General features: G+C 38.4%; 2 protein-coding genes and 1 pseudogene across 8 annotated transcripts; 2 read left to right on the top strand and 1 right to left on the bottom strand.

The window, feature by feature from the left end:
- Positions 1 to 9,531: 9,531 nt before the first annotated feature.
- Positions 9,532 to 13,693, bottom strand: LOC308706107 (calcium-responsive transcription factor-like; annotated as a pseudogene). The gene is made up of 8 exons: positions 13,624 to 13,693; positions 13,346 to 13,466; positions 12,860 to 12,936; positions 11,327 to 11,918; positions 11,173 to 11,234; positions 10,871 to 10,983; positions 10,248 to 10,545; positions 9,532 to 9,672 (listed from the first exon to the last, which is right to left on the bottom strand). The product of its transcript is annotated as a calcium-responsive transcription factor-like (transcript).
- A 4,634-nt stretch (positions 13,694 to 18,327) lies between these two features.
- Positions 18,328 to 40,722, top strand: rnf145b (ring finger protein 145b). 4 transcript variants are annotated; one of them, XM_081390047.1, is made up of 12 exons: positions 18,363 to 18,467; positions 18,572 to 18,620; positions 19,956 to 20,173; positions 27,742 to 27,850; positions 28,015 to 28,106; positions 29,657 to 29,892; positions 30,463 to 30,638; positions 32,353 to 32,493; positions 32,610 to 32,792; positions 35,824 to 35,971; positions 38,757 to 39,113; positions 39,302 to 40,722. In XM_081390047.1, the coding sequence occupies exons 3-12, from the start codon at positions 19,990 to 19,992 to the stop codon at positions 39,770 to 39,772; spliced, it is 2,097 nt and encodes a 698-aa protein (XP_081246173.1). In that variant the 5' UTR covers positions 18,363 to 18,467; positions 18,572 to 18,620; positions 19,956 to 19,989; the 3' UTR covers positions 39,773 to 40,722. The 4 variants fall into 4 exon arrangements, with proteins under 4 accessions (XP_081246174.1, XP_081246173.1, XP_081246175.1 ...); XM_081390049.1 differs by having other exon boundaries at positions 19,939 to 20,173; XM_081390048.1 differs by lacking the exon at positions 18,572 to 18,620 and having other exon boundaries at positions 18,328 to 18,467.
- Positions 40,723 to 46,681: 5,959 nt separating this feature from the next.
- Positions 46,682 to 189,430, top strand: ebf1b (EBF transcription factor 1b). Of its 3 annotated transcripts, none has more exons than XM_081391509.1 (17): positions 46,682 to 47,068; positions 47,589 to 47,745; positions 48,521 to 48,584; positions 49,876 to 49,931; positions 61,500 to 61,573; positions 67,558 to 67,626; positions 141,497 to 141,578; positions 145,235 to 145,376; positions 153,005 to 153,135; positions 156,407 to 156,533; positions 170,816 to 170,904; positions 180,612 to 180,677; positions 181,696 to 181,858; positions 181,962 to 182,141; positions 183,873 to 184,067; positions 186,695 to 186,763; positions 188,347 to 189,430. In XM_081391509.1, exons 1-16 carry the CDS (start codon positions 46,935 to 46,937, stop codon positions 186,760 to 186,762), a joined length of 1,797 nt encoding a protein of 598 aa, XP_081247635.1. In that variant the 5' UTR covers positions 46,682 to 46,934; the 3' UTR covers position 186,763; positions 188,347 to 189,430. The 3 variants fall into 3 exon arrangements, with proteins under 3 accessions (XP_081247635.1, XP_081247634.1, XP_081247636.1); XM_081391508.1 differs by having other exon boundaries at positions 46,685 to 47,068; positions 181,681 to 181,858; XM_081391510.1 differs by lacking the exon at positions 186,695 to 186,763 and having other exon boundaries at positions 46,822 to 47,068; positions 181,681 to 181,858; positions 188,347 to 189,424.
- The last annotated feature ends 81,947 nt before the right edge of the window (positions 189,431 to 271,377 follow it).

Below are 271,377 nucleotides of genomic sequence, written 5' to 3'. Positions count from 1 at the left end.
TTGTCTTTTTAACAAGATGAGAGATTTGTTCAGGTGTATTCTCATATTTTCATATATGTAGTTCAATTTGGCAATTGACACTTTAGTAGAATAAAAGTATATTGGTGTGAAAGATCACAGCACAGACCTTGAGTTACACAACAGCTAGTGGATTAAAAAGACAAGCAGGTAATGGGCAAACATCAAAATCCAGATTAGTCTTCATGAGGTATAAACATAGTAAAAATAGAAAACTTTATAAAGAATTAAAATAATTTAACTTAACATCATGATTGAGTGGCAGATGATGATGATGATGATGACAATTTTCTTCATGCAGAACCACATATACAAACACATACTGTACTTACATATTCTGTTTGCTTTAAAAGCTTTCAGTGCTTAGAGCTAGATGTGGAATACAAATTTTGTCTGTAAAAAATATTGAATAAAATCAGCCTTTTTATCAGATTATGTGAAGAAATATTCAACAGTTTAATGGATTATTGTTAGTTGCAGCCCTAGATATTATACAATTATTATATTATTTAACTAGCCAACAATGATATTAGTGGATGCAGACAATAAATATCTATTGATTTGGAAGTTAGCAAACATAACAGTAAACAAAGCATATACTTGCACGCTTTAAAATAAATCAGAATTATTTGTTCATTTTTTTTGTCATAGGAGAAAAATCAAATGGCTGTAATGATTGACGATCACTACATAAATCTTAGCGTAACCTACAATGTGTCTTTGCTTTCTTCTTTTCAGCTGTTAAATGTTTCTAGAAAGAAACTTTAAGTTTCTTTTCGCCCTTGGTGTCTGCAATTACAAAATCAAGACACAGGTTAAAAACCGAATTAATTTTTATAAAATGAGCAGATATTTTATTTTATTTGGTCAGCTACTGGACATTTACCAGGCTAGAAAAAGAACAAGAAAAGTCAATGCAAGAATGGTATGCTCACACTGTAAAACTTTTCACTGTAAATTTACAGTAAAATACTGGCAGCTGGGTTGCCAGCCACATACTGTATTTTTACAGAACTAGTACTGTAAACAGCATTTACAGTATTGTACTGTAAAATGTTGTACTGTAAATTTACAGTAAAATACTGGCAGCTGGGTTGCCAGCCACATACTGTATTTTTACAGCACTAGTACAGTAAACAGCATTTACAGTACTCCACTGTAATTACCAAAAACAGTATATACCACATAATTTTACAATATTAAACTTGTCTACAGCAATAAATTGTATAGTAGTCACACTATGAAAAAGAAAACAACATTTTCTGGGTTTTAAAACATTTATTTTGGTTAAAAGCAAAGATCAGAAAATTGCCTTCTGTGAACATGTTGGCTGAATTTTTTTTAAACATAAAATGCAATTTTAACACTTAACAACAAACAGGTAACACTTAGCACTTAATTAAAGGGATAATTCACCCAAAAATTTTAATTAGCTCATGATTTACTCACCCTCAAGTCATCCTAGGTCTATATGACATTCTTCTTTCAGACGAATACAATCGGAGTTATATTAAAAAATGTCCTGGCTCTTCCAAGCTTTATAATGGCAGTGAATTGCTGTTTCTGTTTTGAAGTCCATACAAGTGCAAAGGAAATCCCATTCAAAGTCTTCAAGTTTTCGCAGAAGTGAGGAAACCTGTAGGCTTACAGTGTTCTTTTTTTGCACAACTTGGCCAGTTTTCTTTGAAGTTACTTGTCCTTTCTTTGTTTTTGATCCACGTTCAGGATTGATGTCAGGAAATCGTCTAAAAGGCAGAAAAGAAAGGGAAAAAAAACAATGAAATATTATGGACTGAGTTTATATATTTTGACAAAGAGAGACAGCACAAAAGATGTGTAAATAAAAACCAGATATCGGTTTTAACGACTAAACTGTTTGGATAAAACTGAACAACATGAAAAAAAAAAATGCAATGTTGGATGTTGTGATCAATAACTGATATTTTTTCTGCCCTGGTTAAAATACATCAACTCAATGTGTCTGATTACATGTGCACTGTCAACTAACTAAACTTTTGGAAGTGGGGTTGCCAGATTTAAAGTTTTATTCTACAACTTTTAATATCATCCCCTCATCAGGTCCCATCAGAGTATCAGTGGAAAGGCAGCCATAGACATAGTTTATATAGAGCACACATTGCCAGAATCCAGCCCAAACCTTTGTGACAGAAATAATTTAACTTTAATTGCAAGCCTTGCAATGTTTATTGCATACATGACTACATGATAATGTTAAACATGACATTTACCAGACTAAAATGCATGTTTGCACCCAAAAATGAAAATTCTGTCATTATTGCTCATCCTTAACACTTTCGTTCATCTTCGAAACACAAATTAAGATATTTTTGATGAAATCTGGGAGGTTTCTGTCCCTCCATTGACATCAATGTCATTGCAACTGTCAAAGCCCAGAAAGGTGGTAAAAACATTGGTAAATAGTACATATAACTACAGTGGTTCAACCTTAATATTATGAAGTGACGAGAATACTTTTTGTGTGCAAAATAACCCCAAAATAACGACATTGTTGAATAATATCTTCTTTTACATGTCATTCTCCTACACTGTTTTGTGAGGATGAGTGGGCCGGAGTGTATTAAAGGATAACTCTTGCCAAAATGCAACCTAGGGTTCTTTTTGTTAATCTACCAGAGGTAAACCTTCGTTTAAAAGCATAATTAGGATGGAAACGCCACTTTTAAGTTTGACCGTATTTTCGTTTTCGGTCAAATGGCCTTTTGAATGGGAGTGCTTGTGGCACGACTATGATAGCATTAAAAATCGCTATTTTTTAAAACACTAAGAAGGTTCGACACAACATGAAACTGTGCTCTCAGTATCACCAGAGGCTCTACACATGAACTCCAGCATTGAGAACATTGTTTGTGTACACAGAGTTTACTAAAAAGAAAGATTTTGAACAACTCACGGAAACTGTGTCCGCCTGCATTTTGACAGTCAAAAATAGTCGATCTAATAACTTTATTCTAGAGCTGCTGTAAAGCCAAAACAATCTATGTTACTGTAATTTCCTATTATCACTGTAAAGCTGCTTTGAAACAATCTATATTGTTAAAAGCGCTATATAAATGAAGGTGACTTGACACTGTTTACACTACGTCAACAGCGTAGGAGAATGACGTGATAGAGTAGAGATTGTTGAATAATGTCGTTATTTGGGGTTTTTTGTGCACAAAAGGTATTCTCATCGCTTCATAATATTAAGGTTGCACCACTGTAGTTACATGGATTATTTAAACAATTTGTTTTTACTAGCTTTCTGGGCCTTGAAAGTTACAAAGATGTTTCTGTCTATGGCTGGTTCAGAAACCTCTCAGATTTCATCAAAAATATCTTACTTTGTGTTCTGAAGATGAACGAAGGTCTTACAGGTTTGGAACGACATGAGGGTGAGTAATTACTGACAGAATTTTCACTAATCCTTCAACTGAAAACAACTTGCACTGACATATCTGAAATATGTGACTGTCACTGTTTTGTCTCAAGATGCACACCAGTAATGCTTTTTTTTTTTTATTAGACATTTTTATAAAAGCTGCTTAAATACCCTAATTTTATTAAGGCCTAGACCTGTCTTAAGCTAAGCCCAGTATGGAAACCAGGGCCATATTGTTCATACCAGTAGTCAACATAATAAATACTGTCAAGACAAGTCACAATTCAGTCTAATATTTATATGAATGGCAAATATGCTAATGACTAACCTCTGAACAAACTCAAGGTGCTTCCTCTTCCTGGTACTGCAAGCTGAAGTTATAGGAGGAGGCAAACAGCGCTGCCAGGCCAGTGATGAAGAGGCTGTGATCCTTTCACACACACCTTGACCTTCCAAACGTAATGTCCAGCACTGGTTGCTTAGAGATTGACCTGTAATTGAAAAAATAATAATAAAATGAATTACTAAATAATATTAATAATTAAAATAACTATTGTGGGTTCCACTGTGGTTCGATGTAGTTGTCTATCTATTCATAGTTCTATAAATTAAAATTTTCACCTAAAAATTAAAATTGATTAGGGTTAGAACACTAAAACGCACTGCCATATTATTTTGCTTGTTTTAAGCATAAATTCACTAAATTTTGACATATTCTTTCAGAAAACAAGACAATTTTTACTTGTCTATTAAATGCTTCTTCATGTAAGAATTTTATATATCTGGACTGGAAACAAGAAAAAAACACTAATTAAGAAAAATATATTTTGCAGTGGGGTGAGTAAATGATGGCTTTTCATTTTAGGTTTAAACTACCCCTTTAATGTTTACATACCAGGAAATAAGGCATGGACTCTCTGGCAAGTGTAGATTGCTGGACATCAGCGTTGCAAATTCCTGAAACAATTTTAAAAAAGGACAGAACAGCCATGATCAACAGAACCAAAACATAAAAAATATTACAGATTAATGAGATTTGGTGAATAATCTCTACTTATCTGCTTGAAGGATAACACCGTCGAACTTCTCTTTGAATTGTTAGTTGTAGGACCATGGCATGGCAATCAGGAATACTACATTTGAAAACAGCATTAGGAACATGGATTTTCTTGTGCTAGCAATATTATGACAACGATTCAAAAGCACGATCACAGAACTGACAGCATTTGATGGCATTTTTTTTTTTTTTACCACATAGACTATAACTGTAACACTACTTAAAAGTACTTACATTAGCACTGGACCGTCATCAGATTACAAAGCCTGAAACGAAATATATATATATATCTATCAAAAGCAGGTCATGCAAATAACATGGTAACTTATATGTTGTCTATTATGTGAAATATCGAAGTTAACGTTAACGTTACTTGGTAACATAAACAGGTGGAACAGAGTGAATTGTTTGCGCGGCCGCGGCAGAAAACCGCGTTCGCAAATTCAAACCAAATAAGCATTCGTGAAATCAACGTATGTTAGAAATGCGAACGCAAAATATATATATATATATATTGGCTTACCGTATCACTCAGTTGAACAATTTTACATCTTCTCAAACTCTAAATCCCACTTATCGTCACAGGCGCAGGTTATTCAGATGACAAATTCTTCCATCCGTCTTCATGTAACGTTAATGTCTCCCATTTTCTGCTGCGTCACAGGCAACTAATGTTTGAAACACGAACCGAAGCTCACAAAAGCTTAAAAATTGCTCACAGATTCGCAGACACTGTTTATCTTGATCACAGGAATGATTATTCTGTTCAGTTGAATCCCGCTGACAAATCAAGTTTGCCTGTAGTAGCTACTGTCTGCTCGCGTCACATTTGAACTGAATTGAGCGCGAAAGAAATCAATCCCACAATGCAGTGCTTTTACAGTATGATACTGTATTCCGAATTTATCCGGTTGAAAACAGAAATGTGCTGTATATTTACAGCTGTTCTGTAAAAGATACAGCCGAATACTGTATTATGGAAATACAGTACAATTCTGTAGGAAATTCGCTGTAAATTTACAGTAAAGTTTTACAGTGCACTTTAAAGATGAATTTCAACATACAGATTCATTCATGAACCCAGTTCCTCACAGTGCCTTAACAAACACCACATACACACAAATATGAGTAATATATATATATATATATATATATATATATATATATATATATATATATATATATATATATATATGTGTATGTATGTATGTATGTATGTATGTATGTATGTATGTATGTATGTATACACAGGGATGTGCAGTATTTCAGATACATGTATTTATGTATTTGAAATACAAAATACTATTTTGTATTTTAAAGCCTTTGGGAAAAAATCAAATGTAATTTGTATTTTAAATACATTTAAGATGAGTATTTTTGTATTTTCAAAATACATAAAATACTTTTTGCCAGTCAACCTCTTTATCAGGGTACTGATTTTGTGCATCAACTAGTTCAGACATTTACTAGCTCAACAAATAAATAAATCAGCGATTTTTATTTATTTGATTTTTTATAAGGTGAGAATGTCATGATCAGTTCTACTTGTTGATTAAAGTTAATATAGTGCATTATTCACTTCAGTTAACATGAAAGAATAAAATAAATAATAGTTGATTTTTATCAACTAGCTTGTCAAATGTGTTTGAAGCATTACTGCATGTTAGGGCTGGGTGATATGACACTTTATCATAGCGATGATATAAAAACATAAAGTTAAAAAAATCATAAAGTCATAAAGTTTGAATTGATGAAACTTTTTCTAAATCGTTTACATAGATGGGCCTATTTGTGGGGTAAGCAAATATCCGTGCAGCATTTAGTGGGCAGGAATAATTGGGAACTTTGGAGTGGAAAAAGAAACACTGATGAATGATACTCCACAAAAGCTTCAGCTTATAGTTTTATTGTACATAAAAAATAATAACCAAAAAGTAATAGACTACATTGTAACCAGAAATAAGTATATAAATGGCTGCTATTTTGTATAAATTTATTTGTAATTGCCAAAAAGAAAGAAAGAAAGAAAGAAAGAAAGAAAGAAAGAAAGAAAGAAAGAAAGAAAGAAAGAAAGAAAGAAAGAAAGAAAGAAAGAAAGAAAGAAAGAAAGAAAGAGCAGAGATGTGGTTAGGAATGAAAAGTCAGGCCTATGTAGTTTCTTCATTCACTGTGACCTATACCTGCACTGGATGGCCAATTTACATGTATTTTGTGTATTTTCAAAATACAAAATACTGTATTTGTATTTAAATACATTATTTCACACAGTATTTTTTATTTGTATTTAAATACATTTTTCACATGTTTACATTTAAATGATCCTAAACATTCAATGTCAGTCCAGTAGATTAAAAATCAACACAACTGTTTCTGAAGTCTTGAAGCCTGAACGCACTTGCTGCAAGCTCTTCACAACTCTGCAATTTGGTAAGTCTTGGTGATTTGTAGTACTTCTTGATTCATTATCATGGAGCAGCGTCGGTCACGAAGAACCAGGGCTCTTCCCACACGCCTGAGGGGATTGGTGGAGGAGGGCGTCTCTTCCAGTCCGGACCCTTGTGAGCTTCCACAGCTGGCAGCTGTTAAGTTGGTCAGGTCAGATCACACTTACAGCTGCATCTCTGGCAAAGCTCGAAGACCCACGGGTTTGGAAGAACGCTACTTGAAGAACGCTGCTGTCCTTCCTGACATCCGTCCAGCCATCCCTCCAGCAGTCTCAGTCTCTTCAGTGGACGTGCGTCAGCAGGATGAGCCTGTCTCCATCCACGGCTACAGCGTAGAGGCCTACCAGGACATCTACCGCTCGGTGGTGGAGCCCATGCTGAAGACGCCCAGTGGTCGGCAACGTCCCTACAGCCTTAAACTTGGACGGAAGATCAAGCAGCGACTGTGGGAGGCACTCAACCGCCCTTCACTGGAGGAGACGGAGCATCCCGACGGACGTGTCCGGATCACCGAGAGCTTCTCCACATCCAGCTTCGCTCCTCGAATCGACGTGGACATCAGTGAAGAGCCCCTGCCTGAGGAACCCCGAAGAAAGAAGCCCAGACACTGAGTCATCACTGTCACATGGAGCCCGGAGTATCACACAGCGGGACCTGAATGTAAATACTGTATATAGTTACAGAGCAAGTTTATAGTTATGAGTAACGTTAAGTTTTATTTTCTAGAGGTGTTTTTGCACATTGTTGTTGTGAGGCTGTCAGGATGGTTTTGGTGATTGTCAAAGCATTGATATGCTCATAGGTTGTTCTAAGTGGTTTTAGCGTTTTGCTACACGGTTGTTGGGATGTTTTGATGGTTTCCTGCGTGTTGACATGCGTTTGCCGAGTTTTTTTTTTTGCGCGGTTGTTAACGTGTTGCTGGACTTTTCTGAGTGGTTTTTCATGAATTGGCTGTTATGTGTTTTTATGCGCGGTTGTTAACGTGTTGCGTTGCGGTTGCTGGACTCTTCTGAGTGGTTTTTCATGCATTGCTATGTGGTTGTCAGGATGTTGAGAGTAGCCTAGTTGGTTGATATGCGGTTGCTTAGGTTAGGGAAGGTTAGGGTCCCTCACACGGTTTGCAGCTTGACGTGCTGTGAAGGCTTGTGTGCATCAGTGATGCTGAGAGCTACGCCACTGGTACTTCACAACTACTGCTAGGGTCACCCATAGTGGACAGGTCTCAGCTGAGATGCCAGACGAAGACAAACCACCTGATTCTGGACAGCAGGAGATTGACCTGATGTTCCTGGCAGAAGATCACTGTCTTGTTACAACGACAACAACATCAGCGGTAAGTTACCTGAATGGAAGAAAATTCATGATTCAAGAAAAACTGATTATTTGTGGAAGTCATCAATGGATCAATGGAAAATTCATGATTCAAGAAAAACTGATTATTTGTGGAAGTCATCAATGGATCAATGGAAAATTCATGATTCAAGAAAAACTGATTATTTGTGGAAGTCATCAATGGATCAATGGAAAATTCATGATTCAAGAAAAACTGATTATATGTGGAAGTCATCAATGGATCAATGGAAAATTCATGATTCAAGAAAAGTTGATTATTTGTGGAAGTCATCAATGGATCAATGGAAAATTCATGATTCACGAAAAATTTATTATTTGTGGAAGTCATCAATGGATCAATGGAAGCAACCGACCGAACAGAACAAGGTAAAACAGTTTAATATTAGCAGAGGCTGCATTCTTTCTTCAGCATTTTTGTAAAAGCATTCGGCCAATTAAATCAGAGGAATGCTAATATTATAATTTCTTACATTCTTGTATATGTATGATAAATATGAAATAATTCTCTTCTAAATTCAGGCACAGGATCATATAAATACAGGTAAGCAGAGAAAATGATTAAAATACATCAATTACTATTCACAGGTAAACACTATCACAGTAATGTGAACTTCATAAACAGACACTGTTCTTCTTCTTCTGTTCTTCTGTTTTGTCCTTGAAACAAAAAAATCATCTTGCCTTAAAATAGCTTGATTGTAACTCTACACCTTTGCCTCATTTAGTATACCTCTGTGAATATGCAAATTAACCAGCTCAGAGATCCACTCATTGACAATCACATTGATCTGATTGGTTACAAGGGAGTTTGTGTTTCACTGCAGTTTTAATGAGAAAACACTCAGCAGTGTTGCTGACTTATGAATTAGCACATAGTTTGTCTTAAAGCATATTAAAAACACCACAGACATATAAATGTCAGGATGTACACTCAGATAACAAGGTTAGAAGGATTCAGAATAACTTTTAATGAAGCTTTCGTTGGACAGCAGGTAAGTTCAGATGCACAAACAGATACTGTGAGAATAACATTGATGAATGATCGTCTTTTCTCTTGTAGATAACGGCAGGCTTGAATGTGGCATGAAACACAATCCGAGGAACACAGAGCATGGACACCAAGGAGATTGTGGGATCTCAGGACGAGTTAAACAGGTAAGTATCACGGGTAAGTATCACAAGGATTTACTGTGGAAACAGACTGGAACAGTTCGGGAACAATAGTCTGAAAGAGAGCAGGTTAGTGGGTCTTTCCTAGTTCAAGGTTCGACAGGGACTGGAGGTGAGGTGTGTTCCTTTGTAGTGCTCAGTGATTGCTGGGATTGATGACAGGTGCAGGTGATTAGTATTCGGGTGAGTGTGATCTTTGTGTTGTGGATGTGAATGAGCCTGACTGATTCCTGACAATAAACAACATTAAAAACTTGAATTTCACCACAGGGGGACTTTAAAAAGTCCACCGCAAGGATCCATTAGGCTTCTATTCATAAGATATTCTTATAAAAAGTTGTGAAATGAAATTTTTGAGTGAATAGAATGCAACAGAAAACATTTAGCTTTAAATATTTAATTTTGATCTCATTCATACTTTTACATACCCAGTCACCACTGTAATAAATTAAAATAGCAATAATGGGAAATGGAAACAAATAATAATACAAATCAATATTGCATGAGTTCATGTTATCATAATACTGTACTTGAAACAATGAGTCAGTCCTCCATTGGTCAAAGAGCTCAATCGTCAATCGCTGTCGTCACAGAAATGGACATTAGTTTTCTTTTCTCGTTGTTGTATTTCTGACTGCTGACACATCATAGATGTCCCACTCTCCTATTTAACTGAAGTGTCGTCTGCTGAGGGAGTCAAAGCTGAACAATAAGAACAAACGACAGGTTTATATGTTATTTTCATGATTCTAATTGGTTAAATTTAGATTTTTTTAGTTTTATTTCTGTGGTGCCATGTACTTACTATCTGGACTGGAATGGCCTGTCCGTCCTCCAACAAGATCTGTGTGATGCCACCTTCAGCTCCGGCATTAGTCAGCGAGGTCACACTCACCAGCTGGCTCATGCCGAGCAGTGTCGGGGGGGTCACACAGAGATACGCTTTCACCAGCACTGCCACTTGACTGGAGGAACTGGGACGGACTCAGCAGAACAGGCTGTGGCGGTGCAGGGCTGGACAGCTCTGGGGCTTCTGGTGGTGGTGGGGGTGTTGGTTGGGCAGTGTCTTCAACTGGACACAAGGCAGGCTGTATCTGGATGGCCTATCAGACAAGAGGAGAGCACTCTTAAAGGATAAGTTTGCCAACCAGCTTTGTCCCAGGCAACAGGGAACATTCTCACAAATGAAGCCAGGCAAGTTTTTATGAACATTCTTCCATTAACGTTAATAGAACATTTGTTCAAAGTTAAATGTTTTTAAATAATGTTCTATAAACTTTAGCACAAAAACAATGATTTTTCTTGTTTCTTCAATTATACTATCAGAACAGTTGATCACCCTGAAACTTATTACATTTATTCAGAAATTAAAAATGTAAAAAATGTATGCATTCATATAAAAAAATGATCATTTCAGGACAGGGTCGCCTGGAGATGTGCAAAGATCTTGGGCTGCAGTGAGGTGAGAGAGCTGAAGAGCTGCACAGCCTCTGGAGAAAGAGTGTCTCTCTCTTCCAAGAGTCCTTCCTTCTGAGGGGACACTGTCAGTATAACAGCAGTACACTAGATTCTGTGGCAGGGTAAACCATGCTTATACTTGGACTACAGGTATGTGCTTTCTTTTTGAGGCAGGACCTTTCCTCTACTCTCTAAATTGTATTGAATGATTCCAAGATTATTGTTTTAATAATGTATGTCGGATTTCAAACAATATCTCAACAGTATGTTACCCTCCACAGTAGCAGGAGTCAGGGTCAAAGTCTCTGGAAGCAGGTTATTAGCCTCTGCTTTGCACAACAGCAAAAACATCTAAATAAATGCTTACTACAGAAAATGGTTTTGTGCTCACCAATCTAATGCTTTACAAACCTGTTTTCTGTTCACATCTCTGTATCTGAGGTAGCCAGTGGTCCCGCCGTCAGCTGAAGAGCTTTCTGAGCCTCATGGATGTGGTTCTTGATGCCATTGACAGTGGGAAAGTAACACAGACTGTGTCTCTCAGGCACTTCCTCTGACAAACCTCCTGCCAGGTACTAAATATTTTTCCAGCAAATAAAACAAAGGAGATTTGAAACCATCTGAGTCATACCTGAGCTGCTTGCGGACAGTGTAAACTTGGTTATGACCTTGTGCTACCAACTCACAGATCTTCTCTGCCACGAGCGGGTGTAGTCGAGAGGGTAGGGACGCCCCATCCTCCATCGTGACATCCTGCATGGCTTCACTGTCCAGCTCCTCTGTCTCTTCCTCTTCATCTTCATTTTGTTCTTCCTCTGCAAAGCAGATCTGCTCTGGAAGTGGAGGCAGGTTTGCAGTGTCCACATCATGGTACAGGTGGGCTTTCTCTGTAGGGAGCTGGGTGTAATACCTGTCTTGGCTTTGTAGAGTATGTTTTGATTGGTTTCTTGCTCTTTTTTAGGTTGAACGCCCTTCCTCCGTGGACCAAACTGGCTTTCCATCACAATGGCTCTGCTCCCTTAAAACCATATTAAAGATCAAGATAAAATGACTTTGTGTGCATATTGTAAAACCATTACATCATCTGCAACAACAGCATTCAATCAAGGCTTAGGAACAAGGCATATCCAGACATGCAACTTGCTATTGCAAGCATTCTCATTCTAGAAACAATTTGATTGAACAAAAATCTGGACACATTAGTATGGAAGCTTGTTTACGCGATAGAATAAAAAATCAAAAAAGGGTAATTGTGACTAGGGTAATTATCTTACAATTCTGCCTTTTTTTTTCTCAGAACTGTGTGATATAAACTCGCAGTTGCGAAATATAATGTCAGGAATGTAAAATAATAAGTTAAAAAAAATAATATTTTTTAAAAGGTCTCTGAAGCTCACCAAGTCTGCTTTTTAAAATAAAAAAATATAGTAAAAACAGTAACATTGTGAAATATTATTACAATTCAAAATTACTGTCTTCTGTTTAAATATGTTTAAATTGAATTGAAAATGTTGCTGCTTAATCTTTATGAAAGCCTTCACTGTCATTTTATATTTCTTTAATGCATCCTATTGACTAAAAGTATTTCTTTCTTTCAAACAAATCGTATCTGCTAAAGTTTCATTTGCTAATTTTGTGAGCCAATTTACCACGAGCATTATTCAGATGTCCCCAAATTTACAGACATCCATTAAAATTCCAATTTTGAATTATAGTCAAAACTCATTAAAATAACATATAGACTACATGACTAAACAGCTTTAAGATAATGTGTTGCTGTAAATGGATCTGTTTGACAGAGGGCTCTACGCACAATAGAAAAAGTACAATGCATTTAGGCTATTTCCATGCATATTACACTACTTTTTAAAAGTTATTATTATTTAAATTTTTGTAAGTGAAAGTTTTGTCAAAAAAAAAAAAACTCAATTTATCCATTTTCTACTGGACAAACCTCACACCCACGCAGTCTTAGAGCCCAGTTTGGTGTCGCTGGTGGGAATGGCTTCACTGGGGGCTCAAATACATCAGGAGAACTGAAAGAAATGAGAAGACATTTCAGTAAAACTGTCAATAATTTAAGGTACACTTAAACTCCAGGAATGGGGCATGGCCTGAAGCAGTTTTCTTGTTGTTCAAGCAAGGGATAAACTGAACCAGAACAGGAGTTTAATTGGGTAGTTTGCTTGTCAACCCATTCCATTTACATATGAATGCTTTTTACTAATCCAGTACATATTTTCCAGCTCCATATTTGCGCAAGACTTGTAAAATCTGTGTTCAAATAAGTGATTTTCAACATTTAAAACAAATCGGCTGTAAAAAGCATGTAGTTTATAATAAAAAAATGGTGATAAAAAGCAACAAACACAATAGGAAAGTTCATCTTTCATATTAGATACAGAATGTGACAGATATAATGATGTGCAAACAAGGTTTACTGACCCTTTTTTCTGAATGTTAATACCAGTGACATTCTGAGCCGCTAGTGCAGATAAACTATGGGTGCCATCATTGTCTTTTGTGGATGTGAAGATTGACTGCTGTCTTTTCTCCACAAAGATTCCTATTTAACAGAACAGAAAGAAATGGCAGAACCGGACAGCAACCAATTTTCTTCATTATTCTTTTTATTTTCTGTTTATTTTATTAGTTCTATTTAATTTCTTCATTATTAGATGTTAACTACTCTATTATATATGCATACACATACACACACTCACCAGCCACTTTATTAGAGGACATTTGAGTGTAGTGAACTGATGATCTGAGATGATTTGAGCTTTGTGACATTGTGCATTATCCTGCTGGAAGTATCCGTCAGAAGATGGGTGCACTGTGGTCATAAAGGGATGGACGTGGTCAGCAACAATACTCAGGTAGGCTGTGGCATTTAAACAATGCTCACTTGGTACTAAGGGACCCAAAGTGTGCTAAGAAAATACCCTCACACCATTACATGCATTCAGAGATGCTCTTCTGCAGACCTTGGTTGTAACGAGTGGTATTTAAGTTGCTGTTGCCTTTCTTTCAGCTTGAACCAGTCTGGTCATTCTCCTCTGACCTCTGGCATTTTCACCCACAGAACTGCTCTATGTTGCTCACTGGATATACTGGATATTCTTACTTTTTCTGACCATTCTCTGTAAACCCTACAGATGGTTGTGTGTGAAAATCCCAGTAGATCAGTAGTTTCTGAATTACTCAGACCAGCCCGTCCGGCACCAACAACCACGCCGCGTTCAAAGTTACTTAAATCACCTTTCTTCTCCATTCTGATGCTCATATTGAACTTCACCAGATCATGACCATGTCTACATGCCTAAATTCATTGAGTTGATAGAGTTAGATATTAAGGGATACTTCACCGATTAGCATTAAGCTTTGTATCAGTAGAAACCCGGTAGTATTTTCGAAAGACCGTGCTTCCCTCCCTCATGTCCCCCTGAGACGAGAGATTTCTGTATTGTGTGTCGGGAAAAAAAAAAACTCAGATGACGCAAAAATCTTAATTTTGCATCATCTGAGACTTTTTTGTCCAGAGCTAGATCCGCATGTTTTCAACCCGCCCATAGGGGGATCTCACGACAAAACGGCGTCTTTTCAGTTTCGAGTCAACTAGTAGCCCAGTGGTTCCCAATTCCAGTCCTCGAGACCCACTGCTCTGCACATTTTGTATGTCTCCCTTATTTAACACACCTGAACCAGATCATCAGCTCATTAGGAGAGACTCCATGAACTGAACTGAGTGTGTCAGATAAGAGAGACCTACAAAATGTGCAGAGCAGTGGGTCACGAGGACTGGAATTGGGAACCACTGTAGTAGCCTAATTGTATCATTTCTTCGATATTGCCCTCTGTTACCGGTAGGCGTGGCTTGGGAGTGGCCTTGTAGGGCAGTGAAGCAAGTGCATTCTGGGAGTTAGTGTCTTTCATCCACATGAGCCAAAAATACATTTTCTCTAGAAGGCACAAACTACTAAAATAATTTCACATTTCTAATACATAAATGATCCAATTTAAATACACATTCATCTTTCCAGCGGTAAAATATCCTTTTGACAAGCTGAACAGGTGTACCTAATAAAGTGTCTAGTGAGAGTGTGTGTGTATATAATTAGAAAAGCAATACTCAGTAATATATTTAATAATAAAAAACATAATTCATTACCAGATGAGTTTGCTACTTTCAACAGCTGACCGTGAGGTAGTAACATCTGAAGGCCCCTATAGACACAGATGGGACAACTGTCCATTCTCCCCTTTCACGATCACCTGAAAAAATGCATCTGTCTTTGAGGTGGGGAAAAACTGTCATAAATATATCGTTCAAAATGACTTAATGGGTGGAATACATAAGGTCAAGCTCATATTTGAACATTTTGGTATATCTGGTGAACGAGTCAAGTACATGGGTAATACACGTCTTCTAGTGTGAGTAATAGCCTGTAGTTTATGGTGATGGATCATAGTGCAATGTCCTTACCACCCGCTCATACTGAATAGGATGTCCGTTTTGATCAAGTATAACTAAGTTGTCCACTTGTTCCGAGACTGTAGAGGGCTTCTGATTGGCTGCTACAGTTTCTGGGGCTGGAATGACTGACGGAAGCACTTGTGCATCTGCATTTTCTTTAGATTTGGAGTTTTTGCCAGGTTGCTGATACATCACAATACAAAAATAATAAATCATTTGATCACAAAACATTGACAGCTGATAGTTTACAATTATTCTTTATAGTTCAGATGCATTTATTTATTGCTATTTAATATTTAATGATGCAAGCATTTTAGTAAAAGTGTCAAAAAACAAAATTTATGAGATTCTTATACTCATTACTTTAATGCCAAAAAGTGATTGTTAAATTGTATTATCACAGTATTTATCACAGTAATATAATACAGTTTGATAATATATACAAATAAACTGTATTACAGTAAAGAAAATAATCAATTAAAAAATGTGAATAGTTAAATTAAAATGTCAGAACACATGAAAATAATAATTTGTGGAAAAAAAAATGTGCTGAAAATAATCAAATGAACTTAAAAGAATAAAAAATTCTTCATGGAAAATATAATACATTTGTATGACATACGATTAGGGCTTTTGTGAGATTCACCCAACTCATTTGTTTGTTTGTGTGTGGCCATTAAACAGTATTTTAGTGAAGAGTGGGTTATACAAGGATTATTCAGTACTGTACAGTATTTCTACTAGTCTACATTTCTCCATACCAGTCCATCTCGTGTGTCTGCAGACTGTAGATCCTCTCTCTCTTCAGACTGAAGAATCTGTCATCTAACAGCAGTCTAAATCAAGAGCCCAAGCCAGAGATACACTACAATTATGCATGAATTGAGATGTTTTACTATTTGGGTAATATTACTCAGCCCAGGCTTTATACAGGAAGCAACATATTATAGTAGTTGCAACAACTGTCCAATCAAATAACCACAGACTGGTAATAACTGTAGCCTACTAACCATGGCCTGAACCTATAAACCTAACCTTATTTACCCAGTACTTTCTTAGGCAAGTACGCTGTAAATACACATAAGTGCACGTAGCCTACTGTAATAGTAATACTTTTAATAAAGTGCAACCGAATGTTCATTTTTGGACGAACTATCCCTTTAAAACGCAACGCAGTAAAAAATAATCTATACGCGACGCGACGGAAACGCTCAAAAACGTCGTTATGCAGTGAGTTCAGATTAAACGTTTAAATTAAGTTGGATTTAAACTAACACAAAGGCCAAAAGGGACTTTTAGTTTTTCATTTGGCTGTAATAGCCTATTAGTTAGGCCTATAGCGCGTAATCTTACTATCTTTTTAATCTATATTAGACATAGACAAATCTTTGACATAAAAAACATGGAAGGAGGAAAAAAACAAGCGTAAATTTACATCATCAGCTAGCCTTAAAACATAATGGACGACAATAAGGTGATTTATGGCAGCAGTATTAAGTTATAGTAGATAGATATCAAATAATGTAATTTTTCTAACAAATATAAAATAGTAATAATTTGAGTGTTTGAAGCAGTTTAGTGCGCGAGTGCCACCTACAGGCGATGATTATTCGTGAGACTTGAATGTGCGGGTGCATATTATCAATATTACATGAAATATTATTACAATTTTAAATATAGGTTTTCTATTTTAATATAGCCTACTTTAAAATGTAATTTATTCCCGTGATGCAAAGCTGAATTTTCAGCATCATTACTCCAGTCTTCAGTGTCACATGATCCTTCAGAAATCATTCAAATATTCTGATTTATTATCAATGTTGGAAACAGTTGTGCTGCTTAATATTATTTTATAACCTGGGATGCTTTTTTCAGGATTCTTTGATGAATAAAAAGTTAAACAGCATTTATTTAAAATATAAATATTTTGTAACAATAATACACTATCGTTCAAAAACTTTGGGGTCTTTTTGAAAGAAATTAATACTTTTATTCAGCAAAGTTGTTTTATATTGATAAGGGATTTATATTTTGAGAAAAGATTTATATTTTGAATAAATTCACCAATGAATCCTGAAAAAAAGTAGCCTACCACCATTTCCAAAAAAAATATTAAGTTGTTAACTGTAATCAAATCATCATATTAAATGATTTCTGAAGGATCATGTGACACTGAATAACAGAAATAAATTATAAATAGAAAAATAAAAAAGCATTAGGCTTATTTTAAATTGTAATAATATTTCTGATTAGTCTATGATTGTTTTTTTTCTGTATTTTTGATCAAATAAACGCAGCTTGATGAGTTTACGAGACTTCTTTCAAAATCGTTAAAAATAGTAATGTTACCAAACTTTTGACAGGTACTGTATAAGATATTTCGAAGAATATGGGCAACCAAATATTAACAGTTGATGGGCATCATTGACTTCCATAGTATTTCCCCCCAATGGAAGTCATTTGTAACCGTCAACTGTTTGGTTACCCTTCTTCAAAATATCTTAATTTGTGTTCAGCAGAAGTAAGAAGAAACCCATACAGGTTTGGAACAACATGAGGGGGAGTAAATGATGACAGAATTTTCATTTTTGGGTGAACTATCCCTTTAAGTGGTGAAAAATATAAAAGCAGAGTCTAAACACATTAGCGAATATTATATGACCGTCTGCTGATGTTGAGAGTGCAAATATTGAGAAGGCAAAATTACGGATCTTTGGCTCATGAATATTAATTAAGTCACGAAGCTTCAAGAAGATTACGTAGAACGTCAATGATTGATTAACATTCATAACTTTGTCGGATCCGTAGAGATGGTACTGGACAGTAGCAGCAGCCTCTGTATTCATCTGGAAACCCTCGCGGAGGACTCAGATTCGATTTCGGCCCTCGATCCAATTCCTCCCTTCTCTTCTTAGCAATTTATTGTCTAATCTCTACTGTATTTGTGAATAAAAATATTCGTTATAGTCAAGCCTACGCCATAGTAAAATTGGTGTGAGATAAGCGCCCTCTAGTGGCTAAGCCGCGGTGTTCAGAGTTGCGCATGCGCAGTGGAAACTCAAACGGTGTGTGTAATGGCTGCCTGATGGAGTAAGTGAATTTAGATGCTTCTTCTCTTCTGCTTGTAATTTGACCGTACCAAACGGAGAACGCCTAACAAGACGTCTGAGCTAAAATGGTTTATATTCACCCAGGGGCGCAGCCCAAGACGAAATCTAACCGCGTGAAGTGATTAAACAACATGTAAGTCTATTTATATTATAATTATCGTAGCATTTGTAAAGGGATAACGGACACAGTTCTGTGATGCTGTTAGCCAAGCAGATAATACTTATTAAATGCTACATACTAAACTCATTTACCTCAAAAAACGATACTCGCTAATGTTTTAAGACATCTGAATCGGTTATATATAAAGTTGAACGAATCACTAGCATTAAGAATAACGTTATCCTTTAGTTAGCGCAAACTCGCTACAGCCAATGAAAGTCAATCATTATTGTTCAGGTTTACGTTTAAACACGTACTCGTCGTATTATAAGTGTAATATTTAGTTTATATAAGGTTTATCTATTCAGTGTTTCGCCAGCGTTTTTCTTTTTTTCTTTTTTGAACTGTGTGACTGTTGATGTGTCGGGGTTACTAGAGTTCAAACACGTTTAACACGTCAGGCGTAACTATAACTTGTCCACGTGAGTTTAAAGATGCGAAATTCAACACTATTTTCTCTTTACAGCACAATTATTGTACTATATTGTTGACTAAAGCAGCATGTTATGTAAGTAGTGGATCTTCCATCCTGTGGTAATAATAAGAGAAGTAACGTTAGGTGTGTCGTTCCTTCCACTTACTGAAAGTACCTTGTATTACCATGGTTTCGTAAAGAACCGTGGTGTTATTATCAATGTTGAAATTGTTTTTGTTGCTTATTATTATTTTTGAAACTGATATATTTTTCAGGATTATTTTATGAATTGAAATTTCAATGAACAGCATTTAGTTATTTGAAAAAGAAATCTCTTGTAAAATTATAAATGGCTTTGTTTTGATCATTTTAAAACGTCCTTTCTAAACGTATTAATCTCTCTCTCTCTCTCTCTCTCTCTCTCTCTCTCTCTCTCTCTCTCTCTCTCTCTCTCTCTCTCTCTCTCTCTCTCTCTCTTTAACCCACACTTTCTAGTTTAATACAGTTTCCACACAAATATTAAGCAGCACAACTTTTCAGCATTGATAATAGAAAGAAATGTTTCTTGAGCATCAAATTAGCATATTAAAATGATTTCTGAAGGATCATGTGACACTAAAGACTGGGTAATGATGCTAAAAATTCAGCTTTGACATCACAGGAATAAATTACATTTTAAAATATATTAAAATAGGAAGCAGTTCTTTTAAATGGAAATAAACTTTCCCAATATTACAGTTGACTGTATTTTTGATCAAATAAATACAGCCTTTTAAGAGAGGCTTTTTTTACTCCGGTTTATGACCGTTTAGCTCTAAAATTCTTTATTTGCATATCGTCTTGACTGAGTCGCTCTCATGATTTATGTCTTCAAAGCTATGTTTCTCTCTCAGTTGAAATCGAGGCCTGTTTGGTGCCCTGCTGGTCATGGCAATGAAGACCCGTGTGGAAGCGGTTCTGAACGTGGGTCTGCGGATCCCCAGCATCATGCTGCTAGAGGTCCTGTACCGATGGGACGTCGGCTCCTTCTTCCAGAAGATCCAGAGAAGCAGTCTCAACAATAACCCCCTCTTCCAGTACAAATATATAGCCCTGTACCTGCATTATGTCGGTATGTACAAACACAACAAGCAACCTCTCCCTGTCTATACATCAAACACTGAATGACATTGAACTGTCAAATACAGGACTAACATGACTCTTAATTATGCGGTAAAAACTGGTGCTGTCTCTTGAGGATATTGTTATTACTATTCTAACTGATCTAACCTGGTATGTGATCAAATAGGCAACACAGTCAAAGATGGATGTGTCACGTCTAGACTTGGTGTGTGGGCAACCCATTATACCAATGCAGCAACGCCCTGGCGAGTTTCAAGTGTGTCTTCATGAAATGTAAAAATGCAATTTTACAGTGTAGCTTCATGGCTAGTTTTCTGTTCGTGGTAGTAATGCTGATGTTCCACACACATTAATGTCGTGTGTGTGTGTGTGGGCGCGCTTGTTTTCTTGGCTGTCTGCTCTCTGTTAAGGAAAAGCAGAGTGCTAGTGCAGTGTTTGTACTCTGGCTCGAGTCCTCTTGTAATGGGCCAGTGGAAACGCAGAGTCAGGAGTTGGGAAGATTTTTATGATGGGAACGGTCTTGGTTGTTAGTCATTCAGGCAGTAATTAAACTATCGAACTGCAGGCTGTAATTAAGCTCCGTTCTGTGTCATGATGCCTGTTTTGTTTGTGTCAAAGAAAATGAGGAAAGAGAGAAAAGTGGAGGAGACACGGAATTACATACTTTGATTTTTTTTCTTACTCTCTATAGATGGAATAAAGAGTGTAGCTATGCAGTAATGTTGTCAGAATACCTTGAAATATTTCGTTATTTCGTTCAGAAAAATTGGTGGAGCATTTAAGGCATCAAATTTAAATGGTTTTCTCAAGCCCGATAGCTCTGAAGGGGATTATGTTTAATGTAAAATTATATTTATAATTATATAAATTGTAATGCACCTGCACTGCAAAATACTTTTTTTTTATTTCAGAAGTACATCAAATCATTTACACTACAGTACTAAAATGACATTTATGTCTTAATTTCTTCTCTCGCAATAGTTAAACCTTTGAGCTTTTGTGTTAATGGTAAACATCAGGGAGACGTTTAGTTTTCTGTGACAACAGGTTTACAAATGCTTTTAATTACAAATACAGTGTATTTTTGTATTGTTTCACATGCTCATGTTGAGAACAACAAGAATATTCACATGTTTGGGTGAAAGTTGGCTCCTCAATCTGATTCAAAATAAGGCCGGCTGCTGAGAAAACACGCTCGACCAAAACAGATGTTGCAGGGACACAAAGATAATGGTGTGCTAAGTGAAGTTTCTTTCAGCGCTTTGTGTTTCTGTTCTTAAAACAGTCTCCCTTGACGAAACTTAAAGGTCCCATGACATGAAATTTTCACTTTTGAGGTTTTTTAACATTAATATGAGTTCCCCTAGCCTGTATATGGTCCCCAAGTTTCTAGAAATTTTAATCGGTGTAAATCAAGCTTTTGCTATCTTTCTCTGCCTTTGAGAAAATGGAGGCTCATACGCGCTGATCTTGAATCTCCTCCTTATGACGTTATTAGGAGAAATGTTACCTCCCCTTTCTCTGCTTTGCCCGCCCAGAGAATATTTTCCGCCCATGAGAAAATGAGCTAGGAAGTAGAACGCGCGCGCGCGATTTTAGTTTGTCCACGAGAGATATCATGGCTTTTGAGTGAGCAAAGCATAATAATTGCTCAATAATAATTGGATGTACAAATTAACACCGAAGGGTCAATACAGAGCTGGGCTTGCTGAACGTCTGAAACTAAAGTCTGGATCAGGACCAACTCTCTTTGGCTCAGCAACACACCTAGCTTGTTACACGTAGAATGTGGCTGTAACATTAGCTATGCAGTTACTTGTGCTAATGTAAAGGTAGACAGCATCAAGTTTGTGTGTGAATACACACTGTAACGCGAGTGTTGTACACTTCTTTGTTATTTGGATAACCGTTTTCCTGTTGGTTATACGGCGCGCGCAATATTAGCATTTCAAGATCGCAGAGCTTGATGTAATTGTAATGAGATAAATTACAGATGTTACAGATCTCTCATGTAAAGGCAAAAGTAGGTTAGCGTTAGCTACATGATAATAACTGTAAACCATCCGAATAAAGTACCGTATCCAGACATAATATTTTAAACTAACCATTCGGAAACGTCCTGCTGGAGCCGCTGAGTTGCAACTTCTTCATCCGTTGCTTCTCCATCTGGATCAGATTCTGGGTCAAACTGAAATACTTGAACGACTGCGTGTCTTCGTGCCATTGCAATAGGCTATATCCAACATAAACAAACATGCATGGTACCGTTGCGCAAGATGGTCATAGGCCACACCCACCCTCCACCTTCGCGATGCCTTTCTCCTCCTCATTAGTATTTAAGGCTACAGACACCGAAACGGCCCGTCTGAAGGAAGCTCATTCTGGGACTGGCTTGTAGTGGCTATAATTCTGCACCGAGGCTGAATTTTTGGAAAGAGATTTCAGATAAAGTACTAAGGACCACTAAGGACTATATTAAAGCCTACAAAAACATCGGTCCGCCACTACTTAGTTAGCTAGAAAAACAACATTGGAGAAAAGCATTTCGCATTATATCACACATTCATTTTATTTTTACCTATTAATGATGTCTTTGTCTTATAGCCTCTTCTCATTGAGACTTGGTCTGGGAACCACATGTTCATTTTCGCGTATTTGAGGTGTGGTTTACGAATGCCCAGAGACGTTTATTGGGTATTACGAATGTCTATCAAATGCGCCGGCACGTAGCTCATAGCCAATGGTTTCAATTATATCAGATGACGTGTGTAGAGCGACAGAAATTCAACGAGGAAGAAGACGAAATAAACTTGCGTTTAGGGCTGCAACAACTAATCGATAAAATCGATAATAATCGATTATGAAAATCGTTGTCAACGAATGTCATTGTCGATTAGTTGGTCTGCTCACGTCACGGGGAGCGTTGCTGATGACGTCACTTTCATGACAATGCACTCATGCGAAATGGCAGAGAGTAATCGGAGAGAAACATCAGCACGGCAAGCAAAAACTGTATATTCTCATTATATGAAGATGTGAAAATGGTATAGTCTAGTTGAATTCAATGCTACTGTGTAAACAGCTTTGTTTACTAACTTCGGGACAGTCACACTAGATCTATTTTGTATCGAGCATCAGGTTGCGCAATCAGTTCGCTCGCAACATAAGTGATGGATTAAAATAGCGCTACCGCAGAAATAGGTTAAATTAAATGGTGTTTACAAAGTGAAGCACTAAATATAAAGGCAGTTAAATAACAGCAGCAGTAAAATATTGTTTTTTAGTCACTGTAGTCAGTGGTTTTCAGCGAATGCTTGTGCAGTAATAGCCTACATCATTTTTCCTGTACTTTTAACCAAGCCTGTTGTCAGCTGCGTACCTCCATTCCGCTCTCTTTTTATAGCATTTGTCTACTATGTAAGGGATAATCCCGCTTATTACATGGCTACCCACCAAAAAAATAAATTATTTTACACAAAATATTGATTTAAAAAGGAGTTTATTGATTTAAAAATGATTGTATTGCTTCCGCTAAGAAAATAGTCCGTTCCGTCTCTACGGTTAGAATCCCGCGTCCATAGCAACGCTCTGTTTTTCTGGTGTGTTATACTTCGCAGCGGTCTGTTATCAAGAAATAACAGATCGCATTCTACATTGGAATTCAAAATCTGCTGTTTAATATCTTATTACAAACATGTTTGTGTCCTAATTTCATAATGTGAAGTTTATATGAGCAGCACAACTCAATATTTTGTTTTGTTTATATATATTTTGGATATTTAAAGAAGTTTTACTGTTTAAAAACTGGACAAACTTTTGTGTTTGGGGTTTAAAATGTAAAAATGAAAGATTATATTAGTAAAACTCAATGTGTGGCTTTTGCACTTTTTAAAGTACACTTTTACACATAAATACCCTGATTTAGGGTTTTATTTAGTTATAAACAAAAATCAAATTGAATTTTTAAAATAACCTATCCGATTAATCGATTAATCGGAAAAACAATCGTCCGATTAATCGATTATCAAAATAATCGTTAGTTGCAGCCCTACTTGCGTTCTAAACTACTAAGAACACTATCTAAGGCTGCATCGAAAGGTAACTTCGCGTCTGATGCCATGCTGGATCCATAGATATAAACAAACTGCTTCGGTGTGTCGCATAGACGTCGTCATCGTCTTGCTGCTCCCTCCCCGTTCTGTGATTGGTCCCCTTTTTGAGGGGAAAATCTGGTCCATGGTGTCCAGGCTGCCTAGCAGCGTGAATAAAATCGCATGGGGAAACCCAGGCTAGATGTCTTATTTAAAGTTGAATAAATCTGTCATGGAAAAACAAGTTATGAGCCACCTTTTAAATGGTTTAATTTCAACACCGCAAGTTTCATGAATTGAGAAAATTAGCAGAAACACTGTACACTCGATCATGTGTTGTCGCAGGCGTCATGTCCAGCAGCGGTTTCATCTATAATGAAATGAATTGTTGAACGCTTAGTAGCACATTCTGGTGTCTGATTTTATCCAGCTGCCTGTTGACTTTGCATTGCAAATACAGTTTTGACTACTCCATTTATCCAGCAGCCTATCTCTTAGTGTGCAAACTGCCAAAAATCCAGTGACAAGGATGCGAATTCCTTTAAGAAGTAATTCTCTAATTAAAAATAAATGCCTCTTAAACACTTATTTTCTTAGCTGCCTGGAAGTAAAGAGGCATGCAATGAGTTTATCGAGCTTATGTCAAAGGCTTGCTCTGTGTTAGTTTATTATTCTTCAGTATTGTAAGTTAAGTGGAAACTTTAAAGGTTTTTCACACTGAAAGTGTCAAATGCGATCATGCATTTTAACGTGAATACCATCGATATGGTGCCACACTTCCACCACCTGATACAGTTTGATACAGAATGTTTGCTTAAAACCAACAACACTGTCTCTGTGACCTCCAGCCAAACGCTGTCAGTGTGATCCAGTTCTACATATAACATTTGCACACATCTCTACCACACCTTTCTCTCCTCACTGTCCGTCTCTTTGCGTGACCTGTGTTTGACACTTGATCCAGCCGAGCATGTTTCAGTGATGCTGATTTGTGCCTCGTAGACTCGACGCACAGGACGTAACACTGAATAACGGCAGAAACTAAAGAGGCGTGCATTCATCCTTTGGCAAATATTAGTGTGTTTTGCCTTTAAACTTATTGTGAAGTTTTCAATGTGTAGAGTATTTCTTTTTTATTTTATGCAAATAATGTTAACTTTTTTATTTATATGTAATATTTTATGATGACATTTCATTATTATAATAATTATAACATTTTGGTTAGTCTGATTTATTATTGGCTACCCAAAAACGGAGAATTGCTATGCTTATTTTTTCAATTGCTAATTCATACCCAAGTAAACAATTGCATAATCATTCTGTGGTGGGTGAAGTCAATATAGAGAGAACAGCTGCTTCCAACACACACACACCTATAAACTAATGTCGCAGAGCTGGACTAGCTTTCTCACACTGCACTTTCTGGAATGATTTAAGCATCAGCAAATGCTTCATAGATGATCCCTTGCAAGCTAGATGCTCACCCAGCTGTCCAATGCAGTATATTAGATTTCAGCCTGTTTGAATCGGCTGGATTCTCTCTGCATATTTGGTGCAGCGGACATAAACAACCACAAGAAGGACGATTGTTTGCTAGCCAGACACAAATGAGGTTTTGCTTTATGGTAGAATTTTTCCCAGAGCTGTTCATTCAGTTAAAGATATTTGCGGAGTGTTGGCCAGTATTGGAGATGAACCGTCGTGGTGTTTGATGTAACTTCCTGTTGGCCTGAACGGTCTTTTATGTTTAGTGTGGCTTACAGATACTGCTGACACTGTTAAACAGGCAGGGTTGAAGACACTACTGCTGTGATAAAGATCTCACCACCGCCAGTGTCATCGACCCATTACTTGACCCGAATGTTTATTCCTGGTTTATAGCTGTAGGCTTTTTTTCTGTGAGTTGAACACTGCCGTTTAATCCCATGGGATTTAAATGAAATCAATACCTTTTCTTTTGCTGTAACAGTATCCTTAAGCATTTTCAGTCAGCATTGTAAGTAAAAACCAGAGCTGTATCCCACTGTTTTAGGTATTCTGTTTCATAATCACCAGCGTTAGCAAGTTCATTTGGTTAATATCTCATAACACAGATGTAGTCTTGTATTGTAATATAGCAAATGCTCACATTGAACAATACTTTTGCAAAATGTAAGGTCATACAACTGTCCTAATATAATAATCTTAAGTAGTTTGGCATAATCCTTTAGTATTAAGATATTAAGAAGTTGGGAAATTTTGTTAAATTATTTGTCTTCCATCTACCAAATCAAAGTCATGTGGTGAGACCAACATGCACCGTGAAAACGACACAATAAGAACTGAAGTCTCTTAAAATATCGGATCATTTTACTTCAAGGCGTGATTAGTTCAGGTTGTAAAACCCAGGTTGTGTCGTGGTGCAAATTCACAAAACTATGCTATTTATGGATTTATAATTCATGCTATTTGTAAAAAATCAAGGTGAAAGTGTTTAAATGCGTAGATGCGTACACTCAAATGTATTTAATGTGTAAGGAAAATGTTAATACTTTTTTACATGATGGTCACACCACTTTTTTGTCATTAAAGGCACAAGATTGTAAGATTTTTAGATTCAAATATCCAAAAACCATTAGAACAATTTTGTTGACTTGTGCACTTACATTATCCCAAACGTTTCAACAGTGTTTAAATCCGGAGAAATTGGCAGTTTTAACCAGGACATGGACCATGTCATTGCATCACCTGTCAATGACATCATATTTTAAAATTAATTGCATGTCATTTAGCAACATGAGTCATCCAGTTTTTATTAGTTATTCTGATATGGATCCAGATTACTGCAGTGTGCAATAAGTGTCTCGTACCAGCCACCGAGTGAACGCACAGAGTAACGTTATAACATAACTCGTTCCGCTCCCAGGGCTCTCGGCCTGCCCCGCTTCATACCACGATAACGTTAGTAAAACTTTAATACATTCGCTCATCCATGAACATGATTTCATAAATCCTGTTGGATTCCTTTCAATCGGCTGTGGAGGTGAAGACGACAACTCCCATGAATCCACTCTCATTCACGGCCTCAAGCTACACCTTTGTTTTGGATAAGCGACCTCTAGTGGCGAAAATTACATCACGTGCCTTTAAATAAACCCTTTTTTAAAAATGTTATAAGTTTTGTAAAACCATATGAAACCAACATGAGTACAAAGAGTGTGTTTCTAACTTGTTATATGCTATTTAACTTTTTTTTCAACTTTTTTTTGTTGCATTTTTAAACATTTTTTTCTTTATTGTGGATGCTCTTATTTGTCATTGACTAATGGATCATTTAAAATCAAACTTGATGGCTAACTTGATTTTTGTGTTTTATGTTATTTAATGAAAATGGCATAAGCCCGTTGTTTGTTTTTTGTTTGTTTTAATCCAATACATATCTTTTTATCATTATTGGTGTCAGTAATTGAGACTCCCTTTTGTTCAGGTTACATCCTCAGCCTGGTGTTGTTGACTCTACCCCGGCAGCACCTGGTGCAGCTCTACCTCTACGTGCTCACAGCTCTTCTGCTCTTCGCTGGACACCAGCTTTCTAGGTCTGTGCTCACAGCAGTCTTCTGCATGACTGTATACTAAGATGTGGAGAGGAAATGACACATTGCTTTTAAATTTAGTTGCAATGTCACTGAGAACCAGTAATACAGATTTTGACATTAATGCAACTGTTTATTACGTCTCATGATCACTGGTGTTCCTGCAGGGATTACGTGCGCGCAGAGCTGGAATCCGGTTTCGAGGGTCCCCTCTACTTGGAGCCCCTGTCTATGAACCGCTTTACCACAGCACTCATCGGTACATACCTTCAACTCCGAAACTACTCCATTTTGTTCTCTTCTTCACTGCCGTGTTTGTTCCTGAAGCGTTATTAGGGACGAGTACAACTGGTGTTGTATTACTGAACTTCGTTTCCCACCCCTGCTGTTAAAGAGACCTGACTGCTGAACTATAGCACAGAGTCTAAAAGAGAAGAAACTAGATCTCAATGTGCTCAATTTGCTAATGAATGGAGGGCCCTGTGAAATGCTTCCAGTTTTACTAATGAGGCGTTTAGAAATGGAATGGCATGCAACCAAACCTTTCCACGAAAAACTGCCTTAAATACACTTATACACTTAAATACACTTAAATGCACTTAAATGCACTTACTGCTTTAAAGGAAGTGAAACTTCCATCTTAAGGTGGTAAAACCCAGTACAATGTTGCCAGATCAGCTTTTATTAACATGGGTTCTAGAGGAGGCATATACAGATTAAAAGATGAGTAAGCTCAAACGGGAGCAGCACTCAGAACAGAACAGAAATAGCCAAATGTGTTTCTGTTCAGTTCTTCATCTGGGAGTGTTTTTCAGACTTCTAGGAAGTAATGTACGTCACAAAAACAGTACTTCTGTAATGCTGCAGGAGCTTCGGTGTATGGAGCTGGTTTCAGCTACAGCAAAACAAACAGTTCCACAGGGTTCCTGGAAATTACTATTTAAAATTCCCTGAAAACCTTGAAATAAAATTTGAAGGGAATTTAAAATTGTGATTTGTAGGCTTGGGAAATTGGATTTTCTATAATAGAATTAAGTAGATTAGGAAGCTAAAATAGATTATAAGTTTTAAAATGTTTTATCAGTAGAAATTTCACTTTGCAAGCACTATACGATTTTCTATACAATTTAAAAAAATCCTGGAAAAGTCACAAATATTCTATAAATGTAAAATTTGTAGTAATGCCAAGCTCTGAAGTGTAAGTCATGTTTATACAGATACTTACTTCTGTAAGAAGTATCCAAATATTAATCCTGTAAAAAAAAAACTATTATATAGAAGAGTTTGATTATGTTCAGCACAGTTCACAAACACAGCTGCACTGTAGGGTAGTTTCCACATTTCACTTGAAATGAAGCACAATTTGATTGGAAAATCTTCATAGTTGAAATCTGTCATCTTTGCTGGCCCAGCTAAATGAAGATCAGAGATAAAACAACTATTGGCTTTGGCTCTTATGCATAGTCATGTCAAGTGATATGTCATGTCAGTGGCACCACTGTTCACAGAGCACACATATTACTCCCCTTTGGCAACAACATCGCAAGAGAAACTCTTGGTAACGCCATTTGTAAATCAAGTCTTTTGTGTGAACCGACTGCGTTACAGTGACTATTTGCGATGCAGCAAAGTAGCACAAAAAGATTCATTCAAGTCAAATTGAGTCTTTTATTTGCCATGTCAACACATCAAAGCCAATTACATTGGAGGGACATTGAAAGCAGCATTTTAAAGGAAGCATTGAGGTGTGTTAGTGTGATTTTTCTCTGTACGTTTGTGTTTGTTCAGTAAGACTATCCTCTCCCTCAGGTCAAGTTGTGGTTTGTACGCTGTGTTCCTGCGTCATGCAGACCAAACAGATCTGGCTGTTTTCTGCACACCTGCTCCCCCTAGTGGCTAGACTGTGCCTCGTGCCCCTGGAGACCATCGTCTTCATCAACCGCTTTGCTATGATCTTCACCGGTCTGGAGGTGCTCTACTTCATCGCCGCCAACCTGCTGGTGCCCTACAATCTGGCCAAAACTGCCTACAGAGAGCTGGTACAGGTACGACTGTGCGGGATTTTTCTCATGTGATCATATACTAAGAAACTGCATGTGACTGAGAAAAAGCATTGTGTTCAAAACTTTGAAAATTATTGTGCTAAAAATAAGTTTTCCACACAGCAGGTGACAATCATTTTGTCAAATCAAATTTGTATAGAAATATTATAGAAAAACATACAATAGTGTTCAAATGAATAATTTTTTGTTTTTTTGGAATAAAAGTCTTATGCTTATCAAAGCTGCATTTTAATCATGAATGCAGAAAAAGTGTAATATTGTAAAATATTACAATTTCATGTAAAAATCTTGGAAAACCTGGAAGTATGTGCCAATGAAACTAGTAATGATTGGAGCTTTGCTTCAAAATACTATTAAAAATGTTGAAAATTATTTTGATACATTCAAACATTCTGAATATTAAATATTTTAAACATATTAAATATTTTTGTTTTATGAAAATGTGGAGCAAAATAAGGCGTTACAATGTAATTATGCATTTTTATTTTAAATTGTTGACTTATTTCATCCTGCCCGCCAATCATTGAACGCTTGGTTTCGTGTGTTCTGTAGGTGGTGGAGGTGTATGGTCTGCTGGCTCTGGGCATGTCTCTGTGGAATCAGCTGGTTCTGCCTGTTCTCTTCATGTGCTTCTGGCTGGTTCTCTTCGCACTGCAGATATACACCTACTTCAGCACACGGGACCAGCCGCCCTCCCGAGAGAGGCTGCTCTTCCTGTTCCTCACCAGGTTTGACTGCTGCACCTCTGCACCATATACTTCACCTACTTGATTGACAAGTACACACTGAAAAGTTTCAGGAGTAACACCCTCATTTTAAAATGGGAGTGTGTCCCCTAAATAATCGTTCTGTGTGTATAGTGAACACGATTCAATCCCCAAATCATGGTGATTGACACTGTGGTAACCATAGCGACGTTCTGCCATCTCACGTGTTTGATATTCACCATTTTTGACCAAATTCATATTAGAGCGACAAAAGACTCGTTCTTCAAATTTAAAGGAATAGTTTACCCAAAAATGAAAGTTCTGTGATTGATTACTCACCCTCTTGTCGTTCCAAACCCGTAAGACTTTTGTTCATCTTCAGAACACAAATGAAGATCTTTTTGATGAAATCTGAGAGATTTCTGTCCCTCCATTGACAGCTACACAACTTCAAGTTCATAAAGAAATTGTAAAACTAATTCATATGAATCGAGCGGTTTAGTCCAAATTTTCTGAAGACACTCGATTGCTTTATATGATGAACAGATTGTATTTAGGCTTTTATTCACATATAAACATTCATCAAATCACACATCAGTTGTGGTAAACAGCAGCTCAAGCATTTTCGCTTGACGTACCAGAACCAATGATGTTCATTCTGTTGCGCAGCACATTTGAGCATCAGCAAGAGCCAATGAGGTTTGTTCTAGTGCTTCAAGCAGGTTCAGTTGATTTTCTGTTTATTATTATCGGTTTTATTATATTTTTAATTAACTTTTTGAAGCGTCAAAGTGGTAGTTGCGTAGCTGTCAATGAAGGGACAGAAATCTCAGATTTCATCAAAAAGATCTTCATTTGTGTTCCGAAGATGAACAAAAGAATGAATTTTGTTTTTGGGCTTATTTGAACTTGGATCATAAAGCGATCAGGTTTATGGAGTTATTAATGTGGGCAGGTGCGGGTCATGATAATTTGGTCTTGTTTTCAATTTAAAGCATTTGGATTTATTTAGATGTATCATAGGTACGTTATTGTTTGTTGTTTTTAGCAAGATCTGGCAACGCGAATGGGTCAAGGCTCATACCTCTTTCCTTGTGGTTTCTTCCACCGCGCATACAGAAGAGCGTTGATTCGCACGTTTAATTACGTTAACAACTAGTTTGGTTCCGTATTTACAATTATTCTAATTCCGGTTGTCACTACCTGCATTTTTTTGAGAGTTAAAAGGGATTGTTCAATCAAAAACTTTCTTTCTTCCATTGAACACGAAAGAAGATATTTTGAAGAATGTTGGTTACCAGCCAGTTGATGGTAGCCATTGACTTTCATTGTGTTTTTTTTCCTACTATGGAAGTTGATGGCTACCGTCAACTGTTGGATTACCAACATTCTTTAATGTATCTTTTGTGTTCAACGGAAGAAACTAACTCATACAGGTTTGGAACGACTTGAGGGTGAGTGATGACTACATTTTTGGCTGAACCATCCCTTTAATTTGGTTGTGAATTAACAACTGACATTAGCTACGATGTGGAGTCACACTTGATGGAACTCTGTATTTAACCAGCACAAACGTTACCGTCTACACAACCCTGAATGCATTGCAACAAAGATTTAGAACAGCACCTTTATCATAAACTAAACTGGATACTAGGGCAGTAGAAGACTAAAACACCATTCGACAATATCTAGCATATGTAAATGTTTTGTTGGTGGTTGTGTGTGTTCTCTGCAGTATCGCTGAGTGCTGTAGTACTCCTTACTCACTGTTGGGGCTGGTTTTCACGGTTTCTTTTGTGGCGCTGGGCGTCCTCACCCTCTGCAAGTTCTACCTGCAGGGTTACAGAGCTTTCATGAATGACAACGCCATGCACAGGTGAGAGACATCCAACCAAACATGCTTACAATACTCCTTTTCAAAACATGACATTTTTGCAGACATGCATATAGATTACTGTGTATCCATTAATGCCTTTCTCTTGTGGTTTTCAGAGGCATGACGGAGGGGATCACTCTGCTGATCTTGGCTGTTCAGACTGGTCTCATTGAGCTCCAGGTCATTCACAGAGCTTTCCTCCTCAGCATCATCCTCTTCATCGTGGTGGCGTCCATCCTGCAGTCCATGCTGGAGATCGCTGACCCCATAGTTTTAGCCCTGGGGGCCTCCAGAGACAAGTAAGAGCCCCAACACCTCTTGCATACATCATGCCTGAACAGAATTTAGGGTGCTCCTATTATCGGCAGATAATGGCTTTATATATAGAGTTGAGACAGTCGAGACAGTTTTTCTATGCACAGCTAAAATTGCTTCACTACATTCACCGTTCTGGGAGTTCTACTCGGTTGCTAAACTGCAGGACGTGCTCGATAATATAAAGAGTTATTAAAACCACATTAAGCCCTGAAGGAGATACTGTTCCCCATGCGGCTTTATGTGCTCCGAGACGGAGTGGAACACGGACAAGCGTAGTGATCTTTGAGCTTCGGGTTTGTGCCTAAACTATTAAATACACACAGAAATATGTCAAAATGCTCAGCTTTACTAAACATTATTTGTTGCACGCCAGAGGACTCAAATCCTTCAAATCCTGCCATGTCACACAGCGCCACTTTATATTAAAGTACATTATATTTGTCCCAAATCATCATAAATGTAAATACTGACTTCACCCCATGCTGCAGGAGACATTTAGTTTTACATTCATAGTTTTACAGCTTGAATAAAGTCTAAATGTATATAGGAAAAATTTATAGCCCTTTATAGTCTTTCATTTTGCTCCGTTGTGTCCATACACTAACCTGAGTTCGAAAGTATATGTGTTTGCCAGCCGTGATTACATTCACTGTCGTGTGCTGCCACCTACTGGAGGTACCAGGTCACAACACACTTACTTCAATGAAAAGGTTGACTAAAAACCATAGACTGTAAAAAATATGGACAAAGCGTCTGTGACGTCACCCATAGACTTTCTGAAGAACGGGTTTGAAGCCGTTTATGGGGGGTATGGGCGGCGCCATCTTGGAAAATCTTGGGAAATCCTAACCCCGCCCACCTTCTAACGCAGCGCGCGTCACCCCGCCCACCTTCACTCAGCTCATAGATATAAACACACTCAGCTCGCATGCTACTCCCGTTATCTCTGTGTATATTTCAGGCAACGAAATATGTTATAAAACACCATACTAACTCTTTTCGTTTTCATTTAAAGAAATCTTAAACATTATAGCCACACAAATGTGGTTCAGGCAACGCATATTGATTATATTCAACTGCACATAACGTTTGCCTATTTATGAAAACAAATATATATATATATATATATATATATATATAAATAAAACACAAACCTGCCTCTTTTCATTTTAAATATAATATAAAAATATTAAGCATTTTATGGTCCATGCAATATGTGCATTTGTACTAAACAACAGATTTTGCAGTAAACAACATTACATATCATCTTCGTTGTATTAAAATTTAAAATGACATAAACTCAACCCAGTCTCTTTTTGTTAAATTTCAGTTTTATCAATGTTAGCCATTATAAAAGTATAAGTAAAAGGTATAAGAAGCTATACAAATAAAGCAAACAATTCAGTCAAACATACAAAGTCAGCGCGAGTCTAACCATACATCGGTAAAGTTAAATAGCTTATAAAGTTATGAAACTTCCCCTCAGCCAAAACGATTGCCCAGGGACAAAAATATAGATTCACGAGACCAAAAATCACCCATTAGATATACACAAGAAGAATTATATCTCATGTTTAACCACTACAGAGACGCCAGAGTCCGCGGCATTAGCGGCAAACCTCAGAACGTCAAGCCGATGTAAGACTCTTCCAGGCGGGGTACATCGCGCCGAGCGCCCGGTCATCGCTGGATCAACTGGATAAAATTTTCATAAATCTTTAAATAAACCACAGATTTGAGCTTTAAACAACTACATTCTCGCCTGAAAAACTCTTAAAACTACATTTCATGATACAGAAACAGTAGTATTATATGTCAACTGTATTAAAAAATGGCGCTTCTTATGTTGTCATTCTCCGTGGCGCTGCCTTGTCAGCTGTCAATCAAGCTGTCAATCAAAGTTAACCACGCCCTTATTGTTATATATTTTATAACTAAATACGATCTAAACTAACGAGTTAGAAAAAAATTCACCCCCCTCACAGTGGTCAGGCACTCGGAACCTATCGAAAAATACAATAAAAGTCCATGGGACCAACTTGTAAAAACATGAATTTATGCTGTGAAAACGGACATTTTAACATGGGGGCTATGGACATTTGCTCCCTTTTGGGACCTGCCCCTAGCGGATTTTCGATGTATTGCAGTTTTTCGCACTTCCGGGTAGGCTTCATTTTTCAGTTTAGAATGTTGCCGCTTGCTAAAAACTCAATGAAGTAGGGAAATTCCCTGAATTATGCCACGAACTGCAGAATCTTTAAAGACAAAATGGGGAAATCAGCATGGAGGAAGATTGCTGATGTTTATGGATTTTCAGGTTCTTAATTCAGTTAACGTAAGCCCTGAGGTAAAATGTCTAGTAACTGAGGACAGCAACAATTGTATTTAATAGTACAGTTTATAGTCATTACATACAGTACAGACAATAACTCAATTTCATAATGTCCTTAAACATAACAATATTGTTGACTTCAAACTAATAATAGAATGTGCCAGAGGCTTCCTCAGCACTTGTATACAAAGTGATACGAACAACAACGATGCCCTCGGTTTTACCGATTCTATTCGAGCCCGAGTCCTCATCCTTTGGAAGTGCATGCAAAATGGATTTGCTTTCGCAGCGCAGAAAATAGCATCTTCTCAACATGAACCAAACTCATCCATGCCTCAGCAAAAACTGCAGTGTTTGAGGACAGGTCAAAGTAGACGTTGTTCGCAAACAGCTTTATAACACACTACATATGAAAGGTAATACCCCCCAAAAAAAGTTTCAAACAAAAGGGCTGGTCAACCATTACAGAATTGACCCAGCTTTCAAGAAAAATCTTGAGACCGTATTAAAAACACAGGAAACGTTAAGAGATACTAAATTGCCATGTGCTTGTTTTTCATTCTAAAACCTGTTACTTGCTTTAATAAGGGTTTTAATCCGAGAATAAAATCTTCTCGAGTGCTTGCTGGGGTTTGTCTGAGGACCTGTATCTTGAGCTTTTGTTTCTTCTGTTCTTACAGGAGTCTGTGGAAGCACTTCCGAGCAGTGAGCCTGTGTCTTTTCCTGCTGATCTTCCCTGCTTATATGGCTTACATGATCTGCCAGTTCTTCCGCATGGACTTCTGGCTGCTCATAATCATCTCCTCCAGCATTCTCACGTCACTGCAGGTACACACACCTCACACACAAGCACACATATAAATAAACACTTTATCACGGCGCATAGACATTACTGCAGTCAAGTTTTGTTAGTAGATCAAGTGCTGTAGTATGTTGAATTTTTTTTTATTTTTATGGAGAGACATTTTTGCTGTGTAGGTAAATACTGTTTCAGTAAATTATTACATTTAGATTGTATTAACATTGCATTGTATAACATGTATTTATAGGGCTCGACATTACCACTTGTCCGGGACAAGTGGATATTTTGAAGGGGCAAGTGAAAGAGAATTTTACATCGAATCGCAAGAATGATTCTGATTTTATTACATTCCGTGTAAACAGCGATTCATAATGGATGTTGTGTTTCTGGTAACAAGGTCTCGCTGTTGAGGCTCGCGCTGCCTGTCTCTTTGTGAGAGACTTTCGTAGAGAAGTCAAAACAAATGAGCAAAACAACACGCGTAAGAAACTCACAGAACAAATGGAAAAAATTCAAAATGTTGATACTGCCCTTTAAGTAACATAACACGACCAAGGGAGCTGTATTGCCGAGTATTATCACGATTGCAAATGTTACATTGATTTTATAGCTCGTAGTTAAAGTTTGGGTAGTTAAAGTTTGGGTAGTTATTTAAGTAGTTAAAATTAAATGACTTACATTTTAGACACTATTGACTGTTCTTGTTCTATTTCACCAATGAAAATGTCCAAACAAAGATCACAGCAGAAGAACTATTGCGCTTTCTTAAAACAAAACTCAGCGGTGTTTTGTTACTGAATGATTCAGCGTTTTGAACAAATCGGTCGAATGAATGATTCAATGACACTCATTAAATGACTTGCTGCCGCCACCTACTGCCGTTTTTATGTTTGAAAGACTCAAATGTTTGTTTTTTTCCCCAACATTTTCATTTGTATATTCAAAAATGTATTTAAAACAATCTTATGCCATTATTTATTGCAGTTGTAATTTTGCAGTGTAAATAATTTAATTTGATTTGTAATAGCCCCATAGTGTCTTATTAGTATAATTACATTTATTGTAAGAATTTGACAATTTTAAGGTTAAAATTGGCCCTTATAAAGGTAAATAACAGCTGATAGAACACTGATTAAAATATTGCTTCAGAATAAATTGTTTACGCCACCAGAAATCTTTTATTTTATTTTATTTTTTATTTTTTTTATACTCGGGACAAGGACAAGCGCATGACAAGGCTTAATGTCGAGCCCTGAATCGCGATTTATTGAGTTCATTTTTAAAAAAATTGAGAACAAGCAAACTACAAGCGAGAAAACCAATACAATAGAACAAATATGCAAATGCCGATACAGTACCGAATTGAGTTCTTTTTTGTGTCTTATCGCCCTTGAATGGTTTAAAAGTACTTGAATGAATGATTGATTGGCTGATCATAGAATAGGCATACATGCAGACCATCCTCGGTCGGCCGCTCTCTCGCACATCGCCAGGGCTGGTGAGTGGAACCCAGATAGCGTGACCATATACTGCAGGGGTCGGCAACACTGGCATGCGGAGGGGTAATTGCTGGCATGTGAGCAAAAGCGAGAGAGGTGTATGCATTTCAATCATATAAAGTACCTCGCACCTACAGATCTACATTTTGAGGTAATCATTCCTCGTAACACAGCTTGTTTTATTAAAGGGGACATAACACACGCGGTTTCTGCCAATCTCATGTTAATCTTGAGTACCTATAGAGTAATGTTGCATCCTTCATATCTCCATGTCTTTAGTTTTATCAGATTTATAAAAGACAGATACGCTGTACCGAGTCTTGCACGTTGACGGGCGCGCTCTTGCTCTTGCTCTGGTTGATGTGTGCACACACTCTTGCCAATACAAGGAATTCCCCCTTTACTCTGTCATACATCCAACTCGTTTTTTTTTTTTTTTTTTACTTTGGCCATGTTTAGCATGAGAATCCAACTCTTTAAGAGTGTAAATAAGTCAGAATGCATGAAATAGCATTAAACATTCCCTCTAGGTTAGGAGTTATAAATACTATTAAAGTGTGAGAATTAAACTGTGCAAGTCAATGAAAGCACACAGCTCTGACAAGCCATCAAGTCACTGACTTACAGCTTGTTCCACTGTACATAGTTAAAGGCTATAAATTTCGTAGATATTCAATCAAGTATATAAAATTCTATTAAATATTCCACACACATCTGATGACTGATGCATGCATACCTGGTCACTTCATGCGTTTACTCTGATCGGATCGCTATCCAATCGTGAAAAGACCAGGGGTAAATGCTTTTTCCGAAAGAGAGGGCTTTTTTTTTTTTTTTTTTGCATTGAAGGTGAAACTGGACAAAATTCATCTGGTTGTAAATGGAACGGTTTTAACAAAACGGATTGCTATCCGATGTGTAAAAAAAGCATGAAATGACCAGGTGTAAATAAGCCCATTGGAAATCTCTTAATTTAAACCTGAAACAAACAAACAATGATTTTGACACATTTAAAACGTCAGAAATGTTAAAGGTTCTGCATTATTTCTTTGGGGGCCATTATGAATATTTAAAATATTCATATGGGAGGAGAGGGGGGAGGTGACTGTTAACTCGGAAACTTAAAAATGGCACTTCATGACAAAGAGGTTGCCGACCCCTCGTATACTGTAACGCTTGCCATAGGAGGCCAAGAAGGGGAAAAACTGATGCTGGATAATTGTGTTAAATATTTTTAACAGCCCTAAAATAAATAATAAATATGTACATTAAATAATGCATAATACAGTAAAAAGGATTCCACTCCTCTCAGGTTCTTGGCACCCTTCTGATCTACATCCTCTTCATGGTGGAGGAGTTTCGTAAGGCTCCGGTGGAGAACATGGATGAAGTCATCTACATCGTCAACGGGACCTACCGACTCCTGGAGTTCCTGGTGGCCGTGTGCGTGGTGGCCTACGGTGTTTCGGAGACCCTGTTTGGAGAATGGACTGTAATGGGCTCCACCATCATCCTGGTTCACTCCTACTATAACGTGTGGCTGAGGGCCCAGCTGGGCTGGCAGAGCTTCCTGTTGCGCAGAGATGCAGTTCACAAGATCCAGAACATGCCCACCGCTTCCACATTACAACTCCAGCAACATAATGACATCTGTTCGATCTGCTTTCAGGTAAAAGGGGTGTTTAAATTGTGTTGATATTTAGCCCTAGTTGTTTGGAATTGATTCTTGAACCAATCGTTAACATTTGAATCTGAATTGGCTCTCGCTATCCATTACTCATTTGTCAACATGGTGATAATTTCTCTTCTTATCTTGGCTGCCTAGTTTTAAACAATGGTGTTTCCTTCCATCCTTAGGATATGAAGTCTGCTGTCATCACGCCTTGCAGCCACTTTTTTCATGCTGCCTGCTTAAAGAAGTGGCTGTACGTACAAGAGACATGTCCTCTGTGCCACGGCCAACTCAAAAGCCAATTACAGCCAATTAGCTCTCCAGGTGACGCCACCCAAGGCACTCCACCGGCCAATCAGAACCCAGCAGAGGTGGAGCAGGAGCAGGAGCAGAGTGAACCACAGAGGGAGTTGGACACTGAGGAAGGCACCCAAGCAAAAAACACTCCCCCAATGATAACCTCAGCCGAGCCAGAGTTTGAAACGGATTCGCTATCGGGGAGCTCCGAAACCCAGCCCAAAGAATGTGACGTAGAGACAGATTGCAGCGCAGGCCCAGCTGGTGGTTTGGATGATGATGGTGATGGTGATGGTGATGGTGATGGTGATGGTGATGATGGTTCATGCAGCACATCAGATGTCCAATCCTCTTCATGAGCAAATGACAGCCCTCAACTTATCAGCCTATTAGGTGTCGCCACACACACTTCATATTGCCAATGTTGAGGACTAGATGGTTAAGGGGATAGTTCACCCCGGAAATAAAAGTTCTGTCATCATTTAATCTCAGTGGAACACAAAAGGAGATATTTAGAAGTTTGTTCTAGCTGCTCTTTTCCATGTGATGAACAGCAAACGAGGGCTGTTGATCTCCAAAAATGACACAAAAAAAAAACATCTCCATACAAGTAGTCTGTGATTCAAAGTTTTCTAAAGACATACGAATACTTGGAGTAGGAAACAGACCAATTTTAGGTTGTTACTTAAAATATACAAATGTTGTGTGTGTGTATCTTTATTGAGCTTTCATTCAATACATACATGATGCAAATATATACACACAATGTGTATATATACTGTGTGTGTGTGTGTGTAATGAAAGCTCTGAGGAAAATCTTGCCTTTGTGTTCCACAAAAGAATGTCATATGAATTTGAAATGGTATGAGTAAATGATGACTGAGTTTTAATTTTTGGAGTCAGCTGTTGCTTAAGACTCGTCACATGTCGATCAGCTCACCGATGCATTTACTTACTTTTGTATGATCTATTCACATTATTGCTGGTCAAAAAGACATTTCAGAATACTGCCCTAAAGACGCAAAACGATTCAAACTGAGTTCCTACAGCGTTTTGACTTTGATGGGCAGGAAAGCTTTTATTATGCGTCCATTCGAAATATGAACGTCATCTCTCTATGGATGATTCGTGATTCTACGCCATGCTATTTTTGTCTGTTTAGATGATTAGAAATGAGATGTGTGTGTATGTGTGTGTGTGTATAAATGTGTTTTGGAAGTGCACCCCAAAAAGAGCCACTGTTGAATCCAGACCTCTGCAAAGTCAAACTGAGGAATGTTATTTAAAGTGCCATTGAGCCACTTCATCTTGTTTTATCACAGCGAGCCTCTCGTTATTTACCCCGGTTTTAAAGGGATGTACAAAGCCGGGAGGCTTTTTCATACATGTTTTTGTCTCTCTTTACCATGTGTCACACATAATGTTAAACCATCAGTGCAGATAACGTTAAGTTGTCAGTTTGACAGTTGGCTTGATTCCTGGAAGCGAGCATTTTCGAAAGCATATTACAGGCTTTATAGACTAAACCTGTTTTCTGGTTTTAATGAACATTTAGTGAGTAGACAATCAATTAAAAAGTTTTTTTTTTTTTTAATACAGTGGATGTTCATATATATATATATATATATATATATATATATATATATATATATATATAAAATAAATATAAAATTCCCTTAATAATACAGTTCCATCATTATATAAATATTTCAGTAATTTTTTTTTTTTTTTTTTTTTTTTTTTCTGTGATGTTTTGTGACATTCTTGAAAGGTTTGATATTGATCTTGATATCGGCTGTTGACTTCCAGCAGCACTTCATCTCGTCATTGAAAGCGGATTTAATTTGCCATTGTTTTCTCTCAGAAACGCACTCCCATTTTGTTTGCCAGAGTTGTCATGCCATACTATGTTTGCACTAATGTCCTTTAAAGAGAATAATCAATATTTTGCCTTGTTGGGCAACAAATGCTCTCGGAGCAGATGAAGTGAAGCTCAATTTAAATGTGTACATATATGGGCAGATATATTCCCTTGTATATTCTTTTATCATGTTTTTGATATGCCGCACAGTGTTAAAGCAGCGGAGAACATGATGAAGTGTCTCGAGGAGCGTGTGAACACTCTCTAGAGTGGGATTGATGCTGAAGACACTGATTGTTTTCCTGCTGTTCTTTAAGAGATGCATTTCTGAATGAACGTTTGTGTGCATGAATGCATCTGATGTATGAGCAAACACAAATGACATTCGACACGTTCTGTCAACTAGTTTTTGCACAGTTTTCTTATATCTAAAATAAAATGGAAACGTAGAAAGAATGAAGTTGAGTGGGTTTTTTTTTATTAATATTTATTAATTTTGGGTGATTTGTTTAATTTATTTGGAGATCGATTTTATAATCTCTTTTTTTAAGTTATTAAAGTATCAGTAAGTATAGTATAAAGTATTCAGTATGTGTTAATGTAATTGAATGTCATAATTCAGTATCACTTTACAATAAGTTTCCATTTGTTATCATTGACTACATAAAAGAAAATCCATTTATCTTTGTTAATATTATATTGAACATTTGCTTATACATTATTAAGTTGTCGCTGTACATATTATTTAGTGGACCTATGCTAACATGAACTGACAATTACCTAACGTTAAAGTGTAATAAATACTAAAATTGTTAGTAATTGCATTAACCTGTTAAGCTTCACCAGTGCGTCGGCGCACTGAAGCGTTTTTTATTTATTTAATTCAAAATTACTATCAGATTTAATGTTATACCTTGACAAACTATACATCATTAAAAAGATATAAGACTCAAGTTTCAGTATTTGACCACTATTGTATTCTGAGAAACTCATAGTGACAGTTATGTCTTAATTTGTGTCAGGAGTTATGAAATGAAAAAATGAGTCGATACCTTTAATATGAATTATGCGCGTCAGCCGCTCCCATTCATAAAAAACTCCCGTGCTGTCGTCATGACAGCGATACACAAAACAACGTCCCTCAGGGCTTTAGCTCAAAAATGTGCAGATTTGGAGAAATATTGATAGATTCTTTTAGATTCACATCATATTTCTATAGACAGGAATAATATTTATTGAATTTATACCCAAATGCGTCAATGTAATCTTTATGAGCGTTTGGTATTCTAATTCACAGTGTTTTCAATTCATACCAATAGCCTGAGGGCGCTATATGCACAGTAATATGTGATGCGATCTGGGAAAACCCGTCGGATGTCGCGCTGGGCCGTTTTCAGTAAATTCCAAAATAGTTTGAATGTCATTTTTTTGTCAATTTTTTTTTTCCATTAAATTATTATTCTATAACGTCTTTTCTCTTATCTCTGAAAATATCTCGGCAAAATTCCCTTGTTTAGTGCAGAAAAACAGCGATTTATAGTGTCAAGCTGAAAATACTTTCTTTCTCTAGGCTAGGCTAATGCATTGTGACCATTTCTCTAACGCCCGGCAGAGGTGAAAAAAAAACAATCGCCGTATATCCCATAGGCCTACATCTGTCCGTCCCTTAACACTACAAAGATAGTGTACCTTTAAAATAAACCACAGTGAATGTGTATAGTGCGCATTTCGCGGCAATCCTGTTTAAACTAGCGTCACGCAGTTTTATAACAGTCGCGAGATGGACAAGAAGCGTCTCGACGGTGACAGTTAATTAAACCTGTTTTTCTCAACATTCCGTTCCAGAAAATCATAGCGATCGGCCGACTTCAGATAAACATAACTTTTGCTACCAACAAGCTATGATAAAAATAAAAACAGATTTGGAAAGGGCTTGATACCAGCTTCCATATGATATCAAAACCTGTAATAGGTAAAATTTCACCATGTGGTGGGTTTTCCCAGATCGCATCACATATAGTCCATATATGGCACATGAAGAAAAGCCATGATCATGTGACATTCCAGGAAGCCTCGAACACACACACAGCTAACAGAGATCGGCTGTAATCATGCAGATAAAAGATGTTTTGAAGACAATAAAAATGATTGCAATGATATCTGATTTGCCTGTGTTCTTCAAGCCATGCCAGGTATTTTTATAATAATAGATTATATTTATAATGTAATGCTAATCTATATAGACTTCATCATTGTGCATAATACTATCAAATAATATATTTTCTGTCTGATTTTTTTATCTGAAGCTAAATTAGATCACAGAAGATTATTTAAAACATTCAGCTTGAGTTATAAAGTACGTTTTGAGCATAAATATGGTTTTAATCTCATATATTGTCGTGTATTGATGGTGTGCTAAGCTAACATGCTAGCTAGCCCTAACTGTTAGTCACATGACATGGTCTTGAAAAACATTTAACTAAATACAGAGTTTTGGGCTTATTATCTTCAGATTTTAAACATAAAATGTTTAGACATGTGGCTTTAGCTGTAGTGCATTTCTAGATTGCTACAGTGCCAATTTCAATTTTATTTTCATGAGGATGTTTCATAAAAAATAATTTCTAATAACTTTACAAAACTTTGAAGCTATTTATAACAATTTTTCTCATTACGACAATAATTAATTCTACATTTACAATAAACTGCCAGGTGTCAGCTTTCAAACGAGATCATACTTGTGCTTTTAGTACAAAGGGTTCATGAACTGTATCTGTTTTAGTTTGGGTATGTCATTTCTGGGGATTTTTCAAAAGTGGCGTTGCAGCTTAACAGCTAATATGTTTTTGTTGTGTAGTGTAAGCCATTATTCAGTGATCGATTTTCCTTGATTGTAAGTGTGATGTTAAGTTCGATCGCACGGTGGCGCTGCTGCATCACGTGTTCATAGATTTACATGGCGCTTCGATGGCGCGCTTCAAACTGAGAGCATAAAATTTAATATTTGATTAATGCTCTTTAACAACGGAGGAAAACAATTTAATAAAGCTATACTAAAAATATATTGGCAATAAATCTGATAAAGAGTATTATGAACAAATGTCATATTCTTTGGGCAAGAAGAATATAAATACATAGGGTTTTTATAAACAATACACAGAAAACATCCAGAGTGACACGGGTCATGGGCATGAAATGATGATGCTCTGATTAATATATACTGTATGTTTAAAAAACGCTAAATGTGTTATAAACAGCAAGTTGTTCTTGCTTTCATACAGTGCAGTACCATTGGTTCTTTGATTAATTTCATACATTGTTACGAATCAGGATTATTAAAAAAATGCTCTCCACTAATATTTCTTTTTATTTCATTCTTATTGGTTTTAGTTATTATCCGCGAGAACAGTATTAGGGGTGACATGATTTATTGACATCATGATTAAGTAAATCTCTTTTCCAGAAGGGATTTTTTTTTTAAAAAAAACATCATATGTAAGTTGCATGTGTGCATCGTGGGAGAATGAGGGGACAAACTAAAAATACAGTGGCCCCAGGGGCCAGTGCACACGGCCGCATATCTGTCAGTCACAGCTATACAGCTTGGAAAAATAAAATGGTTACAGTGAGTGATGCTTTGCGCCGTGTGTGTGTGTGTGTGTGTGTGTGTGTGTGTGTGTGTGTGTGTGTGTGTGTGTGTGTGTGCGGAGAGGAGCGCGTTTGTTTTTTAGAATGGATTTCATATAAATCCCATACAATTAAATGTTTATTCATCAATTGTAATATAGCTGTGAATCAAATATTTTTTTTTTTAAATTTCGTTATTTCTCATTCTGAATGTTTATTTGACCAAAGCATATCCGTGCACCTGTTTCATTGCTAAGGAGAAAACGAATCGAATAGGATTGACATGTTTTTAAGAGCGAGTCAAGAGTATATGTCCAAATTATATATAAGCTACAATTGCAATTACAATTGTTTGTTTTTCATTTATATTGTGTTATCAAGCATTTTTTTTTTATGAATCAGCTTTGTCTTCATACGCGCGCGCAACCACATAAAAAAACATATTTTATTTTTGTGCTCAGAATATTTTTTTCTGTCATATAATTTCTTCATGAGCAAATCAAGTCTGTTCTCTCTTATCTCATTTTGGACAATTTTCAAATTTAAGAAAAAATCCAAGTCATAAGTAATCCCTTTATTTGGCTATTTACTGAATGAGAAGAATATACTGTAAAATCCAGGATCTGAATTTTATTGAATAATACATGGTCTATTTATTTGTAAAATCGTCCTTCATATTCAAATACTTGCAGCATTAATTTGAAGAACCTCTGACACCCTTTTGAAGGTTCCTCAGATCTACTGTAATGAACTCACTGAACCTCACTGTAGGCTACTCTTCCCCGCTAACACAGCCTTCCTCTTCCACTGTAAAAAAAATATATGATCAATAAGTTATGACAACATGTTTTTACATTGCTTGAACTCATCTAAATAAGTTAAGCAATTATCAACTTTTAAAGTTAAACAAGATTATAGGCTACTCATTTTTAAAGTCAGTTTAATGTAGTTTACGTTGAAATGACTTAAACATCAAAGTTGATTCTAGGCTACTTAAAAATTTAAAGTAGCAACTTTTTTTTTTTTTTTTTTACAGTATGGGCTTGTTTTTTGGGAACCAGTTCTTAATATTTTTAGGCTCTGCGTTAATGTTCTCAAATGGTTCAATTCTTCATTTTTACACCTTGCTTTATCATCACCGTGACTGCAACACTGCACCTCGCGTGCACTTATTCAACTGTGATGATGACATACAATCTGCCCTTATTAACGGCTCTCTGAAGGACTGCGCGCGAATCCTTTACGCGCGAACAAGACACAAAGTGTTTTATTGTCGAGCCGGCAATTACAGCATCAAGAAGAAGAAGATAACTACATGGATCGATACAGGGCCGTTTTGCGCGAGCTTATAGCGTCTAACTCCAATCAGCTTCTTTTGAATGCTTTAGTAATGTCATTTGACAAACTGATGGAGTGGGTGGAGGAGAGAGAGAGAGAGAGAGAGAGAGAGAGAGAGAGAGAGAGAGAGAGAGAGAGAGAGAGAGAGAGACCGCCTCTCCCGGTCCCTCCTTCAAGCCTCTGGGCTCCTGCGCTCGTGTTTAGTTCCCTCTCATATAGTCAAAGGAAGGATTGATTCCTTTGGGAAGAGACACAAATCACTTCAATTTGATCAGGAGGGCTAAGGATACAGCCTGCTCTTGATTTACCCACTTTTTTGTTGTTGTTGGTGTTGTTTCCTGACAAAAGAAAAATCCGAAAAAGAAGACAAGATCTAGGAGGAAAGTTGTTAGGTCATGATGACACTTGATATGAGATCTGCTTGATCGCACCAGCTGCTCGCAGGAAACGAAATTATCATCATCACAGAAAAGGCTTCTTTGCTTTTTGTCTCCACTTTGCGTCTTGGTGACACCGGGATCTGTCCTGGTTTCCAAACTCTCTCTCTCTCTCTCTCTCTCTCTCTCTCTCTCTCTCTCTCTCTCTCTCGCTCGCGCGCTCACTCTCTCTCTCTCTCTCTCTCTCTCTCTTACGCACGAGAGGTGGGCACCTGAGAACACTACCAACGGGAAGACAGTGTTAGAGATCCCGGTTTCATGTTTGGGATTCAGGAGAGCATCCAAAGGAGTGGGAGTATTTTGAAAGAGGAGCCCATCGGAGCCGGCATGAACGCAGTCCGAACATGGATGCAAGGCGCCGGGGTGCTGGATGCGAACACGGCCGCGCAGAGGTAAGAGACCCCCGGGGCTGCGCCTGCACCTCCCGCGGAGCGAGCGTGGACTGATCGGGCTGCTGCTGCTGCTGCTGCTGCTGGCGCTTGTTTTGGGGGAACCCGATCCGGATTGTGGAGGATTAAGCCTTTCATTCGCTTTGCTTTGTCGTTTAGTGAGCTTTGATGAGTTCCTTTGGATGCAAAGTTTGGGTACTTTGCCAAAGCTCACCTCTTTTTGCATGCAGTCACATCTGGAGGTCTTAAGACCACTGGATGAAACTTGATGGAGAAAAGAATAACAATAGCAATAATAATTAATAAATAGCCTAAAATTATTAATAATAATAATAACAATAATAATAACAAAGATTTAGCTTTCACGCGTATTATTGTATAGGTATTTTTAAACTCACAAAAACTCAATCATTGGATTAAAAATTAAGCACCCATTTTATTTCAATGACACATCCACTCTGATATCTAAAGGATGTTTTTTTTTTTTTTTTAACTCGGGCCTTTCTGCGTGTCTTCCCCGCAGTGGAGTGGGACTGGCCCGGGCGCACTTCGAGAAACAACCGCCATCAAACCTCCGCAAATCCAACTTCTTCCACTTCGTGTTAGCCCTTTATGACCGACAAGGACAGCCGGTGGAAATTGAGAGAACCTCTTTTGTCGGATTTGTGGAAAAAGAGAAGGTGAGTTTCTAAAAACTGATTTTCAGCACCACGCTGTCAGCGGAGCACTAAATACGATCCTTTATATAGTTCATTTTGAAGGCGCAAGAGATTTATATTGTAGGAAAGTAAACAGCAAACTCATAGTAAAATGTATAGTAAGTGTAAAGTATAGTAAAAGAATTAATGCAGCCTGTTAAATAATATTTGCGATAAACAGGCCTAGCTATAATCAAACAAATATTGCGATATTAACAGGATTAAAAACATTTTAGCAGCTAAACCGGATAATTATTTAAATTGTATAGTTGTTTATTATAATCAATGCTAATAATTATGTATATATTTTAATTTAAGGTGAATGGGTAAATGCGCAAGTAAAATTAAGTCTCTTCGCAGTTTGCATGTCTTCTGTAACCTGTATATTTTTTTTTACAGCTTAAAATAATTGTGAAATCCTTTTAGCAGAACTAAATTGACATATAAAAATGTATCGTATATGAATATACACGCACGTGCATAATAAAATATTGTATAATGTAATAGCCTATCAGTAAAACTTATATACTTATAAACTATAATAGGCTACTTTATAATATAACATAGCAGACTTCAGCTATGAATAAATTAATTTGACCTTATGCATTAAATAAAATGTATTTATGAGATAATTCAGTTTTCAGTAATATAGGCTATTTAAAATGGATTTTGTATGTTTATAAGCGCAGTAACATTCCTCCCATTACTATGTAGTGTATTATTTTGAGACCTGTTGTAATATTATTTTCATACCCAGGAGACTACAGGAGAAAAGACAAACAATGGCATACATTACAGACTGCAACTTCTCTACAGCAACGGTAAGACACGCTCACATTCGCGCACGAGGCTCGAGTTTGCGCACACTCATTGATCGTGATCTGCGACTCATTGCACTAAAATAGCAGCAGTAGCAGGTGCTGTCATTAGAGATCTCAATTTGACGAAGATTGGCAGTGATTTAAATCAATGATTCACCCGATCAAGCCCGTTCCTGTCTGAACAATTAAACGCAATCCTTAACATGAACTAATTCTCAGTTACTTTCTTCAAATCAAAGCATGACTTTCCCCAATGCATCCGATTTATTTGAAAGCATTAATAATTCATTCCAGGTTTAAATCAATTAAAAACCTATTTCCGACCACACGATATTTGTTAATGTGCTTTTCTTCGAGTGAGTGTGAATTGATCATGTTCATTAGTGTGTAATCTGACAGCCTGTCTATCATTTGTCATCTGGTCAGTTTCTAAATAAACCAGCTGTTAGTTCTGCCACCTCTCAAGCAAATTGCTTTTTAAAAATTTTGTATCATTTTTGCTTCATTACAATCACTTCTGTCATTTTTGAGTTTGGATTTTTTTTTTTAAACCAAAGTGTTTGAAAAGCAATGAACTCGTGTCAAGCTGTGACTTTAACACAGTTAAGAATTAAACTTACAGTGTATTAATTTAAAAAAAAATTTTTTTTTGAATCGTGCATTATTTGTTTTCAGAAAAACTTATTTAACCATTTAAATTAGTTGGCCTATATAGTATCATAATGTAATTAACATTTTTTTTATGAAACAAAATATTAATTAACACGTAGCGTAAGGCTAATTATGCTTAATTTTCCCATCACAAAAGGACTTCTATATAAAAAAGTTACTTTTTATAGTAATTGAAAATAATTTCTTTTAAAAACATGGCACTAAAACGTTATGTGTTGATAATTTATGCCAATATTAGAATACAATGAAGCTACTAAAATGTGCTTGTGTTATTTCAAGAATGCATTATATGTGGTGTAATTACAGTGTAATATGGCATCTATTACATTGTAATAGCGATTTATAGATAATGAGGTTACACTTTATTTTAAGGTGTCATTGTTACAGTGTAATTATATAAGAACTGAGTTTTACGTACTTACTATAGGGTTAGGGTTTGGTTGAGGGTTAGTTGCATGTTATTATGCATAATTTACTGTTAATACTATGGTAAGTACATGTAACATTATGTAACAAGCACACTGTAAAATAAAGTGTTACCGATTATGATTGTGAATGTGTGTTTTTTGGAAAATGTAATGAAAAGCACATGCTGATGTCACGTTTCTGTGTGTTCCAGGCATCAGAACAGAGCAGGATTTTTATGTAAGACTAATTGACTCCATGACTAAACAGGTAAGGGTTCATCTCGTCCCGTACAGCACCATCTGCGCATGTCACCAGAGGCTAATTCATACATGTTGGGGCATCAGGACATGCTAAAGGTCGAACTGTTTGCGCCCCGCACAGATGAATCTCACAGAGTAGTGTACGTGCATGCGCATCTCCCAGGGGCAGTGTCACATTTTTACATGCCCATAGTGAGAACAGCATCATGTGGCCTCTTTTGGACTTTTTTTTTCGGTTTGTTTAGTGTTTAACTGTCAGCGTTAGTGTGTATTTTTAGGGGAGCCTTGTTTGCTTTGGATTTTTCTTGTCAGTTTGCATCCCCCTTGTTTTCCCTTTTCAACCCCCCATGCAAAAAGTACACTAACAAGTACACTATGAATGTTTTTTATTTTATTTTAATGTAAAAAAAAAAATATATTGGTTAAACATACATTAAGGGAACATTCCTTCCAAACATTATGGGAACGTCACTTCTGAATGTTCTCTAAACATTCTGAAACAAGTCGTAGACAACATCCAACTAAAACGTTTCCGGAAAAAAAGACAATGTATAAATCATATTTTTATGCTAGCGTTTTGAGATAACTTTGAAAAAACGTTCTGTTAAAGGGATAGTTCACCATTTACTCACCCTCATCATTGTAAAAAAGAAGTTGCTGACTTAAGTGAGGTACAATCAACTTGGATGTTTAAGTCATTTCGACTTAAATTACTTTAAACTGACTTAAAAAAATTAGTTGAATCTTGTAAAACTTCTTGAAAAAGGTTATTTAACTTATTTCGATGAGTTAAAGCAATGTAAAAACATATGTTTTTTTTTTACTGTGATGTTGTTCCAAACCCGTATGATTTTTTTTCTTCTTCTGTTGAACACAAAATAAGATATTTTGAAGAATGTTGGTAACCGGACTTTTGACGGCACCCATTGACTTCCATAGTAGGAAAAAAAATACTATGGAAGTCAATGGGGTCCATCAACTGTCCGGTACCAACATTCTTCAAAATATTTTCTTTTAAATTCAACATTAGAAAGAAACACATACAGGTTTGGAGCAATATAAGGGCGAGTTAATGATGACATAATTTTCATTTTTTGGGTGAACTATCCCTTTAACATTACTGTAATAATGTTGGTTCATAACTTTGAGAGAACCTTGCTAGAACGCAAGCCAAATTTCTGAGAACGTTCCCTGTTATCTGGGTACATATCCATTTCTCATAGCCTTTTTCGTGTACATGTTTGTGTTGCCCGTTGGTGTGTTTCAGATGTCATGCTCGGCTGCCTCCTTCTGAACTCTGGGTTGTTTCGTTTCTAGTATGCGCAACATGGCAGATCTACATTATTAGTGTTGCCTGTTTCCTGTTTCCTGTTTGATTCTATCTGTCACCGAAGACATGTGTGGCCCCGAGCTAGTGTCTGGATGGTTTACGAATAAGAGAACCAAAATGCGGACCCTGGATCAGCCGTAATTAGCGTGTCATGGGAATTAGCGATTAGCTTTAGTCAAAGAGCGTCTATTAAACATCCCCCTGTTTATTAGCCGCCTGCTGCAAGCTGAGAAAGGCTCCACGCTAGGCTCTTTACACTTCGCTAGCGGCCGCTAACTTACCTGCGGGCGGCAGCTCTCTCTCCCTCCCGCCTGACTTGCGTTGTGGGGAACATCAAAGCGCATTAAACCCCAGTAGCTGCTACTTTGACAGCACTAGTCTGGCAGTAGGAAGAAGAGCTGTTGTTTCTTAACTATCTGCTTTGCTGCACTTCGTGGGAGGACATGGCACTTTTGAGCGAAGTGTCGCTAGAGCGCTGTTTATCAGTGTCAAGTTAAAAAATAATCACCCAGACGCCTCGGCTTCCCCCTCACACATCTTTTGTAGTTGTTTGCCGGCAGTTTTCATGTCAGTCTTCTCGGAATATATTTAGCACTTGTATTCATTATTTTTTGTGTGCAGGTGTAATAGAAGTCACAAGGAATGAGATTGCTATCCCCTTTTGCTGCTGTATTGTGTGCGAGAAACTTTCAGATGTGAAGACAACCTATGGTTAAATCGCTCACTAAAGGGATCCGCTTAGAACTACACTTAAAGATTGGGGAACATGTGTATCGGCAGTCGGAGGATATCAAATCTCATTCTCCGCCGCAGACGCGCAGCAATAAGACAGCTAGTTACCTCGTAACAGCTCAAAAATCACCGTTGCGAGTGATATATTTACAGTGCGCACAGTTCGGTCGGCATGTGTCTTTGATTTCCTCAGGTGAATGAGAGCGAGAGCGAGAGAGAGAGGGATCAGATGTGGTTTCGCTCAGGGGCAGTCAGACCTGTTGAGATGGTGAAATGAGACCTGGATACTGGCTGACCACAGGACGGCTACAGGTGTCTCGGCCCATGTTGTGGCTCGGACTTAAAACAAGCTTTCAGTTTGAAGAGCGTGCACTCTTGAGAAGGCAGTGCAGATGATACTATGCCTATTACTGCCTGTTATTGGGTTACAGACGAACTGAGTAATTTTTTGTGATGCTCTATATCCCCATCAGCGAGTTATTAGGTTGTGGTGTGAGTTAAGGTGCGGTTGCATTAGGGACATTTCTGTGTAATTTTGCAGGCAAAAAATGTCCATTTTCAATAGTGTAGTGATGCATGAAGCACAGCTCACACAGAAGTCACTGTCAAACCAATCAGTTTTCTGTTGGATGAATCCGCATGAGCAACTTGAACCTGTTGGGGAAATTACTGCCTGCGGAAATGTGACTGCAGCTTGATTCCAATTTGTTAGCGAGACTATTACTTTCTAAGTGACTGTGGGAACAAATGCTAATCACAGGGGCTGCTAAAGTGTTGTGCAACGCTAGCACGGCTAAAACACTTACAGGCGACCACTCTGTTTATGTTACGGTGGCAAAAACAGCTAAAACAGCTTTAGCTTGGACTGTAATTAGTGTCCAGATTTGCTGTTAGTGCTCTCAGAGCGGTTGCAAAGCTTATTATTCTGTGGCGAGACTGATTTACTGTTGCAACTGCTCAAGATGCTTGTTATTTTGGTAGTTACTGTCACAGTCAAATTATTAGATTCAGCAGATATGGTAAACATCTCAGAGTTATAGATTTCAGACTATAGTGCTAATTTACTACATTTGTTGTTGTAACAGTGGCCTAGCGGTTAGCATACGTGCTCTGACACTCACATGTTGAGCATTTCTGTTTTTTTGCAGGTTTTTTTTTCATGACACAGATGCCGCTGATAGAGTTTAACTTATATTTTTCCTGGAACAGTTGAGTTTAGGAAGTTAAGGGAAGAATACGCAACAGATTTTAGCATGCTAATTTAAAAAACAATAACATGCGTTACACTGCAGGAACTTTCCCTCCAAACCAGTTAAGCGCAAACCCAGATTCCGCAGCTTTCATTCACCTCAGTTCAGACTTCATGAGAGTTCAGAAACATCATGAATGTTTCAGATCGTGACAAACAGTATTGGTTTCTATCAGGATGTGTTACCAACACTACACTGAGGTTAATTTGTCAGCTTAAATGTTTTAGTTTCGGGTAGTTGCACTTTATCTGGTTTTTGGGGGGAAAATCACTGTTATACTGGGTTTGTAACTCATAATGGGATGCAAAAGTGAGAATCAGGGATGTGTGGGGCTCTTAGGTGTGTTTGACAGTTAAATCTGTGATCAGCAGCTTCAGCACCAACACATCGTGCTGAGACATCATAGCGCAGAGACAGCAGACCTCCCACGTTCCTCCCTCATCTATCGTTTTTTTCCTTTTCCTCTCTCATTACCTCCTGGGTTGTTTGTGTTTTTAATCTGCTGTAAGAGATGTTAGCTGTTTTGCTTGAGCTAAACTTAGCCACTGAATTAGACCACGCCCCCTTTTCAAAACCGTGCCCTTCAAAGGCATGTTAGCAGACATTGGGATTGGCTTGACAATACCATTAACTGATGATTACTTTTCATGTACACTCTTAGAAAAAGAAATGTTCCATTGTTGAACCTTTATTTTTTAAGAGCGTAGCTTCTTGCTTGTTCAATCCTCACTCTGTTTTTATAACTCTTTTAACCCGTCTACTCTCCAACTCTCTTCTTTCCGGCCTTGTTTTATTCCCTCGTCTCCTGCTCAAACTCTTGCACTGTCTAGAAGTCTCTCAGATGTCTGTTAGCTGTCTCTAGAAACCCTTCGTCTATTATCCTGTCTGTCTGCCTGCCCAACACTTGCTCTCTCTCTTCCTCTTCTCTTGTTTCTCAGGCTTTATGTCTGAACAGCTGATCAGGGGTGGGGTGGGATACTTATTCGTGAATGCGAACGCTTCTGTGTGTGTGGGAGAACAAAGAATGAAATCACTGCCAAGACAGCACCTCTTTAAAGGTAGCGCAGTGGCCTGGGAAAAAAAGGCAGCCGTGTTCTTAATGGCATGCTAACAGATGATGCCAACTGTGTAGGAAGTAGGTTTCCATGTATTTATAGCGTCTTGTTTACTTGCCTTCGATTTCAGGCGTCACATCAAAGCTGTTGAGGAAAACGCTGGATGAAATATGAAAAGTGTGCTTGGCAAGATGAAATATGTATTACAAGGCATATGAACGTTGAATGCTTATTAATGTGCCCTTCTCGCACTTTGGCAAGCAGTTAAAAACGCCCTAAATATCACGCTTGTAACATTAACATAGGGTAATTTTTAACACGCCACCTTTGCACATTCGGCGTTCCTTCCTAAATCAAAAAGAAACTATTTCCTGTGTTTATCACAGCACTTCCTGTACTTTGATCTCAATAAAAGCAGCCAATGCGTTTAAAGTTATCAAGATGGCACACTTTAAGAGTGTACAAAGACTAATTAATCTTTATATGAGTCATTTCCATTTGTATGACTAGAGGAATTTGTGACACTACAGGCAAAGCCATTGTTTTTGCATGCACTGGTCTATTTTAAGATTTTAGAGTATTTTGCTTCCTTAACATGTCTTCATTAAGACTAGTGTAACGAAAAATACACATTTAAGTATTACACTTTATCGATTTGCATCTGTAGATTTCAGTTACACTACATATTTTTGAAGGCTGTTTCCTCAAAATTAGTTTTTTTCTCCTGCACTAAGTCTGAAATCTCCACTTAAAGGAGCTATATGTAATTTTTTTGACACCATAATATGCATGCTTGTTTCTCTGAAAAACGCTTCCACAGCCAGTTATTCTACTTTGAAATTAAGTGCGTTCCTTGTTAGAATGTCTGTTTTTGTTTCGGTCTCTGTGATCCCGCCCGCTGCCAATTTACCCAATAGTATTTCGACACCCCGGGTAGCCATTTGGCGGAAAACACAGTGTATTGCAGCCATGTAAGCCAGCAAACAAACTAGGTCAGTGATCGCTGATTCTGCCTGACCTAAAAAGCCTCAGCATCTATCTAAAAAGCTCTATGATCAGTGGCATATTAAAATGCAGATAAATCCACTCATCAACTTACAGTGTAAGACTTGTCACTTTCCACTGTCCTTTGTGCTCATTCCTGTTGCGTGTCCTCAATCTGGCAACCCGCGTGTGCGTCGAGTCTGAGGAGAAGGGGGCGGGAGAAACAATTTGGACCGCAGTACCCATTTCAATCACTAGCTGTCATTCTTACAGACTGCACCTTTAAGTCAAAAAGAATTCTGAACCTGACTATATCAATGCTCAGATTTCTGTTCTGATAATGTATGCAAATCAGTGCACATTTAATTAGATAATGGACCATTTGCACATTTAAACAGAACATTTGAGAAAACATGTAATACAAAACAGTTCTGTTATGACAACTCTCGGATTGTTTGACATGGTAATGGATATGACAGTGTTGATATATTTGGTCTTGGCGGAATAAATCTGCTGCGCTGTTATTGCTGGTGCTGTTGGTTATTGCAGCAGCTGCAGAGTAAGTACAGGACTTGCTGCCAATAAATAGACAACACACCGTTGTGAGCAAGTAAGACATGCTGCTGCTGCATATATGAATTACCCAAAGCAGATCTAGACAGGTGGAGCTGGGGAGGGTGGAGGGTAATGCAATGCAACTGCTACAGCAAATGCTGACCAAGTATTTGAAGGTTGAGCAGCGAGCTCATTGGCTACTGATACATCAGCTGCGCCCTATAGAGAAAGATGTGATTGCAAGCGTGATTGTGATTGAAAAAAAAAGAAGCTTTTTTTGAAGCCAACATGAATGGCTATTTTAATTCCCTAATATGAAAAAAAAACAGGACATTACATGAGAAAGAACGTGATTTAATTAATCAGAAACTGATAAAAAAAATCGAATGAAATTGTAAAAAGTAGGAATACGCATTAAGAAAGGAAAATGGGTCAATTGAGTACATGTTGACTTTAATGGCTGGATATAACCCAAATTATATTTTATATCATATCATGAATATCACATTATGCTATTAAGGCACTACGGCAAGTGGAAGAATACTGCTGTTCCTGAGCACACCTCAGCCGGACTGGGCTAAGATAGATTTGGTGTTTATAGTTAGAAATTTGAAGCAGGTCTTTGGACTATTGCAGACAGTGATGCATGCTGTGTACTTCTAGAAGACCTTGGCCCCCATTCCCTCAAAGTGAAAGAAAACCATCTGAACAAATGCTCCGAGCTTGCCAAATCCAGCACTGGCTGTAACAATATCGCTCTCAGTGCCTTTGTATAATGTAAAGTACATCTGAAAGACATCAAACAATGAGCCAATGTATCGTCTATCTCTGGATATTTCTTCTGTCAAATTACCCTTTTCTTGGTATATAACTTTGCGTCCGTGTTTCCCCCCCCCCGAGTTAAGGTCAATGTGACAAACTTTTTTTGATGCTGGACAGGCTTGCTGAATAACACCTCCGTTACATGGCAGAGAGTAATGACTGTGCGTAACGGGACAGATTTGCTGCCAGTCGGTATGCCTACGAACGAGATCCCAGAATCTTAGCAAGGTGACACGCTTGGCGTAGTCAAACGTGGCACTGTTCGGAATGGCATACCATGTCCAACACAAGGCTTTGCCAGCCTGGCAGTGCTGTGTTTTGTGTTAAGGAGGGGTGAGAGCAAAGCCGAGAAAATTTGAGAGAAAAATGGGGGGCCGTACCAGATGGTGCACCGTGCTCCAGTCTGGCATCCCAACTGCTCTCTCGCACCCACCTCCTCCAGCCTCCTGCCTCCCCCTACCGCCCCTGTGCCACACGCCACTGATGGTTTGGCACATCATATGCTAGCGTAGGTAGTTTGCCAGTGAACGCATAGGCACTTCACATTTTTACCCATGAGTGAGAGAATCAAAAATGAAAGAAAAAGATCCCTGAGTGACTTGAAGAGATTTGCTGTTGGTTCATCTAAACTGTGGATGTCAAGTCACAAATAAAACAAATGAACAAACAAACAAATAAATAAGAACGAACAAAACAACTACGTTTGGAGATTGTGCTGATTTACAGTAGGGCCTATGTTTCGCTAACCTGAAATAAAAGACAGACATCACTGAATGTAGCACAACGTGCAGTTCAGTAAATGAGTCAGATCTTAATTCACTATCTGCTTTAAGACTGGCTCGTTGAGTTTATTAGTTCTTTTTATTTGAGCGAATCGTTAAATTAACAGCCCTGAGCCATTTGCTCTTGTATTGAGGTACTCTGATCGAAACGTATGTTTGTATTTCACGAGGAACCAACTCATTAGAGTCGTTTGCTTGGGGGATCGGAGTTTGTTGCGCTGCATGTTTTTGAATTACTTAAAGGAAAAGGCTCTCAAGAGTTGTGAATCGCATTATACTTGTCGCACCGTATGCTTTGATACAATAACCAGCTCTTTAGACATACTTGTTTGTGAACTGAAATACATGAGTCACGCTGCCTGCATGCTTTACTCACTAAAAACAGTTCGTAAGAGTCATTTGTCAGGTTGTTTGCGTGTTTGTTTACGTTCAAGTGAGCGAGGTAAAATATGATTTATTTTTCTATAGCGCTGGAAATTCAGAAGCTGACGTAACGTTCTCAGCACTCTGGCTAACGTTCCTTCTCTCAAATGAGCAAACGTTCCTCCAATAAATGTTCATTCAAAGTCAAGTGTTCTTTAATAACATTTTCAAAACGTTAACGTTAGCACACACACAAAAAACGCTTGTTACACATTGTTCATGGAATGTCTTTCTGAAACGTTTGAGTTGGATATTTTTCTAACGTTTTTCTAAACATTACACTTAGCTTGTTTCAGAACATTCAGAGAACGTTTTGTTTGCAAAAAGTTTAAATGGAAAATTTCAGTTTTCTCACATAACCAAGATAAAACATTTTTTTTGATAGCTGGATGTTAAACTTCCACAGAACATTCGGAAATAACATGTTCATAACGTAACGATTTGAACCTTTTCAGAACATATTTAGCCTATAGATTACCCAGTAGGGTGCATCAAAAAACACAATTCTTGAATTTTGATATGGCTGGGTGCTAAAAATGTTCCAATATATGTAGAAACAACACATGCAAAATATTTGTCCAGTACATGATGATTTAGGGGTGCCACCGCACATCTGTTTTTGTTGGATAAAGTGCTTAACAGTGCTCAATGGTCACAATGGAGATTTGAGGTAAACAATACTACAGCTCAAGAAAACTGAGATGATCTTTCTGTTTGAGGTGATCTTTCTGTGTTGGGTATGTATTATTACATAATTACTATCATATCTGTAATTGTGTCTTTGTATACTTATTTATTATAAGTCATTTAAGTCATATTTATAGGTATTTGGTGCTCATTACATCTAGCTAACGTTAGCTAGCAACAGTTTGCTAACCAGTCAGCTATCTATGTTAGCTAAGCTATTAAACTTAACATCAACAGTATTCTAGAGTGGACACTGTCATATTCAGAGTATACAGTGGGGAGAACAAGTATTTGATACACTGCCGATTTTGCAGGTTTTCCCACTTACAAAGCATGTAGAGGTCTGTATTTTTTATCATAGGTACATTTTAACTGTGAGAGACGGAATCTAAAACAAAAATTCAGAACCTGTATAAAAGACACCCGTCCACACGCTCAATCAAACAGACTCCAACCTCTCCACAATGGCCAAGACCAGAGAGCTGTGTAAATACATCAGGGATAAAATTGTAGACCTGCACAAGGCTGGGATGGGCTCCAGGACAATAGGCAAGCAGCTTGGTGAGAAGGCAACAACTGTTGGCGCAATTATTAGAAAATGGAAGAAGTTCTAGGTGACGGTCAATCTCCCTCGGTCTGGGGCACCATGCAAGATCTCACCTTGTGGGGCATCAATGATGATGAGGAAGGTGAGGGATCAGCCCAGAACTACACGGCATGACCTGGTCAATGACCTGAAGAGAGCTGGGACCACAGTCTCAAAGAAAACCATTAGAAACACACTACGCCGTCATGGATTAAAATCCTGCAGCGCACGCAAGGTCCTCCTGCTCAAGCCAGCGCATGTCCAGGGCCGTCTGAAGTTTGCCAATGACCATCTGGATGATCCAGAAGAGGAATGGGAGAAGGTCATGTGGTCTGATGAGACAAAAATAGAGCTTTTTGCTCTAAACTCCACTCCACAAGAAGGATGAGTACAACTCCAAAAACACCATCCCAACCGTGAAGCATGGAGGTGGAAACATAATTTTTTGGGGATGCTTTTCTGCAAAGGGGACAGGACACCTGCACCGTATTGAGGGAGAATGGATGGGGCCATGTATCGCAAGATCTTGGCAAACAACCTCCTTCCCTCAGTAAGAGCATTGAAGATGGGTCGTGGCTGGGTCTTCCAGCATGACAACGACCTGAAACACACAGCCAGTAGGAGTGGCTCCGTAAGAAGCATCTCAAGATCCTGGAGTGGCCTAGCCAGTCTCCAGACCTGAACCCAATAGAAAATCTTCTGAGGGAGCTGAAAGTCCGTATTGCCCAGCGACAGCCCCGACATCTGCATGATCTGGAGAAGGTCTGTATGGAGGAGAGGGCCAGAATTCCTGCAGTGTGTGCAAACATGGTCAAGAACTACAGGAAACGTATGATCTCTGTAATTGCAAACAAAGGTTTCTGTACCAAAGTTCTGCTTTTCTGATGTATCAAATACTTATGTCATGCAATAAAATGCAAATTAATTACTTCAAAATCATACAATGTGATTTTCTGGATTTCTGTTTTAGATTCTGTCACTCACAGTTTGTAGAGTCAACTTAAGAGATCAAAATTACAGACTTCTACATGCTTTGTAAGTGGGAAAACCTGAAAAATCTGCAGTGTATCAAATACTTGTTCTCCCCACTGTAGATGTCTCATGTGTATTGAGAGTAGCATTGTAGTTGTTACAGTAAATTAACAGGGTAAGGCCACATGAACATGTCCCATTGACCTCCATTCATTTTGTCTATAGGACAAATGAATGGACAATCTTGAAAGTTGAATTCTGAGAAATGCCCAAGTTGCCCAAAGGGTTCAAACAAACAACTTTTACTTTGATAACCCTATAGAACATGTTACTGTATAAAAGTTCACTGTACTCAACATTTCCAGGTCAACCTTTTGGCAATTAGACTAAAAATTGCACATTTTTCGAAATTTCGCCAAAGTTCATGTGTTAGGTGGCACCCCTAAATCTCAATGGAATCCCTCAAAACTTTGCAAAAGTCATTTTTATGTTAATTGGAACAAAATGCAATGCCAGCCAAATTGATATTTTGAAATTAAAATCTCCCATTCAAATTTGATGCACCCTATTACCCAGCTAACAAAAATATATTCTAAAAACGTTTTGTCCTCGTAATTATTTTCTTGTTAATTATCATGTTTCACACGCACTGTATTACATAAGAAAAATTGGTTGCGAAGACTTTTTTTATTTTTGCCAAATATGTTTTCTCATCGATAGGAATCACTGTCATTGTTTTGATCTCTCCCGCTAGTTAGAATCTGAGCAACCAATCAATTATGTTCCTTATCATCTCCTCCACCTACAACAGGTGTTCTTCGGCTTGTTACCCATCCTTCAAACCGCTCTGAGCTGGTGCTACTGTACATCCCATCCTCTACCACATGTTACCCCACCTCAGCCCCGTGCCCTGTAGAGAGAATAATTACCTGAGCTAGAAGTAAAACAATGAGCCCTTCTTATTGGAGCCTTCATTTCTCACCTTCTGTTTTCCTTTACTTAATGAGCCAAAGTCCTGTGTGGAGCCAGAGCTCTGGACAGCCTGTCCTGAAATAGCCTATTGGAACAGCTTAGACGATTCCCCACGACACATGCTGATATTTATTAAATACGACCAGGCCAACATGCTTTAACGGCAGAATTACGCCTCCTCTCAGTGTGTTTCTCAAGTGAAATTGGCTTCTGTGACTCCATAGTTGAATTTAAGTGTGGATGAGCGGAGGAAATGTTTTTTTGGAATGTTAGATGGTCAGTGTCAACTTCCTGTAACATATCTTTTGAAACAGCTTCATGTGCTTCATTTAATTTTGATTGCCTCGCCCTAAAAGATTCATTCTAGTGTTAAAAAAACCCTGTGTGAGTCCAAACTGACTTTTTTTCCTTCTTTCTGTTCAAAGGCCATCATCTATGAAGGTCAAGATAAGAACCCGGAGATGTGCCGCGTTCTCCTGACTCATGAAATCATGTGCAGGTGAGACTTTTTCCATTACACTTTGTCCTAACCAGGTGCGATGCGCCAACTTTCCAAATAATGTGTCCGTCCATGTTAAAAATGCTGCATGTCACAGTGCAATCGCAGTAAGCTAGAACATATATGATATTTAAAAAACACATTAAAATTGAATGACAAACTTTTTTTTTTCTTTGTACTGACATTTCCTTTTGAAAATATAAGATATGGTGGGTTTCATGAACAATTCAGTCCATATAAGACGCCAAAATGAAGACTTTTAATGGTTTCTCTATTCAGTGGCTTAAAGGAATAGTTTACTTAAAAATGAAAATTCTGTCATCATTTACTCACCCTCATGTTGTTCCAAACCTGTTTGAATTTCTTTCTTCTGTTGAACACAAAAGAAGATATTTTGAAGAATGTTGGTAATCAAACAGTTGATGGACCCCATTGACTTCCATAGGAAACAAAATACTATGGAAGTCAATGGGGCACATCAATTGTTCAAAAGAAATTCAAACAGGTTTGAAACAACTTGAGGGTCAGTAAATTATGACAGAACTATCCCTATGGCTGTAGTCGGACGCCAGCTGGGTTTTTTTTTATGCTGATTCAGCTTGTTGAATCGGTTTTGGGCCGCTGGTGAGAGAGAGAACTCTAATTGGCTGTTAAGCTTAGCGAACGAGTGCATGAGAATAAAAGCAAAAGTGATGAAAGCGAACAAAGAAGTCAAGACGGTACAGACAGGCTGTTCAAATTTTACATCATCTTACCTGAGCATATTTTTATAATAACACAAGCCGACTGGAATGAAGAAAGTGATCAGTGTGATTGATTTTCAAAATGGTAAGCAAGCGCTGCTTTGTTTACGGTTTGTCTGCAGCCCTAGTTTCGGTTTCCCTATTTGAATGACAAAAATAGACTATTGATACCTGCTGATATAGACTGATTTTAACTTACACAAAGGTGCAGAACGCACATGCTAGTTGACAGTCGCCTTTAGTCCTTTTGGTGTGTTCAAGCGCAGCTTTTTGGCCAAGACGCAGTTGGCGTGAGGCGACAACACAGTCAGTTTTCGCCACCGCTAGTTCTTTGACGTTGGCTTGGTGTGTCCCGGCCTTTAAACATTTCTCTTTTTTTATTTATTTTTGATCAGGCATTACAAAATACTACCCCCCGGGGTCCTAGGAAGACTCAATTCATTGGGTGGACTGAATTGTTCATGACACCGGCAAACCATTGCTGAATTCGGAACCGCATACTATCGTACTGCATTTTACCATATCTATCAATGGCAGAAATAGTAAGAGTAGTATGCTAGTATGCGGTTCCGAATTCAGCAGGTGATTAGCTACTTGCTAATTCTAGTCAGAGGCAGGTGGTATCATTATTCTCATTCTGGAGAGTATTTTATTGCATGCAAATGATATATAACACTGCAAACAAGATAATTCAAGTTGTTAATATTGTGTGCACTAGCATGTAGACGGTCTTAAAGCTAACTGACATGGCCTGCCACCAAAATTCACTCTGCGTCCGAATATGCCTAATTCTCTACTATACAGTATGCAAAAAACAGCATGTGAAAAGAGTATTATGTCTGAATTCACAGTATTCTGGAAAGAGTAGATGAAAAGTACCTGGACTTCCAAAGAGATTTTGAAATGTGCATGTGATGCAAACTTTACTGTCCCATGAGAGAGGCTCTGTGAATGACAGTGAAGTGACTCAACAGTAAGTCACATGGCTATGGCTACATGGCGGATTAGGCTAGTACATCCGGATTTCATTCATACATAAAACATACTTTTTTAAAGATCTCAAAGTAAGATCTTATTCAAATGCACTGCCTTTCGGATGCAGCTTTAGATTTGGAATTCATGAAGTATTTAATATTCAGGTATGATGAACCAATGAGATTTCGCTGTAGGCGGGGCCACCCATAATAGAAACCAGGTGACTGTCAAAATGTCCTTTGGCTTGTTGCTTTTTTCTGTCACCTTGTTAGAACACTAACCAGTACGCTCTAGTGCAATATGTAGTTTCAATTTTATTTGCTCTTATGGGTATTGAGTCGTACGTTACCAAAACAGTATATTAAATAGAAACTCATTTCATATTAATACTATTCAGGTCAAACCCCTAGTGAAGAACAGAGCCAAAAAAACAAGTAGGAGATGACTTTTTCTATCAAATGCTATGTATTTAATTAACATCCAAAGATGAATTTGCTTAAAAGTAGGTTGTGATGATCGACTCGTGCCTATTTTTAGTGGTATTTTAACAGTGCCGCCCACCCTTGTAACCCCCACCCCCCCTCATGAATATCACCCTGATGCCTGGTTAATTAGGACAAGCAGAAACTCATTACTCAATCTGAAATTTCAGTCTGGCCCACTAACAAATGTGCCCCGGCTCACGTGGCGTCCATGAAATATATGCCAGGTTTTACCAGCAACGCATCACGCAACTTAAAGATGTCATATAGGCACTTTCACAATTAAAAAAAGCACCCTTTTTTTACTTTTAGAATTGACAGCTTATGTATATTCAAACCAATGTGGTCATCATCCCCCCACCTGCCAAATCAGCATTGATATGCCATCGTGTATGTGTGCGTGCGATAGGCTGTATGTGTACCTTCAAACGCTGCCGCAATTATAAGCAGAAAATTAGGCTGTTCACCATTAATCAGCTCCACTAATTGCCACGCACCACCATTAGCCATATGGTGCCATGCCAGCTTGCAAGTGCGGGACAAAAGTGCTTATTCCTATCATTTTAACAAATAGGGGGAGAAAAAAACAAGGAACTTGTTTCAGGCTGTTGTTTGTCGCGAAACTGGCCAAAATCGTTCTTCTAAAGACTAAAGTTGTCATAACACATATCCAATGTCATGAATCAAAGAAATCACGTAAAGAAAACATATGTTTGAGGCGTGTGATAGACATCCTGCTAATTACATGAGCCCGTTTAGACATTTCTTCAAAAGCCGCACCAGGAAGGAAGCGTTAAGATCTAAGATGCGATTTCCTTCGGGTGTCCTGCGGGACGGTCTTGAAGAGGATCAGGAAAGAGATTATAACCTTCTCCACCTCCCAATAAGCTAATGTAGGCTTGCGTTATAATTACTGTAGTTGTGCTTGCTAAAGCAAATGTTTATTATTTTTCATATTTAGGGTTTAGGGTTTGTTTCTACATGTAAATTTAAATATGTAAGTACACTGTTTGTGCTACTGACCTCTAATAAATCATGTTCTATAGCAACTACATAGCAATGTGATATTAGGGCCAGTGATGTCACACACATTTTTGTTCAGATCTATTAATTTATCAAAAAATATATTAAAATGCAACATATATGCAATGACTTGAATACACCTCTTCTATGATGAGCATGTTTTAATGTATTATTATTTTTTCTTACATTTTTTAACTAAGTACAGAACTACTACAATACTTATTAATATAAAAAAAATCAAGTCATGCGGTGCAACCAACATGAAGAAACATGCAGAGAGGATGCTTATAGACCCTTTTGACCATGTCAAGTTCAATAATTCTCTTAAAATATCAGATAATTTGAACCTTTTTATATGACAAGGCAGAGTTAGAATAGTAGGTTGTAAATAAAATGTTGTGTAGTGTAACTCTTCAAAACAGTATAATTAATTCAATAATAATAATAAAAAAAATCAAGGTAAAAAGTTATCTAACACACACACACACACACACACACACACACACACACACACACACACACACACACACACACACACACACACACACACACACACACACACACACACACACACACACACACACACACACACACCACAGGTAAAAAGTTATCTAACACACACACACACACACACACCACACACACACACACACACACACACACACACACACACACACACACACACACACACACACACACACACACACACACACACACACACACACACACACACACACACACACACACACACACACACACACACACACACACACACACACACACACACACACACACACTATATATATATATATATATATATATATATATATATTTTAATAATAATTGTATACGTGTATTCATTGATTAGGAAAGTATTACTTTTTACTTGATGGTTACACCACATGACATTTTTAGGGTCATTACGTTTGAAATTTTGTTGAAAATGGTGTAAAAGTTTTTCAAAACCATATGAAACCAACATGGTTACAAAGGGAAGAACTTTTTCTTTGTCACTGACCCATTGACTACCCATAGCAACACCCTGGCAACCACCTACAACATTCTTGCTTTTTGTAAAAACCCTTGCGAGTTTTGCATAGGAAAATCTAGTTAAAAATATTTGTCTTTAATTGTTTTGAGTGTGTATCTATGAATTTGTCCGCTCAAGGTTTCGTGTATCAGGAGCTAAACCGTGACTCCCATGGGCGCTGCCGGATTTGATCATTAGGCTCCTACAAATCTTCTTCCTGCACTGTATAAATACACACACACACACACACACACATAGATTCACAAACACACACACAGAGGCACTGCAATCCCTTGTTTCAGTCCTTTGGGAGGACACTGACCTAGTTGAGGAAGCCTTGCAGAAGGAGGGGCGAGAGAGATATGAGATGCAGATAGAGAGAGAGAGTGAGAGAGATTTTAGCCCTCTATTCATGATGAGTTTCTAAAGAAAGACATTCATCATGCATACCTGAAGAAGTGTATTATATAAATCACACATGGTTCCTCATGAATAAGCATGGCACATCATAAGATACGATCTCCTGAACGCTTGTAGTCCATGAATGAATGCTAAAGTCTATTGGAACATCTGAAAACTGTGTCATTGGAGAAAATAGGGAGCTGGGAATGAGGTAACAAGAGAAACCGTAAGGCGAGAGGGTGGAAGCAGAGAGAGTTGTGGGAGGAAGAAAAACTGAAGGGGGAAGGACAATGCCAGGGGTGTCATGTGACAGTTTTGTCCCTAGCCCTTATTCAGTGTCCTACTGCCATCTGTGCGGTAGAAATGTGATGCCGGTGGTCTCCAAACTGCCGCTGAAGCCCCTCACACACCTTCAATTCTCCTCTTGTCATTCTGCTAGACCTTCATCACCTATGCAAATGCAAATTTTTGGCCAACTCGCAACCAAGCAGTCCCGTTGTACATGCTTAACGTATTCTTATGTTAATGTGGCGGTAGCTAACTCCAGTACTCAAGGGGGCGATAGAGTCAACAAGACATCAAAAAATGACCTTATATACTTTCTTAATACATGTTTCTGCTCTTATTGTGCATAATTCATTGCTTAAAATTATTCAGAAGAAAAAAGCTATAGTAACTTTTCTTTTTGGGTGATGTCACCAAGCCCTCTTTTAAACCACTCCCATTTAATCATCTTTAATATAGGCTGCGCTTGAAATCGCATACTCTTGAGAAGGTACTTATTTTGAATAAGTATTTACTTTGCGACTGCAGAAAAAAGTATGTTTTATATAGTATAGTGTGTTTAGAATGAATGTAATCCGGATGTAGTATTCGCCATGTTGTCATAATCACGTGACCTACCAGCGTTAGTTGCGTTGCTCATGGGATAGTAAAGTGTCCATTGTATGCACACTTCAGAATCTCGCCAGAAGTATAGGTCATCTGGGGACTTTTTGCCTACTCTTTTATGAGTACTGTGAATTCGGATATACTTATTTTGTCACATACTGCTATATAGTAGGGAGTTCTGCGATTTCAGATGCAGCCATTTAAATTACTTTTCACCATCCTGTTAAATTCCTGTTGGATAAAATCTAGTCTAGCTTCTGTATTTAAGCATTTATGTTGATGTTCTTGCATTGAGTGTTTCTTTAGCAAACTGGTATACAATAAAATTGCATTAACCTTTATAGTCAAAATACAAAACATGCCCAGGAATAAATGGTCTGTATAGTAAGTGTCTTGACATGATGTTTTTTTAACTGATGTTTTCTTTCGTCCCTTCAGTCGTTGCTGTGACAAAAAGAGTTGCGGGAACCGAAACGAGACACCCTCCGATCCCGTCATCATTGACAGGTAGGAAATCTCTCCCTCATTAACACTTCCTAACACACTGTTTGTGTGTCTGAATACAACTGATACTTTTATTGTTATCGTCATGCTGTTTGAGGCTGTGTTTGACGTCACGTTTGAAGTAGTTCTCAGGACACGCTGGAGTCTTAAGGCCGTCACGGTCTGCTGTGTGTGTATGTTTGAGTCACTTGTTAGTTAAATGCTCTGTCATGTTGTTTCTTTTGTTGCTATTTCTTCACTATGTTCTTTTTGTTGTGGGATCAGGATTGGTTGAGTCCAAACACTTAATATTAATATGCCATTTATTGCTGTCTTTGCCTGAGTAAATTACAGGCCCCAAAGGCTAGTCTTTGTGTTAAAAGTGTTGAGTGAGTAATTTCTCTTGAGAAGATGTTTGACAGTAAACATGTAAGCAATTTAGATAATATCTACATGGTATGTACTTCAAATTGATATCTGGCCTGGTTCTGGATTATGGTTCCCCCTTCAGAAGTACAAAAGACAGTGTTCTTGGTCTCTTTATTTTGTCTTAATGAAACCCACATGTATAATGGGCTGTGAAACAATAGACGCCGAAGACCCCTGCCCCCCCTTCATCCTTTCTACCCTGTTCTTGCCATCTCTCTCGATCCCCAAGGGCATCGCTTTCTTCCACCTAACATTCATCTCTTTAAATCCAAATTTAAACCCCTGCATCCTTTTTGAATGATGTAATTGTAGTTGTAATAATGTTAGCATTACTGCTAATAGGATTTTTAGCAGTGCTAAAGATTTCACAGTCCTTAAGGTAACCTTTTCATTGTCGTTAATGTTGCTAGCTTCAGGCTAGCTTAGTGGAGTTATGTGTTTTGTAATGTGGAAGCTATTAGCCGACGTCTAAGGGCATTTACTTTGACAGGTCATGGTTCTCGGAATTGAGCAAAACAATCTTTTTCCCATTGTGTTGCAGCAAAATGGTTAGCAACCGCTTCGCTCAATGAAAATTGTTAATCGTCCCTTTGAGACAATATATATAGGCACATAAGGTGAACATATCAAGCGCTTATTAGCCGATTTAAAGAAAACCAGCACTGAATCGCATTTGATTTGGTTTCACTGAAATGGCCTTTGCTGGAATATTTGCAGCTTCTTAACTTCCCAAGATGCCTTTTTTTTCATAATCTGCCCGTGACACTGGGAAAGGCCACAAATCAAAGGTTTATCTCAGTGAGAATCTATTGCCGAAGGGGAAAAATGACTTGATTTACACCACATGGAATGGTGCGTAAGAGTTATTGTGTGCAGATGACCAGACTAGGTTGATTTGTAACGTTTGTCAAAAGACCGTTCAGGCTCATTTGCGAAAATTAAACCCCACTGAGAAGAAGCCCCCCCAATCACACACACACACACTCCCACTATCGGGTCTCCCGGTTCTGCGCTGCATGTTTACTTCAAGTTTAGACAGCAGTCAGTAAAGAGTTGGACTGTTGTGGCTGTTCGGTTTCAGCCACTGACCCGTTCCTGCAGAATGGACTCAGGTGTGACCGGAGCTGCTCAGCCGACCGCAGTCGGACACAACAGATCTGCCGCCCCCACTCACGTGTTTGTGGGCAGCCGACACAGTTTATGCTTCACTTGACCAGAACGGGTCAGAACTCTTGGGAGCCAGCTGTGGCTCCCTTATACATGCTCATACGCCTTTAAACCTCACTGAGCAAAGAGGCTCGATATGGACACAGGCTGATGAACCTGCCGGAGGAACTCATGCGCATTGGTCCCATGTGCAGTGAAAAGGTCCACTAGAAGGTCTTGGTAACTTCAAGGCCATCAACAACTTTTCTCTAAGTGGTAATCCAAGCATCTTTTGATTCAATTTTCATTCAGGGAGTCACAATGGCAACACAAAATGATTCTCAATCTCAAAAAAACAACAACAACAACAACAACAACAACTGTTCTGAACAACATATAATATCAGTTTTTTTGTGCACATTATATTTGTTGTCCCGCACAATAAATCTATGTAAAAGCATTCATAACACCTCTATTCTGCATTAACATTTTTTTCAACATTTTTCAAATTAGTGTAGCAGCCACATGGCACTTCTTTTTTTATTATCTCTAATGGTTTGTCTTGCGTATTTATCCTTTCACTTTAGTTATTAAACATGTATTTAGAAGAATCCAGAATTGAATTTGTGCAGCAATTTCCCCCTCAGTCCTACTTAATAATCCTCCTACATAATATGTCTTTGCATATACAATCTTTTATTTATTTTTTTTGCCATCAAGTTTTTTTTTTTTTTTGTCATAAAGGTGAGAGTGTTTGGATGTTGTGATCTGATCTGATTGTGTCACTCCTGATCTCTCGTCGCATGATTCTGCAGCCCAGAGAAATGGGTCATGCAGGAAAGAACAAAAAAAATAAAAAGGTGAAAAAAAAAGAAGAAGAAAACAACCTAATTTTGGTACGTATTCTTGGCAGCTACACGTTTTCTCACAAGCTCAATGACAGCGCCTCGATTATGACTTATTATTTCTCCTAAACACGTAACCTAAAGAAAAATAAATCCCAGTTCCGCCTTTTCCCTCTGAGTTATTTAGCTTGGTTAATAAGGGCTCATTAGCGCGCACTTCTTTCAACGAGCCGATTTGATTTCACACCAGTAATTAGTCTGGCTATGGTTAATTCTGCTGGTTTTGCATTGAGAGTGATGCTCTAATTAGATACACAAAGAACACAGCTAATCCAAATCTGTGTTAAAAACACTAATGAACCCTTATTATGCTGTTAAAACAACTAATTTCATATTTACTAAGATTTGGATCGTAAACAACATCTGTAAACAAACAATATCCACCCTCGCCGTTTATCGACTAATATATTTGACCGAATCGTCCAACTGCAGGTTGCTGTTAGTCCTTTTGATTTATTCACACAGACAGGAGGAATACCACTAATCATAACCCCTTCACAGAATTCGAAATGAACTCCACTGTGCGCTTCGATTTACGCCACACGCAATACTTATTTATCTAAATCTCTTTATTTGTTTCATTTGAACCGATCCCTCTTGCATTCGTGTGTCTCTAACTGCAATATATAGTATAACATTAGCGACTCCTAAGCTGGGCCATATGTTCCTCTCGGCCTCTCCCTCTCCCGGACTGACCTTTCATCGGCTGTGTAAGATTATTTCCAATACTTTAATCCCGTCTCATTGACATGGACACAAAGCACACTGACATCTAATAGACGCCTCCTCACTTTCTCCTTTCTTCCTCTCGGTTTAATCACTTTCAGTTCAGGGCCTCCACCCCCACCTTCCTCCACTCCAACCCCTGAAGCCCTGGACGTCTATTGTTCACGTCTCATTTTATTCCAGACCCTCCCTTCTCACTTCTGTTTATGTTTAGGGTGCCAAAAATCCCTCAGATAAGTAGCCATGTCCCTAAAGTTAGCTTTAGGAGAAACAGTTTTTAATTCTATTCAAAGAGAGCTCTGTGTTTGTTTGAAGGGAAGCGATAGCGCACCGTTTTAAAGAGGACGGCGGCATGTCAATTGGTTGCAAGTTCTTTTCCGGTCGGCCCGTTTCAAACATCTCCACTTACGAGTCGCCTATTATATCTGTGATGTTAGATCCTCTGGCGCAGGAGGGGTACGCGAACGGGTGCGCGTCGTTTACACGAGTGAGATTGTCCTTCTGATGTGTTTTCTGTAACGCGCCACCGGACGTTACTTGAACACTTTGCCGTCAGGCTTTCTCTGAGGAAGTAGTGCTCTATCCCACTCTGGGATCTTGCGGTGATGCGGTGAGCCCACGCTGGGGGATGTCAAAAGCTGTCAGAGGGCCGGCGAAGATTGGAATGCGAAAGTTCCCGTGGATACCGTGGGACTTCCTGTACCCCCAAGACTCGGTTCTCAGCCCCTCTTGGCTGGCCTGACTCTCAACGCTCAGAGCTCAACATCTGGATCTCTGTTCTCTAACCAAAACAACATTCACAGAGTTGATGGAGGGAAATGGGTCACCATGCCCTTGAATTTTACATTTAATGGCCTGCTGAAAAAGTGCAGCTCTAAGCTAAAAGTTCACGGCGCCCAGGCAAAATAGATCTCAAATCACATTAACTTGCTGTGCAACGTGTTTGTTAGATTTTTGGATCTGGATTTGGACAATTGCACAATTTGGACATTGTGACATTTGTTACAAAGAATGAAGGCCCAAGCAGTTCAGAAAAAGAAGTGTAATTTTGGCATCACTACAGCATTTAACAGAATCCTGTTTTCGCCACACTGTAAAAAAAACGTTGCTGCCCTAAATTTTTAAGCACAAAAATTTAAATTACATTAAACTGACTTCAAAAAATTGAGTTACATCAATGTAAAAACATATGTTGTCATAACTTATTGATCATATATATTTTTCACAGTGCACATACAAAGACAGTTGTCGTAATTGAAATTTGACATCTTACTATTTTGGCTTTGTCAACATTTCAATTCTGACTTTATATCTCAGTGAGACTTTATTGTAATTGCTATTTTATTTCTTTCTTATTTCCTTCTTTCTATAAACTGCAACTATATCTCACAGTTGCGACATTATTTGTCGTTCTTGCAATCTAATGGCAAATTTGTGATTGATTATTTTACATTTTGATGAATTGGTGGCAACTCATTTTTATGTTTTCATATGATATGCTTGTGCCCCCAATGACGGTTATGTTTTTAAATCGTGCGTTTTATACTAAATCTACACCTATGTTTTCCCTTGAGAGAACAGGTTGTTCTTGTCGCTTTATTTCTTATCATTGTGATATTTTTTTTTTCATAGTGTTACTTTAGATCTCGTTTTATCACATAGTGTGACTTCATTTGTTATTTTAATTTCACAATTACCTGCTTTATTCATTTTTACCTCGAGGCAGAGCCACGTTTCCATACTAAGCAGAATTGCTAAAGTAATGAAAAGTAATAATAATAATAAATTAAAAAATCTCCCCCTGACTGGTTATCAAACATTACCCTGTTTATAGTTAATGTGCTGAACTACACCTGGTTACTCCGCTGGGACACAAAAATCCCCCTGACACCCATTAAAATCATTGCAAAAATTAGGTTAGAGGTTAGTAGCTGAGAAAAGCATGTCCATCATTTGTTTAGAGGGGTCATCTGATGTGATATTTTGTGTTTTAATGCAATGACATTCATTCAAGTACTTCTATAGTGTCCGAATACTTTTTGGGGCAACCGTCTGAGAGTTCAATACAGACCACACCAGCGGGATACTACTGTGACATTAACGGTTTAATTAGCGGTATCTATTTCCCAGCACGCGATTGTCTCAAATCAGACTGAGGAGACCATTGTTAGGTTAATCCTGTCCAGATTGGCCTATTGAAGAAAGAAGAAATACAAAAAAAGTGGCTAGTGTGAGAAAGAGTGACAGAAATCAGAAAGCAGTGAAAGGCAGAGGAGAGAAAGAGGCGAATATCCGTGGCTTGTTCGAATGCGATCGGTTGTCATTGTAGCGCCGTGAGGTTCCTCGTGCTTTCTCAGTGCCAGTTCTTTGTGACAGGCTGCGTGTGGCCCACTTAATCCCAGCCAGGAAAGACGATAATAACAGTGTCGCCCTCTACCTCTCCAAGTTAATATACGGTTAACGACTTTTAGTTCACCGCCAACAATCCTATCATGCGCCTGGTTGACCCCTAAAGTGGCGTACACATTTGTCTGTGTGTGAGCGAATCCGTCTCTCTCTCTCTCTCTCTCTCTCTCTCTCTCTCTCTCTCAACTTTCTTTTCACTGATACATCAGCTCACGTTCTTTCCAGCAGTTTTTTTCCCCTTATTGCTGTTCAGTTCAGTTTTATTTGGTTCTTTTGAGCAAATCTTTAAGATCTTTATTGCGAAAAAGCTAAAGGTAGCAGAATTGTGGTGTGTGTCCCATCAGAATTCAGGCGAGCCCCGTCTCCCTCGCTGCCTCGAACATCAGTAAGAGGATTGAGTGAGTGTGAGACCTGTCAATCAAGGCGTCTGAATTCAACTGTCAATCAATCAGTTTCTTTAGCTTTCCTATTAGCATAGATTATAGATGGTTCATTTATCTGTCATGCTGTATCTTATTACCGTGTTTTGGTGTACTGTACTTCTAGAGTACAGCTTTGTGATTTATTACGTTTTTATTTAAAGCGCTAGGAATGGAATCAGGAAATGACGCTAGCTCAATTTGAACCTGTGTTTCCACACAAGAACATGTTGGGTTCATGATATTGGGAAATCTGCAAATGACAGCAAATCCCAGCTTTCTCATGAGAGACAGATTTTGTTTATTGATTTGTTTTATTCCAGAGAGCTCTGAGAATCACTTTTTACCGTGGTAAGGTGTGTGTGTTTGTGTGTTTGTGTCTGTGTGTGTGAACATCGGAGCTGATGACCAGGGCTTCCTGCTAACTGAGATTTTGACCTGAACTCAGAATGGCAGACAGGATGGACCACTCCTAGGGCATTGATGTCACTTCCTTCTTTCTGTTACTGTAGTGCAGGTGCAAAAGAAAATAAGTGTGAGAAAAATACAGCTTGTTGTCAACATGTTTTTCAATCATAATCATATTTGAATTAGATTTATTTTTCTGTAGGTGGCAATTATTCCTGTTACATTCATTTACATTGATTCTATTTATGTCACCATTTCTATTTACCTTTCTTTATTTATTAAAATCACAGTGCCCGTTGTACTGCATACTGCAAATGTATGCAATATGCCTTATTTTGTAAAAAAAAAAAAGCATGCATTATGCATGCAATTCAATATTTCAAACAGGCGTTGTTGTCACATTACATTATTCTGCATGCTTAATTCAACAAGTTGCAATTAACAATTATCATATTGAATCTAAAACAGTTATTTAGCATTTTAATGCAATTTTCTATAAAAAACTGACTTGACTATTGGGAATCCAATTATATAATATCACTTCCAGTTCATCTGTAACTCTAGGAAATGGAAGGTCAAGTCTTTTGCATTGCATTGTGGGATGTGTTTTCATACTGCACTTTTGTTTTTGCCAAACCTAACAGGTCATCTAGGTATTGTGAATAGTATATATATACAGCAGAAACTGCACTTTAGTATTCTGAACATGACCTCTGACCTATTCTGGCAGACATATTAAAACATTTTTTTTTAAATATTGTATTTGAGTTGAGTCAGACTAGGCACCCTTGTTTGGTTTGCATTGCAGAACTATACTAAGTAAACTATCTATTTATCCTATTATTCTCTACAGGATAAAACACCCCTCCACGATTCAGAGCAATAATTTAGACTTCTGCTTAGTTTGATGTTGGGGCCGATCTGGATCGGAGCCTCTCTGCTGGTCTTCCCCTTCTAGCATGTGGGTGGCTGTATTTATTCAATGGGAATTTTAGGGACTGTAACTGAATAATTTATGAATGTATAATGTATGGGATCCGCAAGCTCTCTGTATCCCCGCTGTGTTTTGAGTGTCTCCTTAGCCGGGATCCCCCTGTGCTCGGGGCCCATTGTTGTGTTTCGATTCCACTTCCTGTGGGGAAAGGTCACCCGTGGCTCTGAGAGAGAGAGAGAGAGAGAGCAGTGAATTATTCATGCCATTGACTTTGTGTCAGAGAGAGAGAGAAAAAAACTGAGAAAGAGAGAGGGGAAGAACTGAAGATGTTTTATTCATTTATCCTATTTTGAATCCCTTTTTGCACCTTCCATCATTAGAAAGCTCAACATTTACATTTGATGCTAATTCGCGATAGGCCCCCCCAGATTCCACCCGAGTGTAATTCTCTCACCATAGAATTTTTTCCACTCTTTTTTTGAAACTCAAACAATAATATGTGACAAACTTGTAATCTGTTTTATCCCTGAAGTTAAGCAGTTTTGAATGGATGGCTTGTTTGTGAATTAGTTGCCAGAAAAACCAGACAAACGAACCTACTAGCTTCACATTTGCACTTTGTGTGGCTCTGCGGTGGGCCTAACCAAGTGCCCTGAGGCGGTGTTTAAAGGGGCGGCAGGCACACACTACTCCAGAGCCAACCTCTTGGAGCCATAAGGACTGGAATTGAAGTAGCGATTGGGAGAAATGGCCTTGCCCCAGGATATGTTGCACACAGATGTGTCCCGATGTCCCTGCGTAACCAGCCCCCCATTATGCACCGGGCAATCGGCCCACTAGAACAGGGAGGGTGGAATGTGTGTGAAATATCAGGTGTAACTGTCTGCCTATTAAACTTATTTGATTCTTTTTTTTTTGGTTTGTTTTTCAGACATATGCAATTTTACGAAGGCTTTGTAAGCACGAGACTTCTTTCAAAAACATTTAAAAACCTTACCAACCCCAAACTTTTGAACAGTAGTGTATTTGTAATTGTCCCGAAAACCATCATGCCAGAATGCCATGGTATCACCATTTGATACCGCCACTGTATGGCCACAGTACGTTTTTGTAAGCACAAGTAGAGGACAACTATTGCATCTACTGGCTGATGGAACTGTGGTTTGGATTTGGGTGCCAATGCAAAGAGCTACTCTCACTTAATGGTCATTAATATCACTGCCAGAACACCCCTCCCTTTACCTGACCTGAGAGTTTACGTATCCATGAATGGACTGCTGTGTGACCATCCCCCCCACAGCTCCCAAATCACTACCACGCACCCACCCAGCGCTCGACCCGGTGAGTTTGCATTAGTAATGCCATTAAAATGAAATGGACGCTGTTGGCCAGGAAACCCAACCACCCTTTTGCTCAATAGACAGATTCAGTCACGTCCCTCGCCCCTCCCGGCGTAATGGCCACGTATAATTTCCCATCGTGAGGCTGAGTGTGTGTGAGCTTGTGCACATGTAATTTCATTAGGCTGGTAAGTGGTAAACATTCCTCGCTCTGTTTTTTTTTTTTCTAACGTAATTTAGCAGAACTCTGTGTACACATCGCTAGCGTATTTTGCCGCCGCGAGGAGGGCTGTTTTGAAATCGGGCTTTTGAAGCATCGCTCAGAGAGTTCTCCGCGCCGATCTGTGCTGTCAGGACTTCAAAAGCCCGCTATAAAGATGGCTCTCCATCAATGTGGCATTAATTTCCATACTGCCTGCTTCTCCATCGCTTTAGAGGGAAGCATGCGGGGTGACACTTGAGATTTTAACTTTGCCGACTTTGACAGAAGGCTCCAAAAGGGGTATGATCCACTTGCTTGCTCTGGTAGGCTCGGGGTGGACGACTGGTCTTTTGGTACAGGCCTGGTCTCGCAGTGACAGCGGGGGTCTGGGGACAGCTGGACCTTGGGGAATCGGTGGACTGTCACCATCCAGACACGGCATGATGGAGGATGCCACTGTAGCTGTCAGTCACGACTGTTTTTTTTGCGCACACAAAAAGGACCGAACCAATTTTTTTTTCTGCAGATAAATGATAAAGTCATGAAAGAGCAGACGAAAGCCCCCTGCATATTCATCTCCACCGGTTGGTGTCCTCTTTGCAGATACCTGTGCTTTTTTTGCAGTTATGTTAAGAGGAAGGTGACATGGAGGTGTCCTTATTATTCTCCACCCTGGAGGTGTCTGGGAATGTGTATTTATGTAAGAAGCTTCAGTGCCAGCGCCTCCAGCTAGTAGGTCCAATATAGCCCTGAAATTCTTTTTACTCGCCTTCTTCCTCGATTTAGCTTTTTTGATGGAGGAGGGGGTCGCTGCAGAGGAAAACCCTCTGGGGACGGTGGGGAGGGATGATTGACAGACCGTGCGCTTGGCTGTTTGCAGATTCTTCGTCACTCGCAGAACTAGACCCCAGCCCCTGGTGAATTCCTCCCCAAAAAGTTTCGAGCCTCCGGAGTTCAACATCTCAGTTGGCGGGGAAACTTCAGACCCATAACAGTCATTACAGGTTGCGGGGTGAGTTCAACTGAATAGGTCGCGCTGAGAATGTAAACAAGGTGTAGATGTTGGCGACGTGTGTTGTTAAGTCACTCGGGTAGCGAGTCAGCACTGCATTGAAAGATTCTAAAAGTGGGGGAGGCTCTGGACGTGGCGGTCATGCATCACTCCATTATTAATAGCAGGGTCTGGATAAAAACGCAAACCTTGTCAGATTTAACGGATGGCTGCGTCCACGCGGCAGGCCCATCAAAGACAGGCGGTGGGGTGCTGGAAGACCGGGGCGCCGCCAACCCTAAACGAGTGCGTTTGTGTGTTTCGGTGTGTTTTTACGGCACTACCTGCAGGAGGAAGCGAGTGGTTAGGGTTGCCAGGAAAAAGAGCTCACGCCGTCAAAAGGGATGTTGCATGATAAAACATGCCCTCTTTTCCTCACAGAACACAATGCTATCCAATTTATATTGAGGCACGGACAACTTTCCAAACAGTACCAAGTGCATAATAAAAAAATAAAAAAAAAAATTCAAAGCACCTTCTGTGTATATGGGTGTCTCTTGAACTATGGGAACTTTTGACCTGGGCTCTTAAAAAAAAAAACTTTAGATACACATTTTACTAGTTTATTCTCTTTGTTAATGCATGCACTTACATTTTCCCTTTTTTCTGAAAGGCATGATCATTTCCACTACAGTGTAATTTTCAGCAAATCTCAAATGATGTATTGTACATTTTGGTTCCCTCTGGTTCTGGAATAACATGGGCGACATTCTTTTTTCTTTTTCTGCTAAGGCTAATTTAATAACTATAATTTTATGGATCCTAAATACACACAGTTAAATAATATTTTCACACTTTTTACTTGATTGGAAAGTACACTTTTTTTTTTTTTTACACATCATCAAGTCACCTTGATTTATATAGCACTTTGTACAATACAGATTGTTTCAACTTTAAAGTGATGACAGGAAAATTATTAAATGATGCAAACAGAGTTAACTTTGGCTGTACAGCAGCTCTAAAAGAAAGTATTGTTCAGCTGAACTCAGTTCAGTGTTGATTAAGGTCCGTTGTAAAGATCATGTTATTAAATTTTTTTCATTTCATCTATAAAGCAGTTCTGCAGAAAACAGGGATGTCATCATCCAGCTCAGTTCAATTCTCATCCAATAAATCCAACATTATCATACATACAGTACATACTCGTACACACAATCTTCACTGTTGTAACTTTGGTAAACATGTACACTAACATTGCTACCTATTAAGGGCATGTTTGCTATGAAAATTATGTCACAACTGCTGGACAGTCGTGTATTTAAATTTATGCAAATATTTGTTTCTGACAATAAATATTGAGATAGTTTTGGTCTTTGTTTATTATATACAATAATATATATACATATAATTTCACATTGATTGTACAAGCTTATATTGAGTCACCACAACCACTTGTTTTGCTTTTGATTCACATTATTTGGATTCTTCACAGCTACTGTAGAACCACATCGTAACAGCTTACTTAAAAAGCATAACCCAAGCGTAAAATTGTTTTATCAAGCTTCCCAAAGCCTATAATATGACACATTTCTTGGTCCTATTGATGGCCTCACTGGGTGCAGAAAGGTCTTTAAAGTGTGTAAGGGTGGGCAGGAGAGAGCCAGCCTAGAGCTCTGGAATGAGCCACTGGTTCAGGGTGGGGGACTCCATGTGTCAGCCTGTCTGGACCGCTTTACCGCTGGGTAATTAACAGGCGACCGACACCGCAGCTCATCTCTCTGTTGATCTTTTTTCTCTCAGACAACCTGACACAGACTAAGCAATGAATCATATTCTAATTGTGTGGTGGCTCGATTTCTGCTTGGTGACCAGGGTTTGAGTTCTTCTTGAGTTCTGCTTGGGTCATTTCCCAAATGTTCTTTTGTCTACGTTTCATTGATGCACATTATGTTACAAAAAAAGAAAAGAAATCCAGTTATCCAATAATGTCATATCTTAAAATGATTCCGTTTTTGCAACCCAATCATATTTTGAAGTTTAATACTGAATATTCTTAGAAATACAACACATTACTGAAGTCAAGAGGAAGACCTTTCCATCTGTGTAAGGTGAAGATGTCTCATTGGGACTGTTTTTCCACGCATGCACTTTCTACAGCAGTTCCGTGAACTTGGCTTATCGACCGCCGCTGGCACCACGTGATAAAGAGAATATATAAAACCTCTTTTCACCAATTACACGCCAGGCTATGTGATGGCAATGCCTTAAAACGAGAGCAGACTGGTGGCGAGTCAAGCCGACCTCTGTCTTTCAACACTGGATTGGAGCACTCTTTCATCTTCTTCTTGTGCTTTTTATGTGCTTTTGTTTTTTGGATGTCGGTCCGCCGTAGCCGCAACCACTCGAAACCGAAAAGCTTTGCCCCCCCTACCCCGAGCTTCTCAGCTACAAAAACAAGGTGCCCTCCTCTTTCGGTGCCATGCGAGCCACACAGCTTCATGTCCTCGGGCGCTTCCCTCCTACAACTGAGTCACAATGAAAGGAAGAATGCCTGGAGTCCGCCACAGCTGCCACTCCTGCTGTTCGGGCCAACTTTAATGCATTCACCCTGCGCTGTCGCCACCCCACCCCTCTCGACGACACCGTCTGACTGTCAGTGTCTGTAAACAAATCCGAGACGGCGATAAAGAGAGAACGCCATAAGCCTCTCATTTCAGCGTCTTCATCAGGGGGAATTGCCCGTCCTTGATATGAGATGATGTCATGTATCTGGCCATGCCGTCGACCCCTTTGTGTGGATCAGTGGGCTCTTCCTGTTCGACAGGTCTGTCCGGCGAGCAGGCTTAGAGGGTGTTCGACAGACGACTTCCCCTCCAAAGCGCTCCAGGAAGAGAAGACCAGTGTCCCACTGTGCACAGCATTGTTGTCCCCATTGTGGGCCCCTGCTCACTCTGGGCCAGCTGCCCTGATCGATGGCCTTATTCATCGTTTTGGTTGTCCCCGACAACACGCAAGACGGCTGTACAACAACAAACATACCCTGAGACGATGGGCTTAAATCATGAGTGCACTTGAGGCACCTAGACAGAGGGCATGCGACCAGGACTGGGCCGTATAGAAAATATTCACAATATATTTGCCATTTGATTTGTGATATAAAGTTGATTAACATTGTGGATATTGCATTGATTTTAATGTGCTCTTTATTTGAACATGAAGTTGAGTAACAGTGGTGTTGAAGTGTGTTCATTATGTAGTACTATTACATAATATAGCATTTTTTCTTTGTTGACTTCAGAACAAAACAAGATTAAGATCAAAAACAGCATATTAGCTCATGGTACAACGACGCCTCGCACAACTTTAACATCAAATACTCTTCATCGATTGAGATTAAGTGATAAAGGAAGTCACGCTCTTTTTGCTTCACATTCATACTAGAAAAAAGACATGTCCACCCATCTACCTCCTTGGGGCAGAGTAAGAAATGAAGAGACATCAAAAAAGAGAACCCTGCAGATTTCTAATTCAGTCAAGTAAGGCACTCCCCATGTCAGCTGTCAGGCAGGAAGCTTATCCCAGGGTCAAGGGTCACAACGCTGCTTTCATGAGAGCACTAATCGATTAGCCGTCAAGGCATTGCCGCCTTGCTCAAGTGGCAAGACCGATGGCGGGCCACCTGGGTCCCATTTTAATAATTGCTCGCCACCTCCTCCTGTTTCTCCTTAAGGGAAGGGGAGATGGGAAACACAATGAAAGTGAAAAATAAATAGCAATAAAACAAACCACTCGCTCTCTGCCATGGAGGTGCTGGCAAGTGCATTGCGGTCTGTATTGATTGGTGGACACGGGAGGAATTGTTTAGTCAGAATTTTCCCTAGTGACCCTTTGGAAGGTTAAGCCCGGAGCTTTCGGCCCCTCATCCAGTCCTACTCATTGCGTTCGGATCTTGTGCATTGCAAAGACAGTGGTCTATAATTCAACATCTTGGTTTGCTAACTAGGCTAGCTCATTAGCTTCCGGTGTTCTAGTCTCTCTGGACGTCTCTAATCGAGAAGAACTGCTTATGAGCGGAGGATAAGAATCCCATCCAAACAATAAACACGTTCAAAGGCTAACATGATGAGACACATGTATCTCGGCCTGTTGAAGGAAATGGCTACATTTCCTCTGTTGACAAATGTCAGAGCTCTATGAGATAATATGAGGAAGTGGAGCCATCCATCTTTCCTGAGGGCCTGTGTCAGGAACGCTGTGTTTATATCGGAAGAGTTTTCATCTCAATGTTGCAAGTTAGAACAAATAAGTAAAAAGTTAAGCGAAAAGGGACATTTTTAAGGTTTTGAAGTATGCGGTTAAAACATGGTAAAACTGTTCTTGGGTGCTTCCTTTTCAAACATGATTTCATTTCAGAGTGGCTATAATATAATGAGTTATAACTCTGACATTTTTATTCTTAATTGGCGAATGAGAGCTTGGTCAACCATTTTTACAATAGAAATCCCACGACTTGCCGTTCTCTTTAATAGCCGTGTTTTCATTTAAAAAAAAAAATATTCTCAATCAATTGTTCTGGCACATTTAGATGGAATCAAATCACATCTATTCCAGAGCTGGGCCGGTGGGGTTTAAAAAAAGATGCCTGTAAATGGCCATGTCAGGATGGCTGATTTTGTTCCTGCACACACATACACACACCGTGATGCATAGGGAAGCCGGATCGCTTAGGATATATGGCACTGGCGATTAGGCGCTAATAGATTGCTCAGTCAGGAACCGTAGCTTAGGCTGCCATTAGCGCCACGTTACTGACACGAGCCTCACATCGCTGATGTCACACGGTCAATTGGAGACAAGGCAGGGCCCATCCGTCAAGCATTTAGCACACCGCTTGTTCATCTGCACCATCCGATGGCTTTATAGTCCTTTTCTAAAAGAATAACACTGCTCAGTCAACAGCATTAGCATTAATGTCATGAGTGATTTCTACTTTTTTTTTTATCTGAATCTATTAATTTATTGTAAAATGAATGAATAATACAATTCATACAAATTACATCTATTCTATGATGAGCATTTCATTTAATGCTGATATTTTTGGAGTCCTGATATAATGAAAAAAAAATATTGAAAAGAAAAGTTATTTTTAAATGGTTTGGCATAATATTTTACTATTTCTTTGTAAAACGCCAATTAATATTCAGTAACATTATTGACTTTAAGTCAGCATGAAATCAAAATTGACCTTATTTACTTTGTTAGCGCACATAACTAGTCTTGTGGTAAACTATTCACCCGTGCAAGTTAATCCACAATTTGTTTTTTTTGGTAATCTTTAATCTTAAAATGTACTTCCCCTCTGGAATGGCCTTCTGTCTCTGATAACGTCAGTTTGATGGCTTGGGTTGAGCATCTCCTCGAACTGTCAGTCTGCTGCGAGCTTTGACAACGAACTGAATTCAATGCTTTCTAGATCCAATCAATTCCCAGTGGGGAAAAAACAAGCCCCACCTTCTAATTTTCTCATTCAATATTCCATTTTACTCTGAAAATACGTCACAATACTGAAGTAAATTTGGTCGCATCTTCCGGTTCACGCAGACTTTAACTGCCCTGACACTATCGGATGAAAACTAAATTTGAGCTGGATAATGAAGCTAACTTTGCAACATCGACGCTGTCATTGAAACAAATTGAATTAACATTGAACTGACTTGAGCTGAATAACGACACTATTTCCTTCTGTAGAGCTGCTTGTAGTTGAATTGAACTCATTTCATAATTAAAGAACATTGACAGTTATTGAACTGAACAGGTTAAGAGATGTCCTAGCTATATCTGTTTTAATTTTGGAATAAAATATTTAATCGTTTAAAATGATAATTTGTCAGGCATGAATTGAAAGTCTAACCCCCGGTTTCACAGATAAGGCTTAAGCTTAGTCCCAGACTAAAGTGCATGTTTGAGCTGCTTTAACTGAAAGCAACTTGCAATGATATATCATAAAATATTTCAGCGCCATTGTTTTTGTCTCAAGATGCACATCAGTAATTTTTTATCAAGGCACATTTATAAAAGCTACTTAAATGACCTAATTAAACTAAGGCCTAATCCTGGATTAATCTAAACCCTCTCCGTGAAACCAGACCTTATTTTTCTAGCCTTGTTTGTGCCTTATAATTGAGATGGCACCCAATAGCGTGATGCTAATTTGTTAAATGACAGTGCAGTGAGCTGTGGGTTAAAATGGAGACACAAAACCATAATGTAAACTCACTTGCCATTGCAAAGACAGCCTTTTGATTTGATGATTTAAGTCATGGCTTTACTCCCTGCACACAAAAAGCTTCATGTTGTGACTTAAAGATCTGTCCTGTTCTTCCAACCCACAAGAGCTAGATCATAAATTCAGGTCATGTTCTGGTGCAGTTCGGCTGAGAGAAAATCTTCCTCATAAGAACCCTCACCACCCACCCCTGACACTCAAACCGTTCTCTACATCTGCCCCCTACACCTACCCCCGTCAACCTTTCAGAAGGAACACGCTAGTGGCATGACAGGGATTTGTCGTCGCGAGGCAGGCAGAGACGATCCCGCGGATTTCAGATCTTCCCAGTTTCTGGCTGAAGAAGGTTTGTTTTCTAAACAGGCAGAGGAACCGAGACGTTTCACGCGAGCTCCAGTCACAACACGCTGGTTTGTTTTCGCGCGTCCTCTGATTTGTTTAGACAGTATTCTCAGCGAGGGCCTCGTCTCTTAATGTCAGAGCATGGCTGGATATTATGTAGGCAAATCAGCGCCACCGCATAAACAGCCATTTTTGCATCCTCGCTTGTTTAGCGCCTGGCCTATAATTTAGCAGTCTAAAGATCTAAGTCAAGGAAGATTAACAACATCTTTAACGCCCCGGATGGTTTTAGTCTGCGGAAAGCAGCAGAGATCGTAGGGATGGAAGTGTCGCTCGGTGTTGGCACTTGGATATAAATATAATCACATCCAGTCTGGCTGCGAGGTGTTTTTTTTTTTAGTGTGCAGTGAGTCTTTGTTGGTGGGGTTCACTAATAAACAAGCCTATTAATAAAAGTCATTGTGAGGTTATTCCATGTAGAATAAGCCTGGTGCGTCAAACAAGGATCTTGAAACAAAGAGTGTGAAGGTTTCTCTCAGATGATAATAGATCAAGAATAGCATGGAAATGTATGGCAGAGGACAGGGCGTGAAGCTTTTCGACCCGTTTGCACATATGTCACAAAAGAAAATGACCCCCAAGGCCTTAGGAACCGGCTTGTGAACAGAAAGGGACAGGCACGTTGTCAACGCCGGAAGGTCAAAGGCACAGACAAATTGTTCAAACGCTAAGTGAGGATGCAGTATGGTGGATGGAAAAATTAGTGTCTGTTAGGGGTGTAACAATATATGGTGTCACACAATGCAATATCAAATTTAGCATTTTAATCAACAGCACATTTTTTGTGAATCTTTTATCATATGTCTTGGAGTATCGCAATAATATCGTATCGTGAGTTCAGTATCGTGATATGTATCGAATCGTGACATGAGTGTATTGTTACACCCCTAGTATCTGTTTTTCAATGTACCAACACTCTGGAGATGGAAACTCAAGTCTGAGACTAAATAATTATATGAATTATTCACATTATATTTAAATTTGAAGTCATAATAAATGGATGGATGATGGATGGATGGATGGATGAAAAGAAGGCCTATCTTTTAGATATGACAATGAACTATGAAATCGTATTTTTTTTTTTTGAATTTGAATTTTATATTTCAATTTTATATTTGGTAATTGGTATTGGTTGGTATCGGATATTTATCGGATATTTAATTTTGCACCCTCATTTCCACTTTTTTAAAGTCAAATGAATCATTTCACACAGTTAAGAGTAATCATTAGCATATATTAAAATTAATTTCTTTGAATTTCTTTGAATTCATATTATAATGACACAATATAAAATATATATACTACTATATACTACAAACTATTAAAAAAATCTTTTTTTTTTAAATATCGTTATTATTGGTCAATACTGGATATTTAATTTTGCTTCCTCATTTCCACTTTTTTAAAGTTAAATTTTATATTACTAGTCATTTAATAACACAGTTGAGTGTAATCTTGAGCATTTATGCATCCTAATGTGCCATTTTCAATGAATACTCAGCTCAGTGGTGTTGTAACCACCTAACAACACCCTAGCAACGGGATAGTAACACCTGACACTACCCAGAATACCTTTTGCTTAGTGGAGGTTTGAACAGGTAAACACTATTCACATTGTCTTCAGTTAATGTAAAAATTTTGTTTTGAGGTATTGTTTGCTTTCTGCAACAAAAAAAGGTTTCTCATCACAAAAATCCCTCGGCTCTGAATGTTGTGGGACAAAAAACATACATGTAATTTTGTTGTAGGTGTGGCATGTAGTTCCACATGTGAAGTACATTGAGCTGCGACAATGGAAAAAAAGGGCTTGGGTCATCCACCAGAGCTGGCACTGACAGGAAGTTCATTCCCTTTCCTCGTCCTGTGACAAACGGCATTACATGTACATTTTTACAGGTGCTGATTATAGTGCAGAGAGAGAATCAAATTATGTTTCTGCTTTCTCTCATGCACATCCTTTCTGTAAGCTGTTATCAACAGTGAGAGCTGCAAAGGTCAGACCCATGCTAAGATAAGGAACGGAGTGTTTTTGTGTGTGTGAGTCGGGGAAGTCGTCAACATGTCGCCGTCAGATGTGTGGAGGGCTCTGAATGATGAATTCCTCTACTCGTTGTATTACTTCCTGTTCTGGAGGGCCCTGGCTCAGGCCTCCTTACTCCCACAGGAAGTGGGCTCGGATCAGCTAATGGAGAGGAATGTATTCCCGGAGGGAGTTCGGGGTTCTCAACCCTCCCCTGTTTTTTTTTTTTTCGTTTGGGGGTAAGGGTTGTGTTTTTGTAGTGTAGTTTGTGTTATAAGCAGCCAGAAATAGACAGACAGAAATAAACAGAAGGGAGTCAGCACTTCGGAGTGCAGTTAAAGGGCCTTATGGGAATGATGTTACCTGGACATCTGCGTATACCACATTGAGCATGAAATCTCAAATCCTTATATTCTCTTATAAAATCTAGAACGGAATGGTGTGACAAAAATCATTTTTTATCGTTATGTTGCACTAATATTATTGGGACATTTTATTTATTTTCTTCAAATGAACACTTAAGAAGAAATTTCATGCAACTATTATCCATATATAACAAAAATATACAGTGAGCAGTCAAAATATAGGCTGTCAAATTATATGAAGACACCATTCAAGTGGCCCATACAACTTCTGCAGTATATTTAAAGTCTTCTGAAGCCATAATAGTTTTGTGTGATGAGCAAACCCTAAATGTAACTTTGTTACTTTGGTCAATGAGGACACTCAGTAGATCTATTCATTAACAATAATATAATATGCAAGTCATACACACAATGACTTGAATGCACCTACAATGAACTTTTTATTTTTATTTCAGTATTAAAATTATTATTATTATTTATTTCTTTTTACTTTTTTCTTTTCTTTTTTTTGGGCTGTTTTAATATCATAATATAATAATAAAAACAACATAATTACGTACAAAAACTTAGTACTAGTATTTTTGTAAAAATAAAAAAATTAAAAATAAATTTGTTCTCCAAATCAAAGTCGTCTGTTATGACCAACAAATTCATGTGGTGCAAAAACAAACCAACAATCATGCAAAAACAAAACAGGAAATTATATCATAGATATGGAAATTATATAAGCCTCTAACAGTATCAGATAATGATGCCTTTTTATGACATTGCAAGGTTAGTTTAGGTTGTAAAATTTGGATGTGGGACAAAAAAAAAAACAATGATATTTATGAATTAATAATGCATTATAATTTAAATTAAATGCATTAAAACATTGTAGTTTCTTTTCCCACTTTTAAAAAGAGTTCCCTTTTGGCCTTACACAGTGGAAAACATTTTGATTATCAAGATAGATAAACTGATAAAGTCATGCACATAATTATTCCCATACCTCGATTCCCTCCATTCATGAAAACCATAAGCAATAAATCGGAATACGGTTTCAGATAGCATGTGAGGAGTTGGAATGGCTCGTAGCATTCCCATGGCCAACATCACCAGTAAATAATGAAGCTGTCAGCAGGGGGCCTGTGGTTTTGCATTCTGGCTGTAGGTGGATGATATACAGCAGACCTCTCTGTTTCCCCACAGCTTAATCCATCATGCCAGGCCCTTATGCGATTGTACAACACCGGGACTCGATCAGACTCTGCCCTATTGGGCACGCTGCCATACACCTTATTTGACAGAGAGCATGTGGTAAGGGTGATGGTAGGGGCAGAATCAAAGAATTAACACAGTGTTTCTTAGACTGTGTACATGGCCCACATTTGTAATAATTTGCAATATGTTTTTGCTATTACTTTTAACCAAAAAGTAAAGGACTAGTTACAACCAGTAAGTCTCCAGTTGTGTAGTAATTTATATGTTTTTGCCAGTACTTTTAACCAAAAAGTAAAGGACTAGTCCCAACCAGAAAGTCTCCAAATTTGTAATAATTTGCAATATGTTTATGTTATTACTTTTAACCAAAAAGTAAAGGACTAGTACCAACCAGAAAGTCTCCAAATTTGTAATAATTTGTAATGTGTTTATGTTATTACTTTTAACCAAAAAGTAAAGGACTAGTCCCAACCAGAAAGTCTCCAAATTTGAAATAATTTGCAATATGTTTATGTTATTACTTTTAACCAAAAAGTAAAGGACTAGTCCCAACCAGAAAGTCTCCAAATTTGAAATAATTTGTAATATGTTTATGTTATTACTTTTAACCAAAAAGTAAAGTACTAGTCCCAACCTGAAAGTCTCCAAATTTGTAATAATTTGCAATATGGTTTTGTTATTACTTTTAACCAAAAAGTAAAGGACTAGTCCCAACCTGAAAGTCTCCAAATTTGTAATAATTTGCAATATGGTTTTGTTATTACTTTTAACCAAAAAGTAAAGGACTAGTACCAACCAGAAAGTCTCCAAATTTGAAATAATTTGCAATATGTTTATGTTATTACTTTTAACCAAAAAGTAAAGGACTAGTCCCAACCAGAAAGTCTCCAAATTTGTAATAATTTGCAATATGTTTATGTTATTACTTTTAACCAAAAAGTAGAGGACTAGTCCCAACCTGAAAGTCTCCAAATTTGTAATAATTTGCAATATGGTTTTGTTATTACTTTTAACCAAAAAGTAAAGGACTAGTTACAACCAGTAAGTCTCCAATTGTGTAGTAATTTATATATTTTTGCCAGTACTTTTAACCAAAAAGTAAAGGACTAGTCCCAACCAGAAAGTCTTCAAATTTGTAATAATTTGCAAAATGTTTATGTTATTACTTTTAACCAAAAAGTAAAGGACTAGTCCCAACCAGAAAGTCTCTAAATTTGTAATAATTTGCAATATGGTTTTGTTATTACTTTTAACTAAACAGTAAAGGACTAGTCCCAACCAGAAAGTTTTAAAATTTGTTATAATTTGCAATATGGTTTTGTTATACTTTTAACCAAAAAGTAAAGGACTAGTCCCAACCAGAAAGTCTTCAAATTTGTAATAATTTGCAATATGTTTATGTTATTACTTTTAACCAAAAAGTAAAGGACTAGTACCAACCAGAAAGTCTCCAAATTTGTAATAATTTGTAATGTGTTTATGTTGTTACTTTTAACCAAAAAGTGAAGGACTAGTCCCAACCAGAAAGTCTCCAAATTTGAAATAATTTGCAATATGTTTATGTTATTACTTTTAACCAAAAAGTAAAGGACTAGTCCCAACCAGAAAGTCTCCAAATTTGAAATAATTTGTATTATGTTTATGTTATTACTTTTAACCAAAAAGTAAAGTACTAGTCCCAACCTGAAAGTCTCCAAATTTGTAATAATTTGCAATATGGTTTTGTTATTACTTTTAACCAAAAAGTAAAGGACTAGTCCCAACCTGAAAGTCTCCAAATTTGTAATAATTTGCAATATGGTTTTGTTATTACTTTTAACCAAAAAGTAAAGGACTAGTACCAACCAGAAAGTCTCCAAATTTGAAATAATTTGCAATATGTTTATGTTATTACTTTTAACCAAAAAGTAAAGGACTAGTCCCAACCAGAAAGTCTCCAAATTTGTAATAATTTGCAATATGTTTATGTTATTACTTTTAACCAAAAAGTAGAGGACTAGTCCCAACCTGAAAGTCTCCAAATTTGTAATAATTTGCAATATGGTTTTGTTATTACTTTTAACCAAAAAGTAAAGGACTAGTTACAACCAGTAAGTCTCCAATTGTGTAGTAATTTATATATTTTTGCCAGTACTTTTAACCAAAAAGTAAAGGACTAGTCCCAACCAGAAAGTCTTCAAATTTGTAATAATTTGCAATATGTTTATGTTATTACTTTTAACCAAAAAGTAAAGGACTAGTCCCAACCAGAAAGTCTCTAAATTTGTAATAATTTGCAATATGGTTTTGTTATTACTTTTAACTAAAAAGTAAAGGACTAGTCCCAACCAGAAAGTTTTAAAATTTGTTATAATTTGCAATATGGTTTTGTTATACTTTTAACCAAAAAGTAAAGGACTAGTCCCAACCAGAAAGTCTTCAAATTTGTAATAATTTGCAATATGTTTATGTTATTACTTTTAACCAAAAAGTAAAGGACTAGTTCCAACCAGAAAGTCTCCAAATTTGAAATAATTTGTAATATGTTTTTGTTATTACTTTTAACCAAAAAAGTGAAGGACTAGTCCCAACCAGAAAGTCTCCAAATATTTTTTGTATTCCAATTTGTATCTGTTGTCTTATAACTTTAAACCTAACAACCTCTTGTAATGGGCTGTAAAAAAATAAATCCAAATAATTATTGGATGTCATAGTGGAAACTCCCAAAGTGACAACAGCATTGCTTTGCTCGAAATCTCAAAACTGGACAGAATCCAGCGGTAATAAAGAAGAGTAAAAGACTTCAAAAGGGACGCGATGGAGAGGACACCGAATAAAACATTTCATATGAGATGTAACGCACTCAATGCACTCATGTCATGTGGAATGTGAAAGTGTTTATAATGTTTTTTTCTGGGCAGTGTGTTTTTCCGCATCATGCCAACATTCCTGGCTTCGGAGCGAAAGACACAAGCGAGAGGGAACGGTCCTCCAGAGTTTAGTTACAATGACAGGGCGTGTGGATTTCTTTTGTTTCTTTTTATAATTTGTCCCGGAAAAGCTGACAATTGCTTGGCTGTAATGAGTGCCGTTATCAATCTTGCTGATGACAATAGTAGGAAAACCTGTGCTGTGTGCAAGGCAGGAGGGACAGCATTTCCCCCCGCGAATCAACCACGTTGACCTTCACTTTGCATTCTTTGTAGTGCATGCATGTTTTTCCTGGTTTTCATCACATTGTGGGAGATCTCAACTTTTGCATGCTCTTCGTATCTTGAAGTGCGAGTGTCCATAAGTGTGCGAAAACATCGCGGACGTCGCAAGCAATCGTGGTTGGGTCTTGATTTACCCAGAATGACCAGAGCGCGTGGTTTGTAAACACATAAATGGAGGGTTTTTTTTGTGGGGGGGGGGGGGGGGGTGATTTGTGTGGGAACCTCTGCTGAGTTTATGAGTCTGCCATATGAATATGCTGCTACACATCGTAATATGTCAGGGTCACCAAAAAAAACATCATGCCCTCTGAATTCCCAGAGCTGCTTTATTCATAGTTGTTAAGATATTTATAATGTTCTGTGAAACGCAAATAATTTTTTTTATTATTATGTCAATATCATTCCAATTATACTATAAAAATCGATTATGTAATGCAACAGATTATTTAAAGGGGTTCTGGTTGCTCAGATCTGGCTTGCATCATTTACCAATCCCATTTGCTCCTTTTCTCCCCATAATTTGTTTTTGTCTTTAATTATAAATGAAAGGCAAAATACAAAGCTATTACTGGTAACACTTTATAATAAGGTTTCATATATTAATATTAGTTAATGCATTAACCAACAATGAGCAATATATTTTTACAGCATTCATCAACATTTGTTAATGTTAGATAATATGTTAGTTCACAGTGCATTAACTAATGTTAACAGATATAACATTTGACCTTATGTTTTAGTCTGTTAAGATTAACATTAACAAAGATTAATAACTTCTGTAGAACTACTGTTCATTATTAGTTTATATTATCTAATGTAGTTAATGTTAACAAATTGTAAAGCAACTTAAAGAACAATAACTAACTGCATATAGTTTAATGTTTTGTTTATATACAGTATATGCAAAATTGTCGAGTCATTTCTCATCGACTCATTTATATTCTTTGTATGTAACCTGGAATATGCCTTTCACGTCATCATGAAGTTTCTTGAACTCTTGTCACCTCATTTTCATTCCTTTCCGCCCGCTCAGAGTTCACACTTCCTCTCTGTGTATACTGTATGGTTAATAGATTATAACTGTTTTATATTTGTTGAATTATACATTTAATTAAAAGCATATGCTGCTTTAAGTGTTTCGCCCAGGGAGAGACGTTGAAGTTCGCTCTGCAGTGCATTACATTCAAGCACTGCTGCAGCTTTTTAAAAGACTGCTGAACCAAAACGGCTCGTGTGTTCCTGGCTCCGAATGCACCTCTTTGTTACTCTATCCTGCTCGGTCAATTACCTGCCTCATTATGTCCACATGTGGGCCAAATCTGGTACCAAGTAGTAGTGCAAACCTCCTGAAATACCGTTTCATGAGAAACAAGCAAATATCACTTTAGGGACTAAATGGCTTAATGTTCTTACAGTATGTTTGTAAACTGCATATAAAATAATTTTGGAAAGTAATTATACATATATATATATATACATAGATAGATAGTAAAATATATTGTATTAATGAGTAGCAAATAACTTTTATTATTATTTTAAATCTTCATAAAACGTTCAGTGCTCTCGTATTCTTTACCCTCATTCCTATTGAATATCTGGGATTTGGCCCAGATGAAGTGCTGCAAATTATGTGGTGCCAACATTTGTTTCTCATAATCAGGAACTTGCTGGAGTTCCAAAGTAAGAGACAAACATCGCCATCAAATCACACCAAAGAAAAAAGCAGAAAGAGACATAGTTATATATTCATAGTGCTGCCCACTTCATCATCAACCTAGTCATTGTCAAGGTAGCCTAAAACATTAGAATATTCATATAAAACTGAAGTGTTGTTCAATTTTATGGCTAATGGTTTTATTGGAACAAAGTTGGACTTAGTCAATATCAACATGTTTTGCAAGATATTGAAGCTGCGGGAAGCTTTGCTTGTGCTTTTTGCTAAACATTAGTTCTGATTAATTCGTTCAGTCAAGTGATGAGAAAGAAGAGAAATGTTTTAACCCAGTTTATTTTAGCATTGTAAAAACTGAAGAATGATAGTGTTGGTGTTTCTCCCCCCCCCCCTCTATTCTTCTTTTTCTTCTTCTTCTTCTTCTTCAAAAAAAAAAAAAAACATTTATCCTTTTTTTTGCGGTGTCTCTACAGTTCACTTTTGTTCGGGTTAAAGCAAAAACAACAATGGGTTTATTTATCGTTCTGTTTTGTGGCAGACTGGTTTAAATAAAGCTTGGCTTCTCTGTTTTCCTCTCATCTTTCTCTCTCCCGCTCTTTCTTTCTTCATCTCTTCCTCATACTCTTTTTTTCCACCGCCTGCTCTAACTAATGGCAAACAGTTAAATGGCTGTTTCTGAAATGTTTGTTTTTTTGGCTCTGCAAAAAAAAAAAAAAAAAAAAAATAGTTTGCAGATGAAAAACATGTCAAAGTTCCGCCAAGTATGATCTTTGCTTTGGCCTCTTGCTTTTGTTTAGTGCAGCCCCGTCTTGCTGTCTAACAGGCTTGAGTTTGCCTGTTTGCTTTTGTTTTACTGTATGTAGACTGTGTAGTTTGTGCGTGTGATTTTGCAATCGATATATAGACCTACACTAATTTTTGCAGAAAAATCTGCTAAATGAATTTTAACATGCGCTTAGAATACTATACTCATCATATAGCCAAAAGGTCACTAAATTTCTAAACATTTTCCCCTTTTCTATATGGCGGACAATCTGATTCATAATTTACCTGGAGAGATTCCATGACTGTAATTGCAGAGTTCTTTTTCAATTGTAAACTGGAGGCCTTTTAAATGATTAGTTATGGTAAATTGGATGATGGTGTGTGTGTGTGGTACGCTAATGCACATTATGAGGCAGATCAAATTATAAGTGTTTAATTTGTGTTTTGGTGATTTTGTGTAACGCATCTGATGCTAGTCGACCGATGAAGACTGACGGAGAGAACATGAGAGAGTGAAAAATAAAGATAGACAAGGGAGAAGGAGAGGGAGGGAGGGATTGTGGGAGGGAGAGCTAATGAGCGTATGGTGTTGTGTTGGAATCCGAGTGTCAACTCCTCTTGTAATTATCCTTGTTATCTGGCTCTCTTCCTCACATTTCGTGTTTGAAGCACAATATGGGTTGTGTTACTGTACCATTGATATCTAATATCAGACTAGACTCAGCAATCATACAGATCACACACTGCTAATTCATTCTTTGAAGTGCTTCTTAAAATTCAGCAATTTTATCTCACATGAGTCGATTTTAACTGTTATTTGTTATATGAACCTCACTTTTAAATGCTTGAAACTTTTTGCCATCCCTTCCTCATTTCGAATGCCTTTTACAGTATGCACAATTTTATCATTTCCCCCCCGTCCCAAATCCATATAAACACATAAAATTCTATATTTTTTTTTTTTTTTTTTTTTTTTACAATCTCATAATCTGATCAAATATATATACTCTACCGTTCACAAGTGTGGGGTCAGTAAGATTTTTTTTTTTTTTTAAGAAGTTAAAGAAATTAACACTTTTATTCATCAAGGACGCATTAAATTGATCAAAAGTGGCAGTAAAGACATTTATAATGTTACAAAAGATTCTATTTCAGATAAATGATGTTCTTTTGAACTTTCTATTCATCAAAGAATCCTGAAAAATAAAATGTATGGCGGTTTCCACAGAAATATGAATTGTTTTCAACATTGATAATAATCATAAATGTTTCTTGAGCATCAATTCATCATATTTGAACGATTTCTGAAGGATCATGTGACACTGAAGACTGGAGTAATGATGCTGAAAATTCAGCTTTGATCACAGGAATAAATTACACTTTACAATATATTCACATAGAAAACAGCTGATTTACATTGGATTAATATTTCACAATTTTTACTGTATTTTTAATCAAATAAATGCAGCATTGGTGAGCAGAAGAGACTCTTTTGAAAACATTAAAAATCTTAGCGACCCCAAACTTGTGAACATCAGTGTATATATGAGCAGAATTTAGTGATCATATTTGTTAATATTTTACTTCCATACCAAAACTAGTTGTGACCTTTCAGAAGTTTTGTCAGAATTCTCATTCATTTCTCCTTTACCTCATTCAAGTAGTATCATCAGCACTTTTCACCTCTGTTTATTGAGAGTTCAAACGAGGAGACCACTTTCAGTCCTCCAGACCTCCACATTAAAAGACAACCAGGACTGAACAATGGAGAAATTATACTCCATTTAAGAGGCCTATTAGCATTTCTATAGGATGTATTAACCTCTCTCAGATCAGAGCGGAGTGGAATGAACTCATCTATTCAGCATATATTTCTCAATTTCGACCCGTTTTGACACATTTAAAGGAATTTGAACGCAAGCTGTTGATTTCTCAACATCTGCCCTCTATTATACAGCCATGTTATTAGTTACTGAACAAAATGCAGGTTTATGTTAACCCAGTTATGAAAGAATTGCGCACTCAAAAAGGAGTCTTGTTGAAGAGGAAAAACGCTGGTAAAATAGGTTTGCAGAGTGTTAGAGACTGATTTGAAACGGCTTGACACTTTCTTCGACATGTTAACATACGGGAAGCAATAATTGTGTCCTATGGGTCGCTCTTGCCCTCCAACGTGCCATTACCAGAGCTATTTTTTCTTGGCGTCAGTAACAGGATATGCCTGCCTTGTCAAAGAAGAAAGGGTGTTAGAATGGCTGCAAAATCCTAATGAAGGGGCCCTGTGAGAGGAGACAGTGAGAGGTTAGAGGAGAAAGCGTCGAGCTGAAATCTAGAAGCGGGATCTGGTGGAACTAGAGCGCCGCTGACACAATTGCAGGAATCCAGACCAAGCTCTTTTCTCCCCCCCATATATTTCTCTCACTCAACAAGACCTCACAAACCTGAGAACATCATCACAAGATGCGACAAAAATATTTTCCATGGAATCTGCAGACGTAGGAACTCCACGGATTTCCACGAATTCACCTGTTATTCACAAAATCCCAAATGTCAAAATTGTAATTGTTCTTTGCCTGTTTGCTAAATAATATCAAGACGATGTTTTTATTGGATGTGGTTTAAATCTATTCCACAGAATTCCACTGATTTCTTTGAAAAATGTGAAAAAAGTGCTGATTCCTTTGAGGGAATTGAATCAAACAAAGTTCATTTGTCACGACGACAACATAATCTTCAGCAGAGAAAACAATACAAGCTACATGAGCCATAGATTCCCACTGGGCGGCAGATGAGATGCTTTAGAGAGTTGTGTGGCGGTCATGTCGATGAAGCCTCTAAATCCAGTGCTTCTCTGAGGTGGCAGACTGAAGTGAATTATTAGATAAGTGCCTGAGTGTTTACACAAATAGTGCCGATAGCAGTCGAGAGGCTGCGAGAAGTGTTGCACAAACAAGCTTGCTCGCACTTAGACTGGGAAAACAGTGAGGGGAAAGAGAGGAGATTAAACATACAGGCACACGCTCACAGATACGCACACCAATGCCGTCAAATTCCAAACCCTTGACAACTGAGAGCAATACAAACACACTACATCCAAATATTATGTGAGTACTTTGTGGAGAAACATCCTTGTTATTCCAACTGTGTCTTAACCCCTGGCGGTGTGAGCTTAATTGTTAACACAGTAGCTAAAGAATAGATGAATTAGGTGGTAGAGTTAAGCCCCCTTTGAAAACATTAATTGAATTAGGAGGGCTGGAAGCTGCAAAGCATTCTTTAATGAGACAGCGCGGCAACATGAAAGATGCTCTTAGCCAAGGTCTTTTCTGCTGAAAGCCTGTGAGTTGCTTTTAAGAAGGCTTAAGAGCGAGAAATAGAGAAAGAAAGGGATGAGAATGATGGGGGGTTCGACAGCATGGGATTTCCTGGCAGGTAGAGTTGGAGTATGGGCCTAATGCTAGTGCTGTGGAAAAATCCAAATGTGGAAAAGTCCAACAGAAGGAAACTTAAAGTCTTCCATCCAACATGGAAGGTTACTGGGATCTGACCACTAGGGGCCCCAGTCCTCTTAGCTTCTAAATCATAAGATGGCCTCAAGGGCCACAATCTTACCAATAGGGTCCCCGGGACTAAGCTGAGCTATACTAAGGGATATACTAAGCTCATACAGTAGAAGCTGACCACTAGCGCCTTGGGCTCCCCAGCACAAGCTGAGGACATGGGGCCCCTGGGCCTCTCAGCACATACTGTACAAGCTGACCACTAGGATCCCCGGTCTCTCAGCTCATACGGCACAAGCTGACCACAAGGGCCCCTGGGTCCCCCCATCATATACAGCACAAGCAGACCTATAAGGGCCCCGACCCCCTTGCCACATACAACACAAGCTGCCCACTAGGGTCTCTTGGTCCCTCAGCTCATATGCCACAAGCTGACCACAAGGGCCCCTGGGCCCCCCCAGCACATGCAGCAAAAGCTGACCACTAAGGGCCCCAATCCCCTTGCCACAAACAACACAAGCTGACCACTAGGGGACCGGGGACCCATAAAACATACTTCACAAGTTGGCCACTAATCCCTCTGACTACTGTTTTCAGTTGTCTATAGTAAATCTACTAAAACATCATTTGTTTAACCAAATCACCCTGGTTGCTTAACAAAAAATAGGGTTTTGGCACTAGGGCTAGTGGCTGTAGAGAGGGTTTGGGGGTCTTCCAAAGACGTGTGCCCAGGGCCCTCATGGGACCATGATCCAGCCTCGGTTTCACTTTGCCCTCTTTTTTATGGCAGTGATATCATTGTCGAATTTTGGGAATTGACTATCCAATGACATCCCCTGAGCTGTTAAAACTGAGTGTGTGTGTGTGTGTGTGTGTGTGTGTGAGAGAGAGAGAGAGAGAGAGAGAGAGAGCTCTCCTAATCTAATAAAGTGCTCTCTGCCAGTAGTGTCTCACAATGAGCCTGAGGTGCTTTGCTAGCGCAAAAGAAAAAGCGAAGAAAATCAATAGCGATTTATAATTTACAATGGCTGAAGCCTGGCCACTTTTTTATGGCCTCCATTCTGGGCACTAAATATTGCATGAGAGGCGCACACGTATGTGGTCAAGGGAGTCGTATTGGGCAGAAATTCCTCATGGGGGTCGGAGGTGAGTGTGTGAAGAGGTTTTGGATTGATAGCTGAAAGCTGTCAAAAGATGTTCCTCGGTGGGCCAGCGCTCAAACGAGGCTTTTGATCAGTTGGTCCATACTGGTTCATCAAGAACATTACGTGAATACTGAATAATGCTGGTGCTGGTGTCTGCACAATAGCTATAGGGAAGCCATCATAAGTTATTAAAAAGCAAGAGTTTACTGATTCTTACACACACTCACGCACTTGCTGTTGACTCTCTAAGGACTCATGCCTCATCTCATATTTGCTTTGTTCTTGTCTTTTTGTATTTTTATGCCCTCCTACACCAAACGTGTGATTGAATTATTTATTATGCTGTACAGTATGTGCATGTGTGTACTGGATGCATGTATCCATGCCTTGAGAATCCAGTCCTCAACTCCCTAGTTTATGGTAGGTGCTTGGCGGAGAAGACAGCTTGAATCTATACCAGAACACCATAGAGACTTGGAGATGGACATTTTTGATTTGGGTCAGTAAAAAAACACTCTAGCATCCACCAAGCAAGATCTTAGAATCTACCCACAAACACCAGGGATGTCCAACCCTGCTTCTTTAGGGCCAGCTTTCAGCAGAGTTTATTTTTCGCCACCAGAGGTTGCATTTTCAATTCAATAACAAAGGCGAAGCTTGATGAAGGAGAGTGGAACGATGGGAGATGTCGTTTTCACCATCCAGAGATGTATGTATTAATTCGTATAATTCACGAATCATGTACACGGATGAGGTAATAAATTAGTTTTTGTATTACCTGTTTTATCACACTATTTTATGTCATCGTAATGAACTAGCTGCAAGGAACGTGAAATGTAATGCTAGCCTATATTAGCCTGTTACTGATATGTGACTATTTGTCAAATGATTTGGTGGATTAATGCTGCGCAGTTTTACACGTTTAAAACAATCGTACTAAAAGTACTTTTGAACGAAACCACACTATTTGCAAGTAATTGCTTAATATTTTTAGGCAACACATACTCTATTAATTTCACTGCCATGGAGTCAACAGCGACGTGCGAGATACCATATCATCGATATATATACATAGATCCTCATTGGTGACTTACGTATAGCGGCCCATTGAAATGAATGCTAATGAGAAATTTATATATATAAATGGTTTCTACAGAGGATAGCGCGATATTACGTCATTGATATGCGACAATGACAAGGGACGAGCCATTATTTAAAACTGGAATTTCTCTGGATTTACAAATCCTTGGGAACTTTTGGGATAATGTAAGTACACAACTGCATGAAACATATCACACTCAGAAAGTGGTTTTTGAATATTTGGTTACAAAAATCGTATTGTACCTTTAATCTAACACCGCTGGACTAGCTAATCTTGAGGATCACTAGAAACTTCCAGACAGGTGAACCAGGACTTAACTCTGCAGGACGTTGGCCCTCCAGGAGTAGGATTGGAAACCCCGTGCACATTATGCTAGCAACAAACTAACAACACGCTAGAAACCACCCACAATCCTCTACAGTGTAGCAGTATAGCAACTCCCTAGCAGTCATGACAGCAAGTTTTGCACTAGCACACACCACTCGTTTGTGTGTCTGTTGCAGTCAGTGTTACAAGTGACAGTGTTACTTGTCTCCCTCTGACAAGCCCTTATCGATTGACTGACCAGCCCCACGGACCCTCTAACTTTACAACACATTTACGGGGCCAAGGAGAGGCCCTGCCGCCAGCCAAAAGTGTCTATGTGACAGAATCTGTGGAAAGGAAATCAATCCCATCAAATCTTGACCGTCTCTACCCGTACATAATCACAAACCTCTATTGCCCTCAGCAGTCCTTCCATCTTTGCACTATTTGCATGATTTTTCACAACAACACCGCATCACGTGTAAGGCAACACATGCAAACGCAGGAAAACAGCATGCATTTGCACTCTCTCCCATTCGTGCGCACACATGGGATCTTGACTGGCACGCGTCTCTGGGGAGAGAGATTCTCGCAGCTGCTCCCCACGACTGCTCGAACCTGGGCACGTTTCATATCGCCCGCTTCAAAAACAACAGCTCAATGTTGATCCCTCAAGTCTAGCATAAGGTGTGTGTTGATGAGGCTACGCAAACAAGCCTAAATTGGAGGCTGTCCCCTTTTATTCGCTGTGTGTGTGTACATCACGCCTCAGGTGACATGTCTCCATGGCGACTTCCGGCCTTGATAGAGAAAAAAACCCAATTAGTGGGAAAGCTGTTGATTGGTTTGAGGCAGTAATTAACGCAGGTGATGTTAATTAGGTCCCAAGAAACCAGTTATGCTGTTTTGGGAAATCGTGCGAGCGTATTGGCGCGTGTTTGTGAGTGCGATGGAAAAGTGCCAGATAAAAAAAAAAAAGAGGAAAAGCTTCTTATATTATTCTCTGATACTTTATTGCTGGTGAAAGTTGCGGAGGATTTTAATATGCATGCAGGGTCCCTTGTGAACGAAGCTTGGCGTTGGGAAGTAGAATAATTGAACTCGGCTGATTAAGGAAACGGGGACAACCTGAGCGGAGAGGGGTTCCTGTCATCGGTAAAAGAGAAAGAAAGAGAGCGGGCAATGAGATGCATTAAAGGTTATTTAATGTGTTTGTTTAAAGCAAATAGATTTCATTGTGCCTGCTAACTTCCTGGTTAACATAAGTGTCTTTTCCAGATCTCCTTTGTTTAATTCATGGTCCCGTTTTTCCTTGGGACAGGCAGCCTAAAATGGGAACTGTCTTTGGAAATGTCCTTGTACATTCAAAACCAGAACATTAGAACCAGCGTAAACCAGCATGAATTCCATGTTGGTCCAGGCTGGTTGATTCTGGTTAGAGCTGGTATAGTACTGGTCTAGCTGGTGGACCAGCAAAACTGAGCTGATGTAGCTGGTCAAGAAGCACTTCTGTTTCCAATGCTGGGGACCAGTAAACCATCAACCAGCAACCAGCACCCAGCATGCAAAGCATACAGTACAGTACAGTGTACAACTCTTTCCCCACCAGCGTTTTTGAAAAAAGTTGCCAGTCACCGCCAGCATTTTTGATCATTTTCACAAAAGTTTTATGGCCCCCAGAATATTTTTTGTATGAATATCTGAATATGCAATATATAAAAAAACAGACCCTCTGCTTTAAAAAAAAAATCTGTTTTATTCAAGCTTCATGCATTCCTTTTTTTTTTTTTTTTTACATTTGAATGTGGGTAAGTTTCATAAAAAAGCAATATTTTGAGCAAAAAGCTGAGAAAAACACGTTTTTGTCAAAGACTACTTTCAGATCGGATCCAGAACAATGATCAAAACACAGATGGGGTAGATTGAGTCCATCAACACCCCTAACGCTTGCACAGTCCTACTTCTCATCCTGGGTCGACATTTCATTCAGTAACGTTAGGCAATTTTATATTTATATGCTGCTGAATGTTGATGATCGCGTTATTTTAAATATGCATCTGCTTACGTATGATATCGCTTGTTTCTGGTTCTTCTTCAACTGGGTTTTGTTCAGGAGATTCAGTACTTCTTTCAAAGATGTGTCATAGCGCCCCCTATAACTGTGAAAACACAGAAAGACAGAAATCTCTGTCAATCACTGGGGTGCGGAAGTGTTGGCTGCGTCTGAAATCGCGTACTCTCTTGATTAGGTACTTATCTTGAAAAAGTAATTACTTCATGACCGCTAAAAAAGTATGTTCTATATAGTCAACGCATTCCCATCCTTGGGCGTCATAAACTGACGCTTTTGACATTTCGTCGACATCGAACGCACATGGCACCCTTTAGCGTCAATATGAGACGCACAGAGCTTTGTTCGGTTATGGGTAGGTTTAGGTCTAGTGTAGGGTTAGGGTTAGACCACTAGGAGGCGCCTTCTGGCCCATTTCTATCTGCGTCTCATATTGACGCTAAAGGGTGCCATGTGCATTCATTGTAGACGAAATGTCAAAAGCGTCAGTATATGACGCCCTAGGATGAGAACGGGCTGATATAGTATGAATGTGTGTAGTATGAATGTAATACGGACGTACTACATTTGCCATGCTGTCATTATCATGTTACCAACCAGCATCAGTTGCGTCGCTTCACTGCCTTTTATAAATCCTCTCCCGTGGCCTCATGGGATAGTAAAATGTCCATCGTATGCACACTTCAGAATCTCGCCAGAAGTAGTAGGTCATCTGGGGACTTTTTGCCTACTCTTTTATGAGTACTGTGAATTCGGAAATACTTCTTTTGTCGCATACTGTTTTTGGCCTACTTTATAGTAGGGAAGTATGCGATTTTGGATGCAGCCGTTGTCTGACAAAGGACGGAGATTTCCGTTAATGTCGGGGAATGCGTTCATTTCCACCATGAAAAACTCTGATGTGCTAACATGATGTAGCTTGAAACTAAGAAGACGACATATAGAGAGAAGACATGATTACTGAATGAGGACTTTTACTCAATGTGTGGGCATAAAGTGATATTAACTACCCTGGTTGCAGCCCGTTCTCATCCTAGGGCGTCATATATTGACGCTTTGACATTTCGTCTACATCGAACGCACATGGCACCCTTTAGCGTCAATATGAGACGCAGATAGAAATGGGCCAGAAGGCGCCTCCTAGCGGTCTAACCCTACACTAGACCTAAACCTACCCATAACCGAACAAAGCTCTGTGCGTCTCATATTGACGCTAAAGGGTGCCATGTGCGTTCGATGTAGACGAAATGTCAAAAGCGTCAGTATATGACGCCCAAGGATGAGAATGCGTTGCCTGAAAGACAGGGACAACACTGAGTACTTCACCATTATCATTTACTCATCCCCTCATGTCAAAAAACAACAACAAAACAAAAACCATTGGATCCCATTGACTTGTAGTCTATTTTTCAAAACATTTCCTTTTATGTTCCATATGTTCCATAGTAGAAAGTCGACGACATGAGTGTGAGTAATCACAGATCAGAACATCCTCTTTTACACATTTACATATGACTTCCTGAAAACACAAAAAATATAATGCTAAAGCTTGATATTTTTTTCGTACAGTTTGATTCATTATAATGTAAAGACGGTCATGTGGTGGTATTTTGGATCTTTTAGAGACCCTCGGCCAGCCTTTGTGAAGTTTCTGAGATGCATTTGAGATCGGCAAACATCACCTTTGCTGAGTGTTGTGCAGAGATGTTGTTGTGCTGTGTGAGGCTTTCACAAACATCAGGCAGCTCTCTATTCCCTTCAGAGACTTCACTGTTCAAAAACAGCACGAGTGAGGAAAACAAGGTGGAGACACACACACATTCGCTCTCTGAGATGAGTGATATCGCCCTCGAGGGCCAAGATGTTCGTTATGGACTATTATGTTTTATTAAATGTACAGCAATTGTTGAAGCTATAACGTTAACGTTTAGCTGCTATACTGTAAATACACACCATGATTAATAATCAACTTAATAAAAAAAATATTTTTTTTACTAATATCTACTAATATCCCCAGTTTTTTTTTAAAGAAATTATTTTTATTCAGCAAAGATGCATTAAATTAATCAAAAGACTGGAGGTGACATTTAGAATGTTGCACACACAAAAAAAATCATTTTTCATTTATCATTTTTCATTTATCTTTATATATCATTTTTAATGCATTAATTATTCCATGTAATGGAATGCACATATAATACATTATAACACTTATGTTACACCTTTAGAAAGTAAAATGCATTAAAACACACGACAAGGAAATATTTTCACAAAATATTAGGCAGCCTAACTGTTTTCATCATTGATAATAATAAGAAATGTTCCATATTAGAATGATTTCTGAAGGATCATGTGACACTGAAGATCACCAGAGTAATGATGCTGAAAATTCAGCTTTGTCATCACAGGTATAAAACAACATATATTTTAAATTGTACAAATATTTCACAATATTGCTGTTTTACTGTATTTTTGATTCAATTAATCCAGCTTTGGTGAGCAGAAGAGACTTCCTTCAAAAACATGAAACCTATCGACGAATGATGTTGTTTTTTCAGGTCTTTGAACTGAGAACTTTTGGTGCATAGAGATCGAGCCCGTAACTGAGACCCCTGTTACAGTTATACCTGGTCTATAATAACATATGCATAGTTACAGATTATTATATGTGCTTACATATGTGACCCTGGATCACAAAACCAGTCTTATGTTGCACGGGTATATTTGTGGCAATAGCCAACAAAACATTGTATGGGTCAAAATTATAGATTTTTCTTTTATGCCAGATATCATTAGTATATTAAGTAAAGATCATGTTCCATGTAGATATTTTGTAAATTTCCCACATTAAATATATAAAACATTTATTTTTATGAATGGATGCAGCACTATCGCCAATAGAAATGGACAACTTTAAAGGCGATTTTCTCAATATTTCGGTTTTTCTGTACCCTCAGATTCCAGATCTCGGCCAAATATTGTCCTATCCTAACAAACCATACATCAATGGAAAGATTATATATTCAGCTTTCAGATGATGTATAAATCTCAATTTTAAAAAAAATTACCTTTAAGACTGGTTTTGTGGTCCAGGGTCACATATGTTCTTATAATGCTTACATTGCAAAGCCATTTAAATAAACTGTCATATAGTTCAACATTTTATTATCATTTTACATTTTAATTTAAGAGGAAAATATTTTGTTTACTTTTAGCTTGAAATATTTTCAATAATCGTCAGCCCCCCGTATACCGCAGCGGGACCCCCTGTTGAAGAACTGTGATCTACTGTGTTTTTACCTGTCTTTATTGTAGGCACCGTGAGAACTAGATTTGCATCTTCCAAAGAAAAATGTGCTTGGAAGGCAACAAGAGTAATGGTTTAAGTTTTATGTAAGATTATTTTAGTCTTTGGTTTTGCGTACATGAATAAATTTTACACCAGTTTGTCATTGCCATGACACTTACCATTTTGTTTTCTTTCTACATATGACAATGTCTTTGCTGTATGTGTTTAAACTGATGCTCGAAACAACAACAACAAAAGAAAGGCAACCATGATCAGTATCCAAATAGATGCAAAAGCCAATCAAAATTCATTATGCAGATATTATGATATTATATTATGATGTAATCAGTGGCGATTTTAAATGCAGAAGTTTTAATTAATTGCCAATATATATATATATTGGTAATTAATTCAGAGTATATATATATACATATATAATGATGGACAAGAACAAGAATAGATTAGTCAAGAAATATATAAATAAATAAAGTGTCCCTTGCAAACAACTGAAGTTATGAATGATTTGAAATGTCTAACTGTTAAAGACATGTTTGATAGCTCACCATCTCTCAGTTTTCTGTACATCTTGCATCATTAGCATGAGTAACGCGACACACTTTTTGATCTGTTTTCGTTCAGCCCAAACTGCCGCATGGTGTTTGTCAACATTTATTTTTTTTTTTCTCGAATACATCTGTTCTGTAATCATCATCCTCTTTCTAGAATATGCGTTTATATTGACTGGATAATTAAGCAGTCATCGTTCCATGAATATGTGACAGTTGTCACAGTACCATCCTCATTCTTGTAAGAGCTTCTACGACAGATCGCCAGCATGCCAACTTGGCATGGATCTTAACGGTGCCAGCATTATACCTGGCAGGGATTGACGTTTGCGTGACAGAGTTTTCCTGTTGCGTATCGATATTTCCTACAGCAGAGGTGGCTCATCTTTGATCACTGCTGGAATGCTAATTAAAAGGAATGATGCCGTCTTGAAGAGAGCAGTTTTAAGACAGATGCCTGACAGCATCTCCTCTCTTTCATTCAAGTCGTGAAGAGTTTTATCAGAAAGAAAAGCAGCTTGTCAGTAACAAAAGAGTTCTTGTTGCAGCACGAGATAAATAATTCTGAGGGTGTTCTAGAAACATTGAAGGAAAGACAGATTTTCACATAAATGTCCCTCTGATGGACGTTTTTTGAAAGCATTGTGCATTAAAGCTCCAATATGTAAAAAAAATTGACCACAAGAGGGCGCAGTTTCCAACAATAACAAAGGCGAAGCTTGATGACGCTATGAAGGAGGTGACGATGGGAGATGTCGTTTTTAATGCGTTTTCACCATCTAGCGATGTATCTAAATGGAATTAATGAATCATGATCACGGATGAGGTAATTTATTCGTTTTTGTATTACCTGTATGTCTGATCGTATTATTTTATGTCATCATAATTAATGAACTGCAAGGAACGTGAAATGTTATGCTATATTATCCCGTTACAACTTACAGCTATTTGTCATTAATTCATATCTATTAAAATCATCTTTACTGTAACTATTACGTTACTTGTACAATAAAAACAAATTTGATTTGCTTACCTGTCTATCAATACACTCGCGAGAGCAGAGTCTCTGTCAAGTCCAAGATTGTCGCGCAGCTCTCTCCATATCGAAAATGCCTGGCCGATATTTATCCGGGTTTTATTCCTCCGTTTGTCACACAGTCTGCGTGTATCCGAATATGGACGCTTTCGTTTTGTTGCCACTTCAATACTCGCCAAAGAGTAATCGTGATCCATAACAGCTATAACCATACAGTCTATGGCAATAACGCTATAACCACCACTTCCGCATTTGACCATGATGTTCCGGTGTGGTGGAATATCACATGCTCCACACCAGAAAAAAAGGATAGTGCAGACATTGCGTCACTGAGTGGCGACATTTCTTTTCCGGGACGGACAGTTATTTAAAATCAGAATTTCTCTGAAATAAAAAATCTTTGGAGACTTTTGAGATATTGTAAGTACACAACTGGAGGAAATATATCACACTGTGCAAGTTATTTTCGGAAATTTTATTACAAAATTGTTACATATTGGAGCTTCAAGTTTGTCGTAGAGACCATTGGTGGCAATGGTTCCACGATCTACTTAGGCTTTGGGAAATGCGTGTCGTACGTCAGCTTTCCTCAACGCGCTGCTCGATTTGTGCTCTCATTCATGTCTGTAGCACAGACAGTATGAATTACACTGCGAAGTTTAATAGGCTTGGTTTATTCTCACCCAAGTATGAGCGATAGTAACAGTGATGTTTTTCTTAGCAGGCAACACTAATAATTCAGAAGCTTATGAAGTCGGTTGACTGCTTTTTATGGGTCTATCAACAAGACAGCTTCATATCTGGTGCTCTACGCAGTGTTGGTCCTGTTAGAAAAGATTTTAAGAGCAAATACGATGCCAAATCAGCTACACCTGAATGTGCACTCCTTGACAAGTCTGCCTTCTCAAAGCCTTTATCTTTCTCAAACCAGTTCATTTATTTATGATCCTGCGAGCGGGAACAAAAACGAGGCGATGGCACGGCAGCTAGCAGGAGCGTTTGATTGTGTCTGATGGTAGGAGCATGGCATCTGCTCCCGCGTGTGTGCGCGAGCCCGCGCCACAGTCAGGGAGCTGTCAGCCTTCTCCAGTGTAACGCGCGCGCGTGTGTGTTTGTATGACAGATGCAGTCTTCAACACACGTGTACACACACAAACACGCACACACTTTCTCTTCCGACTTCTGCAGTCACTGATACCTGTCAGAACCCTCTCCGGGCTTCACGACGACTTGAAACGGAGCGTTTTCCCCGCTGCTCTAAAACACACTGTTGGCAGAGAGGAGGAGGCCTTTTTATTAACAGGAATTTTGGCTTGCTGTCACATATCATCCTTCAGCAGGAACCTGAGCAAAGAGGAGAGGAGGAAGTAGGGAAACAGAGAAAGAGAGAGAGAGAGAGAGAGCGCAAAACGCAACGAGAGAGCAGTTTTATTCCTTTTTCTCCTCACATATAAGGTGCAAAGTGTCAGCAGTATCATCATTATATGGAGTGCAGCTTAATCTTGCTGATGCTAAAGATAAATGACTAGCGTTTCATAACAAGCCAGTGCGGCGTATTAGGACGTATAGAATATTTTCGTCGGCATGCCTCAGCATTTCTCGATATATGATTCTGTAATGTGCGCCAAGCCTACCTGAAGTACTGAGCAAGCATGTACAACTGTACTGCACACCGATGCCTATTTTCGGAGTGCATAGTTGAGAATTTTATGTGGCGTATGGTCAAGTTCCTCTTGTTATGCTCAGCATCGGTGCCTTCCCTGAAACAAATCTCAATTAGCAGGGTTGGATTGGCCTCTCTCTCTCTCTCTCTCTTGCTCAGACATCCTCCGTGATTTCCACTGAGAAGGTTGCAACGAGGACAACATTTCCCTCTTTGCAAACAACATAACCAGCAAGCTTTTGCATGCAACAGTAATAATTAGATCTGCCCTAATGAGCCGCCAAACACACACGCAGAAGCACACACATGGCGTAATGAGCAAGCAATAAGCCCGTAATTCAGTGCTGCGGCAGGGGGTGTAACGTGTATTCTTGGATCTGGCCTGAGCACTTTTAAAGGGATAGTTCACCAAAAAATGTACATCTAAAATAATTATATATAATGTAAAATAGGGCCTAATTACTGTTTTTTTACCAAAGAAATTTTGGTATTGATTTTTCACAGGTGTTTTACTCGTATTGCGCAGTCCCTAGTGTTGTGTTCTATAGGATTTTAAGTACCCCTGTGGTGAAAATCAAGCTTTTAATGTTGTTTTTTATGTCTATATGGTGTTTTTAATGTGATTTAAGACATACCATATGCAAATTCATAAGTCAACACCATTGCTGAATATTTTCTCCTTAAAACTGCAGTGAACCAAAGACAGTCTAAAAAACGCTTTTTTGAAAACGCTGGTGTTTCTGACGCCACAAACTACCTTGAAACCAATCACGTCAACATGTGATCATCAATGAGTGGATCTCTGAGCTGGTGTGAGTGAGTGGAGGCGGGGCTCATTTGCATATTCATAGAACTGCAAAATATGAAATGAGGCAAGGGTGTAGAGTTACATTCAAACTATTTTAAGGCATAACATAAATAAATGTCAACGGTTAATGTCCTGGTTTTACTTTTGAGAACATGGAACACAAAAGGAGATGTTTTGAAGAATGTCCTGGCTGCTCTTTTCCACACAGTATAATGAAAGTAAATGGTGACTGGGGCTGTCAAGTTGCAAAAACTACCAAAAAGCATCATAAAAGTATTCTGTATGACTTGTGCACTATATTTCAAGTCTTCTGAAGCCATGCAGTAGCATTGACATTTCAGTCATTATTCAATGAAAATCTGTAGATCTAAATTACATCTCTCAAAAAAAAAAAAAAACAACAACAACTCAGGAATGCCTTCAGAACACTTGGAATACAGTGAAAAGTCATGGTCGTGCTTTTATGAAACGTTTATGGTGTTTTTGTCATTTTGCAACTTGAAATTTTGCAGCTCCCCATTAACTTTAATTAAATGGAAAAGAATGGCTAGTAGCCTGTTTTCTTCAAAAGTTCATCTCTTTTGATTCATAGGAAACATATCTTATGGGTTTCGAATTTGAACGTGAACTATTTTGACCTGTGTCCAATTGGCGCACATTCAATACATTGGGTTTATTGTATAGTCCCCCATATGGACAATGTTGGACATGGAGTTGTCAGTTTGTTAAAGCTCATGGATCAAAGCAGGATGCAATGAAACATGCACATGCATGAACACACATATGCACACAAAGTCGTACTGCATATCATAATGATCTCAAACACATATGGGGCCCTATTTTAACGATCTGAAACGCAAGTGTTAAAGCGCAAAGCGCAAGTAACTTTGTGGGCGGGTCTTGGCGCTGTTGCTATTTTCCCGGCGGGATAAATGACTCTTGCGCCAGGCGCAAATCTAAAATGGGTTGGTCTGAAGTAGCTTCATTATTCATAGGTGTGGTTTGGGCGTAACGTGAAATAAACCAATCAGAGCGTCATCTCACATTCCCTTTAAGAGCAGGCGCGCTTGTTCTAAAGTGGATTCCTATTATAACGGCGGATTTGCCAGACGCGCGCCAGGAGCGGTTCACAGCCGAGGAGAGCAACGCTCTTGTCAGGGACATTGGGGATGGAGAAACCCACCCAAATTAACTTCGGTTAAAAAGGCATATGATAATTTGGGTAAATGTGTAAGCTAGATGTATGCTTTTATAATAAATTGTCTATCTATCTATCTATCTATCTATCTATCTATCTATCTATCTATCTATCTATCTATCTATCTATCTATCTATCTATCTATCTATCTATCTATCTATCTATCTATCTATCTATCTATCTATCTATCTATCTATCTATCTATCTATCTATCTATCTATCTATCTATCTATCTATCTATCGTAATAATGTATGATTTGCAAAAATGAAAACTGCTGCTTCTGTGTAGATGAGAGAATCAAAGTGTATGCGCGTTGTGCACACGCTACATTGATTATGGCCAAGCATGCGCCCTTTAAATAGCATATGAATAACATGCGCAACGCGCCACTGACTTTAAACTATTTTTTCCTGGTTAGTGGCGCAATTGTTTTCTAAACCTGCAAAATAGCATGAAGGAACGTTTGCGCCGGAACACGCCTCCTTTTTTGCGCTGAACCGCCCAGGGAGCGCAAGTTCATTCCCTAGTTTAGCGACGTGCTTCTGTGGAGGGAAAAGCGCGCTATGCGCGGGTGCAAAATAGGAATGATACATGCGTCGGTGTACAAAGTCAATTGCGCTGGGTGCAAGATAGGGCCCATGGACTCATTTGAATGTAAGAACACACACTAAATAAGGGGTTGATAAAAGGCAGCAGGACTGTGTTTTCATATTTACGGTTTCAATAATTAAAGTGCATAAATTTGGGGGCTGCTTTAGTTCTGATTAATTATTCATTAACAACATGTTAATTGCATCCGCTTTCTGAATATTTAACAAAATGCAAAAAACAAAAGGGGAAAGGGAACGAGCTCTGCATCAATGTTATGAATATTCAAGAAGTTAATGAACAAAAGCCGAGAATGGAACAGAAACAAAGATGCGTTTTGAGGGAGGAATTTAGCATCCTGGGCAGGATTAGGCCGTTTGAAAGATAAGTAATCTCCAAGACGACGCTCGACATTTCCATAACAATCGCAAAGGAGAGAGAAAAGAGATAGAGGGAGGACTCAAAGATGAGCGGTCGTCATATGAGCCGTATTCAAAGTGACTTCAGAGTTGGAGGTGACCTGAAATCTCTGGGGTAAAATAAGAATAAGAAAGTGTTGAACTACATCCAGTGCGGCTTTGTAGGTGTAATGCAACTCAAATGGTAGTTTGGCAGGCTTTCGAGTCTACATGTGAATGTACTCTCGTAATACCCTTGATAGAGAATACTGAGTAGCATTTGGCATTTAGCAGAAGGTGTGGTCTACAAATGGTAATGGTGATGTATAAGTGACTGATGGGGTCTGGTGGACTTTGACATTTCCCGCATAGATAAGCATCACCTGTCCATCCATCCTAGAGCGTTCAGAATGCCATCTGTCAATCATGCCCTGTCATGCACACTTAATGTTTGTTACTTTGGTAGCACATGCATGCTCATGTGTTTGTAATACCCACCCTTCTGTATGCAACCTGATCTGACAATAATAAATAGCTCAGTCACTGTAGCACTGTTTATCCATGCACCACAAAAATTTCGCTCTGGTAACACAAGTCAGTGTGAAATGCTGTATGCAATCCATTTTAATTACATAATCGTACATATTTTCATGTAAAAAGAGACGTGAATGACAGAATTGTTCAAATCTGATTCCTGCCTTTTCTTCACTAGTGATGAGTGTGGGTGAATAAATATAAAATGTTCTCAGAAACTTAATACATCTTAAAGGGATAGTTCTTCCAAAAATGGAAAATTTGTCATCAATTGCTCACCCTCATGTTGTTCCAAACCTGTAAGACTTTCGTTCATCTTTGGAACACAAATTAAGATCATTTTGATGAAATCTGAGACCTTTTTGTCCTTCCATTGACAGCTACGCAACTACCACTTTGACGCTTCAAAAAATTCATAAAGAGATCGTAAAACTAATCCATATGAATTGAGCGGTTTAGTCCAAATTTTCTGAACAGACACGACCACTTTAAATGATAAACAGATTGTATTTAGGCTTTTATTCACAGCAAGAACCAATGAGGTTCATTCTCGTGTTACGCAGCACGTTTGAGCTTCAGCAAGAACCAATGAGGTTCATTCTCGTGATACGCAGCACGTTTGAGCTTCAGCAAGAACCAATGAGGTTCATTCTCGTGATACGCAGCACGTTTGAGCTTCAGCAAGAACCATTGAGGTTCATTCTCGTGTTACGCAGCATGTTTGAGCTTCAGCAAGAACCAATGAGGTTCATTCTCGTGATACGCAGCACGTTTGAGCTTCAGCAAGAGCCAATGAGGTTCATTCTCGTGTAGCAAGAGCCAATGAGGTTCATTCTCGTGATACGCAGCACGTTTGAGCTTCAGCAAGAGCCAATGAGGTTCATTCTTGTGTTACGCAGCATGTTTGAGCTTCAGCAAGAGCCAATGAGGTTCATTCTCGTGTAGCAAGAGCCAATGAGGTTCATTCTCGTGATACGCGGCACGTTTGAGCTTCAGCAAGAGCCAATGAGGTTCATTCTCGTGTTACGCAGCACGTTTGAGCTTCAGCAAGAGCCAATGAGGTTCATTCTCGTGTTACGCAGCACGTTTGAGCTTCAGCAAGATCCAATGAGGTTCATTCTCGTGTTACGCAGCATGTTTGAGCTTCAGCAAGAACCAATGAGGTTCATTCTCGTGATACGCAGCACGTTTGAGCTTCAGCAAGAGCCAATGAGGTTCATTCTCGTGTAGCAAGAGCCAATGAGGTTCATTCTCGTGATACACAGCACGTTTGAGCTTCAGCAAGAGCCAATGAGGTTCATTCTTGTGTTACGCAGCATGTTTGAGCTTCAGCAAGAGCCAATGAGGTTCATTCTCGTGTAGCAAGAGCCAATGAGGTTCATTCTGGTGATACCCGGCACGTTTGAGCTTCAGCAAGAGCCAATGAGGTTCATTCTCGTGTTACGCAGCACGTTTGAGCTTCAGCAAGAGCCAATGAGGTTCATTCTCGTGTTACGCAGCACGTTTGAGCTTCAGCAAGAGCCAATGAGGTTCATTCTCGTGTTACGCAGCACGTTTTAGTTTCCTCAAGAGGTTTGTTCTCGCGTGTCAAGCAGGTTTGGTTGCACTTCTGTGTATGTTCGCTGATCAATGTTTAAATGTGAAAAAAGCCTAAATTCAATCTGTTCATCATATAAAGGGATCAAGTCTCTTCAGAAAGTTTTGGACTAAACCGCTCAATTCATATGGATCATTTTTGTGATATTTTTTAATGAACTTTTTGAAGCATCAAAGTGTTAGTTATGTAGGCTATCAATGGAAGGACAGAAAGCGCTCAGATTTCATCAAAAAGATCTTAATTTGTGTTCTGAAGATGAACAAAAGACATGGAATGACATGAGGGTGAGTAATTAATGACAGAATTTTCATTTTTGAGTGAACTATCCCTTTAACTCCTGAGTTCATTTTGTGTTCTCATCCCTAAGGCTGTAGGAGAAGGGGACAGGAGGAGACCCATCAGGGACGACACCCCGTATAAACACATTAACTGCCACGCTAGAGCGCTAGAGTAGCCTTCTTTCAACAAGCTCATTAGTGTCACTTAATTAAAACGGCAGCTTTTGACTTTGATGCAAGAGGAAGCCGTGGTAAAAAAGGTGCCCATTATGGAAGTGGAGCACACACAGACACATAGCATGCATTTATGTAAAAAAACAGCATCAACTTTGAAGGAAGGAATGATGCAGCATGTTGGGAAACAAGGAGAAGTGGAATAAAAGAAGAGGCAATTTTGCTGGAGATGGATTGCGGTACACAGTAATGGACCCATATTATACCTGTTTCTTGCAACTTGCATAAAACAATATTAAATGCACAGCAGCTTTGCATAAGCCAAATTAATCAGCGTCCACGTTTGCGGTGCTTTCTTAAGAGCAAAAGACTTAACTCAGCGAGGCAGCGTGTGGAACGCTTTCGTGTGTGTGGATGGAGAAAGAGAGAGAGAGGCAACATTGAAATGCAAGCACCCATTCTGCACTAATTAAAGCTACAACTCCTGAAATGCCATAATAACTGTTAATTACGGGCTCTGCTTTTTTCAACGTAATTTGCTAATTAGTCGCTACATTGGTGTGGCGTCTCCGGCTGGTTATTGGCAGGGCTGAGCGACAGCTACTTGTGACTGGAGTGTAAATGACACCATTACGAGGTCCAGCAGCACTAGCGACCTGCCAGAAAACACTTAATTGCTTCTGGAACAATCTGGCAAAGAGGAAGACCTTTATTCTATTTCCAACGTTCACAGCTTTGACTCTTCTGTCTGCAAATTTAGCCCTTACTTTGCACTATTTCTTGTCTTTAATTGGACTGATTGTGGTTCTTGTTTTCTATGGTGTGGACGTTGTGAGCTTTACATGGTAAAACATCTTATGCTTAAATTAGTACTTGTCTTAACACTGTAGCCAATGGAATTTTAAAGACCACCTGAATTTTAACATATTTCCTAGTGAAACTGAAACAAGACATATCAATATTTTTTTGTAACCTAAGCATGTAGTTTACACCAGACTCTGGAAACAACATCCAGTCCCAGGATGGTGGAATTTGGGGAGGACATTATCTTTTCAGAGAGCATTGTATTGGACAACAGTTTAAATACGCCTCTGCTAGATGATGCCATTATCTCTGGTCCATTTCCTAAGATGAAGAGTGAATATAGATGATATCAAACTCACATAAATGGAATAAAACCACAACTTTTTTCTTATTATTAATGTATTTCCTCATTTTGTAAGCATTACTCTTGTCGAGTTTCGCATGTTGTCTTTCCTCACAGATTTTTATAAAACATATTTCTCATGTAATTGCTATGCTCAAAGAGTTATGTTGTAGCAGTTTGAACATTTCCTGGTTTGTGCTCTGCCATTTTCCAAATAGATACACCCCCCCCCCCAACCACCCAACAAAAAAAGAGTAATTCCTGTGTTTATAATGCTGGTGAGATTTATTTAGAAAGAAAGCCCCTCAAGCTTTGCTTTCGTAATGTATTTCATGTTTTGACAGCCTCTTTAATGTGTTGTAACTGTAAGCCGTCTCCATCTGTGTTACTTTACAGCTTTGGAGATCTTTACAAATGTTATTCAGATATTGGCTTCCGAAGCACATGGCTTAAAATTAACTGTATAATTAACTAATCAACATTTCCTTGTTTCTCTTCCTCTCTTTCATGTCCCGTGGGTCTTCAACACAATTTGCACAAACAGGTAAGAGCACATTTGTTTCTTCAAAAATGTGAGTTTCGGGATATTTGGGTTATGGAATTTGGTCCTTGTAGTTTTTTTATGACTGAAGGGTTGGCATCTGGCGTCTGGGGGCAAATTCAATAGACAGTTGCACCTCTTTTTCGTGCAGCTTTTTCAGCCAGAAAAAACCCCTGCATTTTTGTTTACTAAACACCCGCAATTCAATGTGCTGCAATAGCACAGCCTATAGTACTCAGAACTGACTGTTAGATGGTATCGTGCAATTTGCGTTAATCAAAACTTGTGCGCTAAAATGACGCAGACAGATTATTAAAATGAATGTATAATCAAATGCATTAAAAACATCATGATGATGTATGGTACATGATGATGTATGTTACTATCCACCTGTGATGACGTCAGCAAACACGCTGCCTTCTTTGCCAGTTGAGAATGAGGTCACCTACCTACTATGAGGGTGGCAGTTTGCTTTTTCTGCTTTCTTTATGGTTTTTTAATGACTCCCTCCAAATTCCTGCAGAGGACGGAGCGAAGGAGGGGGGTTGAGTAGGGGTCGGCTTTGCCCTGATTAACTCAAACATCACCTCAATGGCTGGCCTATCAAATCAGCCAGTATTCGTGGCCTAGGCCGTTCTCCCAGGGTTCATTAGACAGTGTAATCAATAATGAAGGGGTCCTCCCTGCCGCCCGTGAACAGTCACGGTTCCAATGTACCGCCGTTTCCCCTCGTCTGCCAACACCCCCCGTCCCCCCGCCCCCAACTGGCCCCGACCATCATCCCATCATCCCGTTAATCAAATTACTCCTGAACCAAAATTGACAGTTTTCATTAATTATAAAGGATTATTCTAATTGCAATTCAAATTTATTCATTTAGAACAGACGGCGTTCAGTAATATTTCAGCGCATTTGCATATTAAATGGAGAGGGTTGGTTATTAGGTATGCTAATGTATGCATATTTCCTTATTTTGAACGGGTTGGCCATATGCGGCAGCGGTGCGCAAGGCAGGTGAGGAATCTCCAACACGTTTAATTTGTTTGACAAACACGGCGGGGGCCACAACACGTCCTCTACCACCCGTCCGTTCGCTCTCCTGTCTCCTTCCCATTTCTCGGCGAGAAAGGCTCCCCCGTCGCGTCAGCTGGCGCGAAAACCGGCGTGGGTGACGCCGGCGCGGCAGAGAGGGCTGCCAGGATGTGTGTGTGCTGATATGAGAGTTTGTGCGAACATTGATGTACCATATGAACAGCTTTGCCATTACATCATTTTAACCCTTTTTATCTCTTCGTTTTTTTTTCCGATTTGACCCACAATTTGTAAAGGACACCGGTATCGTGTTTCAAAGGAGAGCGTCTGAGTGGTTTGTTTTTTGATATGGCTCCCCCCTACCCCCACGCCTCTTGTCGTTTTCTAAAAGCTGTGATCCTGTCATTAGTCGACACGTCTGTGATGAAATTGGCCCTTTAAAAATCCTTAAAGCTCCTGTCGAGCTTGCAGATTTTCAAGGTCGTTCAGTGCGAGTGGGAACTGAAAAAGTGGAAAGAGTTATTTAACTCCCTTAAAGAACAAAACTCAATCTCATCAGTTTTTGCCAGGTAACCAGAAATAAATTTAGAATAGGGTGCCTTATTTCACACATGTACTATGTTGAACATAGCTCGTCCTGCATCGTTAGTGATGTAGACATTGAGACCTCAAATCATAGGCTCCTAATGCCTCCCCATTCATTTTTTGATACACATTTTGTTGACTTGTTGAGTTTTCTTGTCTAGGCTATTTTAACTTTAATACTCAAATTAGTTTTTTTTTATCAACAATAATAATAATTATGACAATTTAGTATTTTATTATACAAATGTATAACTTTAATCTAAAATTGTATCATTTTTAAAGTGAAATGTGAAATCTCACTATTAAATTAAATAAATTACTTGTAAATAAGCTATGATTATTAATTTATTTGAAAATAATGCTATTATTATTATTATTATATATCATCATATTCAGTATAATTTAACAAGCCATAAATAAATAAATAAATAAACAAACACCATTCTGTATCACGTTCTCGCTGTTCAATTTTATGTTTAAAGGGGGGGTGAAATGCTCATTTTCACTCAATCTCCTGTTAATCTTGAGTACCTATAGAGTAGTATTGCATCCTTCATATCTCCGAAAAGTCTTTAGTTTTATTATATTTATAAAAGAAAGATAGGCTGTACCGAGTCTTTCCGGAAAAAAACGAGCGGCTGGGGGCGGGCCGTGTGGGCGGAGCTAAAGCTGTGCTAACAACACACAGAGACATTTGTTCAACAGTTTTACTCACCGTCCGGTTTCAACGCACGACCGCGAACCTTTATCATTGCGACTGCTCGATCCTTAAGCATTAGACGATCTGCAAATCCGTCGATCTGGGCTTTGTTTATAAAACAATCATCGTCGAAATGCAGGGAACAAACAGTCTTACACAACTCCGTTTATGCTCAGGAAAACAAACTCCATCCACGGGTCCCTTAACGCTGGGTTCTTTGGGAATCTGTGCAGGGTTGTCTTGCCCTGGCAACCAAAAACACACTTCTTTGGCTACATTGACTTCCAAAAGCCGAGCAGGGCGCTTTGATGGCGAACTGCTTTCACTCTCTTGCTCTGGTCTACGAGTGCGCGCGCGCCCGCGATCTTACCGGAGAAGTGCCCTTAGAACCCATATAAGGAAATTCCGCCCTATCTTACGTAAGACAGAGCCATACTCGAAAAAAACTTTCCGAAACTTGTGACAAACCGGAAGAGCTTTCAAACGGACAACTTAACTTTTGAAACTTTGTCCATGTTTAGCATGGGAATCCAACTCTTTAACAGTGTAAAAAACTCAGTATGCATGAAACAGCAATTCACCCCCCCTTTAATGTAACAATTAAACAGTGGAGCCATAAATTGCTTTAATTTAAGTCTAAAGGCCCGTTCACACCAAGAACGATACCTATAGAAAACGTCTCGGTTACGGATGTAACCCTCGTTCCCTGAGTAGGGAACGGAGACGTTACGTCGGATGACGACGATTGGGGTTTCGCTTAGAAAGCCTCTCACCTTCGAGTATATAAAACGAGCCAATGGCAATGAAATGCCATGGGTCTGCGGAATTTGCATAGCGTATCTCCGCCCACCGCAGGGGGTATATAAGGAAGTACGCTGCAATATGCAGATATGTCTTCGCTGAGGAGCCGAGACTGAACTCAGGTGTTTTTCAGCGATACAGCGGAAGTAGCAGGAAGACGTAACGTCTCCGTTCCCTACTCAGGGAACGAGGGTTACATCCGTAACCGAGACGTTCCCTTTCGTGGTCACTCCGAGTTACGTCGGATGACGACGATTGGGGTTCCAGTCTAATCACGCCACCTCGGCTGTCATCCAGTGCCCTGCGTAAGTCTGAGCTCCCTGTTGTGAGAATAGCACGAACGAAGGAGTCCTACTTAACACAGGAATACCAAGGTACACTGGGAAGCATATCTCAGGAGAAATATGCAATTATGCCCAACCATTAAGGGGGGGACTTGAGAGACACATATGACCCAGAGGGATGCATATGGGGTATCACTGAGGTGTCCAGCCGCAGGTGGAATATTTAAACCCCAGGGGTGGCAAGGTGGCTTGCCAAGGGAAAGACACACGCTCAAAAGAGACTTACAGTGGAATACACATGTGGGGGTCGCCCAAAGGGGGGACCATGCACATGGAGGCACCTAGTCAAGCGCAAGAGCTGTGTTATGGCAGATTGGCATAACTCAGGCGTTGACGTAACCAGTGCTGGAGGAACTCAGAGCTTATCAGACTCACCTGAGAAGATGATCGCACGTATCCCGTCCGTGGAGAGGAATGGCGAGCAAGCAAAGACACCTGAGCAGAATCTAGTACCGGCTGGTTGAAGCGAGTACATGAGAAGAAACTGGCTCTACTAGGAGATTATAGAATCTCTCGAATGTGTTGGGTGTCGCCCAGCCTGCAGCTCTACAAATGTCTGTTAGCGAGGTGCCATGCGCTAGAGCCCAAGAAGAAGCCACACTACGAGTGGAGTGGGCTTTCACACCAAGGGGGCATTGACGACCTTGCTGCTGGTATGCCAAAGCAATGGTATCCACTATCCAGTGAGATAACCTTTGCTTTGAGAGAGCCTTTCCCTTCAGCTTCCCACCATAACAGACAAAGAGCTGGTCTGAGGTCCTGAAACACCGCGTTCTGTCTACGTAAGCACGGAGGGCGCGTACTGGACAGAGCAGTGCCAAGGCTGGGTCTGCCTCCTCCAAGGACAGCGCTTGCAGGTTCACTACCTGTTCTCGAAAGGGTGTGGTAGGAACCTTGGGCACGTATCCAAGCCGGGGTCTCAGGATCACGTGAGAGTTAGCCGGCCCGAATTCCAGGCACGCTTCGTCAACCGAAAATGCCTGCAGGTCCCCTACCCTCTTGCTGGAGGCCAATGCAACCAGGAGCGCTGTCTACATAGACAGGAACTTAAGCTCCACTGATTGCAAAGGCTCAAATGGAGCACTCTGCAGGGCAGTTAGAACCACTGAGAGGTCCCAAGAGGGTACGAGGGGAGGACGAGGAGGATTTAGTCTCCTCGCTCCCCTCAGGAACCTGACGATCAGATCGTGCTTCCCCAAAGACTTACCATCGACTGCTTCGTGATGTGCGGCAATGGCGGCAACATACACTTTCAGGGTGGAGGGAGACAGCCTTCGCTCCAACCCTTCTTGCAGGAAGGAAAGCACGACACTGATCGGGCATTTCGTGGGTTCTTGATGTTTAGAAGAACACCAGTTGACGAAGAGGTTCCACTTCAACGCATAGGCATGTCTCGTGGACGATGCTCTAGCGGAAGTGATGGTAGCCACCACCGCAGGTGGTAGGGTACTCAAACCTGCCTCGTCCCGTCCAGGAGCCACACGTGGAGGTTCCAAAGATCGGGACGAGGGTGCCATAAGGTGCCCCGTCCCTGAGAAAGGAGGTCCTTCCTCAGAGGAATTGGCCAGGGAGGTGCTGTCGCGAGGAGTACTAGTTCGGAGAACCAGGTCCGGTTGTGCCAATACGGGGCAACCAAAATGACCTGCTCCTCGTCCTCCCTGATCTTGCGCAAGGTCTGCGCAAGGAGGCTCACTGGGGGAAACGCATACTTGCGTAGGCCCCGCGGCCAGCTGTGCGCCAGTGCATCCGTGCCGAGCGTGCCCTCGGTCAGGGAATAAAACAGGTCGCAATGGGACGAGTCGTGGGAGGCAAACAGGTCTACCTGTGCGTCGCCGAACTGATCCCAAATCAGCTGGACCGTCTGGGGATGGAGTCGCCATGCTCCAGCGAGAGGCCGAACTCGAGACAGCTCGTCGGCCGCCTGGTTCAGGTGTCCCGGGATATAAATGGCTCGAAGCGACCTCAGATGCTTCTGACTCCATATGAGGAGGTGGCGAGCGAGTTGCGACATACGGCGGGAGCGTAGACCACCTTGATGGTTGATGTACGCTACTGTCGCGGTATTGTCTGATCGGACAAGTACGTGCTGACCCCTGAGCAGCGCATGGAAGCGGTGCAGGGCGAGACGTACAGCCAGCAACTCGAGGCAATTGACATGCCAAAGGCGCTGGGGTCCTGTCCAGGAGCCCGCGGCAGCATGACCATTGCACATGGCGCCCCAGCCCGTGGTGGAGGCATCTGTTGATACAACAACATGCCGGGAAACTCGTTCTAAGGGCACTCCGGCCCGTAGAAAATTGAGGTTCGTCCACGGGGTGAAGGTCTGACGGCAGGCTGGAGTCACTGGGACTTGGAGCGTGCCGTGTTGCCATGCCCACCTCGGGACTCGATCGCGAAGCCAAAGCTGAAACGGTCTCATATGAAGCAATCCCAGCGGCGTTACTGCGGCTGCGGATGCCATATGCCCCAGGAGCCTCTGAAATAGTTTCAGTGGAACCGCACTCTTGCCCTCGAATTGGCGAAGACAAGTCAGCAGTGACTGCGCGCGCTCGCTCGTAAGCTGCGCGCACATGGCGACCGAGTCGATCTCCATACCGAGAAAAGAGATCCTCTGCACGGGGCAGAGTTTACTCTTCTCCCAGTTGACCCGAAGGCCCAGACGAGCTAGGTGCCGGAGCACTAAGTCCCTGTGTTCGCAAACCTGGTCTCGAGAGTGAGCTAGGATTAGCCAGTCGTCGAGATAGTTCAGGATGCGAACCCCGTGTTCCCGGAGGGGAACAAGGGCTGCCTCGACGACCTTCGTAAAGACGCGAGGAGACAGGGCTAGCCCGAAAGGGAGAACCGCGTACTGGTATGCCTGCCCCTCGAAAGCAAACCGTAGAAACGGTCTGTGTCGAGGTAAAATGGAGACATGGAAGTAGGCGTCCTTCAGGTCGATCGCTGCAAACCAATCCTGCGGCCGCACACACTGGAGGATGTGTTTGGCCGTTAGCATCTTGAACGGCAGCCTGTGAAGGGAGCGGTTCAAGACGCGCAGGTCGAGGATTGGCCGTAACCCACCGGACTTCTTGGGTACAATGAAGTAAGGGCTGTAAAAGCCGGACTTCATTTCGGCTGGAGGGACAATCTCGATCGCACCCTTCGCCAGCAGGGTGGCGACCTCCGCTCTCATGACAGGGGCATTGCCCCCGACCATAGTGAAGCGGACTCCCCTGAAGCGGGGAGGAGATATCGCGAACTGAATCGCGTAGCCGAATCTAATGGTTCTCGCGACCCAGCGGGACAGTCTGGGAAGCTCTAGCCAGGCCTCCAGAAAGTGCACCAGCGGGGTCATACGAACCACAGACGTACCGTCGGTGGGGCAGCGAGGCGGAATGACCGGCACCAGCGAGGGTGGCATAGCGGCCCTGTGCGGGGGCACGGTCATAAACCGCATCCTGCCAGAGGAGGCCAGGGGAGGGCGCGCGTCCCACGGGGGCGTCTTAAAGCTCAGAGAAAGAGCATCAGTTCTTTAGAACAAGATTCTCCCCCAGCCCTCCACTGGGGGAAGGAGTGGTCCTGCTCCCAACTCCCCGAAGAACTGAGCCCTAACTCCAAGCTGCCCATCTCAGGAGTGCTGCTTAGCCAGGTGTTAGCCGGCTAAGGGGCAGAGACAGGCGGTGCCAGCCTCCAGCGACCTCCTCGTGCTCGGACCGGTGAAGGCTCGAGGGAAGGAGCCGCATGGAGGTGGCGTCGGCGGGAAGCGGACTAAGCAGACCACACCAACGGATGACCGTCAGTGCATAGCCTCAGTCCGCTTCTGGAGTGATCGAAGACTGTTGGGCGCAGTCCTCAACCACACCGCCGACCAGGCTGCCCGCCTCAAGGGTGCTGCTTAGACTGACGTGGCAGTCTAAGGGGCGGAGACGGGCAGCGCCACCCTCCTGCGACTTCCTCCTACTCAGAGCTGGTGAAGGCCCGAGGGGAGCAGCCGCATGGAGGGGGCCTTGGCGGGAAGAAGACTAAGGAGACCGCACGGATGGATGACCATCGGTACAGAACCTGAGTCTGCTTCAGGTGGCCCAAGCCACACCGCCAAAGAGCTCAGCCTGGGACATGGGGGAGCTGAGAAAATTAATTCTCAGACCCTACCACATCAACCTGGCTAAGCCCATGTCTGGACCACATAGTGGACATCACCTGACCCAGGATCACGCAGGTACCGATGTCGCCCGAGAGCGAGGTCAGTAGTGTGCGTGGCGGAACAACCAGGCCGGGCATGGGAGGCATAGCGTCCCAGCATAGGGGCGTGGTTAAAATTTTCCGCGTTCTGCCAGGGTTGGCCAGGGAAGGACTAGCGTTCCACTGCGGCCGGTTCGACAGAACTCCCGGGACAGCACTGCATCGAAGGCGCAGGCGACACACAGTACTGCATGACCGTGCCACGATAGTGACGGGGAACATACAGACCATGATCACCGTGCGATCGAAAGCAGCGAAGGCGGAGGACACCTGCGAGCCGCGAAAGTCACGTGGAGTCTCGCGCAGCGCAGGCGTCCTGATGCACGTCCGGGAGAAGCTTACAGCGCTCGGGGGGAGGGCGGGGCCACTCCAGCCGATGCTTTCAGCTGCCCGGGAAAGCATGGCTGACAGCTCTGGATCGGTCCCGGCAACGATGGCACTCCCGTGGGAGGCAACGCAGTCGAAACTTCATTTCCAGAGGAATCAAGCCCACCTTGTGATGCTGTGAGTGCATGGTCTGCGATGTGGAGGGGGGTGTGGCCCGAGGAATTGACTCGTCGGTTGTTGTGCCACACCAAACCCTCAGATCACCCTGGCCACCAGCCAAAGTATCCCTTCTCGAGGAAGAGATAAATTGGGGTGTGGCAGAGGGGACTCTACTCACATGGAGATCATTGAGTCTTGATCTATAAACATCGCGATGGTCATGTTCCCTTCTTTTTCTTTTTTTTTTTTTTTAGTTTCTTTTTTTTTGCAATGAAAACATGACTCATCAACGAGCGCTGCCAAGCGTGATTAAGCCCAACACGCAAAACAGCGCTCGCGACCGTTAGGCAGATGACCGCACAGTGCGCACACACATCCAGAAAATACACGGGCGAACCGTCTTGAAAAAGACGTGCCGCGTGCAGCTCTTTTAGAGAGTGGAAAAGCTCAGCAGAGTGCTCAAGCGCCCAGGGAGAAACACACTCACTGTCGGCAGATTACAAACACACTGAAGAGCCGCTCGTCTCGAAGAGATTTGAGATGACACTCAAAAGGCTTGTGGAGTGAAGTACTGAATTTGGCTCCGAAGCGAAAACATATCTGCATATTGCAGCGTACTTCCTTATATACCCCCTGCGGTGGGCGGAGATACGCTATGCAAATTCCGCAGACCCATGGCATTTCATTGCCATTGGCTCGTTTTATATACTCGAAGGTGAGAGGCTTTCTAAGCGAAACCCCAATCGTCGTCATCCGACGTAACTCGGAGTGACCACGAAAGGGAACTATGTTAGCGTCCACACAAGTGGACGATATCGTTGTTTATTCTAAGCGCGTGCTTGTCTGTCACTTTAAATGCTCAAGCTCGTTACAGCAGGATGGATTCTGATTGGCTGTCAATATTTGTATCGTTCATCAGCTGGAAAAAAACGTTCTGAAAGTGATTCCAATGATATCGTTTCTCTGTGCCGTTATCATTATAGCTGTGGTGTAAACTCTGCTACAGTATTCTTTAATATTGAGAAAGATTTTTAGAACTGTTATCTTTATAGTTATCGGCCTTGGTGTGAACGGGCCTTAAGAGTCTTGCTTTGTCACTATATTTGAGTGATGACATTATGAATACACACACTACTGTATATAAAAACAATCAAGTCAGAATTATACATTCAGAGCCAAGAGTACATGATGACACACTCTTTCGGTCGATTGTGAAACCCTATATAAATCTCAATGTTCTAACCTAAATAAGCTCTTTTTTGAAGTCCACACCATGTTCCCGTTACCATTTATTTCCTGTTATCATCAAAAAGGAAAACCAGATTAAAGTGTACATAAGCTTTGTAGTGCATCATTTTGTGAACTTTCCAATGATGTTTAATTGTTCAGTGGTTTCACTAGTTCACACTTACAAATAAGTCAGATAGAAATAGATGCGTATTTGGCGTGCTGTCCGAGGAGAGGGCTCCGGGCTCGGTATTCGGCCCGAACCCAGAGTACTCCCCCCCCCGTTCCTGGCTGTAAAAGATTGAGCCAAGAGTGAGGAGTCGGGGTGGTGGAGGGATGCTGGAAAACTGTCACGGAGTATTAGGTGAGTTGACAGAGTGGATATATATATACTTCTTGTCATGCTGATTAGGGTAGACGTAATTGTTTGATGACGAGTAGATTGGATTGATTATTTGAATGTGCTCCTCCCGAACTTTGTTTATAAAACATCATTTGGCGAAAATAACAGAATATAAAGTTGCATTTAAATCTAGTAACAGTCTTTAACTGTCCGGTCTGTCACATTGAGTCCTAACAGCTCTATTTATCACTGTCAGCCGTGGAGACTGCAGCAGGGCTGTGGGGGGTGGTACAGCTAAAAATGAGCCCCTCCGCTGGGTGTGTGACTCCTGTAGAAACTCCAGCAAAGGCAAAGCGGGCCCCGAAGCCTGTCAGATTGGCCCCTGCTGAAATTAATGAGGTGTCGACCACAGTAAGACTGGTCTATATTGTCAGCATTCATAGTCAATGTTCAAGACTTATTTTGCTATATCATATCCCGTCTTTTTTTATCACATTGTAGTATTCGCAGTAATTATGACATTAAAGATTTTGTGTGTAAATTCATTGATTACGTTGGATTCACCTGGTTCGAAACTGTAAATTAACTGCAAAAACAGCAAACAAATTGCTGTTCTTATGTCACATTATAAATCACATTTTAAAACATTAAAATAGAAAACAGTTCTTTTAAATTTTAATAATATTTCACAATATTCCACTTTCACTGTATTTTTGACCAAATAAATGCAGCCTTGGTGAGCATAAGAGACTTTCAAAAACAATATAACTTCCCCAACACTGTAGAAATTAGCAGTGTTTGGAATAATCTACTATTCTGTAATGATTTTGATACATTTTTAATAAAATCCTTACTGCATTGTCAAGGCCCATCCACTTCCTGGTTGGCCCCATTAAAGCAGCGGTTAACCGTTCCCGTGTCGGTCCAGCGGAGGTGAGCAGCAGAGGCGGAGCGAGGCGAACAGGGTAGAGTGCATTTGTTCTGAGAAATATTTAAAGATGGCAGGGCGTTACAGGACACGAGCGGTATTAGACGAGAAACATGCTGTCATGAATATTTCATGAAACTGGGATGTTGTGAATAAATAAAAGATTGAACCTGAAATAGAAATGAACCAATGGCTAGGTGCTGAAGCCGCTCTTCTTGTCACTCGTCTGAGACTCCTTCTGTGAGATGATGCTGTCACACCACTAACGGTGTGATACACTCACCATTAAATCTGTCCTTTGGAACATGAACATGGACACATAGATTCACTCCTTGCAGTTTTGAAATAACAGCTTTCAATGTAGACCATTTGTGAAAATGAAGCAGCAAAAATGGTTCGTGGTCACGATAACTTTATATAAAGATCACTTTCCAAGTTCAATACTTTATTTTATGTATAACAGTGTGAACTGCAACTGCACTTGCTAGAAATTATGTCCCTGAAACCTATACTGATCAGTTGGACACTTAGGCCCTGTTTACACCTGTTATTAAGATGTGTTTTGGTTGATCGGATCAAAAGTAGACAAGGGAGACTCATTCCAGTTTACACTGGGTGGTTTAATCCATCTTATCACATCTTAATACCAGGTGTAAACAGGGCCTTAGTTGGGCAAATTGTATGCTTATATATGATGATCCGATTCAGATCCAAACTTGATCGGATTGGTTCATTTCATGATCCCGCCAGCCATCTTTTCCCTGTCATTTCTATCAATTAAAGTTAAAGGCATGAAACAAAACGTATACATTTAGGACACACCATTACAGAAGTTTTTAATCTTTTACAGTGGACCGCAAAGGATTGTTAGGGGATCTGTGGGAATTTTGGAACACAGCTGTGAATACATAGCATAACTGATCATAATAATAAGAAATGTTTCTTGAGCAACATCAGGGTTAGGGTTAGGGTATTAGGGTTAGGGTTATAGGTATTATTTTTTTCTGAATATTAGAATGGCTATGTCTAGTAAAGGCTACTGAAAATTTAGCTTTGCCATCGCAGCAATGTTTTAAAATAGATTAAAATAGAAATCAAGCGTAGTGTTCTGGCAGGTTCTAGCATTAGCTTACTCTCAGCTGATCCACATCTACGTTTAGGAATACGATGCCTATATAGCATCCATATAAGGTCCATTCAGTATTATCAGCAGCTTTATCACCCTCTATTTACCCTCCTCCATCCCCAGCTCCTCCTATCGTCCAGTCAGGACTTGGCCCTCTTCGAATCAGACTGATTCTCTTGAATTATGTTGTACATTAAATTATCGAACATTAATGATATCTGCAATACATTTATGTTGGTTAGTTCTTGCCCAGAACAGAACCATACCGCCAATCCAAACTGTATGCTAATTGTCAATCATCTTTGACGATAGTGGTCCTGACAAAAACCGGTTATTTTGAATTGTGCTGATAAATGATTAATATGTCTCCAATACCCAGTACAAATGCGTCTTCATACATGAACATATGCAGCTACCCTGTACATTAGGAATAAAATTCCTCGCATGGGGATCACCATCCTTAGGAGTCCTTGCCATTTGTAAGTTTAAAAAGCCCTACAGATTTGACCCAGATTCATATCTGGCATTTTGACAGTTATTAATAATAATGCCATAATCAGACTACACCTTACCAGTGTCCACACCGAACTCTCTTAGTCTAGACTGAGAGTCTGTACTAGTCTCTGTATTATTGATGGCAGTTCAGGCTCCCCAGAGGTCTGCCATGGCTGTGCTGTTGGCACGAGACACAGAGCGCCATCTATCACCTTAAAGAGCCTGCAGGCATGACAAGAAAGAAGGAAAGAAGGGAGTTTCACAACAAAAATCAGCCTTCGTAGTCCGGTTTGAGTTGTCATTGATGTATGATAGCGTCAGTGCTATTCAGAGAAAAGTGAATTTGTGGTTTGCAAGTTTACAAATTTTACCAGTACGCAAATGAATGACATCTGTTTGCCGTCACACTGATTATTATTCCAGGCCTTCTATGGGGTCATGACCCCTGACATCCGAGGTCAAAGCTGACCTCTCGCTATAACACGTGATCGCTTTACTCTTCACTGTTTCTTGACTCAAATTGTAGGCAAAATGGAGATAAAAAAAAATTGTTCTCTTGTCACTCTGGAAATAGAAGGTTGAGTTAAAGCTGTGCATTATTGGAAGACTTTTCCACACAGTGTGCTTGTTTGAAAAAAAAAGTGTATACTGTGCACACTACATAGTATATACTACAGAAATGAAGTAAAAGTCATGTTGTTCAGAACAGTCACAATCAAAATGGTCCAAATTTTTCCTTTTTGTGCTGTGGTCTGACTGACGGCACCAGTATCAGCTACCTGTGCTCGGTGGGTGTGAGTAACATTCAGCAGAACCCACCGATGGATGATGTCAGTGTGTGTGAGAGTTTGGCTGGAGTCTCTGTGTATTGTCGGACAAGACCTGATGCAGATGTAGCTGCCTGGAGGCTGCGTAACGCTAGACCTGCCTGCTCTGGTGCCCGACTTGGGTTACACACACACACACACTCAGTCATAACGTGGATCACTGGCTCTTGTAAAATCCCACGCTCCCCCGGCCATCATTCTCCCCATCCCAGATGGGGACAACTCCTTCACCCTGAACTAGTGTGTTTTCTTGCATATGTACTGCATCCTTAAAACAAGATATATTTCTTTGCAGAATTGATTTTAAAGAAATAATTGATTTTAGAATATACAGGATATATTTAAAAATGAAATATAATAAATATATAAAAGAACATATTTAAGATATTTTATAATATATATCTATATCTATATATTTAATTCTGTTTTAGAATAAAGGCCCGTTCACACCAAGGATGATAACTATAACGATAACCATAAAGATACAGTTCTAAAAATCATCATAGCAGTGTCCACACCACAACTATAAGGATAACGGCATGAAATGATATTGTTGGAATCACTTTCAGAACGTTTACTTTCAGCTGATGAATGATAAAAACACTTGGTGTGGACGCTAATATACACTTTATGTTAAGTGTCCTTAACTACTATGCACTTGCATAAAAAAATAAGTACAATGTTATTGTGTTTATATTGTATTGCAAAAGTTTGGGGTTGGTATGATTTTTTTATGCTTTTGAAAGAAGTCTTCTTGCTCAGCAAGGCTGCATTCATTTGATCAAAAATACAGTAAAAACAGTATGATAGTGAAATATTGTTGCAATTTTAATTAACTCTTTCCTATTTGACTGTGATACATTTTTCTTCAGGATTCTTTGATGAATAGAGAGTTCAAAAGAACAGCATTTATTTCAAATAGAAATGGAGCTACTGTTTCTAGTTTAAGCAGTTATATTAGCTCACTTTAAATCAATTTGATGCACCCTTGCTAAATAAAAATATGAATTTATTCAAAATAAATTCGAACTAACCCCAAACTTTTGAGCGGTAATGTATCTAAATGTATCATGTTTTAATAATGTTTAGAAATATTTCCTGGAAACAATCAGATGGATTAATTGCGACATATATCATCACCCACTGAATTACACATCATGAGCTGTATCAGTAGCCGGCTACATTTCCTTGTGTTCGGAGGGGGTGAAGTGCATTCCTCAGCTCATTTTTGAACAAGATAAATATGAAACAAGCCATGACTTCCCCTGAAGTAAATACTGTAAATAATAAAAGACGCTTCCCTCACGGCCATTTACAATGAACTGCGCATGAGGGGATAAAGAGAAGAGAATAAAATCATCAGACTTGCGTAGTGAAACACTGCAAACAAATTAGATTAACACAAAGAATGGAGATTTGCATAAGCCTTTTTATTTACCAAGGCTTTTGTTAGAATTTTTTTTGTTTTGCACTAATTTTATTTACTTGTCATCATAGCAATTTTGTATAAACAACAAATGAAGGTATTTCAATGGTAAAAAACATAATAGCAATTGCCCATTAATGGCTTTTTGGCTGAATTTGGTCTATTAGAACCTTGAATCTGATCCAACCCTTTTTTAGGCCTCTTTCCTGAAAACACACAACTCTAGATCTGGTTTATTGCATAATAATGATTATTCATTGGCCGTATTTAAGACTGGGGCTATAGCTGTATCTGAGTGTGGGAAACTGACCTTTATATTTTTGGGAACGTGGACAAAGTTTTGGACGTTTGGAATCCAATCGCACTTAAAACGAACCATAAAAATTGCAACTGTTCCCTGTTTTTTTTTTTTTTTTTTCACTTAAACTTTTTATCTGCCGGTACCCTCCTTCATGAAATATTCTTTATTTAGCCACCGGAATATAATCCTCAGCTGTGCTGATCATATCCCACATCTCTCAGAGCCACTTCTCAATGTGACCCATCCTCAGTAATTAAACCAGACACAAATAAGAAGGTGATGGCATCTCTGCTATAATGCAACTCTTTCCCAGGGTTCTGCGAGATAATCAGGAGATTTTCCCTGTCTATTATCCTCCCTAATCTCCATCCACTAATTAACTAGCGCTCTTGGAGCTAGATGGGCAAATCCAACCGTAGTTCAACAGCGAGCAGATGTTCAGAGCGGAGAGAGAGTGAACCTGAAAAGTCCACACACAAGAGATGGAGCCAAAGTAGGGATTTTGTGAGGGGAAGTAGTAAGCAGCTAATGCCAATCAAAGCACTTGTTAGGAGATTTTGTTAACATGATTAGAATCAGAACGGAGTCTGTTTCAAAGATTTACTAGGAGTTTGACTTAGTAAGTTGATTCCAAAGCCAAATTAAACATAATACACAATAAAAATACAAACTGCACAGCGTGGATTTATAGAGTGTGTTCTGAAATGTATTCATCTTGTAAAGTATGTGTGTTTTCTCCTACTTTAGCGGGTGTTGCTCAAACACACCTGGATTCGTTTAACACCTGGGTATAGCTTGGCGCAATACAACAAGTTTCTAGCGTGAAGTGGTTTCTGTCCTCACTGAAGGTGGAATGTTGTTCAGCAACAAAATCACATCAGCCAATATAAACATATTTGATGAAAAAATTAATTTCTGTAATTGTGGGATGACTCTGAAATCAATAAAGGGTCCCACTTTATATTAAGTGGCGTTAAGTACTATGTACTTACATCAAAAAATAAGTAGTCAAGTCAAGTCATCTTCATTTATATAGCGCTTTTAACAATGTAGATTGTTTCAAAGCAGCTTTACAGAGATAAGCGTATAATTTAAGGTAACAGAGATTGTTTTGGCTTTATAGCGGTTCTTTAGTAAAGTTATTTTCCATCTAAAGTTAGTTTTGATTGATTTGCTTCCGTCGCAATGATCATTTGTTATTAAATTAGGGGCCGCTAAGACGACACCATTCCCTCTACACAGACTTTAAACGCGAACCTGTGAGAAACGCTGATGGCGTTCACATGCGCATTTAGAATGGGTTCTATAGTTATGTGCGTTTGAATATACGCAGGTTTGGAATTCCCTACAAGCCAAGCCTAAACAAAGTAGATAAGAGAGACATACAAAATGTGCAGAGCAGTGGGTCCCGAGGACTGGAGTTGAGAACCACTGGTGTAAGACCTGAGCAATTTCATACCTTTTTTTTTTTTTTTCTCTGCTGAAAGACTCTCACACATGGCATCACTAGTAGTCTACCTTCTCTTCTCTGGCAAATCAAACCCCTGCCAAATCAGATCAGATAGACCATGAATGAGGTCATCATCTGGAGACGATTGACCAGGCGGAGCGAGAAACTGTCTTGTTGTCTTTTTATTTGTCTCTGCTGAAGACAGGATAAGACAGGTGGAAGAATGTGGACGTAGTGGCTGTCAGTATGAGTTCTCAGTGCCTCGACTTCACTCTGTTTATAAATTATTTGTGGAGCCAGCGATGACAAAAGAGTATGTGTCTCATCAGACGCCACCTCCAGCTCTTTTGATATTTGCGAGAAGAATGACGTGGGAACATCCATATTCAGGGTGTTATGTGTATCCGGCAAGCATTTGTACAGCTGTACGCACACATCTATGCCTTTGATATGTGGAGAGAGACATTTGATAGCCCATTTCTGGTTGAGATGGGAAAGTGCCTCTCAGCGTTGTGTAAGCTGTCTGCTGACACGTGCAGAAAATCGTTCACATGCCTGAAGCGCAGAGTTGGTTAGCTGTCTTGTGTTATAGACTGTGCGAGATTGTCTCTGTGTACACTGCAGAAACTTGTTTCAATTCTGTAATGATGGCTGGATGTGCCATAACAAGGTACAATATTTTACGTTACAACAAATTTCCTCGCTCCATGTGGAGACGCACAGAAAACCCAAGTTCAGTTTATTGGTATCAGTGGTGAGAATGAAATGAAAACCTTTTTCAAATGATGAAAACAAAAGTAAGATTAAACTTGGGAAACATGCGTAACTTTAAATGGTAAACATGACAGGGGAAAAAATCATGGAAGCTCACTGAAATGGTCCGATAAACAACATTCAACACATGGCAAATGCTCAGAAGTATTATTTCATATTAATATTCTCTTTTTTATTATTGTTATTAGATATACTGATGCTTTGCATTTTACCATATTTTGCATGCTGTCGCAGAGAATGATGGGAAATGCAGTTTTTCCATACATGCCTATCATCTTATTAACAGGCAATGAGAAGCATTCACAGCTAACAAAATGCCTATAACCTAAACATTACTTAAACTTCTTATTATCAACATCCGTTTGCTTTTGTCATGATTGTTTAAAGATCCTATGAAATCAAAATTGAGTTTTATTCCTAAACATTGACAAAATAAACAACATTTTATAATTTAATTATATTGATGACTCATGTTGCACTTGTGGGCGTGTCCTATTTTCTGGTCCAATCAAATGCTTGCTTGAATGAGAATACCCCTCCCACTAATTCCATCATGACTCATGGCCGTGACCTAAAATGAAGCCTGTTGGCTACATTTTGGCTTTAAATTTCCTTTCAATATGTTCCTGCCCGACTTCCTGTTTCAAAAGGAAATGTATCAACACCAGAAAGAAAGTCATTTTAACATGACTTAAAGACAGAAAAGTAGACAACAGGGCTGTATGTACAAAAATGCTAATGGAATCACAAGGGAAAAGGAAAGCAGAAGAAAGGAAACCAGAGACTTTCAAAATAAGAGGCTAAATAGATTCCAAATGAAAGACTGGAACATGAGACAAGAAGACAGAACAAAAATCAACACGACCATTAGCCGAACAAACTCTCTCACTCTCTGTTCGCTTCATTCTGTTTTCCCTCGTCTCTTGCCCTGGTCTAACCCACCACTCAATTCACCTCCCCAGAGAAGACAAACAGACAAAGAAGAGGAGGTATAAAGCCAGTGTTTGTGTGCAAGAAAACAAAAGTAGTAAATCTGCCAGCCCCCAAGGTACGGGACCCTCCCAGCCCTGCTAACCGTTAATCAGCCCTGCCTCTCTGAGTGTGTGTGTGTGTGTGTGTGTGTGTGTGCGCGTGTGTGTTAGCTGGGCTAATGATTTCCCAGCTAGACCACCACACCAGCCCCCCCACGAACCCCCGAGCAAGCCCCCAAAATCAATCTTGCTCTCATGAATTATTGAGTTGTTTGCCTTCAGCCTTTTACAATAGACACTAAAGGAGACCTGTCTCACTCTTTTCCTTTCTCTCTCAGACTATTTTTGCTGTCTCTTTTCTCTGTTTCCATCATTGGGTTGGTTTGTTGGGGACTCTGTCAAAGAGGTTTCCAGAGGTCAGGTCATCTTTCTTGCCTGGTGAAAGTGTGGAGTGTGTGTGCTTTTGACTGAAGAGTCAATTTCCTTTTCAGTCAATGCAAAATCCTGCCTGTCATAAGGATGTCAAAACCAGAACTTTAAGGAACACAACCAGTCTCTATACTATAGTTTCCAAAACAGCTGGTTATGCTGCTTGATATTGCAAAATGGCGTTTCTTACGATATTATTTTAATGTATACAGTTTACTGAACTTTGTAATTCTTCTAGTTATTTCCCTATAGCTGCTAATGAATCAGAAGTATTGCACATTCACAGAAAATAGCTTACTTCTGCGTTGCAAAATAAGGTGGATGGTAGTGAGTACCAACTTTGTATCATTTAAAGTGTCATTTGTTATATTAATATGATTTATAGTATTTATTTAATATTTGTATATTTCTGAACTTTATTTTTATCGGTTAAATAAAAGTTATGCAATTCATGAAGTCCTGTAATTAAAATAATATATCGACGTTTTGCATTAAATTACAAACCATCAACATATTAATTCTTAATCTACTTTCTACTGTTTCTAGTTTAAGCAGTTATATTAGCTCCAAAGAAAAGATAGTTGAACTTTGCAGTCCAACAAGATGCCTTGTTATAGAATAACAGTGCCTACAACACAGAATATAAGCATGAATATGATCCAGGTGAACCAGTCATCAACTTGATTTCCATATCTCCAGGGACCTCTCGGTTTGATTGACAGCTCTCTGTTCCCACACTGGGGTGAGCAATTACCAGTCCTGCATATTAAGAGTTGCTTGTGTAAAATGATGCTCCCGCGTGATTTTCTCCTTCTGTGTAGTTTACGGGATCGGTGTTGTATTTATGCATATTTGAAACTGAGAGAGAGAAATTTCATCTAAAAACAAAATAGCACGAGTTAGCAGTGAGACAATCCATAGCAGTGATTTAATCCTGGCATGACATCATCGTTTGAGTGACATCACATCTGGTAATTGTGTCGCACCCTTTCTGAGTCAGAGAACTGGCATTTAAAGGAATAGTTCATCCCAAAATGAAATCATCCTCATGTAGTTCTAAACCCATTTCTTTCTTCTGTGAAATACATGAGGAAACATTACGAGAAATGGTTACGCTGATTTATCTCATCGAAAGCATACAGTGGCTGGGGCTGTCATAAAAGCACCCCAAAAAGCATACATTAAAATATGGTTGGTCACACCAGGTTTGACATCATTGACAAATGAGAACCAATAATATTTTATGTAAATGACGCCAGATTTGGTGCGACACATCTCGATAAACTATATTGTATGTGAGATTTAAGAGCTATATGTCAAATGGGTTTAGAGAAAATTATGAAAATGTTCATTTTTTGGTGAAATAAGCTTTAACATTAAAAGTGAGATACTTCTCTAGTGCGTTATGATGTGTGAAATATGAGATTTAGTAACAAACAAGTGGCATAACTTGTTTTGGCTCAAATATAAAGTATGGGATCATATGGGTACGCTGTTCTGAATTCACATTAACGCCAAAAAATGTAAAATAAAACATAACCACTCTTTTTTTTTTTGGATTACACAAACACACACACAAGAATATGCCTAGTATTTCTCTTGGCATGGTAGTATTGACACTGTTGCCACAGTGGTATCATGTGACTGCTGCTGTCAGCATTGAGTTCTCACCACTACATCAGGAGCCAATTCTGCAGTATTCAACTAAATTATTGATCTGTCATGTTTAAGTATATTTTTCATGTTTGATTTCAATTAGCATGTCCTTTATGTACGTAGTCCAGTGTTGTAAAATCAAATGGTGTGTGTAAATGCTCAGAAACTCATATTTGCACTTAATGCATGTTATAACTGCTTTATTACTATGTTATAAATGTGTAATAACACAACTCAAAATCTCTTTGTAGGGATTTGGGCAATAGCTAATGCTATCATTTAAATCATGCAGAAGAGAATAGTTTGAGAGGCTGAGAGAGATAGAGACCAAGCAAGCGAGTGCAAAGAGAGAGACCCAAAAAATACAAAGAAAATGGATAGGGAAGACCCCCCTTCTCTCTCTCTCTCTCTCTCTCTCTCTCTCTCTCTCTCTCTCTCTCTCTCTCTCTCTCTCTCTCTCTCTCTCTCTCTCTCTCTCTCTCTCTCTCTCTCTCTCTCTCTCTCTCTCTCTCTCTCTTTCTGATTCACTTGGAAGTGTGCGTTAGCCCTCATAAAATATTAATGTTGGTTGTGCTCAGAGCCATAATTGCCATCTCAGCCCGTGAATAATTTATGCTGCTGTGCTGTTCACATGGGCTCATTTACTCTTGGTGTGGCTCGCACCATACAGAAATATGGCACGGCAACTATGGCCGCTACTTTCCATTTACTAACCAAATTAGATTACCTCACTCAAAACCTCTCCCTCTTCCTCTTTCATCATGATATCAGCCCTCCTGAATTTAAGGAAATGCAAAAACCTGCTTCTTCACCGCCAACTAACTTTCAATCGAGTTTAAGCAGGCGCTAAATGCGCTAAAATATAAGTGCTGTGAGTATTTAAATGATGCCATTGTGATTTATTTTCAGCATATTATCCCTCTCTGTGAACTTTTCCTAATTATTGATATATTATTCACAAAACTACTAATGTTGCTCTATGTTTAAAAAGCGAAGTTTGAATTTAGTTTAAAACGTGTTTACATTTATTGATTTATTGATCATGGCAGCTGCAGTTGATCAAATAGCTATTTGTAATAGCTATTGTTATTTATAAAATGATCGAGAAGAGTGTAATATAATATAATATAATATAATATAATATAATATATAATATATATGGATATACAGTGCTATGCATAAGTTTAGACACCCATGCTAAAGTTGACTAAAAAGAGGAATAAAAATTCATCTTTTGGAAATTGAACTTAATGCCTTAATTTAAAAAAATGAGGAAAAATCCAACCTTTAAGGACACCAATTTTCTTTGTGAATGAATAATGTATCGTAAATAAATAAATGTTCTTCCTTAAAATACAGGGTGCATAAGTTTGGACACCCCTATGTTAAATTCCCATAGAGGCAGGCAGATTTTTATTTTTAAAGGCCAGTTACTTCATGGATCCTCCTAGAGATTGGCATGGAGTACTTACCATAAGATCATCTCTCAATGCAAATCAAACCAGCTATTAGGCTAACTGAAATAAAACCATGCCAATCTCTAGGTATGGTGAAGGCTATGTGATGATGTGGGGCTATTTTAATTCCAAAGGCCAAGGGAACTTTATCAGGATGCATAGTATCCTGGATCCATGAAGTAACTGGCCTTTAAAAATAAAAATCTGCCTGCCTCTATGGGAATTTAACATAGGGGTGACCAAACTTATGCACCCTGTATTTTAAGGAAGAACATTTATTTATTTACGATACATTATTCACTCACAAAGAAAATTGGTGTCCTTAAAGGTTGGATTTTTCCTCATTTTTTAAATTAAGGCATTAAGTTCAATTTCCAAAAGATGATTTTTTATTCCTCTTTTTAGTCAACTTTAGCATGGGTGTCTAAACTTATGCATAGCACTGTATGGATAATATGAATTGGATTGACATTGATTTTGACTAAAGGAATTCATGGCTTGTAGTTTGCTTTTTTTACACCTTTTATGTTTTTATTAACTTTGCACTATTAAAAAAGGGAAGTTTGAATTTAGTTTGAGAGATATATAACTTTATTGATCTACTGATCATGACACGTGCAGTTGTTGCAATAAGGAGGTATTTCTGCCTGATTCTACCTACAAATTCTTAGAACTTACTTCAATCAGTTTTATGTAACATAAAGCAAGGGAATTCTGTTTTAACTTAATTGAGTTACATTGACCCAACATACAATTTCCAATAAAGCTCAGGATGGACACATTCGACACACGCGCACCTGCTCCTTGCTGATCGGCGAATAAGAAATTGTGATTTGCGGTTATTAAACACATTACGTTGCATCAAAGTGAAAATCGCAATTGACAGCGCTACTCTTCAGCACAATGTAACCACAACATCCAATAACAGAAACTCCTGAATGTTCAACATAACTGAACATTAAACATTAACATAAACTACCAACATCTTTCCCTTTAATGAAAAACACATAAAATAACACTTAATCCTGAAATTTACTCTTCTAATGCAGTCCCTTGCAAAGCATGCTGGGAACTACTGATCCACTGCCCAGGGCTGCATTTCTCAAAAGCATAATATATATTATAATACATATAATATAATATAATATAATATAATATAATATAATATAATATAATATAATATAATATAATATAATATAATATAATATAATATAATATAATATAATATAATATAATATATATATATTCTTCTTTTCCTAGTAGACACATGCAATGCAGATTGTATCGGAAATGGTTTTTGAGTAAAATAATTCATGGCTTGTTATTTCATGGACATTTGTGTGGGAGATTTTGTTCATGTTGTGAAGTTGACTGAACTAACCTTGCCTTGTCATATCCAATTATTTGATATTTCAAAAGAAATAAAAATAAATAAATAAATAAATAGCCATACCAATCACAGAATATGTATAAGTCAATGTATTGATTAATTTAAGAGATCCAGGCAACAGAATGTGTGTGGCCTACTAATGTACGAAAAAGACCTTGAATAAAAACTCCTAAGGAGATTTGTTTTATTTGGTTTGTCCTCCGGTTTTTCCTCATGGATTCATCAGTGGTGATGTATTGTGATCTGCAGTGTTATAGAGAGGTCACAGGTGTCTCACTGTTAGCTCGTGTAAGTAAGTACGGCTCCACACTCAACCCCTGTAGTAATTGGCCTTCATTGGAGTGCTCTTAACTGAAGAAGACAGCAAGGTCCTTTCAATTATAGAACCGTCGGGTGACTGCGAGTGTGTGTTCATGAGATGATCCACACACACCTCAGTGCTCTTCGCTTTATATCTGGTCTTGTCGTGCCACGTTAGGTCAAAAGTATTAAGCAGACTCCTGATATTAACCTGACACTTTTAAAGGCACGTATCAAAATGGATGTACACACACAAACGAACATTTACAGTAACACTTAATGAAAGAATGCCATTGTATTAGATGGCATCTGCAAACAAATCCTCGAGATTTCCTCAGAACTAACTTCGCTTTTAATTAATATACAAATTGTGCATTCCCCTTGACAATTTCCATTGATTTAAATCGTATAATATTAGAATGTTTTTATGCAAACTGTGCAACTTCAATAACTTTTATAAGCATAGAAAATCACAGAACACACAATTATTATTAAATTAATTAAAGGCTAGACACCTCAGGTGAATAGGGGAAAAACATCTTTCACCAGTTCATTGATTACAATGATTTTTTTTTATTTTTTTTTTATAACAGAAATCTAAACTTCGTATTAAAGGGTTAGTTCACCCAAAAATGAAAATGATGTCATTAATGACTCACCCTCATGTCGTTCCAAGCCCGTAAGACCTCCGTTCATCTTCGGAACACAGTTTAAGATATTTTAGATTTAGTCCGAGAGCTTTCTGTTCCTCCATTGAAAGTCAATGGACGGCATACTGTTCACGTCCAGAAAGGCAATACAGACATCATCAAAGTAGTCCATGTGACATCAGTGGCTCGATCTTAAGTTTATCAAGCGACGAGAATACTTTTTGTGCGCAAAAAGTAAACAAAAATAACGACTTTATGCCACTATTCATTTCTTTCTCTCTGTGCCTCAAGTGAGTTCGCGTAGTGTTTCAGCGTAGCGCGTCTGTGTTGTACGTCACACGTAGACTCGCTATTGGCCGACGCTGGTCATGTGTGATGCGTGTGACGTACAACACAGACGCGCTATGCTGAAACACTACGTGAACTCACTCGAGGCCCAGAGAGAAGGAAATGAATGGGTGATAAAGTGCAATAAAATAAACAATTATAAGTGTATTGTCTTTCCAAACAACATGTTATTAAAACATCTCTGAATGAATTATGAGTATATATTTCACAGTGCATTCTCGGATGATAGGAGGAATCTTAGGAGGCAGCATAATTAAGTTACCAACCTTTTGGAACAGCCTTTGTGCTGCGATGAGGCTTTTGGAACAGAGCAATCGTGGGTCTGTTTGAAACAGAGAGTGAACAAGTTATAGAAAGAATAGCTGATTCATTATATAACATTCAGTGTCATATTGACAAAGGAGACAGACAGAATTGCAAACAAAGAGGCAAGAGAGAGAAATACACGAGGACAAAAAGGTCCTGACAGACGGGTGTGTGCCATGGCATTATCCAGTTAGACACACACACTGTTTCTGTGCCAGTCAGAGCAGCTGGTATTGTGCTGTTTTAGCTCTAAAGCCAGTCTGTGAGTGAAGGGTTTGTGATAGTGCCCGTGAATGTGCCCGCTTTCTTCTTACCATGATTATGAGAGAGACAGACATATTTTTTTTCTGTTTGGATGCGTGCGTGTCTTTGAATCGGCGATCTGTTTTCAGGAGCGCGACAGATGGACGCTCCACATTTCTGCACACTGCCTGTTGCTGTGTGTGTGTCTGTGCATGTGTTTGTGCTACTGAACTTTTAGGATGTGTAAAAACTCATATACACACACACACACACACACACACACACAAAAAAATCTGGTGGTTCTTACGTTTTTTTTTTTATGAAGAACCTTTTGGTAATTAGACATTGAAAAGTTCTTGATGTTTGATGGCATGTGGTGTCACCATGAATTAAGAAGTAAATAAATTCATTAATGATTTTATATATATATATATATATATATATATATATATATATATATATATATATATATATATATATATATATATATATATATATATATATATATATATATAGTTTATTCATTTATAATGAATTACTCATTTAAAAATACCATGTTTTTAAGGAGTCGCACCACATTTTTTAACCTAAACTAACGTTGCCTTGTCCTAAAATGGTCAAATGATCTGTATTTTAAGAGACACAGTCATGAGGGTCTTCAGGGATCCTCTCTTAGATATCATTTTCTGTGTCATGTTCTGCATGTTTTTTGCACCACATGACGTTTTATAATGTTTTATTAAAAAAATAAAATACAAATCCTAGTAAATAATAATAAAAGATGAGGTCAAACTAATTGCCCAAAAGGATTCAGAAATGAACAACATACTCATCATGAAAGATATGAATTGTATTTTGAAATAAAAATGAACATCACATCATTCATCAAAATAGTTGTTTTTTGGTATTTTACCCAGTATCTGGGAAGTTTATCTTCGTCTATATCTAAAAATTCACAAAATACACTATTAACTATGGAAGCGACAAGGACTTTCCCATGACTAGTTCCTGTTTCGACAAGAAATACATCAACATAAAGAAAATTGCACTCATCAAATTATCCAATGGGATCTTTAAAGCACCAGTACATAGATGTTTTCTTAAGAACTAGAGTCAAAGGATCTTTGTGGAACTTACAAAGGTTCCCCTGTGGCATCAGGAGATTGAATTGGATCTGCCTAATTTCACTGTCAGAGGTTTGGTAAACTGGTCAACTGGCCCATTTATGGCGTTTAAATGTTTTTCTATTCTGTATTAGTTTTTCATAACTTTCAATGGATTCCTTCAGTCCACATAACCAATAATTTCTGCTCTTTTTTGCAGGTTTTTTCTCAAGTTTTTCCTGAAATGCAATCAGAACTGCCTGAAGAATGCAGGAAATCCACGGGACATGCGGCGCTTTCAGGTAAACTGTTTATCTTTTAACCTTTTCATTCATTAGTCTGTTAATTCTGCACACTTTACAACTACTCATCCTTCCGACTTACTATTTCCAAACCTCATGGCCTGTTTTTGCAGATCTGGTTCTGTTTTATAGTGTTTTTGCATATCTTTTGATCAGCGTAAATCATTTTGAATATTTGCACCTACATTCTTTTTTATGTTTAATTATATTTTGTATTCCTTTTTCTGCATGTAGTTTTAAACTCTTTAGCATTTGATTGTGTTAAAAATCTGGCTCCGAGCCTGTAAACACACTCTGCATAATTGCACAACAGTGTCACTCACGCAGTGAGTGTGTTTGAGTGTGAGACATTGAGTAAATAACCTATCACTGCTTTGCAAGAAACACAAGAACTTGAGCTCCAGTCGTTCATTGGAATGTAACCCTTGCTGCTTTCACAAGCACTCTCACACACACTCTTGCTACTGCCTGTTAATTAGGATTTCACACTGTTCCTAACCCCATCAGACGACAAGAATCTGAAACACACAAAAAAAACCACAGTACACACACACAAAAAAAGTCTAAAATAAATTTTCTTATCCTGGTGATGTAACCAAGCCCATGTGGGTGGGGAAAATGTATTGACCAATAATATCAAAGACAACCTAATCAAAGCCTATTGGATTAAATAAACCCCCACTCTACATTATTTCCCACTGAATAGTCTTTTCCTCCTGAAAATGTGTCACATTTTTTAATTGCGGTGTTGTGGTTGCATTTAATGATGTTTTTTTTTAACTCACTTTTCCTTTTTCACTTTTTCCGTTTTTCCTAATATATAAATGCTCATAGTTGCCTCATTCATTCACTTTTTATACACTTTATGTTATGAGAATGTAAAAAGAATAACAATGCTATGCAAGCTCTTTTTTGTGTAATATATTAAATATTATACAAAATGCAAGGACTGACTGGATTTGAAAATTTATCAACACTGTAAAAAAAAAGTTGCTGCCTTAAATTTTTAAGTACAATCAACTTGGATGTTGAAGTCATTTCAACTTAAAAAAATTGCATTAAACCGACTTGAAATTAGTTGAATCTTGTATAACTTATAAATAAAAGTTGAAAACTGCTTAACTTATTTTGATGAGTTGAAGCAATGTGATGAGTTAAAGCAACTCATGTTTTCATAACGTACTGATCATATAATTTTTTACAGTGTATATTTACCTTATAATAATTTGAGTGGAAGTATGAGAGAATTTCCATATCAGTGAAATGGTAAATCAAACCAAAGGCACTGTAAAAAATATATTTTCATGTTCCTTCATTGTATTAACTCAATTTTTTTATTTCAATGAACTTAAAATTTTAAGGCAACCAGGTTACTTTACTTTTTAAAGTTAAACCAACAATAATATTTTACAGTGTAATTGTCATCATTATTCAAGTGGTGATTATTGAGCTAGTTTTATTGAGCTGGCTTACAAATTCTGCTTCCAAAATATCAGCCTGTCCTGGATCAGTATTCAGTGTTGATGTAAGATATTATCTCAGCAGCTGTCTGTATAGTTCTGTCTATAAACGAATCATCAGCACTCACAGCGATTGTGTAATTAGCAGCAGAACGCAGTCATATTTTTGTCACAGCAAGCGTGCAAGAATGCAGGAGAGAGACTTTCCATCACACACACACACAATGTGATGTAGTGTTGCGCAGTTTTTTTTTTTTTTTTTTTTTACTCCAAAATAGAAACAAATGAGACACATACTGACATACAGTGTGGGAATATAGATGTAAATTTAATGTGTTTTGCGTAGCTCAAGTGGATTGGTCAGATGAAGTATTGGAAATAAATATGCTCATATTGAATTCTCTTCTGAAATTTTAGAGGAGAAACGTGATTACTAAGGTACATTTCTCAGGAGAAAAATCTTAGAAGCAGGAGAATTAATAAAGAAATCACCAGTTGAAAATGTCAGTCTCATTGCTCTCTAGGAGCAACAATCGAGATATAAAAGGGAATCAAATCTCTATAAACATCAAGCTCTGTGAGTATTAAAATAGAGAGATAGTGAGCGATAAAGACAGGGAGAGAGAGAGAGAGAGAGAGAGAGAGAGAGAGAGAGAGAGAGAGAGAGAGAGAGAGAGAGAGAATAAAACGAGAGTGTATGATTAGCCACATCCCTCAGAGACTTCCAAGTTCTGTCTTTTCTGAAGAGGCAGAATTTCCACTCAAAGCTCAACAGCAATTGAAATAAGAGGCTCTATGTGGGGTACCAGGGGTCCTCTGTGGCTTAAGAGGGCCCGTTTGTGCCAATCATCACAGCAACCTCAAACACTTATTACCTTCTTGCCATTGTCTCAGGGCGCTCAAGGGCTGCCCGCTTTTTAATTGAATTAATCCGAGCCAACCTCTATCAGCAATCAATCGCAGAGAGCAGAGCATTGTGGGATAGGCAGAGAGGTGTGTTTGTATGCGGTGTTAATTAGTGTACAGCATAGAAATTATTAGAGACTACGAGTGCTTTAATCGAGACGGCGCTTCAGTTTCGGTTGATGCCGCTTGTGGTGCAGAAATTGCATACTTGCATACTTTAATACGTATGCAGAAATTACATACGAACCATAAGTGTGTATAATGTTCTGGTGCTGAAATATTGCTTATTTGTGATGTAACACGGTTGCTAGGGTACTCTAAATGGTTGCTAGGAATAAACTAATTAGGGTTAAACTAATAGACTGCATGTCTGCCCAAATCAAAAGAGCCAAACTCACATGTCTCTATGATGTTCTGATTCATTTATATCCCTCTCATCTATTTTTCAATGGACGTCTATGGGGGATGGTTGCTAGGGTGCTGTAACTGGTTGCTAGGGTGTGGCTAAAACGATTTTAGGTCATTACTTATTGGCTGCTTGATAAGTCAAATGAGTGAGAGAGAATGGGTTCCTAAAGGCAAGATAACTATAAAGATAACGAAAAATTCGTTAAAAATCGTTCTCAATATTAAAGGATAGTAGAGTTTACACCACAGTTATAATGATAACGGCACAGAGAAATTATATCGTTGGAATCACTTTCAGAACGATTTTATCCAGCTGATAAAAAAACATTGACAGCATTTAAAGTGGCAGACAAGCACACGCTTAGAATAAACAGAGCGATATCATCCGCTGGTGTGGATGCTAATATAGTTATCTTTATAGTTTTCTTTATAGTTGTTGTTCTTGTTGTGAACGGGCCTTTAGGCCCTGCGCTTGTGTGTGAAAGTGGCAGCTGAGATTCAAATTTACAAACATTCCATCAATGTAAGTCTGTGAGATTTTTTGGCTCACTTTTTTGTCCCCTGTGTGAACATCATTAGTCAGATCGCTTAGAAAAGATAAAGCAAACCTCTGCTCAATGAGCTGGTTGATTTGACACCTCATTCATGGGTCTATGACAAATGATGCGGGATGAGTAGCGCGCCAAAGTTTTGTCTAGAAGAAGAATAAGTATGACGAATAACAATAGGCAAGCACCACTAATTACAAAGAAACAGCAAGTTTCAGATTGAATTAAATGTGAAATGAACGACTGAAATAGTATTTTCTTGTAAAACATACTCTAGTATTTACAACTAAGATTTTTTTTTAGTGCATTTAAGCCCTGTGCCCTTTCTTTACAGGTGGTTGTGTCAACAACAGTGAGCGTAGAAGGACACGTTCTGGCTGTTTCAGACAACATGTTTGTGCACAACAACTCCAAACATGGCAGAAGAGCTCGGCGACTGGACCCGTCAGAGGGAACGCAATCATATCTAGAGCACGGTGAGTTACTGCGGATTTAACATCGACAGATTAGCAGATAATTGTGATTGTTTATTCCATAATTCTTTATTTTACAGTGTCCCCGTTACACGTTACATTAGATACTGTAGTAATAACTATAAATTATGCATAATTACATGCAACTAACCCTAAACCAAACCAACGCTATCTCACGACCAATTCGTACGAATTCGTACGAATGATAAAAAGTTGGCTAATTCGTACTAATTCGTACGACCTAGCTCGTACGAATTTGTACGATTTGTCTAAACCCACGTGATGGGTAGGTTTAGGGGCGGGGTCAGGGGTAGGTCATTCGTATGAATTCACACGAATTGGCCAATTCGTAAAATATGTACGATTTTGCAAAAACTAATTCGTACGAGCCAGGTCGTATGAATTCGTACGAATAAGCCACCTCGTAGAATTTGTACGTTTTCCCGTGAGATCGGGCTCACCAAACCCCAATCCTAACCCTATAGTAAGTACATGTATTACTACACAGTATCTAAATGAACAATTACACTGTAACACGGACATCATCAAATAAAGTGTAACCGTATATTCTTATTTATTTAAATGAATTAGTTCATTTGGAAAGTTAATTTTAATGAATACTGAGTCCTTTCTGCCTCTTTATTCCATCCCAATTGGTTTGCAACAGAAAAAAAATTAAGAAATAGTGTCAGAGAGAGTAAGATGAGGTTGGCTTGTGTGTGAACAGGGACCCTGACAGATCATGTACATTCAGACTTTATTATACTGTGTTGAAATATGCAGTAAGTCTCTGCAAGCCACACACACAAGACTACATTTTATTAATAGTGGGTTGATACAAAACTCCATCCAGTATGTGTGAATGAGTTGGTGAGAGATAACGCTTCGCTGTCGGAGTCGTCTGTGAGCTTTGGCCTTTTAAGTCACTTCTCCAGTGGTGCGGAGAGAGTAAAAGATGAAGCAGAGATTAATTAAAGAGCTAACCTGTGCCCTCCCTCATTCCATCTGCAGAAATGACTAAGGTGGTGTTTAATTGAATACAGAGGATAAGATTTATGCATAAAGCCGGATACATTAAATCCAAATGCACAGATTTTTAAGTATGGTGCACAACCATGGTAACACCATGGTACTAAACGATTAGCATTTTCTATGGTACTCCAATGTACTTCTAAGTATGTCTTACCACGGTACATATGAACAAACGTTAACCGTTTCTTATGTGTATAGACTCGACTCCAATAGACTTGATTCCAATAATGTTTGTTGCTAAGCTAACAGCATCATTCCCCTGTAAGTATAAAAAATACAAACACATGAATATAAGGCAAATACCTGATCTTGAAGAATTTCATCACTTTTCAGTATTTCTTCATTTACAATCAGCATCTTTTCACCGTCTTAGAGGATTTTTTTTTTTTTTTTCAAAATTACTTTAAGCTAAGAGACTATGGAAGTTTAGCTTTAGCACACATTACATTGTTTGCATGTGAAATCGCCCTCTCAATCACTGTTCCCTACATTACTCCACTAATACAGTCCACTGAATGAGTGAATGAAAACGAGTGAGAGAATTTGGACGCTGTTGAGTGTTTATCTGCGGTACACTCATTATTGTGTTATGTGACAGAATAAGTGCTCTCGAAATTGTCCATAATGGTTTCGGATACCAATACAAATGGCTGCAAAATACAAATTAAAGCATTTCTGATGATCATTGGTCTCCTCTGTGTTTGGTTCATCACTCAGATGTTTATTTCGTCCTTGGCTACTTCCTGTTGGCAGATGTGGCAAATTCAGTTGTTATTGAAAAACGTATGCTTTTAACGCACACTGCACATTCATTGTCAGTATACATTCCCCTTGATAGCCTGCTGACGTAATGCAGCGGAAAATCCCGCTTTTGACACCACATCCATCACAACCGATTACTGATGACTAACAGTTTGCTTAAATAATGTATGTTGAAAATGGTCTCAGAAATGTAATTTCTTACTCATTCTCTTGAAAGTAAAAAGCCATTTCATGGCTCTTAAAAAGCAGGAAGCAAGTCTTTCCCTCAAAAGGGTGTTTGTCTTGGATTATCTGTTTGTTTTATCATATGGCTGTAGAGTCTCTTGGTGGAGTTTAGCTTTAGCATTAGCGTTAGCTTTCCCAGAGCCCATCTGTGCAAGTCCGAGCCCACGTTGACGTGCTTTACAAAGATGCTTGAAGTATTTATCTAGACGCCCGACCAATCCAATCAGTGTCCCATTTAGCCTGTCAAGGATTTAGATGTCCAGGGAAATTTGTTGGATCTGGATGGAAGAACAGAACATATGATGTGGTGATTTACGGTCGTGGATGAATATGGTGTGATAAGCTGTGATGGTCTCTTGGGGTCTGTTGCCGCGTGCTGGCGGCATCAAGCGCTATCAGGAGGTCTGTTTGCATTTGGATGAAAGACAGAAAGTACAGATTTACAGATTGTACTGACAGTAGGCCTCTGTTTTTTTATTATTATTATTATTTTGGTTAGGGTTTCAGTTTATTGCATTTCAAATGGATATGCTCAGGACGACTTTAATTAGTGGTGCTTGTTAAGGTTTTGTTTGTCTGTTAGGCGAATCTCACAGCCAATTGTGCGGCAATCTTTTTTTTCTCTACTGCGTGTAGCTTCTATTAGATTTAGTGGTGTATGGTTTATAAAGGTGGTGCACAGTAAATTACGAGAGAAGGGATGATATTAATTGTGGTTATCATGGTTGAAATTCTAATGGGCCCTGGAACGTTTCATTAAGACAACAGCAGTGAGAATGAACTCAATGGGGGCAACTTCGACAACAACTGGCTGGATGTATTTATCTCCTGGAGCTGTAGGTTGGTGTGTGACCCCAAATACTCCATCCTACAGCATTAAATGAGTTTATAAGAAAGGGAAAGCAGTAAAAATGGCTCAGCTGAATGCATCCCAGCGGAAGACAGTCTCTCTGTCCCAGAGCACCAAGCACAAACCCTAGGGACACGGAAAGGGGATGCAATCTGTCCATGGTCTGCACTAATGTGTATGTGTGTGCTACACACCTTATGTGGGCAGTGATTTTATATTCACTGTTTTGTTTCTGTGTTTGTCCGTACAGATTTTAGTTTTTAGTTTTTCATCTAATTGGATTTATTTTATTTTATTTTGCTGTATTTACTTTTAAATGTATTGGCTTAATGGACGAATCAAACACACCACCTTTCTAAAGCCAAGCTCCACCAGTTGAGCTACTGGAACTATTGTTTATTATTATTGCTGTAATGAATATTAATAATATTATTAATATTAATCATTCAGATTGTTAATAAGGTCATTCCTGGTTTGCAGTGCCTGTGAAATAAATATCGTCACATGACGGCGTCACCTTGAATCAACTTTTACCATTTTTTGACATATTTATAAATAATTGAGTACTTATTTTTTGTAGTTTTATCAAAAAGCATGGGATGTTTTACCACAGAACAGCCCAGAATTCTTATAGTGATATAAGAAAACAGCCCCCCTCCAAAAAGTCACTTCCTGGAGGATGTTGTCTTAAGGAACCAACTTTAGTTATTTAAATGGATTTGGCTTAATTAAAACTAACAGGTTTAAAGGTGAATTTGACAACAGGACAAACCCTTAAACTGGCTACCAATTATGATAACAAGTATGATCTTGAAATCCCCCCCCCCCCAATTCTCTTAAATGTTTTATTGTAATTTTACAATGTAAAATTGTGAGTAGTATTTCATCCAACATATTAAGACATGAATGGACATGTACTGCATAACAGGAATTGCCTAATATTTATCTGCTTAATTGTAACTTTTGTTGTGTTTTGGTGCTGTATCAAAGTGTAATTACTCAAATGTGTGTTGCCCTGTGTTCGTACCTCTGTCTTTTGCTTTTGTGTTTTGTGTGCGAGACTTTTTACATTGCAAATTAAATGTGTGTGTGTGTGTGTATGTGTCGGAGCAGCATGGTGAGCAGATGGCTTAGAGAAAGCCACAGAAAGTTTAATCCTATCAGATGGATTCATGCGTCTCCATCTGCTTAATCCAGCTACCATTTCAGCCTCCGCCAAAAACCTCCACTCACGCCAAGATTACCGCCACAGATTGCACCTCATCTTCCCTACTTTACCACCCCACCAAACGCCAAAGTGTGTGCGCATGTGTCTCATTTCACCCTCCAGGTCTGGATTTTTTTTTTTTTTTTTAGCATCTGACATAATCATGACATGTAAAAAGAGAAGATTAACATGTGTTTACAGAACACGAGTAGTTGTTCTTTTCAGTAATCTAAAGCTGCTTGTGATTAGGATTTAGGGATGTTTTTCAAATTACAAAACGGAAAAAATATAAATATTGGCCACAGATTAAGCTTTTGGCCTTTGAACTTTTAAATATGATAGCTTTTTGGAATTTAATAAACAAATGATTGATTTTTCAGAAATGTCCTTTGTATTAGAGAGTCCAGATGTTTTTTTTTTTTTTTTTTTTAAGATTCAAAAGAACATTACTCAATGAATTATTTTCCAAATTACTGATGTTTATGACTTTAACAGATATACAGTATTTACATGGTGCTTGGTACATGATAATAATAAAAGCTAATTTTAAAAACACTATTGATATTATTATAGTTAATTACAGTAATGATCTCCATGATCATATCCATGAAATATAATGGAAACTGCTAAATAAATGGAAATGTATGGACATATTTCCAAGAATTCGAGCACTCTTCAATTTTACGAATAAGTTCCACATATCTTTTATCAATATTTAGGTTAATCTGAGTAATAATTATAAGAATTCTACAGATTTGCCTGTAAAAAAAGTGCAGAAAAAGGTAACTGATTAAATGAATACTATTTCGATGGTTCACTTTAGACATTCTACTATGTAACTTTGCAACTACATGTCAACTACCAGTCATTAGAGTATTGGTAGACTGTTAGGTTAGGGTTCGGATTAGTAGAATAAGTTGACGTAGTTGCAAAGTTACTTATAGTCAGTAGAATGCCTGTTGGGGAACTATCAAATTAAAGTGTTACAGTACCTTTTTACCGTTTTTAAGGTAGACATGAAACACTGTTTGTGCTTGTTTTGTTGGACCTCATGAATACTATCATTGGGCAACATGTTTGACATGTTTCTCACGCCACTTGACTGTTTAAATTCACTGTAACTTCAGTCTTTTAATGATTCCACCAGTTTTCCCATGCGTCATCAGCAGCCCTTAGAGAGACAGCTGAGCTTAGCCTAGCAAGGATACAATATATCTTACCCCACTTGCATCTCACAGCGTGTGGATCTAACAGTCGTGCTGGCCCATCACAACTCGTCCTCTCTTTATATCTCATTACTGTGAGTGACGCTTTGGCATTTGGGAGCTAAATGCAGGTAAACGCCGGCTGGCTAAATTGCTTTCTTTGCCCCCTGCTAGCACGCGACTCCGCGTCTCGGAGGGGAGCAGACAGCTCTAATAAGCAAACTGACCTTTCTCCGTGGTGGTCCCTTTCTCACTCAGCCCCTGATCCACGGCCGCCGCGGAGAGCAACAAACAGAACACGCTAAACGAGCTGCTGTACCTCGACGCCCGGTGACAAAAACACGTGTCTCCTACTGCAGGAGGCCTAAGGTCACCTTATCTACACGGAGAACGTACAAACACACATTAATGTTAAATTCTACTCTTAGGACACTAGAGGAATTGATATTCGTGACAATTTGGCCATTTTGTTAAGTTGTCTTTTTAACCAAATAACAACTTGGAATCTTCTGACATTCTCACTTGTTTCACTAGTGTTCAATTTTCCGAAAAATCAAAAAATGAAATGTGGACTTGGAAAATAAAGTTTCTTAACACACATTTTTCACACTCTCACTAATTTATTTCATTTATCCTCTAACAATGCAACACAGGAGAATTGTTATTTTTGTCCTTTTTTTGTGAAATGTCATTATAGGTAGGGTAGGCAATTTTCAGAGTGGTTAGCAATAGCAAGTTAGCTTTGAAAGCATGAGATCCCACCCTCCCTTCAGAGCGTCTCCAAAGCCACGCCTTCTTTAAAACACATGAACGCACACAGAGTTTGCAAAGCATCACGAGACGAGAGACGGCGTTAAACTACCTCATTTCTCAAAGCACATAACGTTACAATAATAATGAACATAAACAACTTAAAGAGCTCTGACCTGTACCTCCTGACTGCTGCAGGTTCATTTCGCCGTTGATAGTGTTGTCATTGAAACGCATAAATTCGAGTCACGAACCGCTCCGAGTTTCCTTCTCTTCCAAATGACAGTAGTTATGGCGTGAACGCAGCATAGGCTTGTTGTTTTGGTTCAGGAGGAACCGTAGAAGGTGGCTGCTGTTTCAGTGCTCAGTGACTGACTTCTGTCTAACTCTACATGATGACGTGTGATGTTTGCGCGAGCAGGTGCGCGGAGGTATGGAAATACATACATTGACAGGCAGGTAGGACATTTTATGGTCCTACGACTTCCACATACGATATATATATGAATACATTTAGACCACTTAACATAGTGATTGCTATCAGGATGTGAAGAGACTTTTAACCAGCAAAACAAAAAAATGATTGGATGTGATTGATTGTAAATGATCAAAACAATTGATCAAAATTACTTCTTACACACAATACATGCTAATCCTTACATAACTCTTTGTTTAGAATGTCACAATATATAAAATGTTTCTGACTGAATTTTATACTTAAAGATAAAGATTGAAAGTCTGGATCTGGGACAAGAGTAAAACAATAAAATATACACATAAAAAGGCATTAAGTAGCCAAAATAACAACAGCAGCAGCAGCAAAAAACATAAAGGCATGATAAAAAGTTGAAATCTGTTTTACATTTTTTTTTTTAAATCAACCCCTGGGACTTAGAAAGTGCAACATAAATAGTTTAAGAAACCCAAAAACCATTCTCAGAAAACTGTGCTAAATCGCTGCATAAATATTTCACATGACTCTATCATCAACCATGAAATATGGCCTAGTAACAAATGAATTGTAGTACGTATTGGACACCGCATCCTTCTAGCTAAAAGAGTAAATCTTTTGGCAGTCTGGCCCATAATTTGAGGCATTGTCTCACTGTTCTGCTACAACTGAAGCATTTCCTTGCTATGCCCTCAAAGTATGGCTATGCAGGTCAGGAGTAGTGTTGGATGGAAATTCCATGTAAGTGATCCTTTGTTTTTATGCCTAATGTGTGCTATGAGAGCTGTGAAAACCACCGACACTTTTCCAGAGCGTGTGGTATGGGACTCTTAGTTGGATCCAGCTGTGTGAGTTTTCTCTGTGACATTTGTGTGTTTTTGGTTTCCTGCACTGGCCTTGAAATAAGAGACTGAGAGGTGTCGAGACTTCCCTCAGAGCCCAGGAAATAAACGACATTCAAGTGACACCTTCAACCCTGAAAGCTGCATCCACCACACTGATGTTGAACTTGAATGTGAAGAAGTTCTCAATAAAACTTCTAATCATGGACAAGTCACTATACACTACTAAGCACAAATGCTCAAAGTTTTTTTGTTTTCTTTTTTTTCTCCTTCCTCCAAATTGGTCCTGTGGTGTTTCTGGACGCAGCTGCACCTTGTATCAAAGCCATCAGTCCCAGTGAAGGCTGGACAACAGGAGGTGCCACTGTCATCATCATTGGAGACAACTTCTTTGATGGACTGCAGGTCATCTTCGGCACTATGTTGGTCTGGAGTGAGGTAAGCTTACAAGTCATTCCTATCTGTCCAGCAGAACTTTGGATTTTCTCACTGATTGTTGCTACAATTTCATTATAATAATAGGTGTTTGTTCAAAAAGCGTGGTTCTAGTCATTTTTGAATGTGATCCTGAAACATACTTATTGACATACAGGAACATATTGACACCATCTATACACTTGAAGTCGGCATGAAACAGAAATTGAGAGTCTTTTTCTCCTTGTTGTGATCCAAGTGAAACGGCTTACATTCATGAAAAAATGTCTATGTTGATTTTATTTTATTTGATTAATGGCATTGATTAATATATATTATAACTTAAGAATTGATTAAGGTTGGGGTTAGTTTTGGGGCTCAAATATACACTTCCCGGCCAAAAAAAAAGTCGCTGTTTGGATTTAAATAGGCAAATGCTTAAGAGATTGGATCATTATTGCAGTGATTATTATGTTTCTAGCATGTTATATGTTTGGCAACATTTCTTCTAACCCTAATTGATGGAGTGTGTAGCTTTTCATTTCTTATACAAGCATGTAGAAGACACATCATGGCCATATTCCAGGATGACAATGTCAAGATTCATCAAGGATCAAATTGTGAAAGAATGGTTGGGAGGAGCATTAAGGATCATTTCCACACATGAATCGGCACCTCTGAATCCAGACCTTAAATTCATTGAAAGTCTTTGGGATGTGCTGGAGGAGACTTTACAGAGTGCTCGACTCTTGCATTGTCAATACAAGATCTTAACCACAAATTGATGCACCTCTTGATGGAAATAACTAAAATTATCACATAAAAACTAATAATAGTGATGCAAAAAGACAAAATAGACATACCAAGTAATACCATACTATTTTCTCTTTTGAGTTGAATTTTGAGTTTTCTAAATTGATTAGTCAAAGTTCAAATAGACTAGATTTAGTTTAGCTTAACAAAAGCCCTCCTGTGTTGTTATTTAAATAGCTTATTTAAAGCCATCACCTTTCACCCATTCTCCTATCAGAATACATTAGCGTTACGTTAGGCCGACATTATGCAGGTGATTAAGTTACTGTGCTTAAGTGATTGAGAAATGTAATACTTTTAATAGCTACTCAATTGTTTTGACATATCTTTGTACAAGAAATTGAGCAGCTTGTGTAACACTGGCTAACTGCTCAATTACAACGGGTTTAAAGATGCTCAAATCAGTGGTGGTAAATCACATACACAAACACATTGATCTAGAGTGTTTTAGAGTATTTCTCTCTTCAGACAGCCACTCTTCATGCACTACTGAGTGTTCATCACAGCACCAACCCTGATACAATTTTCCCACTGCATACTCAACAAACCTCTTTGATCTGTTGATGCTAAGTGCTATTAGCTTTCAGAGAAACAAGCTAATGAATGTGTGTGTGTGTGTGTGTGTGGTTATGATGAACTGCATCTGGTAACGATTAAATACACTGTGCTGAAATCTCCCTATAGCGGTTCCTGTGGACCTTGTGACCTTTACCTCCTGACCCATGACCCCCATACACGGGGGGCCCATCAAGAGCCACGTAGTTCCCTTCAGCTGCAGTGCCAGTGGGGATCTGATTACCACAGATAGCATCTAACGAGGGAGGAAGACAATAAGAGCAGGGGAGGGTCCAAGGAAGATCTTTTTCTTTCATTCTTCCGAATGATTTTGGATTCTTAACGAATGGATTACACATGTAGTCAATAGTTGATTTTGGAATAGCAAACTAGCATGCTACTCTTACTATTTCTGTCATAGCCTATTCCTTAAATAGAATTCATAATAGCATACGAGTATCTATTTCTCTTGACTCCTTTTGCCATTTTTTTTCACTGTGCATTCTGGGATTGTCTTGGCTAGAATTTGGGAGAAATTAGGTACCTTTAGTGTTGTCAAAACTATCGATATTTTGGTATCAATACTGAAATATCTGAAACGGTTCCAATACTCCTTTTCTGCAGTATCGATACACCGATACAGGTTTCACACTCACACCAAAAACGCACGCACCACTTATCTATATAAGTGCTGCTCTCATAAAGCTGTCTCAAGAGTGAAAATGTTATTTCTTTTTTGGCTTATTACGCTTAAACAGTCAAAAACATACAAAATAATGTCAAAATGCCCATCTTGCTGATTATTCAGGTGAAAATATTCAGTTTTGGAACGTAAATAATTGAGGGAAATGCATGGTGTGTAACAGTATATTGGATCCGTGCATAAGCTCTTAAAGTGACAGCAGCCTGATAAATCAAAGAACAAAAGACAAGGAGAAAAACACCCGCTGCTCTTGACTGAATAACTTTTGTAACTTTAATTGTAAGCATTAATCTGTATTTAAATCTTACAATGAAAACTATCCAGTGTTATTTTACATTTGCATAACACTAGATATCTTAGAAGTCAGCATAATTTTGCTGGCTTCGGTTTGGATGGCCTTTGCATCCGGAATGCGTCTAATGCCATAAATGCTGTCAGGCTAGGAAGTTCCCTTGTTTACTGGTTTGAAACCGAGTTTATGACTGTGAGAGACACATTTTCAAAGAGGAAGATGTTTTAGACAACAGCTCAAATGAACCACATGCATATAGACTGAGATGCTGAAAGACAGTGTGCTGTTAATTACGTCTCTGAGGAGCTCCACCTGTCCTCTCCCAGCCTTCATCTACGCCATCCCTTCACCACCCACCATAAACAGCCTGATACTGATTAGACACACATACAAACACACACACATGGCACACACGCAGTCAGATTGTTTACTGATCAGAACTGGATCAAAGAACTTAATCAGCCAGGGTAAATGAGCACACAAAACACAACTAGCATCTGCAAACAAATGCTGCCAGAGCTTTTCTCACAACAAACTTCACTCTTCAGAGACTTTTTTCTTTATCAGCTAGTGGTTTTTAGTGGATCTATGGAGTCAGTTCCTCTCAAATGCCTGTTGCCTTTCAAGTCACATGTCAGGATAGTCACTTATGAAGGATTTGGGACTGTGTTTGTTGGCACACCATCATTTTCCTGCAGCTTCAGAGCCATTAGTCGAGTCACATGGCATTTACAGCTCTGATGATTGGCTCAAAACAACCTGGCTGCATAACTGAGTGCCCATGAGCAAAGATGGCCGATTTCAATTCTCACACTTCCTGTGGCAGCCGAGCAACTGCCATTGAGGGGAACGTGAATGCTAATGGATAGCTTTCTCTAGGTATTATAGACCTCCTTGGTTCTAACATCCTCTCTCTGATTTTCTCCTCACAGCTCATCACACCTCATGCCATCAGAGTTCAGACCCCTCCTCGTCACATCCCTGGGGTGGTAGAGGTCACGCTCTCCTATAAGTCCAAACAGTTTTGCAAAGGCACACCAGGAAGATTCATCTACACAGGTAAGCCGTTTCATCTCAAAACAAGAAAGATGAAACATTTGACTTGTTTCAAGTATATAAAAACAGGGTTTTTTTTTGTGATGATATATTTATATAATTATTTATTACTTTTTTCATTTTAATATATATATATATATATATATATATATATATATATATATATGTATATACATTAAAAATTTGAGCATGTTTTCATGTTTATATGTGTATACATTTTTGTTTGATTATTTATGGTATATATATATGGGGCGCCGTTTGTAAAGCGGCTCACGCTGAAAATAACAGCAACATTTTGTCACATTTAGCTTCAAACAATGTTTAAAAAACTGGTATGAATTTTTGACGGTCACTTTTTACCACATTTACAACAATATTTCTTCAACTTAGAGATATTTTAAATAGTTAAATCTAAATATTAAATGTTACACCTAAATGTTAAATATTAAATCTAAATGCTAAATATAAATCTAAATGTTAAATCTAAATCTAAATGTTAAATCTAAATGTTAAATGTTAAATCTAAATCTAAATGTTAAATCTAAATATTAAATCTAAATCTAAATGTTAAATCTAAATGTTAAATCTAAATCTAAATGTTAAATCTAAATATTAAATCTAAATCTAAATGTTAAATCTAAATGTTAAATGTTAAATCTAAATCTAAATGTTAAATCTAAATATTAAATCTAAATCTAAATGTTAAATCTAAATGTTAAATCTAAATCTAAATGTTAAATCTAAATCTAAATGTTAAATCTAAATGTTAAATCTAAATCTAAATCTAAATGTTGAATCTAAATCTAAATGTTGAATCTAAATGTTTTGGGTGAAACTAAATATTTAACTAATATGCAAATTCAAAATGCCGGAAGTGCCAAAATAAAAGCTCGAGGTGGTCAGTGTGTGTTTATAGCATGGTTTATAGTGTCAAATAACGAATAAAAACCATCTCATAATAATAACTATAATATAACGATAATAACTTCCTAAAATAATAAACACGTTTGGAGAAACTGTAGAGTCTCGTGATGACAGAGCGATGACATGACATTCAGTCAAAGTGAGCCCCCTAGTGGCTGGCTATTATGGCTACAGGTCATAAGTCTCGCACTTTTCATAAAAGTGACACTAGCCTACTCTTCAAATACAGTTTCTCCAAACGTGTTTATTATTTTAGGTAGTTATTATCACGATAATCTATGTCCAAGAGTCCATTTCCTCGGATGAGATGGTTTTTATTCGTTATTTGACACTATAAACCATGCTATAAACACACACTGACCACCTCGATCTTTTATTTTGGCACTTCCTGTTACCGGCATTTTGAATTTGCATATTAGTTAAATATTTAGTTTCACCCCAAACATTTAGATTCAATATTTAGATTTAGATTTAACATTTAGATTTAGATTCAACATTTAGATTTAGATTTAGATTTAGATTTAACATTTAGATTTAACATTTAGATTTAGATTCAACATTTAGATTTAGATTTAGATTTAGATTTAACATTTAGATTTAACATTTAGATTTAGATTTAACATTTAGATTTAACATTTAGATTTAGATTTAATATTTAGATTTAACATTTAGATTTAGATTTAACATTTAGATTTAACATTTAGATTTAGATTTAATATTTAGATTTCACATTTATATTTATATTTAACATTTAGATTTAGATTTAACATTTAGATTTAGATTTAGCATTTAGATTTAGATTTAGCATTTAGATTTAACATTTAACATTTAGGTGTAACATTTAATATTTAGATTTAACTATTTAAAATATCTCTAAGTTGACAAATATTGTTGTAAATGTGGTAAAAAGTGACCGTCAAAAATTCATACCAGTTTTTTAAACATTGTTTGAAGCTAAATGTGACAAAATGTTGCTGTTATTTTCAGCGTGAGCCGCTTTACAAACGGCGCCCCATATATATATGGATTATTTGCTATAAGTAGGATTATTGTTGATTTTTTTCACCTACGCATACACGTGCACGCATGCACGCACACACACACACACACACACACACACACACACACACACACACACACACACACACACACACACACACACACACACACACACACACACACACACACACAGACACAACCCCGCTCCATTAAGAAGTACGGCTTTGTTAGCTTAATTACTGTTGATGGAGAAAATATAACAGTTAATGCTCATAAAACCTGTTACAATCAAGGAAGTAAACAAGCTGCACTTTATAGGCCTCCATATTGAAACTATTTAAACAGTGAAACAAACTGAGAAACCATGCAGTTTACATGAAACTATTACTGCGTAAATACACAAACAAACACAAAACTGCCTCAGTTAAGTTTGGCATAGCAGATCTACATGACACAAATGACTGATTTCTCATACAATGTGTACACTGTTGGACATGTATGTTTATACACTGTATACAACTGTTAGACAAATTAAATATTTTACAAAGTCCACAGGGCCAAAAATGTACATAAAAACACCCACACATTCATGTGAAAAGATGACCTTTTGTCGCTAGTGTTAGTTTTGTCAGCTTTTTTTTTATGTATTCATGGTCTAATTTAGTCTTTTTTCTAATTGAGTTTTTTTAAGGGTTTTTTAGTCAACAATGGCATGTTTTCACAGACAGAACTGAGCAGTGAAATTCCTAATAGTAATTCCAATAATTCCAAATTAAATGTATGTTTTTTTTTCTATTAAAACAACAGCATAAAACACTTTGCATTGTTACTAAGAGGTTACGTAAGTAAGTGCATTTATTCAGCAACCAGATCCATGTATGGATTTATTGCATTTCATCACTGAGATGGTTTGATCACAGATTTAGTCACAGTGAACAGTGCATGTGGCTCGTAAAGGAACACATATTCATTTAAACAGAATATCTCAAATGGAAACTCCTGCTTACTTGTTTGTCATTGTTTTCAGATAATCAGCAGCACTTCGATAGTGTAGTGAGAGTGCGTGCGCATGTTTGCCAGATTGCAAAGATTAAAACACCGGGCAGAAAAATTTATCCTTTTAAGAGAAAAGCTCTGATTGGGGGATTTAAGCTTGTGACATTTGGCAACCGGAATCATGAAAGCTTGTAGTAGAGGTTTGTCCAGCAGACTGTAATATTTTGTTATCGCTTAATGACCTTGGTGTCGTCTCGTCTCGTCTTGTTTTAGTCAAAAGTTGCTGACGAACATTTTTCATCATACTCTTCGTTAACAAATTGAACACTATTTGTCGCCAATTACACCAGTGTTCTCCAACCCGATCAATGCCTTCTTCCATGAGGTCAAAGGTCAGCTCGCTGGTTAATTTCATGGTTATTTTATTCTGTTGCTTTTTGTTTGTACGTCCTCGCTGGTGTTAAATCATCACACACACCCACACAAACAAGAGGACACACTTGAAAGTGATTCTAAATCAAAGGCGAAATAAAAGAGAAAAATAGCTGATCTGGTGCGCAGATGGATCTTTTGAGAGGGCGACGGACTCGTTCCAGTGAGAAAGTGAGAGGGAAATGTGCGTCCACAGAAGTTAAGTGCCACGATAGACATGGTTAAAGAGTTGTAGGTGGCAACCAGTGACATTCAAAGGGAGACACAGATGGCAAATTTATTATTTAATTTATTTCACCCACTGCTATCAGTAATTTCTCCCAAACACATTCAGAATTCTTTTGGAAATAGAAGCAAAATCTAGTGAAATTCCTGCCTATTAGCATCAATCTTCAAACTTCAAACGGGTAACATTCAGCTTTCTAAACTTACGGCAACTGTTACCTTAGTCTTGAAAATGAACTCAAGTTGGCACCTTTTGGGGCATCACCAACGTTAAGCAACTGGCACACGAAGATGGCAGCTGGCATGGGTATTAGAAGTACCCACCAGACAGCTGGCGATGCTAATCAGCCTCTGTTAGCCGAGGCCACTAGCAAAGGCTATTTGCATAGAACACTAGCAAGAACTCAGAACTAATTGAATCAATACAGGCAAAGCCACGGACGCCTCCCGCCAGTCTCTGGCTGGGCATTAATCAATGACTACCTGGAAACTACAACTGCAGTCGGAATCCATAAATGGCTAAATCAGTCAACCACAACAAGAACGTAAGTTGAATGTAAGGTCTTGCAGACAACGACACAAGAAAATCTGTGCTTTTTATGTGAGAAATACGTCAAGATTTTTGGGGGATTTTTTTGTAACACAATTAAGTTACAAAACAGAGCTTTTATTTGTTGTTAAACAGTTAGACAGAACACAAAGGAATAAAAAAGAAGGCACATTGTTCTCATACAAGTACATGCAATACACTTGAGATACTTCTTTAAATGCTCCTCCAAGAGTTTTCTCTGCTTAAAAAAAACTGCTTAAACCAGTGAAGGTGGTTCATGGTTCAAACTGGTCTAGCTTATCTCCCACCATGGTAAACGTCTCGGTTATGTATGTAACCATCTTTCCCTGAAGGAGGGAGCGGAGACGTAGTCGGATGTACCGTACTGATTGGGATCAGGCTTAGGGAGCCTGTCATCTTCGAGTATTGAAAAAACGAGCCAATGCACATTTGCGTGCGAGATTTTCATCTCGCACTCCGCCCCGCAGCGCGGGTATAAATACGGAAGCGAATGCGCGTACCACTTGTTTTTCGCTGAGGAGCAGAGCGGAGCCCGGGGTCAGCGGTGATCCAGCACTAGTGGCGACGGGACTACGTCTCCGTTCCCTCCTTCAGGGAACGAGGGTTACATACGTAACCGAGATGTTACCTTGTCAGGAAAGACAAGTATTTTGTTTAGGCTTGGCTTGTAGGGAATTCCAAACCTGCGTATATTCTAACGCACATAACTATAGAACCCATTCTAAATGCTCATGTGAACGCCATCAGCGTTTCTCACAGGTTCGCGTTTAAAGTCTGTGTAGAGAGAATGGTGTCGTCTTAGCGGCCCCTAATCTAATAACAAATGATCATTGCGACGGAACCAAATCAATTAAAACTAACTTTAGATGGAAATAACTTAACTCTGCTGTAAAGCCGAAACAATCTCTGTTACCTTAAATTATACGCTTATCTCTGTAAAGCTGCTTTGAGACAATCTACATTGTTAAAAGCGCTATATAAATGAAGATGACTTGACTTGACTTGACCTTTCAGTTCGGTCACGTTCGATGTAGTCGAGGGATCACAACATATGGGACCTAACCTAGCACAGGTTCCACCAATTTAGTGTACGTCTATTGCCGAGGGGTGTGGAGGAATTCAACAGGGTTCGGTTAATGAGGAATTCTACTGGAGCAAGAATGGCGGTCGTATCCAGTCCATAGGAGGGTAAGCCGACACTTTGAGCTGTGGCGTTTTGAGGTGTCTCAGAGCAAGGTGTACTGCTAGCAACTCGAGGCAGTTGATGTGCCAATGCAGTTGGGGGCCCACCCAGAATCCCGCTATTGCATGCCCGTTGTACGCGGTGTTGGAGGCATCTGTGGAAACCACAGCATACCTGGACACTTGTTCAAGGGGCACTCCGGCCCGGAGAAACTTAGGGGGTTTGGCAGAGCAGCACGCTCCATGTGACAATCACCCCAGCCTGCCGCTCTGCCACGGCCCACGCCCATCTCGGGACTCGGCCGTGAAGCCAGTGCTGAAGCGTTCTCATATGAAGCAATCCGAGCGGCATTACTGCGGCTACGGATGCCATATGCCCCAGGAGCCTCTGAAAAAGTTTCAGTGGGACCACTGTTCTGCTCTTGACAGTATTCAAGCAGTTCAGCACCAACCGGACACGATCCTCTGTGAGGCGTGCCGTCTGGTGGACCGAGGTCAGCTCCATACCTTGAAAAGAGGTCCTCTGCACGGGGGCGAGATTGCTCTTTTCTCAGTTGACCCGAAGACCCAACTGACTGATATGCTGGAGCAGCAAGTCCCTTTGCTCGCACAACTGCTCCCGAGACTGAGCTGGTATCAGCCAGTCATCGAGATAGTTAGGGATAAGAACACCAAGCTCTCTCCACGAACCGGGCCAGGAGGACCAGAGGCACCACAGATGTACCCGGGGTGGGGCAGCGAAGTGGATGACAGGGACCCTACTCGGAAGGCCCGAGGGCAGCCCGAAGTGGGGTCTGAGTGTGTGGTGCTACACTTACCCGTCTCCACAGGTTGGCAGGGGGTGCGTGAGAAGGCGTAATCGGGTCCTCAAACCGCACCTGGCCCTTAAAAATTGAAGGCAGCAACTTTTTTTTTCACAGTAGAACCGGGGGATACATTGGTGCCATGACCCGGTTGGGAGTGAGGTTTTAAATATAATTATCATTTATTTACAGAATAGTACATAATATCAGCCATAACATGAAAAATGTTATTGGTTTATCAGTATTGGCCAGAATTTTACTGTTTCTGCATCCCTACATCTGACTGACCTCAACAGTGGAAATAACTTAGTGACCAGCTAAAACCTGCAAACCAGTTTAGTCTGGTTTAAGCTAGTTTTTTTTCAGCAGGGTTTCTCTGTCCGTCTCTCTCTCTCATCCTGGTGTTTCAGTTGTACTGGACACCGTATACAGATCCCTGGGGACAAACTAATACATCTCATATAATTGACAGTGTAGGTTCTGTGTCACTTCTCAAACTGAATGTCAGCGGTGTGTGTTTGTTAGGAGGAAGTGCAAGGTGCCAATCGATAAACCATTGGAGCAACAGAGACAAATCCTGCCTATGGAACTGCCATAACATTCACAGGAATCATAGAACCAGATCTGAGAAAGAAAGGCCATTTTTCCGTTCAGTTCCCCATTTCACACACTTTCGTCAGTTTCATAATTATGAGACTGATATTTCCGAACAGTGATGGCAGATCACTGCTTTACTTCCTATCAATAATTTCTTTCAAAGTTGTCATAAACTGCATTTGCAACCCAGTTTACTTCCATGATAAAACAGAATTTCAATCAAATCAGAAATTGATTAGATGGTTGGGTGGTTGGAGGAAGGGTTTGAAAAACAAAATTTCGTTTCAGAAGTGGAGAAACTTTGATGAAAGTTAGATTGATACATTTGTGGCTCAATACTTGAGTAAATTTTTTTTACACTGATTTAACCAAATATTGCATTTTAATAGCAAAGCGTTTTTCTGCTGGCTAGACGGGCAGTAATTGGTGACGATAAAAATTCTGCGGGATCTACTGCTGCCAACTAAATGCTTTATTGTCGGAAGGGACGAGCACCTCCAATTAGATTACAGACAATTCCAGGTCACAAGATCGGACTGCAGCCAGATATCTCGGCAGTGGCTCGAATTGAGTCTAGCAGTGCTGTAGATGGTAGATGAATCACACACACCAACACACACACTGCTAACAAGACCCCAAAGGACGAGGTTTGAGGCTTTATTATATAACACAGCCCTACTAAAAACAAGTGGAACGCACAATGGAAATACGTTATTAGTCAGCACACCAAGCAGAAAAAAACACCAGAATGGTTTTGTATTTCTCAAAGTAATGAGAAAAGAGCCACTCTAAAGTACTAAAATACTACACATATATTTGTGTAAAGTTCTGTCACGTGAAGAAACATTTCCTTCATTCTGTAAAGAAAGCGCACTTCAAACCAAATTCAGCTGCTATTCCTTTACATCTGCCTCCTACATCTCTTTTACTGCCTGTTGTTTTTTATCATAAAGATGCAACTTTAGAAAGAATATAGTGTGGTAGAAAAAGAGCAGGGGGAAAGACAAGAATAAGATTGTTCTCTATTGATCTTAAAGTGGTGTGGCTTGGAAAAAATAACTCATCTATAATAGGGGGGGTGGGGGGAATGAAGCAATAATTCAGAGGTATTGAACGCTCCACTGCCGTGGGTATTGATCCCCCAGAGCTCTTGCCTTGAGCTCGTACCTGAAGGGGGGAGTGGTGGGAAGAAGGAGGGAAGGAGGTGAAGAGGGGGAGGGAGGGAAGTGGTGACATTCCCTTGCTCATTACTGCAGTACTATAGCAGGAAAAGGATGAGAGTTTTAGTTAAAGACGACCCATACAGTCATAGTGCTGTCAGAGCCACGGATCTGCTTGTTCCAAGAATAGAATCAGTATTGCTATGATTTGATTTGATAACTTTTGAGTTTGATTTAGTTTGTAGATTTGATTCAAACATTCTTGGAAAGCATTGTTTTAGTGAAAGACCCATGCGTCAAAGTGTTGCCAGAGCACCCAACCTGCTGGTTGTAGATTCTGTTGTAGATTCTATTCATTGTGTTTAGTCCCATTCTGTACTTGGGAATTTGATGGGTATTTTTTTAGTGATCCATACAGACATAGTTCTGTCAAGGTTTGTGGTCTTCTCATTATAGAACGTAATCAGTTCTTTTATAGATTTGATCCGTTTTATTTAATCATTGACTTTGATTCATTCAGTTCTTAGCTTGTTCTAAAAAAAGTTTTTTTTAGTGAAAGATGATCCATAGTGTGATAGTGCTGATTTGATTTGATTCAGTTTAATTCAGTTTGTTTGATTTGATTTAGACACTTTAAAAAAAATGTGAAAGACTATCTACAGTATACAGTGTTTGTGCTGCTGGTGGTTCTTGAATGGAATTAATTCTATTATAGATTTAATTAATTTGCTTTGATTTGGTAATTTCCATTTGATTTTATTTAGCTAGATTCAATTGGTATGATTTGATTCAAAACCTGGATCTAGAATAGAATTGATTTTATTATACAGTTGATTAATTCTCTTTCACTCGATAACCTTGAATTAGATTTTATTTAGTTTGATTTGATTCAATCAAACTGGTTCTATGTGTTCAATGTGCTCAATTAGATGCTCAACTAGTGCTCAATGTTATTAATTGTCACTGAAGTAAGGCATGAATCAGTGGACAAACAAATAATTCTCACATTAGATTCGTTCAAAAATCACATTTAATAAAAAGTATTAAAAAATTTAATATAATTATTTACATGATGTGCCGATTATTTATTCTAATTAATCGCAAATTAATTGCAGATCAATATTGGCTGAGAAATTCCCCCCAAAAGATAATTTAAAGTCATCATGGTGTTAAACTGAGAAAAGCATCTAATAGACATTACAAAAAAAAGGTAGCTTTAGAAATATTCTTTATTTGATTCAACATAGAATTTATTACACATAAACTTTTAGGCTACAACGGACATGATTATTATTATTATTTTTTTCAGAAGCTGCATCTGAAGCTGCATCATTTTTTCAAAACTGCCAGTAGGTGGCAGTAAATGTCTAAATGAGTAAGCCTTTGAGTCGATTCATTCAATTCGTTCAAACGGCTGATTCATTCGGAAATTAACTAAATGGCTCTCTCTATGAATGGGCCATTGAATCATTGCTTCACCAAACTGATTTACTCAAAACGTGAAAATACAGGTAATATTTTTGTTGGCAAAGCTGAGCAAAAACAGACAATATTGCGTCTAGAATATAACTTATTTATTGAACTGTTGTATAAAATCAATGTCACATTTGCACACGTGCTATTCTGAATAAAATCAATGCTGTGCTCGTCACTCGTGTGATATTGCTTAACTATATCATATGGTGTAAAGAAAAAAAACTCATACAGGAGCATTTTTGCTCTTATATCTTGAATTTTAGGGCCATTCTAACCGCATTCTCGAGTTTTTGCCCTGCTTTCATGTTCGTCACCAATCAACTGAATGAAAGGTACGAGGCGGGTGCATTAAATGCGTTAAATCGCGTTATGTTTCCATAACTAATTAATTAAATGAGCGCGTTAAATCGACAGCCCTAATAAAAAGGAGTAAGGCCTATTGACTCTATTAATCTAATTAATCTATTGGATTTTGTGTGAGTTGGGCTCTATTGTAGAGTGAGCATATGTGCAATAGGCAATTATATACCCAACTACCACCGATCATACTTTACTATGCTCAAATGAAATGAGGACTTACCTCATGCTTCCCCGTCTCCTCTTTCCTCACTATCACTCTACTCACAACATTCTCTCCTCCAGGTCATTATAGTGAAATATGATGAGGCCTGGATCTGCCCTCATGAAATTTCAATAAGCATTGATCTCTGTGATTGCAAGAGATTCTTCTCAGAAAAGCGAGGGATGGATATAAGCGAAACGCAAAGGGCGGGGGCATATTTGCTCATTAATTTATTGCCAATGATGTTTTAGTCAGTATGACAGTATCAGCCAATCGTTTTATGCTGACAGCTCACAGACGTTTCATTGATCCTTTGTGGACACTAGTAGACTATATTTGCTATGGCTCAAGATGTTTACTTATCTAAATCTCTGTCACCAAAGCAATTCCCAAATTTCCTACAAATCCGTTAAGTTCAGATGATTTAGATCAGGCAGACCAGCCGTACCACATAAGCCGTTGGATTCCCACATTGAAGTATCCCAAAGCTAGGACATGTCGATATATGATATCGACTCTATTAGCAGAACTACAGTAGCTGCATTGGATTGCTTTCCTTTGCCATGCAAGCACACAATTCCATTGTTCTAACCGATATTCTTTTAACAACTCCCTTCTGAAACATTCTGAGCTGCTAAATTAGCTAATAGCACAGTTAGATACTTCTCTCACTTAGGCTATTTTTGTCTATTTAACCGCTAAAGCTACCAAGGGAGAACTATAAACCAACATCCCTGTGCAAATTGATGCCATGTGGTATTAATACGAGGAAAACAATAAAACAGTTTGAAGAAGTGGAGTTGGGCCAAGCTATAAATACTTACCGTGTGGTTAGCGCTTGTTTCACATGTAGTGAATACTGCACTTGGCTACAGTGAAAAGTTAGGCCAACAACAATCCCACTTCCCCATTTTGGGAAGAGAACTTTTCGTACAGTAGAGATATTTAAATAGTTGAAGGGCTTCATTCTCCTTCTGAGAACTTCATTCTCTTGAGTTTGTCCCTTGTTAGACCCTTGAAGTAACTTAAGGGATTATTTCCTCTATAGAAATTGACTTTATATGTCTCGATGCCCTCAATATCTCTGTGTTCTTGAGAGTGAGGGTTAGAGGATGTGGTGAGTGGTGACCCAATCAAAAAGTATATCAAATTGGAAACTCATATTCTCTTGAGGGACACACTGACCCGCAGTATCAGCCTGTGTTGAAAGTAGAGGAAAGGTTCTTTCATAAGAAACACAGTTTCTCGTAGGGTTATTTTTCTAAAGGGGGTCGGAACGCGACTCCAAAAATACAGTGGTTTAAGAAGGCGTGATTGTCATCGTCCTTTTTTTCCAAGTGGACATACAGTGGCCTGCAGATTTATTTGGAAATACAAGTCACTTTAATTGTTATGTAATTTTTGCTATTAATTTTTTTAATGCAATAAGTTGTGTTAACATAATATAATTAGTTCTGGGCAACGATTAATCGTGATTAATCGCATGCGAAATATAAGTTTGTGTTTACATAATATATGTGTGTGTACTGTGTATAATTAGTTTGTATGCATGTTTAAGAAATATTTGCATGTACTGTATATATATATTTATACATAAATATATAAATATAAATATTTTATAGATAAATTACACATTTTTCTGAAATATACACATGCATATGTGTGGATTTATATATACAAAATAATTATACACAGTACACACACATATATTATGTAAACAAACTTTTATTTTGGATTTATTAATCACGATTAATCATTGCCCAGCACTAAATATAATATAATATTATATAATACAATATAATATAATATAATATAATATAATATAATATAATGTAATGTAATGTAATGTAATGTAATGTAATATAATATAATATAATGTAATATAATGTGATGTAATGTAATGTAATGTAATGTAATGTAATGTAATGTAATGTAATATTTTAATGTTTTAAAGCTGATTTTATTGACATGGTTTGAAACCAAGGGTATGTTATGGTAAATTCTTTAATACAATTCCTTGTGAAAAACAAAATTCTAGTGTTTTATCTTTCCCCACACGTCTTGAGAACCCCTTTGTCCCGCTCTCTCTCTCTCTCTCTCTCTCTCTCTCTCTCTCTCTCTCTCTCTCTCTCTCTCTCTCTCTCTCTCTCTCTCTCTCTCTCTCTCTCTCTCTCTCTCTCTCTCTCTCTCTCTCTCTCTCTCTCTCTCTCTCTCTCTCTCTCTCTCTCTCTCTCTCTCTCTCTCTCTCTCTCTCTCTCTCTCTCTCTCTCTCTCTCTCTCTCTCTGTCGACCTCTGGGTCTCTCGGTAAGTGAATGTTTTCCCCAGGCTGAGTGAGAGGATTGGATACAATGTAGAAATCAATGGCAATAAGAGAAGAGTGAAGTACTCCTGACACATACAAGCATGTGAATGTGTTTCCTAGCGCACTGACTCATCCATCTCCATATCACTTTATTAACAGATGCCACGCACACACCGGTTCCTGACACCGGTTTCTTTCTCCTTCATCCAGGCAGGTGTTTCAGATTAATTAGATATTATCAACCAACATTTCTAAGGAAATGTGTAATTGAAGGTCATTTATTATGGTAATAACTGTGAACAGCAGCACTTATACAGTCATAACCTATATGTTCTTAATTGCCACATACTAACTTCAATATAACTTAAACAGAGTTTACAGTATCTTAACCATCTGCTCCAACCGACAGGAAAGTACCTTCGTTTCATGACCCAGCAGCCGCTAACACTCCCTCACACTCAAACTGCCCAAACCACTCTCTCTTTCTCTCTTCCTCTTTTCTCTCTTTCTTCACGTCCATCCTTCAACAGCCTTGGGACCAGACACTCATTTGGACATGTTATTTATGAACGTTTTGCAATAGATGTTCATATTTTGGTTCTGATCGGATGCCATTTTTTAGATCCCATTATGTTTTGGACCACACGCTAACCAACAAAAACAAAGGACAGCGCATAACTTGGCACCTGTTAAACACAGGCTGTAATGAATATGAATACAGGAATTTAAGCTCCTGTAAATGGTTTCATCAACATTGTTGAAACACGATCGAGATTGAATGCTTTACACAATAAAAAAGTATTTTTTGCTTTTATATATATATATATATATATATATATATATATATATATATATATATATATATATATATTGTGTTTTTAGGTTATATCTAATGTTGTAAAGGAGGTTGTGCAATTTAGATTAATAAACTATTTAATAATATAATATGATATAAATTTTTCATTTAGTGTCATGGTTGACTTTTCATCCTTCCTTGCTATGTTTAATTAATTTATTTATTGCAAAATGGGTTTATTATATTATATTATATTTATTATATTATATTAGTAATTTATAGTACATACACTTACATATACATGAGCAAATTACTCAAAATTATTAATTACTAGCTACTAATTACATATTTAACAGTGTAATTAGATTACTGTGCTAATTACTCTCTCTAAAAAGTATTGCATTACTTATTGCTAATTACTTTCTTAATGCCATATCAACATTGACCAGTTGAACAATACAAGGATAGACATGAAACTTTTACATTTAAAACATATATTTTAACATTAGATGTTAAATTTTGATGTTAAGTCTTGTTTTATATAGAATTGTTCTAGTCTGTACAGTATTTAATGCAATTATGTCAGTGTGCGTGTGTGTGTGTGTGTGTGTGTGTGTGTGTGTGTGTGTGTGTGTGTGTGTGTGTGTGTGTGTTTCTCTTTAGGAATTGTAGTTTGCCTGAGCTGGTTATAACATATAACAGAACTGTCTTAAATGCTATACTGCCATTAGGAGTTTGTGTTCGGTCCCCTACTTTTAAGTAGGCTCGTGAAACTGTGGCACTTTACAAACAAAGTGCCATCATAAACAGTTCTTCTTCTACTTCCATTTTCTGTCCATTACTGGAGCAAATGGTCCTCCATCTCATCCCTCGCTCAGACTGAGTGACAGGCTTTTCGCGTTTCTGACAGCATAAAGACTTTATGCAAAGTAATTGCTGCGCTAAACGTAAAAACATAAACGTCCTACGATTACATGCTATATGCGCTCCCTGCACTTAACATGGGCGTAAGAATTCCCAACAATTTAAAATGACTTCCATTAGAACCGCTGTATTTATTAATATTGCATTTTTGTTGCTGTATATTTAGAGAGATTTACAACTAAATGTCCATGTTTTGTTCCCAAAAATATGGAGAGCCTTTACAACAGCCTTACAACGGTCAGTGTTACATGTAAAGAACCAATAGGAAAAAAACAAAGCAGTCTTTTCTAAAATTGACCTAAAATGAATGGATTTGTCTCTGCTTTTGTTTGCAGCCCTGAACGAGCCCACCATAGACTACGGTTTTCAGCGGTTACAGAAGGTGATACCTCGACATCCAGGAGATCCTGAACGCCTGCCAAAGGTACGAGTAGCGTTTCCACTATTTCCACTATTGTTAAAGACACATCAACGGAAATGTGCCGTTGAAATGAGGTGTTATATATATAACTGACTGAGCTTTAAAGGCTTAATTGCATGACTCCATTGAACTAACCGGTTTATCAAGAATCCATGTTGGGTGGGCTGGATCATGAATCATTATACAGCCGTATGCATTTCATCTGACATTCTGCTATCACTATTAAGTGCTTCCAGATCCTCTTTCCTTGATTCAGAAAGAGTGCTACAGCATTAGCTATAACATCAAAGTAATGATGCTCACTTATGAAGGACTGAGATGGCGGGCTGCATGGTTATGTCATCATTGTCTCGGTGATGAAACTCATATGGTAATAATTCTGCTTGGATGAACATTAGAGTCTGTTGCAAAAGGACAGAAAGAGTTGCATCATGGAAAAAAGAAAAACGTTCTGTCTGTTGCTGTCGTTCTACTTCTACGTGTATATCGAGCCATGTCTTGCATGTGTTGTGTTTGTTGTAATGTTGTCCTCTGAGTGTAACAGTACTCTCTATAGGGCTTTAACTGATTTTCGGGTTGGGCTATTTGGTCTTGATGAAATTTAGTTGTGTAAATAGTCCAAATAAGAGTTTTTGGCTTGTATTTGTTGTGCTGGACCTCTAGAAATATGTCATAAAACAGGCTTTGTTCAATCACTGGGATTTACAGTTCAAATCTCAGTTATACCAGGACTAGGTCAGGAGTCAGAAAACATTGGCTTAGAATTCGCCAAGTACAACGTGTTCCTGGATCAACTTTCTAGTTGGTCCTGGAACATCATTCCTATTGACAAATCCTTTATTTTATTTTTGTTTTGTTTTTTTGTGGGGAGTGATTTGGGGTTAGACCTCAGCTTAGGCCTGAGGTTTGGGACTAAAACACAATTCTGGCATTTTGATTTAAATAAAAAAGGCCTGTTCACACCTAGGACGATAACTATAACAATAACAATAAAGATATGGTCGATCCACTGTGCTTTAAAGTGTTTTGAGCATTTAAAGCGACAGAACAATATGCGTTGGCGCTTATGGATGCCTATAGTTATAGTGTATAATATAATATATAATAGTCTTGTAGTTAAATACCCATCCATTAAGTGTTGATATTTATTTATTAATTACAAAATACATAATTTGATGAATTATATTATATTATATTATATTATATTATATTATATTATATTATATTATATTATATTATATTATATTATATTATATTATATTATATTATATTATATTATAAAGTGTTGCTATTAATTTATTAATTACAAAATGCATAATTTTATGAATGTATTATATTATATTATATTATTAAAGGAGAACTCCGGTCAATTTTAACATTGAGCTCATTTTTTTGTACATTTGGAGTGCTGTCAATACAGAGAACAACGACAAAAATCGGTGTTGCCTACACCGTGTTATTCTATTTTTAAAATGTGCACCCTGTTGACTTCAATGGGGCAAGTACTAAACCTGCTTTTAGCCTCTTAACATCCTTCATGTGTCATTACAAGTGCACAGAAAATGTGAGTGATTCCTTCTGAGTGAACACGAGTGGATCTGACTGCAGTAGATGTGAAAGATATGTATAAAAATGATGTTATTTAAGCCAGCGCAAATACCTGTGTACATCCTGTTTTCGGGTGAAGTCCAAAGTAGTCGATTGCCGAGTTCACGCGCGTGATCATAGGTACTAAACCTATGCGCGTGAACTCGGCAATCGACTACTTTGGACTTCACCCGAAAACAGGATGTAAACAAAGGTATTTGCGCTGGCTTAAATAACATCATTTTTATACATATCTTTCACATCTACTGCAGTCAGATCCACTCGTGTTCACTCAGAAGGAATCACTCACATTTTCTGTGCACTTGTAATGACACAGCAAGGATGTTAAGAGGCTAAAAGCAGGTTTAGTACTTGCCCCATTGAAGTCAACAGGGTGCAAATTTTAAAAATAGAATAACACGGTGTAGGCAACACCGATTTTTGTCGTTGTTCTCTGTATTGACAGCACTCCAAATGTGCAAAAAAATGAGCTCAATGTTAAAATTGACCGGAGTTCTCCTTTAAGTGTTGCTATTAATGTATTAATTATAAAATGCATACTTTTATGATTATATTATATTATATTATATTATATTATATTATATTATATTATATTATATTATATTATATTATATTATATTATATTATATTATATTATATTATAAATAGACATCTCTTTTAATTGTTTGGAATAAGACATATATTATGAGACATATTTATTGTTAATTATTTATAGCAAATATGTTCTGAACAAAACATGTAATACACTTATTTCCTTGTGTTTTTTTCCAGTCTTTTATCAGTCATTAGAAAAACAAGTATAGATATTATTGACTAAAGGTTTTAAAAAAATAATTTTCCAGTGTTTCCTCAATATTGTTATATTATATTATATTATTACACTGTATTATATTATATTTAGATTAGCTTGTTTCTGAGCTATTACATTAATATTATATTATTTTAGCGTAAATCTCAGAGGTAAATGATGCGTTGATGAGAATCAACCTATCACAGTCTTACTCTAGACAACCACCTTTCTCTAGCCCTGACATCTGATTGGTTGATAGGAATATTGTTCCAGGATCAACAATAATGTGGATTCAGGAAGATCAAAAATCCCTGAAACTTCACAAGTTCCCATTCAACATTCACCCTATAGGAGTATTGAGTTTGTTTAGCTTGTTGAAATGATTCTGTTTGTTTCACAAGTGTGTATGTTTGGTGATGAATATACATGTGAGTGTATGTTTAAGAGTAGTGTGTGTGTGTGTGTGTGTGTGTGTGGGTAAGTTTAAGAGCTCGGGTACCCAGAGGTGATCCATCATGGTGAAGTCAGCTGTCCAGCGGTGCCTCCCGGCAGGTCAGCGATCGAAGTCTCTGCTGGCCGGACTTTATTATTGCTCCACCACCAGTAATTGAGTCACAGCAGAGGGGGTGTGTGTGTGTGTGTGTGTGTGTGTGTGTGTGTGTGTGCTTGAGAGGAGGAAGAGAAATTATTCCAGCACACTGGCACCTCTGACATTCAGAACAGTGTTGAGCTCAATGAAGAGGTCGAACATATGGAGGAACAGAGAATCATACATAATCTCTCGCTCTCTCTCCATCTCTCTTGTCTTGGCCGCTGTCCCGTTGGCAGTGGTGGCGCCACACACACACACACACACATGTTCTGTTCCTCTCCGCCCCATCGATTTTCTCGTCCTTATTGAGGTAATAACAGTTTGTTGACGGGGCTCTCTTTTCAACTGCTCACCTCAATCATACCAGCCAAACACAGGGACGCCAAAGAGAGAGAGAGAGAGAGACTGGCACACACACATATGTTTACCTAGCCATCTAAATAAGGGTATACCATAGACTTCTATTGTTTGTATATAAAGCTAAGTATAGACTATGTAATTACAGACAATGGTAAACCAAACCCAAACTGTTTTAGAATAAAAATATATTTACTTCATGAAGGATTTTTACTCTTGAGGATGTGGACGTATACCTGAATGTCCCAAATAGATTGACTGACTGATTGATAAATTTATCAATTTTTTATTTATTTTTAATTGGTGGGAACAGGTTTGTTCTCAAAGTATAACCAAGTAAACACTCAAAACATAACCATAACTTAAGTTCAAGATATTTTTGCTTATTTTGAAGCTACCGTATGCTCACAATATGTAGGATATTGTTATTTACAGCCTTTAAAATGGCCTTCATTTTAACTGTAAAAGACCGTAAAAATGCTACAGTAAAAGTTTAATATATTTGGGGAAAACTGTAACATAACATTACATTTCATGTAGTTTTACGGTAAATTATTGTACCATTTTTGGAAGTAAAAAACTAACAAATCATCTTTACATTTTTACTGTATTTTAACAGAAATTGCAACCGCAATCCTGTTTTTTTTTGGTTTTTGTTTTTTTTGTAAAAACGAAAGGATTTTTTTTACAGTGCAGTCTTTTCAAGCAAGATTCACACAGCTTTTAATGTGAAGCATATTTTTTTTATCAGTCATTAGAGACACTATGACCTTTTTCAGTTCGTTTACCTCTAAACCTCTCAGTTTAGTGTTGTTCCCAGTTCAAACTCAGACACAGACAGACATGAGAGACACCGAAGGACAGACGGTGTAGTAGCCCGTATGAAAGGATTAGAGAGGACAACAGAAGTGTGAATGCTCTACTGGACATTAACATTGACAATGAGGTCCAACATGGACCAACATAACCTGCCCATTTTAAACCGTTTATTGATCAGTTTTCAGTATGTATGTTCTTAAAGGAATAGTAATTCTGTCATGGTTGACCCTCATGTTGCTCCTCCATGACTTTATTGATTCTGTCAACACAAATAAGATGTTCAAACCATTCAGTTTAAACTAAAGCTTTGTGTTAGGAAAAGACCAAAAGTCATTTTGTATATTACAAAATAATTACCCATTTATTGAACCTTTAGTCAAAATTCCACCCCAGAATTGAGTTTTTTGTTGAGTATCACATTTGATACATGATTTTATGGCTCATATAGTATGATATAATGTGACGTTGGAGCTCGTTCTCTAGGAGGAATAATAATTCAGATGCACAAACTGACCAACAATTTTACATTTTGTGCAGTTGCTGATGTTTATATGGCCAAAACCTAAGATTGATATTCTGTTGACTTGTAATGGAAATCAATTAAATATTGTAGCAGTATTACAGACTACTTACATAAAATGCATATTAATACCAGTTGTCACTCTATATCTCCCAATAAAATGTCTTACTATGATCATATTTAAATGCTTAGTTTTATGACCAAAGCTCTGTAGTTTATATTGTGGGGGCAAAACATATAATGCAATGCAATACAATAATGATTGAAAGATGAACTAATAAACGTTCCTGGAAAGCCTGATGTATCATATTTGACACTCACATTTTAGCATGATTTTTTCATCAAGTAAACCTAAGCTGCTTTGGTCCAGACTCAGAGAGTGTTCATTTTGATATATTACCAGCAATATAAAGGTCATTCTTATGTTTCCTTTATAAACATGATATTCAGATATCATTCAGATATCAGATATCAGATTACATATGGAGTTGTTGTCACCAGTTTATGATGTCACCATATATACAGAGTATGTGATGATGTCATGCTGCATCAGATCTGATCTAATCAACACTGTGTACAAATGCAGACAGTTTAGAAGAGTAGAGGGCTTTTATCAAAATGATGATCCAAACATGATGTGCTACTTCCTGTAAAGTGTGGCTCAGTCACATAATGAATTTTCATGAATTTTTGAAGTTGTTTGATGAGCTATTGCTGACGCAGTGCCATTTGGGACAATTATGGATTGTCTTTAACCATATACACTGTAAAATATGATTTTTCAAAGTTGTAGATAAAGACTATCTGAATATGTTTTACTAGAAAATACTATTTCAGTTTTTCTACTTCAGAATGTCAAGTTGTTTCGGAGTGAAAATTGCTGTAGTTATGCTTGATTATGAACTGAACCGATCACTGTTTGACTTTTATGGATAAATCACTGAAAAACAAAATTGGCTAGAAACAATTTTCCCTCAGAAATTGCTAGTAAATTTCACAAACAAAGTAAAACATTGATTTATACGTGAATTTTTAAAAGTAGAAAAACTGAATTTCAGTATTTCCTTTTTAAAACATACTGTACGCCAATAATCTTTTATTTACAAATCTGAAAAGTCATTATTTTACAGTGTGGTCCAAAGGCGTAGAAAAACTTCGAGTGTTTCTTATTACACTTGTGATGTATAGAGCTCAGTGTTTCTGCTATACGGTGTTCATCATCGACCTCTGCTCCTCATCTTTTCGGCTGCATCTGATTGATGTTTTGGCTAAACTCACACGTACTGGGAATTCACTGCCTCCGGGCCGCCCCGCGTTCATTCGGGCCCTTTCTCTCGCCAGTATCCCTTTCACGCTCCCCCACACTGGGCCGCAGAGGGACTCTCCTCCGCCTCCTCGCTCTCTCCGCGGGATCTATCGCTCTAACAGCTCCCCGTGACGATAATGAGAGGTTAACACAGTGCCAGCACGGCCATAATTGAGTGAATTTAGCACCTTGGACAGCGCACTAAAACTCCTCATTGCTTGCCTGACCCCCCATCAAGTTTTGTTTGTGCGTTTGTGTGTCTGTGTGTGTGCGGTGCGACACACCCCAGGCTTGATTGGAAGGCAATATGTTCCAACACAGCACTCGCAAGTCGCACACATGCTTAGGGGTAAGATCCTGATGAAGGTTGTGTCCAGATGGGGGGGGAGCAATTTTCTGCCTGTCACTCGGTTAGCTGGAGCAGCGCCCTTCTGCATTAACTTCTCCCACACGCCAACACACAGGACGGAGAAATATAAGGAAAACGCTGTAGTACTGAACAGTACTGCAATTTAAACATCTAACAACCGTACATTTATTGGGAAAAAGACATGAATTTCACAGGTAAAACTACTAATTTCGCGAATATAAGAATATCTTTGTAAACTGTTCATAAAACCACTTCATTCATCCATCAATTTACGTTTATATACATTATTTATATGTATATCAACAAAATGATTTTATGTACAAATTGCTATTTAAGAAGGGTTTATGATCGTTTTCCATTTATATCATTGCAATTATTCATGTAAGATGGTAAGATCTTATGGGAGCTTGGAAAAGTTTATGATTAAATGCTTTTGCAAATTCAACAAATTCGGTAAGTATTGTTTAAACCAAAGATTCTTATATGAATGTGATAAATTACATATGATGGTTTTATAAACAATTATCAATGCAAACATTTTAGGATTATATTTATATCAATTTGATAAATTACATAGAATGGCTTTAAGAACAATTTTCTTTCATACATACCAGTGAATACCACTCTTATGTGTATTCACGTTTGTTAAATGATTTACAGTTGCAACAATTAACAGAATAACAGTTTTCGAATTTTCTGCATTTATTTCCATGCAACAATTAATGTAAAATTATTATTAAGTTACGCAAAGTTGTATCTTGAGTGTTTTACATTTATAATAATTGCTATTCAATTATGAAGCTAATACAAGAATGGTTTTAGAAGCTATTTACATTTATATCAATGGAGCAATTGAAGAATGTCTTTTAACGTAAAATGTACTATTTGAGTTTTGGTTCTGATTCTGTTTCCTGAACGATGCCCATTGTGTAACCCTCTGGTGCTATTTGGTCATTTTTGACTGAAAAATGTAAAAAAATAATAATAATAATAACTTTGTAGAATTTTTTACTTTTACTTCATCGGAATGGTACGAAACTTGGTAAAAGTTTTGGCACTTGCTATGTGAACACACAAAAAAGAAAAGATTCGAAAATGGACAACAAATGGACAAAAAAATGTCACACTTATACTCCTCGCGGTCCGCATTGGAAACTAATTTCATCTAGTAATGAAAAATCTTACTGAAAACTCATTTGAGATATCAACCTCAAATTTGGAACACAGTAGCTTTAGATTTATTTATTGGCTTTGGTTTTCTTGCAGTTTTAGAGCAAAACGTGTTTTGGAAAATAGAAATTTAATTTAAAATTTATAGTACTTTTAGCATTTTTCATCAAAAAAAAAAAATTTAATTTCACTTTTTTAAACTTTTTTAGCAATAATCTGCCAACTTCCAACTTTAAAAAGAGACCAAACTTATGTCTGTGCTCCAAAGCATTCAAAATGTATGACAGTTTAAGTTGGAAATTTCATTTTCAGGTCTATGCTTAAAGGGTTAGTTCACCCAGAAATGAAAATTATGTCATTAATGACTCACCCTCATGTCGTTCCAAGCCCGTAAGACCTCCGTTCATCTTCGGAACACAGTTTAAGATATTTTAGATTTTGTCCGAGAGCTTTCTGTTCCTCCATTGAAAGTCAATGGACGGCATAATGTTCACGTCCAGAAAGGCAATACAGACATCATCAAAGTAGTCCATGTGACATCAGTGGCTCAATCTTAAGTTTATAAAACGACGAGAATACTTTTTGTGCGCAAAAAGTAAACAAAAATAACGACTTTATTCCACTATTCATTTCCTTCTCTCTAGGCCTCGAGTGAGTTCACGTAGTGTTTTTGCGTAGCGCGTCTGTGTTGTACGTCACACGCATCACACATGACCAGCGTCGGCCAATAGTGAGCCTACGTGTGACGTACAACACAGACGCGCTGCGCAAAAACACTACGTGAAATAGCTCGAGGCCCAGAGAGAAGGAAATGAATAGTGGAATAAAGTCGTTATTTTTGTTTACTTTTTGCGCACAAAAAGTATTCTCGTCCCTTTATAAACTTAAGATTGAGCCACTGATGTCACATGGACTATTTGATGATGTCTGTATTGCCTTTCTGGACATGGACAGTATGCCGTCCATTGACTTTCAATGAAGGAACAGAAAGCTCTCGGACTAAATCTAAAATATGAAAACTGTGTTCCGAAGATGAACGGAGGTCTTACAGGCTTGGAACGACATGAGGGTGAGTCATTAATGACATAATTTTCATTTTTGGGTGAACTAACCCTTTAAAAAGTGAATAAATGGATTACTTACTCAACTACTGCATATAATTTAATACCATAAAATCCCTTACAAATATTATATATTAAATATTAAATAAAACATTATCAAACTAAAATAAAGTACATAAAATAAAATTTTTGGTCATTTTTGACCACCTCATGAACAGTTAATCATGTAAACTTATTAAAATAGCATTTGAGATTTAAAATTTCCACATATGAAACCTTGGTAATATGCTTCAAAATCACATAAACATTGCGAAATTCATGTGATTTTTACCTAAGGGTATTTTAACTTTTATGAGATATGTCGAATGACAAACCTACAGTAAGTGATATGATCAATGTTTCATCATTAATTCATTGTTTGTGAAAATTTGTTCGAAACACAGGATGTTTAGTGTCTGAACTTTTACTTTTACTGTGCCATTTGTTGCAATCCTCCCATGCTTGCACATCCCATGCTAGTTTGATAATGTGGAGATATTGCACAAGCCACATAATCACATTATTAAAACAACACAAAAGTCACTAATGCTTTCCAGCCATTGCACTTAAACAATCATGACACCCGTTGTCCTTCTCTCCCATCATGTGACTGCACAGAAAAGCATATGTTAAAGTAATTATTTCTCATTAGCAGGAACGCATTGATTCCCTCTGTGATGTACCGTCATCGCAAGAGCTCTTACGAGAGCTGGCTTTCTGCTGAGTTATTGCCCAGTACTGTGAAACCGAGTGACCTTCACTGCAAACATAGATTGCATTGTCCTTCCTCAACGCAAAGCAGATGTTTGCTGAAATACTGCACTTTTTCATCCTGACAGACACAGAACAATTGAGCAAACATCAGCTCCATGTGTTCCACTTGGCTGTGATCACTGACGTTATTAAACGGCAATTCAACCTTTTTTCATCTGTGAAAGAGAACAACATTCCATTGTATAGTTACAAGTGATAAGTGTTATGGATTGTACATTTCTAAACAATGAACTGAGGATGAAAGGGGTTCTACATCTTTTTTATCATCAATATTTTCTTTGTTTGTGTGTTATTGTGCATACAGGAAGTGATTTTGAAGAGAGCAGCAGATCTGGTGGAAGCACTTTATGGAATGCCCCACAACAACCAGGTGAGGAACATTATCATTGATACATAACAGTTGCATAAATCTTAACACATTTTGAAAATATATGGGTGTTTCTGTCTAATAGCGTTCTATAATGGAAATGACAATGGCTGAAAATGGTATTTCAATCTTTTTTGAATAAAATTTCAGTCACACTGTAGATGAGAGTCCAATTGTCAATATTAACTAATATTAACTATGACTTTTGCCTCAATAAACTCCTAATTGCTGTTTATTAATAGTTAGTAAGGTGGTTGTTAACTTTAGGTATTGGGAAGGATTAAGGGATGTGGTCGTGCAGAATAAGGCATTAATATGTGCTTTATAATTACTAATAAACAGCCAACATCCTAGTAATACGCATGCTAATAAGCAACTGGTTAATAGTGAGAAATGCCCTAAACTAAAGTGCTACCAAATTTTCTTTTTACTTTGTTTTGCTAAGGCTACTTTCATATAGTCAGCCTTTTTATGTATCTTAAATACACACAATTAAATAACATTTTCAAACTTACATAATTCGAAATTACAACATGATTGGAAATGAAACAAAATGAAAATATTGTACTAACAATGTATCGAAAGCACTTCTTGATAAACAAGTACACTAACTTTTGAAGAAAATAAACTGTTAGTGACAAAATATTCATGGAGGGAATGAGGGATGTAATTTGTGTTCAAATATATATATATTAAAATTCTTTGAATGCAATAAATATTTAAAATAAATTTTATTCAGATTATCACAGTTTTATTTTTAATGGCTTTGTATGATGGATTTTCATATTTTAATATTGAAAGTCTGGGTCTGACACAATAAAGGGTAAAACAATACCATTTATAGTACAAAAAAGGAATTCTAAAATGTTTCCAAGACCGTTTCTAAAGTGACCTTCATGTAACGCAAACTAAAAACAAAAAAGCCCAGAGATATAAAAGTAACCACCCATATATGTCCTAAAGGAAAGTGTTAAATTGTGAGAGATGATGAATCATTTTTCCCTAGGAAATAATTCTAAAGCGAGCAGCGGACATTGCTGAGGCCCTGTACAATGTGCCACGAAACCACAACCAGCTCACCGGCCTCACCAACAGCTCCGTCCATGCGAGCATGATGGGAGTGAACTCTTTCACTGGACAGCTCGCCGTTAACGTCTCAGAGTCGTCTCAGGGTGGAAACCAGGGTGAGATATTGTTTCTCTCTCTCTTTCTCTCTCACGCAAACTTGCACAAGAGTCCATCAAAGCTGTGTACACACTACTAAGTTTTCTGTGTGTCTGGCTGCAGGTTTCAGTCGTAACACGAGTAGCGTATCGCCGCACGGCTATGTGCCCAGTTCCACCCCTCAGCAGGGCAGTTACAGTACGGTATCCACCAGCATGAATGGCTACGGCAACGGCGGCATGACCAACCTGACCGGCTCCCCGAGCTTCCTGAACGGCTCAGCCACCAACTCGCCCTACGCAAGTGAGTTTCCAAGATGTGATATATTCTATATATTTCGTCCTTAAAACACAAAAGGAGATGTTTAGCAGAATGTCCAAGCTGCTCTTTTCCATACAAAAAAAGTGAAATGATGAAAATTCCCCTTAAAAGCACTAAAACCTACTCTGACATGCTTTCATGTGCTATTTAAATACATACAAATGAGATTTGAGATATACATTTAAAAGGTGTTTAAAGTACAATATTTTGGAGCTTTTGATTTCGGGGGTGAAATTTGACAGTTGAAGTGCTTAATTCACACTCCAAAAAGGCTGTGTTTCCAAACAAACTTCTGTCTTTGATACACAATCATTGGAGGAAGTCTGACAGTATGGGCCTTTAGGTCAGATGCAATTCCCACCTGAGAATTCCCACAATCCTCCTGCTCCGCAGTCTGCATTCAACAGCTCTTTAAAAGTTCTCTCCTCATCAACTGTTGATGCTTTCTCTTCAGCTCGCCTGACAATGCCACCTCACTCCAGCTGTTATTTATTGTTCTAATTCTTAATTGCTCGCTCTTTCCAATTAACCAGAGATGAGAAAGCGAGCCAGAGACAAAAGAATTGTGATGTGTTTGTTTGGTTTAATTATGACTTGATCAGTGAAGGGTGTTTATTTGGGGGGCAATCTGACACTTAGGGTACGTTTACAGGACAACGATGTATTAAACACGTTTATGTGTTTTTGCACACAGACGACAACGTTGACAAAAACGATTCCCGTTCACACAATTCCGCGAAAACGTTTAAAAACGTTGTATTCTGCTGCCGGGCCAGTAGTTGGCGATGTCACTTTTTAAAGAAACACTACGCCTATAGACTGAGCACATAATACGCTTGCGCATGATGTAATCGTTTTCACAAATTCACATTTTCGACGACAACGGGTTTCCAAAATTTGCACTTCGAAACCCATTTTCAAACGTACACCACAAAATGTTGTTGTGTAAATGAATGGCCAAAACACATTAAAAAGTTTTCCGTTTTTAGTTGAAAATTATGTTGTGTAAATGCCCCCTAAATATTCAAAAAGGAGAAGAAATCAGCGGGACGCACAACTTTGACTCAAACACCCCACACAAAAGAAAAGAAAGCAATCAAAAATCCGTCAATGCAAACCTGCCCACTTTTTCCTCCGACGACTCTGGTCCTTTCAACAAAAACGGGGTTTTACTGCCTCTGTCAAATTTTAATTCTGTGAATTAAAGACTGTTAATTAAATCAATAAAGTAATTGATGGGCTAACACTTGAAATGCAATGTTAACAAGTATAATAAAAGGCTCACTGACTCCATCAGACAATTCTAATCAGTCCCAGAGACCCCTGTTAAGATTTCAATTTTCATCAATTGATTAGACTTGATTAATGGATTGTGCATTTGCTGCAAGGTTTCACTTGATCTAATTTAATGTGGCAACTTGGATTTTTAAATGAAGTATATAAAAAGGAAAACTATCCCAAATAGCAAAATTGACCCAAAACAAATAGCTAAAGGTTAAACCCAAAATTATTTTAATTGGGAAAGGAAAATGTTTAACATTAAAATTTACATTAAAGAAAAAAAAAAACCCAATTGCTTCTTCTGAAGTGATTTAGTGTAATCATTTCCACCCTAAACTCTTTCCCACAAGAATTTCCTTTCCTAATTTATCTCTTCCTTCCTTGTCTTTCTGCTAAATCCAAAATTCACCCTCACTTCCTGCATTCCCTCAGTCGTCCCCTCCAGCCCCACCATGGCCTCCTCCACCAGCCTGCCCTCAAACTGCAGCAGCTCCTCTGGAATCTTCTCCTTCTCTCCGGCAAACATGGTTTCAGCTGTGAAACAGAAGAGCGCGTTCGCTCCCGTCGTTCGGCCCCAGTCCTCACCTCCACCGACATGCACCAGCACCAATGGGAACGGTCTCCAAGGTAACGCACAAGTCCTTCACACTCAAATTACAGTAATGACATCATAAAACTTTGAAAAATGAAAATACTGCAGCAATAAAAAAGGATGTTCACCCAAAACACTGACAACACTGTATACCACTGTATGTGCAAATGACTTCCAGGGGATCGACTTTTCTTAAGGAAGGTCTTGCGCAACTCAGGTTGGCACCTTTTGGCACCTGTAATGATGTTCACCCAAAAATGAAAATGCTGTCATAATTACTGACCCTCATGTCGTTCGAAAGCCTTTCGTTCATCTTCTAAACAAAAACGAAGATTTTAATGAAAATCTGAGATATTTCTGTCGCTCTATTGACAGCTACGCAACAACCATTTTGACGATTCGAAAAGCTCATAAAGAGATCCATATGAATTGAGCAGCTTTTATTCACATATAAACACTCATCGACGCACACATCAGTTGTGGTAAACGAAAGATTAAAGGGTTAGTTCACCCAAAAATGAAAATGATGTCATTAATGACTCACCCTCATGTCGTTCCAAGCCCGTAAGACCTCCGTTCATCTTCGGAACACAGTTTTCATATTTTAGATTTAGTCCGAGAGCTTTCTGTTCCTCCATTGAAAGTCAATGGACGGCATACTGTCCATGTCCAGAAAGGCAATACAGACATCATCAAATAGTCCATGTGACATCAGTGGCTCAATCTTAAGTTTATAAAGGGACGAGAATACTTTTTGTGCGCAAAAAGTAAACAAAAATAACGACTTTATTCCACTATTCATTTCCTTCTCTCTGGGCCTCGAGCTATTTCACGTAGTGTTTTTGCGCAGCGCGTCTGTGTTGTACGTCACACGTAGGCTCACTATTGGCCGACGCTGGTCATGTGTGATGCGTGTGACGTACAACACAGACGCGCTACGCAAAAACACTACGTGAACTCACTCGAGGCCTAGAGAGAAGGAAATGAATAGTGGAATAAAGTCGTTATTTTTGTTTACTTTTTGCGCACAAAAAGTATTCTCGTCGTTTGATAAATTTAAGATTGAGCCACTGATGTCACATGGACTACTTTGATGATGTCTGTATTGCCTTTCTGGACATGGACAGTATGCCGTCCATTGACTTTCAATGGAGGAACAGAAAGCTCTCGGACTAAATCTAAAATATCTTAAACTGTGTTCCGAAGATGAACGGAGGTCTTACGGGCTTGGAACGACATGAGGGTGAGTCATTAATGACATCATTTAAATTTTTGGGTGAACTAACCCTTTAAGCATGTTCGCTTGGTGTGCGAGAACCAAAGAGGTTCATTCTCATGATATGCAGCACATTTGAGCTTCAGCAAGAGCCAATGAAGTTTGTTCTCGTGCGTCAAGCAGGTTTGGTTGATCTTCTGTTTATGTTAATTGCTTAATATTTCTATGTGAATAAAAGCATAAATTTAATCTGTTTATCATATAAAGTGATCGAGTCTCTTCTAACCGATCGATTCATATGGGTTAGTTTTACAATTCCTTTATGAACATTTTGAAGTGACAAAGTGGCGGTTTCGTGGACTGTCAATAGAGGGACAGAAATCTCTCAAATTTCATTTAAAATATCTTCACTTGTCTTTCGGAGATGAGTCTTATGGGTTTGTAACGTTATGAGGGTGAGTATTTGATGATAATTTTTTTCATTTTTGGGTGAACGAACCCTTTAACCAAACATTTTATATGTAAATCTGTTATAATGTATGTACAATGTATGTAAATTCTACAAAAGTAATGACGGTGACACTGAAGTACCACACAGATTGTAATAGAAAATTCTTAGTTCCTCACTAGAAACTCACTAATACAGTGGTTAAATAAAATTGTGGTTACAGAAACTATGTCTGAATAAGTTGTTGAAAGGTCCCCCCAAACACTTTCTTTTGACTTATTTGGGCAGAGCAAGCTTTAAAACCCCTTATAATTGCATTCTGCCGTATACATTACTCCAATAAAACAATACTGCAAGAAAGAGGCTCTTAAAGGGTGATGTTTTTTTTTTTTTTTTTTTTTTTTCTCCATAAAAGTTCAAAAGTTTGGGGTCGGTAAGATTTTTTTAAAGAAGTCTCTTCTGCTCACCAAGGCTGGATTTATTTGATCACACATAAAGTAAAAGCATTAATATTGTGAAATATTATTACGATTCAAAATAACTTTTTTTCTTTTTTAATATTATTTTAAAATGTAATATATTCCTGTGACGGTCAGTGTCACATGATCCTTCAGAAATCATTCTAATATTCTGATTTGGTTCTCAAGAAACATGTCTTATTATTATTAGTGTTGAGAACTGTTGTGCTGCTTAATATATTTGGGGAATTTGGGGAAACCATGATGAAAATCTTTACTAATGCTTTAATTTAATGTGTCCTTGTTGTATATAAAATTTGAATTTTTAAATTAGAGAATTAAAATCTTAATTACCCCAAACTTTTGAATGGTAGTGTAACATCACTAAAGTCCAGTAAGGATCTGTGACGTAAACTAGAAGCATGAATGTCTAATCTTCCTTTTGACCATATACTCACCCATAATTCGGTCTGATATTAACCTCTCTCTCTCTCCCTGTCTTCTTTCTCTTTCCTGTCTTCTTCTCTCCACTTCCCTCAGATCAGTCTTTTGTCGACTCTAACAAGTACTCCACAGCCAGCGCACTCCAGGGCCTGGCCTTCTCCTGAAGTACGTTACTCATCCGTTACTTCTCCCATGTTCACCTCACTCCTCACATGTTTCTGTATCTGATCATCCATCCATCCATTTCTACAAATAACAGATTTTGCATAGTAAAAATTGTATTTCTTAAGGTAAAGTGTGTAATTTTTTTACTTTTAAATACTTAATGCTTAAGAGTCAGCTATAAGAAATTAATTTTGACCAATGGCGTGAGATGGAGGCGGGACTTTCTGTTTGCCAACCAATGACAGACATGAGGAATGTTCGAGAAACCTGTTTGAAAACAGTCATTATTTTTGCAATTCCGTTTGTTGACGCTAATGTGCAGAAATTACACACTTCACCTTTAAATATCCCATGTTTCCCATATATCAAACTCTTTCTGTTTTATCATAAACCTGTAGAGCATGTTACTTCCAAAATGATGTTACTGTGTGTCAATTTTATGTGTGAGCGTTTCACCTCCAGCAGTTCCTAGAGAACACAACCCTTCCAAAATAGTTCACCTCTCTTTTTTTTCTCTTTTTTTCTTGTTTGTCAGCAGTTGCTAAACTCATGTCGAGTCAGACCTGCAGTGCTAAGCATTTTTCTCTTGTTAAAAAGTCCATGTTGGCTAACTCATATTAAAAAGAGTGACGATTCTGGAATGAATTTCAATTGACGTGATATTAGACTGTCTCAGCTTTACAATGAATTCATCATTTTTAAGTGGTGCACACCAGGGCTGAAGCCCAGAACAATGAAGCTAACTGCTTGCAAACAATTGGGAGTTGGTTGAGACGTTTAATCAACCGCTTCGAGTGTCTAGTTTGTGCCAATTTTGCATTGACGCTGAAAGAGTTTAGGATTTATCCCTCATCTGAAAGGGCCACGGTTTGTTACACAGATGTGAAATCAGTTTTCGAGTTTAAAGAACTATTAATAGCTGCGGAAAATATGAAACGATGTCCAGTCTCATAGCGATGCTTTGCTGTGCAACTCACACTCTTACAGTACATACACTACTGGTCAAAATTATAAGAATAATTACGTTTTTTGTTTTGTTTTTATGTCTCTTGTGCTCACCAAGACTGTATATTAATTTGATCAAAGATACAGTAATATTATAAAATATCATTACAAAAATGTGATTTATTCCTGTGATGGCAAAGCTGAATTTTGAGCATCATTACTCCAGTCTTCAGTGTCACATGATCCTTCAGAAATCATTCTAATATGTTGATTTGCTGCTCAAGAAACATTTCTGATTATTATCAATGTTGAAAACCGCTGCTTAATATTTTTTGTGGAAACTGTGATACATTACCATTCAAATGTTTGTGATAAATAAAACAGTTATTTTAAATTGCAATAATACTTCACAATTACTGTTTTTACTGTATTTTTGATCAAACAAATGCAGCCTTGGTGAGCACAAGAGATTTCTTTCAAAAACATTAGAAAATCTTAAGTACTCCAAACTTTTGACCAGTAGTGTTTCATTCACTCACATTTTATATGCAGCTCTTTTAATGATGGGTTGTTTAATGGAGTAGAGTGAACTAACTCTCTCTCTCTCTCTCTCTCTCTCTCTCTCTCTCTCTTCACAGTTATCCCTGGAATGATCGTTCCTCCCATGTAGTGTGCGTCTGTGCGCGTGTGTGTGCGCGTGTGTGTGCGTGTGTGTGTGTGCGTGCGTGTGTGTGCAGACAGAAAGATGAAACGTGCTCTTTCATGCCACTGGTCTCACTGAGCGTGTTCAGAAAACTCCGGTGCTGGACTGACCTCGCGGTCCTGTTCTGAAGGATGAAAAACTACAAACTCAGGCCCTTTTTAACACAATCTGCTTTGAAACAAAAAGATATAGAGGAAGAACGATAGGAGAAAAAAATATTGGACTGAACTGTTGTACCTCCCTGTTTTGATGTTGAAATTTGTACTCACCTTCTAGACACTTTTTAAGATAAGGAGCGACAGCACAGACGATGCTCACCCGCCCCATCTACACTATAACATGAGAGGTCTATTTATTTAAAAAACGTAGTTATTGATTTGCCATCATATTTGTGTGTTTCTGTGTGTACCACCCTTTTATGAAATGATACCTGACACGATATTGCAGTGGTTTCTATTTATGATTTTAGATGCTAATGAAGGATTGCAGGTGATTTTTGCGCAGTAATGTCCCACTGAATTTGCTAAATTGCTTTTGAATTTGAAGAAATTTTGGTCAATCACGTCTTCAAAATGTGCCAGCAATGTGAATTTATATTTAAACTGTGGCGGTGAAGATATAATTTATGTTTTTTTTGTTTTTTTTTACCATGGTTAAAAACCAATTTGTAAATGCCAAAGGGAGAAACTCAGCTCCTTTGCATTGTTACTGTCATGATGTCCTGATTTTCGCACTCATATTCCATTAGCTGAGATTATGCTGCCTTCAAGTCCTCCAGGGAAGTTGTGATTTAAAAAAAAAAATTTTTTTTTTTTTTTTTTTTTTTGAAGAGACTTTTGGACTTTTTACATATATTGGGAATGTTTGACATTTCATGTGTGAAGTATGGAAGCTTTTTTCCTCCACAAAAGAAAAAAAAAAGAAAAAAAAGGTAATTGCAACTTTTTATCTCACAATTCTTTTTTTTCCTGCAGTTGCGATTTTATATCTTGCCATTCTGAGAAAAAAGTCAGAATTGCAAAAAAAAAATATTGAAATATATTAAAGTCAGAATTGCGAGTTATAAAGTCAGAATTGCGAGATATAAACACAATTGCGAGTTATAAAGTCAGAATTGCGAGATATAAACAAAATTTTGAGGTTATAAAGTCAGAATTGCGAGATATAAACACAATTGTGAGTTATAAAGTCAGAATTGCGAGATATAAACACAATTACAAGTTATAAGTCAGAATTGCGAGATATAAACACAATTGTGAGTTATAAAGTCAGAATTGCAAGATATAAACACAATTGCGAGTTATAAAGTCAGAATTGCGAGATATAAACTCAATTGTGAGTTATAAAGTCAGAATTGCAAGATATAAACACAATTGCGAGTTATAAAGTCAGAATTGCGAGATATAAACACAATTGTGAGTTATAAAGTCAGAATTGCAAGATATAAACACAATTGTGAGTTATAAAGTCAGAATTGCGAGATATAAACACAACTGTGAGTTATAAAGTCAGAATTGCGAGATATAAACAAAATTGTGAGTTATAAAATCAGAATTGCGAGACATAAACACAATTGTGAGTAATAAAATCAGAATTGCGAGATATAAACACAATTGTGAGTTATAAAGTCAGAATTGCTAGATATAAACAAAATTGCGAGTTATAAGTCAGAATTGCTAGATATAAACACAATTGCGAGTTATAAAGTCAGAATTGCGAGATATAAACACAATTGCGAGTTATAAAGTCAGAATTGCGAGATATAAACACAATTGTGAGTTATAAAGTCAGAATTGCTAGATATAAACAAAATTGCGAGTTATAAAGTCAGAATTGCGAGATATAAACACAATTGTGAGTTATAAAGTCAGAATTGCGAGATATAAACACAATTGTGAGTTATAAAGTCAGAATTGCTAGATATAAACACAATTGTGAGTTATAAAGTCAGAATTGCGAGATATAAACAAAATTGCGAGTTATAAAGTCAGAATTGCGAGATATAAACACAATTGTGAGTTATAAAGTCAGAATTGCGAGATATAAACACAATTGTGAGTTATAAAGTCAGAATTGCTAGATATAAACAAAATTGCGAGTTATAAGTCAGAATTGCGAGATATAAACACAATTGCGAGTTATAAAGTCAGAATTGCGAGATATAAACACAATTGCGAGTTATAAAGTCAGAATTGTGAGATATAAACACAATTGTGAGTTATAAAGTCAGAATTGTGAGATATAAACACAATTACGAGTTATAAGTCAGAATTGCGAGATATAAACACAATTGTGAGTTAAAAAGTCAGAATTGTGAGATATAAACACAATTGTGAGTTATAAAGTCAGAATTGCTAGATATAAACAAAATTGCGAGTTATAAGTCAGAATTGCGAGATATAAACACAATTGCGAGTTATAAAGTCAGAATTGCGAGATATAAACAAAATTGCGAGTTATAAGTCGGAATTGCGAGATATAAACACAATTGTGAGTTATAAAGTCAGAATTGTGAGATATAAACAAAATTGTGAGTTATAAAATCAGAATTGTGAGATATAAACAACATTTTGAGGTTATAAAGTCAGAATTGCCAGATATAAACAAAATTGCGAGTTATAAGTCAGAATTGCGAGATAGAAACAAAATTGCGAGTTATAAAGTCCGAATTGCGAGATATAAACAAAATTGCGAGTTGTAATGTCAATTGTAATATATAAACACACACAATTGTGAGTTACAAAGTCAGAATCGTCTGCTGATTTCTCTCTCGCAATTGTTTCTCGCAATTCTGACTTTATAACTCGCAATTGCGATTTTAGGACAAAAAGTAGGAATTGCAAAATACAAACTCGCAATTGCGAGAAAAAAGTCAGAATTCCGGGTTACAAAGTCAGACTTGTCAGCTGACTTTTCCTTCACACAATTGTATATTTTGTGAGTTTATGTCTTGCAATTCTGACTTTTTTATAAAGTCTGAATTGCCAGACATAAATTCACAATTATCTTTTTAATTTATTTTTTTTTATTCCCTGGCGGAAACAAGCTTCCATAGTGACACTTTTTAGTACCAATGCAACAAAATTAAAAGCGAAAGGTGCTTGTAAGTTATGTACCTGCTGCTTTATGGTTTTTTATATGGTTTTGTCGCATAAAAGTAGTGTTGCTATTGTTATTCTTGAGCATACAAAATGCATCCAAAACATTCACAGTCAATTTTCACAGTTATTAAGATCAATACCAATTTGTTTCCACAGTGATTTTTAATTAACACAACTCTAACTTGAAAAGACTTAAAGGCTTAAAGAAAAGAAGCTAAAGTTTCTCATATAAAATATGATCATTCCGACATGACTTGAAGGCAACATTTGACATTTCATTCTCATCTCTACCCAGTTTTTTCATTGTGTAACACCAAAATGTATAGACCAAACACGTACCCATAGTAAGACAAAACAGACAAGTACACATTATATACAGAGACAAGGCGGTCAAAGCCCAAACGTTCTAAAGCGATTGCTGCCTCCTTTTTACAGTATATCTACTCTCTATGGAGGATTTGTATTTGTGGAGTGTGGACAACAAAAACGCAAATTATCAGTGTATTTTATGCCATTTCAAAAACCTTTTTCCTTTTAATTTGTTTGTGTTGTAGAAAAACTGATAACTTTTATCATTTAGTTTGCAATGGACTTCCTCCAGTAGGCAGTGTGAAATATCTAGACGGAAACGATTAATGCATGTTGGAGCCGTTTTGCTTTTCTTGTAGATTAGTGGTTCTCAACTCGCTTAGAGTTTCCATTGGATTCAAGCGGTTTCACAACACAGCTCTGAAATGATCATGCAAAAGTCTTCAAAATCACGCTGAAGTTGATTAAAATGACCATTAAATTATAACTATGCACATTAAATGATTAATCATTTAACATTTTTCCGCCCTGCTGCCCGTGACCCCGTCAGAACAGACCCGTCGCCCGTTTTTGAGATGTAAGATCAGTCTGATCGTATGGTCGGGACATGAGGGGTTTGGATGTTACGGGATAGTCGGCACTGTGAAAGCTCTGCACCCCTCTCATGAATGATCAAAGATCTAGAAGACGACATTACTTAGGTTTTAGATGTATGCTTTGTACAGACTGATAAATATGTTTGATTTTGTAATTCTCTTTTATTTTGCCAAAGTCATTGTTTTAAATATATTTATACATCAGAATGGAGTCATAAGGCAGCTTTATACAACCTAGTGTCACTGATATAATGTTTACGACATACTTAGCAGATCTCATTGACTTTAGCTCTGAGGTTTCAATGATCACGAAGGGATATATGTAGGATATCCATAAGAATATTGTATGCATCGCTTCAAATTGTACATGCTTCAAATTGTCTTCATGTTTGTGTGTTTTTCGCTCATCGTTTGGCGATGACCTGTTTTTATTTTGTCATCTGCCGATTTGTGTCCATAAATGTGATTTTGGAATTTTACGTGTATAGTAATTTTGTATGTCAAAGAACAACCGCGTTTTTTAGTCCATTCGGGGTTTTTTTTTTCTTTATGAAAATGTGTTGTTATACCATTTTGTTTCAGAATGCAAGATTTGTTAAATAATATGTACTTTTAATGCAATGAAGTTTGAGAATATATTCACCAAGTTAACAATATAATAATCTTTTAATTTTGCCTCTCTGGAACTTGGTCCAGAGAAAAAGATAGTTATTGTTTTGATGCTCAACAAATATACAGTAATTTCTCCCTATTTTTATTTTTATTTTTTTTTCCTTTGGAATCCCCCCCCCCCTTTTCAAAAGAAAAAATAATACACATATCTTTTCCTTTATCTCCCTTGTCAATAATTCTACAATCCTTGTTTTCTCATGGAAGTGTACCAACAATCAAATGTCTTAATGCAGATTTCTCTTTTTTACATTATTTATTTATTTTTAAAAGAATTTATTTAGATATCTTTGGGTAGAAAAAAAAAGTTCAACTATGGAGTAACAGCACAAGAGTCTATACAGTTATTTGCTCGTTCATGTCATTCCATGACACTCCTCTCCACTGTCACGTCTTAATGAGTTTCATCCCATTCTTGTTTCAGTGCATCACATCACAAAACTTTCCCTGCGTTTCGAATTTCTGGGATTTTTAAACAACTGTGTTAGCTTACGAGGCTTTCCCCCATTATTTAAGTGGCTATCAAATGCAAAGCTATCATTTGGTGGTCGCTTGATTTATTGAATATTATGCCACACATCCAAACTGAAAAGAAGTCTGCTACTATTTTTCCTGTTGATTGCATACTTGTTGTAGACTGGACTTTCAGTGGGCAGTTATTACTGGTGAAAAATATAAAAAGAAACTACTGTAAAGATGATCATTTTTTAATTACCTTTGAACTGTAAAATAACTTTTTGACTTTCACAATATTTAATTAAAGTTTCCTCTTGTCTGTGACTCTTCATTCTTTGTGTTTTTTTTCCCCCATTTATGCTGCTGTTTTAAAAAATTAGTTTACGACATTGTAATAAAGCAATTATTACACATGAATAAAGAAATTGTTGTAGTGCAGGGGTTCAGACTACTGCATTTCACATGATCACACACAAGCCCGTCATCTGCAATGAGAGTAGAAGTCAATTTATATTCACATCAGAAATTAAGTGCCCCTTATTAGTAATATGGACCATTTTAATGACTCTAGTTCATTAATATATTATATCCTTCTGGCATAAAAAATATATCCACTGTCGCTTAAACATGTTAATGATGGCTCTGGTTCTTTTTTAAATTAAAATGCATTTGGCACTTAATTGATTCATCATTTACATTTACAGTCATCAGCAGATATATTCGCATATATAAACTGAACTGATTTGACTGGCTTGAAAAATGTCAGTCCACTGACCACACAGTGCATTTACTGTACAGCAGTTTGAGCTCTGTGGAAATTCAGTGGCTGTGTCGGTTTTACATGATCCCCAAATTATCTTTTTTCTATAGTCTTTTCCTTTCATTTGAGCTGATTGTCTGGAGCATTTTAACTTCTCTGGATTCCCTGATGTCCATGACTGAAACATAAATCTGCGCTTATGGTAAACAGTGTTTTAAGATGCCATGTCAGAATTAAAGAATTTTGCAAAGCAACACAGTGTAAAAGTTCCTGAATGAATCAATGTTTTTGCATTCAGTTGAATCAGTTGTGTGTGGATGAATGATTCAGTTACTCTCTCTGCAGTTACATTTTTCAATACTGAATGCTTTTGTTTTTTAATTAATCAGTTGAGTGAGTTATTAAATGACTTGTTCATAAAAAAAAAAACACTTGTTTTGTTCCTGAATAAATCAGTGTATTTGAACAAATTGTTGAGTGGAGATTCAAAGAAAGCCTCTTGTCACCATCAACTGGCGTATCAATGTAACTTAATGTAGCAATGGTTCAATATTCCTTGCTCCGTATTAGTTCCAGTGCTGTGTGCATGGATGTTTTTGTAGAGAGACAATCATTTTCAAAAGGTCTAAAACATGAATATTGTTATTTTTTTATACCTTCAACTGTGCCGTGTGCACACGTTCACACACACACACACACACACACACACACACACACAGCTGGGAGGTGTGTGTGACAATGATGGGTACACAGGGGGTTAAGTGACAGTGCTTTAGGCTTCCATTAGCTAATGGATCAGTGTGAGTGTGTCTTGCCACTTCCCTCCTGCATTTAACCCCTGTGAGCTGCCCCCGTCTCTCCCTCTGTCTGTCTGTCATACCTACCCACTCCTCTAATGCAGCCACTGAACAGATTGATGAATAATAGAGGGCATAATTTAACAATCAGGGATGGAGAGCTATTTATCCTGACTGACAGCAGGGTTGTAAAAATCATCGCAGACCAGCGCAAGGTTTGGGATGTTCGTAGAGTTAATGAGTGGGAAGGGATGGCTGATTCTGGGTCAGTTTTACTCTGAATGTTGGGATGGGATGCGGGAATATTAAGTGCAACAGTCGCTCCACGATTAAATATCTGTTAGGGAGGGATGGTGTTCCCTTTGGATTGACATAGATCAATCATAATTTTGCCATTCAAATAATGTCAGTAACCAGCCTTCGCTTTTGGGACCTTTTTCTACACGTTGTGACATGTACTATTTGAACTACAAACAGCAACTGAAGCAACATATGTGGATTTTACATAATGCTTGTTTAAAGTCCCCATGAAATCAAAATGGAAGTTTTCTGGCTTTTAGTATGAATATGTTAGCCTTACTGTTATCTATAAGGTAGTGTGTTCCAATACAATGACATAATTCCCATTTAGAAAATATAAGCATTCAAAACTTTCAGTCTCTCACTTCTGCCAAAATGGATCATTAATTTTGATGACGTCACTCTGCACTTCAGCTTCTAGATTTCGACATCAGCTGCTCCTAAAATCGGTCATTTGTTCACACATTTACTATTTTCTAGATAGTGAATGGCACATAGTGCACTATATAGAGGATAGCGAACGATTCAGGAGGAAACTGCAGCTTTACCGAGCTCAACGGTTTCTTTCCGAACTGTGATAAAAACTAAACACTATTGGCTATTTTTTAAAAAGGGGCTGAGCTGCTCGATATGTCCCGTCCTGTCTTCCTGTTTTAGTGGAAATGACATCAACACATTTAATAATGCTGTGTTTCAAGGCACTTCAGTGGGCCTTGAAAAGTAAAAGTAATAAGAACAAGATATGTGTGCAGATATTCAGCAAAATGTGTTTGAGCTGACACAAGTACCTTCTGATAAAAAAAGGTCTCAGATGGAAGTGTGCCTTCTATCTTTGAATCGCAGTGAACTGACTGACTCTGCAGTCAAATGGGCATTTATAAAAGTCTTATTTCTGCTGGACACACACTTTTCTGGAGCTCTGCGCTTGCACATTAAATGTTTAGTCATAGAGAAGGAAAGGACAAAGGCATAAATCAAGTTTCACTAAGGATTTTTTGCATTCTTGTATGTCAACAGTTTCTATGTCCTGGATCTTAGATGGTTTAGCAAACTGCATAGCAACCACCTAAAACCCTTAACGATGCCCTAGAAATCATCCAGATCACCGCAGTAATGTTATGTGCTGTAGTAAAGCGCACACTAATGAATAAATCCAAAAATCGTAACACACAGGAGATCACTTGAAAAACAGAATAGCACAACAACTTCAACAAAAAATGAGAACCGACAAAGAACTGAACAGAACAAGGGGTATAAATACACAAGAGGTGACAAGAGAACTCAATTTGACACAGGTGGCGATTATCGGTAACTAAGGGAGCAAACTGACACACACTAGGATAGGTCAATTAACAACAACAGGGAACACAGGCAAACAGGAACAGGGAAAACCAAACTAAAACATCATGAAACTAAACCAAAACAGAACTACACGTTACATTATTTCCCTCTCCTGGAAGGCGCGTTCTCGCGCCGTAACAGTCCAACTGAGGAGGGAGGGTGGGGGCTCTGGTGAAGAATGTAGAGTAGGCGAATGGCAGGAAACAAAAGGTGGTGGCAGGAGAAACCAGAGTGGCATTGACGGTGGGAGGAGCCAGGAACAGGAGAAGCCAGACGGGGACCAAGAACACAGCCAAGACGATGGCCCATGGTGGAGCCGAGGGAGGGAGGAGCTATGGTGGAGGCTTGACGGAGATGTAGCCGATGGAAGTGGAGCCCTGGACCGTGCAACACCAAAGGTCCTGGAGGCCGAGGCGGAGCCACAGTGGCATCTTCCGAAGTGAACCCAGAGTGCCAGAGGACTGAGGTGGAGCCGGTGGGACTGAGCGCCAAGGTGGAGCCAAAGTGGTGGAGAGACGGAGCGCGGCGGACGGCTCGGCTCGGTCAGAAGGGATGAGGAACCAGTGTAACCATTAGGGTGATGGTATCTGGTGGAGCCGAGGGAGGCAGGAGCCAAGGTAGAGCCGATAGGTCGACAGACCGAGTTGGAGTGACAGGATCAGCGTCTGGAGGAGGAGCCGGGGGGTCCTCTTTACTGGTCGGAGCTGGAGACCGGAAGACCCGAGGTAAATCCACACATTGGGGAAGTGTCAGAGGAGGAGCCGAAGGGCTGAAGGGAACCAGTGGAAGTGGGGCTGAGGAACTGGCTGTTATAGGAAGAGGAGGCAGGAGAGGGAGGTCAGGTGAGAACTCTGGAGACACAGGAGACTTTGAGCTGGGTGGAACCATTGGAGACAACAGAGACTTGGAGCTGGGCAGGGACAGAAGAATAAGGGAAATATCCTCTCACAAAACCTCAAAATAACAACTAGAGGTCAACAGCAACTCACCCTCAACATTGGGAGCGTGGTCTACATTCATTCCCTCGAATTTCACAAGTACTCCCACGGTGTCACACGGTGTGGGGCTCGGGCTCCAGGGCAATGGTTGGCTCAGTCCTTCTCTCTGGTGCTGACTCATGCATTGCGGTAGATTCAAGCTCTCCGTCTTAGGTGGGCTCTGGCATCCTATCCGTGCATCAGGGTGATGGCTGACTGGGCTCTGGATCCAGAGTGGGGCTGGTGATGTCCTCTGCGGGGAAGATGGTGAACGCCAATCCATTATTCACCAGCACCCACGCCACAAAATTCCCCTGAGGACCAAACATTGTTGATGCTGGCGAGACAGAAAACACACAGTGAATGGTCAGGAAAGGTGGTGAGGCGGTGATGCACGCCAGGTCTAGAAAGCGAAACGCTTTAATTATCTACAACAAAATAAAGAGATATTTGGTGATAACTAAGCAAATATTTAATTGCTACAATAGTAATTTCTCACTAGAAATGATATCAAAATTGACCACCAATCGCAATCTGGATCACAGAATGGAAAGCACAGGATTGTGGGACATCAAAGGCAGTGAAGGATACATCTATGCTGCCTTCAAAAATTTATCAGATGAAGGTACTGTATCTCAGGAGACAGGAAGTGAAGCTAGCATTTGGATTCTTATGTGCCTTGATGCCTTCCTACCTTGGAATGCATCCTCTGAAGGCAGCATTTTACAGTTTTCGGACGTGTCCCAGGAAACTAGGTCAATTAACAATGACAGGGAGGAACAGGGAAAAAACTAAAACACCATGAAACTAAACCAAAACAGAACCACACCTTACAAGTAAGAAAAATATTAACATTGTTATATTTTAGCTTAAAAGTTATACTTTTTCATATACTTTCTATTTAATATTATAATATATAATGTTACTTGCTCATTTGAAAAAAAAAAAGAATAGAAAAAAAATTCTATTCTTAACAATTTTATGCTTTTTTTCTTGCTACACATTTACCTTGCTGTCAGTTCAGAGTGAGTGAGCTTTAATTCATCATTAATATTTCATCACTGTTGGCTACTGTTGAATGCACACCACATGTTTATTCTAACTGTAAGACAATGCTCATCTGTGGCCCAATTATCAGCATTTTCCAAATGAACAGCATAACGACAGAGATGGGCCTTGATGATGTCATGGGAGCCGATGGCCCCTGCACACTAAATAATTGAGATAATTACAATCCATGATGTCACCTTAAGCCCCTTAAATATTTGACAAAGCACATCCTATGGGTCACACGGGCCTGCCAGAGACTTTAGAGCCATTATAAAAACCTGCAGTAAGAGCCTGGGGACCCCCATAGTACAGAATAATAAATCTATTGTCTTTCCACCTTCTTTTGTCCTCTTTTAGTGAAGGTACAGAATATAGGAATAAGGCACTGTCCACGTATAAGGTGTCTTTAGGTGACATTTTTTTCTTTTAGAAGAAGCTTTTATCCAAAGCAACTTACAAATGAGGAGTACAACAAAAGATTCATCTAAAGGTAGAAATTCATAGTTTCAAACATTTCCTACAATAGTACACGCTAGAACAGGGAGGGATATAAGAAATAGTGAAAGCATAGAATTTTTGTCTTTTTTGTCAGCAGGATACAGAAGCTTGTTTCCACCACGGAATAAAGAAATGTAAAAGATAATTGCAACTTTATGAACTTGCGAGTTTATATCTCACAACTCTGACTTTTTTCTCGCAATTGCGAGTTTATATCTCGCAATTCTGACTTTTTTCTCGCAATTGCGAGTTTATATCTCATAATTCTGACTTTTTTCACAACTCTGACTTTTTTCTCGCAATTGCGAGTTTATATCTCATAATTCTGACTTTTTTCTCGCAATTGCGAGTTTATATCTCGCAATTCTGACTTTTTTCTCGCAATTGCGAGTTTATATCTCATAATTCTGACTTTTTTCTCGCAATTGCGAGTTTATATCTCACAATTCTGACTTTTTTCTCGCAATTGCGAGTTTATATCTCGCAATTCTGACTTTTTTTCTTCGCAATTCTGAATTTTTCTCACAAATGCATATCTTTTTATATCTTTTCTCAGTAATGTGAGATATAATCTCGCTATTGCTAGTTATAAAGTCCAATTCTGAGGAAAAATAGAATTGCGAGTTTATTGCGATATAATTGCGCAATTGGAAGTAAAAAATCAGAATCAGAATTCTGAGGAAAGTCACATCAAAGTTTATATTTCACAATTCTGACTATATAACACACAATTGTGACTTTATTTCACAGAATTGTGACATTATAACACGCAATTGTGACTTTAGATCATGCAATTCTGAGAAAAACAGTCAGAATTGTGTGATTAAAAGTTGCAATTACCTTTTTATTTTTATTCAGTGGCAAAAACAAGCTTCCATAGGGGGCAGGATGCAGTGGTCACGAAAGAGATGAGTTTTCAGCTGTTTCTTGAATATTGTCAGGGATTTGGCTGTACAGAAGATCATTCCACCAGCAAGGAAAGGTGAACGAAAATGTTCTGGAATGTGAAGGTACCACAAGGCTTACCGACCAATGGAGGGGATGCAGACTTTTCTAAAAAATAGCATTATCTTTTTTTAATAAATACCATTTTGGTATTTTGGAAAATATTGTTTTGCTTTTAACCACTTCATTTTGATGTTTATTTATTTGCTATAAAATTACCCCAAAAACTCAAATCAGGATTTTAAACAGTAGGCATATTCTGTATTCTGATTGTAGAAAGTGTTGAATTTTTGACATTCACAGATTGTATTGTAACTGTCACAGTCATTGTTTTGATGCATTGACACTGTGGAAGGACTAAACTAGTTATCTTAATTTGATCTGTGATAAATTGTGGTTTAGAAAACCCCAATATTTTCCACTGTGATCTTTCATGATCTATGATGAATTTCATCTCTGTCCTGTTTTGTGTTTCAAAGAATCCGTGATTTTCTCAGTCCTCACCTCTCATCTATAAATCTGTTTTGTGTCCTTTCTCTCCAATGGGTCAAAGACTATGGTTGCCCAACGCTGACCATCCGCCAGTATAAAGAGTGCCAACATACCTCTCCTAGAGGCAAAATACCACACTTTCTCAATATTTGGAAACTCTCAGTGAGCACAAGCCAACAGTAACATGAGCTGGGGTTTTGGCCTGTAAATGTTGGTAAGTTGAGTAAGCTGATGGTTGTGCAACATATAATGCTGATTCAGAGCATGATTCTGAATGCATAAAGGCCTTTCACTCAAATCCTCACTTTCTAACATTTTCTCGTACAGACAATACATGCAGTTGACCAACACAATTCACTGAGGATTGTGACTTTGACCCTTGATAGTTGTGCAGAGGTTTACGGTCCAGGAGCTCCTGCGATAATATTAGTAATACATTTGACTCTGTTTCAAAAATGTCTGAGGTCAAAGTCATAATGTCTTCAATATGAGGTTCTGGCATTAACCAAGTGTTGAGTGGTGCTGTGTTTATTGACTTTTTTAAATAGCATTTTTCGTGAACTTACAACTATATTTGCAAGATTAATCATTACAGACACAACCCTTTAACTAATGCAATTCTGTAAAGAGGATAAACAATGGGGTAATATTTTTAAGAGTATTAACTGCTCAGTTTTGTTGTTCCAAACTCATTTAATTTTCTTTCTTGGCACAAGGGAGGACATTTAGCAGAATGCCGAAGCTGTTTTTTTGCATACCATGAATCAAATATCCAAGTCAATCTCCAAAAAGGACAAAAAGCACCCTATCCACAATATTCCAAGTTTTCAAAAGCCATATGAAAGATTTGTATGAAAAAAAAATAATTGTTTATCCAAAAGTGAAAATTCCAAATTTCCATTCCAAATCCTTTTAATTTTCCCAAAGTAGCTCTGAATCCTCATTTACACATGTGCATATTCCAACTTGGTAAACTTGGTTACATCATTATGACCTCCTTAATGTCACGGTTAAGAAAGCAAGGTGGTTCTTGCGATCCATCATGTCTGTCTCTCTCTCTCTCTCTCTCTCTCTCTCTCTCTCTCTCTCTCTCTCTCTCTCTCTCTCTCTCTCTCTCTCTCTCTCTCTCTCTCTCTCTCTCTCTCTCTCTCTCTCTCTCTGAGAGGGGTCTGGGATCAGCATTGAGATTTCATGAGCCATTCATCATAATGAAAACACTTAAAACACATGCGAGGCCCTCTCCCATAATCATTCAACATTCTTTTGGCAGCCCCCCAGCTCCAGCCCAGTAACATCTGGCTCATTGAGGGGTGCACAGGGCTAACAGTGAGACCGAGACCCATCTTCACCCAGTGCATGTCAGACCGTTTCTTCAACGATGACGCTGTGGACAATTTTAATAGTAGCTTTTTTTCAAACTCTCATTAGTTTATTTTGTCCACTAACAATGTCCAACAATGAATAGACATGCATGACAGGACATTATTTGGGGGGCAATCATCTAATTTCATAGCTAGAAGTTTATATATCCTAAATACACAAAATGAAATAATATTCCCACGCATTTTGGATAATTTGATTAAATTGCTTTTGATTGGAAACGACAACGATACACAATAAAATATATATATAAGTGATATTTACCTTGCTTTCTCCTCGTTTTCTTACATCACATGTCACATCATATTTCATTTCAAGCTGTTTACTGACTAACCTTTAAACGAGGATCAAATTCTAGGTCAAGGTGGAAATGACATCAAAAACAGTTGTAATTTGTTTAAAACAATTATTTAAGATAATTTCACTCTTTGTTTAGAAATGCATTATTGTAGTTTTACAAGTAATAATTAATGTTAATTATAGATAAAATATAAGATCAAATTGAATAACATTTTAAGATAATAACAATAAAAAATTTAATATTTTGGCAATCTAAAGGCATTTTAAAGCAGAAAAAATAATAAAGGCATAGTACACATTCCCCAATGCAGTTTATTTTGAACTGTATATAACAAAAACAAAAGATTTTAATAAATATCAACCCATGTGACATAAAAGTGACAATCTCTATTGAAAAATGCCAGACAAGTGTTTTCAGTAATTTTTTCAAAAATAGCTACAAAGTACAACACCGCCTCTGAATGATTAGAAGTGACTGTAAATGGTTGCTGGCTGGAGTCCTGGATGCAATTGCTTTATCTATAATCAGGTCTGTCTATCTGACCAAAACCATAAACAGGCTCGACTGGGAAAATTTGTCTTGGTTTCGCTGTTACAAACCTGTGCTGGTCATCTGAGAACTCTCACATGACAAATGCTGGTGAAGGTCAGAAATTTACCAGATGTTTTTGGTAACGTATTTGTGTAAGGTATGTTTTTGTCATTAGATGCTTTGAATAGCTTGTTGAAAACGTATTTGTTTGTTCAGCATGTGCACAGTTAGAGAAGGGGTACAGAAGACCAAGTGAATATGATTTATGATACTGTAGGTTAAAGGAAAAAGTGTTATCCTCTATTTGAACTCAGACCCACAGCTATTTGTGCAGTAGCATCCCCGCTAGGTATTAGCTTAGCAACTGAATTTCATCTTAGAACTGTGCATCTTAAGTTATTTGGAGCTTGATTTTGTATTGTGTATTCTTAACCAAGTGCACATACTTATTTGGCAACATAGACTCAACAAATTTACATATACATATAATTTACTGAAGTTTCCGGCTGAAATGAACACTAGTGGGAGTAAAACACTAACAGCTTTTTTCCTTTTCTCACAAATTATGATTACAGGGGCCGATTAGCATTTAATAAAGACTTATTTTCACACGGTTCTTTGCACAATACTATGTTATGACCTAGCGGTCCCCCCGATGGCGCCGAACGGGGCAACCTATCTGACCAGGGCCCTTAGAATCATCCTAATCTTCCCACATTATGCCTCCCCTGCAAACCACAGCTTGAGAGCAGTAGTTCCAACCACATGCATTTGTGATGCTGTTTGCGAATGTACGCTGGAACTATGGTTTTGGGAAATGCTGAATCGTTCAACTATGTTGTATCATTGAAACTGAGACTGGGGTTGCTGCAGGTCAGAGTAATGGGCATGCCGAAAGGCAGAGGCGTGCTGAAAGGTGAAATGCTCCAACAGAAACTAACCCCTAACCCTACCCCACATGCTAACAGACAGCTTTCGCAAGCACTTGAAAAGGCCTTTCGGCACGCCCTTACCTTTCGTCATGCCCATTACTCCAACCTGCAGATACTCACAGTTGACGAAACTTGCGACCATAGTTGATTAATGATATACTTTTGGGAAACGCACCCCGACATGATTTGTAAACAAAGACACTTCCATGTTTGCATCACATAACCAGCTCCGGTAACACTTTAGAATAATGGTCCGTCATTAATAGTAGCTAATATAGCTTTTTTTTAAAGCAACCCTAGTAGCTAAGTAAACTTTTTGGGTAGCTCACCTGCTACAGCGCTGTTGTTGCGATGCAGAGCGCTCAGGTGGGAGTCCTGGGAAAACATGAGTCACGACACAAAAAAAATTAGTTGAAAGACTTGCTTTTTGGTTGCTTCCAGCAAATGTGTTTTTACCTAATATTTGCTTTTGTTAACACTATCGATTGGGTGTAGGCCATGGTGGGGTTTAGTGTTTTTGGGACGTTATTTTCAAACATGATAGAGCATTAATTCATTGCTTTTAGCGGCACTCACTTTACACTAAAGCAACGCATTATATTGGAAATGTTTTTGAGGAATTTGTCCAATAAGCCTGGGTTGTTATATTATGCTTTTTTTTTTTTTTTTTTTTTGTTACTAAATTTCTACTCTTGAATTTGATAATTCAAAATTTTAATTGGGTTTGCTACAACAAATTCCACTTAGACCCTTCACAGCTAAGATGTCATTTGATGCCTTTTTACCATGGTGAAACAAACCATATCCTAAAATCTGATCTCCACCTTAACCAGCACTCTTAAAACTGACCTCAGGCCAGATGCTGAGGGTACCAAGTATCCATGCAAGCTGGAGAAGAGAAATAATTCTTCTTAATAGTTGGTTGAACTCAAGCTTTTGGCTCTCACCACTGCAGACCAAACCATTCATTAGCACTAATTTGACATGTTTACCACCCAGAATCCACATATCAGATAATAAACAAGATTGATTGAGCTCAAGTGGAGACAGTTTCTGCAGCATGTCTGGTTTGGAACCTATACTCATTCTGAAGGATCGAGTTATTCATGCGTCAAGATAGTGTGTGAGTTTGTATGCACTCTCTTTCCATATGCTATAGTATGAGACAAAATTATAAATGTGATTTTAAGACAGTATTAAATCAAAACTGACCTTACTTTCTTACATGTTCTTGGTTTTATTATGAATGATTTGTTAGTGCATATTATTATTAGAAAAAAAAATTAATCACCTATGAAATTACTGTCCTTTTTAGCTGTCTATCATAACTAGTATAAAGGTTCAATGTTTAGCTACATAGCTAGTATAGACCCATTAGCCCTTGCTGTTAACTACACAATCTGGACCCAAAAAAGCATTTTTCTCCATTGACGGCCATTTAAAATTATCCATGTTTTCTGAAAAAAAAAAAAAAAAAACATTTTTTTTTTGCATATTCCTTGCATTCTTGTAACACCTGCTCTTCACAATCCACAATCACAATCAAATACCATAGTTCTTTTTTTCTCATTTCATATCCAGTTCACTCTGAAATGTTACAATAAAATGGTTTGAGAATGACTTCGTTCGAATCAATGGAAATAAAGAGGAAGTTGTGGTGATTACTGACTTCAAGCCATATCCAACCATATCCATTCATTTAAGGATATCATTACCATGATTAATGATGATTTTAGATATACAGAACTATGCGAAAGTTTGATTGGCCTTTGTTTTGCTGAGATGAATGCATAGCTTCAAGAATGACAACTGAATTGAACTGAAATATGACATGATACTTGGGGGGATCTTTAACATCTGAAGATATTTAACTTATTCCCCTCCCCTCCGCCCTTGTACAGCTGGTCTTGATGTAGCCAAAACCAGGAGATTGGGAGTAACATGTTCCAGGATCAACTCAAGCTCTGGGAATTATGGAATTACCTCCTCAAACCCCCAGCTAAAAACTCTCATTCCTACCCAATGACTCCCCAAGAGTGTCAACACTTCAAAAATATGAATTTCCACGACAGTGCTTCCTAATTTCAAGGTCTACTTTCTTTTTCCCCTGTTGTCCTCTATTGCTTACATGTTTTCTGGCTGTTATTCCATTGTTTCTGAAGTATTATGCAAGTTCCTCCACATATTTCTGTGACTTTTCAGCCTTGTGAGATGATTTTCACATTATATATATTTTTTTTTAAAACTTTAGTTGAGGAAAGTGCAGTCCAACAAAGAAAAGAAAAATAATAAGGCAAGCCATATTATCCTCAACCTTCGACCTTCAAAACAGCATAAAATGTACAAAGCATGCAAGCTGTAATATTCCATCGAAAGCTCATATTTAATATGAATTTTATATTCCCTGTAATACCTATTGGTTTTACCTGGATTTGTTTGTTTTTGTCATTAATCTCTTTATACAGAAAACATGGAAAACTTACAGCATGTTTTAAAATGAAACATGGAGAGTCTTCACATTCCAAAATGATTAGTCTAAGTGAAAATTAAAGAAGAAAAAATACCATGAGAAATTCTCATCTGGTTGTTATTATAGTCACTTTTCTTCTGGGTGTGTGTGTGTGTGTGTGTAGAACGTGACATCCTGCAAGTGTTAGTGCTGTTTTTCAAAATTATGGTTTATAAACATCTGGTGAACCTCTTACTTACATTCATTTGAAAGATTGTCTCTTCACCTCCAATAAACAACTCTAATACACTGAGCAAGCTATGGTAAACTGACTGTAAAATGACTGTGAAAGATGTAAACATAATCACAAAACTGGGCTCATAATCGAGATCTTTTGCCATGTCTCACACCCCTATTTGTGCATTATCATTCAAGGACGTTACTGTAAATAAAAACATTATGGAAATAATGCCCAACTTTACTATAAATCCTACACAGAGACATACTGTACCAAGCCAGTGTGACAGGTATAAATACTATTCTATTAAATATGTATTGTTAAGTAGAATTCACACAAAATTGTTCATTAAAGGAGAACTCCGGTCAATTTTAACATTGAGCTAATTTTTTTGTAAATTTGGAGTGCTGTCAATACAGAGAACAATGACAAAAATCGGTGTTGCCTACACCGTGTTATCCTGTTTTTAAAATTTGCACCCTGTTGACTTCAATGGGGCAATATTTAAACCTGCTTTTAGCCTCTTAACATCCTTGATGTGTCATTACAAGTGCACAGGTCATGTGAGTGATTCCTTCAGAGTGATCACGGGTGAATCTGACTGCAGTAGATGTGAAAGATAGGGATAAAATGATGTTTATTCAGCCAGCGCAAATACCTGTATTTACATCCTGTTTTCGGTTGAAGTCCATAGTAATCAATTGTCGAGTTCACGCGCGTGATCATAGGTACTAAACCAATGCGCGTGTACTCGACAATCGATTACTATGGACTTCGACCGAAAACAGGATGTAAATACAGGTATGTGCGCTGGCTGAATAAACATCATTTTTATCCCTATCTTTCACATCTACTGCAGTCAGATTGACTCGCGTTCACTCTGAAGGAATCACTCACATTAGCTGTGCACTTGTAATGACACATCAAGGATGTTAAGAGGCTAAAAGCAGGTTTAGTACTTGCCCCATTGAAGTCAACAGGGTGCAAATTTTAAAAATAGAATAACACGGTGTAGGCAACACCGATTTTTGTCGTTGTTCTCTGTACTGACAGCACTCCAAATTTACAAAAAAATGAGCTCAATGTTAAAATTGACCGGAGTTCTCCTTTAAGTTGACTAATGTAGCTGCCTAATTGAAATGCGAGCGCTTTCCCCTTTAATTGTAATGATGTCATGGGTTTGTCTCCTCCTCTTCCCTTTTGCCTTGCAACCGCAAGGTAAATGTATGTTTATTTTGACATTCTGATAATCTTAATTCATCTTTGTAGTAATTATTACTTTTATATCTATATTTGCACCCCAATTCATGTATATAATCTCATTTTACTTACCTGTGTGATTATTTTTGTCATTTTACCCTTTTTTGAGTTATGTTTTTTTCTTTTGTCTGAATGTTGTAATGAGAGCACACGGTGATCAATGTACATAATTTCTTTCAATTCACTCAAAGAGGCTGCTAGTTTGTGTGTTATTTTCTTGTTTAATGTGATTTCCTTTTCTCAAATGTATGTTTCATGCTCCTTTTTGTCCCTTTTGCCTTGTAACCGCATGGGAGCGTGAACATAAGTGTGTTCATTCAAAGAGGCTGTTTGTTTGTGTGTTGTATCAGGAGCGAGGAAAAAAATATCCAGGTGAACTGCTTCACACGCGTATGAGTATTGTATGTGGTCTCTTAAATGGTACAAGGTGATAAAAGCTGCATTCAATAGTAACTATAAAAGAACTAGAACAATGCTAATAGTTTTAGATGGAGTTACTGCACAGGATGCCATCTTTCCAAAAGAAAATACAGTAATATCATATATCCATAATTGATAAAGCTAGTTTAAAAGAAAGAAAAAGCATACAAAAATAAAAATAAACATCCTCAGTAAGACTATTGTGCTTAAACTATAATCTAATTTTCTGAGACAGCATATAGCTGGTCAGATATGGCTCTTATAAGTGTGCCTTTGCCGATCTCTCCCTTCACAGGAGGCACAGAGATCATATTTGAGCTCAGGATGTGAAAGGAAATCTCAAAGCGCCTTAGGGCCAAAAGTATGTTGTGTTTTTCTTGGCCTCCACTCCATTTTTTTTCCTCCACATAATTTCACAGATTCGAAACACTGAACTGGAGTGATTTGTTGCTTTCTGCTGTACGGTACGAAAATTACACAACATGTCAAAGCAATGAGAGTATGGTAGTTAATTCTGGGGGTTGGGGAACAGAGGAACCTTCCAACAACATCTAAATAATTAACCTATCAGAAACGTGATATTTACAATAATGTAAGGTGATTACAATAAAAGTTTTTGGGAATGTGTTTGGATGACTTTTCCATGACCCTTTGAACTATGAACTGGATGGATCTTGTCACAGTTTAAAGGACAAGTTCGGTATTTTACACTTAAAGCCCTGTTTACAGATTGTTTCTGATGAAATAGAACGGTTAAGATTAAATTTTGGACAAATGCTGCTGTCCCGAGAATTTTAGGTTTCTTTCGCTTTCCCCAAAACCTCTAGAATGGGTGTATAGGTGCACTGGAACAATACTTCATAAAACGCATTAAACTTTCGTTTACAAAGACCTGAAACTCACCGAGTGGTCAGGGGTGTTCACTGATATGCTCACACAAAAATCTGCAAAAGATGCTTTCCAACAGGTTTTATCGTAGTTTTTGTCCAACTCCATTGACTTGTATTGGATGTGATGTGAGGTACGGTATTACTCCGCCGCGGAAACTGAAATGGGGTTGTTTTCTTCTTCTTCTTCTTCTTCTTCTTGTTTTTTTTTTTTTTTACGGTGGATCAGTGGTTTGCTTGCAAAGGTGCATTATCGCCACCAACTGGGCTGGAGTGTCTATTATTCAAGCTCTCAACGGAAGAATCTACGGGTGTGAGACGTTTGGAAAAATAGGTCCACAGTTTTACAACGAATGGTAAAACACCTGTTGGAAAACATCTTTTGCAGCGATTTTTGTGTGAGCATATCAGTGAACACCCCTGACCACTCGGTGAGTTTCACGTCTTTGTAAACGAAAGTTTAATGCGTTTTATGAAGGATTGTCCCAGTGCACCTATACACCCATTCTAGAGGTTTTGGGGAAAGCGAAAGAAACCTAAAATTCTCGGGACAGCAGCATTTGTCCAAAATTTAATCTTAACCGTTCTATTTCATCAGAAACGATCTGTAAACAGGGCTTTAAGTGTAAAATACCGAACTTGTCCTTTAACCTTTTTGTGATCTAGTCAACCCTAAAGGATGTCATCATGTATTTAAACAGGAAAACTTTTTTTCTGCACTTCCCCATGAAGTTAGAAAAGGGACAAAAGCCAAGAAACATAAAGACAAGAATAAATACTGGTGAATCATACGTGGTTCACCTTAGTCTTCATTCACTTAGTATTTAAGTCCAAAATACACAGACTCGGGTCTGAAAATAAATAAATGCACTGAAAGTTTATGCAACTTGAATTGCTGCTATATTGCATATTTGACCATCATCCAAACCGCTAGAAATATGTAACTGCAAACAGTTACTTGAACTGAAAAGTGTAAAATTGACATTCTGTGAAATGTCAAAGTCATGAATCCCAAAAAGACATGAAAAACTAATGAAGGAGTAAGATGTAATGCACTTGACCTTGAGAGTTAAGCTCACAAGAGGGTCAATTCATTCTGTCTGATTTCAAGATGGCTCGCTCCTCTACTGCTTTATAACCATAGTATGGATCACTCCTTTTTTCAAAGCCACTAATTATACTAAGGAAGCACTTCTGGCTTTGATGAGTGCCCTCAAAACTAAACTAACTTTCTTCCTCTTATGTTCTTATCCTTTTGGGGTTTTGCTTGGTGCTTGACACAGTGACTCATCTTTACCTCTCCATTTGTAGGGTTTGTGCTCTCTTGGTTTGTGATATGAGTTATCTTTAAGATTAGTAAGCAGAATCAGGTTGCCAAGTACAAATCAATTGAACCATCCAGCAAACTCTAACGCCTGGAGTGCCACAGGGCTCTTTGTTGGGCAATCTTTTAATTTTGCAATGCAGAAAGCTGACACTGATTAGCTTTTGAAACATTATACTCTACCATTAAAAGGTTTGGGGTCAGTAAGAATTATTTTATTTTTTTTAAGAAATTAATTTATTCAGCCAGGATGCATTAAATTGATCAAAAGTGACAGTAAAGATATTTGTTACAAAGGCTTGTTTAAATATATTAAGTTACAAGTTAAATAATTATCTAGGCAACTCTCATTTTTATGAGTTGACCTATAGCTGCTGAACAATGACCAAACTTAATGTAACTCGACACACAAAGCAACAGGACATTCTAAAGATGCACACCAAGTTTTGTCAAATTCGGCACCACAATAGGGGGCACCACAACTAAAAAAACATTTTTTTATAACTGTGCAACCATATGATCCATGTTAAAAAATTGGTATGCATCTTCTTTGTTGGACCTCCTAACATATCCTCTACTATGACTTGGATATTTAAAAAAACATGGCCACCAGCTGCCAATCAAATTTCAGTGGCTAATAACATCAAATCTGAATGACCTACAGTTACAAAAAGGTGGCGCTATAATAAGCAATCTTTTTAATCCTTGCTTTGAACCAGAACAAAAACATTCTGATTTGTAGAAAAAAAAAATTGCGATCGAGGATTCGAGGATTTCGATTTTTCGAAATCTTCCTAGGCTGTTTGTCAGATCGTCACCAAACTTTGCACACATCAGCTATAGACCATGGTGACAAAAGTTATGAACATAATTTTGATCCATTAAACCGTTTGGGAGATCTTTTTGTGTGTGTGTGTGTGTGTGTGTGTGTGTGTGTGTGTGTGTGTGTGTGTGTGTCTGGTATGACCCATCTTGTGTGACAGAGAACTTCTCAAAACTGGAGACCATGGAGAACAAATTATTCTGAGTAAACGCTTAGTTTCATAAATTTATGATGCTATGAAGCCATTTCAACTGAAAGATGGAGGCTAGGATATTAATGTTGTCCACTAGAGGTAGCCACAGGATTAGGAATCTTTTAAGCCTAATTGTCTAACCTGTTTCCATCCCCTTTAATGGAATAAATGTATTGATCTAGTTCATTTGAATAACTATGGTGTACTGACAGTATAGATTTATGTAATAAGTGTACATGCAAATCTGTGAAATGCTCATAGATCATTAAATGTTTAACTTTTTTAGATCCCAATAAAACTAAATTTTCCTTAAAAATGTATTTTTAAAATTAATATAAAAACAAACACTTATGTGTTAAACTGTAAGAAAAAGGTTAGGAGGCAACACATATAGAAAATGTATAAAAATGAAAAGGACCTTAAGATAAATATATAAACAAATGTTTTGAGCTAGAAATTATATCATTACATTCATTTGAAATTGTCCTGTGACATACTATGGTATACATTTCATCTAAATTTAAATGTTGAATACACTACACTATGAGCAATGTTTATGTGCTGGAAAAATTCCTGAGAGATGTTTTTCTCCATACTATCATGATAGCATCACACAGTTGCTGCAGATTTTTCTGCTTCACATCCGTAATGCAAATCTCCCGTTCCACCACATCCCAAAGATGCTCTATTGGATTGAGATCTGGTGACTGTGGAGGCCATTTGAGTAAAGTGAACTCATTGCCATGATGATCAAGAAACTAGTTTGAGATGATTTGAGCTTTGTGACATGGCGTGTTATCCTGCTGGAAGTAGCCATCTGAAGATGTGTACACTGGTCATAATGGGATGGACATGGTCAGCAACAATGCTCAGGTAGGCTGTGGTGTTTAAACAAGGCAGGCTTTGGGTCCCTTAGTACCAGTTGAGCAAAGAAAATATCCCCCTCACCATTATAACACCATCAGCAGCCTGAAACGTTGATACAAGGCAGGATGGATCCATGCTTTCATGTTGTTTACACCAAATTCTGAACCTATGTTGCAGCAAAAACCGAGACACATCTGACCAGGCAAATTTTTTCAATCTTTTATTTTCAACTAGCCTTTCCGGCCTAGACTCTCTGCTGGAAACTGTCTCTTCGTCTTCAAACATTGGCAGAGCGGCCAAGGATTTCTCATTTCTGGAATGTGATTATCAGAGATGACCATCTAATCTGAGTAAACATTTGTGTGTTTTTCTATTCTGGGTACTGTCGTTTTAAGATGTGGTCATTTGATTGACAACTGAATTAATGGGACTGCAAGCTTGCCTTGATGGTCAGTTGTGTAATTGTTTTACAACTATCTTGTAAATGTGTTCTTTGGTGCACTGTTGAAAGTTTGTTCAATCTAAACTGCATACTTTTATGTTGCAACAACAGTTTCTCATACACCAGTTGAACAATACTGTAGCTCTATGGTGCTATCAGAACTTTGTTTGTTTAAATTCATCCTTCCAGTTCCTCTCATATACACATTTTACAATTTAAAGTCAGCATGAAAAGAAAATCCACCCAACAGTATCTATCAACTGAATGAATGTTATTGATCTTATTGTAAGGTTTATCCATGCAAATATCCATGTAAATTTAATTTATTTATTTTTTGCAATATTTCTTTTATTTGCAATTTTTTTTTATTCAAAATATCTACACTTCTGGTCAAACAACAGACTTATGCCAGACTTCTTCAATGGTTTAGGCTACTTAAACCCAGCACTTTCTTGCACTCTCGCATTCATATCTGCACCCACCCAATCAACAACTGATAATTATAACCAATTCCCCGCCCTATATTCTTTTTCCATAATGTTTCACTCAGATGTACATTGCAATATGGAATAAGATCTGTTGCTATTTCTGTTTCACCACAATAGTCTTGCAATCTTTTGCAATGCAAATCTCGTTCACCAATGTGCATTGGCTTGTACTGTTACCACTCGAAGGTGAGATCCCAATTCATCAGTCGTCCTGACGTAACGCCGAACGTGACTGACTGATAGACAACTGTTTTTAACCACAATAATCATTATGTCAAAAGTCTTCTATCATTTCAGATTTTCCGTGTGATAATTCTGTAAACAGGAGGAATAGAACAGCTGAGTATTTGACTGTAATATTTAAAATTTAACCTTATTTCATAATGTCAAAACAAAATATGACATCAGAGTGGACTGGCAAGAAAAAGTCAAATCTGCACTGCCAACTGGTTATGCAAGACAGAGAGTGATTGGACGTTGAAGAGAAGGGTGCGGTGTCTTCTGCTTCACTGAGGCGTCAACTGATCGCACCCAGAATGCTGTAATGAAACAATCATCCAGGATTGGATGGGTGGGGGAAAAGAGGGTCTTTCTGTTGATGCGTGATCCTCACTTAACAAACTGAGGAAAATAAAAAATATGTTATACCTTTCATTACAACAAAGGGGGTGAGTGGGGTAAGCTGTTCCACTTTTCAACTTATGTCATCCTTTTGGCACATAGAAATCAGAGGCAAAACTAATTTGCCTAATAATTGACAAAAAAGTGCTTATAACATAAGGTCATATAAATGTGATTTCTCCACAAAAGTTATTTTATACAACTTGTAATAAAACGAAATGTTAAAAAATGGCAATTTACCAACATATTATAGAGTAATATATGTATGACTTGTATGTTTAAATTACAAATTTGATTTGACCTAAAATTAATTGTATCTGCAATGTAGAAAATTCAACAAAACAAAATAAAACATGCTTATCACTTTTCTCATGTTCATCTCTCATATGCAGCTGTAAATGATCAGTCCTTTATAGCCTAATTGTTTGTTAGATTAAAGGTGACAACATTCACCCAGTGACAGCTTACTCGACTCTCCTCTACACACATTTTTTGCTTTGGAAACTGATCAAAGTTCAGTATAAACTGTGTTCTTGGTGTGTGCTGTGTAAGTTCTGTTTAGTATGGCTGAAGGGTGGGTTTATCTTGTTTTTAGGCCAGAGTTTGATAACTGGCCTCAAAGCTTTCACAATGGTATGGCATAAAATGACAGAGAATGCTATCTTATCTGAGGTACGTTTACTTAAAAAAAATAATGGAAATTGTTTAAATTATAAAGCTTCTAACTTTTATTTGTGAGTTGGTTACTTGCAGTGACATCTATACAGTAGGGCATGATTTTTTTAATCGGTTTACAGAAAAATAACCATTTGATTCCATGGTATTGCATCTGGTTCTCTGATTTCACATGATTTTCTGGTGCAGTAAATCATCAACATCATTTATCAGCTAGACCAAAATTAAAGCACCAGACCTCTCCGCTCCACCCACTCGTTCACAATCGCCAGAGTTCTGATCAGCAACACCTGATCTGACTCATCACAGCCTCACTACTTAAGCAGTCACTTCTCAGTTCACCATTGTCTGGTCTCGTTCCTACTGAGCTACTCACCTGTGATCCTCTCCACCTGTGATCCTCTCCACCTGTGATCCTCTCACCTGTGATCCTCTCCACCTGTGATCCTCTCACCTGTGATCCTCTCCACCTGTGATCCTCTCCACCTGTGATCCTCTCACCTGTGATCCTCTCATACTGTGATCCTCTCATACTGTGATCCTCTCCACCTGTGATCCTCTCCACATGTGATCCTCTCACCTGTGATCCTCTCCACCTGTGATCCTGTCCACCTGTGATCCTCTCACCTGTGATCCTCTCACCTGTTATACTCTCCACCTGTGATCCTGTCCACCTGTGATCCTCTCCACCTGTGATCCTGTCCACCTGTGATCCTGTCCACCTGTGATCCTCTCCACCTGTGATCCTCTCACCTGTGATCCTGTCCACCTGTGATCCTGTCCACCTGTGATTCTCTCACCTGTGATCCTCTCCACCTGTGATCCTCTCCACCTGTGATCCTCTCACCTGTTATCCTCTCCACCTGTGATCCTGTCCACCTGTGACCCTGTCCACCTGTGATCCTCTCACCTGTTATACTCTCCACCTGTGATCCTCTCACCTGTGATCCTCTCACCTGTGATCCTGTCCACCTGTGATCCTCTCACCTGTTATCCTCTCCACCTGTGATTCTGTCCACCTGTGATCCTCTCACCTGTGATCCTCTCACCTGTGATCCTCTCCACCTGTAATCCTCTCCATCTGTGATCCTCTCCACCTGTGACCCTGTCCACCTGTGATCCTCTCACCTGTTATGCTCTCCACCTGTGATCCTCTCACCTGTGACCCTCTCCACCTGTGATCCTGTCCACCTGTGATCCTCTCACCTGTGATCCTCTCCATCTGTGATCCTCTCCACCTGTGACCCTGTCCACCTGTGATCCTCTCACCTGTTATACTCTTCACCTGTGATCCTCTCACCTGTGACCCTCTCCACCTGTGATCCTGTCCACCTGTGATCCTCTCACCTGTGATCCTCTCACCTGTGATACTCTCCACCTGTGATCCTGTCCTCCTGTGTTCCTCTCACCTGTGATCCTCTCACCTGTGATCCTCTCCACCTGTAATCCTCTCCATCTGTGATCCTCTCCACCTGTGACCCTCTCACCTGTGACCCTCTCCACCTGTGATCCTCTCCACCTGTGATCCTCTCCACCTGTGATACTCTCCACCTGTGATACTCTCCACCTGTGATCCTCTCCACCTGTGATCCTCTCCACCTGTGATACTCTCCACCTGTGATCCTCTCACCTGTGATCCTCTCACCTGTGATCCTCTCCACCTGTAATCCTCTCCATCTGTGATCCTCTCCACCTGTGACCCTCTCACCTGTGACCCTCTCCACCTGTGATCCTGTCCACCTGTGATCCTGTCCACCTGTGATCCTGTCCACCTGTGATACTCTCCACATGTGATCCTCTCACCTGTGATCCTCTCCATCTGTGATCCTCTCCATCTGTGATCCTCTCCATCTGTGATACTCTCCATCTGTGATCCTGTCCACCTGTGATCCTCTCCACCTGTGATACTCTCCACCTGTGATCCTCTCACCTGTGATCCTCTCCATCTGTGATCCACTCCATCTGTGATCCTCTCCATCTGTGATCCTCTCCACCTGTGATCTGTGATCCTCTCCACCTGTGATCCTCTCCACCTGTGATCCTCTCACCTGTGATCCTCTCCATCTGTGATCCTCTCCATCTGTGATCCTGTCCACCTGTGATCCTCTCCACCTGTGATCCTCTCCACCTGTGATCCTCTCCAACTGTGATCCTCTCCACCTGTGACCCTCTCCACCTGTGACCCTCTCCACCTGTGACCCTCTCCACCTGTGACCCTCTCCACCTGTGATCCTCTCTACCTGTGATCCTCTCCACCTGTGATCCTCCCCACCTGTGATCCTGTCCACCTGTGATCCTCTCCACCTGTGATCCTCTCTACCTGTGATCCTCTCTACCTGTGATCCTCTCCACCTGTGATCCTCCCCACCTGTGATCCTGTCCACCTGTGATCCTCTCCACCTGTGATCCTCTCTACCTGTGATCCTCTCCACCTGTGATCCTCCCCACCTGTGATCCTGTCCACCTGTGACCCTCTCCACCTGTGATCCTCTCTACCTGTGATCCTCTCCACCTGTGATCCTCCCCATCTGTGATCCTCCCCACCTGTGATCCTCCCCACCTGTGATCCTCTCCACCTGTGATCCTCTCCACCTGTGATCCTGTCCACCTGTGATCCTGTCCACCTGTGATCCTCTCCACCTGTGATCCTCTCCACCTGTGATCCTGTCCACCTGTGATCCTCTCCACCTGTGATCCTCTCCACCTGTGATCCTCTCCACCTGTGATACTCTCACCTGTGATCCTCACTAAAATCCTCTTCAGTCTTCATCCAGCCAGCTTGCACCAGTCCAGCACCTGCACAAAGAAATACAGTTATTCTCAGCTAAGGTTTGAGACCTACCTGAGACCTACAAAAGACTTACCTGCTTGCATTGCTTGTTTCCTGTTCATTCCTACTAATAATTTATAAACATCCTGTTTTGGAACCACACAGACTTGAGGCAGCATTTGAAGCATTCACATACTTTTTTTCAAGTCGCCTGAAACTGATATAAAGTAGCATTTGTCAGAAACTTTAAGCTAATGGGACACATCTGGTTTAAGATTAGGTCAATAGTAATTCAGAAAAACTTTAAATTAACTCATTGGAAAAAACATTCCTTTATCTACTTTTTTCAGAACTCCAAAACATACATTTCACTGCAGTTTCCATTTGTGTCTTTCACAAACACTACAGTAATGGGCAGATTACCAATCAATAACTTGTTCTCAAGATATTCCTTGGTCAAATAATGCTCAAATAATGTTTTACCAGGATGGTTTCTGTCATTTAAGGAGTTATCACACAGACATATGTTCAAGTTTTTGCTTTTCCAATAACTTTGGTTTTAGTTAGTTGTTTGATGCTACAAAAACAGGGTGGAACATCATGATTGACAGCTGTGCTTGCCGTTGAGTCTGCAGGAGTGTTGACGGGACCTTGATATCGTGGTTCCACCTCAGGATCACTCCTGCAAAGACCCGGGCTCCGAATGACGCAATCTGCAACAACCGGTTTGGAGATATTTTGGCTTCATTTTTCAACAGTGGAAGGAAGCGGAGACGCATTGTCCATATTTTTTTTTACTGTCTATGGCATTAGGAAGTGGAAATTAAGGATGTATAAGCTAATCATTTTAGCATGAATGATAAATAGACCAGCTTTTTTCTCACATACCCACTGAACATCATCCCATTCCATTTTAAAGAAACTTGTATATCTGTTGATAGAGGGCACACATCACAGAATTCCCATAAGCTTCTTCAGCTGTTAGCATACTCGGATGGTCCCTTATAAACAGCTCCCTCACCGTAACTCAAAACTATGTAAAATACTCCATAATGGTCTTTTTAGCTTGCTCTTCATCCATAAATAGAACCAGATGCTGAGGCCTGCAAAAGACTTTCACATTCTACTCGCTGTGAAGTTCTCGTCTGGCCACCACTGGGTTGTTGACAAGCAAATCATAACATTTACCATTGTGTATCTGTAAAAAAATGAGGGAAATGGAGGTGAATTATGCCGCAAAGAATATAACCCTAAACCTCCCTTTGCTTGTGGTTGCCACCACAGCATTTGTTTTGGTTTGTTGTGATATTTTAGTACATTGAAAACATTGGCAAATGCCTTTTTTGCCTTGAGAACATGTTGGAGAAATTTCATGTTGGAATTGTTTCCTGGAGGGAAAGACCCACATTGCTGGTCAGAATGATTTGAGAAAAGATCCCTTCTGAAAAGTTTCTCACAGAGGTTTTGATGATTTTGTGATGTTTTGCGTATGCAATTTTTTTGATGCACCAAGTTACAGTAATCAGATAAAGGTGACATTTTGATTCTATAATCAGTTCTTCAAAACATCAGCTGCAGACTTAGGAACCATTGGCACGTTTATTAGCTCAAAATACCACCGTGATCCATCCAACTGCTGATCTTGAAATTCCACCCCTGGATGTACCACGGGGTTCAGCGGACCCTCTCACTTTCTGAAGGTTCGACAGCTCATCGGTCTACACCCCAGCGAGCTGATGACCGTGAGATGGATGAACGTGTTGAGAGCCCGTGGCTCAGTTCCTTCCTTCAGGGTTTGAGCTAATCAATCAGCTAGCGGATCGGGCAGGACCATATGCACCTTAACTCTCAGCTGATGCCCGCTGCTGACCCTCTTTTACCCTACAGCTGCTTTTGAAGGAAACAACTCAACACAGGACACCATTTCATGGGTCTCTCTCTCAGCAGATACTTTTGGATTTTTGTTATCCAGTTGAATTAATGTTATATTACTTTGAATTAAAAAAAATCTACAGCACTTAAAATCTTGATTTTGCTTAAAAAGGTCAACACCACTTCACAAAGGTCACAAAGCACCCCTGGGAACTGACTCACTGACTTTGGTACTACTAACACCATGCTCGACTGTTTGAGTAATACAGGACATTTGGATGTGGCTGCAAGAGGTGTTATTTTAGTTGTTTACTTTGTTATTAGTCCATCCATTTGTTCCAGTTTTAAGGGATTGACTCTTTTGACTTGGGCCACTTAGCAAACAGTAACCACACAGATATCATTATTTTATTGCACTGACAAAAACAAAGAGTATGACATTTTTAAAAGCCTTGAATCTCTCTTTCTGACTCTTTATATTGTATACATTTTATATACTTTATTATATAAATATAAATATAAAGTATACAAATTATATTACTTTTCTTGTTGAAAAATGTTGCGTTAATAAAAAAACGTGAATACTAAAGCTGCCTATTATTTTTTATTTTGTTGATATATTAAGTGTTGTATAATTTTACAGAATTGATTTCCCACTCCTGTCCAGTTTATCTCTTTTTATCAATTCAATAAATGCATGTGAACCATAAAATGTTATGTATATGTTACCGACAAAGTGTGAAATCCCGGTATTGTATAGAATGCCTAGGCAATGCATAGAATGCCTGATGGTTTTTGGCAAAAATACATTACCTAATTCTATACATTACCTAGGCATTCTATAGAATGCCGGATTACACACTTTGCCGGTAACATATATATTGTAACTGAACAGATGCAAAAGGTGTTGCAAAATAAACTCTTGTGTATTTTGGAGGTTTACTTTTCACTGTATAGTGGAACATCTCAATATTGACCAGTGCATAAAAAAAAAATTGGTTTTGCCTGTAGTGTCTTGCCTTAACTGCTCTTTTATCACTGGTTAAGTTTCATTCCGATTGATGAATCCCAACATAGTGTTTACATGAATGCTAAATAAAGTGGTCGAGATGATGTGCGCATTTGTCACAAGCTTAAAATCGTAATATATTTTTGACATGCTCACACTGCACAAATATAGAGTTTCCCGCAGTTTGCACATTCTAACCATCTTTCTACATTGTTTCTTTTCTTTGTTTTAAAGACTTACATAAAGCTCCTAATTTAAAAAACGACAAGTATATGGAGTTTTGTGCCGTTCTGCTTATAAACGCACCTTTCCCACACCCAAAACAAAGTGTCTGTAAATGAGAGTCAGAAACAAGGACTGATGGGACATTGTCCTGCTCCACTTCAGACGATAAGCTGAAGAAGAATTTTAGAATGGCACGACAATCCTTTATGATGCTTCATTCAACAACAACAGCTCGTTCCATGCGTAATACGTAATTACTGCATTTCTACGTCATTGTACATGCACAGAACTTTCCAGTTTGGGTTTTCAATTGTGTTCCAATCCAATCAACAGTACCATTGCGCAGATATTTCAAACTATAGTATAGTATATTATGGCCTTAATTCCATTTTTTTTTTTCACTTACAAACACCAGTCAAAATTCCATCAGAAAAAAATCTTCCGTTTGTGCTTTTGTTGCTAGCTGAGAAATTGCACACTTCGCCTTTGAGGTAAACATGACTCTTTTAGCTTTGCTGCGTTAGCAATAGTGCTAGTCAAGATTGTATTAATTCCTTGAAGTGAGCGGATTGGCCTTTTTGAGGGCAGATTCAAAGCTAATACACTGATTATTCTCAGAAACTTGTAATCTAATTGATAAAGCCAGCGGTTTGCATCTCTAACCTTTCTACAGAGACCTGACAAACCCTTGTAACAACCTCTGTGTTTACGGAGCACCCCACAGATTGATTTGCTTCCAGGGAGTTGATCCAGACCCCAAGCAATGTCACCTTCCAGGCAGTAGGATTCTTGTCTCCATTCCTATCAGATAAAGTCAAGTGCCGAATGAGACTCAACCATGTGAAGGAGCCAAGCTTGACAGCCTCCCCCTGCTCTGACACCATGTAAAAGCTGAACAGGAAATTAGAAAGAATGAAAACCTGGGAAAGGATACAAATATCCATCAGCCTTCATTTTCTTTCTGGGCTGTTTCCCATTCTCAGTGTCACACACTGTTTCTTATTCTTTGACTGTCTCTCTCTCTCTCTCAGTGGCAAGTGAGAGGAAAACACCTAGATGTACATGAGGAGGTGAAAGAGGGTGGGGGGGAATTATCAGGTTCTCGTTGTGTCCATATGGTAACCATTACCCAGTAATCTCCTGTAATTGTATCCGTATTACCAGAAAGTCCTGCTTTCCATTTGCTCTGCCGTCTTGACCGGTGCCGTTACCATGGCGCACGGGGGCCTGTTTCGAAGCAAAGTGATGCAAATTGATGCAATGGGAAGATCATTAAAAGTTTGTCAAAATAGTGTGATGGAGATTTTCTGTTTTAATGAACATGCAACACGCTTTCATGCAAATGCGGTGGATGCACTTTCTTTGAACCCACCAAAACATTTTACGTCACTTTGAGTTACACCACAGTTTGGAATAAGCAACATAGATAGGTAGTTCTTTTGGCAGGGTTAGGCAAGAAATATTACTTGCAGTATGCAGATCTTTACTTTAGTAGGGATGGAGGGAGGGATGACTTTATATTACCTGCACTGAAAAAAAATCACCCAAAGTTCACCCAAAAATGAGAATTCTGTCATTAATTACTCACCTTCATATCGTTCCAAACCCTTTCATTCATCTTTGGAACACAAATGAAGATTTTAAGTTTTCTGTCCCTCCATTGACAGCTACGCAACAAACACTTGAATGGAAACTCATAATTCATGACTTTCCTCTGCCAACCAAAGCAGGCTCTGTCTTATTTCTATTATTCAAATAGAAATCCAGACCTTCAGATTGCCAGGAAGAGCTATCTGCATTGCAATTGCCCAAGTACCCCCAAATGCGGTCAATTTGATGCAATTGCAGTATAACCCTTTGACCTGAGATTTAATGGAGACAGGTAATTATACCATACCACCCACTTACTCCTACCCTTAAACTGGGCTATAATGGGGTTTCCATTACAATGGCAGCCATTTCTTTCTCCTCTCTCCCCTCAACCGTGCAATGTGAAGTCAGAATACATTACTGGAGCTGCAGTCAAAATAACATTACTGTCCTTGGTAGTACAGGTTATTAAAGAGAAATTTATCTCTCTCAGGTTCAGAATCTCAGGCCCTGAATTATAGTGCTTTACTGGTGAAAGGAATCTTTGCACAATTTTCAGATACTTTCTAATGAATAAAACGAAAATGATGGTTTAATAAATAATCTATCATCATACATATAGTTAATATCATAGTACCATATAAAGTTATGGTACACAAATGTCTATCAGATCCAAATCCAAAGGCCAGATCGAAGCCAACCGACCTGGAACTGGTATCTAAAGTGGTTCAGTTAGTAAAATGTGTGCTTTTGAAATATTATATTTTCATTGCATCCTGTGAAAAATAAAATTATTTAGTTTAATTGCTACCTTAAACAGTGGTGCCAAAATAACAAATTGCAGATTTAAACCCATTGCATTTTTCAGTAACACTTTATTTTGATGGTCCCTTTTGAACATTCTGTTGACTATGAGTAACTTTGTAATGACATGTCAACTAGCGGTCATTAGAGTATTAGACTGTCTGGTTAATATCTGCTAACTCTTTATTTTGATGGTCCGCCAACAGACATTAACTATAAGTAACTTTGCAACTACATGTCAACTTATTCTAACCCTAACCCTACCAGTCTACTAATACTCTACTAACACTCTAATAAGAGTTAGTAGGCATGATGTAGGTGCAACGTTACTTATAGTCAACAGAATGTGTTAAAGGGACCATCAAAATAAAGTGAAACCCATTTTTTTGACCAATTTGAATTTGGCTGATGAGTAAAATTATGAAACTCATATAATCAAGTTGATTATTGGAAATGGATGAAAGCATCCTTTAAGGCCGGGTATACTTCATTTTCCACTTTCCGCTCCGTCTCGCGCACAGTTGAGTGCGAGTTAATGAGTCCATGCTAACGTACAAACCTAAATAGCTAACTGTTTTTACGTCATGTACAGTGTAGGTCAAAAACACAGATGGCTCAAAAACAGCCATTTGCGATCATGATGACCATAACATGAGGCTTCTACTGCTTGCATTGTGATCTGTAAACCCTCGCTTACAAATTAATCTTGTTACTACCTACCATATTCATTTTAAAATCTTTTTTATATCCCACCGTGGCATATATAAATCCCACTTAATGCTCCTCGACGAGAGGTGGTCCTTCTGTGTCCAAAATTTATCAAAAACATCTTGGGAAAAGGTTTTCACACTGACAGCTGTCATTGTAAGCTTGTTTGTCCGAGATAGCAACAGTAACTAAGGGGGGCGGGGCTTACCGAAAGGTCAATTGGGCTGCACGTGGATGTCCGTGGACCATTCAGATGACAAAAATTACATCACATGTATAGTGCGCGGGCCATCTCAGAAAGCATAGTTTTGGGTAGGGTTAGGTTTAGCGGTAGGGATAAAGTTTGGTCTAAATTTTTGGACAGGAATGTCGTTCCAGTATCAACAAACGGATCCAAACGGATCCACTGAGATTTGAGATCTGCAGGGAGGGTAAGATTTTAGTGACTACAACTTGAATTTGTTCTGTTTTTTAAAGAAAGTTGAATGGAAAGAGCCGCATAAAGACTCTGAAAAGATTTCTGCTTCGTGTTCCATGAGAAAGGGTTTGGAACAAAAACTGTTTTAAAAGCTAGTAGAAATGTGTGTTGAGTGAAGGAAGAGTGTCTGTGAGTCACACAGTAAAGTCATAATTGACCACGACTGCTTCTGACATTATCATGAGCTCAATGCAAACGCAACACCTCAAACAGAGCCCAGTTCAGTTCAGGCTCTCTCACCTTCACACTGACCGTCCATCCGCCTCTGCTCATAATTCCACACATTGGCTGTGATGAATTCCCCTTGGCCTTGTGTCCAGTTTGGACCCTCATTTATTTCTTTTGAGAGACCCCTTAAAAGATGAGGAACATCATACTTCACAATACTCACCAGTATTGCCATTTCCACTATAGCTACAGATAAATAAATAAGAGGGATAGGTGGTCCATTAGCCTGTGAATGATAGACCAAAGACCTCCCTTAATTGCTTTCTTCTTGTAGTGTCTCAATTTATTTCTCAAAACAGGAAGAGTGCGCACACGCGCAGCGGTGCTGGGGTTTATGATGGATGGGGCAGGGGAAGATGCACCAGCGCTGGGTAAAGCTCACAGAGGCTTTGATTAACGAGACTGCCGGGGTCCCTGAGGAGCCCCAGGCAGAATAATACTGTTAGAGCGAAACAGCTGCTCCGCTCAGACCTCAGGGGCCCCACCAGCGCAGAGACGACCAGAGAGAGGAATTACAGGGTGGAGGATGGATGAGTAAACAGGTAGATGGATGGTGGTAAGATGTTGGTGCTGTGATAGATAGATAGATAGATAGATAGATAGATAGATAGATAGATAGATAGATAGATAGATAGATAGATAGATAGATAGATAGATAGATAGATGATAGATAGATAGATAGATAGATAGATAGATAGATAGATAGATAGATAGATAGATAGATAGATAGATAGATAGATAGATAGATAGATAGATAGATAGATAGATAGATTCAAATTGGTTGAACAGCATCTATGTATGACGTTAGCACAATGGTGCTGTCAAGCTTAACATTCCACAAAAAAATGCTTTCATATTTAACAAAACTAAAACATTTATTCTCTTAGGATGCTGAAACATTATGCCTTTGTCACAATTCACTTTGATTACTGCAACATCAAACAATTATAATATTTTCAAAACTCTCCAGCCCATTTGATCCCTTTCACAAGAAAGAATGAGCGCATTACTCCAATACTTCATCACCATCACTGGCTTCCAGCTCTTCATAACTTTGCCCTTCATATTTATCTGATTGACTCCAACCTCATGCCCATTCATTTCTTAAGATCTTCAAGTGTGGAATTGTAAATGGCTAAATTTAGTTTGGTCACTATGGGTGCCAGCCAGGTCTTTTAGTGTTGTGGTTCCCAGGTTGTGCAATGCTCTTCCTCAAGACATCCGTCAAGCATCCTTTCTTCTTTCAAAGACATCTTTAAAAAAAAATAAAAAAATAAAAAATAAATTCCCCCTCTGAATATTACTCTTCAGCAATTGGTTTCCAAATTGTACTTTGTTATGGATGTTTGTTATTTGTCTGTATTTTTATGTATACTGTATTGTTACGAACTTTGAGTCTAGGAAATGTACCGTAACATTTACATATTAACGTACTGCTGGTTATGAAATGAGGTGGAAGAACATGACAGACACCTTTGGAAGAGAAAAATACTGGACGTTTATTCACACAAAAAGCCGAAGCCACTAGATCCAGTAAAGTAACAACAGTAGTATTGCGTGCTATGTACAAGGTGAAAATATAAACAAACAAACAAACTAACAATAAAATGGGAAAAGAACGAAAGCGGCGCCAAAGGAAAGAACAAAGTAAAAACAAAACAACCCTTAATCTAAACCTAATCTAACCAAAGCAAAATGTAGAAAATAAACCGAAATCTTCAGTGCATCCGGCACCGTAACTAACTATCTAACAAAACAGAACATACATTAAGTGGCGCTCACTTCTTACCTAGTGTGTCTAGACAATCATTTGCTACGTGTACAGTGTATATCGCGATATACTGACCTGCGTTCTCTTCCCGCTGTCTCAGCTGTTACTCAAAGTATCATAGCAACGAAAACAAAAGACAACACATCACAAATATCAAAGCACATGGCACACAACTCAGGTGCGGGCAGATAAAAAAACTCGATTCGCTATAGGAAACTCATTCCGCTACAAAGAGCTCAAAACTCATTCCGCTACAAAGAGCTCAAAACTCATTCCGCTACAAAGAGCTCAGTTCGCGATCGAGAGAGAGAGCATGAATGAAAACGCCATCCTTTTGAACCCGCTGAACGGCCTCCGATTGGCTCCCAAGCGCCGCCTTAATGATGACTGACGTCCGACTCGGCCAATCACAGCAACCTGCGAGCAGAGAGAGTGAGCTAGAAACAAAGAAAAGATAATGAGCACAACAGCCAACACGTGTGAAATACACAAACGTGCACCAAGCAATGAAAACAAAACACAAAACACGCGTGGAGCGTAACACCTCCCCCCTTAAGAACCAACTATATGGAATAGATCAAACATATAGTTGTTCACACAATTATCAAATGCCGCAATAAGCAACTCTAGATAGTGCGTCAGCGATCACATTTTCGACGCCTTTTTTATGTTTAATCACCAGATTATAACCCTGTACAATCAGAGACCAACGCATCAAACGTTGATTCTGATTATACATACGTGACAGGAAAACTAAAGGGTTATGATCGGTAAACACGGTGACTGGAATATTACTCGAGCCAAGATACACATCAAAGTACTGGAGAGCCATCAGAAGTGCTAACGCCTCCTTCTCGATCGTTGAATAGTTTACCTGATGTTTGTTAAACTTGCGCGAGAAGTAGCAGATGGGGTGATCAATGCCATCTTTACCTTCCTGCACTAACACTGCTCCAGCGCCAACAGCACTCGCATCCACGTCAAGTTTAAACGCAAAAGCACAATCTGGTGCGGCTAAAACAGGTGCATTACACAGAAGAACTTTGATCGAGTTAAAAGCATGCTGACATTCATCAGACCATACAAACGTTCGAGATGGACTAAGAAGTGAAGTCAAAGGGTGCGCAATCGTCGAAAAGTTTTTACAGAAGCCACGATAGTAGCCAGCCATCCCTAAAAATCGACGAAGTTCACGTCGGGTGGTTGGAGCAGGGAACTCAGCTATGGCGGCAACCTTAGCTTCTAACGGGCGCACTTGACCTTGACCAACTTCCTTCCCAAGATACGTAATTGTGGCCTGGCCGAATTCACATTTAGCTAGGTTTAACGTTAACGAAGCCTTCTCAAGTCGCTCAAACACAATTCGCAATAAAGACACATGTTCTGACCAATCGGTAGAGTAAACTACTAGGTCGTCTAAATATGCATTGCACTTAGGTACCCCAGCCAGCACAATGTTGATCAATCGCTGAAAAGTGGCTGGTGCGTTACGCATACCGAAAGCCATCACGGAGTACTGGAGGAAACTATCAGGTGTTACAAACGCCGAAATGTCAGAAGCACGAGCCGTAAGAGGAACTTGCCAGTACCCTTTTAACAAATCTAACTTACTAACATAACGAGCTGGACCGAGATTGTCGACGCAATCTTCCATGCGCGGTAAAGGGAAACAGTCAGGTACGGTGACTGAGTTTACTCTCCGGTAGTCTGTGCAAAATCGCGCAGTGCCATCGCTCTTCGGCACTAATAAACATGGGGAACTCCAGGGACTACAACTGAACTGAGCAAGTCCATGCTCTAACAAATACTCAACCTCATTCCGCATAATATCTCTTTTCGCTGGGTTCACGCGGTATGCATGCTGTTTGATCGGAACAGCATCACCCACGTTAATGTCGTGCTCGAGAACTGTAGTACGAGAAGGTACATCATTAAACAAAGCAGGAAAATCATTAATCAACTGCATAATATCATACCCTTGTTGTTCAGTTAAATGAGATACATGAGATGTAAAATCAGTTAATACCTCCGAGTTTTTAAGACGAGCACACTGTTGGTGAGTATGGCGCAAAATCACTCCATCATCCTCTGGATCATCAACCTCGACAGCAGCACAAGCGGTCAACACAGGAACGGCAGTTTCGTCTGCAGATGGAACATCACTCTGGACGGCTTCCCTGTTGTGAAAAGTCTTTAACATGTTCACATGACACACACGAGTCTTTCGTTTCCTATCAGGAGTCCCAATTACGTAATCTGTATTACTAAGTTTTCTCACCACCTTATACGGTCCAGAAAACCGTGCTGATAAAGCAGACCCTACCATAGGCAGCAACACCAACACTGAATCGCCCTCGTTAAAGGAACGCTGTACAGATTTGCGATCGTAATGATTCTTCATTTTTTTTTGTGCAACCTCAAGTGACTCTCTCGCCACTGAACAAGCGTTATGCAAGCGTTCCCGGAACCTGCTCACATAGTCTAACACATTCACTTTAGGACTAGACTCAAAAGACAACAGATTCTCCTTGAGCATTTTCAAGGGTCCTCTGACAGTGTGTCCGAATACTAATTCAGCAGGGCTGAATCCCAGACTTTCCTGAACTGCTTCTCTGATCGCAAACAAAAGTAACGGTACACCCTCATCCCACTCTTTACCCGTATCCATACAATACTTTCTGAGCATTGCCCTAAGCGTTTGGTGGAAACGCTCAAGCGCCCCCTGGCTTTCAGCGTGATAGGCACTTGCAACTCTATGAGATACACCTAAACTGGACAACACCTGAGTAAATATTTTCGAAAGAAAATTAGTGCCTTGATCTGACTGCACAACTTTGGGTAAACCAAACGTAGAAAAAAACTTCAGAAGTGCTCTGGTTACAACAGGCGCCGTAATTTTCCTCAATGGAATTGCCTCCGGGAATCTGGTCGCAGTACACATTGCAGTCAACAAAAACTGGTTACCGGTCTTAGACTTCGGCAAAGGGCCGACACAATCGACGATAACGTGTTCAAACGGTTCTCCTATCACTGGAATAGGAACAAGTGGGGCACACGGAATAACTTGATTCGGTTTGCCAGTGATCTGACAAGTGCGGCAGGTGCGACAAAACTGTGTGACATCAGTTTTTAATCTAGGCCAAAAAAAGTGTCTTAAAATTCGGTGATAAGTTTTCTTTATTCCTAGATGTCCTGACAAGTCGTGATCATGAGCTAAAGATAAAACTTGCTGGCGATAACAGGAAGGAACTACAATCTGATACACACTACTCCATTCAGCATCATCTGTGATATCAGAGCACCACTTACGCATCAGTAGACCGTTCTCAACATAATATGTAGCTTTTCTTTCTTGAGCTTTTTCCGGAGAAACAACAGCAGAAAAACACTTTTGAAGGATTTTATCCTCCTTTTGGGCAGAAATCATTCTCTGGCGCGTCACACGCAGATTTATACTCGAGGAACTCGGAACAAGTGATTTTTCAACAGCTTTACTCTCATCACAAGGTAACACATCATTAATAAAAACAGGTGCCATAAAAGATGTAGCCAAATCATCAACATCCTTCACTCTACAAGCCTGAGACCGCGTAGTCACACAAACTGGGAAAGTCTCAGGATAAGACCTCGATAGTTCATCAGGCTGATCTGACACACCTGGATTATCAAAGACTTCCAGCAAAGGCATGACTTTCCCACCGGCTAAATCATTGCCAAGGATAAATTGTACTCCACTAACAGGCAAACTCTCACGGACGGCCACCTTCACGAAACCTGTACACAATTCTGACTCTAAATGAATCAAGTGCATCGGAACTTGGACAAGACCCATCTCAATACCCTGTACTAGCACATTACTGCCGCAATAGGTTTGATCAGAAAATGACAGTACATCTGCACTAATAAAAGACTGCATTGCCCCAGTATCACGCAGCATTTTTACGCATATCTGCTCCTCAGAATTTCCCATAATGGAAATTAACCCTTCCAGCAGAAAAGGTGTGTAACTAGGATCAGGCTTATCACTACGCTCGGTCTTAGTAGGACCAACCAGTTTAACAAAACCAGCGCTCTTAGGTACAGAATTTGACTGCTTTCGTTTTAACACAACACAATCAGCAATTAAATGACCAGATTTGTGACAATAAAAACATTCTCGATCCTCTTTCGACTTCAGATTAACTGGTTTCGGTCGTGACGAACTACTCGGATTCGCTGGAAAAGGTACAGCTTTCTCGGAACGCGCAGGAATAAACACATTTTTATGCGTCAGTGTAAATTCATCTGCAAGGACAGAAGCTTGAGATAAAGACGTCACTTTTTGCTCATTTAAGTAAACGACAACACGCTCAGATAAACAATTCTTAAATTCCTCTAAAAGAATTAATTCTCGCATGTCTTTAAAATCATGAACCTTACTCGATGTGCACCACTTATCAAATAAAATGCCTTTCTCCCTCGCAAATTCAACGAATGTCTGACTGGAATTTTTCCTAAGGCTTCTAAACCGTTGCCTGTAAGCTTCGGGCACCAGCTCATAGGCGCGCAAAATTGCAGCTTTCACTGCTTCGTAATCCACGCTATCCTCCAAAGACAATGTAGCGCACACATCTTGAGCTTTGCCAGTTAACTTGCACTGTAACAACAACGACCAGACCTCTTTAGGCCACTGAAGTGTAGACGCAATCCGCTCAAACACGCTAAAATATGAGTCAACTTCTGTTTCCCGAAACTGCGGCACAAGGGAAATATGTCTACTGACCTCAAAGGTGGTTCCTCCCAAGCCAGCACCAGCGGGCTGTAAGGGTTGCGTAACTGGAACAGGTGTCACCTTGCCTGCACCCAACTCAAGTTCACGCAGCTTCACCTGCGTTTCCGCCTCGATTTCGAGTCTGCGGACTTCAAGTCGGAATTCCATATCAGCCCGACGGACTTCTGCCCGTTCGCGTGACTCCATCTGGAGTCGCGTTATGCGAACTTTTAGTCGCGCGTCACCTCCTGTAGACTCATCTGAGCCTGGCGAAAAAGGATCGAAGGGCGGCAAAACGGCTTTGACTTCAGAACCCTCCATCTCCGCCGTCTCGCTCTGCTCCTCCTCACCAAAGCGACTGTCAGCACCAGAGAGAACTTCACCAACACCTGCAGGTAACACTAAAACACCTAGTTCCACCAACCTTTGGGACACAGTAGACTTAATCTCTTTTTTAAGCCGCTGCCTCGAAACAGTAATCTGGAAATGAGCAGCGATACGCAACAAATCATCTTTCCTACATTTACCTAACTGCTCAACCGTAGGTGCACTCACAAAGGTGTCTAAATCAAAGTCAGCCATACTTACTCCAGTCAAAATCACTAACCATATAATCAACCAGCCCATCCGCTAATCACTGCCTCGCGAACACTAACTCTCTACAAAGAAAACACTGCACATGATCATTCCACCACTCACACCAGCAGTAATTAATATCTCGGGAAAAATATGTATATTATCCCGGACGAGCCCCCATTTAATGTTACGAACTTTGAGTCTAGGAAATGTACCGTAACATTTACATATTAACGTACTGCTGGTTATGAAATGAGGTGGAAGAACATGACAGACACCTTTGGAAGAGAAAAATACTGGACGTTTATTCACACAAAAAGCCGAAGCCACTAGATCCAGTAAAGTAACAACAGTAGTATTGCGTGCTATGTACAAGGTGAAAATATAAACAAACAAACAAACTAACAATAAAATGGGAAAAGAACGAAAGCGGCGCCAAAGGAAAGAACAAAGTAAAAACAAAACAACCCTTAATCTAAACCTAATCTAACCAAAGCAAAATGTAGAAAATAAACCGAAATCTTCAGTGCATCCGGCACCGTAACTAACTATCTAACAAAACAGAACATACATTAAGTGGCGCTCACTTCTTACCTAGTGTGTCTAGACAATCATTTGCTACGTGTACAGTGTATATCGCGATATACTGACCTGCGTTCTCTTCCCGCTGTCTCAGCTGTTACTCAAAGTATCATAGCAACGAAAACAAAAGACAACACATCACAAATATCAAAGCACATGGCACACAACTCAGGTGCGGGCAGATAAAAAAACTCGATTCGCTATAGGAAACTCATTCCGCTACAAAGAGCTCAAAACTCATTCCGCTACAAAGAGCTCAAAACTCATTCCGCTACAAAGAGCTCAGTTCGCGATCGAGAGAGAGAGCATGAATGAAAACGCCATCCTTTTGAACCCGCTGAACGGCCTCCGATTGGCTCCCAAGCGCCGCCTTAATGATGACTGACGTCCGACTCGGCCAATCACAGCAACCTGCGAGCAGAGAGAGTGAGCTAGAAACAAAGAAAAGATAATGAGCACAACAGCCAACACGTGTGAAATACACAAACGTGCACCAAGCAATGAAAACAAAACACAAAACACGCGTGGAGCGTAACATGTATATATACACGTGTTGAATCCACGTGTACCAGATGTGGGCGTACAGTGTGTGTGTAGAGTCATTAAGAATAATAATAATCATTTTTATTTTATTCCACTTTTCCAAAGCCTAATTTTGCTTTACAAAAAGCAAATTTTACGATTTTAAGAGGTCTTTGATTTTAAGTGGTCTTTGAAAGAAGGAAGGATGCTTGACGGATGTCTTGAGGAAGAGCATTCCACAACCTGGGAAAAGACCTGGCTGGCACCCATAGTGACCAAACTAAATTTAGGAGCCATTTACAATCCCACACTTGAAGATCTTAAGAAATGAATGGGCATGAGGTTGGAGTCAATCAGATAAATATGAAGGGCAAAGTTATGAAGAGCTGGAAGCCAGTGATGGTGATGAAGTATTGGAGTAATGTGCTCATTCTTTCTTGTGAAAGGGATCAAATGGGCTGGAGAGTTTTGAAAATATTATAATTGTTTGATGTTGCAGTAATCAAAGTGAATTGTGACAAAGCAAAGGCATAATGTTTCAGCATCCTAAGAGAATAAATGTTTTAGTTTTGTTAAATATGAAAGCATTTTGTGGAATGTTAAGCTTGACAGCACCATTGTGCTAACGTCATACATAGATGCTGTTCAACCAATTTGAAGTTTGATTCCTTTTTATCCTAGTTTTGATGATCTGTACAAGTTTAGCTCATGAAATCATGCTAGCAGCATATCAGTTACATCATAGCTGTTTCACACCACTTGGCATCAACACTTCATGTACTAGCCCAGAATAATAATAATACAAAAACCTCTGTACTTCTGTCCAGCCAACCCACAAACACTCATCGCCTTTCTGGGTCTTGTTTATTTCTTTCTCAAGCTTGCCATGACAGTGCAACCCTGCCGTCTGACTGCGTTAGAAGCTGGCACACGGAGCAGAGCAAACAGGGGAACACAGTTTATTTTCACAGCAGTCTGGTTCAAGTGCCCGCGGTTTGTTGCCTGCGTGTTATTTTCCCTCCCTGCGCGAGAGTGTTTATGCAATGGAGGAATTTAGGGAGAACTGTAATCTTGTTATCTCATCGAAACAAGAGGGAGAGACAGAGAAACGTTTTTTTGGCTGGATCAAAGGAAGCTGGTGATTGTAAAGGCAAAAATTGCAACACCACTTTTATGTGTTTATATTCCCCCCCTCCGTCAGAGCAGACGTGCCGCTCTTTCTCCCATAGAGACTTGCTGGCAAATGGGAACACACAATGTTGAGAGAATGTTGCATTGCGTTTTATTCAACTGACAAGATCCTCTTCTAATTGCTGATCAGCCATTGTCATGTATTAGCATATTTTCCTTACACCTTGGCTTGAATACACGCTATTGAACACATCTTAATCATTGTCCAAAAGTTTTTTTTCAAAGTAAAAAGCTTTTTTAATTATGTTTTTACAACTATTTATCGCTTAATATCAAGCTTTTCGGGAGTCGCATCTCTTGACATTTTACAACTAAACCTTGCCTTGTTATAAAAAAGTCAAATGATCAGATTTTCTTTAACACAATCATGTTGGTTGGACCACATGAGTTTGATTGGCAGTTGAACATTTTTCTAATATTTAGAAGCAGTGAAAAAAAAATGTAAATATTTATTTAAATACATTATTTTATATATTTAAAATATCAATTAGAAACATTCTCATCATAAAAGCTCTGTATTCAAGTCATGTACTTATGTTTTTTTGAATACATCTGTGTTATTTGTGTATTTCTTATTTTAATTGTTGACCCACATCATACTTTATTCTGTGGAACACAATAGAAGAAGTTTAGCAGAATGTTCTGATGAGTCGTGAGGAGCGGCCACTGAAACTCTTCATTTCTTCATAGCTCTCAAATCCATGTTCACACACGGTTTTTGAAACAAATGGCATTATTTCCTTTTGTACATTTCGCTACTACACACTTTCATACAGTTTAAAACAACATGAGGTTTAGCAAATTATGACCTTTTTGTTTGAATTACATGTTGCCAGATCTCTCTAGAAAAATAAGCAACCTAGTCTGAGAAAACAAGTTCAAAATTAGCTCTCTATGGTTTTCATGCTTACTTGGCGAAGGACTGTGTTAATTGTTATGTGGTATAGTAACTATATCTCCTTCTCATCTGAACAGAAATGCTGAAAGACAATGAGAGAGTGCTTGCCTTCACTCACAGCACTCATTCAAAGAGATAAAGCAGCACTTGCCAGAGGTAATGACAGAAAGACTTTATCAAACAAAATAGCCAAGCCCTAAAGCATGGCAAATGCTTCGTTTTCTTCCATTTATAATCTTAATAGTCTTTTTAACTTTAGCTGGATACAAATATAGGTTCCTTCTGACCTTTGCATATCCATTTTTGCTGATTCAACCTTCATTTCTGTTGTTTTTATTACTGTTTTCCTTCTTCTTCTTTGACTTGGAAGTGATGGACTACCTGTGAGTGTTGCCACCTAGTGGATTCGCCGGTTAGTGCAGCCACTACCAGGCACATGTCCATGTTCCAATTCAGAGGCTGCATCCTTCTAAAGCCGCTTGTCCACCAGCGTCCGATCAATTTTTGTTCCGACACGACGCCTGTGACGTTTTCGCTGCTTGGGGGAATGTACTTTAAATATGAAACCATAGCAACGCCCATACACAAATTCTCGCCGCCGAGTTTCCATTGGCTGCTGCCCCGCGTTTTGACGCTCTCATTTGCATAAAGTATCCACCGAGATACTTTTTTGCAGCGCCGCTGTTGACCAAATCGACGCTGCAGAAATCGAGACGCTGGTGGACAAGCGGCTTTAGAACTCAGACTTCAAAGGCCACGCCTTCGAAGGCTGTGAAGGTCGGACTGAGTGTTGTTAAATGGGACATTCTAGCCTACGCATGATTGTTCTTGTCGCCTAGCAACTGTAACAGCTGCCACTGATGCGTGACAGTAACATTTGTACTAGACTTTTTTGAAAGTTATATTTAACTGTCTGAAAACAAAACAGGGTTCACATACTGTCTAAATATGTTCACCATGGTCCATTTCTATATATAATAAAGAGTATAAACTATAATAATTGCATCTTAGTAAGATATAAGTCAACATTTGAACCAAAGTTGAACCCAATACTTACATATTGAGACCCAGCCTTTTCCATTCATCAATGTTGCGGCTCTGCATTTGGTTACTATTATGCCCGTCTTATGTTTTTAAGAGCAAAAACGCTTTCTGTCTGATCACCCCCTTATGCCTGAAACGATAGTGAAATGAAAGCGCTTCTCATGCGGGCGGATGAAGACAACGGCGCTGTGTTTAAAGATCACTTCCGATGACTGACAGAATTTACCAGTATTTTGGAGCCAATGTGGGAATGGTCTCTCCAGAACAAGTTGCTTGTGTGAACAGCATATTTGTGTATATACCGGTAAAGTCATTCTGGTAATTTACAGTAATATACCGGGATTGCTGTGTGAAAGGGGCTACTGACACATATCCGAGCGAACAAGATGGAGGGAAGTTAGCGAGGGAAGGGCATAAAAAATTTGCACTTAAATCCAGCCAATGCATCCATGCGGCCATTTTGTGTAGCAGCACAAAATAAAATAAACAACGAAGCATATTTTTCAGATTAAAAAGCCCAATTATGTAATTTTATGAGCCAAAAAGGATTGGAAAAAAAATCGCACATAATATGAATACGGCAGTGCTGCTTGACCTATTCCTTGAATAAGGTGTTTGGATGTTTTTAGGCCATCATAAAGCTTTTTTTTTTTATTTTATTTTTTGTTTTTATGTGGAGTACGCTAAAGAGACAAAAACTACATATTAAGATTTGGAGCTTTGAAAAATAATGGGGACAAAAGTAGAAATTTCAGAAAGTAGTTACAGTATAATGATGCTATGATCGTTACAAGTTATTGCAGCCAATGAACGGATGAATATTGCCTTCATTACATTCCATCAGGTGATATTTAATGCTAATCAGCCGTGACAGGTTATTGCATTGTTGATGCTACGTTGATGCAACATGCTGCAGTTAAAACCAGGTTTAAATGCTAATTAGGAAGGTTTGGAGGCAGAGGAGCACTTGATTTTAACCCGACAAGATTGCAATCCAGGTTGGCTCGAATCATTATTATTTGCCATTTTGCTTAATGAAGAGGGCCTTCATTGACAGAGGAAACATTCACCCTCGTGTAGCTCTGCATAACAATCGCCACAAATGAAAAAGAATCCGGGCGCCAGGAAAAAAAGTTTCCCTGTTGTCTGTATTAATTTAAGTCTCGTTTAACGACTGTCAGAATCACACGTTCCGCCGAGGAAGTAGGTGATGAAATACGCCGCTCTGCCGACAAACAAACACGGAGAAAGGGGGGGAGAAGAAAGGGATGAAAGCGGAAGGAGGGGAGGAAGAAAGGGAGAAACATGCGGAGGAGACACAAAGACATCAGAATATATATCAGGACAAAAATAGCAAGTCTCTTTGTTTTGCGCGACGGAGAGCAGTGTAGCTAATTAGAGTGGAAATGATAGCTGGTGCGACTGACACAGGTAGGGAGTAGCGGCGTCTCCCGTGTGCCTGACAGTGCATACTGAGAGTGGTGTGTAAGCAGGGGTAATGGCTGTCAGCTCCTGACAGCTGTAAAATGGCCTTTTAGTTTGCCACGCAAAAGCTGTCACGGAGTCTCGCGTTACAAAGGCGGATGTAGTTAGCTGCGATGGCAAGGCACATCATTATTAACAAACGGTGTAGTGTTTGCCTTACTGGCCCCCACTTGCAAATGGAACATGTTCTCAGTACAGTGCTCACCCCCACAAAACAACACACCTGAAACTGAGTTATCAGAGGTAACAAGCCGTGGAGAACCAGGGCAATGGATTCGGGGTGCCAATCATTGTGGGGCACTGCGTTTGTTCAGTGTGAAGATAAAACAATGCCTGGTTGTGTTTATCTGGTGATTCCTCACACTGGCCCTGGACTTTCCTGTCTGTTCTTCTGATGTTTTTTGTGCTGTGTGTGTTTTTTTTGTTTGTTTTTTTTGGTTGTTTTGTAGTGGATTACTTTATGATATCTGCAGGCAAAAGGGTTCATGTACACCCTATAAAAACAAAGAGATAGCTTCTAGAAAAATGCAATGAGAACAAAACTGTACTTCAAACAGCACTTCATATATATCCTATATTTGGAAAATATCCCTAAAAAAATGTCCTTGTCATATTTCACTTTATTTAAAAATAAAATAAAATTGAGCCATTTTTTATTTCACGGCAAAAAAATAATGCAATGAAATAAATAAAAGTATAAATACACAACTCATTTTAATTATTAAAAAAAATTATAATTGTATCCAGACATTTTCATACAACATTTTCATTATTATTATTTAAATATCACATATTATTATTATTAAAGTAGGAGGAATTTGGGTTTAAAATTAATGTTTAATGTCATGAAAATAAAGTCACAAAACAAAACTCTTTTTTTTCTTTTGACTTAATATATGAGATTCACCCATATATATATATACCATATATGAGCACAGTAGTGGACTGTTTAAATATAACAAAAAATATCTGTTCTCTCTATACTTGTCACCAGTTGAAGCTAGAAATAAGAAATCCCACAGGTGTGGTGGATTTGTTTTGTTCTTTATTGTATTGTGTAGGATTGACTCATATGCTTCCCCAGAGGCCTGTGTGGAGAACTTGTGCCTAGCACAGAGTCAGATTCACTTCTCTTGTGGAGATGGCTCTTATTACATGATTGGCACTAAAACAAGCCAAATGCCGACTAGCCAGAGACATTTTTATGTTGTTTTAAACTATTTGCAACACTGGATTTAAAATTGCATCATCCATGTGAGCACATGCGTTGCCATTGCACCACAGCTTCAACATTTTCTTTGATGTGATAAATATAGGAAAGCAAACTCTTTTCAGTCTTTAATTTTATCCTAAATACTCTCAAAAATGGTTCATTGATGCTGTTAACTTTATTGAAATAATTAATTTTAATGTAACACCATTGTATCACTTTGCTCTTTGGCTTAACTCAAGGTTTTCATGTTGAAAGACCCGCTTTGCTTACAGTTAAACCTGGTATTAAGATGCGTTTTGTTTGATCGGATCACAAGAAGACGAAGGAGACCTACTCGTTTACGCCTGGTGTTTTAATCCGTCTCTTTTGTCCACTTTCAACCACTTCTGTCCTGATTTCTTTTAGGTCGCAGGTAAATGTGAGTTTTTTCAGGTCTTCCGATTTAATGGACAAAATGAGCTTGCACAGCTAACATATGACCATGACCAAAGATGACGGAAAACATACGGAGAGCAGCAGCTTTCCTTTCTGCTCTGATAGCCACAAGACTACAACGAACACAGTGAGTGTGTGTTAGAAATCAGGAATGGTGCGAGAACATTGTGCTTGGTACGTTTTTCATCTTCAAACCACACTTGGGTCTCTAGCCGACAAAGTAAATCCCGTCTGGCTAGAACGCTTCCCGAGATGTTTACGCATTAGGTCAGTAGGCGGAGAGAAGACAGTCTTTTGTGGCTGTTCGAATGGATTCGACCACATGAGCGTTTACACTATGAAAGCAATCTGGTCGAATGTGTTTTCAACTACCTCTGGAAGTGGTGGAAAGTGGACAAGCTCAAAAACTTCTAGACCCCATTTACACCTGTATTTAGCGTCGTCCACTTGTGATCCGATCGACCAAAATCTTAATACCAGGTGTAAACAGGGCTGTTTCAAACAGGTAGCTCAATAGAAAACAGAATTTTTATTTCCTATGATGAGATTAAAGGGGAACAAGGCAACTCTAGCCATTTCTTCGCTGATTTTCACTTTTGTTGTCGCGTGTTTTCTCAACGAGCTCCCCCTACAGCTGTGGGCTGTATATTTCACAACACTGTAGTAAAAAAATCTCACTTGTGGCACCCTCTTCCCCCTTTCTGCCGCTGCTCATCATGCTCATGTGCATTTGTTATTATGGGAGCCGGCCAACTTTATCATGTGGAGCTATGTCTACCGAGGTAGGTAATACACAGTATCATATGGCGTGTGTGTTTATGTTGAATTGGCGTAAAGCAGTCTGTGTTTCTCGCTCGTTCTCGCTTCTCACGAGACTTCCTATTTCCAACTTACGGGGACGTTAGTCCCCATGTTGCAAGGTTGGTTTTCCGCCGGGGAATGCTGGGGGGTGCGGGGAAAGTCCCCATTCTCACCAGAACAGTTTATTTAACCATCCAAATGATTACTAAACGGATTTATTAAAGGGTCATGAAACCCCCCTCTTTCAGCTCAAGTCTAGCTCACAATCTTTTTGAAAAATGCAACTTAAATGGGCGTGGTGGCTGTGAGAAGAAGGGAGGGGAGTGGGTGTGGTATGGCACGGCAGGGGAGAGGGGTGGAAATTGTCATCGCCAGTGGCCCATGCATATCGACTGTCACTAAAAATCAGTGGTAAAACGTGAGGAAATGCTAGATTTTTTTATAGCTGGCAAAGTTAAAGTCTAATGAAATACACTGACACCTTATTTTTGTCCTTTCAAAAGTAACTGAATGCACTGCTACATATATTAGCTAATCATAATTCTATTTAAAACATATAAATGTACATGCATATGTATAATAATGTCATTATAAAATATATATTTGTTTCTATACACACTATAAATGCATATATTTGAAAATAATAAATGTTCCGCTTAAAAAAAAACGTTCTGTACATATCCTAGATCTACGCGCCCCCTGAACCCCTTAATAAAGATGGTCAGTGACATAGACATAGAAAAGTCCTCGGGACCGCATCTCTCGCAAGACGAAACCTGCATTGCTGTACAAGGCCGAAGTCCACCATTCTCCAGTTAAATGGTTGCTACACACACATGGTTTAGATGTGTCCGTGGTTGATGGCCGGAGTCTAGCCCGGGCAGCATCGCGGGGAAAGATGCACTGGAACTTTTGCACTACGAAAACAAACGCGCGTCCCATCCTCTCTCATCTACTACCTGATATCACAGTTTGACATGTCTGTCATTGGAAAGTTCCACGTGGTGTCATGAATAATTAAGAACAAGTGTCTTCTCATTGGATAAGAAAACCCAGTCATGAATAATTATGAGACACCGATGAGTCATCAAAGTACTATAGTGCTCTGCCACGTCACAGCTTGTGACGTGGACACGATGAAGATTTTAAACTCGGAAGATGAAAATAGCGCAAAAAAAACTAAAATTTAACCATTTTCCCCCTACTATTAAATCAAACCGATGCTAACATTGTCTTCAATGGTGTTCAACACACATACCTCTGTTAAAATTTCAGAAAATTTGGTTTAGGGTTTCATGACCCTTTAAGTTGAAATAGTTGCCAAGTTCCCCTTTAAATGTTGAAATAAAGTGTTTTTTTATGCCATTTTAGTAAGATGAGAAAATGTTAATGTTCTGTAATGTTGGATATGTTGGGAGTTTTTTATATATATATATATATATATATATATATATATATATATATATATATATATATATATAACCTTACCATTGTGGTAACGTTTAGAGTGTGTGCTTGGATTGAGGATTTGGAGTTGCCAAACTTCTGGTTGCCAACACTTAATATGTGTTAAGAAAAGCTGATTAACCCTTTTGCTGAACATGATTCAGTCATGGACAGTGGTTCCACTTTATGGAAACATGTACGAACTAAACTTAATTCAAATAACTTGATTCAATCAAGTTCATGCTACAAGAAGTATTTGAGTAGCTATAACACATTCCCATTATGTGGAACCAATGTCCATGTTTGAATAAAGTTCAGGCAAAAAGTTTTTTTTTTGAGGGATGGTGATAAAATATTACTTCCTTAACCTCTGACATTATAGTTCCCTGTTAAAAAGATTATCTTAAGCATATACTCAATTTCTAATACCAAGAAATGTAAGGCAGAAAATAATGTGTCATTCAAATAATCCACTATGCACTGCATGGTAACCCTCCAGCAATCAGGAATTGCCCAACATGGCCATGGTCAAGTTCAGGTCAAATCAACAAGGGGTCGTGGCACCGCGGTCTGCTCAGCCATGAAAGCCAATTGCTTAACTCTAATTGGCCCTAAGTGCAGCATAATTAGACACACTCGACATTTGCATTACTTCCAAATTACATTGACTCTGATCAGTATCCTCTGATCATTTGACTTAATGTTAAACTGGCAACCTTTTGAAACTCTCCAGCTATGGAAACTTGGCATTCCCAGTGGAACGGCACCATTTAGATGCACAAAGACAGACTGGACACCTGTCAACAAAAACGCTGATGAGCTTGGCTCTGGGACGTTTGAGCAATGATCAGAATTCAAAATGGAAACGATGGAGCTCTGGAACATTCCACATGAAGCTGAACATCTGACAGCGAGAAGAACTAGAAGGCAGTCACGGATGGCAAATCCTACAGGTTTTTAAAGGATCTGCATTGCAGAAAACTTCTATTTATAATGAAAATCTGCAATAAATAAATTATATAACTTTCCCCTCACTTTATGGACATAATATTACATGTGCAAAGATGCCTGCTGTCCTCTGTCGGTGTTTGCATTTCTATGAATAGCAGTGTTTGACTCTTGGGTGATATTTCATTTATTGAGTTTGATGATGATTAAATTTCACCATATGGAGATTGAAAATTATTTTACTTTGGTTAAATGTCCTATCTGGGTTGGATTTTGAAATAAATTACCAGTAAAGAGGGTCTTTCTGTATTTACTGATTCTGCATGGCTGTGCATGTGCGTTTGTGTGTGGTCCTGGTATACCCTACGTTGTGGAGATAAAATGTCCCCACAAAGATGGCAATATCTGAAATGTGGAGTAACTTTTAATCTTCACAAGGTTGTAGACATTAGTAACACAGAAGCAATGGTCCCCTATGACTGTAATTGAAACACATAGCACACATGCATGATCATCACACTCAGGATAAACGTCAGATCACCCAGCACACCTAAAATAAAAAGTCATTGATGCACAAGACCTAATTGGGCTTCCTTTCTTTCTTTTTTTTCACAGGAAGCATTTAGAGATGTTATACGACACACTCCTTCAGTCTGTCAGCACACTTAGTCGGAGCAGTCCTCTGACAAAATATAGTGGTTACTGAAGCAATTCTTAATCCAGAGAGACTCAATTCAGCTGAAGTTACTTCTTCTCCATGAGGGAGAATGGAAATAACTTGTTAGATCAGCATCTTTTTTTGCCAACTTCATACACATATTTGTTTATGGGGTTGTTTAATGCTACAGTATTATAAGAATCATGCTAAACCTGAAAAGTATTGAATGTTTAAAGAAATTTCTTAACTAGCTAATTTGGAACAAAATGTATTGTGAAAAGTTTTACAAATCTGAATTGAAATGATTTTTTTTCTCTTGAAAACATTACTCTAAAAGTGGGCAGAAAATAATAAAATGATAATATATAGATTAGATAATATTTGTTAATATTTGATAATATTTGATAATAATAATTTTTGAACAAAAAAAGTTACATAGTGCAGCTTTAAATAAATGACAATTGTTTTACGCTAAGTAACATTTTGGGGGCTTCTATATACTCTGCAGTGTTTATTTTTTTATAGTGCTTGTTTTCATTTTCTACAAGCTATCATGAAGTCCAAAAGAGCAAACTCACATTATGTAAAACTACATCCTGTGCATTAGCTAAAGGAAGTACATGTGTATGTTAGCCTTTAGTCGACAGCTCTATGGACAATCCAGACGGGTTAATAGGCTTGTCAGTGGCGGTGGGTGTCTGTCAACACTTGCTCGAGTCTTGTCAGTAGCACCAGGACACATGTGGCACAGATCCTCCCCTGTATCGTTCTGTTTTACTGGGATCTCTCTTGGCTTGAGCTGGACCAGGGTGGGGAGTGTGACAGGTGCTAACAACGGGTGGACGCTGTTAAATACGAGACTGACAGGTGATCACAATGCAACGATGCCGAGAAATTCAGTAAAGCATGGCATCTGCTCCAGCAACTGGGAGGACAGTATGAGGTTTCAATTATCCAGATAGAGTCGGTCATAACTAGCTAAGATTAAACTGCAGCTGAGCGGAAGGCTAATTGTGGGACGGTTACTGAAAAAAATGTGGTTTGAAGCTACAGTTTACACAGCATTTTTTTTTTTTATCATTGTTGATAAAACTGTATGATATGACCTTGCTCTTAGGTAAATTATCTTTACAATAGCAAATGAGGCTTATTCTATCAAATTTTTTATGAATATTCAAAAGAGAAAATAATCAAATGGGATGAGTAAAATATTTACAAAAAAGTTCAAAAGAATAGGCATTAAAACATTAATATCATTATTATTATAAACAAAATTTCATTGAATTCCCAGAAGAAAAAAAATAACAACAGTACTTTTAACATGAGATACAATTTCTCATATCTCATGATATATGATTTGGGCCATACGACATTTATGTATTTGCTACAACCAACCCCTAGAATTAGAAGCAACACTTCTAAAAGGATTGAAAGGTGTTATAAATGGCGGACAGTTTGCTGATTTTTCTTAAAATACGTTTATTAAAAAAAAAGATTACCATTTTCAATTTAATGAAGGTAATTTAAGCTAATTAATACCTTCTGAATATTAATTTTCAGTCTTGCCTTCCAGATACGACTGCACATAAAACACACATAAAATACAAGAATTTTTTAGATATAAAAACCGTATGCACAGCACTGTAATGTTGCGAAAACCCATGGGCCCAATTTGTGCAATTTCACCTGGAAATGAAATGTGTTTTTAACAGCTTTAGAGAAGTGCTTTGTCGTACCAAGGTGAGGAAGGTTTGTTAAAAGGATGTGATGTGTATTTTCACCTTTTTTTCACTCCTTGGGTTGGAATGCATGTGCGTCAAAGTCTTATTTAAAGAAAAAAGTTGTAGGTGTGCTACAGGGCGGAAGGCTGATCATAATGCCGAACCTCATTCTGTTTCATGATTACACAATAAAACAGAATGAATCGCAGCTAGCGTGGAAAGACGTACACGTGTTCCTAACAGCAATTTACACTAGTCAAAAATTTGGAATAATTAGGGAATTCTCTTATCTCTACCATGGCTGAATTCATTTGTTTGTAATACAGTAAAAACAGTAATATTGTGAAATGTTATTACAATTTAAATGAAAATATTTCAATATTTTCCATTTGAATATATGTTAAAATGTCATTTATTCCTGTGATGGTTAAGCTGAATTCGCTGAAATGACGCTGAAGTCTTCAGTGTCAGTGTCTACAAAAACATTTGATTATAATAAAATATTAGAATGATTTCTGAAGGATCATATGACGCTATTAATAAATTGATTACAGTTTTATTACAGTAATATATTAAAATAAAAATATATTGAATATATTTTGTTGAAATTTTTATATTTTATTTTTATTGTAAGAATACTTAATATTACTGTTTTCTTGTATTTTTATGAAATGCAGTCTTGGTGAGCATAAGAATTTCTTTGAGAAACACAAAAAAATCTTAATTATTCCAAACATTTGACTGGTAGTATGCACAATTATACACACTTTGGACTGAAACAAAAAGATAGTGTTGTCATGGCAAAAGAGAGTGTTGTCATGACCCCCCATGTGTAGAAAATCCCAAATAGTCTGCAATTTAACATATAATGTAGATGTTTAACGACAAGTATTTTGCCTCCAATCAGTGGGAACGCTCCTAATAGATGTGATCTTTATCTGGATTTCCATGTCAGGTCCTCAGACTTTCACTTCTTATCTTAAGGTCACTTTATTGCTATTATAATGAGGCTTGTAATGAGAGCCCATTTCAATAAGTCCATTTTCACCCCCCTTCTAAACAACCCAAATTACCCAATTGGAATATGCTGTAGGGTGTAGTGTGCGCTACGTTTGCTCTTGTGCCTTTGTGTGTGTTTACTTGTTGCTTCGAGGTGGACTTTGTTGAATAATAACCTGTTTTCATCACCCAACCCACCCTGCCCCACAGCATGTGTAGTCAGCTTATCTTGGCGAACCATTAAACAATCCCAATCTAAATATCTAATATCACTGTCACACAGCATTTAGCGAGCACAAGGCATGCTTTGACAATGTCTGGAGCAACAATAAAAAAAAAAGAGCCTACCGGTACTTAAAGCATTATCATCTGTCTTGAACCCATAGCCGTGACCTTGTTCCTGCTTGTCCTTCAGTATGTGCGAACATGTGGTAGTGACCTGCCGGCCAACTGCTGATAATTATTTCCACTGAACGTCTTGCTTTGGGCACAAAGTCTCGCTCCGTGAGCCCAATTGGGAGCAATTTGGTAACCCATACCCCTGAACATTAGTAATGAGAGCTGATCGAGTGGAGACCGGGCCTGCATTAACCTTCGGGACGCCTGGTTGTGTTGAGGGGGAAGAGCTGGCTTGCCTCCAGCACTGGTTCCTGGGGGCTGGAAGTAGGGCAGCCCACCCAGGACTGGACTCTTGATTGAAGGGTTACTGAGAGAGAATGGGCGGCAGCTGCACAGGAGGCTATTTTTGAAAAGCGGACATCTTTGTTTCTGGCAGGAACTGTCATGAAACTGTGAATAACACTGTTCATTTGGGTCATGCCTTTTTTTCTGTTTGGTTGAAGTATGTTTTTATGCTATTTTTAAACAGTAGGTCAGGTCTATAATGTGTTTCATTGTTAAATTATGCAATTATCAGGCTAAATCAAACTCTTAAAAATAAAGGTTCTTTATTGGCATCTATGTTTCCGCATCTGTATAGAAGAACCATTAACATCCATGGGTCCTTTCAGTTGTGAAAAACGTTCTTTACTGAGGAAAAATGGTCTTTCGTTTATTAAAATGTTCTTCACACTAAGAAAAAAAGGGGTTATTTTAAGAACTGTTCACTGAAGGGATCTTTGGGGAACCAGAAATGGTTCTTCTATGGCATTACTGTGAAAAACACTTTTGGAATCTTTCTTTTTTTGTGAAACAAGGTTGCCAATTTTCCTTTACAAGTCTTTTAAACTATTAAATGCTTAGAAAGAGAATTAAATGTGGACATTGTGGACATAAGGTACATTCTTGTGCCATTTTAAACATTCTGTCAGGTCTGCAATGTGTTTGTTGGATTAGATTGTGTAATCCCAGTCGATAAATCAATCTATTAGGGTAACAGGGTTGACTTTTCCAATTTAGTTTGGCATTAGAAGCCTTATGCTCAAAGTCTCAAATTCGACAAGAAGCTTATAGACATAAATATAATTTCATGTCTGTAATGTGTTTATTAAGTTGTACAACATCAGGCTAAATTCCTTAATTAAGGTAACTGTCATTGGAGATTTCATTGTTGCCTGTTTTGCGTGTGTTCTCGTTCATTCATTAATTGGCATTGTTTCTAATTAGTTCTCACCTGTTTCCTGTTCTGTTAATGATCTTCCCCTGTGTTTTTAAACCTTCTGTTCATTCTGTCTCACGTTAAAGTTATGATAGTTGTGTATGTTCTTATCTTGGTGTTTATTAGAGATTATTTCTTGTTCATTCTGCATCTTGTCTGTTAAATTGACTACAAAGCTTATCGTTACAGTAACAGAGTTGACAGTTACAGTTAAATTTGGCTTTACAAGTCTTGTGCTCAAAGTCATGAAACTATTAAATGCTTCTTAGAAAGATAATTTAGGGTGGACATTGTGTACATGAGGTACATTCTTGTGCTTTTTTAAACATTCTGTTAGGTCTGTAATTTGTTTGTTAGATCACAGTCGATAAATTAATCTATTAGGGTAACAGGGTTGACTGTTTTACAATTTAGTTTAAGCCTTTTGCTCAAAGTCACAAATTCTATAAATTGCTTCTTTGAAAGAGAATTCAATGTTTTTTTTCTACTGCAATTTTCAATTACTTGTTTTTTACTGAACAAAATCATGATAACAGAGTTGAAAGAGATTTTATCTTGTCTATGGAGAGATTTATTTTTAGAGGATGATAATGCCATTATGAAACGTGTTTTTGTGCTGATGAATATAAAAAATATGATGGTAACAGGGTTGATGCATGATATCAATGCACTAAAATGTAATAATGACATTCTTTTTTTTCTACATACATTTTGTTTTCATCAAAATGTACATATCTGCTAATACAGCAAGGTCATTGTTTTACACATATTTCTTTGGGGGTCAATGACCCATGTATCACACAATGCTAGAAATCTGCTATATTGCGTATACTGCATTTCCATGATGTAAAATAACAGGTAACACTTTACAATAAGGGGCAATTCATTAACATTAGTTAATGTGTTGGGTATCATGAACTAACACTAAACAACAAAGGTGTTTAATAATCTTGGTTAATGTTGATTAACAAATATAAATATATACTGTTCTTTGAGAATTCATGTTCATTGCACATGAACAACTGTATGGGGATAACTATACTAGGCCTATATGTAGAAATGAATGGTAATGTAGATTAACAAATGCTGTAAAAGTATTGTTAACAAATTGAAACTATTGTAAAGTGATACCAAAAAACTCATTATAGTCATTAGAGACTAAAAGTGAAGCCCAATAAAAGAAAAATCCAGTTCATTACACTGACTTCCAAACTACTTGAACAGACGTTTTAGCAAGCTTCCACTTACGACAGCTTGCAATTAGTAGTTGCTCCTGATTGCATCAGGTTCTGAACATCTCAAAACTGACACCAGCTAATGATCATCCTAAATAAGGTAGCTATTTAAAAGACAGAAGCTCATGGGTTCATCCTGCCCCGCTGTCAATCAATCATTCAATGTTACATGACACCTCTCACTCTCATTAAGTCGGGTGTAGGCCACTTCCATCCAGACTTTAGAGGAATCAAATAAGAACAGGAAAAAAAATGAGGGGATTTGATTTATTCATTGAGCATACTTGACTAGACGGGGTAGGTCCCAACTAACTAATAAGGTGTTTGTTGACTTGTTGCTCTCACCATTTAATTGCTTACTCTCATTAAACAACAACAAACAACTCAAGTAGGAGTTGCCAGAAGAAACATTCTCATTTCACGCTCATGAAGTTGAATATTAGTCACCGAGTGCCAATTGAACATCTATGTAACATCACACTTATTACTTACCATTTGTTTTTTAAGACAGAGGGTAAAGAAAAGTTTCAGATGAATCTGACAGACATATCAGAAAGACTTGCGCACCCCACTGATTGGGTGACAGAATGGCAAACAAAGCAGCTTTTTGTTCCCGTTTGTATCCGCGGTAATTACCGCCACAGCAACAACCTCGCCTTTCATCTCTTCAGTCACATCACACAGGGAGCTGCAGTCAGAAGCGGCAGACGCCACTGTGCCACATCTGCCGCGTGCCGAATCAGTGCGCTGTCCCGCTGGCAACATGGAGGCATGCCTGAGTTACGTGTGAGAACATGGAAAACAACAGCACACTGGTCAGAAGTCTAGCTAATAGCTATTTGCTTCAGTCAAAGTTGACTCCGTATTGCCAAAATGGGCCTGTGTGAGCATGAGTGTGCGTTCAATATGCCTTAGGCCTGCTATCGCGTGTATCATAATTTATTATGATACATTTATTGAAAATATTCAAATCAGGAATGTCAAAATCAGAATGTGTAGTTCGTGCATAAAAAAATGTCCGTCAAAACATGTTTTACGATGTTCACTAACCCGGCGAAGTATTTCACTCAGTTCCGATTGGATTTCAGTGAGTGAAGAACAAATTTATACTCATGTGCGTTATGTATTGTGTACATTATGGACTCTGACAGACAACATGTTAAACCGCTCAAGCCGCTATTTTCTCCCTGTTCTCGGAAAGCAATGGCGTAGTCAAAACATATGGTGGTGTGGGTTGAAAAGTGTGACTCACTGGACCTCTGCTTCTTGTAAATACTACCGTGTATTGTCCACGTTATTTTTGACAGACATCCTTTTTGTGATATTCAAATGATGTGGATTTGCAAACAGATGGATCATAAGGTAATAATTCTTTATTTCTCAGCGGGCAAGTATTCAGTGAAGTGATTGATGCCCATGAGTGTGTCGGTGTTTTTAGTTCTATATTTACATTTATTAATTTAGCAGATGCTCTTATCCAAAGCGACTTACAAATGAGAACGATAGAAGCAGTTAAACTAACAATAGGACAACAATATGCAAGTGCTATGACCCTTCCCAGTTTAATCTAACGCAGGATGTGTACTTTATTTTTTTTTTATAAAGATAATAGATATAGAATAGAAGATAAATATTCTAATATTCTAAGTTCTAATATTACAACCTACAGCTAGTTTGACGTTAGACGTGATAACGTGCGTAAGGGCTGAACTATGTTTGATTTTTGGGTAATCATAACATGCTGGGGACGTACTTTTTGTGTTCATTATACTTATTTTACAGAATTAAGTTATTTCGTGGCTTAAATAAATGACATGTTACTCAGAGACATGTTTGACTTGTCAAAAATGGTGGTTTTGATGTACAAAGGTCTTTTTTAACCAAAATCTTTTATTTTAACCACTGAAAATGCAGATCCTGTTGTAAATAATAGTGAAAAAAATCACTTTTTAAAACTTTTTCATTATCACCCCTTTTTATCTCATATCTGAAGTATTTTTTCCAAAGGAATACTCGAAAGAGACATATTTAATGTCGATCAGGCAACATCTCGACATCCAGTTATACACTAATGAGACAGATGGAATACAATAAGAATATAGAGCTATGAGATATCATAGCTCAGGTCATTTCTTTTTGGCTGACTTTATTGAGAAATGTTTGAGTTCATATTAAGATCTCTGACCTTTGATTTCAGAATTTGGCAGTAGCTAGCTATTACCTTCAGTCAAAGTTGAATGCATATTTAACTTGATGGAAAATAGGGCCTGTGAGAGTGCATTCAACATGTCGTAGGTCTGCTGTCGTAGACCATTAGGTTATGTTTACTTTTCGCAAACTGTGATATACAAAGTGTGTTGCCCAATGGAAATCTGTAGAAAGACACATACTGTATTTAATGTTAATCAGATAACTTCTCGACATCAAGGTACACTAAACATTGACACAAATGAGAGACAGTTTAAGGGACTGTTGTTAAGGATCTCTTTTTTATTTTATTTTATTTTTCAGGAGAAAATTCTGAGAAGCATTTGACCTCATTGTTGTCTAGGAGAAACAATTGAGATTTTAAAAACATTTTTTTTTTTGTATCATTAGTGTGTAGTATATCATCTACTCTAACTCTGCTTAAAGTTTATTCTGCTGTGGCATATGTGATGTATCAATAACTTTTGAATGACAACACAACTTTAACATAACGTATTGCATGAGAAATTGCAGTATATAAATAGACCCTTGGTATATTAGGTTTTTAATTAGACTAATAAATTAAAATTAGAATTACTCAGTTCAGCAGACTGACAATAGACTGATGAAACCTGGATCATGTTACGTTTGAAAATACATATAAAACAGTCATGATAGTCAACATATAGTCATGATTTTACTGTTTAATCAAATGCATTTGAAGTTTACCTATATATTTTCATTACAAAGCACAATATATATGTTAGCCATCTAACAAGTAAAAAAGGATGTCTAATCTGCAATTTCACAGCTGAGAAACACACAGCACTTTTTCAATGAATTAAAAGTCATTGTGACTATTTTCTTTCATCATATGTACAGTCAGCTCAGGAATATTCACATAAATACTTATTAAACATGACTGCAACTATGAAAACAAATATGCATTCTTTTGTAATAACATTAGCGTCAATCTAACTCCCACAGGGGAAAAAAACATAACAGACATAAAAAATAAATAAGATAAAAGACAGCAGGGAGATCTGTCATCCGTAAACGTGTGTATGAAAATAAAGTAAATGTCTAAAAATCTGTTTCCTTGACTATTATGAATACGTTTTGTGTTAGAAATCTCATTCTTATTAGTAATCAAATTAAAAATCTTGTTTTCATTTACATTTATTGAATATATTATTTTATTTTTATTAAATCTAAAAATAGTGTTCAGAATTTTCAAAGATTGACAAATGGTTTTGGTTCATTCTTTTAAATATGGGTGACCAGTCTTCAATCAGCATAGTTCTGTTTGTATCAAACAGAACTATGCTGCCCTCTTTTGGTCCTGAGGGATCATACCTTTGGGTCAAAAGTCAATAAAAAAAACCCCAAAAAAACAAGGTAGTCTGAGCTACTCCAAGCTATTCCAAAAAGAGGGGTATGCAGCTTAAGAGTGCCTTAAAGAACCTATTATGTAGTTTAATAGTAACTGTGAAACGTCACAATACCATCTGCTCTACTGAAAAGTGGAGCGATTCATTTGCAGCATCCAAAGTGTGCGTCCAGACACCCTAATCTGACAGACCATCACCTCCCAATCGCTTTTGTTTGCATCATTTGCATTCACCATAGACGAAAAGGGCCTCCTATGTTACAAAACTAATCCTCAGCCCTTTGTTGCTAGTGGAGATGATCTTTTGACCTCCATAATGCAGTGATACTGGAAGCCGTCTGCCCTGCGGTCCGGGGCGAGCATCATCCTCACCTGTGTCCAGATGTCCCTAGCAGCTGCTCGGCATTATGGATCTCTCTGATGCCACCAGTGTGCTAGTCACCTAGGAAGCACGGACAGAACGGATGCTTGCTAATCCTGCTCTGTTGTTTGCTAGTGATAGCGTTTAGCGAAACCCAAGTGTCTAGTGATGAAAGAAAACAAAAGAGGCATTAGCTGCCTATAGATACAAACTGAATTTTAAATGGTCCACAAAATTGATTCATTTACATGCCATGGAGCACAAGAGTATTGCTTCATGTGAAGCATGCCTGAATTTATTATGCAAACCTGAATTAAAAATGCAATTAATGTGAAAAATGACTTGTATTCACCTCTTCTATGAAGAACATGCTTTTGAATCCAAATTAAAAGTAATTTTGAAATTTTGGGCGGGTCTTGAAAAATGTCTAAATGGTGTAATTTTCTGGAGGTTCAAGTAAAAAAAAAAAAAAGATATTAATTACCTTTTGGTAACACTTTATTTTGATAGTCCACTTTGGACAGTCTAACTTGAAGTAACTTTGCAACTATGTTCTTCAGCTAACTCTCATTAATGCAACTGCATGTCAACTAACTTTCATAAATGTAACTACATGTCAGCTAACTCTCATTAATGTAACTACATATTAACTAACTCTCATTAATGCAACTATGTCAACTCTCATTAATGCAACTACGTCAACTAACTCTCGTTAATTTAACTACATGTTAACAAACTCTCATTAATGCAACTACATGTTAACAAACTCTCATTAATGCAACTACATGTTAACAAACATGCAACTACATGTCAACTAACTCTCATTAATGCAACTACATGTCAACTAATTCTCATTAATGCAACTACATGTCAACTAATTCTCAGTAATGCAACTACATGTTAACTAACTCTCATTAATGCAACTACATGTCAACTAACTCTCATTAATGCAACTGTCAACTAATTCTCATTAATGCAACTACATGTCAACTAACTCTCATTAATGCAACTACATGTCAACTAACTCTCATTAATGCAACTACATGTCAACTAACTCTCATTAATGCAACTACATGTCAACTAACTCTCATTAATGCAACTGTCAACTAATTCTCATTAATGCAACTACATGTTAACTAACTCTCATTAATGCAACTACATGTTAACAAACATGCAACTACATGTCAACTAACTCTCATTAATGCAACTACATGTTAACTAACTCTCATTAATGCAACTACATGTCAACTAACTCTCATTAATGCAACTACATGTCAACTAACTCTCATTAATGCAACTGTCAACTAACTTTCATTAATGCAACTACATGTTAACTAACTCTCATTAATGCAACTACATGTTAACAAACATGCAACTACATGTCAACTAACTCTCATTAATGCAACTACATGTTAACTAACTCCCATTAATGCAACTACATGTTAACTAACTCCCATTAATGCAACTACATGTCAACTAAATCTCATTAATGCAACTGTCAACTAATTCTCATTAATGCAACTACATGTTAACTAACTCTCATTAATGCAACTACATGTTAACAAACATGCAACTACATGTCAACTAACTCTCATTAATGCAACTACATGTTAACTAACTCTCATTAATGCAACTACATGTCAACTAACTCTCATTAATGCAACTACATATCAACTAACTCTCATTAATGCAACTGTCAACTAACTTTCATTAATGCAACTACATGTTAACTAACTCTTATTAATGCAACTACATGTTAACAAACATGCAACTACATGTCAACTAACTCTCATTAATGCAACTACATGTTAACTAACTCCCATTAATGCAACTACATGTTAACTAACTCCCATTAATGCAACTACATGTCAACTAAATCTCATTAATGCAACTATCAACTAATTCTCATTAATGCAACTACATGTCAACTAACTCTCATTAATGCAACTACATGTTAACTAACTCTCATTAATGCAACTACATGTTAACAAACATGCAACTACATGTCAACTAATTCTCATTAATGCAACTACATGTTAACTAACTCCCATTAATGCAACTATGTCAACTAACTCTCATTAATGCAACTGTCAACTAATTCTCATTAATGCAACTACATGTCAACTAACTCTCATTAATGTAACTACATGTCAACTAACTCTCATTAATGCAACTGTCAACTAATTCTCATTAATGCAACTACATGTCAACTAACTCTCATTAATGCAACTGTCAACTAACTCTCATTAATACAACTACATGTCAACTAACTCTCTTTAATGCAACTACATGTTAACTAACTCTCATTAATGCAACTACATGTCAACTAACTCTCATTAATGCAACTACATGTCAACTAACTCTCATTAATGCAACTACATGTCAACTAACTCTCGTTAATGTAACTACATGTTAAAACAACACTAAAGATTATTTTTTACCTTAAAATAATGTTTCCAAAATCGTTTCAGTGGTTCATTAAGTCATAACAGGGTGAAAGGCACTTCTGCATTCGCTTTGCAGCCCTATATCTGCTATAACCGCAATATGCAAGTTTGCCAGATCCGGTAGCGTTTCTGTAGTTCGAATGTGACAAATTTGACTTGCTTTATGGCATGCGTTACAATTGTCATTATTATGTTTTTCTTCGTTTCTGATGTTGCAATACATCATACTTTCATAAGATCATGCAACATGCTCTACCTTGTCTGTGGACATATTTCATTCCAAAGCCGGTGCTGGATAAACAGCGAGCATTTTTTAGCGGTAGGCTGCAGTTTAGGCTAAATTATTTACGACAGCGGTAATGGACAATTCCGCTTCCAACCTGTAGCGGGACCAAAGAGGAAAAGTTCTTTGGTGTTGCTTTAACTCTAATTAATGCAACTGCATGTTAACTAACTCTCATTAATATAACTACATCAACTAAATCTCATTAATGCACCTACTGTACATGTCAACTAACTCTCATTAATGCAACTACATGCCAACTAACTCTCATTAATGTAATACTTGTTTGCACTTGCTGAGAAAAATGCCATATGTTTCATCCTATAGAGCCATATCCAGGTACATCAATATCATAGAGATTCGGACTAGGATCTTTTGACTTGAGCCAGTAAGCAACAATCTAGCAACCACCTAGCAAATTTCAAGTGATAACCCGTAAATCCCTATAGAATCAAATTGGGGTTTTTTTTTTTTTTATCCAAAAACCACTAGAGCAGTGGTTCTCAATCCTGGTCCTGGGGACCCACAGCTCTGCACAGTTTGTATGTCTCCCTCATTTAACACACCTAATTCAGATCATCATCTCGTTAGGAAAGAGCTCTATGAACTGAACTGGGTGTGTCAGATAAAGGAGACATATAAAATGTGCAGAGCTGTGGGTCCCCAGGACCAGGATTGAGAATCACTGCACTAGAGCAATGTTATATATTTTGTTGACTTGTGTACTGACATTATCCCAAATTTTTCCAACAATGTTTAAATCCAGAGAAATCGGCAACTTTAACCAGTGTAATGGCCCGTGTCATTATGTCGCCTGTTTATGACGTCATATCTGCCTTACCTTCAATTTATGATTTTACTTCTGTAGAAACCATGGAAACACCAAAGATGCTTTAATATTTTATGTGTTTTATTAGACAGGTGAGCAACTGTTTGGATACATTTATCAACAGAAAACGAATCATTTAGCAACACAAGTCATCCAACTTTTATTAATATGATATACCGAGTAACGTTATAACATAACTTTCAACACACTCAAATGTATTTTTAGTATGATTGTTTTGACCATGTAAAACAGCATTGCGTTACCCCACAATTTTAATTAATCAAATAAAGTGACCTGTATTCGCAGTAATTCAGCACTTGCAACTGTTTCATTAGAATGACATAAAACAATGTAAATTTCAGTGGTCAAACGTAACTGTAACAAAGTTCAAGTTCAAACATTAAACATAACTTTAATCGTAAAATAAACATAAAGAACAAAATGAAACAAGCGGTAGTGGCCGACTGCGGCATATAAGCATAATTAAAAACAGCAGCGTAAAATGTCCCAGGCTCTCAGCCCCGCCCTGCCCTGCTTCATACCACAGTAACATTAATACAATTTTAATACATTAGCTCGTCTACGAACATGATTTCTGCTTGAGTCCAATCGGATTGCTTTCTATCGGCTGTGGAGGTGAAGATGACAATTCCCATGATTCCACGCTCAGTCACGGCATCATCAAGCTACGCCTTTGTTATTGTTTTGAACAGTGACCTCTAGCGGCGAAATTTACATATATGTGCCTTTAAAAAAAAGTGTGAAAATCTTGTTCTAATATTACTACGACTTGAAAGCTATATGAAGGAAGTGTGGCCAGATGGAATAGAGGAAGTGAAACAGGTAAGAAACAGTAAAGGGGTATAACTGTGCCCCACCTCACTTTCTTAAACTGCTTATAACCTCATTTTGTGCCAACATCATCCTTTATGCCATCTGAGGTTTTGGGGGTATACTTTGTTTAAGCAAAGAAAGTTGCTTAATACCCATTTCATAAAGAGGCCATTTCCGTTCGTCCAAAATGGTAACAGTTTATATGGTTTCCATCTGCCTGGTTGTCACGACTTGGGGAAGTACAAAAGGTGCGAGGACTCAAGTGCGGAAGAGTGGTTATTTATTGATAAAGAAAGAACAAACACAAAACAAAACCCACGAGGGGGAAAAACATAACTAGTAAACACAATACCAAACAAAACCAGAACATGAAACTAACTGTAGGGTCACGGGGAAACAAGAAACATATGACAACGAACCAACACAGACAGCAAACAAGAGGGGACTTAAAAAGGGAATAAATCAAGAGGGAACAGGTGGAACAAATAATCAATAATTAGATAACAAGATGGGAGGGGCTAGACAATAGACACGAGCACATGGCCCAAAATAACAAAACACCCATGTGCAGCACAAGACAGGACAGGCATGTGACATTACCCCCTCCCTACGGAGCGGCTACCAGACGCTCCATCAGGCCAGGCCAGGGCGGGACGGGAGGGACAGACCAGGGAGGGACGGGAGGGACAGACCAGGGAGGGACGGGAGGGACAGACCAGGGCGGGACAGACCAGGGCGGAGACGACAGTCCAACGGGCGGCCAGGGCGGAGAAGACCCCTCGGGCGGCCAGGGCGGAGAAGACCCCTCGGGCGGCCAGGGCGGAGAAGACCCCTCGGGCGGCCAGGGCGGAGAAGACCCCTCGGGCGGCCAGGGCGGAGAAGACCCCTCGGGCGGCCAGGGCGGAGAAGACCCCTCGGGCGGCCAGGGCGGAGAAGACCCCTCGGGCGGCCAGGGCGGAGAAGACCCCTCGGGCGGCCAGGGCGGCGAAGACCCCTCGGCCGGCCAGGGCGGCGAAGACCCCTCGGGCGGCCACGGCGGAGACGACCCCTCGGGCGGCCAAGGAACAGTCACCGGTTCAGGAACTGAAACAGACTCCAGCGGCTCAGAAACTGGAACAGACACCGGCTCCGGCTCAGAAACTGGAACAGACACCGGCTCCGGCTCAGAAACTGGAACAGACACCGGCTCCGGCTCAGAAACTGGAACAGACACCGGCTCCGGCTCAGAAACTGGAACAGACACCGGCTCCGGCTCAGAAACTGGAACAGACACCGGCTCCGGCTCAGAAACTGGAACAGACACCGGCTCCGGCTCAGAAACTGGAACAGACACCGGCTCCGGCTCAGAAACTGGAACAGACACCGGCTCCGGCTCAGAAACTGGAACAGACACCGGCTCCGGCTCAGAAACTGGAACAGACACCGGCTCCGGCTCAGGAACAGACACCGGCTCCGGCTCAGGAACAGACACCGGCTCCGGCTCAGGAACAGACACCGGCTCCGGCTCAGGAACAGACACCGGCTCCGGCTCAGGAACAGACACCGGCTCCGGCTCAGGAACAGACACTGGCTCTGGCTCCGGCTCAGGAACTGGAACAGACACTGGCTCTGGCTCCGGCTCAGGAACTGACACCACCGGCTCAGGAACAGACACCACCGGCTCAGGAACAGACACCACCGGCTCAGGAACAGACACCACCGGCTCAAGTGTGTGCGTAGCCCACACACACCACATGGCTGTGGCCATAATGGCCAGTGTCGCGGTCACTGAGGGCTCAGGCTCAGGAACAGACACCACCGGCTCAGACACAGGCTCGACGGCGGCCATCTTGTCAGGGGACACAGGCTCGGCAGGCGTGACGTGAACAGGCTCGGCGGCGGCCATCTTGTCCGAAGACACAGGCTCGGCAGGCGTGACGTGAACAGGCTCGGCGGCCATCTTGTCCGAAGACACAGACTCGGCAGGCGTGACGTGAACAGGCTCGGCGGCGGCCATCTTGTCCGAAGACACAGGCTCGGCAGACGTGACGTGAACAGTCTCTGTGGCGGCCATCTTGTCCGAAGACACAGGCTCGGCAGACGTGACGTGAACAGACTCGGTGGCGGCCATCTTGTCCGAAGACACAGGCTCGGCAGACGTGACGTGAACAGTCTCTGTGGCGGCCATCTTGTCCGGAGACACAGGCTCGGCAGACGTGACGTGAACAGTCTCTGGATTGGCCGACGTGGCGAGCAGCTCGGGCGGGGCCGGCAGGGCGAGCAGCTCGGGCGAGGCCGGCAGGGCGAGCAGCTCGTGCGGGGCCGGCAGGGCGAGCAGCTCGGGCGGGACCGGCAGAACAGTACGCCTGGGCGGCGCGGGCAGGGCAAGACGCCTGGGCAGAGGACGACGTCTGGGAGGTTCATTAAGGACGATAGTCACCTCCGAGATGGTCTCCGTGTTATGATCCACCGGATTCGGGACCACCGGAACTGGGACCACCGGAACTGGGACCACCGGAACTGGAATCACCGGCACTGTTGCGAAGGAATTCTTCCTTCTCCTCCTCCGTTTCGGGACCACTGGACTCGGGATCACCGGACTCGAGACCACCGGACTCGGGACCACCGGACTCGGGACCACCGGACTCGGGACCACCGGACTCGGGACCACCGGAACAGTCACGGAGGGGTTCTTCCTTCCTCTCCTCCGTCTCGGGACCAGCGGTGAAGGCTTGCCCTTCTGCTGACCGCCATCTGCCATGAGTCTCTCCTCCTCCATAGTCCTCTGAGCACACCTGGCGAAATACTCAAACAAGGAGATTGGAGACCCCTTATCCTCGCCAGAAAAAAACTCACTCCGCTGAATCCACATCTTTGGGTTGGTTCGTTCTGTCACGACTTGGGGAAGTACAAAAGGTGCGAGGACTCAAGTGCGGAAGAGTGGTTATTTATTGATAAAGAAAGAACAAACACAAAACAAAACCCACGAGGGGGAAAAACATAACTAGTAAACACAATACCAAACAAAACCAGAACATGAAACTAACTGTAGGGTCACGGGGAAACAAGAAACATATGACAACGAACCAACACAGACAGCAAACAAGAGGGGACTTAAAAAGGGAATAAATCAAGAGGGAACAGGTGGAACAAATAATCAATAATTAGATAACAAGATGGGAGGGGCTAGACAATAGACACGAGCACATGGCCCAAAATAACAAAACACCCATGTGCAGCACAAGACAGGACAGGCATGTGACACTGGTTTTATAGGAAAATGTTCGAAATGCCGTTGCTAAATGGTAAACCACTTTACAAACCACAATCCGAAACCATTGAAACAAACGCAACCTTGATTTGTATTATATTTTATATGAGAGTGTATGGCAAAATACTGATGTCTTAAGGAAACAAAACGGCCTATTGCCCACCACGGTCAAAGCTGGTTAGAAGAAAAACGTATTTAAATTGGAAAAAATGTACAGTATCAATCTAACAAAAGCTTAATAAAAGCAGACAATACGATTCACATGTTATATTCCAAGTGTTTTGAAGTAATATAACTGCTTTGAGTGATGAACAGAGCAAAATTTGCAATGGGATCATTATGAAAGTTGTTTTTTATTATTTTATTGCATTTTCAGTATATTCAGCATTGAGAGTACAGGCGTGTGATATATCATTAGTGGTTTATTACTGCAGTTACTTAGTTAAATCAGGGTTATTATCATTAACTAAAACTAAAGCCATTAAAAAGCACATTTACATTACTTGGAACAAAATAACGTTAAATTAAATGAAATAAAATTGTAAAAAAAAAACTTAAACCAAGGCAACATTCTCATATTCGTGTTTTTTTGGGGGGGGGGGGTTTGTTTGTTTTTTTAAGTTAGAAATGTATAAAAAGAAATCAAATTGACATTTTAAAATATTAACACAAATTTTAATAGTATATCTATGACTATCACGGTTGGCTTAGATAGGAAGATGAAGATAAACAGATCAATATACATTACATATAGGCCTACATTACATATAGATTACATATACATATACATATACATATACATATACTTTAATGAAAGTTCTCCAAGCAATCAGGATAAACACAACCATACCTAACGGAGATCAGACAAAGACAGAGTGAACGGGAGGAACTAAATAGCAAACACAGATGATGGTAAAAGGACACAGGTGATACAGATGAACTAATGATGGTAACCAGGGAGACAGGCTAGTGTCGGTAAACTGAACAAAGGAACATGTGACAAATGACAACTAACTGAAAAGTCCATGAACACAATGGTGACAATGACACAACGATAACATCATTTACTTTTTATTGAGAGAAAAAAACAGCCAGGATATTCTTCAAAATTCCACCTTCTGTGTAGCACGGGAAAAACTATTTGGAATGACATTTTAATGTTTGGGAACCATTAAATCTTTTTACATTTAAAGTACAGATGATTTCTGCCCATGGTTACATTCCTGTATGACATCTCATGCCCCTTATACTAATAAATGAAACACTCCAAGATTTCCATTGATCTCAAAAGTAATTAACGAGAAGAGATTCAGAAGATTCTCATCATTAAAGCTTCATTTTAGTGGTTAGTCATGCAGAGATGCCAATCACCTGTTTTTCACATGCTTAACTCCCTAAAGAGGGGCATCTTGATTGAGTTTCAGAAGGTGAGATGACAAAAGCCGGATGGGGGATAAAAAGAGGAGGAATGAGGGAAGGGTGGAGCTATTGCTTGATACAGAGGCCTGTTGAGACAGGATGAGGTGGGTGTAATTGTTGGTGACACCTGGCTCACAAATTATCACCACAGAAAGATAATCTCCGAAGACTGCGGCAGATGTCAATGGTAATGCGGCACCACATTACAGGCAGCTTTTCTCTTTTCCCCACTGCATACTGAAACCTTGTTCCGCAGACTAATAAAGCGCTCTGATCGAAAAATGACAAAGTATTTACCTCATAAGACTTCAGTGCTGGATTAATTTCACCACTGGAGAATTAGCCCCGCTTAATTTCCTTACTAAACTCTTAACCCGGAGGCCCAGGCGTTAACGGAGGTTCAGGTCCATATACTTTCAATAGAAAGTGTGCCACTTTTGAGCCATTGATAAAAGCGTAAAACGTGACAAACGTATATGACAGATCCCAAAGCACTTGCTGTTCAGAGAACCCCCTTCTAAAGCCCAGTGGGCATCAGCTATGCCAGTCACGAGTGGCACTAAACACAATGGCAGGTTAGGAAGCGAGTGCCCTCAGCAAAGGAAAAAGATGGAGAGGGAGGGAAATGGAACCAATTAAGTTTCTAGATCACCATGTTAAGAGCGAAAATTGAGAGTTTCCCACAGAGACCTGCCACGGGGCTGTCCTCTTGTTTTACCCATGCTCCAGGAGTGTGAAATGCAAGCACTTATCAAAATGTAATTATTGTAGGCCGCTGGATTTGTATGATGGCATCTAGAACATACAGTGGATTAGGGATGTGCGATATGACCAAATTCTTATTTCACAATAAGACATTTTATTTTAAGATAACCATATATATCACAATATAGTTATTCTGTGTTGTTTTATCTCAGTTCTGCTATTAAAAATAAGAAAATAGAAGCAAATTACAAACAATAGGACAAATATAATATAACAAAAATATATAATTTTTTTTTTCAGGTACAATAGGTTTATTTAACATGTAGTTAGAATTAGTAGGCTACAGAAATGTAATAGCATAGTCTTCACTGTATGAATTAAATATAAATTAACTTTTATTAAAGCTGAAAAAAATCAGCCAAAAGCAATAAGTTATTTTCTCTTTTGTTTAATTTAACATTAATGACAGTAGGTTTATAGGCTGCTGTCAAAAGACCAAAAGCACTCCATTATACTGATACATATCTTGTTTACACCTAACTGTTTACTTTCACTTGAGACATAACCGGCTGTGAACATGAACATTCCACATGAGGGGTATTTTGACATAATTGAAGCGCAATAAGACGCGAAAGAGAACTGAATTTGCGATTGCATGCTGAGAGACGCAGTTTTCTGTGCACACGCTGACTGACACATACCACAATTAGTTCTTTCTTACTGATTATTGCGCTTAATAACACTTTTTAACATCGAGCACATCCCAAATTTGCGATTGCCTTCAGAGAAGGCATATTGCCTTAGGCATATATTGTGCTTATGACTCTTATAACATCAAGAACGTCCCACTCTTTATATTCTCATTCATGCATTTCATCACTCTGAAGTGTCAATTGTACTTTATATTTACATACCGGGATATATAGCAAAATCTCTAACAATAGACATTTTATACCGTGGTAACGATATATATCGTCATACCACCCAGCCCTAAAGATTGAGGATAAAGACATTTTAACTTGGCCATTCTGCTTTAGAAAATTACTTGTTTGGATGTATGATTTTTTTTATGTTAAATGGGTGCAAAAACCCATGGAGATTAAAAGAGGGTCCCATGGCATATCTAGGGAGTAGAATATCAAAAAGAGGGGGTGGGCCTTTTTTTTTACATGAGCCAGATACCAACCCCCAACTATCCAGAACATCCTATCCAGCTAAATGACATAGCTACCATCCACAACACCCTACCCTCATCTTTCTTCAGAAAATCTAGTTTGCACTAATATATAACTATATGAAGAGTTCAGATGCAAAAGCCTCTAAGTGCCATCTGAAATTTTCTTCTAGAATGATCATTTTTATCAAGCTTGTATGTTTATTTCATTTTAATGGCAATGAAAATTACCTATTAATTGTCATTAAAGTGAAATTACTGAACCTAAATATACAAGCTTGATAAAAATTGCTAATTTTAGAAGAAAATTTCAGATGGCACTTAGAGGCTGCGTTTGCATTTGAAGTCTTCATATACAGTAATATATATATATATATATATATATATATATATATATATATACAGTATAAATATATTTATTATGAGATTATTATATAATTTTTTTTCAATTTACTTAAGATACCACCACAATTTACCACTCCACAAGATATTAAGACTTGTTTTCAGAGAATATATCTTGAATAAAAGTGTATTTTGGCAGATGTTTTTCATTTGTTTTAAGTATAAACATGAAGGCAGTAAAACAAAATACATTCATATTCAAGATACACTCTACACTGAAAACAAGTCTTAATATTTTATGCAATCTGGCTTCGTAAATAGATTTATGTTGTTTTAAGGATTTTTCAGATATTTTTACTGAAAAACAAGCTGAAAAGGATGAATTTACAACTCTGTTAATAAGGCATTTTTGCAGTGTAAATATAGTCTGCTTAAGATTGCATTTATATGTATATCACCCACTGTTTTTCTTTGTCTTTTTATATCAAGTTTTGAAATCGAAAGTTTTGAAAGCTCTTACATCTGTCATTCTAGGTATATTTTCAGGTCACAGTTCATTTGGACTGATGAAGCTCCATTGCTTTTACAAGAAACTCCCCTCCTTTCACTTCCCATAAAGTGCGAAGATATTTCACCACAACCTGTGACAATTGAACATAATCCTAATAGTAATAACCTTTAGTCCACAGCCAGTTTCATTGTTCAAAATAAGCGTGCGCAGACACCCCTGCTAATGAGGTATTGACCTCGGCCCAGACGCACTACATTGTTTGAGCTGCTTATTTATTTATGACTGTTTGATGTATAGCGTGCTACTCATGATTAATTCCTTAACACCGACCTTGATCAATATGCAAGATTAATGGCAGATTTACTTTAATGTTATTTTTATTGGAAACATGGATGCAGTGCATTTTCCCCCTCTCCCCGACACTCGCAACACTTGATTGATGTCTGTGCCGCATCAACTCCAGCTTTCCCTTAATTCCCTGCATAATAATTCTTTTTTTTCTTTCCTTTCGTGGGCTCCGTCAGTTGCCGAGAATCTGCCTTTGTGACACATTCCAAATGTCTTGTTAAAAATTAAAGTGATTGTATTCCGCTTTCTAATGCAAATGCCGTCCCACGTGGCCTGCACATGCATATGAGGTCCAGACGACGAAGAGAGTGTGCGACGGTAAGAATGCAACTTGCAACACAGACACACACCGAAACATTGAAGAGGAATGAAGTCGGCGTTATCAAAAACGTCACGATAACCTGTCTGTCTTCCTGTCAATCAAAAAAAGTAGACAGAGCTTATAGCTTATGGACGACATGCTTGTTTTCTTTGCTGGTTTTGTTTCACCGGCTGTGACGTTGGACTGCACACTGTTGGTAATCATAAAACTATCTGTGCATGAATTTATTTATTCTTTTTTGTTTTTTGTCAATGGGGCTCATCAACTATTTGGTTAAACACATTCTTCAAATACCTTCTTCAAAACTTATACAGGTTTGGAACAACTTGAAGATGAGTAATTAATGACATAATTTTCATTTTTGGGTGAACTATCCCCTTAAACTGGATGTGAGATCCAGATTAATAGCACTATTAATAGTGTGTACATATGCCAGTATGAGTCTTCTAGAGCTGTTCTTGTGCTTGACACTTCAAATCTTCACTTCTCAAAGGTGAAGCACAAGCAAAAGCTTCTTCTGCTCTCTCGTTGCCATTAAATAGTCATTCTAGAACTGTCTAAGATTGCCAAGTACTGAAACATTTCAAGAAGGAGAACCATATCAAGTGGCTGGTGGGCATGTATATCATTGAATGATTGAAATGTTGACACTTTGGCCACATGTAGGATTAAAGAGATAGTCCACCCCAAAATGAAAAGTCTGTCATCATTTTACTCACTTTCATTTTGTTCCAAACCCATATGACCCATATTTGAAGAATATCATGCCTGCTCTTTATCAGAAAATGAAACTGAATATGAACTCCACAATGTAAAAAACACCATAAAAGCATCAAGTAGTCCATGCGACGTGCACTATATTTTGAGTCTTCTGAAGTCATACGATCTAGCGTTGTGTGAGAAAATACGTCAGCATTTACAGATAACTGGTTTGTGAACAAATCGTTAAGTATTTTCATTCAATGATTCAGTTGATCCAGATGCAATTTCGCACAAATGAAGCTTGAAGAATGAAGCTTGACGGTCACTGTAAACCCCAATGCTCAAAATAATTAACTGGTTTGAGTAGGGTAAACCTAAATGAAAATTGAATCAAATTTGTATGAGTATTTAGTACTTTCTTTTTCTTTTGAGTTCACAAAACTGACACATTTTAAGTAATCAGAATTTTCATTGCTTTGAGTTTTATGAACTTGTTTCTTTTAATTTAGACAAATTTAAATGTAACTGAAACTAGGCATGTTTCCCAGCATGCTTTGCCGTGACACTCAAAAGGGAGATTTGCAAGATTAATGTTGAGTGGGAGATTTGGTAGTATTTAATGTTTTGCTATGCTAATTTAGAAGAGTTTCTGTTATGTTGGTTTTTTGGAGGGTTACCATCATGGTGACGAGTGGAGAATGAGCTTGGTTTGAGAACAGATATGTAAAATGTTCTTGCCATACTCATTCAGCAATTACTGTGCTATGCTATGCTAATACTATCAAAACGTTGTGTTACCAATTAGCAAGTTAGAATTTACTGAATTGGCTAGTTCAAGCTAGCCAAGATTCCACTTTTAAGAATTTTAAGATGAGATTGCATGATAATTCAATGTATGAATTAGCTTACTCAAATATTTCAAGTTAATAGTAATTAAAATAGAGTAGCAAAAAATAGAAATCTGCCAGTTCTGCCTACTTAAACTTTTTAAACTGATTAACTCAACATTTTTAAGTTTTGCCAACTTATTCGGGTTTACAGTGCACCTCTAGCCATAACCATCAATGGGGCATGAGCAGATCATATATGAAACCGTACAAAAGATATCATACAAATTTATAAGAATTTGTCATCAATTTGCCACCAACATAAAATAGTTTAAAAAAAATAATGACAAAACTGTTTGATTTGTCCTATATATGAGAGTTTAATTAGCTCTATTTTCTGTCTGGAAGGGAGGAAGGTGGTCAGTCTCACTCTTTGTCTCTCTCTCTATAGGTGGTCTCTGAGTTCACAACTCATGAATTAGTCATCTGTAGAACTTTCCGCAGGGGAGATCGGTCTGCTTCGTCTTCTCTGGCTTTTGACGAAACCCAAGTCTTTCACACATACACACAAGACATACATCACGGCAACATACACACTTCATGGGAAAATATGCAAACTTCCAAAACACAAAGACAGAAACACGTTCACAATCTAGATTCAAACCATTCTTACACACACACACACACACACACACACCTGAATTCAGTGGCACTGCCAGGGCTTTTTCATGTTGGGCTTGATAGCCATATTCTGTTCGAAATAACACGTTTGATGCTCTTGAATTTGCATCACCAGGCTTCATTCTCAACTCAGGAAAAAAAAAAGACTGGGTAAAATAGTTTTTTACTATTCCTTTGATGAATAGAAATTTGAAGATGTTGTAGTGATTATAATTTTACATTTTAATGTTAAACAGAATCATATGTTTCATCATCTAAATGTTTATGTTTGCCATAGGAAATGAATTTAGAAAAGTCATTACTGCATCATTGCGGATTTTCTCCAGTATACTATTACCTTCGTTCTTAACTAGATAAATACTTTGAAGTAAAATGTAAGTTAATGAATAATGTTACAAATAATGTTCCTTGAATTTTTCAGCCTCTTTAAAGGTAGAGTTCATCTTCACCACAAAATAATGTAATTGTATATATTTGTTTGTTTTTGTTTTTGCATTCATTCATTCATTCATTCATTCTGTGGAACATAAAAGGAGATGTTCTGAAGAATGTTAAAGCTGTTCAACTTTTCATACAAATAAAGTGGGTGGTGCTCAAAAAACAGCAAAAAAAAATAAAAAACTCCCTTCCATTATTTACGCTGCAAAAAGATGAGTACATTCTTAAATTTTACTTAAAGAGAGGTAAAATTACAATATTAAGTCTGGTTTTCTGAAAGATTTATCAGAATTATGTCAGTTTTTGCTAAAACAAGTAAACATCCGCCATCTTAAAGTAATCTTGTTATCCCTTTTAATAACATTTATTTTTCTTACCCCATTGGCAGATTTTTTTTATGTTTTAAGCATAAACTCACTTAATTTAATTTTTTTTTTTTTTTTTTTTTAGGAAACAAAAATATTTTAATATCATTAATTAACAATAATTCATATATTCATTTTGCTTCTCAAGTTCTAATTTGTGAACTTTTTTGTCATTTTTGGAGCTCTTCAGTATTCTTCCCATATATTTTATGGAAAAGGGCAGCATGAAATACAGAGGTTACCATAATGATTTAGCCAGTGCTGCTGCTTTTATTTCTGACTTGTATAGATGTAGATATATTTAATGTAATCTAGTTATATCTAGAGATTAAATGATTAAATGAATTTTTCAAAAGACATGCCAATATATGTAATTTACGAGTAACTTGACTATCAACTCGCACTGATTGTATTTCACTTTCATTTACATGTGGCTTACACCACTGATTTGTTTTCAATAATGGAGCAATCCTTTGATTGTTCATTCCAAAATATGAAAGTACTTGTGCAGAGGTTCATGTTTAAATGAATGGAAAGCGTGGCAAGATGCCAGGGATTTTCTCAAACTCCCAAATGTGCACCGATCACACGTCCACAAAAAGAAGCTCCGAGCTTAGAAATGGAAAAAAAAACATACTACTCCCTGAGGACAGAGTGAGTGAGTGCATGTTCGTGTGTGTGTGTGTGTGTGTGTGTGGGAGAGAGAGAGAGAGAGAGAGAGAGAGAGAGAGAGAGAGAGAGAGAGAGAGAGAGAGAGAGAGAGAGAGAGAGAGAGAGAGAGAGAGAGAGAGAGAGAGAGAGAGAGAGAGAGAGAGAGAGAGAGAGAGAGAGAGAGAGAGAGAGAGAGAGAGAGAGAGAGAGAGAGAGAGAGAGAGAGAGAGAGGGGGGAAGAGGAGATAAGGGTGAAAGAGGTCAAGTAAGTAACCTTACTCCACAATTTTTATTTTTTTTATTTTTTGGTTGAAGAGCGCCATCTAGTCAGCGACAGTATTTTTTAATAGAAATCATATCAATGGGTTATAGTCAAAACAAATATATAAGGTACTACAGGTGAAAAGGCCATTTTATTCTTTTTCTTTAATCAAAATGTAATGTTGCCATGATAATGATGCCCATAAAACAATAAGGCTTTATATTGTGACTTTACTCATTTCAATATTTATTATATATTATTTTAGTAAACATATTAAATCAAAACTGACATAGAACGCTGATTGTTTATCTAACTAAATATTTAGTAAAACATTATATCTATACAAATTAACCTTTTTTTGCTCTTTTTCAAGATAATTTTATCTTTAAAATGGCATTTAAGAAGCAAAATCTGATATTAAGGATCTCCATTGTGAAACGAGATATTACATGTATAAGCAAAATATCACTTGGCATAATAAAATAGCATTACAAAAATCTAAACAATGTTAATGCAATTGGCAAATCATATGAAATCCTAAAATGTCAATCTTTATCAATTCTGTTGGCTTTTGTTTTGATTAAGTCTAGTGGTTGAAATTGTAAAATATTGTGGAAAGTCAAAATCATCACTTATACATCACCTTAAAGTATGTATCTTTTACTATCAGAAATATAATGTTTATAATAAATTAAAATGGCTTTTTGAACAGCGGTTATTCATCACAGTGATCACGCAAAACAATTTGTCTCTTGTCAACAACTCAACTCTTTCAGTGTTTTATTTCATACGAGCGCAAAGAGAACTCAATACTGCAATAAGCTACAAAGCGCACCCGTTTCCTGTCTGAGCTGGGATATTCTCATAACCATCTACATGAAGCCAACATCTGTACAGGCATTTCCTGCCTGACCTTGAGACTGGCTCACACACACAGACACATATGCACACGCACACACACATATATATGAAGCGGCCAAAGTGCCAAACATACGAGAAATCCAAGATACACACTATGGCTTTGATCTAATGCTTAATGTTAATCGTTAAATGTTAGAATGGGTTGAACTGGTCTAAGTCATTCAATGAAACATGCATGTAGGATTTAGCATGCATACACATTTTTTTAAATGGAAAGTTTATTCTGCTATGATTTACACTGAAAAACAATGGTGCAAGATAGGATTTACTTAGAAATTTGTTTATTTTTAATTGAAATTTTTACCAAATTGCTAGTTAATTTCACAAATAAATGGCAAATAACATTAAATTAAACGTGAGAAGTCAAAGTAGAAAGACTGAAATAGTATTTTCCTGGTAAAATGTACATTTTATTTAGAACTTCGAAAAAAATTAAATATTTAAATTGGATTTTAAATTGCAAATCATGAAGTATTTCTAGTAATAAACCTCTGTTTAATTCTGCAATTGTAATTACAGCATTTGGCAGAAATAAATCTGCTGATAAAAAAATTGTGCTGATGATTTTTTGCAGCTCTGTTTTGATAAACAATACATACTTCAACACATGATATGCAGAATAACTGGATGATGTAAATGGGACTTTAAATAGGATATAGTGTGATGTGAGAACAAGTTAACAGTATGTTTTCACCTGCCAAAACTTTAGGGAACTCTTACACACACCCACAGATCTCTCCAACCACACCCGCTTAAGAGCGCTGGTATTCCCACAGGCCGCGCTCATGTTTTCCAGCCTGTAAGAGTTGGCGTAATGGCATTATGAGGTCATGCTGCTGGAACAGGAAGTGAAGATCTTTTTCTCTGCACTCCCATGTGAGAATAAAGGGACAGGATGTGTTATGCTAAATGTTGGTGTTGATATGTAGACATTTGTGGGTCTGGTCGATGTTCTCTCAGCTCTGTTCCGGTCACTGGAAGTGCTGTGATAATAAAATATGATCAAAACATTCTGATATCCCAATGGCCTAACAGCTGTTGTGTTCCATAAGGACATAATCCTTCAGAAATCAGTTTAATATGCTAATTTGCTCCTCAAGAAACGTTTTTTTGTCAATGTTCAAACCTGCTTTACATTGTTGTGGCAGCCATGATACAAGTTGTTGTTTTTTCAGGAATTTTAAAAGATTTTTGATTTACTTCATAAAACATTAAGCTGCCAAAAATAATTTACGTTTTGATCTGTTTTTCACTCAGCTATTATTAAATGGCTTCAGGCGACTTTGAATATCAACATAGAGTATGAATCCAATGGACCACTTTTATGATACTTACATAATGACTTTGTGTTCTTTTTAAAACTTTAACCCTTAAATGCATGAATGTTACAATCATTATCACATATTCGGGTCTTTAGCGACCTGGATCTATCTCTAACACGGATGGATCTCTACCTGTTAGAATAATATAAAACTCTCCTAATATTAGAGTAACAATCACAGAAGAATAAAATAAAGCATATTTTGTTGCCTACTGTAGCTTGGAAGAGTTCCATTTCCCAGTACATTCAGCATCTGGCTCATATTTGCCATCTCAAACATTCTCAAAACTATAATTTTTGACTTCTTCAAAATCAATATTTTGATCGCTGACAGCTTCTTCACCAGAGATTCACCATCAAGTGACAGTGACACTAACATTTGATTGCGTTCAGTAAATCGCTGAGCCATTTCAAGTTTTGCTGATGATACTTCCTATTCTTTTGTTTTCAGCCTGCGGTAACTATGAGTGAAACGTCACTTCATCATTGTGTATCAGACATTGAGACCTTGTGGAATAAAGGTGAATTGCACTTATTCAGCCATTAAATATTCTATTATTGTAATTGTTTATAATGAATTGATTGAGGAAAACTAAGAAGGTTGATGTCTAACTTTAAACAAGTAATAAAAACTCAGTGAGTGTTTTAGCGCAATTTTCTCACGTCATGGGATCACAACACTAAGAGATCTAAGTAAATCTTTTCCTGGATTTTTTTT

Source organism: Scardinius erythrophthalmus, assembly GCF_964197995.2.
Source record: "Scardinius erythrophthalmus genome assembly, chromosome: 17".
NCBI lineage: Eukaryota > Metazoa > Chordata > Actinopteri > Cypriniformes > Leuciscidae > Scardinius > Scardinius erythrophthalmus.
This window is presented reverse-complemented; position numbering and strand designations above follow the sequence as displayed.

Excerpts from the sequence above, each read along its gene's own strand:
- ebf1b (XM_081391508.1), top strand. The coding sequence starts at position 46,935 with ATGTTTGGGATTCAGGAGAGCATCCAAAGGAGTGGGAGTATTTTGAAA. Across the intron at positions 67,627-141,496 it reads GATCCCGTCATCATTGACAG|GTTTTTTCTCAAGTTTTTCC; the intron begins GTAGGAAATCTC and ends TCTTTTTTGCAG. Across the intron at positions 156,534-170,815 it reads AGGAAGATTCATCTACACAG|CCCTGAACGAGCCCACCATA; the intron begins GTAAGCCGTTTC and ends TTTTGTTTGCAG.
- rnf145b (XM_081390048.1), top strand. The coding sequence starts at position 19,990 with ATGGCAATGAAGACCCGTGTGGAAGCGGTTCTGAACGTGGGTCTGCGG. Across the intron at positions 32,793-35,823 it reads CTGGGGGCCTCCAGAGACAA|GAGTCTGTGGAAGCACTTCC; the intron begins GTAAGAGCCCCA and ends CTGTTCTTACAG. Across the intron at positions 35,972-38,756 it reads GCATTCTCACGTCACTGCAG|GTTCTTGGCACCCTTCTGAT; the intron begins GTACACACACCT and ends CACTCCTCTCAG.